The sequence below is a fragment of the Rhinoraja longicauda genome, chromosome 37 (genome assembly GCF_053455715.1).
Source record: "Rhinoraja longicauda isolate Sanriku21f chromosome 37, sRhiLon1.1, whole genome shotgun sequence".
NCBI lineage: Eukaryota > Metazoa > Chordata > Chondrichthyes > Rajiformes > Arhynchobatidae > Rhinoraja > Rhinoraja longicauda.
The window spans coordinates 12,968,897-13,233,766 of NC_135989.1; the positions used below are offsets into that span (position 1 = coordinate 12,968,897).

The following is a 264,870-nucleotide window of genomic DNA, read 5'->3' on the forward strand; positions in this document are numbered from 1 at the left end:
TAGGTGCAGGAGTAGGCCATTCAGCCCTTCGAGCCAGCACCACCATTCAATGTGATCATGGTAGACCATCCACAATCAGTACTGTTGGGTATGGGAACCTGATTTTAAAATGAAGTGACTTTTAATATGAAATGCCTTTTAATATGAAATGACTTTTTATATGAAATGACTTGCGCGTTTGTACAGATACTCAAGGAGGACTTAAGATGGGGCTAACATGATTACAGGCACGTTTGAATACTTGTGTGTGTCCGAGATTTATTGATAGTCCAATTACAGCACAAATACACAATCAGTGCCCCGTTCCTGCCTTCTCCCCATACCCCCTGACTCCACTATCTTTAAGAGCTCTATCTAACTCTCTCTTGAAAACATTCAGAGAATTGGCCTCCACTGCCTTCTGAGGCAGAGAGTTCCACAGATTCACAACTCTCTGAGTGAAAAAGTTTTTCCTCATCTCCGTTCTAAATGGCCTACCCCTTATTCTTAAACTGTGGCCCCTGGTTCGGGACTCCCCCAACATCGGGAACGTGTTTCCCACCTCTAGCGTGTCCAATTCCTTAATAATCTTATACGTTTCAATAAGATCTCCTCTCATCCTTCTAAATTCCAGAGTATACAAGCCCAGTCGCTCCAGCCTTTCGCTAGAGGGATATGGATCATGTACAGGCAGATGAGATCAGTTAAACTCGGCATCATGTTTGGCTCAAGCATTGCAGGTCATTCATTGCGCTGTGCTTTTAGAGTCAAAGAGCAATACAGTGTGGAAACAGGCCCTTTAGTCCCAACTTGCCCACACCGGCCACCATGTCCCATCTACATTAGTCCCACCTGCCTGCCTTTTGTCCCTATCTCTCTACATCTGTCCTATCTACCCGTACAAATGTTTCTTAAACATTGCGATAGTTCCTGCCTCAACTACCTCCTCCAGCAGCTCATTCCATACACCCACCACCCTCTGTGTGGAAAAAGTTACCCCTCAGGTTCCTATTAAATCTTTCCCCCCTCACTTTAAACCCCTGTCCTCTGTTTCTTGATTCCTTTTATGTTCTTGTTTCATGTTCTAAAGAGCTCCAGGACTGAACCTTGGTCTGAAGAAGGGTCTCGACCCAAAATGTCACCCATTCCTTCTCTCCAGAGATGCTGCCTGTCCCGCTGAGTTACTCCAGCATTTTCAGTGGATAGACTATACATGCTTACAATGAAGCCATCCCCAGTGTACAGATACACGATGAAAGGATTAACATGAATAACATTCAGTGCAAGGTAAAGCCAGTTAAATCCGATCAGAGATAGTCCGAAGGTCTCCAATGAGGGAGATAGTAGTTCAGGACTACTTTCTCCGGTAGTTGGTAGAATCTTTAAACGAGTTGTCCTAGCACGGACAGTGAACGCGTAAGGTGCGCGTGATTTACCACTGATTGATTCTCAATCCCCTGCTCTCTCTTCAGACTCCTCGAGGCCCCAGTGCCCCAGCAACTGGGTATTGTTCAATCTGCACTGTTACTACTTCACGACAAATGCAGGCTCCTGGCACTTTGGCAAAGGGCAATGTGCGGCCATGCATTCCCGTCTGGTTTCGATCACTAGCGTTTCGGAGCAGGTGAGTGTGCATCATCGCTTCCAAGATGGCGTCAACCCAGACGACTATTTGCCTGCTGTCCACAGAAGCAGATCTACAATCACGCATACAATAGACAATAGGTGCAGGAGGAGGCCATTCGGCCCTTTGAGCCAGCACTGCCATTCAATGTGATCATGGCTGATCATTCTCAATCAGTACCCCGTTCCTGCCTTCTCCCCATACCCCCTGACTCCGCTATCCTTAAGAGCTCTATCTAGCTCTCTCTTGAATGTATTCAGAGAATTGGCCTCCACTGCCTTCTGAGGCAGAGAATTCCACAGATTCACAACTCTCTGACTGAAAAAGATTTTCCTCATCTCTGTTCTAAATGGCCTACCCCTTATTCTTAAACTGTGGCCCCTGGTTCTGGATTCCCCCAACATTGGGAACATGTTTCCTGCCTCTAATGTGTCCAACCCCTTATCTCCCGAGATGCTGCCTGACCTGCTGAGTTACTCCAGCATTTTGTGAATAAATCGATTTGTACCAGCATCTGCAGTTATTTTCTTATACCCTTAATAATCTTATACGTTTCGATAAGATCCCCTCTCATCCTTCTAAATTCCAGTGTATACAAGCCTAGTCGCTCCAGTCTTTCAACATATGACAGTCCCGCCATTCCGGGAATTAACCTAGTAAACCTACGCTGCATGCCACAATCGGCCCACACTTAAACCTCTACACACTGTAAATGGCTCGATTGTAATCATGTATTGTCTCCCTGCTGACTGGGTAGCACGCAACGTAAGCTTTTCACTGAACCTCGGTCCACGTGACACTAAACTAAACTGAAACAGAAACGCGTGCACTTGTGAGCCGTTGGCAAAAGTGAAAGGCGCTGCAAGTGATGATAACGATACTTTGGTGTCACGTTTTTTTTTTAGTTTAGTTTAGAGATACAACGCGGAAACAGGCCCTTTGGCCCACCGAGTCCGCGCCGACCAGCGATCCCCGTACTCCATCACTATCCTACACACACTGGGGACAATTTATTTTGTACCAAGTCAATTAACCTACAAACATGTACGTCTTTGGAGTGTTGGAGGAAATCAAAGATAGAAACATAGAAAATAGGTGCAGGAGTAGGCCATTCGGCCCTTCGAGCCTGCACCGCCATTCAATATGATCATGGCTGATCATCCAGCTCAGTAACCTGTACCTGCCTTCTCTCCATACCCCCTGATCCCTTTAGCAAAAAGGGCCACATCTAACTCCCTCTTAAATATAGCCAATGAACTGGCCTCAACTACCTTCTGTGGCAGAGAATTCCACAGACTCACCACTCTCTGTGTGAAGAAATGTTTTCTCATCTCGGTCCTAAAAGACTTCCCCCTTATCCTTAAGCTGTGACCCCTGGTTCTGGACTCCCCCAACATCGGGAACAATCTTCCCGCATCTAGCCTCTCCAACCCCTTAAGAATTTTATATGTTTCTATAAGATCCCCCCTCAGTCTTCTAAATTCCAGCGAGTACAAGCCTAGTCTATCCAGTCTTTCTTCATATGAAAGTCCCGCCATCCCAGGGATCAATCTAGTGAACCTTCTCTGTACTCCCTCTAAGGCAAGAACGTCTTTCCTCAGATTAGGAGACCAAAACTGCACACAATACTCCAGGTGCGGTCTCACCAAGGCCCTGTACAACTGCAGTAGAATCTCCCTGCTCCTAAACTCAAATCCTCTTGCTATGAATGCCAACATACCATTCGCTTTCTTCACTGCCTGCTGCACCTGCACGCTTGCTTTCAATGACTGGTGCACCATGACACCCAGGTCACGTTGCATTTCCCCTTCTCCTAATCGAGAAAACACAATCTCGGAGAAAACACAAGCGGGTCAAGGGGAGAAGGTGCAAACTCCATACAGACAGCACCTGTGCTCAGGATGTAACCCGGGTCTCTGGCGCTGTGAGGCAGCAACTCTACTGCTTGGCCACTGTGCAGCCCAAACTCTGTTTCATAAGATTGACACAAAGTGTTGGAGTAACTCAGTGGGTCAGGCAGCATTTCTGGAGAGAAAGGTTGAGGACTTGCTTTCTCTCCAGAGATGTTGAATGAATGAAAGAATGAATGAATGAATAAGTGTATTGGCCAAGTATGTGCAGGTACAAGGAATGTGCCTTGGTGCTCCGCTCACAAATGACGACACAAACATACAGTTAACAATTAAGAATAAAGCATAAACACATCAAAACAATAAGGATACAACATTACGGTCTGAACATCTGGGTGAAAATAAACCAGAGCAAAAAAGAGACTACGGACTTTGGTTGTTGAGTAGAGCTACTCCTCGTGGATAAAAGCTGTTTTTATGTCTGGCTGTGGCTGCTTTGACAGTCCGGAGTTGCCTTCCAGAGGGAAGTGCTTCAAAGAGTTTGTGGCCAGGGTGCGAGGGGCCAGAGATGATAATTTTGCCTGAACCGCTGAGTTACTCCAGCACTCTGTGTCTTTCTTTGGTACAAACCAGCATCTGTGATTGTTTGTTTCTACAAGAAATTCATGATTCCGTTCCTGATGCATGTGACAATTGAACACACTTGACTCTGTATTCCACACCTCTGGCTTATCTGCCCTCCCTCATTTCCCGGACAGAGAAAACAACGTGTTTCCTGATCCTTACCATTCATCCCACGAGCTTCCACATTCTACACATCATCCTTTCGCAATGTCCCACAATCCAGCAAGATCCCACCTCCAGACTCATCCTCAACCTCACCAAGGGACCACTCCATGGTCTGAAGAAGGGTCTCGACCCGAAACGTCACCCATTCCCTCTCTCCTGAGATGCTGCCTGACCTGCTGAGTTACTCCAGCATGTTGTGAAATAAATACCTTTGATTTGTACCAGCATCTGCAGTTACTTTCTTACACTCCATGGTCTACCCTTCCATCCCCACCAGTGGTTTCCCAACCTTCCCATGCAACCACAGGTTCATGAGAGACTGGAGGAACTGCAGATGCTGGTTTATGCTCAAGATAGAGATGCAAAGTACTGGAGTAACTCAGCGGGTCATGCAGTATCTTTTTGGTTTAGTTTAGTTTAGAGATACAGCGCGGAAACAAGCCCTTTCGCCCCACCAAGTCCGCGCCGACCCGCGATCCCCACATATTAACACTATCCTACACCCACTAGGAACAATTTTTACATCTACCAAGCCAATTAACCTACATACCTGTACGTCTTAGAGTGTGGGAGGAAACCGAAGATCTCGGAGAAAACCCACGCAGGTCACGGGGAGAACGTACAAACTCCGTACAGACAGCACCCATAGTCGGGATTGAACCCGGGTCTCCGGCGCTGCATTCGCTGTAAGGCAGCAACTCTACCCAATGTCTGGAGAGAAAGGATGGGTGACGTTTCGGGTCAGGGCCCGCTGCCTGACCCGCTGAGAAACTCCAGCACTTTGTGTCTAACTCAACTCAACCTCATCTCCACCCATTCCTTCTCTCCAGAGAAGCTGCCTGACCAGCTGAGTTACTCCAGCATTCTGTGTCCATCTACAGAAATGACATGATCTGAGGAATGGGAGAGTGTTTTAGTTCGCTCACAGTCTTGTTACATCTCTTCACAGAGCTTCATTAAAAGGGATGCAGCCCCTGAACTTTATTGGATTGGCCTGACCGACTCAGAGACTGAAAGGACATGGAAATGGGAGGATGGCTCAGACTATAAGTCAACACCAAAGTGAGTCTTGTTTCTATAATCGACTGTCTCGACCAGAAACATCACCCATTCCTTCTCTCCAGAGATGCTGCCTGACCCGCCGAGTTACTCCAGCATTTTGTGCCTTTCTTTGGTTTAAACCAGCATCTGCAGTTCCTTCAGTCCCTTATGAACAAAATTATATTTCATACTAGACCAAGTTGGGCCCAAACCTCTCCTGCATTGGTGCAGCACCCTCTCCTCCTCCACTCCCCCCTCCCCTCTCACCCCCTCCCTGCCCCTCCCCTCCTCCCCTCCCCTCCCCCTCTCCCTCCTCTCCCCCTCCCCCTTCCCCCTCTCCCTCCCTACTCCCTCCCCTCCCCCCTTTCCCGCCCTCTTCCCCTCCCCCTCCCCTCCATTCCATCCCCCTCAACCCCCCTTATCCCCCCTCCTCCCTCCCCTCCCCTTCCCCCTCTCCCTCCCTACTCCCTCCTCTCCCCCCTCCCTGCCCCTCCCCTCCTCCCCTCCCCTTCCCCCTCTCCCCCTACTCCCTCCCCTCCCCCTTTCCCGCCCTCTTCCCCTCCCCCTCCCCCTCCCTCCAACCCCCCCTCCCCTCCATTCCATCCCCCTCAACCCCCCTTATCCTCCCTCCTCCCTCCCCCTCCCCTCCACTCCCCTCCCCCTCCCCCTCCCCCCATCCCATCCCAATCAGCCCCCCTTATCCCCCCTCCCTCCCCCTCCCTCCCTAGGAGTTAGATTTAAACTTTAAAATGGGAATCACTTTAAATATATAACACTGATTTAAATGAAAAGTTTTTCACTGTACTTCGGTACACGTGGCAATAAACTAAACCAAGCTAAACTAGGTGATGTTTTAGAGAGTCGCCTATTCCCTTTCTCCACAGGTGCTGCCTGACCTGCTGAGTTACTCTAGCATTTTGTGCCCATCTCCTGTATCCTTGGATTTATTAATGAATATGTGATATTTATATCATTTAGTTCCTGTTTCTATAAGTGCAAATAAAGTAGGCTTGACTTGACCAAGAACCATCTCTTCATCTCCAGTGTCACACTTCCCCATACTGTCTTAGATTTCTCCCCTTCGATGTCTTCTGGAGGAAAAGGGCCCCAACAGGTACAGGTACAAATACAAATATCCCTACGTATTCGCCTGCCTAATATGAAGTGTATTCGAGGTACAGTCTAACTGAGCTCCTGCCAACATAAGTGGTGTCTGACCCACGGAGAGAGCTAAAGGGGAATTTAATAGAGGCGCTAGAAGTTATAATGGGGTTCAAAGAGTCAGTAAGGAGAAACTGTTTAGGGACGAGAGGTAGTGGTGATGGGGAAAGGAATCAGAGAAGAAACAGTGATTTATAAACCTTATAAGTCGCCGAAACCTAGACCAAGCAAGTGCTGCCTAAAGATTCATGTTCACAAGTTCTAGACAATGGACAATAGACAATAGGTGCAGGAGGAGGCCATTCGGCCCTTCGAGCCAGCACCGCCATTCAATGTGATCATGGCTGATCATTCTCAATCAGTACCCCGTTCCTGCCTTCTCCCCATACCCCCTGACTCCGCTATCCTTAAGAGCTCTATCCAGCTCTCTCTTGAATGCATTCAGAGAATTGGCCTCCACTGCCTTCTGAGGCAGAGAATTCCACAGATTCACAACTCTCTGACTGAAAAAGTTTTTCCTCATCTCAGTTCTAAATGGCCTACCCCTTATTCTTAAACTGTGGCCCCTAGCTCTGGACTCCCCCAACATTGGGAACATGTTTCCTGCCTCTAACAATACAATACAATACAATATATCTTTATTGTCATTGTACCCAGGGGTACAACGAGATTGGGAATGCGCCTCCCATACGATGCAATAATTTAAGTAATTAACAGCAACCCAACGAAACGAAACAATTGTAACAGTTTTTAGACAGGGTAAAGTGCAAGTTGATCTATGCGTTGTGGCCATCCGGCTCAGCAGGACCGGTTCATAGCAGCTATGGCCCTGGGGATTAAGCTGTTCCTGAGTCTGGAGGTGCGGGCGTAGAAGGCCTTGTATCGTCTGCCCGATGGAAGGAGTTCGAACAGACTGTTGCAGGGGTGTGAAGAGTCTTTGTGGATGCTGGTGGCTTTTCTGAGGCATCGTGTGTTGTAGATGCCCTCCAAGTCTGGTAGCTGTGTTCCGATGGCCCTCTGAGCTCTATGGACTACCCGCTGTAGAGCTTTCCTCTCTGCCTCCGTGCAGCTGAGGTACCACACAGGGATGCCATGCGTTAGGATGCTCTCTATGGTGCAGCGGTAGAAGGTCGTCAGCAGCTGTTGGGGTAGACCAGACTTTTTCAGTGTTCTTAAGTAGAACAGTCTTTGTTGTGCCTTCTTGACCAGCGCAGCAGTGTTATTGGACCATGTTAGGTCCTCCGTAATGTGAGTGCCCAGAAACTTGAAGCTGGACACTCTCTCCACACTGACCCCGTTGATAGAGATCGGGGCATATGCCCCGTTATGTGACCTACGGAAGTTGATCAGCTCCTTGGTCTTGGTGGTATTTAGGGATAGGTTGTTATCCGAGCACCAGTCCGCCAGGTTCTGCACCTCCGCTCTATAGTTTGTTTCATCCCCGTTGGTGATAAGCCCGATCACCGTTGTGTCGTCTGCAAACTTGACAATGGTGTTGGTGTCGAATGCAGGAACACAGTCGTGTGTGAAGAGGGAGTAGAGCATGGGGCTCAGAACACAGCCCTGTGGTGTGCCGGTACTCAGGGTGATAGTGGAGGACAGGTGCGGGCCCATTCTCACTGCCTGCGGTCGTTCCAGCAGGAAGTCCAGGATCCAGTCACATAATGACGAGCTGAGGCCTAGCTGGTAGAGTTTGGTGATGAGCTTGGTGGGGATGACCGTGTTGAAGGCGGAGCTATAGTCTATGAATAGCATCCTCACGTACGTGCCCTGTCTCTCTAGGTGAGTCAGGACAGTGTGAAGAGCCAGAGAGATGGCGTCCTCTGTGGATCTATTTGCCCTGTATGCAAATTGATGTGGGTCCAGTGAGTCAGGGATGCTGGATTTGATGTGTGAGAGGACCAGCCTCTCAAAGCACTTCATGACTATCGGCGTTAGGGCAACCAGGCGGTAGTCGTTCAGGTTGGAGATCTTTGCTTTTTTCGGCACCGGAACTATGATAGCCGACTTCAGGCACTTGGGAACCGTAGCTAGAGATAATGACAGGTTAAAGATCCTGGTGAATACCTCAGCCAGCTGTTCAGCACAGTCCTTCAGTACCCTTGAACTCCATCCGGTCCTGCAGCCTTGCGTGGGTTGACCCTTTGCAGAGCGCGTTGTACCTCCTGTGTGTTCAGTTGCAAGCCCTGTCCCACCGCCTCGGCTGGGGTTCTTTCACTCAAGGTGGTTTTGCCAGTTTCAAAGCGGGCAAAGAAGGTGTTAAGCTCGTTGGTCAGTGCCATATCGCTGTGGGGGCAGGCAGGGCTGCTCTTGTAGCCAGTGATGTCCCTGACACCCTGCCACATGCTTCTGGTGTCCGTGGTGTTGAAGTTGTCTTCCACCCGTTGCCTGTGGGTGTCTTTGGCCCTTTTAATACCTTTGTTCAGGTTTGACCTGGCAACACTGTATGCTGAAGTGTCACCAGATTTAAAGGCATTGTTGCGTGCCCTCAGCAGGTTCTGTACCTCCTTGTTTATCCAGGGTTTCCGGTTTGGGAACATCTTTATCTCCTTGTCCTCCATGACATTCTCCACACAGCACACAACGTGTCCAACCTCTTAATAATCTTATACGTTTCGATAAGATCTCCTCTCATCCTTCTAAATTCCAGTGTATACAAGCTTAGTAGCTCCAGTCTTTCAACATACAACAGTCCCGCCATTCTAGGAGCATCACTAGGCCATTTGGCCCATTGAGTCTACTCCGCCATTCAATCATGGCTGATCTATCATTCCTTCTCAACCCCATTTCTCCTGCCTTCTCCCCATCACCCCTGACACCCGCACTAATCAAGAATTTGTCAATCTCCGCCTTAAAAATATCCATGATATCCTGGCGTCAAGTTTGATATCTGCTTGGTTTCAATTCTGCTTTCCTCGAAAAGAACGCTGTTGTTGACTTCTTGAAAGGAGAAGTGAAGGAATTGTGTTCAGGAAGAGAGTTCCGGACTTGGAGTCCAGGCAGCTGGTAATGATGGAGCAATTAAATTCAGAAGCAGCCACTGTTAAACAGTACAGAGATATCAGGCTGTAGGACTGGAGGGTGAAGACTCAGATTGGGTAAGTTAAGACCACGGAGAGAGAGCAACACCAGAGATTTTTAATAGAAAGCAATGTTTAACCAGAAGAGAAGTTTAAGTCGTTTTTCTTTGACTGGGCTAAGCCCACACTAGGTAAGACCTGGGATGTATGCAGCAGAATATCACACGTGGGAAAAAAGGAGGGTGTCTATGTGCCTTGTGTAATGTGCAGGAGAAACAAAGGCATGGTGGCGCAGCCGTAGAGTTGCTGCCTCACAGCGCCAGAGACCCGGGTTCCATCCCCACTACGGGTGCTGCCTGTACGGAGTTTGTACGTTCTCCCCGTGATCTGTGTGGGTTTTCTTCGAGATATCTCCGGTTTCCACACTCCACACTCCAAAGAGGTGCAGGTTTTTAGGTTAACTGGCTTGGTGCAAGTGTAATTCCAGCGATTCTCCTACAACATGCACTATCCTACACACTGTGGACAATTTACAATTTCACCCAAGCCAATTAATCGACAAAACCTGCACGTCTTTGGGGTGTGGGAGGAAACCGGAGCACCCGGAGAAAACCCACACGGTCAATGGTGGCACGGTGGCGCAGCGGTAGAGTTGCTGCCGTACAGCGAATGCAGCGCCGGAGACTCAGGTTCGATCCTGACTATGGGCGCCGTCTGTATGGAGTTTGTACGTTCTCCCCGTGACCTGCGTGGGTTTTCTCCGAGATCTTCGGTTTCCTCCCACACTCCAAAGACGTACAGGTATGTAGGTTAATTGACTGGGTAAATGTAAAAATTGTCCCTGGTGTGTGTAGGATAGTGTTAATGTGCGGGGATCGCTGGGGATCGTGCGGGGATCGCTGACCGCCATTATTGTTTCAGAATTCGGGCATCTGCAGTATTTTGGATTTTCTTGTCATGACTGCGAGTTGATTTGCTGATGATCGGCATGGAGGATTGTAGAGATAAATTAGTTCCTGACCAATTCACCATGTCAGACTTGTCAGTAACCACGTGGACTCTTATGTTTCCAGGTTCTGGGCTGCTGGCGAACCCAACGATGCCCACAGCAGTGAGGATTGTGCCCACGTTGATAGCAGAGGGAATTGGAACGATATCAGATGCACGACCAAGTTGAGATGGATTTGTGAGAAAAACGCTGAATGAACCTCACGACGCTGGTCTTGAAAGGACCACGAGCTCACAATGGCAGTGGTTCCATGGCAGAAGTACAAAGTGTCAGGCAATTGACAATGCACCAATCTCTGGAGAAGGGTGTCGACCCGAAACGTCACCCATTCCTTCTCTCCAGAGATGCTGCCTGCCCCGCTGAGTTACTCCAGCATTTTGTGTCTGTCTTCGGTGTAAACCAGCATCTGCAGTTCCTTCCCACACTTTATCTCAGCTTGTTGTACGGCCCCTCGGATCTTTCATTCCCAGTAGAATTCGTGCATTTTTAAATTATACATTATGAAATATTAGTGACATTTAATATTCAGATGTGGCTGTCTCTGTCCCTCTCTTCCCCTCCTCCTTCCCAGTTCTCCCACTGTCTTCCTGTCTCCACCCTTATCCTTCCTTTGTCCCGCCCCCCTGACATCAGTCTGAAGAAGGGTCTCGACCCGAAACGTCACCCATTCCTTCTCTCCTGAGATGCTGCCTGACCTGCTGAGTTACTCCAGCATTTTGTGAATAAATACCTTTAATATTCAGATTATAAATATCATTTAATATAGACATAGAATGATACAGCATGGAGACAGGCCCTTCGGCCCTACTTGCCCATGCCAACCTAGATACCCATCTAGTCTTGCCCATTGAGAAAGTCATATGGCACAGAAATATAAATGTCTAAGAAGGAACTGCAGATGCTGGTTTACACAGAAGATAGACAGAAATTGCTGGAGTAACTCAGCGGGTCGGGCTTCATCTCTGGAGAAAAGGAACAGGTGACGTTTTGTGTCAAAACCTTTCATCAGACAGAAATATAGATGTTTAACATTGATGTGTTTTCATTTGGTTCGAACTGGTGAATCTATGGAATTCATTGCTACAGAAGGCTGTGGAGGCTAAGTCAAAGGATAATTTTAAGGTTAACAAATATCGTAGCAATATATATTTTTAACAGGAATATGCTCCCTGATGTCCTGGGTAGTATTTCTCCTAAACTCAGCTTTACTAAAGACTAATATCTGCTCAATTTCACATGGTCCTTTGTGGAGCTTACCATGTATAAATTTACTGTAATGTTTTGTAGATACTAACAATAAACATTTTTGAATAAAAGTACATCAATGGTTGTAAAATGCTGTTGGGTGCCTTAATTCAAGGCAAGCATGTCCTTCTTATCTCTCGCTGGAACAATGTGTTCTTGTTTCTCATGGTTCTCCATTGTATTCAATGCTGCATAATCCTCCCATCTACCTGATTGGACAGGTGCAGCAGGCAGTGAAGAAAGCGAATGGTATGTTGGCATTCATAGCGAGGGGATTTGAGTATAGGAGCAGGGAGGTTCTACTGCCAGTTGTACAGGGCATTGGTGAGACCACACCTGGAGTATTGCGTACAGTTTCGGTCTCCTAATCAGAGGAAAGACATTCTTGCCATAGAGGGAGTACAGAGAAGGTTCACCAGATTGATTCCTGGGATGGCAGGACTTTCATATGAAGAAAGACTGGATAGACTCGGCTTGTACTCGCTGGAATTTAGAAGATTGAGGGGGGATCTTATAGAAACTTACAAAATACTTAGGGGGTTGGACAGGCTAGGTGCAGGAAGATTGCTCCCAATGTTGGGGAAGTCCAGAACAAGAGGTCACAGTTTAAGGATAAAGAGGAAGTATTTTAGGACCGAGATGAGAACGTTTTTTTTCACACAGAGAGTGGTGAATCTGTGGAATTCTCTGCCACAGAAGGGTAGTTGAGGCCAGTTCATTGGCTATATTTAAGAGGGAGTTAGATGTGGCCCTTGTGGCTAAAGGGATCAGGGGGTATGGAGAGAAGGCAGGTACGGGATACTGAGTTGGATGATCAGCCATGATCATATTGAATGGCGGTGCAGGCTCGAAGGAACGAATGGCCTACTCCTGCATCTATTTTCTATGTTTCTATGACACCTTCTGACGCCAAAGAAATCCATCCTTGTGGGGACATGGAACATCAGAACCATGTTCCAGGCTGGCAAGGCCGCCACTGTTGCCAACGAAATGGTGCGCCACGATCTCTCAGTCCTGGGCTTGGCAGAAACAAGATGGACACAGTCAGGGGAGATCAAATTGGCCAGTGGGCAGTCCATTATCTACTCCGGAAAGGAAGGTGAGAGGGCGCGAAAGAGAAAATGGAGTTGGATTGGACACCTGCCACAAACATCACCCGGCAAGCCCTGAAATGGAACTCCCCAAGGAAAAAGTTAAACAGGTTGCCCCAGGAACAGCTGGACAAGAGGGGTCCAGGCAGAAAAGTCTGGGAGTGGGCTCAACTGGGGAGATCTCGAAAGAACCGCCAACAACCGAGTGAGGTGGAGGACATTTGTCAATGGCCTACGCTCCCTAGAGGAGCCAAGGGCTTAAAAAGAACGGTTGTAAAATGCTGTTGGATTCCTTTATTCAAGACAAGCCTGTCCTTCTTATCGCCTGCTGTAACAATTTTTTCTTTTTTCTCATGGTTCTCCATTGTATTCAACGCTGCATAATCCTCCCATCTACCTGATTGGAAACCTTTGAACTATCTTTAATCGGCCCTGTGTGGGAAGGAACTGCAGATGCTTTTTTTTCAGCGAAGATAGACACAAAATGTTGCAGTAACTCAGCGGGACAGGCAGCATCTCTGGAACGAAGGAATGGGTGACAGTTCGGTTTGAGACCTTTCTTCAGACCTTATTGGATTTTATCTTACACCACATGTTATTCAATTTATCCTACATCTGTGTACTGTGGATATCACAATTGTAATCATGTACAGTCTTTCCGTTGACTGGGTAGCATGCACCTCGGTGCACGTGACATTAATAATCTAAACGAAACTAAACTAAACTGCCTTCCTTCCTCATGGATTACGGTAAAGACCAATGTGCTTTTTACGAGACGTAGGTGACAATAATAATCCAGACCAAGAATTCAATAGACAATAGACAATAGGTGCAGGAGTAGGCCATTCAGCCCTTCGAGCCAGCACCACCATTCAATGTGATCATGGCTGATCATTCTCAATCAGTCCGCCGTTCCTACCCTCTCCCCATACCCCCTGACTCCGCTATCCTTAAGAGCTCTATCTAGCTCTCTCTTGAATGCATTCAGAGACGGCCTCCACTGCCTTCTGAGGCAGTGAATTCTCTGACTGAAAACGTTTTTCCTCATCTCCGTTCTCAATGGCCTACCCCTTATTCTTAAACTGTGGCCCCTGGTTCTGGACTCCCCCCCAACATTAGGAACATGTTTCCTGCCTCTAACCTGTCCAACCCCTTAATAATCTTATACGTTTCGATGAGATCCCCTCTCATCCTTCTAAATTCCAGTGTATACAAGCCTAGTCGCTCCAGTCTTTCAACATACGACAGTCCCGCCATTCCGTGAATTAACCTAGTAAACCTACGCTGCACGCCCTCAATAGCAAGAATATCCTTCCTCAACTTTGGAGACCAAGTTGCACACAGTACTCCAGGTGCGGTCTCACTAGGGCCCTGTACAACTGTAGAAGGACCTCTTTGCTCCTATACTCAACTCCTCTTGTTATGAAGGCCAACATTCCATTGGCTTTCTTCACTTCAAAATGGACTCTGCTGTGAGATAAAGTCACTGCCTCAAAAAGGCAGCCAGCATCATCAAGGACCCACACCACCCTGGCCACACTTTCATTCACTCCTGCCTTCAGGCAGAAGGTGCAGGGAGCTGTGAAAACTGTGACCACCAGGTTTTAATAACAGCGTACCTCGGGTTACCAACTGTCCCGTATTAGCCAGGCCATCCCATATTTTAAGCTACAGTGATTTGTCCCGTACTGGAACAACCTGGTCCCGTATTAGGCCCGGGGGTCGCTGTAGGCCCAGGCAGTGTAAGTCCAGACAGTGTAGGCCCAGACACTGTAGGCCCGGGGAGCGTTGTAGGCCCAGGCAGTGTAGGTCCAGACAGTGTAGGCCCGGGGGTCGCTGTAGGCCCAGGCAGTGTAGGCCCAGACACTGTAGGCCCGGGGAGCGTTGTAGGCCCAGGCAGTGTAGGTCCAGACAGTGTAGGCCCAGACACTGTAGGCCCGGGGAGCGCTGTAGGCCCAGGCAGTGTAGGTCCAGACAGTGTAGGCCCAGACACTGTAGGCTCGGGGAGCGCTGTAGGCCCAGGCAGTGTAGGTCCAGACAGTGTAGGCCCAGACACTGTAGGCTCGGGGAGCGTTGTAGGCCCAGGCAGTGTAGGTCCAGACAGTGTAGGCCCAGACACTGTAGGCTCGGGGAGCGCTGTAGGCCCAGGCAGTGTAGGTCCAGACAGTGTAGGCCCAGACACTGTAGGCTCGGGGAGCGCTGTAGGCCCAGGCAGTGTAGGTCCAGACAGTGTAGGCCCAGACACTGTAGGCCCGGGGAGCGCTGTAGGCCCAGGCAGTGTAGGTCCAGACAGTGTAGGCCCGGACACTGTAGGCACGGACATTGTAGGTCCAGACAGTGTAGGTCCAGACAGTGTAGGCCCAGGGGCCGTTGTAGATCCGGACAATGTAGGCCTGGACACTGTAGGTCCGGACAGTGTAGGCCCGAACACTGTACTCCGGGAGGCCGCTGTAGATCCAGGCAGTGTAGGTCCGCACAGTGTAGGCCCGGACACTGTAGGTCCGGAGGCCGGGCACCTCCTAACAGAGGTTGCATAGCAACCCGCCTTCCAGCCCGGGCGGCCGCCATTGGTGGAGCGGGAGCACATGGCTGCAGGCTGGGTGAGGTCACGTGGGGCATGGGGCGGTGACGTCACCTTGTCCCTTATTTGGGAGTGAGGACGTTGGCAACCCTAGTGAAACCTCGATATTAGCGCAACAAAGGCCAAAGACCTCAGTGCAATCAAAGACAGTTCACAGTTCCTCGTCTAGTTAGTGTTGTGTAGTGATTGAGAATGATCAGCCATGATCACATTGAATGGCGGTGCTGGCTCGAAGGGCCGAATGGCCTCCTCCTGAACCTATTGTCTATTGTCTATTGGGGCACAGTGGTGCAGCTGTAGAGTTGCTGCCTTACAGCACCAGACTCACGGGTTTGATCCTGACCACAGGTGCTGTCTGCACAGAGTTTGCACGTTCTCCCTATGACCGCGTGGGTTTCCTCCAGGTGCTCCGGTTTCCTCCAACACTCCAAAGACATGAAGGTGCGTAGGTTAATTGGCTTCGGCAAAATTGTAAATTGTCCCTAGTGTGTACGAAAGTGTTAATACACGATGTGATCGCCAGTCGGTGTGGACTTGGTGGGCCGAGGGGCCTGTTCTTGTGTTGTATCTCTAAAGTCTAAAGTCTAAACAACATTAACCTCAACTATGAACTACTACCGACTGTGTCTATGGCTGCACTATGGGCTTCTGGGAATTTTTGGCACTGATATCATGGCTATTAATTTATAGAATTTTTTATTGTTATGTTTATCTGTGCGTTTGGTGTTCACAGGCCGATTAAGCTGCTGCAAATAAGAATCATTGATCCGTTGTTGATAAACTCTCAACTCATGATTCTTCACAGCTGCATTTTAACTCCTCGCATTTATTAAAACGACTCAGTTAGATCTTCTGGGAACAATAACATTCTTACTTGAAGCATAACAGGCCTATAAACGCTATGCACACAGACAGATATCACAATAACTTTAAAAAATAAATCAATAGCCATAAAACTTGGGCCAAAAAACCCCCCTGACGTTTTCACCGAATAGATTGAAAGAGAGGCGCGGTGGCGCAGCGGTAGAGTTGCTGCCTCACAGCGCCAGAGAGCTGGGTTCGATCCCGACTATGGGTGCTGTCTGTGCGGAGTTTGTACGTTCCCCCCCGTGACCACGTGGGTTTTCTCCGGGTGCTCCGGTTTCCTCCCACATTCCAAAAACAAGCAAGTCTGCAGATTAATTTGCCTCTGTAAATTGCCCCTTGTATGCAGGATGCAAAAGTGGGATAATATAGAACTAGTGTAAGGGTGACCAATGGTCGGTGTGGAGTTAGTGGGCCAAAGGATCTGTTTCCACACTGCATCTCTAAACGAAACTCTCTAAACTAAGTTATATTTCTCTGTTCTCCTCACAAAGTGAATCACCTCTATTTTTTGCATCCACTCTCCACCTGCCACCTACAATTTGGGCTCTGTATATTGCTTTGCACACTCCCCACAAATTATATTCAGCAGTAGAGTTGCTGCCTTACAGTGCTTACAGCGCCAGAGACCCGGGTTCGATCCTGACCATGGGTGCTGTCTGTACGGAGTTTGTACGTTCTCCCCGTGACTTGGATGTTCTCCGAGATCTTCGGATTCCTCCCACACTCCAAAGACGTACAGGTTTGTAGGTTAACTGGCTTGGGTTTGTGTCCTTGGTATAAGCGTAAATTGTCCCAGATTTGTGTAGGCTTATGTTAAGGGCGGCACGGTGGCGCAGTAGTAGAGTTGCTGCCTTACAGTGAATGCAGCGCCGGAGACTCAGGTTCGATCCTGGCTACGGGCGCCATCTGTAAGGAGTTTGTACGTTCTCCCCGTGACCTGCGTGAGTTTTCACCGAGAACTTCGGTTTCCTCCCACACTCCAAAGACGTACAGGTATGTAGGTTAATTGACTGGGTAAATGTAAAAATTGTCCCTAGTGTGTGTAGGATAGTGTTAATGTGCGGGGATCACTGGGCGGCACGGACCCGGTGGGCCGAAGGGCCTGTTTCCGCGCTGTATCTCTAAACTAAAAACTAAACTGGCTTTGCAAGAATTTTTTCTCGTCCGCATTATCTCCCAGCTACAATGAAAGATTCTGAGCACACTTTTTTCCCTGAGGATATCCAGTGATTTTATCAATAGTACACTGTCTCTGTGAGTTTCTAATGATCAGTTGCTAAAACATTTCTGGGTGTAACTAATGAATCTCTGTGGGATCCAAGGCAAATGCATGGTTTACCATCAACCTGACCAGTGATGGAAATGGGTTTTAGGAACTAGGGGGGCTCTAAGGTCCATGAGGCTGAGGTTGGGAAGGAAGGGGGGGATTTGTCTATGTGCGGTCATACCCATGTAAGAGTACAAGAATGCATAACTTGTTTACATAGAAACATAGAAAATAGGTGCAGGAGTAGGCCATTCGGCCCTTCGAGCCTGCACCGCCATTCAATATGATCATGGCTGATCATCCAACTCAGTATCCCGTACCTGCCTTCTCTCCATACCCCCTGATCCCTTTAGCTACAAGGGCCACATCTAACTCCCTCTTAAATATAGCCAATGAACTGGCCTCAACTACCCTTCTGTGGCAGAGAATTCCACAGATTCACCACTCTCTGTGTGAAAAAAAACTTTCTCATCTCGGTCCTAAAAGACTTCCCCCTTATCCTTAAACTGTGACCCCTTGTTCTGGACTTCCCCAACATCGGGAACAATCTTCCTGCATCTAGCCTGTCCAACCCCTTAAGAATTTTGTAAGTTTCTATAAGATCCCCCCCTCAATCTTCTAAATTCCAGCGAGTACAAGCCGAGTCTATCCAGTCTTTCTTCATATGAAAGTCCTGCCATCCCAGGAATCAATCTGGTTGTGTGTTTATTGTGTGTTTATAATATAGTTTATTGTGTATTATATGTCATAGCTGCTTTCTGGCATCTCTCTCTCTCTGTTTACATTACAAAATGTCCCATAATGGTATATAATCTCCATTTTGTTCTGTCACCTCCTCTTTCTTTCTGCATGCCGTTTCTTCAGCACGCCTTCTGCCACTAAGAAGCCATGTCCTCACATATTCTTCGGGGTTGAATTTTGACAGAGGAGGTCCCACCAACTTAATAAATAGAAGAGTTGAGAGATGATCAGTTTGAAGTCTTGCACGTTGTGGTGACATGCAGAAATTCATGCCACTGAAGCTTCTTTTCACATTCTGCTGTCGATACCGGAATTGTATTTACAGCCGTTACCAGCTGCTGAAAATCTGCAGAAACTATCTTCCCTTTAGATTCCTTGATTTCTCTGAAGGCTCTGACACAAAGCCGACCATTTAAGCCAAATTGTTCTGCCATTTCTTCTACATCATTATCCCCAAAGGTCAAAAGTGAATCTTCTGGAATATTGTTAATATCTAAATATTTTGACTTGTTAATTAACTTTTTACATTTATCATTGGAAGCTGTTGTAGATTCAAGCAGCCTGGATTTCATATTATTGACCAAAAACTCAAAAACTGTTGTCTATGTATAGTAGGTACTTTACCAGCTCTCAAATGTATTCCATTAAATCTCATCTGGCTTGTGGATTTCTCCACTTGAGTCTAACATTTTCCTGGCTTCTCTATTTGACATTCAAGAACCTTGATAGTTCCTTTAATTTCCTCATGTGCTTTACTAAGTGTACAATTTCGGTTCTGCAGTTCAAGTGACAGTTCAGACAACTCTAGCAAACTGTCCATCAACAAGCCCAAATTATTTACGAAAGCTGATGACTCTAATATTTTTTTCAGCTTCTCGTACTTTGCTCTCTCTGCTCTAGATCTTGAAGCATCACAGCGTGCTTTTCCAAAATGCTCCCAAATAGTTGTATAAGACTGCCACATTGCCTTTACAGTTCGGTAAGACAAAGCAACCCATCTCACACTGAAAACACAACCAATTTTCAACAGTTGACAGTGAAGAGCCACAGCACATGCAGTTAACTCATCCTGATTCTTAGGAGACCTATGATATAAGGAATACAATTTATCACAAAATATCTGAAAATGATTCAAACCTGCAACTTCATTTATAGCATCACCTACACTGAGTTCAAGCCTGTGACTGGCACAGTGCCAAACAGTTGCATTAGGGAAATCATCAAGAAATAGTTTTGCATTTCGTCCTAACATTACTGATGCACCATCAGTTACAAGTGATATCACATTTTCTTTTAGGTACTGTATTGAAAAACCACCTCTTTGTAAGCAACTTAGAAGCCCATCATATATAGATTTTGCATTTGCACCAAGTTTCATATGTTCTAAGTCAAAATAGAATGATATAGGTTGGGAAGATTCACCAACTGCTGTTCTCAAGCAGACTACTAGAACAGTTTTCCCATTAATAGTAGTAGATTCATCAATCATAATAGACATTTTTGTTTGTTTTGAAATTATATTTTCCACCACAGTCTTTCGCATCTGGTTCCCTATGTGGTGAGAAACATCTGCACATAACTTACGAGACTGTAGAACTAAGTCGATACCGTTTCTTTCTTGCAGTTCAATATCAGAAGACATATCTGTGTAGGGCCTGTGTATTGCTATTGAGGGCGTGCAGCGTAGGTTTACTAGGTTAATTCCCGGAATGGCGGGACTGTCATATGTTGAAAGACTGGAGCGACTAGGCTTGCATACACTGGAATTTAGAAGGATGAGAGGAGATCTTATCGAAACGTATAAGATTATTAAGGGGTTGGACACGTTAGAGGCAGGAAACATGTTCCCAAGGTCCCCCTGACAGTGAGTTTAAGAAATTCGCCCTCGAATTTTATTCAAAGGAACGCGGTGTCATTAATACATGGCCAAAACAGAATTACATTTACTGAGGAATGTGGATCGATGTATTGATGACACATTGTATAACTACTACCTGTTAACTACTGGCTGTTAACAAGTGCTAACAGCGGCAGTTAACAAATCGTTTTCGTCTGAGTTGAATAAAGTGATAAACGACTCGAATCTTTCTGCAGTACTCATTAAACCCCAGCTGGAAATTGAAAACTAGGGAAACACCGTCCCCCTGCGTAACCCCCCCCCCCCCCCCCCCCACCCCCACCCCCCCCCCCCCACCCCCCATTTCCATCACGGGACCTGACTCCTTTCCAGGTCATCCACAGTCCTGTGTCCAATTTTACACATGCCCATTAGCCTACAAACCTACACGTCCTTGGAGTGTGGGTGGAAACCGGAGCACCCGGAGAAAACCCCATGCAGGTCATGGGGAGAACGTACAAACTCCGTACAGACAGTACCCCTAGTCAGGATCGAACCCGGGTCTCTGGCGCTGTAAGGCAGCAACTCTAGTCCGTTGGCTGTTTAGAGATTGCTGAAATGTTTGCTTTAATTCTGCTGAGCGTTACAGATCTTGCATTATCTCTCTGTTCCTTTCCTAATATTTTTAGAATTTCTATAAAAGTCCATGTCAGCATTTCCGAAGCTGGTTTCAATTCGTCAACATGTGATTGGAGGGGATGAGTGGTACAATATTGTTTATAAAACAACCCACTCCTTAATAAACCCAGTGGGGCTTCCACCCAGTATCTGCACTGTCTAACGGGAAGGGCAATGCTGGAGTAACCCAGTGGGGCTTCCACCCAGTATCTGCACTGTCTAACGGGAAGGGCAATGCTGGAGTAACCCAGTGGGGCTTCCACCCAGTATCTGCACTGTCTAACGGGAAGGGCAATGGAACCTGTTTACGATGACTATGAGGATTTCAAACTTGACGATCAACAAAAGCATCAGAAGACTAAATGGACAACAGGTATCTTTTGGTGTGGATCAGAAGAAATGTGCCTTTGTGGGTTTGCATTCACTAGTGATTTGGCAAAAGATAATGGGAGCTTGTCCACTTGATGTATCTCACGTTAGCTTTGGCTGAGGGTTGAGTATTGGTCAAGAAATTACTTATGATTTCATCAGCTTCTTCCCTACAGCCATTAGGCTACTAAACACTATAACCACCAAATAAGCTCTGAACTACCTAGACTCTTATTGTTATTATTGCACTATTATTGGTTTTTTTATGTGTACATATGTGTGCTTGTGTATGTATGTATATATCTATCAGCATGGGTTGGTATATATTTGGAGATGCAGCATGGAAACGGGCCCTTCGGCCCATCAAGTCTGCACTATCCTACAAACGCTAGGGACAATATATGATATTGATATACCAAGCCAATTAGCCTACAAATCACGCAATTTAGGTTAATTTAATTTGGGGACACAGCATGGAAACGTGCCCTTCGGCTCACTATTCTAACTACACTAGGGACAATATATATATATATATATATATACACATACAATTTGGTTCACTTTCAGGATACAGAATAAATTGGAATAAAAGCGAAATTATGCCAATAAGGGAACATAATAAACAGATAATACAACAATTTCCATTTAAAATAGTAAATGAAAAATTTAAATATCTAGGTATCTATGTAACTAAGATATATACATCATTATTTAAAGCAAATTTCCCCCCATTACTGAACAAACTACATAAGAATATTCAATATTGGAAAACACTCCCTATCTCAATGGTTGGCAAAATTAATGCCATAAAAATGATTTTTTTACCGCAAATATTATACCTTTTTCAGACAATTCCGATATATCTGACAAAAAACTTTTTTTAAAAATTGGACTCTATTGTTAATGATTTTATCTGGGATTATAAGAATCATAGGATAAACAAAAGACACTTGTGTAAATCAAAAATAAATGGAGGCCTGGCTTTACCCAATTTTTTGTTTTATTTCTGGGCAGTTAATATTAAAAATATGAATTTCTGGTTGGAAGAAATAGATCATCAACCAGACTGGTTAAAAATGGAAAAGGAAGATTGTTTACCTTTTGATATTGGTTCGATATTATTTGCTACGTCTAAATTAAACAAAAAAATTTATAGGGAAAACCCTATAATATTTAGTGCTATACGAATTTGGAAACAATTAAAAAAGACATTAAAATTAGATAATTTATCACTTTTTCTTCCAATTGTGAATAATCCTTTGTTTAAGCCTTCATGGGTAGACGGGGGTTTTACACAATGGAAGGATTATGGAATTAAAAATATGGGACAACTTTATAAGGAAGGCACCTTTCTGACATTTCAGGAGTTGCAACAGACTTATGGTCTTCGTGGAAATGATTATTTCAGATATCTTCAACTTAGAGATTATGTAAAATCGAACTCCCAAAATTTTCGAATTAGAAATTCAGAAATTCTTGATGAATGTTGGAACAAACATCCTAATACAGAAAAATTAATATCTTATATATATAATATCTTATTAGACAGTGACATTCCCTCCACGGACTTATACAGACAAAAATGGGAAAAAGAATTAAACCAAGTAATTACGAAAGATACTTGGGAAGAAAGTTTGCAACATATACATCAGTGTTCACTAAACGCCAGACATTCTCTAATACAATTTAAAGTAATACATAGGTTACACTATTCAAAAACAAAACTACATAAAATTTTCCAACATATCTCACCTAAATGTGATAAATGTCAACATTTAGAAGCTACATTATTTCATATGTTTGCAAACTGTATAAAAATTAAAAAATTCTGGGTAAATATTTTTAGCATAATATCTAAAGTAACCAGCACACAATTGGACCCAGATCCAAAATTAATTATACTCGGAATATTAGAATTAAATCAAACATTTAGAACAACACAAAGAAACTTTATGGATTATAGTTTAATAACAGGAAAAAAATTAATTCTAAAATTTTGGAAAGGCCCTACGGCCCCCACAATCAAAATGTGGATTATAGAAATGACGGAGACCTTAAACGTGGAAAGAATCAGATTTTCCCTGTTGGACAAACAGGAATTATTCATTGGAACATGGTCTCCTTTTATTGATTACTTAAAGGGTCAGAATGGTTCAGCACAGGAACCTGACTAGCACTCGGACTAAAGAATGGATGAAATGCTATACTTTGAAATGTACGAATATATCTCGAAGGAAGTTTTTGTTATTTTAATAAATTTCTCCATTCTTCTTTAACTAACTTTTTCCTTATCTTTATAATTTGTTTTTGTTTTTGTTTTTATTTTTCTTCTCTCTCTTTTCTTTCTTTACTTCATCTATTTCTTTAGTTCTATCTAGTTTAAAAAAAAAAAGGGGCAAAAGGTATTGGAGACAATATAATAATAATTGACAATATTATCAATTTAAAAATGTATGACTGTAAGTTATGTACCTATCTCCAATAAAAAATTTATCTTAAAAAAAATAAATAAATGTATCTATATATATATATAGTGTAAGAAAATAACTGCAGATGCTGGTACAAATCGAAGGTATTTATTCACAAAATGCTGGAGTAACTCAGCAGGTCAGGCAGCATCTCAGGAGAGAAGGAATGGGTGATGTTTCGGGTCGAGACCCTTCTTCAGACTGATGTCAGGGGGGCGGGACAAAGGAAGGATATAGGTGGAGACAGGAAGATAGAGGGAGAACTGGGAAGGGGGCGGGGGGGGGGGGGAGGGAAGAGAGGGACAGAGGAACTATCTAAAGTTGGAGAAGTCGATGTTCATACCGCTGGGCTGCAAGCTGCCCAAGCGAAATATGAGGTGCTGTTCCTCCAATTTCCGGTGGGCCTCACTATGGCACTGGAGGAGGCCCATGACAGAAAGGTTAGACTGTGAGTGGGAGGGGGAGTTGAAGTGCTCAGCCACCGGGAGATCAGGTTGGTTAAGGCGGACTGAGCGAAGGTGTTGAGCGAAACGATCACCGAGCCTGTGTTTGGTTTCGCCGATGTAAAGAAGTTGACATCTAGAGCAGCGGATACAATAGATGAGGTTGGAGGAGGTGCAGGTGAACCTCTGTCTCACCTGGAAAGACTGTTTGCACACACATATAAATGTATCTATATATATGTGTGTGTATGTATATATATGGAAATAAAGTGTATATATACATATTCACATATACTCACACACACACACACATATATATATATATACACACACACACACACACATATATATATATATATACATACAAATACATACATATAGAAATATATGTGTATATGTATGTGCATATATGTGTGTATGTGTATGTATGTATATATATGTGTGTGTGTGTGTGAGTATGTGTATACACACTGAACTTTTTTTTCTCTGTCGTTTATCATATTGTTTATAGTGTACTATGTTTACATATTCTGTTGTGCTGCTACAAGTGAGAATGTCATTGTCCTGTCTGGGACACATGACAATAAAACATTCGTGATGAATGTCTTCCTGTGACTTCAACAATGTCCAAATAAATCTGAACATTTGTTTCAGTTGTATTCTTGTTAATTGACCATTATAACGAGTGGAGTCTGAAGAAGGGTCTCGACCCGAAACATCACCCAGTGGGATTAGTTTGGAGTGATGGTGAATGGGTGCCTGATGGTTAGCAAGGACTTGTTGGGCTGAACGGCCTGTTTTTGTGATGTGGGACTCTCGGAATTTAATATGATATTTTAACTACGTTTGAAATCTCAGGTAACCGAGGCATGTCGTTCTGCCGTGGAAAAGGGTTGCAGTTGCTCATGGCCATGCTTCTGATTGCCTTGTTGATCCTCTTGATCTATGGACTTGATAAGAGTAAGTAGTCGGTGTAGATTGGTTATTTCCTACTAGCCAATTGTAGTGCTTGTTAGTAGTTGCTCTGCCTAATATGTGATATATATTACCAAGAGCTAGACAATAGACAATAGACAATAGGTGCAGGAGTAGGCCATTCGGCCCTTCGGGCCAGCACCGCCATTCAATGTGATCATGGCTGATCATTCTCAATCAGTACCCCATTCCTGCTTTCTCCCCATACCCCCTGACTCCGCTATCCTTAAGAGCTCTATCTAGCTCTCTCTTGAATGTATTCATAGAATTGGCCTCCACTGCCTTCTGAGGCAGAGAATTCCACAGATTCACAACTCTCTGTCTAAAAAAGTTTTTCCTCATCTCTGTTATAAATGGCCTACGCCTTATTCTTAAACTGTGGCTCCTTGTTCTGGACTCCCCTAACATTGGGAACATGTTTCCTGCCTCTAACGTGTCCAACCCCTTAATAATCTTATACGTTTCGATAAGATCCCCTCTCATCCTTCTAAATTCCAGTGTATACAAACCTAGTCGCTCCAGTCTTTCAACATATGACAGTCCCGCCATACCGGGAATGAACCTAGTAAACCTACGCTGCACGCTCTCAATAGCAAGAATATCCTTTCTCAAATTTGGAGACCAAAACTGCACACAGTACTCCAGGTGCAGTCTCACTAGGGCCCTGTACAACTGCAGAAGGACCTCTTTGCTCCTATACTCAACTCCTCTTGTTATGAATGCCAACATTCCATTTGCTTACATAGGGCAGTTGGATCGCTGTGAAGTCCTGCAGATCTATGCTGTAAGTGGACTGTAATAAATGTGTGTTGCATTACGACGTGTGTACGACTCCATACGTTGCAGTCGGCATGTCCACTCATTCTTGAGAGATGCGTGTATCTGACCACATGTGTAGGAAGGAACTGCAGATGCTGCTTTAAACAGCAGAAACAAAAAGCTGGAGTAACTCAGCGGGAGATGTACGTCACCCAATCCGTCTCTCCAGAGATGCTGCCTGTCCCGCTGGGTCGCTCCTGCATTTTGTGTCTATCTTCGTGTATCTGACGAAGTTTAGTTTATTGTCAGGTGCACCGAGGTACAGTGAAAAGCATTTGTCGCGAGCTGACCAGCCAGCGGAGAGACTATGCTTGGAGAATTTGCCGGGAATCCTCGAAACATCCGGAACTAACTTAGCGCCTCATTTCTGGCTGCCTTTTAAGGTTCACGAATGAATGGGAGCGTGAAGGGATTTCAATCACAGATCCAGGAGATCTCACAGGCCATGGTTAATGGTGAGTGGACTATCATTGACTACATCGAATTAGTATCAACAGAAGAAGAACATAAACTCACTCCCAATGCGTAAAAATCAGGAAAGCAGTCAACCCAGAGATATGAATATTAAGAAGATAACTGCAGATGCTGGTACAAATCGAAGGTATTTATTCACAAAATGCTGGAGTAACTCAGCAGGTCGGGCAGCATCTCGGGACAGAAGGAATGGGTGACGTTTCGGGTCGAGACCCTTCTTCAGGCTGAAGAAGAGTCTCGACCCGAAACGTCACCCATTCCTTCTCTCCCGAGATGCTGCCTGACCTGCTGAGTTACTCCAGCATTTTGTGAATAAATACCTTCGATATGAATATTAATTTTTCTAACTTCAAGTAATCCTTGCTGGCTTTGCAAGAGATTTTGTTAGCATTATCTCCCGTCATCCTCCTGTACTACAAGGCCCGCTCAACCTCTCCCAATAGCTCGGTCCCTTAGGTCCTGACAATACCTACGTAAATCCTCCTTTATTAGTTTAGTTTAGTTTAGAGATACAGCGCGGAAACAGGCCCTTCGGCCCACCGAATCTGTGCCGACCAGTGATCCCTGCACATTAACACTATCCTACACACACTAGGGATAATTTACACTAATACCAAGCCAATTAACGTACAAACCTGTACGTCTTTGGAGTGAGGAGGGAAACCAAAGATCTTGGAGAAAACCCTTGCAGTCACGGGGAGAACGTACAAATTTCTTACAGACAGCACCCGTAGTTAGGATCGAACCCGGGTCTCTGGCGCTGTGAGGAATCAACTCTACTGCTGTGCCCACTGGTCTCAAAGATGGTCTGCTGAGCATTCTGATTCCTGCCCCAATATCTCCATTGGCGATTTAGTTGAGTTTAGTTTATTGTCACGTGTACCGAGGTACAGTGAAAAGCTTTTGTTGCGCGCTGACCAGCCAGCGGAAAACACAATACACGATTACAATCGAGCTGCCCACAGTGCACAGATACATGATAAAGGGAATAATGTGAATAACGTTTAGTGCAACACAGAGCCAGTGAAGTCCAATCACTCCATTGTCCTCTGCAGGGGCACTCAGGGAAGGAGTTCCATTTTCCCACCCTATAATCTCTCATTGCTACCAGCATCAGTTTACTTTCCGAATTCCAACCTTGTGCTTGAATTTATTTCTCCTCTTTCAGTTTCCCACAAGACGGAGATGACGATGTTAAAGCAGAATATCGAGGACCAGATGACCAACTTGAGCTCCAGAGGTGAATGGCTTTCTTTGACGAGTCAAATTAGTTTTTGTTTAGTTTAGAGATACAGCGCGGAAACAGGCCCTTCGGCCCACCGGGTCCGGCCCAACCAGTGATCCCTGCACACTTACACTATCCAACACACACACACACTGGGGACAACACACACACACACACACACACACTAACATCCTAACCTAACATCCACTAACACACACACTGGGGCCAATGTACACATACTGTACACCAAGCCAATTAATCACAAAATGCTGGAGTAACTCAGCAGGTCAGGCAGCATCTCGGGAGAGAAGGAATGGGTGACGTTTCGGGTCGAGACCCTTCTTCAGACTGAAGAAGGGTCTCGACCCGAAACGTCACCCATTCCTTCTCTCCCGAGATGCTGCCTGACCTGATGAGTTACTCCAGCATTTTGTGCATAAATTGATTTGTACCAGCATCTGCAGTTATTTTCTTAACCTATAAACCTGTACATCTTTGGAGTGTGGGAGGAAACCGAAGATCTCGGAGAAAACCCACGCATGTCACGGGAAGAACATACAAACTCCGGACACATTGGGATCGAGACTGGGCCTCTGGCACTGTACATCCCTGTTTTTGTATAAAAGGCCCCTCGAAACAAATGCTAGTTCCTGATCGTTCTTGATTGCCATTCCTGTGTAAAAGGCTGTGCATTCACCTTATGTGTTCTTCTCATGCTTTTCAGATTTTATTCTGTTAGTGTAATTGGAAACATAGAAATATCAGGGTTTACCCAGGGGTGTCTTTCAGGGTTAACAATTTCTTCCTCATCTGTTTACCTTTGCTCGTAGTGTTGGCGGGCGTGTCAACGAAATTCGAAGACCTAATGCCCCAGATCATGATCAAAATGAGGGAACTGGCGGAAATCAGTGAGTTATCCGAATATCTATGTACTAAAACTCTCGTTTGTTTATTTGTTTGTTCCTGGATTACAATCAAAACGGTACACGATAGCGCGACAGTTTTAGGCCCACCTTACTCACCGTCGTCCCTTTGGTGCTAATGGAAGAAGTTTCATTGAAATCGGTGTTATATTTTAAAAGTTATTCACATTTTAAAGTTTTAATCTATCTCCTAGGGAGGGAGGGGGGAGGGAGGGAGAGTGGTGGAGGGAGGGTGAAAGAGGGAGAATAAGGGGTGTTGAGAGGGATGGAGTGGGAGGGGGAGGGGAAGAGGGGGGAAGGGGGGAGGAGGGAGGGGTCGGGAGGGGAGGAGGGGTGATGAGTAGAGAGGAGAGAGGGGAGGGGTGAGGACAGGGTGCTGCACCAATGCAGGAGAGGTTTGGGCCCAAACTTGGTCTAGTTTGTTCTATATCTCGTATAAGAAAATAACTGCAGATGCTGGTACAAATCGATTTATTCACAAAATGCTGGAGTAACTCAGCAGGTCAGGCAGCATCTCGGGAGAGAAGGAATGGGAGACGTTTCGGGTCGAGACCCTTCTTCAGACTGATCAGTCTGAAGAAGGTCTCGACCCGAAACGTCACTCATTCCTTCTCTCCCGAGATGCTGCTTGTTCTATATCTCTCTATATCTCTCTATATTACCATCTATTTCTTCCCTATCTCTTTCTTCCCTCTCCTCTCAGTCTGAAGAAGGGTCTCGACCCGAAACGTCACCCATTCCTTTTCTCTCAGTTTAGTTCCGTTCCGTTTAGTATATTGACATGTGTGGCAGATACAGGGAAAAGCTTTTTTTCACTTAAACCTATAAACCTAAGTCAAGGGATATGGGGAGATGGCAGGAAAGGGGTACCGATTGTGGATGATCAGCCATGATCACATTGAATGGCGGTGCTGGCTCGAAGGGCCGAATGGCCTCCTCCTGCACCTATTGACTATTGTCTATTGTCTATTGTCTATTGTCTACCCTAACCTATTCAATAAATGGTGATGACTCAATTCAAATGAAGGGCCGCATTAGATACCTGATGGGAGATACGTCCCCAAACATGCTGAGGGCAAGTTGATGGGAGTTCTGCTGGTTAATGTTTCAACCTGTTTTGTTTCCCAGTGTCTGGAGAACTACAGAAAGCCCAGGGGAACATGACCGACCTGATCTCCAAGCTGAAAATGGAAAGTAAGTTGGAAACTATTAAGTCTGAGAAATGTGCATGAAATTATGCGTTGAGGATACACTGTGCGGCAGGTCAAGTCAAGTCAATTTATTTGTATAGCACATTTAAAAACAACCCACGTTGACCAAAGTGCTGCACATCTGACTAGGAAAAAAAAAGAAACATACAGTGGCAAGTAGTAGTGCAAGTAGTAGATAAACTAATCTAAATTAATTAAACACATAGCTATGAAACCATCCCCTCCCCGGGCACTTTCCCCTGCAACCGCAGCAGATGCAACACCTGTCCCTTTACCTCCCAACCTCAACTCCATCCAAGGACCCAAACATTCTTTCCAGGTGAGACAAAGGTTCACCTGCACCTTCTCCAACCTCATCTATTGCATCCGCTGTTCCAGGTGTCAACTTCTCTACATCGGCGAGACCAAGCGCAGGCTCGGCGATCGCTTCGCTGAACACCTCCTCTCTGTCCGCCTTAACCAACCTGATCTCCCGGTGGCTCAGCACTTCAACTCCCCCTCCCACTCCCAATCTGACCTTTCTGTCATGGGCCTCCTCCAGTGCCATAGTGAGGCCCACCGGAAATTGGAAGAACAGCACCTCATATTTCCCTTGGGCAGCTTACACCCCAGTGGTATGAACATTGGCTTCTCTAACTTCAGATAGTTCCTCTGTCCCTCTCTTCCCCCTCCCCCTTCCCAGTTCTCCCACTAGTCTTCCTGTCTCCTATTACATCCTTTCTCTGTCCCGCCCCCTCCCCTGACATCAGTCTGAAGAAGGGTCTCGACCCGAAACGTCACCCATCCCTTCTCTCCAGAGATGCTGCCTGACCCGCTGAGTTACTCCAGCATTTTATATCTACCTTCGATTTAAACCAGCATCTGCAGTTTTCTATCATACACATAGCTATGTAGTGAAATAAAGAAAAATGACCAATAAACCTAACCTAACCTGTTTTATAAGGTGCAACGGCTCAATTCAAATTACGGTCGCATTAGATTATTTGATGGAAGACACTTCCCCAAACATGCTATGGGCAAGTTGATGGGGGTTCTGCTGGTTAATGTTTCAATCTTTGTTGGAAGGAACTGTGCAGGAAGAACTTCTGAAGAAGGGTCTCGACCAGAAACATCACCTGTTCCTTTCCTCCACAGATGCTGCCTGGCCTGCTGAGTTACTCCAGCATTTTGTGTCTATCTAATGTTTCAATCTGTTGTGTTTCCCAGTGTCTGGAGAACTACAGAAAGCCCAGGGGAACATGACCGACCTGATCTCCAAGCTGAAACTGGAAAGTAAGTCGGAAACTATTAAGTCTGAGAAATGTGCATGTAAATATGCGTTGAGGGAACACTGTGCGGCAGGTAGTGCAAGTAGTAGTGCAAGTAGTAGATAAACTAATCTAAACTAATTAAACACATAACTATGAAATCATCCCCTCCCCGGGCACTTTCCCCTGCAACCGCACGAGATGCAACACCTGTCCACTTACCTCCCCCCTCGACTCCATCCAAGGCCGCAAACAGTCCTTCCAGGTGAGGCAGAGGTTCACCTGCACCTTCTCCAACCTCATCTATTGCATCCGCTGTTCCAGGTGTCAACTTCTTTACATCGGCGAGACCAAACGCAGGCTCGGCGATCGTTTCGCACAACACCTCCGCTCAGTCCGCCTTAACCAACCTGATCTCCTGGTGGCTGAGCACTTCAACTCCCCCTCCCACTCCCAGTCTGACCTTTCTGTCATGGGCCTCCTCCATTGCCAGGGTGAGGCCCAGGGCAAATTGGAGGAACAGCACCTCATATTTCCCTTGGGCAGCTTGCACCCCAGCGGTATGAACATTGACTTCTCTAACTTCAGATAGTTCCTCTGTCCCTCTCTTCCCCTCCCCCCCCCTCCCCCTTCCCTGTTCTCCCACTAGTCTTCTTTAGAAGGATGAGGCGGGATCTTATTGAAACATATAAGATAATTAGGGGATTGGACACAGTAGAGGCAGGAAACATGTTCCCAATGTTGGGGGAGTCCAGAACAAGGGGCCACAGTTTAAGAATAAGGGGTAGGCCATTTAGAACGGAGATGAGGAAGAACTTTTTCAGTCAGAGAGTGGTGAAGGTGTGGAATTCTCTGCCTCAGAAGGCAGTGGAGGCCAGTTCGTTGGATGCTTTCAAGAGAGAGCTGGATAGAGCTCTTAAGGATAGCGGAGTGAGGGGGTATGGGGAGAAGGCAGGAACGGGGTACTGATTGAGAGTGATCAGCCATGATCGCATTGAATGGCGGTGCTGGCTCGAAGGGCTGAATGGCCTACTCCTGCACCTATTGTCTATTGTCTTCCTGTCTCCTACTACATCCTTTCTTTGTCCCGCCCCCTCCCCTGACATCGGTCTGAAGAAGGGTCTCGACCCGAAACGTCACCCATCCCTTCTCTCCAGAGATGATGCCTGACCCGCTGAGTTACTCCAGCATTTTGTGTCTACCTTCGATTTAAACCAGCATCTGCAGTTTTCTTTCCTAAACATAGCTATGAAGTGAAATAAAGAAAAATGGCCAATAAACCGAACCTAACCTGTTTTATAAGGTGCAACGGCTCAATTCAAATTACGGTCGCATTAGATTACTTGATGGTAGACACTTCCCCAAACATGCTATGGGCAAGTTGATGGGGGTTCTGCTGGTTAATGTTTCAATCTTTGTTGGAAAGAACTGTGCAGGAAGAACTTCTGAAGAAGGGTCTCGACCAAAAACATCACATAGAAACAGTTTTAGGCCCACCTTACTCACCGTCGTCCCTTTGGTGCTAATGGAAGAAGTTTCATTGAAATCGGTGTTATATTTTAAAAGTTATTCACATTTTAAAGTTTAAATCTATCTCCTAGGGAGGGAGGGAGGGGGAGGATACGGGGGGGTAGAGTGGGATGGAGTGGGTGGGGAGGTGAAGGGGGGGAGGGGAGGAGGGGGGAGGGAGGGGGAAGGGGGGAGGAGAGGGCGCTGCACCAATGCAGGAGAGGTTTGGGCCCAACGGGTCCACTTGGTCTAGTGGTCAATATAAATAAAGTGACCTCCAGATAGTTCCTGTCTTTGCCTTCAGAACAGCCAGTGAACATCTGGAATTCCTATGCAGAGATTATAGAGTCATAGAGTGACACAGCGTGGAAACAGGCCCTTCGGCCCAACTTTCCCACACCGGCCAACATGTCCCAACTACACTAGTCCCACTTGCCCGCGTTTGGCCCATATCCCTCCAAACCTGTCCTATTCAGGTACCTGTCTCAATGTTTCTTAAACATTGCAATGTTACCTGCCTCTACTACCTCCTCCAGTAGCACGTTCCATACACCCACCACTATTTGCTTGAAAAAGTTACCCCTCAGGTTCTTATTAAATCTTTCCCCTCTCACCTTAAACCTATGCCCTCTGGTTTCTCGATTCCCCTATTCTAGGCAAAAAAATCTGTGCATCTACCCGATCTATTCCTCTCATGAATTTATGCACCTCTATAAGATTACCCCTCATCCTCCTGCGCTCCAAGGAATAGAGTCCTAACCTGCTCAACCTCTCCCAATAACTCAGGCCCTCAAGTCCTGGCGACTTCCTCACAAATTGGCTGGGCAAATATTTAAAAAAATTGGCCCTAGTGTGTGTAGGATAGTGTTAGTGTGCGGGGATCGCTGGGCGGCGCGGACCCGGTGAGCCGAAAGGCCATTTTACGCGCTGTATCTCTAAATCTAAAAAATCTAAAACCCTTGACAACCCAAAAACATCCACTGACCTCGGTGCACGTCACCATTAACTAGACTGGACTGAATGTTTTTCAGAGTGTCAGAACCTTCAATGCCCCAACAACTGGATCGCCTTCAAGGAGAGCTGCTACTTCTTCTCAATCAAGGAAGCCACATGGCACAATAGCCAGCAGTACTGCACCCTCCATGGGAGTAACCTCGTTGTCATTAATGACGAGATTGAGCAGGTAAGAGTAAGCTTTCGGAGCGGGCTTTGTTAAACTCTCCAAGGAGACACCAGATTTGCAGAGGAAGGAACTGCAGATGCTGGTTTAAATCGAAGATAAAGACAAAACAACTGGAGCAAATAAGCGGGGCAGGCAGCATCTCTGGAGAGATGGAATGGGTGACATTTCGGGTCTGAAGAAGTGTTTCGACCCGAAACGTCACCCATTCCTTCTCCCCAGAAACACCAGATTTGACTGTTTACAATAGGTAGAGCACTTTTTCATGCAGGTTCGCACTAACATTTCCTGGTATAATTGTACCACCAAATCAATGCGTCCAACACAATTTGAAACTGAGAAACAAAGAAACGTAGGTGCAGAGATAGGCCATTCGGCCCTTCGAGCCAGCTCCGCCATTCAATATGATCATGGCTGATCATCTAAAATCAGCACCCCGTTCCTGCTTTCTCTGCATATACCTTGATTCCGTTAGCCCTAAGAGCTAAATCTAACTTTCTCTTGAAAACATCCAGTGAATTGGCCTCCACTGCCTTCTGTGGCAGAGAATTCCACAGATTCACAACTCTCTGGGTGAAAAAGTTTTTCCTCGTCTCATTCCTAAATGGCCTACCCCTTATTCTTAAACTGTGTGACCCCCTGGTTCTGGACTCCCCCAACATCGGGAACATTTTTGACCCCAACAGGGGTCACAGCTTAAGGATAAGGGGGAAGTCTTTTAGGACCGAGATGAGAAAACATTTCTTCACACAGAGAGTGGTGAGTCTGTGGAATTCTCTGCCACAGAAGGTAGTTGAGACCAGTTCATTGGCTATATTTAAGAGGGAGTTAGATGTGGCCCTTGTGGCTAAAGGGATCAGAAGGTATGGAAAGAAGGCAGGTACGGGATACTGAGTTGGATGATCAGCCATGATCATATTGAATGGCGGTGCAGGCTCGAAGGGCCGAATGGCCTACTCCTGCACCTATTGTCTATGTTTCTATGTTTCTAAGATGCTGGAGTAACTCCAGTACTTGCATGAAAATGTTACTCCTGTTACTGAAGTGTTGCTGTCTTGTTGCTTAAACAACAACTTGCTATTTTAACAAGATAAAGCAACTCAAATCGCTTCACGCCAATACGATCACAGGATATTTAACACCAAGCTTCTAAGGGCAGCGCAGCTGGTAGAACTGCTGCCTCGGGTTCCATCCTGACCTCGGGTGCTGTCTGTGTGGAGTTTGCTCGCTCTTCCTGTGACCACGTGGGTTTTCTCCGGTTTCCTCCCACATTCCAAAGACGTGCGGGTTTGAAGGGAGAAGACCACACCTCGAAACACTTCTCCAAAATTACCAGCAGAAACAAGGAACTGCAGATGCTGGTGAATGCAGAAAGGACACAGAATGTTCCTCAAAAGAGAGCTAGATATAGCTCTTAAGGATAGCGGAGTCAGGGGGTTATGGGGAGGAGGCAGGAACGGGGTACTGATTGAGAATGATCAGCCATGATCACATTGAATGGCGGTGCTGGCTCGAAGGGCCGAATGGCCTCCTCCTGCACCAATTGTCTATTGTCTATTGTTAATGTTCCACAAAATCTTCTCAGGTTCCCAGCTGCATTCCATCTGGGATAGCTCTCTCAGCAGGTCAGGCAGCACCTCTGGAGATAGACACAAGAAGCTGGAGTAACTCAGCGGGACAGGCAGCATCTCTGGAGAGAAGGAATGGGTGACGTTTCGGGTCTGAAGAAGGGTCTCGGCCCGAAACGCCACCCATTCCTTCTCTCCAGAGATGCTGCCTGACCCGCTGAGTTACTCCAGCATTTTGTGTCTATTGTGTGTTTCCCTCCAAACCTTTCCTACCCAAGTACCTGTCCAAATGCCTTTTAAATGCTGTTATAGTACCTGCCTCAGCTACCTCCACTGGCAGCTCGTTCTATCTGTGAAAATATTGCCCCTCAGGTTTCTATTAAATCTTTCCCCTCCCACCTTAAACCTTTGTCCTCTGGTTCTTGCTTCCCCTACAATGGGGTATTCACCCTACCTTTACCTTCCCTGAACCTTTACGCAAGTCAGATTTTATGTAAGTCGGAATCACCATCCCTACCCGCTGCCCGAAATGACTCAAGAGTCTGCAGAAGGGTGTCGACCCGTAACGTCACCTCTCCATGTTCTCCAGAGATGCTGCCTGACCCGCTGAGTTACTCCAGCACTCTGTGAAACGTCACCTATCCATGTTCTCCAGAGATGCTGCCTGACCCGCTGAGTTACTCCAGCACTCTGTGAAACGTCACCTATCCATGTTCTCCAGAGATGCTGCCTGACCCGCTGAGTTACTCCAGCACTCTGTGAAACGTCACCTATCCATGTTCTCCAGAGATGCTGCCTGACCCGCTGAGTTACTCCAGCACTGAGAGTATTCATTGTCTCAGTGGTCTCTGGATGCGTCCAGGGCACTTTCCGCAGCGCACGGCCTTCTGGGTAAGTAATGCTGCCATTGCCGGTTTGTTTCCGACGTAAACCTGAGTAATCGAACAGTATTGTGGAAGTTTCACACTGCCTTGTTTGCACTAGGGACTGAGTACAGAATTCAGTTTCAGTTTCAGTTCAGTTTAGTTTATTGTCACGTGTACCGAGGTACAGTGAAAAGCTTTTGTTGCGTGCTAACCAGTCAGCGGAAAGGCAATACATGGTTACAATCGAGCCACTCACAGTGTACAGATACACGATAAGGGAATAACGTTTAGTGCAAGGTAAGGCCAGTGAAGTCCAATCAAAGATATGTCGAGGGTCTCCAATGAGAGGCGGCACGGTGGCGCAGCGGTAGAGTTGCTGCCTTACAGCGAATGCAGCGCCGGAGACTCAGGTTCGATCCTGACTACGGGCGCCGTCTGTACGGAGTTTGTACGTTCTCCCCGTGACCTGCGTGGGTTCTCTCCGAGATCTTCGGTTTCCTCCCACACTCCAAAGACGTACAGTTTTGTAGGTTAATTGACTGGGTAAAATGTAAAAATTGTCCCTAGTGTGAGTATAGGGTAGTGTTAATGTGCGGGGATCGCTGGGCGGCGCGGACCCGGTGGGCCGAAGGGCCTGTTTCCGCACTGTATCTCTAAATCTAAAATCTAAATGAGGTAGGTAGAAGTTCAGCACTGCTCTCTGGTTGTGGTAGGATGGTTCAGTTGCCTGATAACAGCTGGGAATAAACTGTCCTTGAATCTGGAGGTGTGTAGTTCTTTTTCTTTTGCCGGATTGGAAAAGCAACAAGACACACAACCACATAAAAGTCTGTTTGTGAGTTGTTTACGTGAGTGTGAGTGTGTGCACCTTAATGCCTGATGATGCTTTCTTCAATTCTTTTTCAGACGTTTATCAGCTTGAGTTCCAAACTTGATCATTTCTGGATTGGTCTCAGTGACTGGGGGACTGAAGATAATTGGGAGTGGGTCGATGGCACAGCCTTCAACACATCAGCGACGTAAGTTCCTTTCAGCTTTCCAAGTTTGCACTCTACTGCATAGCTCTTTGCTGATGCCACAGTGGAAATATCAATGGGGTTCAATGTTGAGCGGTTAGAAACATAGAAACATAGAAAATAGGTGCAGGAGTAGGCCATTCGGCCCTTCGAGCCTGCACCGCCATTCAATATGATCATGGCTGATCATCCAACTCAGTAACCTGTACCTGCCTTCTCTCCGTACCCCCTGATCCCTTTAGCCACAAGGGCCACATCTAACTCCCTCTTAAATATAGCCAATGAGCTGGCCTCAACTACCTTCTGTGGCAGAGAATTCCACAGACTTACCACTCTCTGTTTGAAGAAATGTTTTCTCATCTCGGTCCTAAAAGACTTCCCCCTTATCCTTAAGCTGTGACCCCTGGTTCTGGACTTCTCCAACATCGGGAACAATCTTCCCGCATCTAGCCTCTCCAACCCCTTAAGAATTTTATATGTTTCTATAAGATCCCCCCTCAGTCTTCTAAATTCCAGCGAGTATAAGCCGAGTCTATCCAGTCTTTCTTCATATGAAAGTCCCGCCATCCCAGGGATCAATCTGGTGAACCTTCTCTGTACTCCCTCTAAGGCTAGAATGTCTTTCCTCGGATTAGGAGACCAAAACTGTACACAATACTCCAGGTGCAGTTTAATGTAGTTTAGAGATACAGCGCGGAAACAGGCCCTTCAGCCCACCGGGTCCGTGCCGACCAGCGATCCCCGCACATTATCACTACACTACACACACCAGGGACAATTTTTACATTTACCAAGCCAATTAACCTACAAACCTGTATGTCTTTGGAGTTCGGGGGGAAACCGAAGATCTCGGAGAAAACCCACGTAGGTCACGGGGAGAACGTACAAAGTCCGTACGGACAGCACCCGTAGTCGGGATCGAACCCGGGTCTCCGGCGCTGCATTCGCTGTAAGGTAGCAACTCTCCCGCTGCGCCACCGTGCCGCCCAAACAGGGTAAGGCTGAGGTTTTTTTATTGTCACGTGTACCGAGGTACAGTGAAAAGCTCTGCTTTGCATGCTATCCAATCATGGGCGGTAGAGTTGCTGCCTTACAGCCTTGTACGTTCTCCCCGTGACCTGCGTGAGTTTTTCTACGTGGCCTCTGGTTTTCCTTCCACACTCCAAAGGCGCACAGGTTTGTAGGTTAATTGGCTTGGTATAAATGTAAATTGTCCCTAGTGTGTGTAGGATAGTGTTAGCTTGTGGAGATTGCTGGTGGGCACGGACTCGGTGGGCCGAAGGGCCTGTTTCCATGCACTATCTCGAAAACTAAACTATCAGATCAGATAATACTGTGCATCTATACAATCAATAGGGCAGCATAGTAGCACAGCTGGTCGAGCCTCTGCCTCACAGTGCCAGGGGTGGGGGGGTTAGGGGGGGGTTTGAGGGGAGGAGAGGTTTGGGCCCAACGAGTCCACTTGGTCTAGTTGTATAATACATTTTGCTCAGCATGAATGAGTTCGGGCGAAGGGGTCTGTTTTCTATGCTGTGTGATTTTTGATTCTAACTTCATGCTCATTTTCCACTCTAAGGCACTGGGGTGAAGGTGAACCCAACAATTACGGGAATGAAGAAGATTGCGGTCAAATTAAATCTGCGAGAGATTGGAACGACGCCAATTGTGACTCTAAGTTGCACTGGGTTTGTGAGCAGAAGAGAAACCTGGTATGAACCTCCGCTAGTCTCCAATGTGGGCCAGCCTGGCCAATCACAACCCTCTGCTGAGTTCTGAACAAAGAACGATCATGCCCACTCAAGAGGCATTGCCTTCAACGCCATACCCAGGCAAGGCAAAGCCAGGCAACTAAAGATAGACACAAAAAGCTGGAGTAATTCAGCCGCTCATGCAGCATCTCCAGAGAAAAGGAACAGGTGACGTTTTCGGGTTCTGAAGAAGCCAGAGACTTGTCAATCTGTGGAATTCTCCGCCACAGAAGGCAGTGGAGGCCGATTCACTGGATGTTTTCAAGAGAGTGTTAGATATGGTTCTTAGGGCTAACGGAATCAAGGGATGTGGGGAGAAAGCAGGAACGGGGTACTGATATTGGATGATCAGCCATGATCATATTGAATGGCGGTGCTGGCTCGAAGAAGGGCTGAATGGTCTACTCCTGCACCTATTTGCTATGGTTCTTGGTCTCAACCCGAAACTTCACCTATTCCTTCTCTCCAGAGATGACGTCCGACCCGCTGAGTTACTCCGGCTTTTTGTCTGTATCTTCGGTTTAAACCAGTATCTGCAGTTCCTTCCTACACACAAGGTCAGGGAACTACACCCACACAGCCTTCCATGCGTTGCAACAGAACTATACCACTGCTGTGGAAATGCAATGGGAGTGCGGGTGGATTTGAAAGGCGCTATGTAAATGCAGCTTCTCTGTCCCAAAACTCCTCTAATCCGTGGGACTTTGGTAGACGTGGACTAGCAGATTTTCTAACAATAATAACAATAGACAATAGACAATAGGTGCAGGAGTAGGCCATTCAGCCCTTCGAGCCAGCACCGCCATTCAATGCGATCATGGCTGATCACTCAATCAGTACCCCGTTCCTGCCTTCTCCCCATACCCCCTCACTCCGCTATCCTTAAGAGCTCTATCCAGCTCTCTCTTGAAAGCATCCAACGAACTGGCCTCCACTGCCTTCTGAGGCAGAGAATTCCACACCTTCACCACTCTCTGACTGAAAAAGTTCTTCCTCATCTCCGTTCTAAATGGCCTACCCCTTATTCTTAAACTGTGGCCCCTTGTTCTGGACTCCCCCAACATTGGGAACATGTTTCCTGCCTCTAATGTGTCCAATCCCCTAATTATCTTATATGTTTCAATAAGATCCCCCCTCATCCTTCTAAATTCCAGTGTATACAAGCCCAATCGCCCCAGCCTTTCAACATACGACAGTCCTGCCATTCCGGGAATTAACAATATTAATTTTGTGATAATATCAATTATTTAATAATACTCTCTATTAATAACAGTTTCATATTACACATATTAGTACTCAGTTTTGCTGGACTTTTGGTTTTGCCAGGTTATTAGAGTTTTAATGAACACACCATAAATCCAGAGGATTTTTGTCAAGAGATGTTCACCATTTTGCTTTCTGCTTAATGTATCTAATCTCTGCTCTTTAAATTGATTGTTGTTTTTAATTCTCTTCACCAGTTGTTTTTACAATCACTTTGTCAATTCAATAAATCTGAGAGATCCCAATAAAATTACATGGCGTTCATTTGCATTTGTGTGTGTCTATGTATGCGTGTGTGTGTGTGTGTCTATGTATGTGTGTGCGTGTCTATGTATGTGGAGGCATGTCTATGTATGTGTGCACATGTCTATGTATGTGTATGCGTGTCTATGTATGTGTGTGTGTCTATGTATGTGTGTGTGTCTATGTATGTGTGTGTGTCTATGTATGTGTGTGTGTGTCTATGTATGTGTGTGTGTTTATGTATGTGTGTGTGCATGTATGTGTGTGTGTATCTATGTATGTGTGTGCGTGTCTATGTATGTGTGCGTGTCTATGCATGTGTGAGTGTCTATGCATGTGTGCGTGTCTATGCATGTGTGCGTGTCTATGCGTGTATGTATGCCTGCGTGTCTATGTATGTCTGCGTGTCTATGTATGTGTGTGCGTGTCTATGCATGTGTGTGCGTGTCTATGTATGTGTGCGTGTCTATTCATGTGTGAGTGTCTATGCATGTGTGCGTGTCTATGTGTGTGTGTGTCTATGCATGTGTGTGCGTGTCTATGTATGTGTGTGCGTGTCTATGTATGTGTGCGTGTCTATGTATGTGTGTTTGTCTATGTATGTGTGCGTGTCTATGTTTGTGTGCGTGTCTATGTTTGTGCGCGTGTCTATGTATGTGTGTGCATGTCTATGTTTGTGTACGTGTGTCATGTCATATTCACTGGAATTTAGAAGGATGAGGGAATTTTTTGAAACATATAAAATTCTTAAAGGATTGGACAGGCTAGATGCAGAAAAAATGTTCCCCATGTTGGGGGAGTCCAGAACCAGGGGTCACAGTTTAAGAATAAGGGGGAGGCCGTTTAGGACTGAGATGAGGAAATACTTCTTCACCCAGAGAGTTGTGAATCTGTGGAATTCTCTGCCACAGAAGGCAGTGGAGGCCAATTTACTGGATGGTTTCAAGAGAGAGTTAGATTTAGCTCTTAGGGCTAACGGAATCAAGGGATGGGGAGAAAGCAGGAACGGGGTACTGATTTTAGATGATCAGCCATGATCATATTGAATGGTAGTGCTGGCTCGAAGGGCCGAGTGGCCTACTCCTGCACCTGTTTTTGTATGTTTCTACGTATTTGTGGTGTGGGTGTGTCCAACCCCTTAATAATCTTATACGTTTCGATAAGATCCCCTCTCATCCTTCTAAATTCCAGTGTGTACAAGCCTAGTAGCTCCAGTCTTTCAACATTGAGATATATTGCTCTCTCTTGAATGCATTCGAAGAATTGGCCTCCACTGCCTTCTGAAATACTATGAAATACTATGAAATAGTATTTGTCTGATCACAAGTGGCTAAAGAAATTAAATCCATATTAGAGTCATAGGACAGAAATACATAAAATGCAGAATAGTCAAGTTGATTTAAAAAAGCAAGATAAGCATGCCTTTCTTTTTCCCTGAGTCAGCAAACTGCACCCATTTCCTTCCCATCCAACAATATTATTGTTCTGTCCAGGGTCACGTTTACTCTGGATTTCACCAATTCCATCCTCACTTTCCCGCTTCAACTGGTTGTAAGAGTCTGTTCATCCATTGGTCATTTATTTGGAGCACTGCGTTCAGTTTTGATCCCCCTGCCACAGGAAAGATGTTGTTAAGCTGGAAAAGGATGCAGAGAAGATTTACGAGGATGTTGCCAGGACTCGAGGGGCCCGAGCTGAAGGGAGTGGTTGGGCAGGCTAGGACTTTGTTCCTTGGAGCACTGAAGGATGTGGGGTGATCTCAGAAGAGGTGTCTCAGACCATGTGGGGAATAGATAGGGTGAATGCGCAAGGTCTTTTAACTGGAGTAGGGGAGTCAAGAAAGAATCAATAGCAACCCGAGGGGTAACTTTTACCCACAGAGGGTGGTGGGTATATGGAACAAGATGCCGGAGGGGGTAGTTGAGGCATGTAGTATAACAACATTTAAAATACATTTGGACAGCTACATGGATAGGATATGATTGGAGGGAAAAAGTCCAATGTGGGCAGGTGCAACTAGTGTAATAGAGGCATCCCTCACTTTTTAAGAAAGGAGGGAGAGAGAGAAACGGGAAATTATAGACCAGTTAGTCTGACATCAGTGGTGGGGAAGATGTTGGAGTCAATTATAAAAGACGAAATTGCGGAGCATTTGGATAGCAGTAACAGGATCGTTCCGAGTCAGCATGGATTTACAAAGGGGAAATCATGCTTGACTAATCTTTTGGAATTTTTTGAGGATGTAACTAGGAAAATGGACGGGGAGAGCCAGTGGATGTGGTGTACCTTGACTTTCAGAAAGCCTTCGACAAGGTCCCACATAGGAGATGTGGGCAAAATTAGAGCACATGGTATTGGAGGTAGGGTACTGACATGGATAGAAAATTGGTTGGCAGACAGAAAGCAAAGGGTGGGGATAAATGGGTCCCTTTCAGAATGGCAGGCAGTGACTAGTGGGGTACCGCAAGGTTCGGTGCTGGGACAGCAGCTATTTACAATATACATTAATGACTTGGATGAAGGGATTAAAAGTACCATTAGCAAATTTGCAGATGATACAAAGCTGGGTGGTAGTGTGAACTGTGAGGAAGAAGCTATGAGGTTGCAGGGTGACTTGGACAGGTTGTGTGAGTGGGCGGATGCATGGCAGATGCAGTTTAATGTGGATAAGTGTGAGGTTATCCACTTTGGTGGTAAGAATAGGAAGGCAGATTATTATCTGAATGGTGTCAAGTTAGGAAAAGTGGACGTAAAACGAGATTTGGGTGTCCTAGTGCATCAGTCACTGAAAGGAAGCATGCGGGTACAGCAGGCAGTGAAGAAAGCCAATGGAATGTTGGCCTTCATAACAAGAGAAGTTCAGAAAAGGAGCAAAGAGGTCCTTCTGCAGTTGTACAGGGCCCTAGTGAGACCGCACCTGGAGTACTGTGTGCAGTTTTAGTCTCTAAATTTGAGGAAGGATATTCTTGCTATTGAGGGCATGCAGCGTAGGTTTACTAGGTTAATTCCCAGAATGGCGGGACTGTCATATGTTGAAATACTGAGGCGACTAGGCTTGTATACACTGGAATTTGGAAGGATGAGAGGATATCTTATCGAAACATATAAGATTATTAAGGGGTTGGACACGTTAGAGGCAGGAAACATGTTCCCAATGTTGGGGGAGTCCAGAACCAGGGGCCACAGTTTAAGAATAAGGGGTAGGCCATTTAAAACGGAGATGAGGAAAAACTTTTTCAGTCAGAGAGTTGTGAATCTGTGGAATTCTCTGCCTCAGAAGGCAGTGGAGGCCAATTCTCTGAATGCATTCAAGAGAGAACTAGATGGAGCTCTTAAGGATAGCGGAGTCAGGGGTATGGGGAGAAGGCAGGAATGGGGTACTGATTGAGAATGATCAGCCATGATCACATTGAATGGTGGTGCTGGCTTGAAGGTCCGAATGGCCTCCTCCTGCACCTATTGTCTATTGTCTATTGTCTATCTTGGTCGACATGGGCAAGTTGGGCCGAAGGGCCTGTTTCCATGCTATCAGACTTCATGACCCTTTGACTCTACATGCATCAGAGATGAACCAGAACAATGGAATTCTTCTTTGCTGCTGCTTTACAGGAACCTCCAAAACAGCAGCATCAACAACAAATATACAATGAACCAGTGGACACAAAATGCTGGAGTAACCCACTGCCCTGACATCAGTCTGAAGAAGGGTCTCGACCCGAAACGTCGCCCATCCCTTCTCTCCAGAGACGCTGCCTGACCCGCTGAGTTACTCCAGCATTTTGTGTCCACCTTTGATTTAAACCAGCATCTGCAGTTCTTTCCTACACAATAAACCAATGCTTCCAGAGTACCGGCATCTCGAAAAAGTTAAAAACAAGATTTTTAAATCTTATAACAAAAAGATCATGCAATTTAAAAATAAAATTCACTAATTAAATTAGGTGGTCAGTTTTTTCCCCCTATCTCTCTCTCCACTTCCACCTACATTCCAACCTCTAGCTTCACAATTTTCACCTCCTCGTCTCACAATCTTTGTGTTTTCATCTCTGGACTTTGTCCAACCATCTGCCCTGGTTGGTTCATCAAACCTCGCCCCTCACCTGTATCCACCTATCACTCACCAGACTTTGTCCTCTCTACTAGCCTCCTCTCTTCCAGCTTTCTGCCCCTCCCCCTCCCCCCGACAATCAGTCTACAGCGGGTCCCAACCTGATCTGTCACCTATCTATGTTCTCCAGAGACACTGCCTGACCCGCTGAGTTACTCCAGCACCTTGCAACTGAAACTAGCCTTTACTCTCTTTCTCAATGGCTGGAACTACTCAGCTGGTCAAAGTGCATCTGTACGCAGCGAAACAGAGTTGGATAGGAAGGGCTTAAATGCAGGCAAAATGCAACTAGCCCAATTTGCCAACTTGGTCAGCATGGGCAGGGTGGGCCGAAGGGCCTGCTTCCATGCTGTACAGTTCTACGATTCTAGTTAATGCTTCGGGTCAAAGACTCTTCGTCAGGGCTCAAGAAGGGAATGAGACAGCACTAAGGGCAAACAAGGAGAACGAGACAGGTGGTCCTACCCTCAGCGAGAAGGCGAGACATCCATTCAAGAGAAGTGGCAGAGACTTCAACAAATCAGTGAACATCACAAATTCTAAATGGGGAGAGAATCCAGAAATCGGATGTGCAAAGTGACGGGGTTGCTGGTGCACGATTCCCAAAAAGTTCATCAGCAAGTCGAATCTGTAGTAAAGACAGCAAACTGTCTGTAGAAGGGTCTCGACCCGAAACGTCACCCATTCCTTCTCTCCAAAGATGCTGCCTGTCCCCGCTGAGTTACTCCAGCATTTTGTGTCTATCTTTAAGCAAATTCAATGCTAGCTTTTATTTCAAGAGGGCTTGTATACAAACACAGGGATGAAATGTTGAGGCTCTATGAGGCGCTGGGCAGGCAGCATTTGGAATATTGTGAGCAATTTTGGGCACCGTATCTGAGGAAGGATGTGCTGGCCCTGGAGAGGGTCCAGAGGAGATTTACAAGAATGATTAGGTTAACACATGATGAGCGTTTGTCGGCACTGGGCCTGCACTCGCTGGAGTTTAGAAGAATGAGGGGGGACCTCATTGAAACGTACAGAATAGTGAAAGGCTTGGATAGAGTGGATGTGGAGCGGATGTTTCCACCAGTGGGAGAGTCTAGGACCAGCGGCAGGAATCCAATGGCATTTGCTGCATTCCCATTGCCTGCTGCTAACATTTGGACCTGGCATTTCATCTCCTATTCCCAACGTTCTTCCGACAACACTTTAACCTGCCACGGAGGACAGGGATTGCTGAGAAGGGATTTTAGTGGGATTGCCATATCTGGAGGAGGAAACAGTGTGGCTCATAGGCAATAGACAATAGACAATAGACAATAGGTGCAGGAGGAGGCCATTCAGCCCTTCGAGCCAGCACCGCCATTTAATGTGATCATGGCTGATCATTCTCAATCAGTACTCCGTTCCTGCCTTCTCCCCATACCCCCTGACTCCGCTATCCTTAAGAGCTCTATCTAGCTCTCTCTTGAACGCATCCAGAGAATTGGCGTCCACTGCCTTCTGAGGCAGAAATTCTAACCGTAGGTCAAATTGCTTCACAGTTTCCCTTCAAAGTAGCAGAGCCCACGCCTCAACGTTCAAAACCCTGGGTTGTCCGACCTCCTGAAGTTCAAGTTAGGAGGAATAACCTTGCTATTTCCTGTACTGCTTTAATTTTACTGAGGATCACAAGTCATACAATCTGATGATTTGTCAGCTTCTTGTTCCATAATTTCTCTGAAAAATATATGTCAGTTGGTTTCAGTTCTGCAGTTTCTGGCCAAATAGTCAGAGATATTGCAAACTTCCTTGGATTTCAGGAACAGCCCTCCACTTACAAGCTGGGGCATGAAAATGGCACCAAGCTGGCGACTCTGCACACTGTCTCTGTGTAACACGTGTGCTGTGTCTCAGATGCTTATCTAATATGTCTCTGAGGGCTTATGTGTTGTGATACGTGCTGAGCTGAATACAAAAATGAATATCACTGTACCATCACCATCGGCGGTCACTCGAAGCGACTATGATATTTTGGATTTTTTTTAGATTTAGAGATACAGCGCAGAAACAGGCCCTTCGGCCCACCGGGTCCGTGCCGCCCAGCGATCCCCGCACACTAACACCATCCTACACCCACTAGGGACAATTTTTACATTTGCCCAGCCAATTAACCTACAAACCTGCACATCTTTGGAGTGTGGGAGGAAACCGAAGATCTCGGAGAAAACCCACGCAGGTCACGGGGAGAACGTACAAACTCCGTACAGACGGCGCCCGTAGTCAGGATCGAACCTGAGTCTCCGGCGCTGCATTCGCTGTAAGGCAGCAACTCTACCGCTGCGCCACCGTGCCGCCGCTGCACTGTCCTCTCCATAGGGTCGGGACGCCTGTGCGTGACTTTGTTTAACGTGGGGAGCCTGGTGCACAGACAGCCACCACACGGTCCTTGACAGATCTGGGTCAGGATCCAGTGGCGTGGAATCCAAGATGGCCGTTGTGACGCTCCACTAAAGTCAGCCATCATCCTCCACCTGGTCCACCATTCCACCTCCGCCTGTTCCATCACTGTACGCCGGCACATGTGACAGATAAAGTACCGTACTACACCAAAGATAGACACAAAATGCTGGAGTAACTCAGCAGGACAGGCAGCATCTCTGGAGAGAAGGAATGGGTGACGTTTCGAGGCGAGACCCTTCTTCAGACTGAACCTCTTTCTTTGATTAATTTTGGGGCCTTAGCAATACTTTAAAACTTTCAGCTTTGTTTTTTTTTAAATGTCTTCATGAATACATTGACATTCTACATAGGTTTTCAAAAGGGGTAGAGGTATATTTATGAGACGGCATCCGTTAAAACCAGATAATGTCAAGTCTCTAACCTACTGTTGCAAACTGAATGATCTAGGATATCTGTGGTAATGTTCCATTGCTGGAAGGCAGTGAAACCACAAAACTCTCCTGTCCAAACGGAGTCACAATCAGAAGTCACAAACGGATGGAGAGAAAACAGCATAACCCATGTGTAAAAGGACAAAACAGTTTTCAAATACTTTCATGGGAAAGTATTTGAAAACTCTCCCCATCCCTCTGCTCGAAGGGCCTCCGAGATCCATCCACTTCTCCAATTCTAACCTCAACACACAACATTAAACTGACAGAGATTTTCAGAAATTTTCCTCAATTAAAATACTGGGGCACCATACACTGTGGTCACCATTACAAACTCAGCTATTGGTCTGAAAGGTCCCGACCTGAACATTCAACCATCTCATGTTCTCCAGAGATGCTGCCAAACCCGCTGAGTTACTCCAGCACTTTATACCTATCCATGTTCTCCAGAGATGCTGCCGGACCCGCTGAGTTACTCCAGCACTTTATACCTGTCCATGTTCTCCAGAGATGCTGCCTGACCCGCTGAGTTACTCCAGCACTTTATACCTGTCCATGTTCCCCCGAGAGTGGCTGCCTGACCCGCTGAGTTACTCCAGCACTTTATACCTGTCCATGTTCCCCAGAGATGCTGCCTGACCCGCTGAGTTACTCCAGCACTTTGTACCTGTCCATGTTCTCCAGAGATGCTGCCTGACCCGCTGAGTTACTCCAGCACTTTGTACCTGCCAATGTTCTCCAGAGATGCTGCCTGACCCGTTGAGTTACTCCGGCACTTTGTCCTTTGGTAGACACACAATGCTGGAGTAACTCAGCGGGTCAGGCAGCATCTCTGGAGAGAAGGAATGGATGACGTTTCGGGTCGAGACCCTTCTTCAGACTGATGTCAGGGGAGTGGGCGGGACAGAGATAGAATGTAGTTGGAGACAGTTAAACAGGTGGGAGAACTGGAAAGGGGGAGGGGATGGAGAGAGAGGGAAAGAATGGGTTATTTGAAGTTAGAGAAATCAATATTCATACTGCTGGGGTGTAAACTGCCCAAGCGAAATATGAGGCGCTATTCCTCCATTTTGCGCTGGGCCTCACTCTGACAATGGAGGAGGCCCAGGACAGAAAGGTCAGACTGGGAGTGGGAGGGGGAGTTGAAGTGCTGAGCCACTGGGAGCTCAGGTAAGTTAAGGCGGAGGTGTTCAGCGAAACGATCGCCGAGCCTGCGCTTGGTCTCGCCAATGTACAGGAGTTGACACCTGGAACAGCGGATACAGCAGATGAGGTTGGAGGAGGTGCAAGTGAATGAACAAGCAGATACAATAGATGAGGTTGGAGGAGGTACAAATGATTGAACAGCAGATACAATAGATGAGGTTGGAGGAGGTGTAGGTGAATGAACAAGCGGATACAGCAGATGAGGTTGGAGGAGGTGCAAGTGAATGAACAGCAGATACAATAGTATAAGAAAATAACTGCAGATGCTGGTGCAAATCGATTTATTCACAAAATGCTGGAGTAACTCAGCAGGTCGGGCAGCATCTCAGGAGAGAAGGAATGGGTGATGTTTCGGGTCAAGACCCTTCTTCAGACTGATGTCAGGGGGGCGGGACAAAGGAAAGATATAGGTGGAGACAGGAAGATAGAGGGAGATCTGAGAAGGGGAGGGGAAGAGAGGGACAGAGGAACTATCTAAATTGGGAGAAGTCAATGTTCATACCACTGGGCTGCAAACTGCCCAGGCGAAATATGAGGTACTGTTCCTCCAATTTCCGGTGGGCCTCACTATGGCACTGGAGGAGGCCCATGACAGAAAGGTCAGACTGGGAATGGGAGGGGGAGTTAAAGTGCTCGGCCACCGGGAGATCAGGTTGGTCAATGCGGACCGAGCGCAGGTGTTCAGCGAAGCGATCGCCGAGCCTGCGCTTGGTTCATACAATAGATGAGGTTGGAGGAGGCGTAAGTGATTGAACAGCAGATACAATAGATGAGGATGGAGGAGGTGCAGGTGAATGAACAGCAGATACAATAGATGAGGTTGGAGGAGGTGCAAGTGAATGAACAAGCGGATACAGCAGATGAGGTTGGAGGAGGTGCAAGTGAAACGGATACAGCTTTGAGTACATCAGCATTTGCAGTTCCTCATTACCACTCTGTTATTTGATAATCATTTCCTTCCCTCTGCTGGCAACTCTGTGAAACTGGGGTCGTGGTTTCATGTTTGATCCCGACATAAAATGTGGGTCAGAGACCCGCTGAAACACATTATTTTCCACCTCTGTAATCTTGCTTCAGCTCCCCTGCTATCATCACCTCTAAATTTGGCCGCGAATAGAGTTAATGTTCGTAGGTCGGTAGTGACTAGGTGGGCCGAAGGGCCTGTTTTCGCGCTGTGTCTCTAAAATCTAAAGTCAGATGTCTACACAAAAACGTGTTTTCAAAGTCGTAATTGTATCGGTTTCTACAACTTCATCCTGAAACCTGAGTTCTGTTTCTTATCTCACGGACGTGTCTCTCTCTGTCTGCAGCCTTGCCTGTTAACTGTGTGTGTGAGTGTGTGTGTGTGAGAGTGTGTGTGTGTGTATGTGTGAGTATGTGAGTGTGTGTGTGTGTGTGTGTGTGTGTATGTGAGAGTGTGTGTGTGTGTGTGTGTGTGAGAGTGTGTGTGTGAGAGTGTGTGTGTGTGTGTGTGTGTGTGTGTGAGAGTGTGTGTGAGAGTGTGTGTGTGAGTGTGTGTGTGAGAGTGTGTGTGTGTGTGTGAGAGTGTGTGTGTGTGTGTGAGTGTGTGTGTGTGTGTGTGTATGTATGAGAGTGTGTGTGTGAGTGTGTGTGTGTATGAGAGTTTGTGTGTGTGAGAGTGTGTGTGTGTGTGCGTGAAAGTGTGTGTGAGAGTGTGTTTGAGAGTGTGTGTGCGTGTGTATGTGTGAGTGTGTGTGTGTGTGTGTGAGAGTGTGTGTATGTGTGCGTGTGTGAGTGTGTGTGTGTGTGTGAGAGAGTGTGTGTCTTTGTCCACGGTCTGCTGACTAACTCGCCTCAAGCCCTGCCCTCTAACTCTGCATGCCCCACACAGTGTCACTGGTGGTTAAAAAAACAGGAAGTAAAACCTTTATCTCTCTGGCTTCTTGCAATGACACACGCGCAGAGCCTTTGCAGTTGAGTGCTCCGTTTATACATATGCTGTAGAGAAATATAAATTACATACATACATATAAACCCTATTTATCCAGCCACGCTAAGCAGAGCGACTGTGTGCCCACACAGAAGTGATCAGACGGGGAAAAAAGGTATGTTTCAAATCACAACTTTGAGAATAACGTTTGACCATAACTTTGTAAAAAATAATACAGGGAGAATGAAGAAGTGTCTCGATCCGAAACGTCGCCTATGTATTTTCTCCACAGATAGACACAAAGTGCTGGAGTAACTCAGCGGGACAGGCAGCATCTCCGGAGAGAAGGGGTGGGTGAGGTTTTGGGTTGAGACCCTTCTTTGGGTCCCGACCCGAAACGTTTCTCCAGAGATACTGCCTGACCCGCTGAGTTACTCCAGCATTTTGTGTCAACCAGCATCTGCAGTTCAATCTTTCTTTCACGAGGATAAATGTTGTTTCTGTGGGTCTAAAGTGCTGTTTCTCAGAATGAGTTCAATGGAAAGGATCACTTAAATGTATGAGAGTATGTAATTCACTTAAATGTATGCAGAGTATGCAATTCTCGTGCTACTGACTTAGTTAACACTGCCAAGTAGTTGCCAGACTTTACTAACAAGGTATCACAAAATGCTGGAGTAACTCAGCGAGTCAGGCAGCATCTCAGAACAGAAGGAATGGGTGACAGTATATCCAGAGATACTGTCCGTCCTGCTGAGTTACTCCAGCATTTTGTGTCTACCTGAGAACTTAATTGTTTAATTGCTGGTGCGTAATCACAATTGAACAGTCTTAGCTCTTGAGATGAGGGGGGAAGTTTGTGGCTGTGTTTGAAAACAAGGTCGAGGGCACAATTGCTGGAGGAGGGTGGTTTTAACATGTCGGCTTTCACTGTCTTGCAGATGACCATCTCTAACCATTGGTACAGGTTGCCTTCTCTGATCGTTGCCTGTTTGGTGTCAAGCGTGACCTCTGACATTTCCTGCCATGATGACAATGGGCAGCCAGTCGATTGGTAAGCTGGGTCACTGGCCGTTCGAACCTGGAAGCTGTTCAACTAAACACTGGGTTGGGTTGGGTTGGGTTGAGTTTAGACTAGTTTATTGTCACGTGTACCGAGGTAGAGTGAAAAGCTTTTGTTGTGTGCTAACCTTTTTTCTGTCTTTCCTGGTAATTTTGTGTGGTCCTGGACTTGAAGCAATAAGCTGGATCTCTTTCCCAGGATCCAACTGTGTGTTTCCAGTATTTTATCTCTGTTTTTAACTCTGGATCAACTGTTCAATTTTCTGGAGACGATCCCAAAGCTAAATCAGTGTGCTACCACGCCCTCTGAAAAGGGGAAATATTAGATATGGCGGTGGATTGTACTTGCCAAGATTATGTAAGAGAATGATTATTAAAGATTATTCAAGATTATTTAAGAGACGGCAATTTCTGAGAATGGCCAAAAAGGGAATTATCTCAAACTACATCCCGGGATGGAAATCTCCAACACCAGAGCTGCAGCAATAAGGTTTAATGTGGATGTGGAGGGCAGGTTTTTTTACACAGAGTGTGGTGGGTTGTAAAGGGAATATTCCCTTTACTCATAGAAACATAGTAAATAGGTGCAGGAGTAGGCCATTCGGCCCTTCGAGCCAGCACCACCATTCAATATGATCATGGCTGCTTTCTCCCCATATCCCTTGATTCCGTTAGCCCGAAGAGCTATACCTAACTCTCTCTTGAATACATAAATGATGTGGTGTGTGATAGATCAGCCATGATTGCTTGGCAGTGTAGACTTGATGGGCTCTCTCTTGAATGCCTTTGCTGTTAATTTCTCTCACCCCATTCCTCCCACCCCTTCTCTACATTCAGGTTTATAGTTTACAAGTTGCCCAAAGATGTTGATGGCTCTGGTGTAAACTACATGTACATGGACCATGGGGCGGCTGGCTGGAGAACTGGGAGATACACAGTGAACAGCACACATGGAGCAGTGGGAGCAACATTGCAGCAACTCTATGGACAACCTACAGCTCAGGTAAATGAAGTGCATGCCTCTGTCCAGGAACTGCATAGAGGGGCGGGACGATTTCCTCCCACACTCAATACTAACAGGTTTGTAGGTTAATTGGCTTGGTAAATGTAAAAATTGTCCCTAGTGTGTGTAGGATAGTGTTAATATGCGGGGATCGCTGGTTAGCGTGGACCCGGTGGGCCAAAGGGCCTGTTTCCGTGCTGTAGCTCTGAACTAAACTACACATTGTGTCACGAGGAAAAAAATGCTGTAGTTACTTTGTATCTTCTAAACGCTTTGGGTTCTCTCAGAGTGTTTCCCAGTATACAATGTTAAGACCTTTAATAAACTAACTTGTTAGATAGACTCACCACCGATCTATGAGCTGTTTTATTTTGTGTCCGTGCCTATCTAAGTAAAGGCAAACACAGAGTCGAGATGGAGTAAAAAATTCCCTCCTGCACATATTAAGAGGATATTGTAGATTCTATTTACCAAAGTCTTAAGGGCGAATTAATGTTCTTACCTGAGCTGCACTATACGTAACTCCAGATTCACACGTTCACTCTCTGAAAAGGCCCGCCCTGCCATTCAGCACAGGGATAAATAAGGCTGTGTAATAAAGGCCTGTGATTCCATTTCCTGTGAACAAGTAAAGGAAACATTGTTCTTGATTGCAATGGTTATACTGTGAGTTAACCGTCAGCAGCTTCCTGGATGGAGTAGATACTGGGAGATACAGTATCCAGTAGATACTGGAGTAGATACTGAGTCAGAGAGTGGTGAAGGTGTGGAATTCTCTGCCTCAGAAGGCAGTGGAGGCCAGTTCGTTGGATGCTTTCAAGAGAGAGCTGGATAGAGCTCTTAAGGATAGCGGAGTGAGGGGGTATGGGGAGAAGGCAGGAACGGGGTACTGATTGAGAGTGATCAGCCATGATCGCATTGAATGGCGGTGCTGGCTCGAAGGGCTGAATGGCCTACTCCTGCACCTATTGTCTATTGTCTATTGTCTATTGGAGTAGATACTAGATACAGAACCTTGGGCGGTGAGAGCATGTATTGAGGGGGTTGTTCTGGCATGCTAGGCCCAACTGTTGAGCCTTTCCGAGGAGTCGTGGGCCTAACTCAACGAAACACCAATGAAGAGAGGTGCCCGCCCACTTGATAACCCCAATGATTTACGTGCATTTACATGTATATGATCAGTTTTTTAAAAGAGCTAGTTAACATGTAGGTAGCTGTTTTTTGGATGTGGAGTTTAGTTTTTCGTTTAGTTTAGAGATACAGCACGGAAACAGGCCCTTCGGCCCACCGAGTCCGCGCCGACCAGCGATCCCCGCACACTAACACTATCCTACACTTGGGACAATTTACACATACACCCAGCCAATTAACCTACAAACCTGTACGTCACTGGAGTGTAGGAGGAAACCGAAGATCTCGGGGAAAACCCACGCAGGGAGAACGTACAAACTCCGTACAGACAGCGCCCGTAGTTGGGATCGAACCCGGGTCTCCGGCGCTGCATTTGCTGTAAGGCAGCAACTCTACCTCTGCGCCACCGTGCCGCCATTAAATTATTTATTGTCCTTAGCATAAGTTGGTATATTCAGTTAGATAGTTAGATAATACTTTGGCTTGTGGGCTTGGTTTGGTCTTCTTAGTTGAGCGCTTATCCTGGAGTTGTAGCACGAATACTTTGTGTTTTAATTGATATTTACTCAGGAATGTCAGACAAAATGCACTTCAGTTGGCCAATGTAATCAAGGGCCATTTTCACCACCTTCTCCCTTCTCCTGCTTTGTAGACGCTATAAATGCTTGAAAGCATCCACCACCAGATTTAAGAAGAGCTTCTTCCTGCTTTTATCAGACTACTGAATGGTCCCTTCATCAGCTAGGGTGTAGTCTTGATCTTCCAACCTATCCCACTCCAGACCTCGCACTTTTTTCAAATCTGCACTTTCTCTGTAACTTTAACACGAGCGTCGCAATAGTATATTCTATACTCTCCGAAGGTATTTATTCACAAAATGCTGGAGCAACTCAGCAGGTCAGGCAGCATCTCGGGAGAGAAGGAATGGGCGATGTTTCGGACTACAGGCTCCAACAACGAAACGTCGCCCATTCCTTCTCTCCTGAGATGCTGCCTGACCTGCTGAGTTACTCCAGCATTTTGTGAATAAATACCTTCGATTTGTACCAGCATCTGCAGTTATTTTCTTACATTACATATTCTATCCTCTGGTATCTTTCTCTTTGCACCACCTCTGGTACTTATATATGGCTTGATTGTATTCATGTACAGTTTGATTTGACTGGAATAGCGTGCAAAACAAAAGCTTTTCACTGTAATGGTGTACGTAATGACCAATGATGACAATAATTAACCAATACCTGTACCAAATGCTACACTTCCAGAGGAGCTGAATGGCAGATGGCCAAAGTTAAAGAAAACCAAAAGACCCAGCAACTGGAAATATAAAACCAGAGAATACTTAATATACTCTGAGTCAGATGGCGTCTATGGAGATGGATGAAACGTGTATGAAGGAACTGCAGGTGCTAGTTTAAACCGAAAATAGACACAAAAAGCTGGAGTAACTTCTCGACCTGAAACGTCACCTATTCCGTTTCTGCAGAGATGCTGCCTGACCCGTTGAGTTACCCCAGCTTTTGCGTCAATCTTTGAAAAATAGAAACATAGAAAATAGGTGCAGGAGGAGGCCATTTGGCCCTTTGAGCCAGCACCGTCATTCATTGTGATCATGGCTGATCATCTACATTCAGTAACCCGTGCCTGCCTTCTCCCCATTTCCCTTGATTCCACTAGCCCCCAGAGCTCTATCTAACTCTCTTTTAAATTCATCCAATGAATTTGCCTCCGCTGCCCTCTGCGGCAGAGAATTCCACAAATTCACAACTCTCTGGGTGAAAAAGTTTCTTCTCACCTCAGTTTTAAATGGCCTCCCCTTTATTCTTAGACTGTGTCCCCTGGTTCTGGACTCCCCCCAACATTGAGATGGATGAAAAGTCGCATATATAAAACTAGCTGTGTTTCACTCTCTGCAGATGCTGCCTGAACTGCTGTGTGCTTCCAGCATTCTGATTTTATTTATGTCTGGAGCTGATAGTAGAATTAAGAGCAGTTGCTAGAAGAGGCATCAGAAGAGGAATGGCCATGGGTGCTGTCTGTACGGAGTTTGTACGTTCTCCCCGTGACCTGTGTGGGTTTTCTCCGGGATCTCCGGTTTCCTCCCACACTCCAAAGACGTGCAGGTTTGGAGGTTAATTGGCTTTGGTGTAATTGTAAATTGTCCCGAGTGTGTATAGGATAGTGTTAGTGTGCGGGGATCACTGGTCAGCGTGAACTCGGTGGGCCAAAAACCCGCGCGGGTCACGGGGAGAACGTACAAACTCCGTACAGACAGCACCCGTCGCCATTCCTCTTCTGATGGCTCTTCCAGTGTCCATTCCGATACCCATTAGAAACATAGAAACATAGAAAATAGGTGCAGGAGTAGGCCATTCAGCCCTTCGAGCCAATGAACTGGCCTCAACTACCTTCTGTGGCAGAGAATTCCACAGATTCACCACTCTCTGTGTGAAAAAAATCTTTCTCATCTCGGTCCTAAAAGCCTTCCCCCTTATCCTTAAACTGTGACCCCTTGTTCTGGACTTCCCCAACATCGGGAACAATCTTCCTGCATCTAGCCTGTCCAACCCCTTAAGAATTTTGTAAGTTTCTATAAGATCCCCCCTCAATCTTCTAAATTCCAGCGAGTACAAGCCGCGTTTATCCAGTCTTTCTTCATATGAAAGTCCTGCCATCCCAGGAATGAATCTGGTGAACCTTCTCTGTACTCCCTCTATGGCAAGAATGTCTTTCCTCAGATTAGGAGACCAAAACTGCACGCAATACTCCAGGTGTGGTCCCACCAATGCCCTGTACAACTGCAGCAGAACCTCCCTGCTCCTATACTCAAATCCCCTCGCTATGAATGCCAACATACCATTCGCTTTCTTCACTGCCTGCTGCACCTGCACGCCTACTTTCAATGACTGGTGTACCACGACACCCAGGTCTCGTTGCATCTCCCCTTCTCCTAATCGGCCACCATTCAGATAATTCAGATAATTGAGATAATTGTCTTGCTTTTGCAGAGTAACGATGTGGCGTATGTGCTCTACAATGACCAGAGCGTGATCGGATCGAGCTCTCTCGGTGGCCACACGAAAGGTGAAACGTAGAACTTTTCTGCACGGGTTCAGGCCCTTCGGCCCACAACGTCTGTGCCGAACGCAATGCCCAGTTCAACTCTTCTGCCTGTACATGATCCTCGTCCCTCTACTCCCTGCACTTCCATATGCTTTTCTAAAAGCCTTTTAAACACCTCTACTGTATCTGCCTCCACCTCCACCTCTGAATGAATGAATAGTATTTTTAGTTTAGAGATACAGCGCGGTAACAGGCCCTTCGGCCCACCGAGTCCGCGCCGACCAGCGATCCCCGCACATTAACACTATCCTACACACACTACATTTGCCCAGCCAATTAACCTACGAACCTGCACGTCTTTGGAGTGTGGGAGGAAACCGAAGATCTCGGAGAAAACCCACGCAGGTCACGGGGAGAACGTACAAACTCCGTGCAGACGGCGCCCGTAGTCGGGATGGAACCCGGGTCTCCGGCGCTGCATTCGCTGTAAGGCAGCAACTCTACCGCTGCGCCACCGTGACCGCCCAATGAACTCTTTAATTAAGTAATGAATGAAGTAATTAATTAATTGATGATGCTTTATTATCACACATGACGCGCCACAGTGAGATTCTTTGTTGTGCATGCCCAAGGTATGCAAAGAGTCGCTAACCAAGTTACAAAGTGTTCCATTTAGTCCCCAATGGTCCCCCTTTCTTCTCACCACCCCCCCCAAATAAAATTTGTCCCGCACATCTCCGTTAAACTTTCCACCTCTCACCATGTAGCTATGCCCTCTAGTGTTGGACATTTCCACCCTGGGGGAAAAAAAGGTTCTGACTGTCTACCCTATCTGTGCCCCTCATACTTTTAGACGCTTCTATCAAGTCTCCCCTGAACCTCAGATATTTCAGAGAAAACAATCCAAGACCATCCAGCCTCTCCCTGTAGCTGAAACCCTCTAATCAAGGCAGCACGTTGGGGAAACCTCCTCTGCATTCTCTCCGATCCCTCCCACATCTTTCCGGTATTGGGGTGACCAGAGTTGCATGCAAGACTCCAAATGCGGCCTAACCCAAGTCCTATAGACTTTAGTGTAGTTTGGAGATGCAGCGCGGAAACAGGCCCTTCGGCCCACCGGGTTCACCCTGACCAGCGTTCCCCGCACATTAACACTATCCAATGCACACTAGGGACAATTTACAATGATACCAAAGCCAATTAACCCATAAACCTGCACGTCTTTGGAGTGAAGGAGATCCCGGAGAAAACCCATGCTGGTCAACATAGAAACATAGAAAATAGGTGCAGGAGTAGGCCATTTGGCTCTTCGAGCCAGCACCGCCATTCAATATGATCATGGCTGATCATCCAACTCAGTATCCCGTACCTGCCTTCTCTCCATACCCCCTGACCCCTTTAGCCACAAGGGCCACATCAGGTCAAGGGGAGAACGTACAAACTCCGTACAGACGGCACCCGTAGTCAGGATGGAACCCGGGTCTCTGGCGCTGTAAGGCAGCAACTCTACCGCTGTGCCACCCTGCATCTACAAAGACTCCCTCTTTGTACGTTCTCCCCGTGACCTGCGTGGGTTTTCTCCGAGATCTTCGGTTTCCTCCCACACTCCAAAGACGTACAGGTATGTAGGTTAATTGACTGGGTCAATGTAAAAATTGTCCCTAGTGGGTGTAGGATAGTGTTAATGTGCGGGGATCGCTGGGCGGCGCGGACTCGATGGGCCGAAGGGCCTGTTTCCACGCTGTATCTCTAAATCTAAATCTAAAATCTCTCTTGTTCCAAACTTGCTTCTCCTTCCAAGAAAGAGCTTGTTAGTCCAGCAACCTTGTATAAAATAGGATATTGCACTGGTGTTATAATGGGCATAATTGGAATCCAACTGAGGGTATGCAAAATGCTATATCAATGCAAACAATTGCTACAACTCAGTGTATTACGGTTAGGGTTTATTGATCATTGTCTGTTTTTTTTTTCTCATAAACCCAGGAGTTGTACTTTTGGATCGGACACAAGGCTTCTGGTTAGTTCACAGTACGCCACACTTTCCACCAACAACTCAAGGAAGTTATCAGTGGCCATCCAGTGGAAGAAGAAATGGCCAGTCCTTCCTCTGTGTAACATACCCGTACTCTCAATTCCAGGAAATTGGTAAGGTGCTTTCTCAAAAGGTGCTTCTTCAGCGCTTGAGACAGCATTGGGTCGTAAACAGGCGTCTGCGTCTGAAGTTTACTAGACTGATTGGAGTACTCTTCCTCCAACAGTGTGGCCCGCTGCCTCTCTACATCGGGGGGCTGGGGTGGAGGGTACAGCACCGAGGAGTCCCCTGTAACCTGTTTCTCTCGGGGTTCACAGGCTCGCCAGCCATCTGCCATTTTTGCAGGCTGGAGGAGTCTGTACCACGTGTACATGGAGTGTGTGAGTCTGTGTACCACATGTACATGGAGTGTGTGAGTCTGTGTACCACGTGTACATGGAGTGTGTGAGTGTATACCACATGTACATGGAGTGTGTGTGTGTATACCACGTGTTCATGGAGTGTGTGAGTGTTCCACGTGTACATGGAGTGTGAGTCTGTGTACCACGTGTACATGGAGTGTGTGAGTCTGTGTTCCACGTGTACATGGAGTGTGTGAGTGTATACCACATGTACATGGAGTGTGAGTCTGTGTACCACGTGTGCACGAAGTGTGGGTCTGTGTACCACATGTACATGGAGTGTGTGAGTCTGTGTACCACGTGTACATGGAGCGTGTGAGTCTGTGTACCATGTGTACACGGACCATGTGAGTCTGTGTTCCATGTGTACATGGAGTGTGTGAGTCTGTGTTCCACGTGTACATGGAGCGTGTGAGTCTGTGTTCCACATATACACGGAGCGTGTGAGTCTGTGTTCCACGTGTACATGGAGTGTGTGAGTCTGTGTACCATGTGTACATGGAGTGTGTGAGTCTGTGTACCACGTGTACATGGAGTGTGTGAGTCTGTATAGCACGTGTACATGGAGTGTGTGAGTCTGCGTTCCACGTGTACATGGAGTGTGTGAGTCTGTGTTCCACGTGTACATGGAGTGTGTGAGTCTGTATACCACGTGTACATGGAGCGTGTGAGTCTGTGTTCCACATATACACGGAGCGTGTGAGTCTGTGTTCCACGTGTACATGGAGTGTGTGAGTCTGCGTTCCACGTGTACATGGAGTGTGTGCGGTTGCGGCCCCTGTTCCAATATCTGAAGGGGCTGCTCCTTGCCATCTGGCTGCACTTCACACCCACCTCCCTCATCTTTGGACACCCCTGTGCGTAGGGGAGAGGGTGGGGCCGAAGATCAAAGATACTAGAGGAGCAAGATAGACCACTCGACCCTAAAAACCTGTAGTATGTCACGACGCCATTTTAGTAGGCAGAAACATTTAGAAAGAAAAATAACAAATCTGTGAATTGATAGATGAGATATATTCTGCATTTTAATGGTATCATCACACATACTGTTCCCCCAAAACACTGATTACACTGCGAGAGGCAGAGCGAACGGCGGGTTTTGCTTACTAAAATGGCGGCCGTTCTGCTCCTTTGCGTACTACACTTCAGTATAGGCGATTTCGACGGAGTGGTCCATCTTGTTCCTCTAGTATCTTTGCGGAAGATGTCCTGGTCGGGTTGCTCCTGGGCCTGGCCAAGCTGGCCATCCGCGACTCACGGCGCCAGGCGGAAGAGGGCTCTGCCCAAGCCGGCTGCCTGCCCGTTTCCTGGGGTTACGTCCGCGCCCGGGTGGGGTTAGAGAGGGACTACGCGCTGTCCACGGGCACCCTGGGGGATTTGTGGGACCTCTGGGCACCTCGGAGGTATAATAATAGTGTAAGAAAATAACTGCAGATGCTGGTACAAATCAAAGGTATTTATTCACAAAATGCTGGAGCAACTCAGCAGGTCAGGCAGCATCTCGGGAGAGAAGGAATGGGTGACGTTTCGGGTCGAGACCCACCTTCAGACTGATGTCAGGGGGCAGGACAAAGGCCTCTAAGGATGGCGAAATAGCAATTTGAGAATATTTGTTTTGCTTGTATTGTGGTGGTGGGTTTGTTTTGAATAATTCAGTATTGTACATATTGTAAATAAGTGAATCAATTATTTTTGGTTAAAAAAAACAGTGCGGCACTCCCTCAGCACAGCCCCTCTGACAGTGTGGCACTCCCTCAGTACTCCCCCCACCCCCACAGTGTGGCACTCCCTCAGTACAGCCCCTCTGACAGTGTGGCACTCCCTCAGTACAGCCCCCCCCCCCCCACAGTGCGGCACTCCCTCAGCACAGCCCCTCTGACAGTGTGGCACTCCCTCAGTAACCCCCCCCCCCCCCCCCCCACCCCCACAGTGTGGCACTCCCTCAGCACAGCCCCTCTGACAGTGTGGCACTCCCTCAGTACTCCCCCCCCCACCCCCACAGTGTGGCACTCCCTCAGTACTCCCCCCCCCCACCCCCACAGTGTGGCACTCCCTCAGTACAGCCCCTCTGACAGTGTGGCACTCCCTCAGTACTCCCCCCCCCCCACCCCCACAGTGTGGCACTCCCTCAGTACAGCCCCTCTGACAGTGTGGCACTCCCTCAGTACTCCCCCCCCCCCCCCCCCCACAGTGCGGCACTCCCTCAGTATTGCCTCTCTCACAGTGTGGCACTCCCTCAGTACTGCCCCCCCCCCCCACACAGTGTGGCACTCCCTCAGTACTGCCCCCCTGACAGTGTGGCACTCCCTCAGCACTGCCCCTCCCCCACAGTGCAGCACCTCCCTCTGTACTGCCCCCCCCCCCACAGTGCAGCCCCTCCCTCAGTACTGCCCCCCCCCCCACAGTGCGGCACTCCCTCAGTACTGCTCCCCCCCCCCCCCCCACAGTGCGGCACTCCCTCAGTACTGCTCCCCCCCCCCCCCCCCCACAGTGTGGCACTCCCTCAGCACTGCACCCAGTCTCCTGCCTTCTCCCCATAACCCCTGACACCCTTACCAATCACGAATCTGTCAATCTCCACCTTTTGACGGCACTGGGCCTGTATTCGCTGGAGTTTAACCTTGTTGAAACCTACCGAATAGTGAAAGACCTGGATAGAGTGGATATGGAGAGGATGTTTGCACTGGTAGGCATGGTGGCGCAGTGGTCGAGCTTCTGCCTTAGCGCTAGAGACCCAGGTTCAATCCTGACTCCGGGTGCTATCTGTACGTTCTCCCAGTGACCTGTGCTGGTTTTCTCCGGTAGCTCCGGTTTCCTCCCACACTCCAAAGGCATATGGGTTTGCAGGTGGATTGGCTTGGTATCATTGTAAATTGTCCCTAGTGTGTGCAGAATAGTGCTGGTGTTCAGGGATCCTGGTCGGTGCGCCAAAATGGCATTAGCAAATTTGCAGATGATACTAAGCTGGGGGGTAGTGTGAATTGTGAGGAAGATGCAATAAGGCTGCAGGGTGACTTGGACAGGTTGTGTGAATGGGCGGATACATGGCAGATGCAGTTTAATGTAGATAAGTGTGAGGTTATTCACTTTGGAAGTAAGAATAGAAAGGCAGATTATTATCTGAATGGTGTCAAGTTAGGAAGAGGGGATGTTCAACGAGATCTGGGTGTCCTAGTGCATCAGTCACTGAAAGGATGCATGCAGGTACAGCAGGCAGTGAAGAAAGCCAATGGAATGTTGGCCTTCGTAACAAGTGGAGTTGAGTATAGGAGCAAAGAGGTCCTTCTACAGTTGTACCGGGCCCTGGTGAGACCGCACCTGGAGTACTGTGTGCAGTTTTGGTCTCCAAATTTGAGGAAGGATATTCTTGCTATTGAGGGCGTGCAGCGTAGGTTCACTAGGTTAATTCCCGGAATGGCGGGACTGTCGTATGTTGAAAGGCTGGAGCAATTAGGCTTGTATACACTGGAATTTAGAAGGATGAGGGGGGATCTTATTGAAACATATAAGATAATTAGGGGATTGGACACATTAGAGGCAGGAAACATGTTCCCAATGTTGGGGGAGTCCAGAACAAGGGGCCACAGTTTAAGAATAAGGGGTAGGCCATTTAGAACGGAGATGAGGAAGAACTTTTTCAGTCAGAGAGTGGTGAAGGTGTGGAATTCTCTGCCTCAGAAGGCAGTGGAGGCCAGTTCGTTGGATGCTTTCAAGAGAGAGCTGGATAGAGCTCTTAAGGATAGCGGAGTGAGGGGGTATGGGGAGAAGGCAGGAACGGGGTACTGATTGAGAGTGATCAGCCATGATCGCATTGAATGGCGGTGCTGGCTCGAAGGGCTGAATGGCCTACTCCTGCACCTATTGTCTATTGTCTATTGTTTCTGCGCTGTATTGCTAAAACCGAAAAACGAAACTGAGTTTAAAAAAAATATTAATTGAGTTAGATAGAGCTCTTAAAGATAGCGGAGTGAGTTAGATAGAGCTCTTAAAGATAGGGGAGTGAGTTAGATAGAGCTCTTAAAGATAGCAGAGTGAGTTAGATAGAGCTCTTAAAGATAGCGGAGTGAGTTAGATAGAGATCTTCAATGTCGGGAGCCCCGACCATCCCGATGTGGCAACTCCAACAGCCTGACCGCGGGAGAAGACGGCAGGGGAAGAGAAAAAGACATTCTGGCCTTCCATCACAATGAGGAGATGACTGGAGGAGACTCACTGTGATGGATGTTTCTTTTGCTTGGTGTTGGTTTATGATTGTATGTGTTATTGCATATTTTTATTGCTTATTTTTATTGGTCTTCTTGTTGAACTGCGGGTAATTTTTCATTTCACTGCACATTTATGTGTATGTGACAAATAAATTGACTATTGACTAAAGATAGTGGAGTCAAGGGACATGGGGAGAAGGCAGGAACGGGGTACTGATTGAGAATGATCAGCCATGATCACATTGAATGGTGGTGCTGGCTCGAAGGGCCGAATGGCCTACTCCTGCACCCGTGGTCTATTGTCTATTGACTAAACTATGATGAAAAGTTCCTTAACATTCCCCCCAAACATTGTTCCCTTGCAGGCACTCAGTTAATATACAACAACCCTCGCGTCTATGACCATTCCATCCCTCCCTCCTTTGCTAAGGATCTACCAGATCTCCAGCGAGCAGCGGCCGGTGAACACAAGAAAACCCCTCCATGGAACCGAAAGGTGGTCCTATCTTCGGCTGCCGGGAAGCAATTCACCAGCTTTGCAAAATACAAGAATTTTGGAGCAGGTGGAGTATTCTCTCAATTGTCACTTGTGGCTCACTTTGGCTGTTGACGGTTCGATTGTTATTTAAGAAATGCTGGAGTAACGCTGCAGGACAGGCAGCATCTCTGGAGAGAAGGAATGGGTGACGTTTTGGGTCGAGACCCTACATCTGAAGAAACGTCACCCATTCCCTCTCTCCAGAGATGCTGCCTGTCCCGCTGAGTTACTCCAGCATTTTGTGCCTATCTTCAATTTAAACCAGCATCTGCAGTTCTTTCCTACACACCGATTGTAATTTAGTTTAATTTAGTGATACAGATTTAGATTTAGAGATACAGCGCAGAAACAGGCCCTTCGGCCCACCGGGTCCGCACCGCCCAGCGATCCCCGCACATTAACACTATCCTACACCCACTAGGGACAATTTTTACATTTGGCCAGCCAATTAACCTACAAACCTGTACATCTTTGGAGTGTGGGAGGAAACCGAAGATCTCGGAGAAAACCCACACAGGTCACGGGGAGAACGTACAAACTCCGTACAGACAGCACCCGTTGTCAGGATCGAACCTGAGTCATATCATATCATATCATATATCTACAGCCGGAAACAGGCCTTTTCGGCCCTCCAAGTCCATGCCGCCCAGCGATCCCCGCACATTAACACTATCCTACACCCACTAGGGACAATTTTTACATTTACCCAGCCAATTAACCTACATACCTGTACGTCTTTGGAGTGTGGGAGGAAACCGAAGATCTCGGAGAAAACCCACGCAGGTCACGGGGAGAACGTACAAACTCCTTACAGTGCAGCACCCGTAGTCAGGATCGAACCTGTGTCTCCGGCGCTGCATTCGCTGTCAGGCAGCAACTCTACCGCTGTGCGGATACAGTGTGGAAGCTGGCCATTTGGCCCACCAAGTCTGCACTGACCAATGATCCCCGCACATTAACATTATCCTACACACACTAGTGACAGTTTACATTTACACCAAGCTAATTAACCTACAAACCTGTACGTCTTTGGAGTGTGGGAGGAAACCGAAGATCTTGGAAAAAACCCACGCAGGTCACGGGGAGAACGTACAAACTCCGTACAGATGGCGCCCGTAGTCAGGATCGAACCCGGGTCTCTGGCGCTGTAGGGCAGTAGTTCTACCGCTGTGCTACCCATGTACCATGTTTTGTCTTTCCGCTGACAGGTTAGCACACGACAAAAGCATCTTACTGCACCTCGGTACTCGTGACAATAAACTAAACTCAACTTCCCATCTATGTCTTTGTCCGATGAGGGACAATGAAGCAGATTGGCCTTGGACTCTCGGCAGTACAGAGAATGAGGGGTGTCTTAATGAAGCGGATAAGAATTGACAAGATAGACGCTGTGAGAACATGTCTCCTGGCAGGAGATGAAGAAACAAGGAGGAAGGACCTCAGGAAAAAATCTTGCTTATTTCAGATTAGTTTAGGATGGATACAGCATGGAAAGAGGCCCTTTGGCCCACTAAGGCCATGCTGACCATCGATCAGTCTATCAGCTCCATAGTATCTTACTTTATCCTCCACTCCCTGCACATATTAGGGAAAGCCTAATACAGAGGCCAATTAACCTACAAACCCACACGTTTAGGATGTGACGGAGTTGAAGAGGAAGGTTATGCATCTTTGGAATCATGGATGCCAAGGATATTTTGGATATTCAAGGCTGAGATTAATGGATTTTTTGTACAAGGGTTGTGGGGTCCTGCAGTAAAGTGGAGCTGAGAGCAGTGACCAGGTCAGTCATTATGTTATTGATTAGCAGAGCAGGCTCCAGGAACTGTGTAAGCTAATTGTTATCTAACTCTAATTAAGAAACAGTTAGACAGGTACATGCATAGGACAGGTTTGGAAGGATATGGATGAAACACGGGCAGGTGGGACTAGTATAGCTGGGACATGTTGGCCAGTGTGGGCAAGTTGGGCCGAAGGGCCTGTTTCCACACTGTATCACTCTGTGACTCTAGTATAGCTGGGATTTGTTGGCCGGTGTGGGCAAGTTGGGCCAAAGGGCCTGTTTCCACACTGTATCACTCTATGACTCTAGTGTAGCTGGGACATGTTGGCCGGTGTGGGCAAGTTGGGCCGAAGGGCCTGTTTCCACACTGTATCACTCTGTGACTCTAGTGTAGCTGGGACATGTTGGCCGGTGTGGGCAAGTTGGGCCGAAGGGCCAGTTTCCACTCTGTATCACTCTGTGACTCTAACTCCTAATGTTCTGCAGATCTGTACACTGACTGGGTGGCAGGGGTCTTCCAGAGCGACCTGTTTGTGCAGTCGTGGCTGAACTGTCGGAACCCTCTCCCCTCTAACTGCTCGGGGCAGTTCTCAGTGTACAACGTGGAGGGTATTCAGTTCCCCACGGGCGCAGCCTTCACCACTCACGTGGACCACTCGAAGTGGTGCGTGACGAGGCCCGGAGGAGGCAGCAGCTGGACCTGCATCGGCGACATCAACCGAGACCAGGCGCAGGAGGAGAGGGGCGGTGGGACCGTCTGCAACGATGACCCAGCGGTCTGGGAAGCCTTCTCCACCCTCGTGGTGTCCTGTCAGTTCTGCAAGTGCACTTGCAGTGGGAATGTCTGACGGCAGTGCCTGGGGCAATGTGCGTCCATCTTTGCTTTGGTGTCCGTGTGCAAGAAACCTTGGGGGACGTTAGCACCCACAGAGTTGGTGCGTTGGTGTTCACTGTTGTTGCTGGTGTGTTGGTGTCCTGTCCTGTGAGACGGGATTGGGCTTCGGATATGAAGTATAGTCGGGTCTTGACCCGAAACGTCACCCGTTCCTTCTCTCCAGAGATCCTGCCTGTCCCACTGAGTTACTCCAGCATTTTGTGTCTATCTAGGGCTTCTGATAGCCGATCGGGTCAAGAGTTTTCACTCTGATCTCAGATGAGGCATTGATGTCCTCAAGCAGATGTATAACACCCACTTTGAAGAAGTTCATAAGCGATAGGAACAGAATTAGGCCATTCGGCCCATCAAGCCTACTCTGCCATTCAATCATAGTTTATCTATCTTTCTCTCTCAACCCTAATCTCCTGCCTTCTCCCCATAACCCATGACACCCATACTGATCAAGAATCTGTCTATCTCTGCCTTAAAAATATCCATTGACTTGGCCACCACAGCCGCATGTGGCAATGAATTCCACAGATTCACCACCGTCTGACCAAAAAGAAATTCCTCCTCATCTCCATCCTGGAGGAACGTCCTTTAATTCTGAGGCTGTGCCCTCTGGTCCTAGACTCTCCCACTAGTGGAAACATCCTCTCCATATCCACTCTATCCAGGTCTTTCACTATTCAGAGGAAGAGTCTACTAAAGCATCCCATCCAATGTTATCCTTCCAACAACATTACTATAGCAGATCAGGTCCTCATGATCACATCAAGAGTCAAGAATCAAGAGTGTTGGATTGTTATATGTACCGACAACAGAACAACAAAATTCTTACTTGAAGCAGCATAACAGATCTATAAACATAATACTCGTAGATAACGTGTAATAAACAAAATATCACTAAACTGAAACCTCTATATTAGTGGAAAAAAGGTTAAAGTCCTCAGTGCAATCAAAGACAGTTAACAGTTCATCGTTTAGACAATAGGTGCAGGAGTAGGCCATTCAGCCCTTCGAGCCAGCACCGCCATTCAATGTGATCATGGCTGATCATCCACAATCAGTACCCCGTTCCTGCCCTCTCCCCATACCTGCTGACTCCGCTATCATTATGCTTTCTCTGCACATCCCTTGATTCCTTTAGCCCTAAGAGCTCTATCTAACTCTCTCTTGAAAGCATCCAGAGAATTGGCCTCCACTGCCTTCTGAGGCAGAGAATTCCACAGATTTACAACTCACTGAGTGAAAAAGTTTTTCCTCATTATTTAGTGTTGTGTGGTGAGACACAGTGGTGCAGCGGTAGAGTTGCTGCTCCTACAACACCAGAGACACGGGTTCGATCCCGACTAAGGGGGCTGTCTGTACAGAGTTTGTACCTTCTCCCCGTGACCACGTGGGTTTTCTCCGGGTGTTCCGGCTTCCTACCACATTCTAGTCAATCAAATTTCTTGATTGGCATTGTAACACCACGAAATTCAGGCGCACTGCCTGAGATGAGCTCAAATGTCCAAGATAAAAAATAACAATAAAATAACAGTAAAAGTGTGAGGAAAATAAAAACTGTTCATACTCTCCGTGCGCACACTGTGACCCACAGATTCACGCACGCATACACATTATGCCTACATATGCACCCTTATCAGAATATAAGATATTGCACAGAATAGTATTATAAAAATAAATATTATAAATGAATATATCAGTATTGCACAGAGGTTGTTATTGTACAGTATAAATATTGTCTATGGGGGGGGTGTGCTTTCAGTGCAGGGTTCAATATGGTGATGGCTTTAGGGTAGAAACATTTTGTTAGTTCTAAAGACTACAGGTTTGTAGGTTAATTGTCATCGGTAAATCTGTAAATTGTCCCTAGTGTGCAGGACTAGTGCTAATGTACAGGGACCGCTGGTCGGCATGGACTCGGTGGGCCGAACTCAGTCCATGTCCGAGATCCCCGATCTCCCCTCACCCCTGCAACTACCTGAAACTGAACAAAACTGTTTACAGTGCAATATAAAGTAACTGTAGACGCTGGCAATGATTGACACAAAAGGCTGGAGTAACTCAACAGGTCAGACAGCATCTCTGGAGAACATGGATAGATGACGTTTTGGATTAGGACCCTTCTTCAGATTTACAACCTCTGCCATATTTTCTTTGGATTTCAGTTTTCGATCGAATATTTGCATTATATCCAAGATCTCCTATTTCACATCCATAATATTTTTTTTAGTTTAGTTTAGAGATACACTGCGGAAACAGGCCTTTTGGCCCACCGAGTCCGTGCCGACCAGCGATTCCTGCGCATTAACACTATCCTACACACACTAGGGACAATTTTTACATTTACCAAGCCAATTAGCCTACAAACCTGTACGTCTTTGGAGTGTGGGAGGAAACCGAAGATCTCAGAGAAAACCCACGCAGGTCACGGGGAGAACGTACAAACTCCGTACAGACAGCACCCGTAGTCGGGATCGAACCCGGGTCTCCGGCGCTGCATTCGCTGTAAGGCAGCAACTCTACTGCTGCGCCACCGTGACCGCCCGAATATCTCCTCACTGCGCTCCTGCCTCAGCTCATCTTTGCTCCACCCTCCTCACTGCTGTTTACGCTGTCTCCAGACCTGACTATTCCAACATAGTCCTGCACTCCTATCCTCACTCTACTCCCTGTAAAACTTGAAGGTATTTATTTACAAAATGCTGGAGTAACTCAGCAGGTCAGGCAGCATTTTTCCCCTGTAAACTCCTCCTCCCCTGTAAACTTGAGGTCATCCAACTGCTGGTGCCAACATCCTAACCAGCGCTGTCCCAAAACCTCGCCTATTCCTTTACTCCAGAGATGCTGCCTGACCCGCTGAGTTAGTCCAGCTTTTTGTGTCTATCTCCCACTCATCAATCTCCTTTGTACTGTTTACTTGCAAAGCCTCTCTGTTAAGCATCACCCACATTTTTAAATTGCTTCCTTTATTTCTGTAGTTTTACTCAAGTTTTCGAGGTCCTACAAACCTCGTGAAATTGCCAAGTTCCTCAATTCTGCCCGCATTCCCGTCTCTAAATGTATCCAATCCACCATCTGTTGCCAAGGTCTTGGGCATAGAATTATCTACCCTGAACCTCCCCCATTTAAAAGATTCCTTAGAATTACTTCTTTGTCTAAGCTTAGAATCGCAAGCTCCAAGATCTCAGTAAAGTATCATTTTTTGTTCCATCATGTTTCTGTGATGGGCCGTGGGACGTTCTCCCAATGGTAAACTTGTTATACCAATGGAAACTTCTATTGTTTCACTTGGTTGATATGCTGCCTACAACTGTAAAGGTATTAGAAAACAAAATGTGTAGGAAGGAACTGCAGATGCTGGTTCATACCGAAGATAGACATAAAAAGCTGGAGTAACTCAGCGGGTCAGGCAGCATCTCCGGAGAAAAGGAATAGGTGACGTTTTGAGTCGAGACCCTTCGTCAGACTGAGAGAAACAAAATGTCCGTTGCAAGAACTTAACACGAAAATGCCAGTATTGTCCAACAACAGAAATGTGGAACAGGTTAACACATAGCCCCTCTTGTCCTCATCCCTTGCAATAATTACTCACCTTGCTCTGTGTTGGTCAATAGTTCCCAGCTGAATTATCCACCGTGGCAGTTCTTTGTTTCTTGTGGAGCTGGTTTCATGCACTGTACTCCCACACCAGATTGGTGCCCTTGGTATTCCTGACTACAGACTTTGTAGCATTTAATATCTTTGTCTGAATTATCAGTAAATTGTAACTGTAACTAAATAAACTCTGTTTTTTTTAACCCAGGACTTGCCCTGTTGTTGATTTCACATGGTTTTATACTGCATATACATTGAATATCACTTGTATTGGGGCTTCAAGCCATGATACCTAATGCTTTTCAAACACACATGTGAAAAGAGGTTTGCAGCCACACATAATTAGACACAGAGAACATAGAGAAGTAGCATAGAAAGAGGTCATTAAGTGTGTGCTGAGCCTCAAGCACCCATTCACTCAGATTTTATGGTAATCCCATTTTATTCTCTCCAAATTATCTTGGTATATCTTATATGGTGCAGGAGTAGGCCATTCGGCCCTTCGAGCCAGCACCGCCATTTACCATGATCATGGTTGATCATCCACAATCAGTACCCCGTTCCTGCCTTCTCCCCATATCCCTTGACTCCGCTATCATTAAGAGGTCTATCTAACTCTCTCTTGAAAGCATCCAGTGAATTGGCCTCCACTGCCATCTGAGGCAGAGAGTTCCACAGCTTCACAACTCTGAGTGAAAAAGTTCTTCCTCATCTCCGTTCTAAATGGCCTACCCCTTATTCTTAAACTGTGGCCCCTGGTTCGGGACTCCCCCAACATCGGGAAATGTCATCTTCTAGGTGACATTTTGGTTCGAGACCCTTCAGACTAAATGTCTGGTTTACATGTGGCACCACTTTCAGGGAGCATCACATCCTGATGTCAAAGACTTCAGAGAATTTCATTGATCTATCTGGGACATACGACAATAAAACACTCTTGACTCCAAGTCGACTTGATCCATGTGTACGAAGGAACTACAGATACTGGTTTAAATTGAAGATCGACACAAAATGCTGGAGTAACTCAGTGGGACAGGTACCATCTCTGGAGAAAAGGAATGGGTGACGTTTTGGGTCGAGACTCTTCTTAAAGACTAATGTCAGGGGAGTGGAAGGTACATACATAGATAAGGAAGTGTATAGATAAGGAAGTGTAAGGTGTGTAAACAGGACAAAGGGAATGATGTTCAAGGAAAATGCAGAGTAAATCATTGTTAGTTAACAATGACCCATCTCATGTCTTGGCAAAGAGGTTCCTCCAGTCCCTCCATTCCTCGTTCTCCAGTCCCTCAGGTCCTCACTTCCTCCAGTCCTCTAATCCTCAGTTCTCCAATCCCTCCAACCCTCAGTTCTCCAGTCCTCCAACCCCCAGTTCTCCAGTCCCTCCAACCCTCAGTCCTCCAGTCCTCCAATCCTCAGTTCCTCCAGTCCTCCAACCCTCAGTTCCTCCAGTCCTCCAACCCTCAGTTCTCCAGTCCCTCCAACCCTCAGTTCTCCAGTCCCTCCAACACTCAGTTCTCCAGTCCTCCAACCCTCAGTTCTCCACTCCCTCCAATCCTCAGTTCTCCAGTCCCTCCAATCCTCAGTTCTCCAGTCCCTCCATTCCACATTCTCCAGTCCCTCTAATCCTCAGTTCTCCAGGTCCTCACTTCCTCCAGTTCCTCCACTGCTCCAATCCTCAGTTCTCCAGTCCCTCCAATCCTCAGTTCTCCAGTCCCTCCATTCCACATTCTCCAGTCCCTCTAATCCTCAGTTCTCCAGGTCCTCACTTCCTCCAGTTCCTCCACTGCTCCAATCCTCAGTTCTCCAGTCCCTCCAATCCTCAGTTCTCCAGTCCCTCCATTCCACATTCTCCAGTCCCTCTAATCCTCAGTTCTCCAGGTCCTCACTTCCTCCAGTTCCTCCACTGCTCCAATCCTCAGTTCCTCCAGTCCTCCAATCCTCAGTTCTCCAGTCCCTCCAATCCTCAGTTCCTCCAGTCCTCCAATCCTCAGTTCCTCCAGTCCTCCAATCCTCAGTTCTCCAGTCCCTCCAATCCTCAGTTCCTCCAGGTGTCTCCAATCTTAATCTCCAGTGTCTCCAGTGCTTAGTCTCCAGTGCTTGGCCTCCAGGTCCCTCCAGGGGTCGCTGCAGCTGCCCCTTGGACAAAACCCATTGAGAAGCTTGCTGTCGCCCGTGACTGATGCGCGGCCTGTCCAATGGCAAGCGGGTTGGAGCCAATAGCGGCCCGTCGGGGGGGGGGGGCGTGGCCGTGACGGGTCGCAGCCAATAAGCGGACCGGAGTGGGCGGGGCGAGGGCGGGACCAACGCATCAAGTTGGGTTGCGCGGCAGGAGGCGGTTTGAGGGACAAAATGGCGCCGAGCCGGAGTAAAGGGCCGGTGGTGAAGAGGAGGAGAAACAATGTGCTGAGGAGCTTATACCGGCTAAAGGTACTGGACTGGTAACGCTAAATGCTGCATTTGCAACGTGAAAGCCCCCCTAAATAAAGCGTGAGGGGGATGAAAGTCAGGCTCTGTGTGTGTGTGTGTGTGGTCTAACTTGACCCTGTCCCACAGCACAGTCACCTACAGAATACAATCATAACCTGCATCATCATAATGAAACACTCACAATAGTCCATTCCCTTTCATATTCACCTCCTCATTAGAGTTTCTGGGTCGAAATTGGATTGTGATTTTTTAAAAAAAAATTATTATTTTTTTTTTTTTTAGATTGCCATGACTCAATTGTTCAGAAAGACTAGGTTGCATTCCTATAGAAATGTTTCACCTCCCCTCCAGGCTGTCCCAAAGATGCAGACAAAGAACTGCCTTCAACCAGCCCTGCTGTGTGGCAGGGAAATGCAACACCAATGGAAAAGTTCCCGCTTTCTCAACTGTGTTCTTGATGTGTACTTCCATTTAAAAGTCATGAGGCTGGTCCAAAAATCAAAAAACAAACAAGGATGTTTGAAATTGAAAGAGGAGAGAGAGGAGGGGGGAGGGGCAACACTTCTACTGAAAATGGTGACCATCTTATCATGTTTGCCTGATGTGAAAACAGCATTCAGTTTTCTGCCAGTGTAAAATTGATCAGCTTTTTTTTTTTTTTCAGGAGTTATGAGTTTAGGGCTGAATATTGACATTTGTGGTGTGTATTAATGACTGAGACTGAAATGTGAACTTGCGGGTAGTTGAATACACTGCGTTCCCCACAAGAGTTATTAGATTTGTTAGTATTTATTCACAAAATGTTGGAGTAACTCAGCAGGTCAGGCAGCATCTCGGGAGAGAAGGAATGGGATTTGTTAGAGTGGCCTTGTTCCTGGGGACTGAACATTAACAGGTTTGTTACTACCTTAGCCTGCAGAAGGGCCTGACCCAAAACATCATTTATTCAAGTTCTCCATGGATACTGCCTGACTTGCTGAGTTCCTCCAGCACTTTGTGTTTTTTATTCTCATAAGGCATGGGATTTGGCCCATCAAGTCTGCTTTACTATTTGATCGTTGCTGAACTATTTTTCCCCTAACACCATTCTCCTTTCACCATATCATTCCATACAGCTGTCTTTTTATATCTTCCCTTTTTATAATACAGGCACTTATAGAGGGGTCCTGATCAGAAATGTCCCCTATCCATGTTCGCCAGAGGTGCTGCCTGACCCGCTGAGTTACACCAGCACTTTTAACCTAAACATTCCTTCCATGTGATGCCGTGTTTCAACATTGAAGTCATCAATTTCGGATAACAATGTGTCCCATTTGATTTAGAATTAACCAGATCTGATAAAAGAGCGCCAGTGTTTGGTATTTATTTCACAAAATGCTGGAGTAACTCAGCAGGTCAGGCAGCATCTCAGGAGAGAAGGAATGGGTGACGTTTCGGGTCGAGACCCTTCTTCAGACGTGTTCTTCAGCAAGTCGCCTAGTCTACGCTTGGTCTCGCTGATGTAGAATATATTTACGTACACCTTCAATATCTTCCATTGTATTTAGTGCTCTCAAAGTGGCCTCCTCTGTCTACGCCAGGTTTCACTGATGCAATGCAAACTCTTCGTCAAACATCTCTGCATTTTACGCCAGGGACAGCTTGGCCTCCCTTTTGCCACCCATTTTAATTCCACGTCCCATCCCCATACTGACCTGCATGTCCTCGGCCACCATTGCCAAAATGAGACTACCCATAAATGGGAAGAAAAGTACATCATATTTTGCTTGGATTGCCTACAACCCAGTGGCATGAACATTGAATTCTTCAGTTTCAGATAACACCACTCCCTTCTCATTTACCCCCCACCTTCTCATCCCCCCCCACCTTCTCATTTCCCCCCCCCCCCACCTTCCACTCCCCCCCAACGCCGTTGCCCAGTATTATTTAACAACCAAGATTTTTATGTTCCAATGCTATCTTTGCATACCAATATAGTTCTTCGTATTGATGTGATAAAGAGCCTCCAGAGGATCACTTTAATATGAACAATTATCTCGGGTTGAGATTCATCAGTCTGAAGAAGGGTCTCGACCTGAAACATCACCCTCTCTCCTAGATGCTGCCTGACCTGCTGAGTTACTCCAGCATTTTGTGATACCTTCGGGTTGAGACTCAGTCTGAAGAAGGGTCTCGACCCGAAACGTCACCCATTCCTTCTCTCCAGATATGCTGTCTTGCTCCAGCATTTTGTGTTTACCTTCAATTTAAACCAGCATCTGCAGTTTTTTCCTACATACTTAATTTGTTCTTGTCTGTGAACAATTTGGGTAGATGGAAAGAAACAATTTCTGGTGGTTTGAGAGGAGCCCTGGACTGGAGATGATTAGACCAGAAGTTAAAATTTGTATAATTAGATGCCCATTGTCACATGCTCTGATTTTGCGTAGCTGCAGTTGGATGTTATATGTTTCATTTTTTAATTACAGATAACTGGACAGTTTTCTCATCGAATGTTTCAAAATTTGCCACCCATTCTTTGTGTCCCCTTGAAAAACATAGTGGATGATGATTTTTTACTAGCTGGGTAAGTAAATTTCCTGTCAGCAAGCATTTGTACATGAGAGTCATTTCAATACAAAGAGGAATACAAGTGTGTCTCTTTTGAATTTCTTTTTCCTGTTTCCACAGTCATATATTCCTTGGTTTTACAAAATGTGGTAGGTATGTACTGTCCTACACCAGAGATGTGCCAGAGCAAGATTTTGATGAATTACCCTACTATGTGTATTACCTTTACTGGTGGAAGTTCAACATCCATGACAAGTTGAAAAAGGTGAGTAACTCTTGAAGAAAGTACACCAAACTCGGTGACTCAGATTGATCCCTAAAAGGGTCTGACTTCTTTTTTTCCTCTTCCTGTTGGGATCCATTCTGTCAATTTTTTGGGTTAGAAATGACTTGCATTTGTCTATTATTTTTTAACACAAAGCTCTCAGATTTGTATGATATTGAGTAATCACATAAGACGACATGAGGACAGATAATCAAATAGGCAGGTTTTATCAAAAAGTGAGGTAAGAAAGGTAGTGTTGCAATTCAGGCAAATTCCGATGAACCTCTTCTGCACCTCTCCAAAGCCATAATGGTAAAAGCGAAACTACTGGAAATACTCTGAACGTAGTTAACCAAAGTTTTATAAAGCTGCAAGATGATTGCCTCACTTCTATACGCCGATGCTCTGACCGATGAAGGCAGGTATGCCCTACACTTTTTTTTACGAACCTGGGGTCACAGTTTAAGAATGAGGGGTAGGCCATTTAGAACGGAGATAAGGAAAAACTTTTTCACTCAGAGTTGTAAATCTGTGGAATTCTCTACCTCGGAAGGCAGAGGAGGCTGATTCTCTGGATGCTTTTGAGAGAAAGTTAGATAGAGCTCTTAATGATAGCAGAGTCAGGGGGTGTGGGGAGAGGGCAGGAACGGGGTACTGATTGTGAATGATCAGCCATGATCACATTGAATGGCGGTGCTGGCTCGAAGGGCCAAATGGCCTCCTCCTGCACCTATTGTCTATCCACTTGTGTTGCCACTTTCATGGAGTTATGGACTTGTACCCCAGGATCCCTCTGTACATGAGTTCTCTTAAGGCTCCTCCCTTTTACGATGTATATGATAGAGCGACTAAACTTGGGTTCAACAAATTGGAATTGGAAGTAACGGGTATCGGAGATAGAGACAGGTTGCAAGTCAAAGTGACATTCTGCCTGTGAATCTCTGCAATATGTAATGGCAGAGGCTAGCCAATTAGCCTGTTTGCACCACTTATCAGCACTGAGAGCATTAGAGGTTGGTGCCAGCCAGAACAGACACCATCCAACCCAGCAAAACATGCTTTGTTGCTATTGTGATATTAGAGTAATAGAGTTAATGTATGTGTGTGTGTGGATGCCTGCAAGCATGAAATTGTGGTAAATGCATGCAATTGTACATCTGTCACTCACTGTCACTGTTACATTAATTACCTGTACAGTACCAGTTTAATACATCCGATGGTAGACACAAAATGCTGGAGTAACTCAGCGCGTCATGCAGCATCTCGGGAGAGAAGGAATGGGTGATGTTTTGGGTCAAGACCCTTCTTGAGGGTGTGTGAAACATCCCATACTGGAAGCAGGGAAAAACTTGTTATCCTAAGGCCGGGAGTGATTTCCAATTCGCTCAGTCACACATTTAGACACATTGGCTGTGCTAAACTATATACTCTTTAGTTTTTTTTAGAAAAACGTGCGTTGAATTACTCTGCAGAAGACAACTAGAGATTGATGTCACTCTTTTTGCTTTATTGAATTTTAGGTTCGGCAAGTGCTTCTTTTCAAAGATCAGGAAGTGTACAGTGACCTGTATCTAACTGTGTGTGAATGGCCAAGTGATCCCTCAAAGCTTATTGTGTTTGGATTCAAGTGAGTAAACTTGGAACAAGATTTGGATGTTGCTGGCAAGGTTGGCGTTTATTGTGTTCATTCCTAATTACTCTTGAAGTGAGTGGGCTGCTCTTATTTCAGATTTAGTCAAGCCACATTGTTATTCAGATTCAGATTAGTTTACTGCCATAAACACCAGGGTGCAATGAAATACTTCGTTCTCATGAAACTCAGATTACACACTATGCACGGTTATAACAGATACAACAATACATACGTACCATAACATCATAAAAAGCAACTGCAGATGCTGGTTTATACCAACGATAGACCAAATGCTGGAGTAACTCAACGGGTCAGGCAGCATTTCTGGAGAAAATGAATAGGTTAGACTCAATCTAAAGAAGGGTCCTGGCCTGAAATGTCAATAAAAACATGCTGTCACTTTTAATAATTATAGCAGTGACATTTGTAGTACTGTGTTGGCAGTAAGGTGCTTAGAGATGCCCTGAAAGTTGCTATAAAAATGCAAATCTACCTCTCACTCTGATTTAGAAGGGTGTGAGCTCAAATCCTTCGGTAAAAACCTTTCACAAAGCTAGTGTATTTGCTAACCCTTTTATTAGTTTATTCACTTCTTTGTCACTGCATTTTAAGTAAGGAAGGGGGGGGGGTTGGGGGAATGTTTGAGATATTGTGTTTTAAAAAAAAAATCTCTACTTTCCCTTCACAAAGTTAAAATGCAATCTTTTTGTTTAATGCAGCATTCGGTCAGTAAATGATCTGCTGATAAATATGGTTATGAGTGATGAAAACGATCGAGATATTTATATTACAACTGTTGCCACACCACCATTTGTGCTGTGTCCCGACTGCAGAGATATGGCATTGATTAATACAGGTATGAATGTAAACCATTTTTGTGTGTGTTTGTGCTTGCGTGCATGTGCATATATAGATATGTCTTTGAGTGTTTAAATGATTGCTGTCGTATGTTTTGCAGGTGAGCAGAATGCCTATTGCCTGCAGCACGGCTTCATGCTTCACACTAAGTACCAAGTGGTGTATCCCTTTCCCACGTTCCAGCCTGCTTTCCAGCTCAAGAAAGATGGAGTAGTGTTACTTAACACCAGCTACTCTCTGGTAGCATGTGCAATATCTGTAAATACAACAGGTATGGCCCAAGTGGTCATTGTTCATACGGGAACCTAGATAATATGTGGCTGGAATAGGCGCAAGATAATTTTACAGGAAAATGATGGCATTGTTTTGTTCAGGCAGTGTGGTGCAGCGGTAGAGTTGCTGCCTCAAAGTGCTTGAGACCCGGGTTCCATCCTGACTACGGGTGCTGTCTGCACCGTGTGTTCTCCCTGTGACCATGTGGGTTTTCTCCCGGGTGCTCCGGTTTCCTCCCACACTGGAAAGACGTGCGGGTTTGTAGGTTAATTGGCTTTTGTAAATTGTTACTGGTGTGTAGGATAGTGCTAGTAGTGTACCGGGTGATCTCTGCTCGGTGTGGAAGCGATGGGCCAAAGGGCCTCTTTCCACTCTGTATCTCTAAACTAAACTAACTCTTGAGAGTGTGGTGATAGTATATTTGAAGGGGAGGGTAACATACTGGAGGGTCGAATAGGAAGGGCAGGTGGAAAGAATGAGTGAGAATGGAATTGAAAAAACAGAACATTGTTGTCATGGATAAGGTGAGCTTGCAGTGGCATGTGGAGATATGGGTGAGAAATTAAAGATCTGAGTTTGAGACTGAAGGCCCTTGCCTATTTCCTTGCAGCAAGCAATCTAGTGAGAGAGGAAAGATGGAGAGAAAGGAAACCAGTCATAAAATGTTGCTCACGTGTTGACACCAATTAAGAAGATGTACACTGCTTTAACTACTCCTTCCCATTCAGATCCATTTGACACTTTTTGTTTTCTGTGTCCCTCACAGGGAAAAATGAACAAGTTCTGTACAGCAAGAGCAGAGAAAACGGCGAAGCTCCAGGAGATCAAGAGGTGGATCCAAGGACTTTTATTTCACCGGGATTGTGCAGTTTCAAGTCTACTCATAACTGTGAAGGCACTAAACCCCCTTTATGCTGCCCAGGAGCCCTGGACTCCGCCTCTCACAAAGCCAATGCCGCCAACTGCTCGCACACTGGAAACTGTTTGGAGGAAGTGTTGAGCTGGGAACATGAAGCCTGCAAGCATGCCGTTTTGGCAGTGTGTAACCCTGCCCACTGTGACCGTCTGTCTGCTGCGGGCAAAGCAAAGGAGTTTGCAGCTGACATCTTCAGACGAGCGAAAGCTGCCACCGGCACTCTGGAGCCGTTGGGCAGCGTAGACATGTGCAAGGAAGACGCCCTACAAAGGAAACTTGCGGGAGACTGCCTTCATATCCTTAATCCGCAAGGAAGCGAGACTTCGGAAACCCTTCCTTCTGCCTCCAGTGAATCCAAATTACCGACCCAGTGTTGTAGTTGTGTTGCAGATACTTGTAGTTATGCCTTAAGTACCAAGGAATCGCATTCTGTTGTTTTGGGGTGCACTTGCACCACCCATGGGAATCCCACCCTAGACAATGATGTATCATCTGATGCTCAAGCAAGGACTGAAGGGACAGGTTGTTTTGTGCAGAGTGACTGGAGCACAATGGATGATTCTAGCACCCAGCACCAGGAAACTGCACAAACAGACCAAGGTTATGTGAATTACATAAAGCTGCACTATGTTTTGGAACCCACTGGCATGGCGGTGGATGATGAAGGTAAGTAGTTAACATCTACAGTATTCTACAGTGCCGCCCGCGTGACCTGCTGAGGCTTTCCAGCACTTCCATTCTTATCTGCACTGTGATTCCATTTGCTGTTCCATATGACTGTCTCAGGTTAGGCTGATCTCAATCCCAAATCTCTCCAAAAATGTGATCTTCTCTCCCGTTAGTACCTTTACTAATTTTCTCTTTGGAACAAAGCTGCAATTATGGAGTCAAGAGTTAAGACAAGAGTGTTTTATTGTCATATGTCCCAAATAGAACAATGAGATTCTTACTTGCAGCAGCACAACAGAATGTGTAAACATAACGGGACAGAAAAAAAAGTTCAGTGTGTGTGTGTATATACACATACTCACATAGATCATATTACGTACACGCAAAAAACAAACAATAATAGTGCAATAATAACAATAATAGTCTGTGTAGTTCAGAGCTTATTTGAGGTTGTAGTGTTTAATAACCAAATGGCTGTAGGGAAGAAGTTGTTCCTGAACCTGGAAAGTGGAAACAAAGAACTACAGATGCTGGTTTATACCAACAATAGACACAAAGTGCTGGAGTTACTCGGCGGGTCAGGCAGCATCTCTGGAGAAAAAGGATGGTAGACGTTTTGGGTCGGGACCCTTCTTCAGACTGAAAGTCGGGGGGGGGAGGGGAGAGGGGTGGTGAAGAGCTGCAGACAAGAAAAGAACAGGAAGGGCCGAATGGCCTACTCCTGCACCTATTGTCTATAGGGCCAACAAGGCTGGCTACAAATGACTTCAGGCAGGGTGGTGCCCTGGTAGGCCCATTGCTGTCAAGGGACGATGTGATCTCAAAAGGGAAACAATGTGGAGAACTGTGGAACTGATAAAACGACAAGAGAGCATATGTAGAAGGTACTTAAAATGAGAGAATTCAATGCTTATACTACTAGGTTGTAAGCTACTCCACCAAAAGAGCTGTTCCTTCAATTTGCGTGTGGTCTCACTCTGGCAATGGAGGTGGCACAGGACAGAAAGGTCAGTGAGGGAATGGGAATTGAAATGGTTGGCAACCGGGAGATCCCGTAGGCTTTGGCGGGCCTTGGTAATCACTAGAAGCCTTGAGGTGCTGTGTTGAACAATGCTTTTAACATAGTGGGAAGTAGTGGGTGTTTGCAACATGGTGGGTGTTTGCAACATGGAAGTGTGAAACCAGCCCAAGTTTATTGCATTCCTTCTTTCAAATTTAACTCTGGCTGCATCTTGGAATCTTTATTTCATACCTTCTGATTCAGTAACATCATCTCTTATACAAAACTGTAGCTTGTACGTGGGAGACTAAAACAGTTTTTGTTTCTCACAGGATATGATGATAAGATCTCATTGCCCTTTGTAGTGACTGACTTGAGAGGAAGGAATCTGAAGCCTTTTAAAGAAAATGCCTTGTTTCAGGTAACTTAACCAATCCAAATTAAAATAGAAATGACAAACTGTGATCGTATGACCTTGTGAACCTACTGTGTTATTAAAAGAAAAGGCACAAAGTGCTGGAGTAACTCAGCAGGTCAGGCAGCATCTCTGGAGAACATCGAAAGGTGATGTTTCGGGTCGGGTCCCTTCTTCAGACTCCCTACCTGAAACCACATGCCCATGTTCTCCAGAGATGCTGCCTGACCCACTGAGTTTCTTCAGCACTTGGTGTCTTTTTCTTTGTAAACCAGCATCTGCTGTTCCTTGTTTCTAATGTGCATCCTGCATGCCTCAAATCCTGCATGCTCTTCATAACCCTTGACTCACCTTAAGTTAAAATCTGGCTCATGGCCGTAAACATGACTCGTAGATAGTCTGCATCATAATTCTTTCCAACATTCAAGGATAAAGCTCCCTATTGAGTAACCCTACCGAGTCATCAGGAGCCTTGAGGATTAATTGACATGACTGTAGCAGGCCGCTGTGCTGAACAATGGTAGGGTGAAATATGGAAGTGTGAAACTAGCCCAAATTTATATTGTGTAGAAAGGAACTGCAGATGCTGGTTTCTACCAAAGATAGACACAAAGTGTTGGAGTAAATCAGCGGGTCAGGCAACATCTCTGGAGAAAAATAATAGGTGATGGAACCCTTCTTCAGACTATTGCAATCCTTCTTTCAAACTTAACTGTGACTAATTTTCTTTCATTGAATTTGGAGCTCTTCAGTCATTCAGTACAAGTGATCCATGCAGATTTTATATTCCAGAACCCTTCTCCAACCCAGCTTCATCTGTATCAGTTCCTTGTATTCTGAAGAAGGATCTCGACCCGAAACATCACCCATTCCTTCTCTCCAGAGATGCTGCCTGTCCCGCTGAGTTACATTCCTTTCTCTCAATTGTACTTGCTTATTTCCAACATCATGGATCCATTCTTTTTACCTCAACATCTTCATATGGAAGTGAGCTCTGTGTTTTGAATGATAGTTTCTTGTAGATCTAACATTATAGCTTGCTTTTGAAATCGATTTTAAATGCTTAAGATGAACAGAAACATTTAAAAACTGTTCAAAAGGAGTTATTTACTTCGAAGAATAAATGTACTTAAAATCATAATGAAGATATAAATTAATTAAAACATTCAGACTAAGTAAAATGAACCAAAAAAAAATCGTGATCACTTATCTGCACTCAACATTTTAGTCAAAGAGTGTAAGAAAATAACTGCAGATGCTGGTACAAATCGAAGGTATTTATTCACAAAATGCTGGAGTAACTCAGCAGGTCAGGCAGCATCTCAGGAGAGAAGGAATGGGCGACGTTTCGGGTCGAGACCCTTCTTCAGACTGTCATGTGGGTGAGCTAATTTGCCTTGCATGTTGCTGTAAAGCCATCAACTCAGGATAGAGTCCAGCAGTGGGAGAGAAGGCCAGATAGACCGGTTGCGACTAATGCATAGCAATGCACTGAAAGGAAAGCAGACATCAGATGACTCCTTAGGAGCAACCTGGGACTTCTGGCAAATTACATTTCATTAAACACCGGCCTTATTTGCAACTGTTTCTACTGTAGATTAACCGGCTGGTATGCTTCACCCACTGAGGCACAGATTGAATCAATGATGCATACAGATTGAATATAATGCATACAGATCCTCAGTTTAAAGTCTCATCCAAAAGATGGGGACTCTTACAGGTAGTATTTCCCTGCCTTGCTGTGTCAATCTACTAAGGATTTGTGTGTGTCCCATGTTCAGTGCAGTCAAGGCTGTTCTGTGGATGTAGATTTATATATGGAAACTATTTATTGCATGAGATGTCACACTGAAATCATGTGCCTGCAAGTGATTGTCCAATATTTTATCTATTTCTAGGGCAAGTATCTGACTGTAGAGCAACTGACACTTGACTTTGAATATGTTATTAATGAGGTGATAAGGAATGATGCTTCCTGGTCAAAACGCTATTGTTCCTTCAGTGATTATGATATAGTAATCCTAGAGGTGAGTGATTAAACAAAACAAAAGAAGGGTTATGAACTGCTTGGCAGTGGTGTGTCGGAATGTATCTTGTCATGTTGAATAATTGTTGACCAGTTCCTGATCCACCTTAAATATTCACTAATTCCATCACCGGCACACAGCGGCTGCACTGTGTACCATCGATAAAACACCCTCGAGCAGCTTGCCAAGGTTTGTTCAACAGCGCCTTCTAAACTCACGACAGTCAGTACGAGAGCAGAAGTGCCACTACCAGTGGACTCCCTGATCAGCCATCCTGATTTGGGAATACGTTGTTTACTTAGTGGCCATTAGATTGAAATGCTTGCGGCACGGTGGCGCAGCGGTAGAGTTGCTGCCTTACAGCGAATGCAGCGCCGGAGACTCGGGTTCGATCCTGACTACGGGCGCCGTCTGTACGGAGTTTGTACGTTCTCCCCGTGACCTGCGTGGGTTTTCTCCGAGATCTTCGGTTTCCTCCCACACTCCAAAGACGTACAGGTATGTAGGTTAATTGACTGGGTAATATGTTAAAAACAAATTGTCCCTAGTGTGTGTAGGATAGTGTTAACGTGCGGGGATCGCTGGGCGGCGCTGACTCGGTGGGCCGAAGGGCCTGTCGCGCTGTATCTCTAAATCTAAAAAAATCTAAAATCTCACTCCCCCAACAATGATAAGCACTTTGATACATATTAGATAAGTATCTCAGATACAGTTCAAGTATATAGCAGTAGTACACTGAGACAGTATACAGAGTCGCCAGTTGGCGCTCTTTCCAAGTCACAGTAGTTGTAAGTGCAGGGATCTTGATCTGACCATGAAGGTTTGTTGTCCTGACGGCGTTGCAGGGTCGGCCTGGCCAAGCGTAGCCGTGGTGGCCTCCACTGCTGCTCCACCGCTAAAATTGTCTTGTATGTTGTTGAAGGGCCTCGTGTGGCCTGGGGAATATTGAAGACATAAATCAGAGTGCCACTATACTTAAGTGCAGTTCCATTTCTGCTCGCTGTATTTAGATGTGTAATTAGCACCTTATAGAACAGTGATCTGTTTTCGTTCCAAGGTATGTCCGGTGACCAACCATGTCATCATTAACATAGGACTGCTGCTCTTAGCGTACCCTTCAGATGAGGAAGGACAAGTAAGGTAAGGTCAAACTATGAAACTTTTAAAACTTCTCAGCAAGATTTGGACAGAAACATGGATGGGATGAGTGAAGAGGGACATGGGCCAAACGCAGGCAGGTGGGACTAATGTAGATGGGGCATGTTGGTTGTAGTGGATAAGTTGGGCCGAAGGGCCTATTTCCAAGCTGTTTGGCTCTATGACCGATTAGATCGAAGGCACATTGCTGTCAGGGGTACATGAAATTTGTTTTCTAAGGGCGAGTTTCATGTTGATCAAGCAGGCATCTGCACCACATTGCTGCTGTTCCTGTAAATTGGAATGAAAGGAGTTATTTTTGCCACGAGATAAAAGTAGATGATTCTCTGACTGGGGATCGAAGCATATGACCCATCAAACGTGCCCCTACTGCAAATTCATTCACATTGTCGCTCTTTAATCTGAAACATTGGGTATTAGTTCATTCCTGCACTCTCACTGTATGTTTCTCCACCTTTCATGAGTACAGGGATCTCAGTATTACAGGTGCTCCTCGACTTACGATAGGGTTACGTTCCGAGAAACCCATTGGAAACCGAAAATATTGTACGTCGAAATGCATTGAATACAACTGATCACGTGGCCGGAAGCGAGCTGTGGGCCGCTGCCGTTTGCACCATCGCAAAGTCGAAATATCGTAAGCCGGGGAGCACCTGTACTGTTTGTTTATTATGTGCCAATGTTTACAATCTCGCCCATGTATTAAACTGCTATTAAACTTGATGAATGATTTTTCAGACCCAAGGCGTATCACACTTGTTTGAAGGGTGCATGGAACCTGAACACGGGCACCTTTGCGACTGTGGGTGTTGGGGACTTGACCGCTGTCCAGGGTCAGACAAGGTAAGGTAAACGGTGCATTCTGCCTGCACCACCTCGGTTGCGAAATGGAAAATCCAGTCCAGCTAATGTTTGCCCTTTCTGGCTCCCTTACGCAGCGGCAGTGTTTGGAGCACCTTTCGGAAAAGCTGCGTTGATGTCGCAATGCGATGGCTCGTTCCCGAAAGTACCTTTCGCAATGTCAACAGGATGACTAACGAAGCTTTGCATAAAGGTGTGCGGTAATGCCGTGGATGTGAGTTGTATGTGGCACACACCATCCAGCCAATCAACTACAAACTGCGTTCCCTTCCCCAGTTCTATACAGCAGCCACACACCTCCCAGTGCCTTGAGGCTTCTGTGCACTAATTGACCTTGTCAGCCGGCATTCAGTGCTGTTTCTTCTTTTCCCTTGTTTTTATTCAAAGAGGGTGTGCCCATTGAAGGAGCTCTGTTGCGATAATACAAGGCATATTCCCCCCTTCCCCTGAGAACTGTCTGCTATTCACTTGGATAGTTTGGTTTAGACATACAGTGCAATGGCCTTAAGGCCCACCGAGTCCACACCGACCAGCGATCACCCCTGTACACTCACCTACACACGCTAGGGACAATTTTACAACTTACTGAAGCCAATTAACCTACAAACCATTACCTCTTCGGAATGTGAGAGGAAACCGGAGCACCGGGCGAAAACCGACATGGTGACGGGGAAACGTACAATCTCTGTACAGACAACACCCGTAGTCAGGATTGAACCTGGGTCTCTGGCGCTGAATGGCAGCTGCTCTACTGTTGTGCCACTGCACCGCCCATAGAACTGTGGATAATAGACTTAAAAGTCAGGAGATGTGTAAAGACAACCTTATAGATCAATGCACTGTTATTTTGTGCATTTGTCTATTGTGATTTTTCTTACCAGCCCCTCAAAAATCTGCTCCAGTTAATCCATCCAGTAGTGTTTGAGTCATGTTGCCTGTGAAGTTGTTTCACAGTAATGTTTTTAGTTTAGAGATAAAACTTGGAAACAGGCCCTTGGGCTCACCTAGTCCACGCCGACCAGTTCACATTAGATCTGCTATCCCATTTTTGCACGTACACTAAGGGCAATTTTACCAAGGCCATTAACTTACAAACCCATGTCTTTGGGATGAGGGAGGAAAGCAGTGCCCAGCGAAAAGCTCCTTGATCACAGGGGGAACATGCAAACTGCACACAAAGAGTGTCTGAGTTTGGGATTGAACCCGGGTCTCTGGGCTGTGCAGTAGCAGCAGCACTACCAGCTGCACCACCGTGCTGCCCACTGAGGCAGTGTGAAGCATTACAATGCACATGACCTGTGCCATAATTAATTTGCCTGCAGTAATCTCATGATCATGTTGTTTCAATTGCATGTTAATCACACTGGATGCCGATGAGCAGATTAGCCTTTGTGATTGGAAAACCAGGGAGCAAAGGGTAGGTATATAATGATTTCATGTGAATCTCGGCTTCTATCTAGGTCGCTCGCTGAAGCGCCTGGCAGATAGTGGACGCAGTATGTGGATTGTTCTGTAGTCGTGACTCTCCATCATTCGTTCAGACGATGACTTTTAAAGGGAAGATTCAAGAGACCATCTCTCAAGAACAAAGCCAGTGCCAATGCATTGAAGATTTTAAGTTTTCTTTTATAAAGCTACCTCTTTATTCAGAATTTTGTTTCATTCATTCCTTCTCAAGCCATTAAGAAACCCTTGGAGATTTTAGGAATAAGAATTGATCTTCCAAGCGTGTGCACAACATTTGAATAGTTATGTTTTTTTGAGACTGGTACTTAAATATAAGTACTGTCCTTCCCCTTCACTGAAGTTTAATATCTCTGATGTTTGCAATTACCTCAGTATCTAATTTACGACTTTGTTAATTTGTGTTAATGTCTATTGAAGATTTCCAGAATGCTTATCTGGATAGTATTTTTTTTAGAAAGACAGTGCAAGTACGTTTAACATTATTTAGGGTCTAGTTTAAAAAATTTGAGGAGCTGGTTGCATTCCTTCCTTCGTTCGTGGCTCTGGCCAACAATACTTGTCACTGGACATTAGGCATTCTTCATAGCAGCCAGCCTCCATCAGAATTCATCGGTGAGATGGGTTTCCTGGTTACAGATTTGCAGATGATAAGTGATGTAACCAGTTTCCACGTTGGGCTGTTGCTGAGTATGAATATGTTCCTCTGATTTTTAATAAAGGAGATTCAGAAACTTGGTGTGATTGTCTGCTTTAGAAATGTAACACGGTCTGTCAATGTTGGCTCACTGAGTAGAGATTGGCCCAGCTGGCTAGCCATTAAAACTCGGACAACACCAGAATCTGTGGCCAGTAACATCATAAAACGAAACAGACTGACAAGATTTAGAGCCAGGATTTGCAATAAGCATTTACTGCAAATTGTCTGCTCTTGAGGGGAGCTGAAATGATTTGCAAAGTAAATTATTTGCAAAGTGGGGATTTAAAAAAAAAAAAAATCCTGCCAGAGATTGTTGGCTCTATGAAGGTATGTGAGCAGAAATTACTGGATTTAATAACAAGCCATGGTCTACATTTGTGAGTATAACCAACCCACAAAGATGTTTGGATCACAAATGGGAGGAAGCAGATTCCATCTGAAAATGAATCAATTTCTTTCCCATGCTGTTGTAGTGGATGGGTCATGAGGGAGTGGAACGGCTGTTGGGTGTATATGTTTGCAATATTACTGGCACGACCAAGATTGATTGTTTCAGGTTGAGACCCTTCTTCAGAGACCCGCTGAGTTAATCTAGCACTTTGTGTCTTTGGTATACACCAGCATCTGCAGTTCCTATCTACAGCCCTTTGTCACAAAATTGCTTTGAATGAGTGGTCACACTAAAGAAATTCCCCTCCCCACCAAAACTATGCATCCTGATAAAGTAGATAATAGACAATAGGTGCAGGAGGAGGCCATTCGGCCCCTCGAGCCAGCACCGCCATTCAATGTGATCATGGCTGATCATTCCCAATCAGTACCCCGTTCCTGCCTTCTCCCCATACCCCCTGACTCCGCTATCCTTAAGAGCTCTATCTAGCTCTCTCTTGAATGCATTCAGAGAATTGGCCTCCGCTGCCATCAGAGGTAGAGAATTCCACTCCAACCTCTGCTCCCCACCATTCTACCCATCAATGTTTAGAAAATGACCATTGAATAATTAAATACACCATTAAAAACCGTGCAAATAAACTTAGTTTTTATTAAAAATGTATAAATTAACCTTATTAAAATATACAATTACGCCTTATTAAAAATGCAGATATAATCAAAAATAATGCAAATACATTTTAATGCAAATTGTGTCAATGATCATCTTTCTTATTTAAAGAGGGGATCGTGGAGAAGCAGGAAAACTCTGTGCTCTTCCCCACCGCCGGCGGCGCTGCGGCGTGGACTCTTTGGGCAGCAACTGGCTCTTCAAAACCAAAGCAAGGCCGGGGTTGCCGGAGCCCGGCGCTAGGCCGCGTTGCCAAGGAGACGGAGGCTGCCGCTGCCCGGGCGCGTCACTACCGGGGGGCGTATCCGGGCTGGGGACAAGATGGCGGCGCACAGGCTGGGGGTGAGGACAGGGCAATGGGGACATGGGGCTGAAGGGGAGAACACTGCACAGGCTGAGGGTGAGGACAGGGGACTGGGACTGGGTGAAGGGGAGAACGTGGCACTGCACAGGGTGGGGGTGAGGACAGGGACATGGGAATGGAGAATGGCACTGGGAATGGGAACATGGGACTGGGTGAAGGGGAGAACATGGCACTGCACAGGGTGAGGACAGGGGAATGGCACTGGGAACTGCACTGGGACTGGGTGAAGGGGAGAACATTCTGCACAGGCAGGGGGTGAGGACAGGGACATGGGAATGGAGAATGGCACTGGGAATGGGACTGGGTGAAGGGGAGAACATGGCACTGCACAGGCTGGGGGCGAAGAACAAGTACATGGGAATGGCACTGGCACTGGGAACTGCACTGGGTCTGGGTGAAGGGGAGAACAATCTGCACAGGCTGGGGGTGAGGACAGGGACATGGGAATGGAGAATGGCACTGGGAATGGGAACATGGGATTGGGTGAAGGGGAGAACATGGCACTGCACAGGCTGGGGGTGCGGACAGGGACATGGGAATGGAGAATGGCACTGGGAATGGGAACATGGGATTGGGTGAAGGGGAGAACATGGCACTGCACAGCCACGGGCTGGGGGTGAAAATGGGGAATGGGAACATGGGTCTGGGTGAAGGGGAGAACATGGCACAGCACAGGCTGGGGGGAGGATGGGGACTGGGACTGGGAACATGGGTCTGGGTGAAGGGGAGAACACTGTATACGCTGGGGGTGAGGACAGGGGAATGGGGACATGGGTCTGGGTGAAGGGGAGAACACTGCACAGGCTGGGGGTGAGGACGGGGACAGGGTAATGGCACTGGCACTGGGAACGGACTGGGTGAAGGGTGAGAACATGGCACAGCACAGGCTGGGGGCGAAGACAGGGACAGGGGAATGGGGAATGGCACTGGGAATGGGAACATGGGACTGGGTGAAGGGGAGAACATAGCACTGCACAGCCACAGGCTGGGGGTGAGGACGGGGACAGGGGAATGGCAATGGGAATGGCACTGGAAATAGACTGGGAATGGGACTGGATGTGGGTGAAGGGGAGAACATGGCATTGCACAGGCTGGGGGTGAGAATGGGGAATGTGAATGGGAACATGGGTCTGGGTGAAGGGGAGAACACTGCACAGGCTGGGGGTGAGGGTAGGGAATGGGGAATGGCGCTGGGACTATGGGACTGGGTGAAGGGGAGAACATGGCACTGCACAGGCTGGGGGCGAGGACAGGGACAGGGGAATGGCAATGGGAATAGACTGGGAATGGGACTGGGATCTGCACTGGGTCTGAGTGAAGGGGAGAACATGGTGGCGCACAGGCTGAGGGCGAGGACAGGGGAACGGCAATGGGAATAGACTGGGAATGGCAATGGGAACATGGGTCTGGGTGAAGGGGAGAACATGGCACTGCACCGGCTGGGGGTGAGGGTGAGGATGGGACTGGGAATGGCGCATAGGCTGGGGGTGAGGAATGGGAATGGAAATAAACTGGGAACGGGAATGGCAATGGCACTGGGAATGAATCTAGGGGAGAACATGGCGGCGCACCGGCTGGGGTTAAGGGTGAGGGCTGGGACTGGGGAATGGGAATGGCAATAGACTAGGAACGGGAATGGTAATGGCACTGGGAATGGGTCTAGGGGAGAATATGGCACTACACAGGCTGGGGGTGACGGGAATGGGAATAGCAATAGACTGGGAACGGGTATGGCAATGGCACTGGGAATGGGTCTGGGTGAACGGGAGAACATGGTGGAGCACAGGCTGGGGGTGAGGACAGGGGAATGGGTATGGGACTGGGATTAGGTCTAGGGGAGACCATGGTGCTGCACAGGCTGGGGTTGAGGAATGGCAATGGCAATATTCATGACATTTCTATGCATGTACATATTTTTTTACCAGACATTTGTGCACCATTCCAAGTGGTTGGCGGCAGGATGCAGGAAGATCCATCAGACGTCGGGGTGTCGCCATCCATTAGTCCCTATCGTCATCGAGCAAACTGTAAGTGCTCTAAGGGGAACAAGCCCCTTTGTGAATCAGATAACACGCCACTTCCAGTGCAAGTAGTTCCACTGAAATGCGATAAGATGCTTTGAGTTAGAGAGAATCCCGTTACACAAACAAACCTGTTAATGGGGAGAAGAAGGGTCTCGACCCGAAACGTCACCCATTCCTTCTCTCCCGAGATGCTGCCTGACCTGCTGAGTTACTCCAGCATTTTGTGAATAAATCGATTTGTACCAGCATCTGCAGTTATTTTCTTATACTGTTAATGTGGAGGTTGGGGGGGAGGTTTGGCTTGAGAGTTTCACACTGAAAACAGCAACGCTTTTTTACTCAAAGGATCATCAAAAATAATGGTATTTTTAATAGCTTTAAATGACTGTAAACTGTGAATGCAAAAGACAACATATTAAAGGTCCACCACCGATTTTTCGGCAACTGCCCACATGTCTTTGGGAAGTGGGAGGAAAAGAGAGCACCAGGAAGAAACCCATGTGGTCACACGGAGAACATGCAAACTCCACACAGACAGTAGCCGAGGGCAGGATTGAACCCAGGTCTCTGGCGCTGTGAGGCAGCAGCTCTACCAGCTGTGCCACCCGCAACTTGAACGGGAATGTGATGGAATCATCACATCTGTAGGTAATGAAGGCACTCGTGAGTTTTTTAATTAACGTGATTTTTGAGACAAGGCTCAGATATTGGAAAGATCTGACTGATGTTGGTAATGAAGAGGATATAGAATTAGGGGTTCAACTCTAAACTAATTGCTCCATCAAACAAATAGTCAGCTGTGCCCTGTAATCATCTCTCCCTTCCAGGGTCGTGGGGAGCGAGCTTATGATATCTACTCAAGGCTACTGAGAGAGAGAATTATTTGCGTCATGGGACCTGTGAGTATTATTTGTTTTGAGTGTCTCCTTACTTTGGCCGTTTTAGTCGACTTTATTAACTGTGTGTGTTTCTCTCAGATAGACGACAACATTGCCAGCTTGGTCATCGCTCAATTGCTGTACCTTCAGTCCGAGAGTAACAAGAAGCCGATCCACATGTACATCAACAGTCCCGGTGAGCTCCAGTCATAGAGTCGTACAGTGAGGAAACAGGCCCTCCGGCAGGGTAGGACGGTCCCCAGTTCCATCTCCTTCCGCCCTTGCTCCTCGCCCCCTTCACTTCCGTCATCAACACCAGCTCCCTCCTCCTCCCGGACGACTCCATGTTGAATGCTGAAGATGTTGAGCCCACAGCTGGGCGGCACTCCAGACCCCACCTCGATATTGCGCTGAAATGTTTAACAAATGCTCGCAGCAGTAGAGCTACTGCCTCACAGCGTCAGAGACCGGGTTTGATCCTGACCACGGGTGCTGTCTGTACAGAGTTTTCACGTTCTCCCCCAGACCTGCATGAATTTTCTCTGGGTGGTCCAGTTTTCTGCCGCATCCCAAAGACGTACAGGTTTGTTGGTTAATTGGCTTTGGTAAAATTGTAAATTGTCCTTAGTGTGCGTAGGATAGTGTTAGTGAGCGGGGATCACTGGTCGGCACATACTCGATGGGCCGAAGGGCCTGTTTCCGCTCTGTATCTCTGAAGTAAACTAAACTAAGCTATACTGCATTTCCTAGTTTTGTTTAGTTTATTGTCACGTGTACAATAAACATTTATTGCAGTGTTGTACAGTGAAAAGCTTTTGTTGCATGCTAACCAGTCAGCGGAAAGACAATAGATGATCGCAATCAAGCCGTTTACAGTGTGTGTAGATACATGATTAGGGAATAATGTTTAAGAAAATAACTGCAGATGCTGGTACGAATCAAAGGTATTTATTCACAAAATGCTGGAGTAACTCAGCGGGTCAGGCAGCACCTCAGGAGGGAAGGAATGGGCGACGTTTCGGGTCGAGACCCTTCTTCAGTCTGACCCGAAACGTCACCCATTCCTTCTTCAGTCTGAAGAAGGGTCTTGACCTGAAACGTCACCCATTCTTTCTTCAGTCTGAAGAAGGGTCTTGACCCGAAATGTCACCCATTCCTTCTTCAGTCTGAAGAAGGGTCTTGACCCGAAACGTCACCCATTCCTTCTCTCCTGAGATGCTGCCTGACCCGCTGAGTTACTCCAGCATTTTGTGAATAAATACCTTCGATTTGTACCAGCATCTGCAGTTATTGTCTTAAAACATCATTGCCTATATAATCTCATTTCCCTTTTACCCTAACTAGTCTGAAGAAGGGCCTCAACCCAAAACGTCACCCATTCCTTCTCTCCTGAGATGCTGCCTGACCCGCTGAGTTACTCCAGCGCTTTGTGAATAAATAAGGGGAAAATGTTTTATAGTTTACAGTACAGTTTATTGTCACGTGTGCAGAGATACAGTGGAGAGCTTGTAGTTTAGTAGTTGAGGCCTGTCGTCTAGCTGTGGTGGGATGATTTGGTTGCCTGATTCCTATAAAGCGTGTCCACCTCCCCCTTCTCCCGTGCAGGCGGCGTGGTGACAGCTGGCCTGGCGATCTACGATACCATGCAGTACATTCTGAACCCCATCTCCACCTGGTGCGTGGGACAAGCCGCCAGCATGGGCTCCTTGCTGCTGGCCGCGGGCTGTCCCGGAATGAGGCACTCCCTGCCCAACGCACGCGTCATGATTCACCAGCCCTCAGGAGGGGCATACGTAAGTACCCAGGCACCATCTGGCCTCGGGGCATTGTCGCAGCTCAGAAAGTATCCAATGCTTCATAGAGCATGAAAATGGCACTGCTTGTCCATGCTGACAAAGTTGGCTTTACATAGAAACATCTTAGGCCCCCCCTTGGTCATGCCTGACCATGGGTGATGCATCCTAGTTGGCTGCTTGCTCCACACCTCGGCTAGAGCAGCGTCGCTTGTGGCTGAAGAGACCGATGTGGGAGTGACAGTCTCTGTTGCAAAGGTCACCTTTGTGTGTGGTCTCTGGTCTGGTGAAGTTGCTGCGCTCCTTTCTGCGTGCCCGCTTGTCTGCCTCTGCGTTCATCAGTTTCTCTTCCCCCGTTTTGAGATGTTGGTTCAGGGTACCTCTCCACCTTGTACGGTCAGCTGCAAGGCTCTCCCAGGACTCCACATCGATGTCGAGCGCCTTCAAATCTCTCTTGCAGACATCCTTGTAACGTAGCTGGGGGCGGCCGATAGTTCTCCTACCAGATGTCAGCTCTCCATAGAGAATGTCTTTTGGAATACGGCCATCCTCCACGTGGTGGACATGGCCCAGCCACCGCAGCCTGAGTAGAGTGGACAAACATAGAGAAGTAGAGAAGAATGTTTCTGAGTAGAGAAACATACAAACATAGAAAATAGGTGCAGGAGGAGGCCATTTGGCCCTTTGAGCCAGCACCACCATTCATTGTAATCGTGGCTGGGCTAGTCATTTGGAAAAGAAAGGCCTAAATAAAGTGGACGTAGAGAGGACGTTTCCTGTAGTGGGAGAGTCTAGGACCAGAGTGCACAGTCTTAGAATAAAAAGACCCACTTTCCATATGGAGATGAGGAATTTCTTTAGTCAGAGGGTGGTGAATCTGTGGAATTCATTTGCACAGATGGTTGTGAAGGCCAAGGTAATTTGTATTTTTAAGGCAGAGAGTGATAGGTTCTTGATTAGGAAGGGGGGATAAAGGTTATGGGGAGAAGGCAGGAGAAAAGAGTTGCTAGGGGAAAATAGATCAGGCATGACTGAATGGCGGAGCAGACACGATGGGCTGAATGGCCCAATTCTGTTTCTATGTAATATGATCTTAAGGCCATTTGCAATATCCTTCCAAACCCCTCTTATCAACATTTGTGTCCGTATGTCTTTTGAAAGTTATGAATGTATGTGCTTCCGTAGCTTCCTCTGGCATTACACCAAAATCCATAGACTTCTGATTTCAGAAATGACATCATAGAAACATAGAAAATAGGTGCAGGAGGAGGCCATTCGGCCCTTCGAGCCTGCACCGCCATTCAATATGATCATGGCTGATCATCCAGCTCAGTAACCTGTACCTGCCTTCTCTCCATACCCCCTGATCCCTTTAGCCACAAGGGCCACATCTAACTCCCTCTTAAATATAGCCAATGAACTGGCCTCAACTACCTTCTGTGGCAGAGAATTCCACAGACTCACCACTCTCTGTGTGAAGAAATGTTTTCTCATCTCGGTCCTAAAAGACTTCCCCCTTATCCTTAAGCTGTGACCCGGCACATGGCACATGGGGACCGTTCAATCCCTCCAGCCTGATGCACCTGCATTGTACCCTGACCTATTTACATCCCTTAATGCCCTTGCACCATAGCAGGAGGTGGAATCAGACACAATCATTCCATTTTGTTCAGAGGGGTGTAGGGGAGACACTTGAAAAGGCTAGCCATAGAAGGAGGCACAGGTACCTGCTAATGCTGGTTTAGTTCAGTTCAGTTTAGTTTATTGTCGCGTGTACTGAGGTTCAGTGAAAAGCTTTTGTTGTGTGCTACCCAGTCAGCAGAAAGACAATACATGATTACAATCGAGCCACTTACAGTGTAGAGATACATGATAAGGGAATATAAGAAAATAACTGCAGATGCTGGTTCAAATCGAAGGTATTTATTCACAAAATGCTGGAGTAACTCAGCAGGTCAGGCAGCATCTCGGGAGAGAAGGAATAGGTGACGTTTCGGGTCGAGACCCTTCTTCAGACTGATGTCAGGGGGGCGGGACAAAGGAAGGATATAGGTGGAGACAGGAAGATAGAGGGAGATCTGGGAAGGAGGAGGGGAAGAGAGGGACAGAGGAACTATCTAAAGTTGGAGATGTCGATATTCATACCACTGGGCTGCAAGCTGCCCAGGCGAAATATGAGGTGCTGTTCCTCCAATTTCCGGTGGGCCTCACTATGGCACTGGAGGAGGCCCATGACAGAAAGGGAATAACGTTTAGTGCAAGGTAAAGCCAGCAAAGTCTGATCAAGGATAGTCTGAGGGTCACCAATGAGGTGGATAGTAGTTCAGGACTGCTCTCTGGTTGTGGTAGGATGTTTCAGTTGCCTGATAACAGCTGGGAAGAAACTGTCCCTGAATCTGGATCCCTGAAAAGACTGGAGCGACTAGGCTTGTATACACCGGAATTTAGAAGGATGAGAGGGGATCTTATTGAAACATATAAGATTATTAAGGGATTGGACACATTAGAGGCAGGAAACATGTTCCCAATGTTGGGGGGAGTCCAGAACCAGGGGCCACAGTTTAAGAATAAGGGGTAGGCCATTTAGAACGGAGATAAGGAAAAACTTTTTCAGTCAGAGAGTTGTAAATCTGTGGAGTTCTCTGCCTCAGAAGGCAGTGGAGGCCAATTCTCTGGATGCTTTCAAGAGAGAGCTAGATGGAGCTCTTAAAAATAGCGGAGTCAGGGGGTATGGGGAGAAGGCAGGAACGGGGTACTGATTGTGAATGATCAGCCATGATCACATTGAATGGCGGTGCTAGCTCTAAGGGCCGAATGGCCTCCTCCTGCACCCATTGTCTATCTGGAGGTGCATGTTTTCACACTTCTTTACAAAGAAAGATAGAAGGATATGGTCGTAATGTGGGCAAACGGGCAAGTAGGTTGGCATGGACATGGTGGGCAGAAGGGCCCATTTCTGTGCTGTATGATCCTGTGACTCTCTCAGTGGCTTTGAGTAGTGCAGTTACCAAAGAAGCAGGAATCCGCGCAAAGCCGATGGGAATGAGGGGACGTGTAATGCAGATGCAGATACAGAGGTAAGCTCTAACCGCTGGTGTGTGGTGCTTGTTCATAGGGCCAGGCAACTGACATCGCCATTCAGGCAGAGGAGATCCTCAAAATTAAGAAGCAGATCAATAATATTTACGCCAAGCACACCAAGCAGCCACTCCAGGTGATCGGTAAGTGCTGAATGCAATCAGTAATTTCAGATTGACGTGATCATCTTCATAGAAACATGGAAAATAGGTGCAGGAGTAGGCCATTCGGCCCTTCGAGCCTGCACCGCCATTCAATATGATCATGGCTGATCATCCACAATCAGTATCCCGTCCCTGCTTTCCCCCATATCCCTTGATTCCGTTAGCCCTAAGAGCTAAATCTAACTCTCTCTTGAAAACATGTCACCAGCACCCACATAAGTACCACTGTAACAGCAGCAAAGAATCACTCGGATTACCAGGCTGTAGTGATCCACCTTTTTTAATCATATCTTTCATTCATTTGTTCTATATCTCTCTATATCACTGTCTATCCCTTTCCCCTGACTCTCAGTCCGAAGAAGGGTCTCGTGAAACGTCACCAATTCCTTTTCTCCACAAATGCTGCCTGACCTGCTGAGTTACTCCAGTTTGTTGTGCCCATCTTCGGCTTGGATTTCAGTTGGAATTCTGGCCGAGGGAGTATTACAAGTGTGAAAAGCTCAGTGTCTCACAAGATGGCTGATCTCTTTCATAAGATCACAAGTGATAGGAATAGAATTAGGCCATTCGGCCCATCAAGTTTGCTCCGCCATTCAATCATGGCTGATCTATCTCCTGCCATTCCCCTGCCTTCTCCCCATAACTTCTGCTACCTGTACTAATCACGAATCTATCTTTCTCTGCCTTAAAAATATCCACTGACTTGGTCTCCACAGCCTTCTGTGGCAAAGAATTCCACAGATTCACCACCCTCTGACTAAAGAAATTCCTTCTCATCTCCTTCCTAAAAGAACGTCCTGTAATTCCGAGGCTGTGACCTCTAGTCCTAGACTCTCCCACTAGTGGAAATATCCTTTCCACCTCCACTCTATCCTCTATGCCTTTCTCTATTCTGTACGTTTTAATGAGGTGCCCCCCCACTCATTCTTCTAAACTCCAGCGAATATAAGCCCAGTGCCGTCAAAACGCTCACTGATACAGTATGTTACCCCACTCGTTCCCAGGGCAATGGGGCTTACGTGTTAATTCCCCGGATCTGAGTAATGCTGATGAAACAAGGGTGGCACGGTGGTAGAGTTGCAGCCAGAGGCGTGGCTTCAATCCTGACTGAGGGTGCAGGAAAGAACCGCAGATGCCGGTTTAAATCGAAGATGGACACTAAAGGCTGGAGTAACTCAGCGGGACAGGCACATCTGTGTGAGGGAATGAATGGGTGACGTTCACTCCAGAGATGCTGCCTGTCCCGCTGAGTTACTCCAGCATTTTGTGTGTACTGACTGACTGACTGCGGGTGCCGTGTGTGTAGTAACCCTTGTCCTTTGTGGCCGGCCTGACGACCCTGTTGCTTTGCAGAAGGGGTAATGGAGCGGGACCGCTACATGAGCCCCGTGGAGGCTCAGGAGTTCGGGATCATTGACAAGGTCCTCGTGCATCCTCCGCAGAACGGGGAGGATGAGCCGCAGCTGGTTCACAAGGACGACACCACCACCACATCTGGCTCACCGGAGCCCTGAGCTGAGCCCCCCCCACATCTGTCCACCGCTCGCCCAGCTTCTCCGCGGTGTGTAGATTAATATTTTTATTAAATGATCGCTACCCGAAGCCTCTCCGATGTGGTGCTACCTCACTTTCCCGGTCCTCGCCCAAGAGATGTGAACACAGTCCCAAAACTGCTCATGTAATTCTAAATGTGGCCTGACCAGTACCTCACAGAGCCTCAGCACTACATCATTATCCCCATCCCTGAGAGCGGTGGCGCAGCGGGAGAGTTGGCGCCTCACAGCGCCAGAGGCCCGGGTTGGATCCCGACTACGGGTGCTTGTCTGTGCGGAGTTTGTACCTTCTCCCCGTGACCTGCATGGGTTTTCCCCATGAGCTCCGGTTTCCACCCACACTCCTAAAGACGTACACGTTTGTAGGTTGTGTAAGAAATTTAGCTGCAGATGCTGGTACAAATCGAAGGTATTTATTCACAAAATGCTGGAGTAACTCAGCAGGTCAGGCAGCATCGCAGGTGCTGCCTGACCTGCTGAGTTACTCCAGCATTTTGTGAATAAATACCTTCGATTTGTACCAGCATCTGCAGTTATTTTCTTATACTAGAGAACAGCCCACTGCCCAAGTTATGAGTAGTGAACTTTAATCTTGTATTTCAATGGTACTTTATTGTCTCTTACCTAGACGCACAAGTTTGTTGGTTCATTGGCTTCTGTAAAATTATAAATTGTGTGTGTTGGATAGTGCTAGTGTACGGGGCGTTCGCTGGTGGGTGTGGACTTGGTGGAGGGAAGGATCTGTTCTCGTGCTGTATCTCTAAACTAAACCTACTGCAGACTGAATGGTCACCATTTCACACTTTTGTAGGTTAATTGGCTAGGTAAAATTATAAATTGTCCCTAGTGTGAGTAGGCTAGCGTTAATGTATGGGGATTGCCGATCAGCACTAACTCAGTGAGCTGAAGAGCCTGTTTCCACACTGTATCTCTAAACCTTTCACTGTTTCTTGGTACATGTGACAATAAACTAATCTAACTAACACAGAGTCGTGGCCAGTTCATCCCTTGCAGTTCTGTGGGAGACATGTGCTCTCAGATATATGGTTTTTCATTTAAAGGACACAACCACGGCTCCATCTGTCCTCAGGATACATTTACTTTTAAAGAAATGGACTGGAGTTCGCTTTAGAGGTTCTGGTCAATAATTAGTTGTTGGATTCGATTTCTGCATCACATTTGGGCGGCACGGTGGCGCAGCAGTAGAGTTGCCGCCTTACAGCGAATGCAGCGCCGGAGACTCGGGTTCGATCCTGACTACGGGCGCCGTCTGTACGGAGTTTGTACGTTCTCCCCGGGCCCTGCGTGGGTTTTCTCCGAGATCTTCGGTTTCCTCCCACACTCCAAAGACGTACAGGTATGTAGGTTAATTGACTGGGTAAATGTAAAAAAAATATATATTTTTTTGTCCGTGGTGTGTGTAGGATAGTGTTAATTTGCTGCATAATGTTTCTTGTGTGCAAACTCCACACAGACAGCATCGGCGGTCGGGACAAAACCTGTGTCGCTGGAACTGTGTGGCAGCAGCTCTACTCACTGTATCGTTGTTTAGTCTATTTAAACTTCTTCCCAGTGTTTTAATGCGCTATGCTACTTTCCAAATCATCCATGATTTTGAAAGTTCTGCCTTCGTTCCAGAACAACTTTAGTATGGTCTTTCCACCACTGACCCACACCATGACAAGTTTACTTTCAAACTCTTGAATGTCAAGTCAAGAGTGTTTTATTGTCATGTGGCCCAGATAGATCAATTAAATTCTTACTTGCAGCAGGACAACAGAATATGAAAACATAGTACACTGTAAACAATATAACAAATGAGAAAAAAAAGATCAGTGTATATATATATATATATATGTATGTGTGTTTATATGTACATATATACACATATATGTGTGTGTATATATATGTATACATACATACACAAGATATTTATTCACAAAATGCTGGAGTAACTCAGCAAGTCAGGCAGCATTTCAGGAGAGAAGGAAAGGGTGACGTTTCGGGTCGAGACCCTTCTTCAGTCTGAAGAAGGGTCTCGACCCGAAACGTCACCCAGTTACTCCAGCATTTTGTGAATAAATACCTTCGATTTGAACCAGCATCTGCAGTTATTTTCTTTCACTACATACACACACATATATGCACACATGTGTGTGTCTATGTGTGTGTGTATATATATATATATATTACACTATTGCACTAGTATTATTTGTTGTTTTTATATATTATATATATATATACAAATAATACTAGTGCAAAAACAATGCCCCCAAGTCTATACAGTTCAGAGCTTATTTGGAGGTTGTAGTGTTTAGCTGCTTGATGGCTGTCGGGAAGAGGCTGTTCCTCAAGTCTTAGGATGTTTCGGTCGGTTCGAGGTTAAGTTAGGGAGGAGGAGAAATGGCATCTTTACATTTATCTGTAAGTTTATTGTGAACCAATGTGGCAAAGCATCCCGACGTGCTGCACAAGCAAGACATGACATGGAGCCTCCATAAGGAGATAGTGGGATTCAACTGAGATTCTCCATTCAGCATTCAACAGATAAATGATTATCTTTGCTGATTTTTCAAAAGATCAATCAGACCCCACCCTGAACTTTGTGGGGGATAGGATTACAGTCTTTGATAACCCCGTTCTTCGGAAAGTCCAAAAACTCATCACTCTTGACTGGTCCAACTCAAATATGTGTTTTCTTATTCCAGACTTCGCTGTGCCGCCCAAAACAGAATTATGCAATTCTTTTACAAAAAGGAATTTCACTGTGCAGTGCACACGTGACTAAAGAGCTATTATCATATCATATCATATATATACAGCCGGAAACAGGCCTTTTCGGCCCACCAAGTCCGTGCCGCCCAACGATCCCCGTACATTAACACTATCCTACACCCACTAGGGACAATTTTTACATTTACCCAGCCAATTAACCTACATACCTGTACGTCTTTGGAGTGTGGGAGGAAACCGAAGATCTCGGAGAAAACCCACGCAGGTCACGGGGAGAACGTACAAACTCCTTACAGTGCAGCACCCGTAGTCAGGATCGAACCTGAGTCTCCGGCGCTGCATTCGCTGTAAAGCAGCAACTCTACCGCTGCGCTACCGTGCCATTGACCCCCGTAAAGAATGTCTCTTATCCACAAGATCAAATCCTTTATTCTTGATAATATTTATAATAATAATAATAATGCATTACATTTATATAGCGCTTTTCAAACACTCAAAGACGCTTTACAGGGATTGCTAGAACATAGAGAAGAAAATAAATAGATAAATAAGTAAACGAACAGAAAAAGGAGACAGAAGGTGAGGTGACGGTCAGTGGTTGAAGGCAGTGCTGAACAGGTGAGACTTCAGTGTTGTTTTGAATGTGGTGAGTGAGGAGGAGTCTCTGACGGTTTGGGGTAGTGAGTTCCAGAGGGTGGGAGCAGCGATGGCTGAAAATCCTAAATGTAAACAGTGGTTTCTCATTTTGATTGATCGTAAGATTTAGCAGGCCTTCAACCCACCAATTCCACGCCAACCATTGATCACTCATTCACACCAATGGAAACTAGGATTGGTGTTCACACCAACAGAAACAAGGATTCACTCCAATAGAAACAGAACCAATTGCAGATGCTGGTTAATTCATAAAAGGACACAAAATGCTGGGGTATCTCAGCAGGCCAGGCAGCATCTCTGGGGAACATCGATAGGTGACGTTTTGGGTCGAGACCATCTTCAGACTCGTCCCGAAGGTCTCGATCCAAAAAAAACGTTCACCTACCCATGTTCCCAGGACATGCTGCCCAACCCACTGAGTTACTCCAGCACATTGTATCCTACCTGCTCACACTAGTTCTATTTTATTCCACTTTGGCATCCACTTCCTACACACTAGGGGCGATTTACAGTCTCCGATTATCCTGCAAACCCCCATGTTTTTGGGATGTGGGATGAAACCAGAGCACCTAGAGGACACCTTTGCAGTCACAGGAAGAACGTGCAAACTCTAGGCAGAGAGCACCCAAGGTCAGAATCAAATCGGGGTCTCTGACTCTGTGAGGCAGCAGCTCTACCAGCTGCGCCACTGTGCTGCCTATCAAGTAAAGATAGGAAATGCTTTACAGATCAGGCAGCATCTGTGGAGAAACAGAGCAAATGTTTCAGGTCAATAATACCTCAGCAGAACCTGAAATCTTGACTTTGTTTTTCTCCACTGATATAACATTTTCCCAGCATTTTCTGGTTTTGCTTTATATTTCCATCAACCTCAATCCTTTAGACAGACACAAAGTACTGGAATAACTCAGCGGGTTAGGCAGCGTCTCTGGAGAAAAGGAATAGGTAACGTTTCAGGTCTATGCCTTTTAAGGTCTATGACTTTTCTCCAGAGACGCTGCCTGACCTGCTGAGTTACTCCAGCTTTTTGTGTCTCGCTTCAGTTTAAACCAGCACCTGCAGTTCCTTTCTGCACAACCTCAATCTTTTGCCTAGATTTTGATTGTGCTTAATTGTATTGGAGGTGCAGTTAAAATGAATGGAAGCCCTGCATTCATGAGTCCCTGTGCAAAGTGGACATCCTGCCGCAGGCGGCAGTGCAAGCAGCACACCGCGGCAGGACTACAACTCCCAGAATGCATACCGCACCAGACGCATGCGTACTGCGGTGCTGCCTGGGTCTTGTCTGTGTTTGGTGGAGCGCCAAAGGGCTGGTCCAATGAGTGCTGGGGGGTTGGCATGGAGGGAGATTTAAGATGTGGACAGAGGTTGGGCTGGAGCTTGGAGGAGGTGCTGGTGGGTGCTGAGTGGAAGAGGGTGCTGAGTGAAAGAGGGTGCTGGGTGAAAGAGGGTGCTGGGTGAAAGAGGGTGCTGGGTGAAAGAGGGTGCTGGGTGAAAGGGTGCTGGGTGAAAGAGGGTGCTGGGTGAAAGAGGGGTGCTGGGTGAAAGAGGGTGCTGGTGGGTGCAGGATGGAAGAGAGTGCTGGTGGGTGCAGAGTGAAATTGGGTGCTGGTGGAAGAGGGTGCTACTGGAAGAGGGTGCTACTGGAAGATGGTGCTACTGGAAGAGGGTGCTACTGGAAGAGGGTGCTACTGGAAGAGGGTGCTACTGGAAGTGGGTGCTGGTGGAATAGGGTGCTGGTGAAAGAGGGTGCTGGTGGAAGAGGGTGCTGGTGGGTGCAGAGTGAAAGAGGGTCTGGTGGGTGTTGGTGGAAGAGGGTGATGGTGGGTGCAGAGTGAAAGAGGTTGCTGGTGGAAGAGGGTGCTGGTGGGTGCAGAGTGGAAGAGGGTGTTGGTGGGTGCAGAGCGGAAGTGGGTGCAGGGTGGAAGAGGGTGCTGGTGGGTGCAGAGTGGAAGAGGGTGCTGGTGGAAGAGGGTGCTGGTGGGTGCAGAGTGGAAGAGGGTGCAGGAGGGAAGAGGGTGCAGGGGAGAAGAGAGTAGAGGGTTCAGGTGAGGGGCGATGGTGCAGTAGGAGGGAGATATCCTTGCAGTGGAGGGGAGCTGAGAGGCTGAAGGCTAGTGGGGAGGGTGGCTTGGGGGAGTTGTAGGGGAGGTGAGAGGGTGGGGGGGGGGGGGGGGGTGGGGGTAGGGAAGACCATGTTGTTGGAATTCCCTCAACCCCTCTGTCTAGTTTGTGTCAGTCCATAAAGCCTATGTTTTTGTAGGAAGCTTTCAGCCACCTGTTGTTGAGACTTTTTCTATTTCTGATAATGCTTTCTTTTTGCTTGATTGTGCAATGTGAATGATAGTGGTAACCTGAGAGAGAGAGAGAGAGAGAGAGAGAGAGAGAGAGAGAGAGAGAGAGAGAGAGAGAGAGAGAGAGAGAGAGAGAGAGAGAGAGAGAGAGAGACGAGAGAGAGAGAGAGAGAGAGAGAGGAGAGAGAGAGAGAGAGAGAGAGAGAGAGAGAGAGAGAGAGAGATGAGAGAGAGAGAGAGAGAGAGAGAGAGAGAGAGAGAGAGAGAGAGAGAGAGAGAGAGAGAGAGAGAGAGAGAGAGAGAGAGAGAGAGAATGAAAATGAAAATGAAAATGAAAATGAAAGAATGAAAATGAAAGAATGAAAATGAATTTCAGGACACACCACTTTCTTGAACACATCCTATTTTCAAAGGCCGAGTTTGTGTTGAGATATTCTGAGGTGTATACTGTGCCAATAATGATAATACTGGGTTCTTGGCATTTTGTTTCACAAATTAGTTGTTTTCATCTCTCTTCCCCCCTCCCCTCTGCCCTGGGCAATGGTTAAATGCTCGGTCTTCTGACTGCTCGGGCTACAAGAAACATCAGAAACATCTTATTCGGGTTCTTCCCTGCCTTTTTCTTTGTTCCTATGTAGATACAAGGAACTGCAGATGCTAGCTTCCAAAACAAGACACAAAGTGCTGGAGTATCAGCAGGTCAGGCAGCATTTCTGGAGAACATGGATAGGTGAAGTTCCTTCAGTCTGAAAAAGGGTATGACCCGACACGTCGCCTATCCATATTCTCCAAAGATGCTGCCTGGCCTCCTGAGTTACTCCAGCACTTTGTGTCTTTTTTTTTTATTTGTTCATTTCCAGTAAAATAATCCTTTTTTTTTTGTCTTTGGGAAAGTTGGATGACAAATCGGGAAGATGAGTAACTGGAAAAACTTGTCTTTTGCCGAGGCAGAGAATACCCCAGGTAAGTTTTTGTCCATTTTTAAAAATAGTTTTCAAAGAAATGACACTTATTTCTATAGTTCTGTTCACCCTTGTGGAATTTGTAATCAATTGAAGCAGAATTCTTTTATGCAGCATTGTAGCAGTTAGTTGGTGCTACAGAAAATTCCAATGTTTAGTTTATTGTACCGAGGTTCAGCACAAAGCTTTTTTGCTGTGTGTTAACCGGTCAGCAGAAAGACCGTACATTATTACAATCAAGCCGTCCACGCTTGAACACATCCTATTTTCAAGGCTGAGTTTGTGTTGAGATATTCTGAGGTGTATACTGTGCCAATAATGATAATCCTGGGTTCTTGGCATTTTGTTTCACAAATGAGTTGTTTTCATCTCTCTTCCCCCTGCCCTCTGCCCTCTGCCCTGGAGAGGATGAAGGTAATAATATTTAGTACAAGATAAAGACCAATTAAAGATCGTTAGAGGGTCTCCAATGAGGTAGATGGTAGGCGAGGACTGCTTTCTATAGATAATCAGACAGTTCAGTTGCCTGATAACAGCCAGACAACATTGAGTCCACTGATTGTAGAAGAGGGGGTGAAAGGTGGAATCATCTACCACTGTGCTACTAGGCAGCTCTACTACCTGTGCAAATGTCGTACCTAGGAATTTGGGCCAAAAGTTTACTCCCTTCACTTTAGTTTATTGTCACGTATGCAGTGGTAAAGTGAGGCAGAGTGAAAAGTTTTTGTTGCGTGCTATCCTGACAGCAGAAAGCCAACACATGATTACAATCGGGTCATTTACATTGTACAGATACGTAATAAGGGAGTAACGTTTAGTGCAAGGTAAAGTCAGCAAAGTCCGATCAAGTAAAGTCCGAGGGTCAGCAATGAGGTGACTGCTGTCAAATTAATTTCCCTCCTGGGATGAATAAAATTCTATTGTTTCGTAGGTAGATAGTGGGTAGACACAATGCTGGAGTAACTCAGCGGATTAGGCAGCATCTCGGGAAAGAAGGAATGGGTGACGTTTCGGGTCGAGATCCTTCTTCAGTAGTTCAGCACTGCTCTCTGGTTGTGGTAGGATGGTTCAGTTGCCTGATAACAGCTGGGAAGAAACTGTCCCTGAATCTGGAGGTGTGTGTTTTTATACTTTTGTACGTTTTGCCAGAGGGGAGAAGGAGTGGCCAGGGTGCGACTCGTCCTTGATTATGCTGCGGGCCTTGCCGAGGCAGCGTGAGGTACAAGTCAAGTCAAGTCAAGTCAATTTTATTTGTATAGCACATTTAAAAACAACCCACGTTAACCAAAGTGCTGTACATCTGATTAGGTTCCAATGGAAAAAAAATGAAACATACAGTAGCACGCAAACAGTTCACAGCGCCTCCTCAATGAGCCTCAAACGCTAGGGAGTAGAAATAGGTTTTGAGCCTGGACTTAAAGGAGTCGATGGAGGGGGCAGTTCTGATGGGGAGAGGGATGCTGTTCCACAGTCTAGGAGCTGCAACCGCAAAAGCGCGGTCACCCCTGAGCTTAAGCCTAGACCGCGGGATAGTGAGTAGCCCCAAGTCGGCCGACCTGAGGGACCTGGAGTTAGAGAGGGGGGTTAGAAGATTTTTGATGTAGGGGGGGGAGTGTCCATTTAGGGCTTTGTACGTGAATAGGAGGAGCTTGAAGTTGATTCTGTACCGTACAGGGAGCCAGTGGAGAGAGGCCAGAATCGGGGTGATGTGGTCCCTTTTACGGGTACCCGTCAGGAGTCTCGCTGCGGCGTTTTGGACCAGTTGCAGGCGGGACAGGGAAGATTGGCTGATCCCAGTGTATAGGGAGTTGCAGTAGTCTAGGCGGGAGGAAATGAAAGCGTGAATGATTTTTTCTGTGTCGTCGAATTGGAGGAAAGGTTTGATTTTAGCTATGGTTCGAAGTTGGAAGAAGCTGGCTTTTACCACAGCGTTGACTTGCTTATCAAATTTTAATGCAGAGTCAAATATCATGCCGAGGTTTTTGACATGCGGTTTGACTAAGCAGGATAGACTTCCAAGACTGCCTGTTATCAATTTGATGGAGTCGGGGGAGCCGAATAGGATGACCTCAGACTTGCTCTCATTTAATTGGAGGAAGTTCTATCATCATCATATCATATCTATACAGCCGGAAACAGGCCTTTTCGGCCCTCCAAGTCCGTGCCGCCCAGCGATCCCCGTACATTAACACTATCCTACACCCACTAGGGACAATTTTTACATTTACCCAGCCAATTAACCTACATACCTGTACGTCTTTGGAGTGTGGGAGGAAACCGAAGATCTCGGAGAAAACCCACGCAGGTCACGGGGAGAACGTACAAACTCCTTACAGTGCAGCACCCGTAGTCAGGATCGAACCTGAGTCTCCGGCGCTGCATTCGCTGTAAAGCAGCAACTCTACTGCTGCGCTACCTGCGCTACAGTTCTGTGCCATCCAACATTTTATGTCCTCAAGGCAGTGTAAGAGGCTGTTTAAATTTGACTGGTTGTTGGGTTTCAGGGGGAGGTAAAGCTGAGTGTCATCGGCATAGCAGTGGAAAGAAATGCCATGCCTTTGAATGATTTGGCCAAGGGGGAGCATGTATAGAGAGAAGAGAATGGGGCCTAGGATGGAGCCTTGTGGAACTCCGCAGGAGAGGCTAGCTGGAGCAGAGGAATAACTGCCTATGTTGATGGCGAAACTCCTATCTTTGAGGTACGAAGCGAACCAGCTCAGGGCAGTGCCATCAATGCCAACCGCGTACCGGAGACGGTCAATAAGGATGGTGTGGTCCACTGTATCGAACGCTGCGCTGAGGTCGAGAAGGAGCAGGATTGCACAGTCGCCGGTGTCGATGGCGAGAAGCAGGTCGTTGTGTACCTTCAATAAGGCAGACTCTGTGCTGTGGTGGGCTCTGAAACCTGACTGGAAACTTTCCAGGATGGTGTTTTGGTGCAGGTAGGGCACTAATTGGTTTAGAATTGCCTTTTCAAGGACTTTTGACAGGAATGGCAGTTTGGAAATGGGTCTGTAGTTGCTAGGCAAGGTGGGGTCTAGGTTAGGTTTTTTCAGTAGGGGCTGGACCACCGCGTGCTTGAAACTGGTTGGAACAGTGCCAGTGGCCAGAGAACTGTTGATAATAGAGAGGATGCTGGGACCGGCTATTGCAATGACATCCTTCAGAATGGCAGTGGGGGCTGGATCAAGGGGGCAGGTTGCAGGTTTCATAGCGGAGACAAGCTTTGCAAGGGAGGATAGAGTGACGGGTTGGAAGCAGTCCAATTTAGATGAACAGACTAGTGAGACAGCTAGGTCATGGGTGGGAGGGGAAATGTTCATTCTAATGTTCTCAACTTTGTTGGTGAAAAATTTAGCGAATTCTTCGCACTTAGCAGGGGACCCAACTAAGCTGGTACTGGGGGCGGGACATATGACAGAGGTAATTGTTCTAAATAGGACCTTGGAGTTATGAGAGTTTTTGGAAATAAGGTCGGAGAAGTATTGTGCTCTAGCAGACTTTACTGCTTCCTGGTATTTGAGAAGATTGTTTCTCAGAATTTCGAAGGAAATTTGAAGTCAATAAACGGAGTCAATGGAAGGGAGGTCGGTTTCTGTGGTGGTCTGGGCTGCGTCCACAATTTGCTGCACTTTTCTCGCGGTCTTGGATGGAGCTGTTCCCGAACCAAGTTGTGATGCATCCGGAAAAAATGCTTTCTACGGAGCATTTGTAGAAGTTGGTGAGAGTTGTAGGGGGACATGCTGAACTTCTTAAGCCTTGTAAGGAAGTAGAGGCGCTGGTGTGGTTTACTGTGACCTTTTCGTTTTGTTCTGTCTGTAGATGCGAAGAGTTTTGTGTTTAGGTGCGTCTCTCAATCTGCTTCACCGTTCTCCATGGGCAGTACCTTCACCCTTCACTGTTCCCCAGTGCAAGCACTTCAGAATGTCATCAGCCAAAGTGCGTTCTGCTGGGCGGACAACATAGAGGAGTGCCTCTCCTACCTCAGCAAGGTAAGCCGCGACCAAAGTAGATGCAAGGAACTGCAGATGCTGCAATACTTTGAAGGTATTTATTTACAAAATGCTGGAGTAACTCAGCAGGTCAGGCAGCATCTCGGGAGAGAAGGAATGGGTGACGTTTCGGGTTGAGACCCTTCTTCAGACTGATGTCAGGGGGGCGGGACAAAGGAAGGATATAGGTGGAGACAGGAAGATAGAGGGATATCTGGGAAGGAAGAGGGGAAGAGAGGGGCAGAGGAACTATCTAAAGTTGGAGAAGTCGATGTTCATACCACTGGGCTGCAAACTGCCCAGGCGAAATATGAGGTGCTGTTCCTCCAATTTACGGTGGCCCTCACTATGGCACTGGAGGAGGCCCATGACAGAAAGGTCAGACTGGGAATGGGAGGGGGAGTTGAAGTGCTCGGCCACCGGGAGATCAGTTTGGTCAATGCGGACCGAGCGCAGGTGTTGAGCGAAGCGATCGCCGAGACTGCGCTTGGTTTCGTCGATGTAAATAAGTTGACATCTAAGTTGACATAAATAAGTTGACATCTGCAATACTTTTGGATACTTTAGAGATACAGCACGTAAATCTGAAGAAAAGATGTGAACCTATTCATGATGTTGATTTTAATAAGCATCTCCAGATCAAAAATATCTGGTTCGAACTGTCAAATCCAGTTAACTAAATTAGAGGTGGTTCCTTAGGTGGTATTCTCCAGTTTTGATTTAATGATTTGTGATCTATATGTTCATCAGTCATAGAAGCAGAATTAGGCCATTCGGCCCATCAAATTATAACTCTTGGTTTGGGTTAATTTAGAGATATAGCACGGAAACAGGTTCTTTGGTTCACCGAGTCCGCGCCGACCAGCGATCCCCGCACACGCACTATCCTACACACTAGGGACAATTTACAATTTTACCTAGTCAATTAACCTACAAACTTGATTTATTCACAAGATGCTGGAGTAACTCAGCAGGTCAGGCAGCATCTCGGGAGAGAAGGAATGGGTGACATTTCGGGTCGAGACCCTTCTTCAGTCTGAAGAAGGGTCTCGACCCGAAACGTCACCCATTCCTTCTCTCCCGAGATGCTGCCTGACCTGCTGAGTTACTCCAGCATTTTGTGAATAAATCGATTTGTACCAGCATCTGCAGTTATTTTCATATATATTATTTAACCTACAAACTTGTACGTCTTTGGAGTGTGGGAGGTAACTGGAGCCATGATTGAATGGTGGAGTAGACTCGATGGGCTGAACGGCCTGATTCTACTCCTATAACTTGTGAACAGTGATCTGATTGCTTGCTCGTGCGGATGTGTCGATGTTACTGTAGTGTTCCTTGGTCGTTCTCTCCTTGAGGCAGTGGGAGCACGTGATTCTTTCTAACCCGAGAACGCTAGATCCCCATCAATATGTCTGTGAATTCACAGTATACAGTTCTTTCGCTTTGAAAACAAAGCAAAATGCATGTGTGGAGCGCTAATTCGAGGGGAAAAGACATTCAGTCTTTCAATTAACCGCACCTAATTACCACAACATTTCTTTATATAAGAAAATAACTGCAGATGCTGGTACAAATCGAAGGTATTTATTCACAAAATGCTGGAGTAACTCAGCAGGTCAGGCAGCATCTCAGGAGAGAAGGAATGGGCGACGTTTCGGGTCGAGACACTTCTTCAGACTGAAGAAGGGTGTTGACCTGAAACGTCACCCATTCCTTCTCTCCTGAGATGCTGCCTGACTTGCTGAGTTACTCCAGCATTTTGTGAATAAATACCTACGACATTTCTTTAAGTTGCTTGTTAAAGAAGTTAACTATTCACCAACTTAGGGTGGACAAGAAATTTGCTTAAACCGGTATCTGCAGTTCCTTCCTGCACACCTTGAATCTGATGGAATTCATCAGACTGAAGAAGGGTCTCGACCCTTAAACGTCACCCGTTCCTTCTCTCCTGAGATGCTGCCTGTCCCGCTGAGTTACTCCAGCTTTTTGTGTCTACCTTTGAATCTGATGGAATGTGTTTCAAGCTCTTGTATCTTCTGACTGAAGTGAAAAGGTGTCGTGGAAAGGTTATGTAGAGTTGATGCAGGGAATTGTGTGAGCAGGTGGGAGAACCCGAGGTTGTTCCCCTCATTGAAGATTGAGAGGAAATGTTAAATCTCCCAAGATGTCAACAAAGTAATCAGAAATCTTCTTGATGTCAGGAAAAGGTCAGGAACTCGATGGGGAAAGAAATGTAAAGTGACGTGAAGAAAAGTGTCGTTTTTGTGGGAGATATCGTCACTCACCACCCTCTGTTTATTTTTTTCATCTCTTTTTAAACTTTGTGGAGAGGAACTGCAGATGCTGGTTTAAACCGAAGATAGACCCAAAATGCTGGAGTGACTCAGCGGGGCAGGCAGCATCTCTGGAGAGAAGGAACGGGTGACATTTTGGGTCCTGACTGAGTCTGAAGACGGGTGTCGACCCGAAACATCACCCATTCCTTCTCTCCAGAGATGCTGCCTGACCCGCTGAGTTACTCCAGCATTTTGTGTCTATCGCCTTTTAAACTTTGTCTCTTTTACCTTAAAGCTGTGATGATGAAGGCCTTTTTCACCAGAGCAGGTCGTCTATTTCCTACAGCTCTGACTGCTTTGCACAGCTTCTACGAGTTCCTTTAACTGTGCTCATTTACCTATCAACCAGTTGGCTCCTCAGCACCTTATCACCACCAGAGCAGCAGTCTTGAACATTTTGTCCTACTCCTCCTTCCCCCACCCTTTCTGCATCTTGATCTTAATTTGTTTTCTCTCGTTCTTGCTTTGTTTAGTTTTTTAGTTTAGCGATACAGGGTGGAAACAGGCCCTTGGGCCCACCGAGTCCGCACCGACCTGCGATCCCCGCGCATTAACGCTATCCTACACGCACCAGGGACAATTTATATTTATACCAAGCCAATTAACCTACAAACCTGTACGTCAGGAGTGTGGGAGGAAACCGAAGATTTCGGAGAAAACCCACGCAGGTCACGGGGAGAACGTACAAACTCCTACACACAAAATGCTGGAGTAACTCAGCAGGTCAGGCAGCATCTCAGGAGAGAAGGAATGGGTGACGTTTCGGATCGAGACCCTTCTTCATCTGTACGGAGTTTGTATGTTCTCCCCGTGAAGAAGGGTCTCGACCCGAAACGTCTCGACCCGAAACGTCACCCATTCCTTCTCTCCTGGGATGCTGCCTGACCTGCTGAGTAACTCCAGCATTTTGTGAATAAATACCTTCGATTTGTACCAGCATCTGCAGCTATTTTCTTAAACTCCTACACACACTAGGGACAATTTACAATTGTACCAAAGCCAATTAACCTGCCAGCCTGCACATCTTTGGAGTGTGGGAGGAAACCGGAACACCAGGAGAAAACCCACGTGGTCACGGGGAGAACGTGCAAACTCTGTACAGACAGCACCCGTAGTCAGGATCGAAACTGGGTCTCTGGCGCTGTAAGGCAGCAACTGCCACCCTTGTGTTGTATAAAATGCTGGGATATACAGCTAGTCGGGCAGCATCCATGAAGGAAGAAATGGTTAACATTTCAGGTTGCTGATGTTACATTAGGCCCAGCAAAGGTTAGAGACAAGTAGTTGGACTATTGATGCCGACACTTGCTTTGCCTCCAGCTTGTCCCAGTTGTGGAGGTGACGGGTCTCGACCCATTCCTTCTCTCCAGAGATGCTGCCTGTCCCGCTGAGTTACTCCACCATTTTGTGTCTATTTTCGGTTCAACCCAGCATGTGCAGTTCCTTCCCCCACAGTTGTGGAGAAAGCTGACTTGACTTAAACATGCACTGTTGGCGTGCTGTCTGACTTGCTCAGCCCCATCCCTCTCTTAAAGCGGCACGGTGGCGCAGCGGTAGAGTTGCTGCCTTACAGCGAATGCAGCGCCAGAGACTCGGGTTCGATCCTGACTACGGGCGCCGTCTGTACGGAGTTTGTACGTTCTCCCCGTGACCTGCGTGGGTTTTCTCCGAGATCTTCGGTTTCCTCCCACACTCCAAAGACGTGCAGGTATGTAGGTTAATTGGCTGGGCAAATGTCAAAATTGTCCCTAGTGTGTGTAGGATAGTGTTAATGTGCGGGGATTGCTGGGCGGCGCGGACTTGGTGGGCCGAAGGGCCCGTTTCCGCGCTGTATCTCTAAAAGAAAATTTAAAAAAAATTTAAAATCTTATTTCTTGAGCACTTTGTGTCGATCAGACTGTCCATTAAATAATGGAAGATAAACGCAAAATGCTGGAGTAACTCAGCCGGTCAGGCAGCATCTCTGGACAAAAGGAATGGATGGTGTTTTGGGTTGAGATCCTTCATCAGACTGTCCATTGAATATTCCAGGAGCTGGTTGCCTTGGGCCTGCCGTCTCTCTTCACTGATGATAGTTTTGAGGAGACTTCCGCTTCGAGCTTTAACCTTGTTGCCCTCATAAACTGCACGCACGACCTGCTGCAGCTACATTGGAAGAACGTGGCCAGAGTGGATGAACTGGAATCGGCGAGGTTTAAATCCTTCAGTGAGCAGGATTGCATGAGAAGCAGCCAATCCAATTTACAGGTAAGTTGTAACTTTCCTTTGCCCTCTTGTTTTACACTCCCCCCCCCCCCCCCCCCCCCACCCCAGCGGAAAGACTGTGGCTATTCACATTGTCTATTTTTGTTTTAGTTTCGAGAAATAGGCCTTTTGGGCCACAGCGCCCAGCGATCCCCTCACACTAACACTACCCTACACGCAATTGGGTCAATTTACAATTTTAACCAAGCCAATTAACCTACAAACTGTTGTGATATTGCTGGGACTACTTTGTGTATCCAAGGACTACTTTGTATGCCTGTGTATATAAGTGATTGGTGTGATTAGGCGGTCACTCTGGATCCAGGCGGCCTTGGAATAAACAGCCTGGAGTTGAGCTCCAGCAATGTAACCTTTTATACACGTGTACTTGTGGTCCTTCCAGAGTCACTAAAGGTACAACAAGTACCGGACCACGAAGTACAACATGGTGGCAGCTAGAACACAAACCTGCACCTCTTTGGAGGGTGGGTGAGAACTGGAGATCCCAGAGAAAACCCACGCAGGTCACGGGGAGAGCGTGCAAACTCCGTACAGACAGCACCCGTAGTTGGGATGGAGCCCGGGTCTCTGACGCTGGGCGGTGGGCCGAAGGGCTTGTGAAACTCGCTGACGGGTCATAGTTTAGGAGGCGGTGGTGATGGGAGTAAATGCTGGAGTAACTCAGACTGAAGAAGGATCTCGACCCAAAACGTCACCCATTCCCTCTCTCCCGAGATGCTGCCTGACCCGCTGAGTTACTCCAGCATTTTGTGAATAAATATCTTCGATTTGTACCAGCATCTGCAGTTATCGGAGTGTTGACCGTCGTCAGTTTGTGCTGTTTCTCTGCCAGGAGCAGGTGGAAGCACTGGAGCGGGAGATCGCTGCGCTTCAAGCCAAGGACCAGCAAGCCCAGAAAAGCATCCGCAACCTGAACTCGCTCCTGAAGAGCAACAAGGAGGAGGTGAGCCGGCCGGTGGGGGGGTTGGGGAGGGCCGGGAATGATCTGCTTAGCTTCACGGAGTGATACAGTGCGGAAACAGGCCCTTCGGCCCAACTCGCCCACACCGGCCAGCAATGTCCCAGCTACACCAGTCCCACTTGCCTGCGCTTGATCCATGATGATGACGATGATGATGATGATGATGATGATGATGATGATGATGCTCTGGGGCAGTGGTTGCTGGGGTGGTGATGGTGGCCTCGTCTGATTCAGGTGGTGAAGCTGCAGAACATCATCTCGAGCCGGGCGGCCCAGCATGTGCATGACGTGAAGAGGAAGGAGCAGGAGCTGAGCAAACTGAAGGAGAAGATGCATCACCACCTGATGGATAAGAAGGACAAGAGGATGTGTGAGTAACCATTCCCGGGGAAGGGCAGGGGGAGTTCCCCGTGGGTTATTAGTCCCTCAAATATACAGTGGTCAAGGTAGGAAATCCCGGACACACAGTGAAGCTCCCTCTACACCGGCCCAGTACACTTTCCACAGTCATTCGCAGTGAAGCCCCCTCTACACTGTCCCATCACATGATCATGGTCTGACACATAGTAAAGCCTTCTTTAACCTGTCCCGTCAGACACACAGAGTGAAGCCCCCTCTACACTGTCCCATTACACATTTCCAGGGTCATTGGCTGTGAAGCTCCCTCTGATGGAAGGTGTGAAGAAGGGTCTCGACCCGAGACGTCACCCATTCCTTCTCTCCAGAGATGCTGCCTGACCCGCTGAGTTATTCCACCATTTTGTGTCTACCTTCGATTTAAACCAACATCTGCAGTTCTTCCCTACCAATTGCCAGAGCATCCCTTGCAGCACCAAGAGCTCCTTCGTGTATTTGTGTACTGACCAGGCACCTCTGTGCATTGACCAGGCACCTCTGTGCATTGACCAGGCACCTCTGTGCGCGGGCCAGGCACCTCTGTGCGCGGGCCAGGCACCTCTGTGCGCGGGCCAGGCACCTCTGTGCGCGGGCCAGGCACCTCTGTGCGCGGGCCAACACCTGCTCTTCCTGGTTTCTACAACATCAGCGTATCTTTGTCTTTAAGCGATAGACATCCTGAATCAAATTGGCCGATCTGATGGGCGCCGCTCGCTGTGGAGAACGGGCAAGACTGAATCAAGGTAGGAAGTCCACATCACCACGTGTGCTGCGGTCAACCCATCCTCTGCTGTGCTAGAGATCCGAACGGGTAGAGGCGTACAGTGTGGAAACTGCCCCTTCGGAATTTAGAAGGATGAGAGGGGATTTTATCGAAACGTATAAGATTATTAAGGTGTTGGACACGTTAGAGGCAGGAAACATGTTCCCAATGTCGGGGGAGTCCAGAACCAGGGGCCACACAGTTTAAGAATAAGGGGTAGGCCATTTAGAACGGAGATGAGGAAAAACCTTTTCAGCCAGAGAGTTGTGAATCTGTGGAATTCTCTGCCTCAGAAGGCAGTGGAGGCCAATTCTCTGAATGCATTCAAGGGAGAGCTGGATAGAGCTCTTAAGGATAGCGGAGTCAGGGGGTATGGGGAGAAGGCAGGAATGGGGTACTGATTGAGAATGATCAGCCATGATCACATTGAATGGCGGTGCTGGCTCGAAGGGCCGAATGGCCTCATCCTGCCCCTATTGTCTATTGTCTATATTCAGCCCTACTTGCCCATGCCGGCCACCATGCCCGATCTACACTAGATAATAGTCAACTGATGAAATGGTCACACTCCTTCCCCTCTCTGCTCCATCGTCCTCTCCCTCATGCTCTCCTCTCCCTTAGCTTTAGTTTAGCGATACAGCGCAGAAACAGGTTCTTCGGCCCACCGAGCCCATGCCAACCAGTGCTCATCCCGCACCCTAACACTATCCAGCACACTAGATACAGTTTACAATGTAACTGAAGCCTGTTGAACCAAAAGCCTGCACGTCTTTGGAGTGTGGGAGGAAACCGGAGCACCCGGGGAAAACCCACGCAGTCACAGGGAGAGAGTACAAACTCCCTACAGACAACACCGGTAGTCAGGACCAAACCTTGGGCTTTTGGGCAGCAGCTCTGTCTCTGTGCACCCTACAATCAGCATCATAATCGTACTTTAGTAGCCAAGTATGTTTTGCAACGTACGAGGAATTTTATTTGCCATACAGTCATACCAATAAAAAGTAATGGAACATACAAAATACATTTTAACATGAACATCCACCACAGTGACTCCTCCACATTCCTCGTCAAAGAGGTTTATAAAAATTCTGCGCGGTGTAGATATGGTGGCTGGTCTTTCTCCTCGGAGGCTGGAGGTAGCAGAGGCGGGATGGCCGGTCTTGTCAACGACCACGCTCTGATCTCCGTGAACTCTCTCCTGTGTACCGCAGGAGGGAAGGGGAGATGTACAAAGTTCTTGCCGGTAACTACGAGATGCAACTCAAGGAGCTGTCCCTGGACAACGCGGAGTTGAAGAGGGCTCTCAGCCGCATGAAGAGGGAGATGGGCGAGTTTCTGGGTTCTCGGGGGAAACTCTGCCGACAAGGTTCCCTTCAGTCGCTAGTGGTGAGTGTGCGTGCGTGCGTGTGTGTGCGCGTGCGTTCTACGGTGAAACCAACGTGGAAGTAACAATCACTGCTGTTATTTCTACTCGCTCATTCCTCTGGTACCCCTAAAGAAGTCAAAGTGCTGGAATAACTCAGTGGCTCCAGAGAACGTGGATGGTTGACGTTTCATCCCACTGATTCTAGGGAAGAGGGGGGATGAAAACTGTTGAAGGACAAAGCATTGTTTAGTTTATTGTCATGTACACGGCGGCACGGTGGCGCAGCGGTAGAGTTGCCGCCTTACAGCGAATGCAGAGCCGGAGACTCGGGTTCGATCATGACTACGGGCGCCGTCTGTACGGAGTTTGTACGTTCTCCCCGTGACCTGCGTGGGTTTTCTCCGAGATCTTCGGTTTCCTCCCACACTCAAAAGGCGTACAGGTATGTAGGTTAATTGACTGGGTAAATGTTAAAAAAAAATTGTCCCTAGTGTGTGTAGGATAGTGTGGGGATCGCTGGGCGGCGCGGACTCGGTGGGCCGAAGTGCCTGTTTCCACGCTGTATCTCTGTATTTGTACAGTGAAAGGCAGGTAATAGGTGGATACAGGAGGGGGGGATTTTTGATAGGCAGATGGTTGGACAAAGGCCAGAGATGAAAAGGGAGAAGGACTGAGACAAAAGGATTGAAGACTTGCAAATTGTGAAGCCAGAGGAAGGGGAGGGGAGAAATAGTTGTGAGTTTAGTTTAACGGTACACCTTGGAAACAGGCCCTTGGCCCGCCAAGTCCACACCGACCATCGATCACCCGTCCACTAGTTCTCATCCGACACACTAGGGACTATATGCAGAAGCCAATTAAACGTATAAACCTGCACAGCTTTAGAATGTGGGGCCAGAGCACCCGGGGAAAACCCACACGGTCACGTACTCCGTACAGATGGCACCCGTAGTTCGGATGGAACCTGGGTCTCTGGTGCCCTAAGGCAGCAACTCTACCGCTGCGCCATGTCTAGATGATGCACGGGGGGGGGGGGACGGGACAGTTTATTGGGGGAAAGAAGAGAGGGGAGGGGTTATGTACCTTGTGGCATCCTGCTCTCAATGGTTGTCGCTTGGTCAACATTGATTGGGTTGTGGACTGACGTTCCACTGCCACCTTCCATAGTGTGGAGTGCTGCTACCAGCGGCTTCACTGCTCTCTAAGGTTTGCATTACCGCTGAGTCCCACCAGCGGGGTTTGTAACCACCTCTGCCATGTAGCTGCGTTAAACGTTGACGCATCCTGAGCATTGCTGGAAATGGTTGAACCCTTTTCGTTTCCCCGAAAAATGAATCTTCCGTATCATAGTGGAGATGTGAGAGATGGCTGATGCTGGAATCCTGAGCAACACACACACACACACACACACACACACACAATGCTGGAGGAACTGAGCAGGTCAGGCAGCATCTGTATGGGGAGGGGGGGGGGAGGACAGATGACCCTTAATGTCCCAGGGCCCAGTTTAAAGGAGATATGTGGGACAAGCTTTGTACAGAAGCGGGTGCCTGGAACACACTGCCATGAGGGGTGGTAGTCGAAGCAGATACAACAGTGCTGTTTAAGAGTCTTTCGGGTAGGCCCAGTGGCGCAGCGGTAGAGTTGCTGCCTTACAGCGCCAGAGTCCCGGGTTTGATCCTAGCTACGGGTACTATCTGTACCGAGTTTTTTTTCACAAAATGCTGGAGTAACTCAGCAGGTCAGGCAGCATCTCAGGAGAGAAGGAATGGGTGACGTTTCGGATCGAGACCCTTCTTCATCTGTACGGAGTTTGTACGTTCTCCCCGTGACCTGCGTAGGTTTTCTCCGGGTGCTCCGGTTTCTTCCCGCACTCCAGAGACGTACAGGCTTGCAGGTTAATTGGTTTGGTATAAATGTAAATTGTTTCTAGTGTCAGTGGGATTGGGATAGTGTTAGTGTGCGGGGATCGCTGGTTGAGGTGGATTTGGTGCGCCAAAGGGCCTGTTTCCGCGCTGTATCTCTAAACTAAACTAAAGGTGGATATGCAGGGAGTGGAGGGATATGGATCACACGCAGGCAATGGGGTTTGGGTTAATTTGGCATCATATTTGGTCTGGACATTGTGGGCTGAAGAGCCTGTTACTGTGCCTTGCTGCTCTGTGGTGCAATGTTTCCAAACTTTTGAAAGTCCAATGTTGAATCTGAAGTAACTTCTGAAGAACAAAAGCATCATCCCTCCAGAGATGCTGCCTGACCCACTGAGTTCCTTGTGTTTTGTACGGGGTAACTTATGGAACAAACTTCTAAAGTATTGCCTCCATGAAACAGGAGGAAGAGGAAATCGCCGATGAATCACATGATCTGGACCGCAAGCACCTCATAGACGGCTTTCAGATGCAGTGGAGCTCATTAAAGGATCATTTCCAAAAACTAGGAATGGCTGGTAAAGAGAGAGTGCCTTATCTCATTAAAGTGGCCTGTCTGGGAATTGTTTCAAGATACAGCGCGGAAACAGGCCCTTCGGCCCACCGAGTCTGTGCCAACCAGCGATCACCGCGCACACTAACACTATCCTAACACCGTCCTTTATAAACTCCACTGGCTCCCCATCCCCCAGAGAATCCAGTACAAAATCCTCCTCATAACCTACAAAGCCCTCCATAACCTGGCCCCATCCTACCTGACTGACCTCCTCCACAGGCACACTCCCACCTGCACCCTCCGCTCTGCCGCTGCCAATCTCCTATCCCCCCACATCCGGACTAAACTCAGATCCTGGGGGGACAGGGCTTTCTCCATCGCTGCTCCCACCCTCTGGAACTCACTACCCCAAACCGTTAGAGACTCCCCCACACTCACCACATTCAAAACATCGCTGAAGTCTCACCTGTTCAGTACTGCCTTCAACCACTGAAGGTCACCTCACCTTCTGTCTCCTTTCTCTGTTCATTTATTTATTTACTTATTTATCTATTTATTAATTTCCCTATGTTCTCAAAATCTCTGTAAAGCGTCTTTGAGTATATGAAAAGCGCTATATAAATAAAATGTATTATTATTATTATTATCCTACACACACTAGGGGTAATTTACATTTACACCGACACCAATTAACTAACAAACCTGCACGTCGTTGGAGCGTGGGAGGACATACGAACTCCGTACAGACAGCACCTGTGGTCAGGATTGAACCCGGGTCTCTGGCGCTGTAAGGCAGCAACTCTACCACAGTGCTGCCCAAATGCACAAACAGCAAGTCTCCGTTCAATAGACAATAGGTGCAGGAGGAGGCCATTCGGCCCTTTGAGCCAGCACCGCCATTCAATGTGATCATGGCTGATCATTCTCAATCAGTACCCCGTTCTCCCCATACCCCCTGACTCCGCTATCCTTAAGAGCTCTATCTAGCTCTCTCTTGAATGCATTCAGAGAATTGGCCTCCACTGCCTTCTGAGGCAGAGAATTTCCCCTTGATCACAAGGCAACATAGTGAAATGCTTGGATAGAGTGGATGTGGAGAGGATGTTTCCACTGGTGGGAGAGTCTAGGTCTAGAGGTCACAGCCTCAGAATTGAAGGACATTCCTTTAGGAAGATGAGAAGGAATTTCTTCAGCCAGAGGGTGGTGAATCTATGGAATTCTTTGTCACAGACGGCTGTGGAAGCATCAATGGATATTTTTAATCCAGAGACAGATCTATTCTTGATTGGTAAGGGTGACAGGGGTTATGGGGGGAAGACAGGAGAGTAGGGTTAGGAGGGAGAGATAGATCAGCCATGATTGAATGGCAGAGTAGACTTGGGCTGAATAGCCTCATTCTGCTCCTATCACTTATGACCTTATGAACATAGCTTTAATTCCAAATGTGTAGGAAAGAGCTGCAGGTGCTGGTGAAAATCGAAGGTAAGACACTGGAGTAACTCAGCGGGACAGGCAGCATCTCTGGAGAGAAGGAATGGGTGACGTTTTGGGTCGAGACCCTTCTTCAGACTTGATTAATTTCCAAGTTAGTTTATTGGCCAAGTACGTGCAGGTACAAGGAATGTGCCTTGGTGCTCTGCTCACAAATGACAACACAAACACACAGTTAACAATTAAGAATAAAGCATAAACACATCAAAACAATAAGGATAGAACATTACGGTCTAAACATGTGGGTGAAAATAAACCAGCGCAAAAAAGAAAAGACTGCACCTGGAGTACTGTGTGCAGTTTTGGTCTCCAAATTTGAGGAAGGATATTCTTGCTATTGAGGGCGTGCAGCGTAGGTTTACTAGGTTAATTCCCGGAATGGCGGGACTGTCATATGTTGAAAGACTGGAGCGGCTAGACTTGTATACACTGGAATTTAGAAGTTTGAGAGGGGATCTTATCGAAACGTATAAGATTATTAAGGGGTTGGACACGTTAGAGGCAGGAAACATGTTCCCAATGTTGGGGGAGTCCAGAACCAGGGGCCACAGTTTAAGAATAAGGGGTAGGTCATTTAGAACGGAGATGAGGAAAAACCTTTTCAGTCTGTGGAATTCTCTGCCTCAGAGGGCAGTGGAGGCCAATTCTCTGAATGCATTCAAGAGAGAGCTAGATAGAGCTCTTAAGGATAGCGGAGTCAGGGGGTATGGGGAGAAAGCAGGAACGGGGTACTGATTGAGAATGATCAGCCATGATCACATTGAATGGCGGTGCTGGCTTGAAGGGCCGAATGGCCTCCTCCTGCACCTATTGTCTATTGTCTAAGAGTTGGTGAAGTGTAGCTTCACTGAATGGTGGGAATGTGGTTAAGAACTTGTTCCCTTACAGTGAGGGTGGGAGTGGAGGCAGCTTCAGTTTAACTCAAATCACCATTCACCACTTCTGCCCTCAGGTGCCCCCAAGTCACCGGTCGGCAGGGAGGTCGAGCACGTGGTCAGTGCCACCGACCATGACAAGGAGATGGCCAAGCTGAAACAGGAGCTGGAGCAGAGCAAACAGATTGTCCGGGAGCAGCAGCAACTCCTCCAGGTACGAGCCCCAGCTCCAGCGAATCCCGGCCCCACGCGGCCACAGCAGAGGAGGCCATTCAGCACGTCATGCCCATGCCAGCTCATTCCCAGCCACGGTGGCGCAGCGGTAGCGCTGCTGCCTCACAGCGCCGGAGACCCGGGTTCCATCCTGATTACGGGTGCTGTCTGTACGGAGTTTGTACGTTCTCCCCGTGACCTACGTGGGTTTTCTCCGGGTGCTCCGGTTTCCTCCCACGCTCCAAAGACGTGAAGGTTTGCAGGATATTTGACTTGGTGAAATTGTCCCTAGTGGGTGTAGGATAGCATTAATGTGCAGGGATCGCTGGTGGGCACAGTCTCGGTGGGCCGAAGGGCCTGTTTCCGCGCTGTATCTCTAAACTAAACTAATGATGACTCAGTCTGAAGAAGGGTCTCGACCCGAAACGTCACCCATTCCTTCTCTCCTGAGATGCTGCCTGACCTGCTGAGTTACTCCAGCATTTTGAGAATAAATACCTTCGATTTGTACCAGCCTCTGCAGTTATTTTCTTATACTAGAGAACAGCCCACTGCCCAAGTTGTGTGTAGTGAACTTTAATCTTGTATTTCAATGGTACTTTATTGTCTCATGTATCTAGATGCACAAGTTTGTTGGTTAATTAGCTTCTGTAAAATTATAAATTGTGTGTGTAGGATAGTGCTAGTGTACGGGGCGATCACTGGTGGGTGTGGACTTGTTGGATGGAAGGATCTGTTCTCATGTTGTATCTCTAAACTAAACCTACAGCAGACTGAATGGTCACCATTTCCACCACTGACACACAGTGGCTGCAGGGGGAACCATCACTGAGATATACCAGGCTTGTTTCAACTGCACCTCCCAAACCAGCAACTGCCCCCCGAATCTAGGAAAGAGGAGACGGAGACATCATTGCCACCAGCTTGGAGCTGTAGAGTCCGGCAGCCTCTCAGCACCAGAGACCCACGTTCCATCCTGGCTTCGGCTGCTGCCTGTGTGGAGTTTTCCCATTCCTTTTATTCGAAACTTTAATATCGAAACGTATAAGATTATTAAGGGGGTTGGACACGTTAGAGGCAGGAAACATGTTCCCAATGTTGGGGGAGTCCAGAACCAGGGGCCACACAGTTTAAGAATAAGGGGTAGGCCATTTAGAATGGAGATGAGGAAAAACTTTTTCAGTCAGAGAGTTGTGAATCTGTTGAATTCTCTGCCTCAGAAGGCAGTGGAGGCCAATTCTCTGAATGCATGCAAGAGAGAGCTGGATAGAGCTCTTAAGGATAGCGGAGTCAGGGGGTATGGGGAGAAGGCAGGAACGGGGTACTGATTGAGAATGATCACATTGAATGGTGGTGCTGGCTCGAAGGGCCGAATGGCCTCCTCCTGCACCTATTGTCCTTCTCTCCAGAGATGCTGCCTGACCCGCTGAGTTACTCCAGCACTTTGTAACTTTGTGTTGATCTTCGGTGTGAACCAGCATCTGCACTTCCTCCCTGCACAAGTCAAGTCAAGTCAAGTCAATTTATTTGTATAGCACATTTAAAAACAACCCACGTTGACCAAAGTGCTGCACATCTGACCAGGAAAAAAAGAAACATAGTGGCAGGCAGCCAAACACAACGGCGCGGCCATCTTGAACAAAATGTTAATTCAATCACCCACAGTCCAACAATAAAAGCACTAAACAGGCACCCAAATTACCCAACCCCAAAAAACCCCCAAAACACAGTCCAACAATAGAAGCATTAAATAGGCATTCAAATCACACACCCCAAAACCCCCAAGAACACAGTCCAACAATAAAAGCATCAAACAGGCACTCAAACCACCCAACCCCAAAAACACACAAAAAAGAAACATCCATCAAAGAAACATCCATCACAGTGAGTCTCCTCCAGTCCTCTCTCTCCTCACTGTGATGGAAGGCCACAATGTCTTTCCCTTCTCCCGCTGTCCTCGCCCGCAGCCAGGTTGTTGTGGTTGCAGGCCGCACCGGACGGTCCACAGCGGGCCAAGCCCAAGGCGCGTCGCGTCGCAGCCGCTCCCGCAGCCTCCGAAGACGGCCGGCTCCGCTGATGATAAGTCCGATCCGGGGCGGGCGAACACGCTGTCGCTGCCGCTGTTGCTGCACGTCGGGGCGGTCGTGGCTCCCGACATTGAAACCCCCGCCCAGCAGAGAAATATCCCGCGGCCATCTTAGGTAGCACTAATCTTGCTCCAGGTTCCAGCTGAGAGGGAGGAACTTGGGTGAAGGTCATGGTTCCCCTTTGAACGTGGCTGAGCGTAGCATGTATGATCTCTTCCCCATCCCTGCAATCGGTCTGAAGACGGGTCCCAACTCAGAACGTCACCTTATCCATTTATTCAAAATCCTACCCAAAATCATTCCTACCTATCCCTGGACCATGACCCCACCGACCAACACCAGACCTTTATCAGCCGCACCATCACGGACCTCATCACCTCCGACGATCTACCCCCCAGTGCCTCCAATCGCATAGTTCCCTAGCCCCGCACGGCCCGATTCTACCTCCTACCCAAAATCTTGAATAAATCGATTTGTACCAGCATCTGCAGTTATTTTCTTATAGTCACCTTATCCATGTTCTCCAGCGATGCTGCCTGACCCGCTGAGTTACTCCAGCACTTTGTATCTTCCCTTCGAATGCACGATCTACTGGAAACGTCCAATACTTCCCTCCTTGGACAGATCCCTCTGGTTTAGTTTAGAGATGTAACAAGGAAACGGGCCCTTCAGCCCACCAAGTCCATGCTGACCATTGATCACTAGTTCACACTAGTTTTGGATTTTTTTTAGATTTAGAGATACAGCGCAGAAACAGGCCCTTCGGCCCACCGAGTCCGTGCCGCCCCGCACATTAACACTATCCTACACACACTAAGGACAATTTTTACATTTGCCCAGCCAATTAACCTACAAACCTGTACATCTATGTGATCCCACTTTCTCATCCACTCCCTACACATTAAAAAAAAAAAATTAAGAGGCCAATTAAGCTACAGACTTGGGATCCCCAGAATTTGGGATTAATGCCAGATCTGAACATTGTAATCTTAATTTTTAAATTGAAAAAAATTGAATTGCAAGCTTTTCTCGCTGAGGTGTTTTTATTTCTCCAGGACCAGCTGGCTATTGAGAAGGAAGACCTGGCCCAAGGTCCCGACTTGCTGGAGGAAATGGAATGGCTGAACAAGGAGCGGCAGCTGTTTGACGAGCAGAGAGACAACTTTAAGACTGAGAGGGAATCGTTCACGGAGGCAGCTATCCGCCTGGGTCGGGAGGTGAGATTTTCTTTTTAGATTTAGAGATACAGCGCGGAAACAGGCCCTTCGACCCACCGGGTCCGCGCCGCCCAGCGATCCCCGCACACTAACACTATCCTACACACACTAGGGACAATTTTTACATTTACCCAGTCAATCAACCTACATACCTGCGCGTCTTTGGAGTGTGGGAGGAAACTGAAGATCTCGGAGAAAACCCACGCAGGTCACGGGGAGAACGTACAAACTCCGTACAGACGGCACCCGTAGTCAGGATCGAACCTGAGTCTCCGGCGCTGCATTCGCTGTAAGGCGGCAACTCTACTGCTGCGCCGCCGTGAGCTGTGGACCTCTCCCCAGTCCCTGCTGCTGCCCGGCCCTGGCATCATCACCCACGCACCCAGCCCACTCCCTCTTCTCCCCTCTCCCATCAGGCAAAAGGTACAGAAGTGTGAAAACACACACCTCAAGCAGCCACAAGATTTGAGTTTAGTTTAATTTGGGTGATTCCCACGTGTTCCGAGGTACAGTGAAAAGCTTTTGTTGCCTGCTATCATAATCAAGGTGAGTCTCATCCCGCCCACTCCCTCTTCTCCCCTCTCCCATCAGGCAAAAGGTACAGATGTGTGAAAACGCACACCTCCAGATTCACGGACAGTTTCTTCCCGGCTGTTATCAGGCAACTGAACCATCCCACCACAACCAGAGAGCAGTGCTGAACTACTATCTACCTCATTGGTGACCCTCGGACTATCCATGATCGGATTTTGCCGGCGTTACCTTGCACCAAAGATACTAGAGGAGCAAGATAGACCACTCGACCCAAAAAACTGTGGTACGTCACGGCGCCATTTTAGTAGGCAGAAACTTGCAGAAACATTTAAAAAGAAAAATAACAAGAATCTGTGAATTGATAGATGAGATATATTCTGCATTTTAATGGCCTCATCACACATACTGTTCCCCCAAAACACTGATTACACTGCGAGAGGCGGGTTTTGCTTACTAAAATGGCGGACATTACGCTCCTTTGCGTACTACACTTCAGTATAGGCGATTTCAACGGAGTGGTCCATCTTGTTCCTCTAGTATCTTTGTCTTGCACTAAAGGTTATTCCCTTATCATGTATCTATGCACTGAATGGCTCGATTGTAAGCATGTTTTGTCTTTCTGCTGACTGGTCAGCACGCAACAAAGGCTTTTCACTGTACCTCGGTACACGTGACAATAAACTAAACTGAGCAGGGGTTTTGAGATGCTGCAGAAACTCAAACCCAGATCCACTTCCTCACCCTCCCCCCAAACCAGCCACTCTAACCACTTGTGTTATTTCTTTAGAGAAAATTGTTTGAGGAGGAACATGCACAATTCAGAAAGGAGCAGTTCTTTAACCTACCGCCGTTTCGAGAGCGCAGAGTGAAACCTAGACAGAGGCTACGCACTGCTTGTGCTATGGCAAGTGAGTATCTGTGTGTCATCGAGATACAGCGCGGAAACTGGCCCTTTGGCCCACCAGGCCCACGCCTGTAGTTCTATCCTACACACTGGGGACAATTTGCCATTTACAGAAATCAATTAACCCTCAAACTCGCACGTTTTTGGAGTCTGGGATGAAACTCGAGCGGTCACAGGTGTGTTGTAGTTGGTGACCTATTAACAGAATAGTCAGACAACCAAAATCATTGAACCTCTTTATTCTACTCACCCAGGTGGGAGGGAGCCTAGATACCGGAGCGTTCAGAAACACTCAGGAAACTAGTGTAGTCTCTCTCTCTCCGAAAGCTTACATTTACACATCTTTTATACCCTAAATACATGTGCCAGTATTTTTCCATCACTGCCTTATATGGCAAGTTTACAATGCCCTATAAATCTTTATGTGTCTTTCGGGACCTCCGTCGTGTCCATCGTGTCCATCGTGACCTCTTCTTTATTGGGAACAAAGGGCAGTACATATGGCAAGATGTTCTTCTTAACACTTCAAAGCTTTGAGGCCAGTTGCTGATATCAGAGGATACGATCAGCCATAAACCGTGCTTCCATGCTGACAACAGGATGCCCCAGGAATAATCCAAGCTGGAGCTTTTACACTCCTGCAATAAAACCCACATAGCTGCATTCGCAATGTTAGCCCTTACAGGGGGAAGGTACCAACTCTGCGTAGACTGCACCCGTGGTCAGGATGGAACCCGGGTCTCTGGCGCTGTGAGGCAGCAATTCTACTGTTGCGCCACCGTGCAGCCCTGGGTCTTGCCAGTAATTCTATATTTCTGCCACATTCGTTTTTAAACTTCCTTGCATAATCTTAGCTCTGTGTTGGTTTTCTCATTAACGCAAAGTTAGACACAAAATGCTGGAGTAACTCAGCGGGTCAGGCAGCATCTCTGGAGAGAAGGAATGGGTGACGTTTCGGGTCGAGACCTTTCTTCAGACTCTGACACAAAATGATGGAGTAACTCAGCGGGACAGGCAGCATCTTGTAGTTCAACAACACAGTCAACAACATCAGTCTGAAGAAGGGTCTCGACCCGAAACGTCACCCATTCCTTCTCTCCCGAGATGCTGCCTGACCTGCTGAGTTACTCCAGCATTTTGTGAATAAATCAATTTGTACCAGCATCTGCAGTTATTTTCTTATAGTTCAACAACACACATCTACTCCCTACATCCAGTCTTTTTTCCCTGAAACAATTTCCCTCCGGAATGCCCTCCCACAGTCCTCTGTTGACGTGACCCGCCTACGCAATCTTCAAGCCCACAGACGGCAAAGCCCCCACCAGACCAAACCCACTCTCGTCACTCTTCGGAGGTGATGACTACAAGTCAAGTTTATTTGTCACACACAAATACAAGATGTGCAGTGAAATGAAAGTGGCAAAGCCTGCGGATTGTGCTAAACTACAAAACAGAATAGAAAGAACATTCTTAACACAAAAAATAAATTAATACAGTAAATCAAATTAGTCCCTGGTGATATGAGAGTTAACAGTCCTGATGGCCTTTGGGAAGAAACTCCGTCTCATCCTCTCTGTTTTCACTGCGTGACAGCGTGACCGTAGCAGCTGGAACAGTTCGAGCCAGCACCACCATTCAATGTGATCATGGCTGATCATTCTCAATCAGTACCCCGTTCCTGCCTTCTCCCCATACCCCCTGACTCCGCTATCCTTAAGAGCTCTATCTAGCTCTCTCTTGAATCCATTCAGAGAATTGGCCTCCACTGCCTTCTGAGGCAGTGAATTCCACAGATTTACAACTCTGACTGAAAAAGTTTTTCCTCATCTCAGTTCTAAATGGCCTACCCCTTATTCTTAAACTGTGGCCCCTGGTTGTGGACTCCCCCAACATTGGGAACATGTTTCCTGCCTCTAACGTGTCCAACCCCTTAATAATCTTATGTTTCGATAAGATCTCCTCTCATCCTTCTAAATTCCAGTGTATACAAGCCAAGCCGCTCCAGTCTTTCAACATATGACAGTCCCGCCATTCCGGGAATTAACCTAGTAAACCTACGCTGCACGCCCTCAATAGCAAGAATATCCTCCCTCAAATTTAGAGACCAAAACTGCACACAGTACTCGAGGTGCGGTCTCACTAGGGCCCTGTACAACTGCAGAAGGACCTCTTTGCTTCTATACTAGTGGGAGAGTCTTGGACTGAAGTCATAGCCTCAGAATTAAAGGACATTATTTTTGGAAGTTGATGAGGAGAAATCTTTTTAATCAGAGTGTGGTGAATCTGTGGAATTCTTTGCCACAGAAGGCTGTGGAGGCCAAGTCAGTGGATATTTTTAAGGCATAGATAGATTCTTGATTAGTACGGGTGTCAGAGGTCATGGGGAGAAGGCAGGAGAATGGGGTTAGGAGGGAGAGATAGATCAGCCACGATTGAATGGCGGAGTAGACTTGATGGGCCGAATGGCCTAAGGGCAGTCGCGGTGGCGCAGTGGTAGAGTTGCTGCCTTACAGCGAATGCAGCGCCGGAGACTTGGGTTCGATCCTGACTGCGGGCGCCGTCTGTACGGAGTTTGTACGTTCTCCCCGTGACCCGCGTTGGTTTTCTCCGAGATCTTCGGTTTCCTCCCACACTCCAAAGACGTGCAGGTATGTAGGTTAATTGGCTGGGCAAATGTTTTTTAAAAATTGTCCCTAGTGGGTGTAGGATAGTGTTAATGTGCGGGGATCGCTGGGCGGCACGGACCCGGTGGGCCGAAGGGCCTGTTTCCGCGCTGTAAATCTAATTCTATTCCTATTCCTTCTGACTTTATAACATGCTTTGCATTTCTAGGTCCAGATCAGGAAAGCCCATCTGCGCTTCTCGTAGGTCGCAGGCTGGCCACGTGGTCTGTGCATTCACACCGGCCTCCGGGCACCCTAAGCCCACCACCCAAGGGTGCACCACCCAGGGGTGCCAGCTCACGGAGGTATTCCCTGCCCGCCTCCCACGAGTTGTGCCATGCCTTGGGGATGATTCCAGAGCAGAGGTGAGTGTTAATGAACGCTGTCTGATCCTGTGCTAAGTTTTCGCTCAACACCTTTCCTCCCCTTTCTTCACTTTTTCCCGTCAAACCTGCTGCTCGCCATTAGACAATAGACAATAGACAATAGGTGCAGGAGTAGGCCATTCAGCCCTTCGAGCCAGCACCGCCATTCAATGCGATCATGGCTGATCACTCTCAATCAGTACCCCGTTCCTGCCTTCTCCCCATACCCCCTCACTCCGCTATCCTTAAGAGCTCTATCCAGCTCTCTCTTGAAAGCATCTAACGAACTGGCCTCCATTGCCTTCTGAGGCAGAGAATTCCACTGCCTGGCCCGCTAAGTTCAGACCTAGTGTGGAAACGGGCCCTTTGGCCCACCAGATTCGCACCGACTCGCAATCACACGTACACTAGTTCAGTCCTACACACAGTCACAATCAAGCACAATAATACGTTATTAGCCAAGTATGTTTTGCAACATAAGAGGAACTTCATTTGCCACACAGTCACTAGGGACAATTTACTGAAGCCAATTAACCAATAAACCTTAGATAAACACGAAAAGCTGGAGTAACTCAGCGGGACAGGCAGCATCTCTGGAGAGAAGGAATGGGTGACGTTTCGGGTCGAGACCCTTCTTCAGACTGGTAAACCAATAAACCTGTACGTTTTAGCAGTGTGGAAGGAAACCAGAGCACCCGGGGGGAAAAACTGTGTGGTTATGGGGAGGACATTCAAACTCTGTACAGACACCACCCGTAGTCAGTGTGAAGAAGGGCCTCGACCCGAAACGTCACCCATTCCTTCTCTCCAGAGATGCTGCCTGACCCGCTGAGTTACTCCGGCATTTTGTGATGCCTTCGATTTGTACCAGCATCTGCAGTTATTTTCCCGCCCGTAGTGAAGATCAAACCCAGGTCTCTGGCGCTGTAAGGCAGCAACTCCACCGCTGTGCCACCCTGAAACACACTCCTTGATATGTGTGGATGTTGCTTCAATGTGCTAACCTTGAACCTGATGTACAGGCAGGGGAAATCACGCAACAAAAACAACCCTCTCTCACTGTGTTTGCTTTGACCGAGTCTCCTTGACCTACAGCCTCCTTACGATAGCGTTCTCTGGTTTAATCTGGAATTGTGCATGTTTTGACTGCAGCAAGAGTACACCATGTCCGATCAACGTGCCAATAGACAATAGGTGCAGGAGGGGGCCATTCGGCCCTTCGAGCCTGTACGCACCGCCATTCAACGTGATCATGGCTGATCATTCTCAATCAGTACCCCGTTCCTGCCTTCTCCCCATACCCCCTGACTCCGCTATCCTTAAAAGCTCTATCCAGCTCTCTCCTTAAGAGCTCTATCTAGCTCCTTAGGAGCTCTATCTAGCTCTCTCTAGCTCCCTCGGTGTGTATCTTGGGTCTTCCAATGCTCCTTTGACTCCTTGCTCTTCCCACAGCTTCAGAATCACACCGACTGAGCGGCTTAAGAGATCCTGCGGCGTCCGGGAGAGCCCAACCCGTCAGCGAGATTCCTCCACGCAAACGAGGAGCGACTCTGGGTGGATGAGCGCGGCCCTGTTTACGAACGACTCCGATGATTCCTTGTACATTGGGCCCTTGCTCACCCCATTTTAATTGCCCCATTACAGTCTCATCCACCAGCCGGGAAGCAGTAGAAGCAATACATGCCTGCGCTGGTCCATTGCGACCGTATCCGAAGATAGACACACAAAGCTGGAGTAACTCAGCGGGACAGGCAGCATCTCTGGAGAGAAGGAATGGGCGACGTTTCCGGTCAAGACCCTTCTTCAGACTGCTTAGGGAAACTAGCGATATAGACGATAATGTAGAGATAAAGAACAATGAATGAAAGATATGTTTCCTTTATCTTTTTTTGCACCTCTTTCATTCATTTGATTGATATCTCTCTATCACCGTCTTTATCTCTCGTTTCCCTTTCCCATGACTCTCGGTCTGAAGAAGGGTCTCGACCCGAAACGTCACCCATTCCTTCTCACCAGAGGTGCTGCCTGACCCACTGAATTACCCCAGCTTTTAGTGTCCATCTCCGGTTGAAACCAGCATCTGAAGTCCCTTCCTACACTGACTGTACCCCTTGCCTTGCTGCTAAATGCAGATGAGATTTCTCTTTGTTTTTACTGTATATAATTCCCGTCGAAGCTTTTTGTTCGAGTGGCATGAAGTAATTTATTGCAATGTTTTATAATGGAAAAAACCCTCTGAGCATTACTAGGATAAGTTTTTAAAGTTGGACACTGGGTCTGTGCGATGTACAAATGAATTTTAGGTTTTCCCCAGTGCATGTAATTGTGACAAACTTTCTGAAACCTGGAGATTCTGGGGGTAGGTTGATACAGTACAACACTGTACTATTGTAGTGTTAACAAGCATGCAAAAAAGTGTGTTTTAATAAACTTTCTTTTTGCCAATACATTGGGCTTATTTGTGATTGTGTTGGCCTGTCTGCAGTTGAAGAGCATGGGGGGGGGGTTTAGTTGCAGAGCAAGAGATTTTGTTGTTGCATCTTTGGAATATTGAATCTTGGGTATTGTCTTCCCCTAGCTTGGGTGGCACGGTGGTGCAGTAGTAGAGCTACTGACTCACAGCGCCAAAGACCCAGGTCCAATCCTGACTGCAGGTGCTGCCTGTACAGAGTTTGTACGTTCTCCGTGGGTTTCTCTGGGTGCTCCGTTTTCCTCCCACACTCCAAAGACCTACAGATTTGTGGGTTAATTGAAGGTAGACACAAAATGCTGGAGTAACTCAGTGGGACAGGCAGCATCTCTGGAGAAAAGGAATGGGTTCAGACTGTCTGAAGAAGGGTCTCGACCCATTCCTTCTCTCCAGAGATGCTGCCTGACCTGCTGAGTTCCTCCAGCACTTTGTGTCTATCTACGATATGATAGAAACATAGACAATAAGTGCAGGAGTAGGCCATTCGGCCCTTCGAGCCAGCACTGCCATGTTCAGTCATTTAAAAAGGGGATTGAGCAACTAGATCTCAACGTGGTCAAAAAGACCCACTTCAAAATTTAATCACTGCTTTACTCAGTCCGACCTGTGCGAGATAACCACTTATTAGATGTTTGCGCAGTAATCAGCCAGAATTTGATCATCCAAAATCAAGATTCAAGATTCAAGATAGCTTTATTCACAAAATGCTGGAGTAACTCAGCAGGTCAGGCAGCATCTCGGGAGAGAAGGAATGGGTGACGTTTCGGGTCGAGACCCTTCTTCAGACTGATGTCGGGGGTGGGACAAAGGAAGGATATAGGTGGAGACAGGAAGATAGAGGGAGATCTGGGAAGGAGGAGGGGAAGGGAGGGACAGAGGAGCTATCTGATTCAAGATAGCTTTATTGTCATCCAAATTGGACGAAATTCAGTCACCCACAGTCCAACAACAAAAGCATCAAAATAGGCATTAAAATTACACAACCCCCAAAACACACAAAAGAAACATCCACCAAGAAAACATCCATCACAGTGAGTCTCCTCCAGTTCTCTCCTCACTGTGATGGAAGGCCACAATGTCTTTTCCCTTCTCCTGCTGTCCTCTCCTGTGGTCAGGTTGTTGTGGTTGCAGTGCCTCGTTCCTGCTTTCTCCCCATATCCCTTGATTCCGTTAGCCCTTCGAGCGAAATCTAGCTTTCTCAATGAATGATGTGCGTGAGATAACCACTTATGAGGTGTTTGTGCAGTAATCAACCAGAACGAGAATGGTGGTGGACCTTGAAGGGCCAAATGGCCTCCTCCTGCACTTATTTTCCATGAATTTAGAAGGATGAGAGGGGATCTTATCGAAACATGTAAGATTATTAAGGGGTTGGACACGTTAGAGGCAGGAAACATGTTCCCAATGTTGGGGGAGTCCAGAACCAGGGGCCACAGTTTAAGAATAAGGGGTAGGCCATTTAGAACGGAGATAAGGAAAAAACTTTTTCAGTCCAAGAGTTGTAAATCTGTGGAACAGGGTACTGATTGAGAATGATCAGCCATGATCACATTGAATGGTAGTGTAAGAAAATAACTGCAGATGCCGGTACAAATCAAAGGTATTTATTCACAAAATGCTGGAGTAACTCAGCGGGTCAGGCAGCATCTCGGGAGAGAAGGAATGGGTGACGTTTCGGGTCGAGACCCTTCTTCAGTCTGAATTTAGACTTCTTCAGACTTCAGGATTCAGGAAGTCTGAATTTCAGTCTGGAGAAGGGTCTCGACCCGAAACGTCACACATTCCTTCTCTCCTGAGATGCTGCCTGACCTGCTGAGTTATTTTGTGAATGAATACATTGAATGGTGGTGCTGGCTCGAAGGGCCGAATGGCCTCCTCCTCCTGCACCTATTTTCTATGTTTTCTATGTATTTTCTATTATCTTTTATAAATAAATATCTTTATTTGATAGAACTTCATTTGTCCCAGGAGGGGGATTGAACTCTCTTTGTTGTGTAAACCAGCATCTGCCACACTGTGCAACCACTGCCCGAGGGGGTGGGGCAGGGCAGGGCAGGGGGGAGCTCGGTGGGCTGGGGTGCAAGAAGGCGCTATACAAATGAAGGCACTCCCCTGCTTTGTGACGCCCGCCGTTTGTTACGACGGGAGAGGCGGAGCCCCAATGTAGCAGCTGCCCCACAGTGTAGCAATCCCCGGGTCACGTGGGGGAGCCGGTCACATGACTCTGGACCATGTCTGTGCCGGCTGGTGGAGGCTGCAGCGCTCCCCTCCTCTCCCTCCTCCTCCTCCTCTGTCCCGGGACACTGGGGGTCGGGGAACCCAGCCCCAGCTGTGGCTACCAGGTGAGTCTCCACCCGCGAGGAGGGAGGGGGAGTGGGGAAGAGGGAGGGGGAGTGGGGGGAGAGGAGATTGGGGAAGAGGGGAGTGGGGGAGAGGGGAGTGGGGAGGGAAGAGTGGGGAGGGAAGAGTGGGGTGAGGAGATTGGGGAGTGGGGAGGAGGGAAGGTAGAGTGGGGAGGGAAGAGTGGAGTGGGGGAGAGAGGAGTGGGGAAGAGGGGAGGAGGGAGGGGGAGAGAGAAGAGGGGGGTAGTGGGGAGGAGGGGAGTGGGAAGGAGGGAGGGAGGGAGAGGGGAGTGGGGGGGAGGGAGGGAGAGGGGAGTGGGGGGGAGGGAGGGAGAGGGGAGTGGGAGGGAGGGAGTGGGGAAGAGGGGGGAGTGGGAAGAATGTGGGGGGAGAGAAGGGGAAAAGGAGTGGGGGTGAAAGAGTGTGGGGTAGGTGGGGAATGGGAGGGGAGAGAGAGAACACATCATAAGGTGTAAGAAAATAACTGCAGATGCTGGTACAAATCGAAGGTATTTATTCACAAAGTGCTGGAGTAAGAACACATCATAAGGTCATAAGTTATTGGAGCAGAATTAGGCCATTCGGCCCGTCAACTCCATTCCGCCATTCAATTATGGCTGAGGGGAGGGGGGGGTGTCCTTCCTTGTAACTCTATCCCCTCCCTCCTGAGTGTTTAGTAACCATTTATTAGTGACTCGAAGGTAGACACAAAATGCTGGAGTGACTCAGTGGGTCAGGCAGCACCTCGGGAGAGAAGGAATGGATGGTGTTTCGGGTCGAGACCCTTCTTCAGACTTCTTCGAGCCTGAAGAAGGGTCTCGACCCGATACGCCACCCATTCCTTCTCCCCTGACATCCCCCTGAAACGTCACCCGTTCCTTCTCTCCCGAGATGCTGCCTGACCCGCTGAGTTAATCCCAGCTTTTTGTGATACCTTCGATTTGTACCAGCATCTGCAGTTATTTTCCTGCACATATATTAATGACTGACTATATTGGGGTCTCGACCCGAAACGCCACCCATTCCTTCTCTCCCGAGATGCTGCCTGACCTGCTGAGTTACTCCAGCTTTTTGTGTCTACGGTTTAAACCAGCATCTGCAGTTCCTTCTTACATACATTAGTGACTCTCCCCTTGTAGTTCAGCAACTATATTAGTGTCTCTCTCCCCTTAGAGTTCAGCAACTATATTGGTGTCTCTCTCCCCTTGTAGTTCAGCAACTATATTAGTGACGAAGCCATTAGTTTAGTAACTATATGCGTGACTCTCTTCCCTTCAACAGTATCTATACACTGTAAATAGATTGTTTGTAATCAAGCATTGTCTTTCTGCTGACTGGTTAGCACGCAACAAAAAGCTTTTCACTGTACCTCGGTAAACATGACAGTAAACTGAACTGAGGTTAGGGGAATAGGGGGATAAAGGGTACAGACGTTGACAGCATGCAAAGCATCAAGAGAATGAAGGGGCATAAAGGTGGCATATCAGTGTGCCGCAATCTTTAACTGGCTCTGGAAGGATATATTTTTTTGGTGCGTGTGTAACTATTTTGTTTTTGCTGTGTGAAATATAGTTAGTTCAGGATATCCTCTTACTGTGGTAATGGCGCAATAACGTACGGACGGTCCCAGTTTAGGGAAGTGAGTTGTGTAAGTTCAGAGTCTCGAGATGCAAAGGATAAGGGGGGAGTCTTTTAGGACCGAGATGAGAAAGTTTTTTTTCACACAGAGAGTGGGGAATCTGTGGAATTCTCTGCCACAGAAGGTAGTTGAGGCCAGTTCATTGGCTATATTTAAGAGGGAGTTTGATGTGGCCCTTGTGGCTAAAGGGATCAGGGGGTATGGAGGGAAGGCAGGTACAGGATACTGAGTTGGATGATCAGCCATGATCATATTGAATGGCGGTGCAGGCTCGAAGGGCCGAACGGCCTACTCCTGCACCTACTTTCTATGTTTCTATCTTGAGGGAGCAAGATAGCATCTAATTGAAAGATAACGCCTCTGGGTGTTATTTTAGTTACTTGTTCTCACGTTTTTTTAAATGCTTGAATCCACATCCTTCTGATGTGGAGGCAGAGTAACAATTAAATGCTGTGGACATTTTTCTCGGCACCAGATAATTTGTCATGAAACATTTGTGCTTTGACAATCCAGCCAACTTCCAGCTGTGAGTTGAACCGAATCTGATCCAATTGAGGGCGGCACGGTGGCGCAGCGGTAGAGTTGCTGCCTCGCCGAACCAGGGACCCGGGTTCCATCTTGACTACGGGTGCTGTCTGTACGGAGTTTGTACGTTCTCCCCGTGACCTCCAGTTTCCTCCCACGCTCCAAAGACGTACAGGTTTGGTGAAATTGTCCCTAGTGTGTGTAGGATAGTGTTCGTGTACCGGGGATCGCTGGGCGGTGTGGGCTGAAGGGCCTGTTTCTGCGCTGTATCTCTAAACTAAACAATACAATACAATACATCTTTACTGTCATTGTACAGGGGTACAACGAGATTGGGAATGCGCCTCCCATACGATGCAATAAACTAATTAGCTAGTCAGTATTAATTTAAACAACCCAATGAAACAAATTAGAACAGTTTTAAACAGAATAAAGTGCAAGTAGATCTGTGCCGGTTCACTGTGCGATGTGACCATCTGGCTCAGCAGGACCGGTTCATAGCAGCTATGGCCCTGGGGATGAAGCTGTTCCTGAGTCTGGAGGTGCGGGCGTAGAAGGCCTTGTATCGTCTGCCCGGTGGTAGAAGTTCGAACAGACTGTTGCAGGGGTGTGAGGAGTCTTTGTGGATACTGGTGGCTTTTCTGAGGCATCGTGTGTTGTAGATGCCCTCCAAGGCTGGTAGCTGTGTTCCGATGGTCCTCTGAGCTCTGTGGACTACCCGCTGAAGAGCTTTCCTCTCTGCCTCCGTGCAGCTGAGGTACCACACAGGGATGCCATGCGTTAGGATGTTCTCTATGGTGCAGCGGTAGAAGGTCGTCAGCAGCTGTTGGGGTAGACCAGACTTCTTCAGTGTTCTCAGGTAGAACAGTCTTTGTTGTGCCTTCTTGACCAGCGCAGCAGTGTTATTGGACCACGTTAGGTCCTCCGTAATGTGAGTGCCCAGAAACTTGAAGCTGGACACTCTCTCCACACTGTCCCCGTTGATAAAGATCGGGGCGTATTCCCCGTTGTGTGACCTACGGAAGTCGATGATCAGCTCCTTGGTCTTGGTGGTATTTAGGGACAGGTTGTTATCAGAGCACCAGATGACTTGAGAACAGCCCACTGCCCAAGTTGTGTTTAGTGGCTTTAATCCCATATCTCAATGGTTCAGTAGTACTTTGTCACATGTACCTAGTAGATGCATTGGAGTTTCTTTGTTTTGTGCACAGTTCAGTAAAATCGTACTGTCCCAGTACAAAGGGTTGTCCTAACTGGGTTGCTGATTCTGACTTTGTGTTGTTGCACTTGGATGTATACACTTACCGTGTGTATGTGCGTGTGTGTGTGTGTGTGTGTGTGTGTGTGCGTGTGTGTGTGTGTGTGTGTACGCACTTATCATTGTCTCACACCAAGAAAACAAACCCTTTAGCTCAGGGCTTATGGTGGTGTAGCGGTAGAGTTGCTGCCTTACACGCCAGAGACCCAGGTCCAATCCTGACTGCGGGTGCTGTCTGTACAGAGTTTGTACGTTCTCCCTGTGACTGCATGGGTTTCCTCCAGCTGCACCATTTTCCTCCCACACTCCGAAGACGTGCAGGTTTGTAGGTCAACTGGCTTGGTATAATTGTAAATTGTCCCTAGTGTGTGTAGGATAGTGTTAGTTTATGGGGAGCGCTGGTTGGCACGGACTCGGTGGGCCGAAGGGCCTGTTTACACGCTGTATCTCTAAATTAAACTCAATGATGATATTTCAAATGGGAATGATTGGACATTGGGGAACGTATGTGGAAGGCGAGAGATATTAAAGTCTAGATCTGTTCATCAGTTGGTTGCCGGTCACTAGCTAGCCTCTGTTGCCTGCTGTCCTCACCAACCCCTCTGCTGCTGCCTTCTGTTTAGTTTAGAGATACAGCGCGGAGTTTAGGAGCAGGGAGGTTCTGCTGCAGTTGTACAGGGCCTTGGTGAGACCGCACCTGGTGTATTGTGTGCAGTTTTGGTCTCCTAATCTGAGGAAAGACGTTCTTGCCTTAGAGGGAGTACAGAGAAGGTTCACCAGATTGATCCCTGGGATGGCGGGACTTTCATATGAAGAAAGACTGGATAGACTGGGCTTGTACTCGCTGGAATTTAGAAGACTGAGGGGGGATCTTATAGAAACATATAAAATTCTTAAGGGGTCGGAGAGGCTAGATGCGGGAAGATTGTTCCCGATGTTGGGGGAGTCCAGAACCAGGGGTCACAGCTTAAGGATAAGGGGGAAGTCTTTTAAGACCGAGATGAGAAAACATTTCTTCACACAGAGAGTGGTGAGTCTGTGGAATTCTCTGCCACAGAAGGTAGTTGAGGCCAGTTCATTGGCTATATTTAAGAGGGAGTTAGATGTGACTCTTTTTGCTAAAGGGATCAGGGGGTATGGAGAGAAGGCAGGTACGGGATACTGAGTTGGATGATCAGCCATGATCATATTGAATGGCGGTGCAGGCTCGAAGGGCCGAATGGCCTACTCCTGCACCTATTTTCTATGTTTCTATGTTTTTTTACCGCTGTGCCACCGTGCCACAACACTGGTGGAGATTCCACCCCAAGTTCCAAGGCTTCCAGACCTTCCTGAACAACAGAACTCGAGATTCAGAATCAGTAAACAATTGAGACGGCCTTGAGGTTGTTAGGAGTTTCAACATGTTTGTCGAAGCTTCTGTTCGTCTCAGTTTAGATTAGTTTAGAGATACAGTGCGGGAAACACGCCCTTCGGCCCACCGAGTCCGCACCGACCAGCGATCCCCGCACACTAACACTACCCTACGCACATTAGGGACAACTTGCATGAATACAGAGCCAATGAGCCTACAAATCTGTACGTCTTAGGAGTGTGGGAAGATCTCGGAGAAAACCCACGCAGGTCACGGGGCGAACGTACAAACTCCACACATACAAGCAGCCACAAGTAGTCGGGATCGAACCTGGGTCTCTGGTGCTGTACCCGAGCTGAAACATCGCCTTCTCAGATGCTGCCTGACCCGCTGAGTTCCTCCAGCACTTTGGGGGGTTTTTTTTGCTGTAGATTCCAGCATCTTTAGACTTAAGAGATACAGCGCAGAAACTGGTCGTTCGGCCCAATGAGTGATCGCCCTGTACACGAACACTATCCTACACACTGGGGAACAATTTACAATATTTACCAAAACCAATTAACCTACAAACCTCTACCACTGTGCCGCTCAAATGGCCAGGCACTTAGCGAGGCTCCCACCTGCCTTTCTGGAGAGCGGGGTAATCGAGGAGTCTTCTTCCTACGAGTTCAGAATGAACAGCTAAGGGTCTATATTTTACAGACAAGAAACTGTAGATGCTGGTTTACATACAAGGACACAAAGTGCTGGAGTAACTCAGAGGGTCAGGCACCATCTCTGGAGAACGTGGACAGGTGATGATTTGGGTTGGGGATCGTTCCTCTAGGATTTGCTTCAATAGACAATAGGTGCAGGAGGCGGCCATTCGGCCCTTCGAGCCAGCACCGCCCTTCACTCTGATCATCCACAATCAGTAACCTGTATCCTACGCACACGAGGGACAATTTACAATATTCACCAAAACCAATTAACCTACAAACCTGCACGTCTTTGGAGTGTGGGAGGAAAGCTGAGCACCAGGAGAAAACCCACGGGGAGAACGTGCATACTTCATACCCACAGCGGCCGCAGTCGGGACAAAGAAAGGATGTAGTTGGAGACAGGAAGGCTAGTGGGAGAACTGGGAAGGGGGGGGGGGGGGGGAAGAGAGGGACGGAGGAGCTATCTGAAGTTGGAGAAGTCGATGTTCATACCGCTGGGGTGTAAGCTGCCCAAGCGAAATATGAGTTGCAGTTCCTCCAATTTGCGGTGGGCCTCACTATGAATAGAGGGATATGCATCAGGTACAGGCAGGTGAGGTGAGTTGAACTTGGCATCATGTTCAGCACAAACCTTGTGGGTTGTAGTGTTGTAGTTCGTGACCTATTAACAGAATAGTCAGACAACCAAAATCGTTTAACCTCTTTATTCTACTCACCCAGGTGGGAGAGAGCCTAGATACCGGAGCGTTCAGAAACACTCAGGAAACTAGTGTAGTCTCTCTCTCTCTCTCCGAAAGCTTACATTTACACATCTTTTATACCCTAAATACATGTGCCAGTATTTTTCCATCACTGCCTTATATGGCAAGTTTACAATGCCCTATAAATCTTTATGTGTCTTTCGGGACCTCCGTCGTGTCCATCGTGACCATCGTGACCTCTTCTTTCTTGGGAACAAAGGGCAGTACATATGGCAAGATGTTCTTCTTAACACTTCAAAGCTTTGAGGCCAGTTGCTGATATCAGAGGATACGATCAGCCATAAACCGTGCTTCCATGCTGACAACAGGATGCCCCAGGAATAATCCCAGCTGGAGCTTTTACACTCCTGCAATAAAACCCACATAGCTGCATTCGCAATGTTATCCCTTACATTAGGCCCCGTTGCTGTGCTGTGCTCTATGCCGGGTGTTCACGTGTTCTCCTCTCCACAGGCCTGCCCTGCTGTTAATTCCAGAATGCTGAATGTCCACCTGGTGCCCCACACCCACGATGATGTGGGCTGGCTCAAGACGGTGGACCAGTACTATTACGGAGGTGATTATGTCTATGTTCCCTACCTACTCCTCGGTTTAGTTCAGAGATACAGCGCGGAAACAGGCCCTTCGGCCCACCGCGTCCGCGCCGTCCAGCGATCCCCGCACGCTAACGCTACTCTGCCCCACACACACTAGGAACAATTTTACATTTACACCCAGCCAATTAACCGACAAGTCTGTACCTGTCTTTGGAGTGCGGGAGGAAACCGAAGATCTCGGAGAAAACCCACGCAGGTCATGGGGAGAACGTACAAACTCTGTGCAGACAGCGCCCGTAGTCGGGATTGAACCCGGGTCTCTGGCGCTGTGAGGCAGCAACTCTACCGCTGCACCACCGTGCTGGAATTAGTGCCTTGCCCCTACACCAGAGCTGGGGTCACGGCACAAGGGGGTACTGCTACCATTAGCAGCTGTGTGTGTGTGTGTGTGTGTGAGAGAGCTTGTGTGTCAATGTGTCAGTGTCAGTGTCTGTGTTATTGTGTGTGTGTGTGAGTGTGTGTGACAGTGTGTGTGTGTGTCAGTGTGTGAGTGTCAGTGTGTGAGTGTCAGTGTGTGAGTGTCAGTGTGACTGTGTCTGTGTGTGTCAGTGTGTGTGTGTCAGTGTGTGTGTGTCAGTGTGTGTGTGTCAGTGTGTGTGTGTCGGTGTGTGTGTCGGTGTGTGTGTCAGTGTGTGTGTGTCAGTGTGTGTGCGTATCAGTGTGTGTGCGTGTCAGTGTGTGTGCGTATCAGTGTGTGATAGTGTGTGTGTCTGTGTCTATCAGTGTGTGTGTGTGTCAGTGTCTGTGTCAGAGTGTGTGTGTCAGTGTGTGTGTGTGTCAGTGTGTGTGTGTCAGTGTGTGTGTCTGTCAGTGTCTGTGTGTGTGTGTGTCAGTGTCTGTGTCTGTGTCTGTATCAGTGTGTGTGTGTCTAGATGAAGAAGGGTCTCGACCCTAAACGTCACCTCTCCATGTTCTCCCGAGATGCTGCCTGACCCGCTGAGTTACTCCAGCTCTTTGTGTGTCTCTTGTGTTTTCTGACTGTTGGCAGACCAATTTTCCTGCTGGGATGAGTAAAGTTCCATCGCATCGCATCGCATCGCATCGTCCCCGTGTGGGTGTGTAATGTTTGCCGGGACGTTTCAGGAATGGTTGCTTGCTTCCTTCTGTCAGGCAGGATGGAGATTCAGCGGGCCGGCGTGCAATACATCCTGGACTCAGTCATCGAACAGCTGCAGGCAGACCCCACCAAGCGCTTCATCTACGTGGAGATTGCCTTCTTCTATCGCTGGTGGAAGCAGCAGACCGAGGCCACGAAGAAAGTGGTGACGCAGCTGGTCAACGAAGGTATGAATGAATGAATGAATGAATGAAAAGTTTATTGGCCAAGTGATATTTCCTCTGTCCCTCTCTTCCCCTCCTCCTTCCCAGATCTCCCTCCATCTTCCTGTCTCCACCTATATCCTTCCTTTGTCCCGCCCCCCCTGACATCAGTCTGAAGAAGGGTCTCGACCCGAAACGTCACCCATTCCTTCTCTCCTGAGATGCTGCCTGACCCGCTGAGTTACTCCAGCATTTTGTGAATAAATCCATACAAAACATGTAGTCTTCCCATTGACTGGTTAGCACTCAACAAAAGATTATCACTGTAGCTCGGTACACGCGACGATAAAATAAACGGAGAACTTATGGGCTTATGGGACTCTGTCCATTAATGGCGGCACGGTGGCGCAGCGGTAGAGTTGCTGCCTTACAGTGCTTGCAGCGCCTGAGACCCGGGTTCGATCCTGACTACGGGCGCCGTCTGTACGGAGTTTGTACGTTCTCCCCGTGACCAGCGTGGGTTTTCTCCGAGATCTTCGGTTTCCTCCCACACTCCAAAGACGTGCAGGTTTGTAGGTTAATTGGCTTGGTGTAATTGTAAATTGCCCCCAGTGTGTGGGGATCGCTGGTCGGCACGGACTCGGTGGGCTGAAGGGCCTGTTTCCGCGCTGTATCTCTAAACCTAAACTGACTAAACTAAACCAGAGAGTAGTCCCGAACTATGATCTACCTCAGTGGTGACCCTCGGACTATCATTGATCGGGTTTTGCTGGCTTTATCTTGCACTAAACGTTATTCCCTTATCATGTATCTGTACACTGTGAACGGTTCGATTGCAATCATTTATTCACAAAATGCTGGAGTAACTCAGCAGGTCAGGCAGCATCTCAGGAGAGAAGGAATGGGTGACGTTTCGGGTCGAGACCCTTCTTCAGACTGATGTCAGGGGGGCGGGACAAAGGAAGGATATAGGTGGAGACAGGAAGATAGAGGGAGATCTGGGAAGGAGGAGGGGAAGAGAGGGACAGAGGAGCTATCTATTATCGATTGTAATCATGTTAAGTCTTTCCATTGACTGGTTAGCGCGCAACAAAAGCTTTTCACTGTGCCTTAGGAGAATAACTGCAGATGCTGGTTCAAATTGAAGGGATCACAAAATGCTGGAGTAACTCAGCGGGTCAGGCAGTATCTCAGGAGAGAAGGAATGGGTGACATTTCGGGTCGAGACCCTTCTTCAGTCTGAAGAAGGGTCTCCACCCATTCCTTCTCTCCTGAGATGCTGCCTGGCCCGCTGAGTTACTCCAGCATTTTGTGATCCCTTCGATTTGTACCTTGACACACGTGATAATAAACTAAACTGAACTTAATTTAGTGTGGAGTACTAGTCTAGAGAGTTAGATAGAGCTGTAGGGGCTAGCGGAATCAAGGGAGATGGGGAGAAGGCAGGCACGGGTTACTGATTGTGGATGATCAGCCATGATCACAATGAATGGCGGTGCTGGGTCGAAGGGCTGAATGGCCTCCTCCTGTACTGTACACATGGGAATAAACTAGGCTGGCAATCTCTGAGTGCTATGGGGCGGTGCTGGGTCGATGGGTTGAATGGCCTCCTCCTGTACTGTACACATGGGAATAAACTAGGCTGGCAATCTCTGAGTGCTATGGGGCGGTGCTGGGTCGATGGGCTGAATGGCCTCCTCCTGTACTGTACACATGGGAATAAACTAGGCTGGCAATCTCTGAGTGCTATGGGGCGGTGCTGGGTCGAAGGGCTGAATGGCCTCCTCCTGCAACTACCTGCACTGTACACATGGGAATAAACTAGCGTTATGGGCCGGTGCTGGGTCGAAGGGCTGAATGGCCTCCTGTACTGTACACATGGGAATAAACTAGGCTGGCAATCTCTGAGGGCTATGGGTCGGTGCTGGGTCGAAGGGCTGAATGGCCTCCTGTACTGTACACATGGGAATAAACTAGGCTGGGAATGTCTGAGCGTTGTGGGTCGGTGCTGGGACTGACCATCACCTGCCTGGCTGCTGTAGGTCGGCTGGAGTTTGTGAATGGAGGCTGGTGTATGAACGACGAGGCAACCACACACTACAGCTCCATCATCGACCAGATGACCCTGGGCTTCCAGTTCCTCAACAACACGTTTGGGGAGTGCGGCCGTCCGCGCGTGGCCTGGCACATCGATCCCTTCGGTCACTCCAGGGAGCAGGCTTCCCTCTTTGCGCAGGTAGGACTTGGAACTCCGATCAACAGCGTTAACCAAAACACACACCTCCACGGCAGGCCGCCAGCACTTCCAGATTTGTCTTTGTCATTCCACCGTCGCGTGCCTGTGTTGTGCCTGTGTTCATAAACCCCTAAACCGGGTGGCGCAGCGGTAGAGTTGCTGCCTCGCAGCGCCAGAGACCCGGGTTCCATCCTGACCGCGGGTGCTGTCCGCACCGAGTTTGTACCTTCTCCCCGTGGGTTTTCTCCGGGTGCTCCGGTTTCCTCCCACATCCCAAAGACGTGCAGCTTTGTAGGTTAATTAGTGGCGGTCACGGTGGCGCAGCGGTAGAGTTGCCGCCTTACAGCGAATGCAGCGCCGGAGACTCGGGTTCGATCCCGACTACGGGCGCCGTCTGTACGGAGTTTGTACGTTCTCCCCGTGACCTGCGTGGGTTTTCTCCGAGATCTTCGGTTTCCTCCCACACTCCAAAGACGTGCAGGTATGTAGGTTAATTGACTGGGTAAATGTATAAATTGTCCCTGGTGTGTGTAGGATAGTGTTAGTGTGCGGGGATCGCTGGGCGGCACGGACCTGGTGGGCCGAAGGGCCTGTTTGTGCGCTGTATCTCTAAATCTAAAAAAAAATCTAATTGGCTTCTGTAAATTGTCCTCGGTGTGCAGGTTAGACCTAATGTAAGCAGTGGTTGCTGGGCAGTGTGGATTCGGTGAGCTGAAAGGACTATTTCCAAACTAATCCAAACTATCTCCCAACTAAACTAAACTAAATCAATGTTTCTTATTGTGTGTGCTCAGTCCTTGTTATCTGTCTTGTACTGCTTACTCTGTAAGCTTTGGGTGAACAAGGAATTTCATAGCACCCTGGTGTATAAATATATATATTTTGGAACAAATATATTTAAAGCTTGTTCCCAGGTATCATACACCCAAGTAGGGCGGGTCAGGCAGCATCTGTAGAGAACATGGATAGGTGACGTTTCAGGACAGGACCCTTCTCCAGGGATCTTTAGTCAGAGAGGGTGGTGAATCTGTGGAACACATTGCTACAGAGGGCTGTGGAGGCCAAGTCAGTGGATATTTTAAAGGCAGAGAAAGACAGATTCTTGATTAGATCGGGTGTCGAGGGTTATGGGGAGAAGGCGGCACGGTGGCGCAACGGTAGAGTTGCTGCCTTACAGCGAATGCAGCGCCGGAGACTCAGGTTCGATCCCGACTACGGGCGCCGTCTGTACGGAGTTTGTACGTTCTCCCCGTGACCTCCGTGGGTTTTCTCCGAGATCTTCGGTTTCCTCCCACACTCCAAAGACGTACAGGTTTGTAGGTTAATTGACTGGGTAAAATGTAAAAATTGTCCCTAGTGTGTGTAGGATAGTGTTAGTGTGCGGGGATCGCTGGGCGGCGCGGACTCAATGGGCCGAAGGGCCTGTTTCCGCGCTGTATCTCTAAATCTAAAAAGAAAAGGCAGGAGAATGGGTTTAGGAGGCGGAGATCAGCCATGATTGATTGGCGGAGTGGACTCGATGGGCCGAATGGCCTAATTCTCCTCCTATAACTTGTGAGTACTGACCATACAATTACCCACGGATTCTGACTGACCCTCTGGCTATTTCTGGCATCTTTTTGTTTTGGATTTGAGCATCTGCAGTTCTCAGATGAAGTCCTTCTAAGAAGGGTCTCGACCTGAAACGTCACCCATTCCTTCTCTCCTGAGATGCTGCCTGACCCGCTGAGTTACTCCAGCATTTTGTGAATAAATGCCGTTCTCAGACGATCATCTCCTTGGTCCTCTCCCTGCAGATGGGGTTCGACGGTTTTTTCTTTGGCCGTCTGGATTATCAGGACAAGAACGCCAGAGAATATAGCCGGGAAATGGAACTGGTGTGGAGAGGCAGCGTCAATCTCCCCAAGCCCAGCGCCGACTTGTTCACAGGTGGGTAAAGATGTTCTCTGTTTGTGTCCTCAGCCGCCGAAAACGATGTGTTCAAGAGAGAGTTAGATTTAGCTCTTGGGGCCAAAGGAATCAAGGGATATGGAGAAAAAGCAGGATCGGGGTACTGATTTTAGATGATCAGCCGTGATCACATTGAATGGCGGTGCTGGCTCGAAGGGCTGAATGGCCTCCTCCTGCACCTATTTCCCTATGTATCTATGTGGTGGCATTGAACATTAGGGCAGCACAGTAGCACAGAGGTAGAGTTGCTGCTCGGGGACTCGGGGTTTGATGCTGACTAAGGAGTTTGTACGTTCTCCCAGTGACCTGTGTGGGTTTTCTCCGGGATCTCCGGTTTGCTCCCACACTCCAAAGAATAGAAACATAGAAAATAGGTGCAGGAGTAGGCCATTCGGCCCTTCGAGCCTGTACGCACCGCCATTCAATATGATCATGGCTGATCATCCAACTCAGTATCCCGTACCTGCCTTCTCTCCATACCCCCTGATCCCTTTAGCCACAAGGGCCACATCTAACTCTCTCTTAAATATAGCCAATGAACTGGCCTCAACTACCTTCTGTGGCAGAGAATTCCACAGATTCACCACTCTCTGTGTGAAAAGAAACTTTCTCATCTCGGTCCTAAAAGACTTCCCCCTTATCCTTAAACTGTGACCCCTTGTTCTGGACTTCCCCAACATCGGGAACAATCTTCCTGCATCTAGCCTGTCCAACCCCTTAAGAATTTTGTAAGTTTCTATAAGATCCCCCCTCAATCTTCTAAATTCCAGCGAGTACAAGCCGAGTCTATCCAGTCTTTCTTCATATGAAAGTCCTGCCATCCCAGGGATCAATCTGGTGAACCTTCTCTGTACTCCCTCTATGGCAAGAACGTCTTTCCTCAGATTAGGAGACCAACACTGTACGCAATACTCCAGGTAATATGGGGGAAATGGACGGGAATATGGGGAGAATGAGTGTGGCGCGGCGGTAGAGTTGCTGCCTCACAGCGCCGGAGACCCGGGTTCAATCCCGACTACGGGTGCTGCCTGTACGGAGTTTGTACGTTCTCCCCGTGACCTGCGTGGAATCTCCGGTTTCCTCCCACACTTCAAAGACGTACAGGTAAGTAAGTTAATTGGCCTGGTACAAAATGTAAATGACCCTAGTGTGTGTGTGTGTGTGTGTGTGTGTGTGTGTGTAGGATAGCGTTAGTGTACGTGGTGATCGCTGGTCGGCACACACACGGTGGGCCGAAGGGCCTGTTTCCGCGCGGTATCTTCAACATCTAAAATTTAAATTTTATCTCCAGGTGCCACCAAGTAGCATCTTGTGGTGTGGAGTAATGGTTAAATTGCTGGGCTTGCATGCAATGTTCTGCTCCGCCGACCTGGAAAAGCAAGTTCGATTCCCACTCTGGAAGTTAAATTCAAGTGCATTAAAATTTAGAGATACAGTGTAGTATACGTCGATCATCAGATTATCCTTAGTGTGTAAGATGGTGTTCGTTTACGGTGTCATCGCTGGTCAGCACGGACTCGGTGGGCCGAAGGGCCTGTTTCCATGCTGTATCTCTAAAGTCTACACGCAGTAAAGAACAGGCAATTCAACATCCAACCGGTTTGGCTCTGACCTTAAGATTGTAAGTGATAGGAGTAGAGTTAGGCCATTCGGCCCATCAAGTCTATTCCGCCATTCAATCATGGCTGATCTATCTCTCCCTCCTAACCCCATTCTCCTGCCTTCTCCCCATAAACCTCAGGCACCCGTACTAATCAAGAATCTGTATATCTCTGCCTTAAGTATATCTATTGACGACCTCCACAGCCTTCCGTGGCTAAGAATCCCACAGATTCACCACCCTCTGAATGAAGAAAGGAGGTGAGGAGGAACTCATTTAGTCAGAGGGTGGTGAATCTGTGGGACTCATTGCCACAGAGGGCTGTGGAGGCCAAGTCAGTGGATATTTTTAAGGCAGAGATTGACAAATTCTTGATTAGTACGGGTGTCGGGAGTTATGGGGACAAGGCCGGAGAATGGGGTTAGGAGGGAGAGATAGATCAGCCATGATTGAATGGTGGCGGAGTAGACTTGATGGGCCGAATGGCCTAATTCTGCTCCTATAAACTTGTGAACTCTCCCACTAGTGGAAACATCCTCTCCACATCCACTCTGTCCACATACACTGGAATTTAGAAGGATGAGAGGGGATCTTATCGAAACGTATCAGATTATTAAGGGGTTGGACACGTTAGAGGCAGGAAACATGTTCCCAATGTTGGGGGAGTCCAGAACAAGGGGCCACAGTTTAAGATTAAAGGGGTAGGCCATTTAGAACTGAGATGAGGAAAAACTTTTTCAGTCAGAGAGTTGTGAATCTGTGGAATTCTCTGCCTCAGAAGGCAGTGGAGGCCAATTCTCTGAGTGCATTCAAGTGAGAGCTAGATAGAGCTCTTAAGGATAGTGGAGTCAGGGGGTATGGGGAGAAGGCAGGAACGGGGTACTGATTGAGAATGATCAGCCATGATCACATTGAATGGTGGTGCTGGCTAGAAGGGCCGAATGGCCTCCTCCTGCACCTATTGTCTATTGTCTGTCCAGGCGATTTGTCAGGATAGTTACGCCAACGTTCTTACTGTGTCCTCTCAGGTGTTCTCCCCAATGGATACAACCCTCCCCTGACCTTGTGCTGGGACGTGCTCTGTTCTGACGAGCCCATCAAGGACGATAAAGAACTGGACGAGTATAATGTGAACGAAAAGGTGTCGTACTTCCTGCAGGTTGCTCGGGATCAGGTGAGTCGTGAAGGTCACAATGAAGTGGGCGGATGTTTAGATTTAGATTTTTTAGATTTAGAGATACAGCGCGGAAACAGGCCCTTCGGCCCACCGGGTCCGCGCCGCCCAGCGATCCCCGCACACTAACACCATCCTACACCCACTAGGGACAATCTTTACATTTGCCCAGCCAATTAACCTACAAACCTGCACGTCTTTGGAGTGTGGGAGGAAACCGGAGATCTCGGAGAAAACCCACGCAGGTCACGGGGAGAACGTACAAACTCCGTACAGACGGCGCCCGTGGTCAGGATCGAACCTGAGTCTCCGGCGCTGCATTCGCTGTAGGCAGCAACTCTACCGCTACATTTGCCCAGCCAATTAACCTGCAAACCTGGACGTCTTTGGAGTGTGGGAGGAAACTGGAGATCTCGGAGAAAACCCACGCAGGGAGAACGTACAAACTCCGTACAGCCGTTTAGTTGGTTTAGTTGTCACAGGAGGTTTAGTTGTCACGTGTACCGAGGTACCGTGAAAAGCTTTTTTTGTTGTGTCCTATCCAGTCAGCGGAAAGACAATACATGAGGGGGGGGGGGAGAGATTTAATAGGAATCTGTTATTAAACAAAGTGTAGACACAAAATGCTGGAGTAACTCAGCGGGTGTAGGCAGCATCTCGGGTGAGAAGGAATGGGTGGCGTTTAGGGTCGAGACCCTTCTTCAGTCTGAAGAAGGGTCTCGACCCGAAACGTCACCCATTCCTTCTCTCCCGAGATGCTGCCCGACCCGCTGAGTTACTCCAGCATTTTGCGTCTGCCTTCGATATTAACCAGCATCTGCAGTTGTTTTTCCTACATAATTAAGCAATGGGTGGTGGGTGAATGGAACGAGCTGTCGGAGGAGGTAGTTGAGGTAGAGACTATCGCAATGTTTAAGAAACATTTGAACAGGTACATGGATAGTGAAGGTTTGGAGGGATATAGACAATAGACAATAGGTGTAGGAGGAGGCCATTCGGTCCTTCGAGCCAGCACCGCCATTCAATGTGATCATGGCTGATCATTCTCAATCAGTACCCCGCTCCTGCCTTCTCCCCATACCCCTTGACTCCGCTATCCTTAAGAGCTCTATCCAGCTCTCTCTTGAATGCATTCAGAGAATTGGCCTCCACTGCCTTCTGAGGCAGAGAATTCCACAGATTCACAACTCTCTGACTGAAAAAGTTTTTCCTCGTCTCAGTTCTAAATGGCCTACCCCTTACTCTTAAACTGTGGCCCCTGGTTCTGGACTCCCCCAACATTGGGAACATGTTTCCTGCCTCTAACGTGTCCAACCCCTTAATAATCTTATACATTTCGATAAGATCCTCTCTCATCCTTCTAAATTCCAGTGTATACAAGCCTAGTCGCTCCAGTCTTCCAACATATGACAGTCCCGCCATTCCGGGAATTAACCTAGTAAACCTATGCTGCACGCCCTCAATAGCAAGAATATCCTTCCTCAAATTTGGAGAGGAACCAAACGCAGGCAGGTGGGACGAGTGTATATGGGGCATGTTGGTCGGTGTGGGCCAGTTGGGGCCTGTTTCCGCGCTGTGTCTCTAAACTTAAAATAGGGTTAGGAGAGAGATAGATCAGCCATGATTGAATGGCGGATTAGACTTGATGGGCCGAATGGCCTAATGCTGCTCCGATCACTTCTGACATTCTGACCCCCTTTATTCTCAGCGGCCCCCAGTCGAGTCCGCCTTAGATCTCGACGGTCCACAGCTCCCTGGGTTTCGCGGTGTTGTGATGTGGTTGTGAATGAGTGTTTTTAACAGAGTGTTTCTGCCTGCCCCTCAAGGCCAAACATTACAAAACCAACCATATCATCATGACCATGGGCTCGGATTTCCAGTACCTAGACGCCAACATGTGGTACAAGAACCTGGATAAGCTCATCAAATACGTCAACGCCGCGGTAAGGATTCTGCACAATTCACGTGCGTTTGCCGGTCTCGCCACCGGTTGTTTAGTTTAGAGACACAGCGTGGAAACAGGCCCACCGAGTCCGCACCGACCAGCGATCCCCGCACAGTAACACTATCCTACACACACTAGGGACAATTTTTACATTTACCCAGCCAATTAACCTACATACCTGTATGACTTTGGAGTGTGGGAGGAAACCGAAGATCTCGGAGAAAACCCACGCAGGTCACGGGGAGAACGTACAAACTCCGTACAGACGGCGCCCGTAGTCAGGATCGAACCTGAGTCTCCGGCGCTGCATTCGCTGTAAGGCAGCAACTCTACCGCTGCGCCACCGTGCTGCCCTGACAATTATACCAAGCCAATTAACCTATAAACCTGTACGTCCTGCAGGATCTTCGGTTTCCTCCCACATACGAAAGACGTACAGGTTTGTAGGTTAATTGGTTTGGTATAATTGTAAGTGGTCCCTAGTGTGTGTAGGATAGTGTTAGTGTGCTGGGATCACTGGTCAGCGCGGACTCGGTGGGCCGAAGGGCCTGTTTCCGCGCTGTATCTCTAAATGAAACTAAACTAAAGAAGGTTTTAAATTGCAGGGAACATGTGCAGGTAACATATTCTTGCTATTGAGGGCGTGCAGCGTAGGTTTACTAGGTTAATTCCCGGAATGGCGGGACTGTCATATGTTGAAAGACTGGAGCGACTAGGCTTGTATACACTGGAATTTAGAAGGATGAGAGGGGATCTTATCGAAACGTATAAGATTATTAAGGGGTTGGACACGTTAGAGGCAGGAAACATGTTCCCAATGTAGGGGGAGTCCAGAACCAGGGGCTACAGTTTAAGAATAAGGGGTAGGTCATTTAGAACTGAGATGAGGAAAAACCTTTTCAGTCAGAGAGTTGTGAATCTGTGGAATTCTCTGCCTCAGAAGGCAGTGGAGGCCAATTCTCTGAATGCATTCAAGAGAGAGCTAGATAGAGCTCTTGAGGATAGCGGAGTCAGGGGGTATGGGGAGAAGGCAGGAACGGGGTACTGATTGAGAATGATCAGCCATGATCACATTGAATGGTGGTGCTGGCTCGAAGGGCCGAATGGCCTCCTCCTGCACCTATTGTCTATTGTGTATTGTGTAAGTGGGGGCATCTCGGGAGAGAAGGAATGGGTGACGTTTGAGGTCGAGACTCTTCTGTAATGTAGGTATGTAGGTTAATTGACTGGGCAAATGTAAAAATTGTCCCTAGTGTGTTTAGGATAGTGTTAGTGTGCGGGGATCGCTGGGCGGTGCGGACTTGGTGGGCCGAAAAGGCCTGTTTCCGTGCTGTATCTGAAATATGAAAAAAAAAAAATATATATATATAACCTGAAGAATGGTCTGGACCCGAAACGTGGTCTGAAGGAGGGTCTCGACCCGAAACGTCACCCATTCCTTCTCTCCAGAGATGCTGCCTGACCCGCTGAGTTACTCCAGCATTTTGTGTCTACCTTCGATTTGGACTAGCATCTGCAGTTTTTTCCCTACACTTGTGTAAGAGGGATCCCTTATGTATAGGCAGTTCCTTGTTTCTACAAGTGTTAGGTGGATACAGGAGAGGGGGGTGTGGAGGGGGGACTTGGGTAACTGGCGAGCTGAGTGTGGAAGAAGTTAACGTTGAATGTTGAATGAATGCATTCACTGAAACGTCTCACTTTGTTTATAAGCAGCAAACCTCGGGGAGTGATGTCAATGTGTTCTACTCTACCCCTTCCTGCTACCTGCACGAGTTAAACAAAGCCAACCTCAGCTGGTGAGTCTTGCATTGTTTTATCCCCTCTCCCCCTCTCACTCCCTGTGTCAGTTCAGTTTAATTTATTGTCACGTGTACCGAGGTACGGAGAAAAACCTTTGTTGCGTGCTGCCCAGTCAGCGGAAAGACAACACACGATCACCATCGAGTCGCCAACTGTGTACAGATGCAGGATAAAAAGGAATAACGTGAATAACGTTTAGTGCAAGAGAAAGTCCAGTAAAGTCCGAGGGTCTCCAATGAGGTAGACGGTAGCTCAGGATTGCTCTCTAGTTGTCGGTAGGATGGCTCAATTAGACAATAGACAATAGGTGCAGGAGGAGGCCATTCGGCCCTTCGAGCCAGCACCGCCATTCACCGTGATCATGGCTGATCATTCTCAATCAGTACCCCGTTCCTGCATTCTCCCCATAACCCCTGACTCCGCTATCCTTAAGAGCTCTAACCAGCTCTCTCTTGATTGCATTCAGAGAATTGGCCTCCACTGCCTTCTGAGGCAGAGAATTCCACAGATTCACAACTCTCTGACTGAAAAAGTTTTTCCACATCTCAGTTCTAAATGGCCTGCCCCTTATTCTTAAACTGTGGCCCCTTAGAATGGAGATGAGGAAACACTTTTTCAGTCAGAGAGTTGTGAATCTGTGGAATTCTCTGCCTCAGAAGGCAGTGGAGGCCAATTCTCTGAATACATTCAAGAGAGAGCTGGATAGAGCTCTTAAGGATAGCGGAGTCAGGGGGTATGGGGAGAAGGCAGGAACGGGGTACTGATTGAGAATGATCAGCCATGATTACATTGAATGGCGGTGCTGGCTCAAAGGGCCGAATGGCCTCCTCCTGCACCTATTGTCTATAATCAGTACCCCGTTCCTGCCTTCTCCCCATATCCCCTGACTCCACTATCCTTAAGAGCTCTGTCTAACTCTCTCTTGAAAGCATCCAGAGAATTGGCCTCCACTGCCTTCTGAGGCAGAGAATTCCACAGAACTCCCCCAACATTGGGAACATGTTTCCTGCCTCTAACGTGTCCAACCCCTTAATAATCCTATATGTTTCAATAAGATCCCCTCTCATCCTTCTAAATTCCAGTGTATACAAGCCTAGTCTCTCCAGTCTTTCAACATACGACAGTCCCGATATTGCGGGAATTAACCTAGTAAACCTACGCTGCACGCCCTCAATAGCAAGAATATCCTTCCTCAAATTTGGAGACCAAAACTGCACACAGCACTCCAGGTGCGGTCTCACTAGGGCCCTGTACAACTGCAGAAGGACCTCTTTGCTCCTATACTCAACTCCTCTTGTTATGAAGGCCAACATTCCATTGGCTTTCTTCACTGCCTGCTGTACCTATCCCTTATCAATCCCTTAGTAATCTTATATGTTTCAATAAGATCCCCTCTCATCCTTCTAAATTCCAGAGTATACAAGCCCAGTCGCTCCAGTCTTTCAACATACGACAGTCCCACCATCCCAGGAATTAACCTTGTGAACCTACACTGCACGCCCTCAATAGCAAGAATGCCTGATGTCAGTGTATAAGTGTGCTTTCCTTGAAGCTAGAACGGAAGACAGAGATTGGGTTAACAAAGCAAGTTGGGTAGCCCCTTGAGCCTTGATGGGTGATCTGATTTTGGCCTCAATACTTTCCTGATGATTCTCAATAGTAACCTCAATAACAATCTATCTCAACCTTGACAGTTATGGTAGAAGTTTTAGAAAAACAGCGCGGAAACAGGCCCTTCGGCCCACCGGGTCCGTGCCGACCTGCTATCCCCGCACATTAACACTATCCTACACACACTGGGGACAATTTTTACATTTACCAAGCCAATTTACCTACATAACTGTTACGTCTTTGGAGTGTGGGTGGAAACCGAAGATCCTGGAGAAAACCCACGCAGGTCACGGGGAGAACGTACAAACTCCGTACAGACAGCGCCCGTAGTCGGGATCGAACCCAGGTCTCCGGCGCTGTGAACACCACTGCTGCTCCACCTGTATTCAGTGATATATTCTACATTGAATTACATTAACGGTAATCCGGTGGTCTCCAGTGAGGCCGATCAGTGTAACTGCAGTTTTGCTCTCTCTGTCCACAGGTCAGTGAAGACCGATGATTTCCTCCCCTACGCCGATGGTCCCCATCAGTTCTGGACGGGTTTCTACACCAGCCGACCGGCTCTGAAGTTCTACGAGAGGATGAGCAACAACTTCCTACAAGTGGGTTGGACCTAGGGTTGCCAACCGTCCCGTATTAGCCGGGACATCCCGTAATTTGGGCTGAATTGGTTTGGCCCGTAGGCAACCGCCCTTGTCCTGTATTAGGCCCGAACGGCGCTGTAGGCCCGGACACTATAGACCCAGACAATATAGGCCCGGACAGCACTGTAGGCCCGGACGCTGTAGGCCCAGACAGCACTGTAGGCCCGGACGGCACTGTCGGCCCGGAAGGCACTGTAGGCCCGGACGGCGCTGTAGGCCCGGACGGCGCTGCAGGTCCGAACGCTGTAGGCCCGGACACCGTGGTCCCGGACACTGTAGGCCCGGACACTGTAGGCCCGGACACACTGTAGGCCCGGTCGACACTGTAGGCCCAGGCGCCGCCTAACGGAGGTTGCGTAGCAACCCGCCTCCCGGCCCGGATGGCTGCCATTGGTGGAGCGGGAGCACGTGGCCGCTGGCTGGGTGAGGTCACGTGGGGCGCGGGGCGGTGACGTCACCCTTTGTCCCTTATTTGGGAGTGAGGAAGTTGGCACCCCTAGTTGGGCTTGTTAGTACGCAGTATAACGCACGCGCATGCTCCCAGGCCCCACGCCAGCTTTGATGCTGAAGCATTTCAGCTGGTGACAAGAGCAGGTCCCATTTTGAGTTTGGTACCGTGTGTGTGTGTGTGTGTGCGTGAGTGAGTGAGTGAGTGAGTGTGTGTGTGTGTGTGTCCACTCTCTCCTCTTTAATGTACACCCACCACACCCCGTTCTCAGCTCTTCTGCTTGGCGGTAGAGTTGCCGCCTCACAGCGCCAGACTCCCGGGTTTGATCCCAACGACGGGCGCTGTCTGTACGGAGTTTGTACGTTCTCCCCGTGACCGCGTGGTTTTTCTCCGGGTGCTCCAGTTTCCTCCCACGCTCCAAAGTCGTGCAGGATGGTCGGTTAATTGGCTTCGGTAAAATTGTAAACTGTGCCTAGTGTGTAGGTTTAGATTTAGATTTTTTTACATTTAGATTCTACAGCGCGGAAACAGGCCCTTCGGCCCACCGAGTCCGTGCCGCCCAGCGATCCCCGCACACTAACACTATCCTACACACACCAGGGACAATTTTTACATATTACCCAGTCAATTAACCTACAATCCTGTACGTCTTTGGAGTGTGGGAGGAAACCGAAGATCTCGGAGAAAACCCACGCAGGTCACGGGGAGAACGTACAAACTCCGTACAGACGGCGCCCGTAGTCAGGATCGAACCTGAGTCTCCGGCGCTGCATTCGCTGTAAGGCAGCAACTCTACTCTAATCCTGACCTTGGCTACTGCAGCGATAGGTGTTTGCACGTTCTCCCTGCGACTGCGTGGGTTTTCTCCAGGTGCTCCAGTTTCCACCAAACTCCAAAGACGTGCAGGTTTTTGTACGTCAATTGGCTTTGTGTGAATCGTCCCTGGTGTGTGTGTAGGGTAGAACTAATGTGAACGGGGGGTGTTGGCCGATCGGCATGGACTCGGTGGGCCAAAGTGTTTCCACGCTGAATCCATAAAACGAAAACTTTCAACTAATCAGCCAATCTTCCCTGTCCCGCCTGCAACTGGTCCAAAACGCCGCAGCGAGACTCCTGAAGGGTACCCGTAAAAGGGACCACATCACCCCGATTCTGGCCTCTCTCCACTGGCTCCCTGTACGGTACAGAATCAACTTCAAGCTCCTCCTATTCACGTATAAAGCCCTAAATGGACATTCCCCCCCCACATCAAAAATCTTCTAACCCACCTCTCTAACTCCAGGTCCCTCAGGTCGGCCGACTTGGGGCTACTCACTATCCCGCGGTCTAGGCTTAAGCTCAGGGGTGACCGCGCTTTTGCGGTTGCAGCTCCGAGACTGTGGAACAGCATCCCTCTCCCCATCAGAACTGCCCCCTCCATCGACTCCTTTAAGTCCAGGCTCAAAACCTATTTCTACTCCCTAGCGTTTGAGGCTCATTGAGGAGGCGCTGTGAACTGTTTGCGTGCGACTGTATGTTTCATTTTTTTTTTCCATTGGAACCTAATCAGATGTACAGCACTTTGGTCAACGTGGGGTTGTTTTTAAATGTGCTATACAAATAAAATTGACTTGACTAAAAGCTTCTCCCTTGCCTGGAGTTTTGACCACAGGAGGCTCCTGGAGACTCTTGGACATTGCCCTTGGACATTGGGCGCCAAAACAAACTGCTGGCGGGACCCAACCCGAAACGGCATCTGTTCTTTTCCCTGCACAGATGCTGCTTGACCCGCAGAGTTCCTCCAGCACTTTGATCTTTTGCTCAAGATCCCAGCATCTTCAGTTGCTCGTGCCTTGTCTTGCCCTCTGCTTGCTGGCTGACATTCCACCTCACCTCACCTCAAAGTGTGAGCTTTCTCAGGGTAGGTCTGGACAGCAATATTCACGAGGCATTTAGACAGGACACAAAAAGCTGGAGTAACTCAGCGGGACAGGCAGCGTCTCTGGAGAGAAGGAGTGGGTCTGAAGAAGGGTCCCGACCCGAGACATCACCCACTCCTTCTCCCCAGAGATGCCGCCTGTCCCGCTGAGTTACTCCAGCATTTAATGTCTATCTTCGGTGTAAAGCAGCATCTGCAGTTCCTTCCTACACATGTAGAGTAGAGGCAGGGAATAGCGGGATATGGAGAACATGCTGGCAGGTGGGACTAGTTTAGATGTTCGGTACAAACAATGATTTAGTACTGACCAGTCAGGAATCTGAGGGGGTGACTTTTCCACACAGAGGGCGGTGGGTGCATGGAACGAGCTGCCGGAGGAGGTAGTTGAGGCCGGGACTATCCCAACGTTTAAGAAACAGTTAGACAGGTACATGGATGGGACAGGTTTGGAGGGATATGGACAGGTGGGACCAGTCTAGCTGGGACTTGTTGGCCGGTGTGGGCAAGTTGGGCCGAAGGGCCTGTTTCCACACTCTATCACTCTATGACTATGACATGTTGTTCCTTCACAGATCTGCAATCAGCTGGAGGTCCTGGCATCTGATCAAGCTCGTCAGGGGCCTTATGGTGAAGGAAACAGCTTTGTACTGAGTGAGTGTCGGTACAATGTTCACCTGTATTCACAGAGTCACACAGGCCCCTTCAGCTCTTGCTGACCAAGGTGCCCCATCTACACTAGTCCCACCTGCTCACGTCTGGCCTGTATCCCTCTAAACCTTTCCTGTCCATGTACCTGTCCAAATGTTATTCGAATGCCATACTCAATTACCTTCTCTGGCAGCTTGTTCCATACACTGGAATTTAGAAGGATGAGAGGAGATCTTATCGAAACGTATAAGATTATTAAGGGGGTTGGACACGTTAGAGGCAGGAAACGTGTTCCCAATGTTGGGGGAGTCCAGAACCAGGGGCCACAGTTTAAGAATAAGGGGTAGGCCATTTAGAACGGAGATGAGGAAAAACCTTTTCAGTCAGAGAGTTGTGAATCTGTGGAATTCTCTGCCTCAGAAGGCAGTGGAGGCCAATGATCTGAATGCATTCAAGAGAGAGCTAGATAGAGCTGTTAAGGATAGCGGAGTCAGGGGGTATGGGGAGAAGGCAGGAACGGGGTACTGATTGAGAATGATCAGCCATGATCACATTGAATGGCGGTGCTGGCTCGAAGGGCCGAATGGCCTCCTCCTGCACCTATTGTCTATTGACTATTGACCTGTCCTCCACAGCCTTCTGTGGTAATGAATTCCACAGATTCACCACCCTCTGACTAAAGAAATTTCCCCTCATCTCCTTCCTTAATGAACGTCTATTTATTTTATAAGAACGTTTATTCTGAGGCTGTGCCCTCTGGTCCTGGACTCTCCCACTGGTGGAAACATCCTCTCCCCACCCACACTATCCAGGCCTCTCTCTGTAAGGAGGTAATTATTTAAAGCTGGGGTGCGCAGAGCTGACCTGACAGAGTGGAAGTCTGGAATTCTCCACCCGAATGGATGGCTGTTGCCCCTGTTCCAATATCTGAAGGGGCTGCTCCTTGCCTTCTGGCTGCCCTTCTCTACCCACCACCCTCATCTGTGGACACCCCTGTGCGTAGGGGAGAGGGTGGGGCTGAAGATGTCCTGGTTGTGTTGCTCCTGGGCCTGGCCAAGCTGGCCATCCGCGAGTCACGGCGCCAGGCGGAAGAGGGCTCTGCCCGAGCCGGCTGCCTGCCCCTTTTCCGGGGTCACGTCCGGGGTTAGGGAGGGACCACGCGCTTCCCACGGGCACCCTGGGGGATTTCCGGGACCGCTGGGATAGAAACATAGAAAATAGGTGCAGGAGTAGGCCATTCGGCCCTTCGAGCCTGCACCGCCATTCAATATGATCATGGCTGATCATCCAGCTCAGTAGCCTGTACCTGCCTTCTCTCCATACCTCCTGATCCCTTTAGCCACAAGGGCCACATTTAACTCCCTCTTAAATATAGCCAATGAACTGGCCTCAACTACCTTCTGTGGCAGAGAATTCCACAGATTCACCACTCTCTGTGTGAAGAAATGTTTTCTCATCTCGGTCCTAAAAGACTTCACCCTTATCCTTAAGCTGTGACCCCTGGTTCTGGACTCCCCCAACATCAATAGACAATAGACAATAGACAATAGGTGCAGGAGTAGGCCATTCAGCCCTTCGAGCCAGCACCGCCATTCAATGCGATCATGGCTGATCACTATCAATCAGTACCCCGTTCCTGCCTTCTCCCCATACCCCCTCACTCCGCTATCCTTAAGAGCTCTATCCAGCTCTCTCTTGAAAGCATCCAACGAACTGGCCTCCACTGCCTTCTGAGGCAGAGAATTCCACACCTTCACCACCCTCTGACTGAAAAAGTTCTTCCTCATCTCCGTTCTAAATGGCCTACCCCTTATTCTCAAACTGTGGCCCCTTGTTCTGGACTCCACCAACATTGGGAACATGTTATCTGCCTCTAATGTGTCCAATCCCCTAATTATCTTATATGTTTCAATAAGATCCCCCCTCATCCTTCTAAATTCCAGTGTATACAAGCCCAATCGCTCCAGCCTTTCAACATACGACAGTCCCGCCATTCCGTGAATTAATCTAGTGAACCTACGCTGCACGCCCTCCATAGCAAGAATATCCTTCCTCAAATTTGGAGACCAAAACTGCACACAGTACTCCAGGTGCGGTCTCACCAGGGCCCGGTACAACTGTAGAAGGACCTCTTTGCTCCTATACTCAACTCCTCTTGTTACGAAGGCCAACATTCCATTGGCTTTCTTCACTGCCTGCTGAACCTGCATGCTTCCTTTCATTGACTGATGCACTAGGACACCCAGATCTCGTTGAACTCCCCCTCCTCCTAACTTGACACCATTCAGATAATAATCTGCCTTTCTATTCTTACTTCCAAAGTGAATAACCTCACACTTATCTACATTAAACTGCATCTGCCATGTATCCGCCCACTCACACAACCTGTCCAGGTCACCCTGCAGCCTTATTGCATCTTCCTCACAATTCACACTACCCCCCAACTTAGTATCATCTGCAAATTTGCTAATGGTACTTTTAATCCCTTCGTCTAAGTCATTAATGTATATCGTAAATAGCTGGGGTCCCAGCACCGAACCTTGCGGTACCCCACTGGTCACTGCCTGCCATTCCGAAAGGGACCCATTTATCCCCACTCTTTGCTTTCTGTCTGTTAACCAATTTTCTATCCATGTCAGTACCCTACCCCCAATACCATGTGCCCTAATTTTGCCCACTAATCTCCTATGTGGGACCTTGTCGAAGGCTTTCTGAAAGTCGAGGTACACCACATCCACTGACTCTCCCTTGTCAATTTTCCTAGTTACATCCTCAAAAAATTCCAGTAGATTTGTCAAGCATGATTTCCCCTTCGTAAATCCATGCTGACTCGGAACGATCCCGTTACTGCTATCCAAATGCTCAGCAATTTCGTCTTTTATAATTGACTCCAGCATCTTCCCCACCACTGATGTCAGACTAACTGGTCTATAATTACCCGTTTTCTCTCTCCCTCCTTTCTTAAAAAGTGGGATAACATTTGCTATTCTCCAATCCACAGGAACTGATCCTGAATCTATAGAACATTGAAAAATGATCTCCAATGCTTCCACTATTTCTAGAGCCACCTCCTTAAGTACTCTGGGATGCAGACCATCAGGCCCTGGGGATTTATCAGCCTTCAGTCCTATCAGTCTACCCAAAACCATTTCCTGCCTAACGTGGATTTCCTTCAGTTCCTCCATCACCCTAGGTTCTCCAGCCCCTAGAACATTTGGGAGATTGTGTGTATCTTCCTCAGTGAAGACAGATCCAAAGTAACGGTTTAACTCGTCTGCCATTTCTTTGTTCCCCATAATAAATTCCCCTGCTTCTGTCTTCAAGGGACCCACATTTGCCTTGACTATTTTTTTCCTCTTCACGTACCTAAAAAAACTTTTGCTATCCTCCTTTATATTATTGGCTAGTTTACCCTCGTACCTCATCTTTTCTCCTCGTATTGCCTTTTTAGTTAACTTTTGTTGCTCTTTAAAAGAGTCCCAATCCTCTGTCTTCCCACTCTTCTTTGCTATGTTATACTTCCTCTCCTTAATTTTTATGCTGTCCCTGACTTCCCTTGTCAGCCACAGGTGTCTCTTACTCCCCTTAGAGTCTTTCCACCTCTTTGGAATAAATTGATCCTGCAACCTCTGCATTATTCCCAGGAATACCTGCCATTGCTGTTCTACCGTCTTCCCTGCTAGGGCCTCCTTCCAATCAATTTTGGCCAGCTCCCGCCTCATGCCTCTGTAATCCCCTTTGCTATACTGTAATACCGACACTTCCGATTTTCCCTTCTGCCTTTCCATTTGCAGAGTAAAACGTATCATGTTGTGATCACTGCCTCCTAATGGCTCTTTTACCTCTAGTCCCCTTATCAGATCAGGATCATTACACAACACTAAATCCAGAATTGCCTTCTCCCTGGTAGGCTCCAGTACAAGCTGTTCTAAGAATCCATCTCGAAGGCACTCTACAAACTCTCTTTCCTGGGGTCCATTTCCAACCTGATTTTCCCAGTCTACCTGCATGTTGAAATCTCCCATAACCACCGTAGCATTACATTTTTGACACGCCAATTTTATCTCCTGATTTAACTTGCACCCTAAGTCGAGGCTACTGTTTGGGGGCCTATAGATAACTCCCATTAGGGTCTTTTTACCCTTACAATTTCTCATTTCTATCCATACTGATTCAACATCTCCTGATTCTATGTCACCCCTTGCAATGGAATGAATATCATTCCTTACCATCAGAGCAACCCCACCCCCTCTGCCCACCTGTCTGTCTTTTCTATACGTTGTGTACCCCTGAATATTCAGTTCCCAGCCCTGGTCCTCTTGTAGCCATGTCTCAGTGATCCCTACAACATCATACTTGCCCATGACTAACTGAGCCTCAAGCTCATCCACTTTATTTTTTATACTACGCGCATTTAAGTACAACACTTTAACTTCTGTATTTACCTCCCCTCTCACATCGTTCACAATTGGCCCTGCCCTTAATTTCTTTTCCGCTCTAGAACTTCTGTTCCCATTCTTCCGAGAGTCTTTTGCAATATCTCCTGTATTCCCTTTTACCTCATCTTCATATTCACAATTTGTTAACCCCTCCCCCCCACTACTTAGTTTAAAGCCACAGGTGTCACACTAGCAAACCTGCCTGCCAGAATGTTTGTCCCCCTGCTGTTAAGATGCAACCCGTCCCTTTTGTACAAGTCACCCCTAGCCCAGAAGAGATCCCAGTGGTCCAGAAATCTAAATCCCTGCTCTCTGCACCAGTCCCTCAGCCATAAATTCATACCCTCTATCTCTCTGTTCCTGGCCTCACCAGCACGAGGTACCGGTAGCAGTCCAGAGATAACTACCTTCGACGTCCTACTTCTCAGCGTTTTTCCCGCATCTAGCCTGTCCAACCCCTTAAGAATTTTATATGTTTCAATAAGATCCCCCCTCAGTCTTCTAAATTCCAGCGAGTACAAGCCCAGTCTATCCAGTCTTTCTTCATATGAAAGTCCCGCCATCCCAGGGATCAATCTGGTGAACCTTCTCTGTACTCCCTCTAAGGCTCCTGGATAGGGATTGTAATATAGTTGTATAATAGTCTCATTTGGTATGCTTGTATTGTATTCTGGGTTGTTTTATTGGATTGTAAATATTGTTTTTAAATAATTGAATACATTTTTTGATATTTAAAAAAATAAAGTGGATGTCTGTTGGCTCCAAATAATGTCCATGTTGTGGTCTGAGGCAGCCTGGTCCACTGTGGTGGGCAGCTGAATGACTGTCGTGCGATCACCCAGGAGCTCAGGTTGTGTTTGTGTTTAGAGCGGGCGATGGGAGTGGCCCAGCATCACGATGCCGTCTCCGGTACCGAGAAGCAGCATGTTGCGGACGACTATGCCAAGAGGCTGGCCCAAGGCTGGGACAGCTGTCAGGTATGGCCAAAAATCGCCTCAACGCGCCTCACCAACCCCACGTCTCCTCGTGCTTTACATTTAGAGATACAGTGCGGAAACAGGCCCTTCGGCCCACCGAGACCGTGCCCACTAAATCTACCCTACGCACTAAATCCCCCGCACGCTATATCTACCCTACATGCACGAGGGACAATTTACACACACTCCAAGCCTACTACCCTACAAACCTTTTCGTCTTTGGAGTGTGGGAGGAGACCACAGATCTTGGAGAAAGCCCACGCAGTCGGGATGGAACCCGGGTCTCTGGCGCTGTGAGCGTGTAAGGCAGCTACTCTACCGCTGCGCCACCGCGGACACGTACTTCTGACTGGGACGGACGTTGTTCGGTCGAGTCGAGTTTATTACCATGTGCACAATCATGGCGAGGTGCTAGTACAACGTACGGGCGCAGCGTTAGAGTTGCTGCCTCACAGCGCCGGAGACCCGGGTTCCATCCCAACTATGGTCGCCGTCTGTACGGAGTTTGCACGTTCTCCCCCGTGACCCGCGTGGGTTTTCTCCGAGATCTTCGGTCTCCTCCCACACTCCAAAGACGTGCCGGTTTGCAAGTTAACTGGCTTGGTGTATGTGTAAATTGTCCCGAGTGCGTGTGGGATAGCGTGAATGTGCGGGGATCGCTGGTCGGTACGGACTCGGTGGGCCGAAGGGCCTGTTCCCGTGCTGGATCTCTAAACTAAACTAAACTGGAATCCTCCTTATGTTGCCGCTCGATGTGCAGATTGGATGGAGTTTGCCACTGGCCCTGTGCTGATTTGCTGCCGTTATTTGCTCCTAGGTGCTCATCAATAACGCTTTGTCACATCTCAGTCGGTCCAAGCAAGACTTTGACATCTGTACCAATCTCAACATCAGTGTGTGTCCTCGCATTGAAGAGACCAGTAATGTAAGTTTTTGTTTCGCAAACTCACTGAGGAGTTCTCTTTCCACTTGCCTTCCAAAGCAGTCGCTTCAAGGAACACCGAAAGTTGCGGGGAGACGTGATAAAAGTGTTTACAATTAAGATTTGCAAGATCAATTTATGTACCAATTAAGGTACAGTGAAATTTGAGTTACCGTACAGCCATACTAAGTGAAAAGCATCAAGACACACAGCCACAGAAAATAAAATTTGACATAAACATCCATCACAGTGGATTCCACATTCCTCACTGTGATGGGAGGCAACAAAGTTCAATCAACTTCCTCTTGAAGGTGAGGCCGCAGCTTTAAGGTGAGAGGGGTGGAGTTTTAACGGGGATGTGCAGGGCATGTTAACACGGGCGGCACGGTAGCGCAGCGGTAGAGTTGCTGCTTTACAGCGAATGCAGCGCCGGAGACTCAGGTTCGATCCTGACTATGGGTGCTGCACTGTAAGGAGTTTGTACGTTCTCCCCGTGACCTGCGTGGGTTTTCTCCGAGATCTTCGGTTTCCTCCCACACTCCAAAGACGTACAGGTATGTAGGTTAATTGGCTGGGTAAATGTAAAATGTAAAAATTGTCCCTAGTGGGTGTAGGATAGTGTTAATGTGCGGGGATCGCTGGGCGGCACGGACTTGGAGGGCCGAAAAGGCCTGTTTCCGGCTGTATATATATGATATGATATGATATGGAGGGTGGGACGTGCTGGCGGGGGTGGTGGGTGGAGGCTGATACGTTAGTGGTGTTTAAGAGGCTTTTGAATAGTCGTGTGGATATGGATTGTGTACAGGTAGGTGAAAGATGGCACCAGGTTCGGCAGGGACATTGTGGGTCGAAGGGCGTGTTCTTGTGCTGCGCTGGTCTATGTTGGATCACGGGTAATAAGGGTGGGGATGAGTTTGGCCACTGGTGAGCTGGAATTTAGAAGATTGAGGGGGGATCTTATAGAAACTTACAAAATTCTTAAGGGGTTGGACAGGCTAGATGCAGGAAGATTGTTCCCGATGTTGGGGAAGTCCAGAACAAGGGGTCACAGTTTAAGGATAAGGGGGAAGTCTTTTAGGACCGAGATGAGAAAGTTTTTTTTCCACACAGAGAGTGGTGAATCTGTGGAATTCTCTGCCACAGAAGGTAGTTGAGGCCAGTTCATTGGCTATATTTAAGAGGGAGTTAGATGTGGCCCTTGTGGCTAAAGGGATCAGGGGGTATGGAGAGAAGGCAGGTACGGGATACTGAGTTGGATGTTCAGCCATGATCACATTGAATGGCGGTGCAGGCTCGAAGGGCCGAATGGCCTCCTCCTGCACCTATTTTCTATGTTTCTATGAGCTGAGGTAGGGAGGGTTGTAGTGCTGATTGTTTAGGTGTCAGAGCTGTCACTGGTGCTGGAGAGGCTGCTGTTAAATTCTCCGCTGTTTAGTCAATAGTCAATAGTCAAGTTTATTTGTCAAATACTCATAAATGTGCAGTAAAATGAAAGTTCACTCACAGTCCAACAATAAGAGCAATAAAAATAAGCAATGACACACACACAATCACAACCAACACAATAGACAATAGACAATAGGTGCAGGAGGAGGCCATTCAGCCCTTCGAGCCAGCACCGCCATTCAATGCGATCATGGCTGATCACTCTCAATCAGTACCCCGTTCCTGCCTTCTCCCCATACCCCCTCACTCCGCTATCCTTAAGAGCTCTATCCAGCTCTCTCTTGAAAGCATCCAACGAACTGGCCTCCACTGCCTTCTGAGGCAGAGAATTCCACACCTTCACCACTCTCTGACTGAAAAAGTTCTTCCTCATCTCCGTTCCAAATGGCCTACCCCTTATTCTTAAACTGTGGCCTCTTGTTCTGGACTCCCCCAACATTGGGAACATGTTTCCTGCCTCTAATGTGTCCAATCCCCTAATTATCTTATATGTTTCATATAAGACCCCCCCTCATCCTTCTAAACACCAAACAAAAAGAAACATCCATCACAGTTTTTTAGAATTTTAGGTGTAAAACTCATTCATTATTTATTAGGTTTTTAAATTGTTTTTTTTATTGATACTGGTATTTGTTGTGTTGGTTCGGTATGTCTGTGCAATTGTCTTTGGAAGATATGCACTGTCGCACTGTTATCAGCTGTAGCACTTCTAATTTCGTTCTACCTTGCGTACAATGACAATAAAGGCATATTATTATTATTATTATTATTAGTGAGTCTCCTCCAGTCAATTCCTCACTGTGATGGAAGGCCACAATGTCTTCTCTCTTCCCCTGCCGTCTTCTCCCGCGGTCAGGCTGTTGAATTTGCCACGTTCCAGGCCGCGCCCGGAGGCAGGGAAAGATTTAGGGAATGGGGCAGAGGTGGGAATGGGACAGGCACGGAAATCAATGCAAACCTCATCTTGGGGTCAAAGATGATGCCAACATTGGACTTGGTTTAGTTTATTGCCACATGTACCGAGGTACAGGGAAAAACCTTTGTTGCGTGCTAAAATTCTCTGCCACAGAAGGTAGTTGAGGCCAGTTCATTGGCTATATTTAAGAGGGAGTTAGATGTGGCCCTTGTGGCTAAAGGGATCAGGGGGTATGGAGAGAAGGCAGGTACGGGATACTGAGCTGGATGATCAGCCATGATCATATTGAATGGCGGTGCAGGCTCGAAGGGCCGAATGGCCTACTCCTGCACCTATTTTCTATGTTTCTAACCAGTCAACAGAAAGACAAAATATGATTCCAATCGAGCCGTCCACAGTGGACAGATACATGATAAAGGGAACAACGTGAATAACGTTTAATGCAGGGTAAAGTCTAATCGAAGATAGCCCAAGAGTCTCCAATGAGATGGATGGTAGTTCAGCACTGCTCTCTAGTTGTTGGTAGTGTAAGAAAATAACTGCAGATGCTGGTACTAATCGAAGGTATTTATTTCACAAAATGCTGGAGTAACTCAGCGGGTCAGGCAGCATCTCAGGAGAGAAGGAATGGGTGACGTTTCGGGTCGAGACCCTTCTTCGGACTAGTTGGTAGGGTGGTTCGGTTGCCTGATAACAAGCTGGGAAGAAACTGTCCCTGAATCTGGAGGTGTGCGTTTCCACACTTCTGTACCTCTTGCCCGATGGGAGAGGGGAGAAGAGGGAGTGGGTGGGGTGAGACTGGTCCTTGATTATGCTGCTGGCCTTGCCGAGGCAGCGCGAGGTGCAGATGGAGTCAATGGAAGGGAGACACAAAATGCTGGAGTAACTCAGCGGGACAGGCAGCATCTGTGGAGGGAAGGAAGGGAGGTTGGTTTGCGTGATGGTCTGGGGCTGCCTCCACAATTCTCTGCAATTTCTCACGGTCTGGGATGCACTTGAAAATTGATACGGTGCGTTATCGTCAGATGCTGAGGGTTAATGTGGGATGGGGGGGGTGGGTGGGTCGGAGGGTTCTGTGTTACTGCTGTGGCAAGGTTTCTTGTTAACCCTTCTCTCTGCCTTCAGTTCACAGTCACTCTGTACAATCCCCTAGCCCGGTCAGTGAGAACGTACGTGAGGTTACCTGTCAATGGCACCCATTACATCGTCACCGACCCTGAGGGCAGCTCGGTCCTAAGCCAGGTACCACAAACCTACAGTGACTTGTATGAAACTATTGAACGTGTGATAAACATAGAAACGTGAAAAATAGGTGCAGGAGGAGGCCATTCGGCCCTTCGAGCCAGCACCGCCATTCACCGTGATCATGGCTGATCATCCACAATCAGTACCCCGTTCCTGCTTTCTCCCCGTGCCCCTTGATTCTGTTAGCCCTAAGAGCTAAATCTAACTCTCTCTTGAAAACATAAAGGATGTGACGTGTGATAGATCAGCCATGACTGAATGGCGGGGTGGACTTGATGGGCCGAATGGCCTAATTCTGCTCCAATAACTTATGACCTTATGATGTGTTCTCTCTCTCCTCCCCCCCCTCTCCCCCCCCTCTCTCCCCCCCTCTCTCCCCCCCCTCTCTCCCCCCCCCTCTCTCCCCCCCCTCTCTCTCCCCCCTCTCCCCCCCCCTCTCTCCCCCCCCTCTCTCCCCCCCCTCTCTCTCCCCCCCCTCTCTCCCCCCCCTCTCTCTCCCCCCTCTCTCTCCCCCCTCTCTCCCCCTCTCTCCCCCCCTCTCTCCCCCCCTCTCTCCCCCCTCTCTCCCCCCCTCTCTCCCCCCCCCTCTCTCCCCCCCCTCTCTCCCCCCCTCTCTCCCCCCCCTCCTCCCCTCTCTCCCATCCCCCACCTCCCCACACCCTTCCCCCTCCCTCTTCTCCCCCTCTCTCCCCCCCTCTCTCCCCTCTCTCCCCCCCCCTCTCTCCCTCCCCCCCCTCTCTCCCCCCACCTCTCTCCCCCACCCCCTCTCTCTCCCCCCAGTTGGTGCCGGTGTCTAACTTCACGGTGGCGTTGCGGCAGGGCCGTGGGTTTGCGGGGCACGAGCTGGTGTTTGAGGCGTGGGTGCCACCGCTGGGTTTCAGCACGTACCGGGCGTCCCGTAAACCGGCCGACTCTGTGATCCGCCGGCTGGTCTGGCCGTCAATTGGCTTTCAGGACAGGCCCCTCGACGCCATCGTCATCGAAAACGAAGTGAGTGCCGTGCTGGACACACGCGTGCACTGTTAGTTCACACACGCGTGCTCTGCTGGATCACACACACACTGTTAGATCACGCACACACGGGCTCTGTTAGATTTTCTATATATATTTTTTTAGATTTAGAGATACAGCGCGGAAACAGGCCCTTCGGCCCACCGGGTCCGTGCCGCCCAGCGATCCCCGCACATTAACACTATCCCACACACACTAGGGACAATTTTTACATTTACCCAGTCAATTAACCTACATACCTGTACGTCTTTGGAGTACTAATCAAGAATCTATCTATCTCTGCCTTAAAAATATCCACTGACTTGGCCTCCACAGCCACCTGTGGCACAGAATCCACAGATTCGCCACCCTCTGATTAAATAAATTCCTCCTCATCTCCTTCCTAAAAGAACATCCTTGACTAGTGCGGGTGCCAGGGGTAATGGGGAGAAGGCAGGAGAATGGGGTTAGGAGGGAGAGATAGATCAGCCATGATTGAATGGTGGAGTAGACTTGATGGGCCGAATGGCCTAATTCTGCTCCTGGAACTTGTGAACTGTTGTAAGTGTTGTAAAAAATCTAAATCTAGTACGGGTGTCAGGTGTTATGGAGAGAAGGCAGGAGAATGGGGTTAGGAGGGAGAGATAGGTCATAATTGAATGATGGAGTGGACTAGATGGGCCGAATGGCCCAATTCTCCTCCTATGACTGAGGATCTTATGGAGGTTGTTGATGTTGCTCTTCTTCCCCCTCCTCCCCCCTGTACAAAGTACCTCCGTGTGTTATTTGACAAGATCACCGGACTGATTAGCGCAATCGAGAACAGGCACCAGAATTTTTCCCTGCCCGTCACACAAGGCTTCTACTGGTGAGTAAAATACCGCGCGGGGAAAAAGCTCTCTCTCTGTACTAATTCCCCTCAGTCTGAAGAAGGGTCTCGACCCGAAACCTCACCCATTCCTTCTCTCCCGAGATGCTGCCTGACCCGCTGAGTTACTCCGGCATTTTGTGTCCATCTTCGGGTTAAACCAGCACCTGCAGTTCCTTCCTACACAGAGAAGGAATGCATCAATAGACAATAGGTGCAGGAGGAGGCCATTCAGCCCTTCGAGCCAGCACCGCCATTCAATGTGATCATGGCTGATCATTCTCAATCAGTACCCCGTTCCTGCCTTCTCCCCATACCCCCTGACTCCGCTATCCTTAAGAGCTCTATCCAGCTCTCTCTTGAATGTATTCAGAGAATTGGCCTCCACTGCCTTCTGAGGCAGTGAATTCCACAGAATCACAACTCTCTGACTGAAAAAGGTTTTCCTCATCTTCGTTCTAAATGGCCTACCCCTTATTCTTAAACTGTGGCCCCTGGTTCTGGACTCCCCCAACATTGGGAACATGTTTCCTGCCTCTAACGTGTCCAACCCCTTAATAATCTTATACGTTTCGATAAGATCCCCTCTCATCCTTCTAAATTCCAGTGTATCCTGCACTGACTGGTTATAAAAGCTTGTGCTGTTTGTAACTTACCAACACAGTTCAAAGCAATTGTTTCTCTGAAAGAACTTTAGAGTCCCACGTGGGAATCTGGCACTGCACAACAGTGGGTGATGGAGGTGGATGCAGAATAACAGAGTCCCCCCCTCTATACATTCTTCCTTTCTCTGCTTCTCTCCGATCATATCAGATCTCTCGCATGCAATAGACAATAGGTGCAGGAGGCCATTCGGCCCTTCGAGCCAGCACCGCCATTCAATGTGATCATGGCTGATCATTCTCAATCAGTACGTTCCTGCCTTCTCCCCATACCCCCTGACTCCGCTATCCTTAAGAGCTCTATCTAGCTCTCTCTTGAAAGCATCCAGAGAATTGGCCTCCACTGCCTTCTGATGCACTGGGACACTGATGCAATAGGGTACCATTCAAATCCACATTCATGTCCCTCTGTCCAGGGTTGACCACACTGTGTGGATGAAGGCCGAGTTCCTCCAGCCATTCTGTGTCTTGTTTCCAATTCACAACAGAGTCACTTGAAGCAGCTCCACAAAACGTCCTCGTTTCACCAGTGGTTCAGGGTGTGGGGGTGTGGACGTTTTGACTGAACCGCTCCTGAGCTGCCTCTGTTCCATTGTGCCCAGAGAAGATGAACATAAACGCCCTATTCACACAGAGCCCTAAATGGGCTTCTCCCCCCCCACCCCCCTTTTCAGTCAGAGAGTTGTGAATCTGTGGAATTCTCTGCCTCAGAAGGCAGTGGAGGCCAATTCTCTGAATGCATTCAGGAGAGAGCTGGATAGAGCTCTTAAGGATAGCGGAGTCAGGGGGTATGGGGAGAAGGCAGGAACGGGGTACTGATTGAGAATGATCAGCCATGATCACATTGAATGGCGGTGCTGGCTCGAAGGGCCGAATGGCCTCCTCCTGCACCTATTGTCTATAGTGGAAACATCCTCTCCACATCCACTCTATAAACTTTAGTTTAGCGATACAGCGCGGAAACTGGCCCTTCGGTCCACCAAGTCTGCACCAACTGGTGATCCCACACACTTGGATAAGATACACAGGGCTTGGATAGAGTGGATGTGGAGGAGATGTTTCCACCAGTGGGAGAGTACGTCTTCAGAGCGTGGGAGGAAACCAAAGATCTCGGAGAAAACTAGGATCTTGGATGATCACATTGAATGGTGGTGCTGGCTCGAAGGGCCGAGTGGCCTACTCCTGCACCTATTGTCTATTGTCTATTTTACAATATTTCTTTAACCGAAGCCATTTAACCTACAAACCTGTACGTCTTTGAGTGTGGGAAGAAACCAGAGCACTCGGAGAAAATACTGAACATGGAAACATAGACAATAGGTGCAGGAGGAGGCCATTCGGCCCTTCGCGCCAGCGCCGCCATTCAATGTGATCATGGCTGATCATCCACAATCAGTACCCTGTTCCTGTTTTCTCACCATATCTCTTGATTCTGTTTCTTTTGCTTCGAAAATACCCATAACACTGGGCTAGTGCACAGTGACCGATGGTGGGCGGGACACGGTGGGCTGATGGGCCTGTTTCCGCGCTGTATCTTTCGATCAATGGTTCCGACGGTTGTGACAGGTGAACCTCGTTGTTGGTTGTGTTTGGACAGGTACAGTGCCAGCATGGGGAACAAGGACAGTAGCCAGGCGTCCGGTGCCTACATCTTCCGACCAAGTCACGATATGCCCGTCCCGTTATCTAAACTGGTGAACATTTACAAAATCGAGGTGAGGCCCGGGCATTGCTGTGCTTGCGATAACTGGGAAAGCAGCTTGCTGGCTGGAAGATTGCTCTCTGCAAAGCATTGGCCAAGATCAACGGAATCCACAGAGTATAGTTTAGTTTAGAGGTACAGCGCGGAAACAGGCTCATCGAGTCCGCACCGACCAGCGATCCCGGCACACTTGCACACACTAGGGCCAATTTACACTTACACCGGGCCAATCAACCTACAAACCTGTACGCCTTTGGAATGTGGGAGGAAACCGAAGCACCCGGAGAAAACCCACGCAGTCACAGAACGTACAAACTCCGTACAGACGGCGCCCGTAGTCGGGATTGAACCCGGGTACCCGGCGCTGTGAGGCAGCAACTCTACCGCTGCGCCACCGTGCCGCCGAATGACTTATACTGTTTTTAAGGATTAATGACAGTCAATGTGCCTGGGAACACGTGCCCCAGTGCGAATCTGCCGGGAAGGTTTGCCAAAGACGGGGGACTTGGACACATTAATGACTTGGATGAAGGGATTAAAAGTACCATTAGCAAATTTGCAGATGATACAAAGCTGGGTGGTAATGTGAACTGTGAGGATGATGCTATGAGGTTGCAGGGTGACTTGGACAGGTTGTGTGAGTGGGCGGATGCATGGCAGATGCAGTTTAATGTGGATAAGTGTGAGGTTATCCACTTTGGTGGTAAGAATAGGAAGGCAGATTATTATTTGAATGGTGTCAAGTTAGGAAAAAGGGACGTACAACGAGATCTGGGTGTCCTAGTGCATCAGTCACTGAAAGGAAGCATGCAGGTACAGCAGGCAGTGAAGAAAGCCAATGGAATGTTGGCCTTCATAACAAGAGGAGTTGAGTATAGGAGCAAAGAGGTCCTTCTGCAGTTGTACAGGGCCCTAGTGAGACCGCACCTGGAGTACTGTGTGCAGTTTTGGTCTCCAAATTTGAGGAAGGATATTCTTGCTATTGAGGGCATGCAGCGTAGGTTTACTAGGTTAATTCCCGGAATGGCGGGACTATCATATGTTGAAAGACTGGAGCGACTAGGCTTGTATACACTGGAATTTAGAAGGATGAGAGGAGATCTTATCGAAACGTATAAGATTATTAAGGGGTTGGACACGTTAGAGGCAGGAAACATGTTCCCAATGTTGGGGGAGTCCAGAACCAGGGGCCACAGTTTAAGAATAAGGGGTAGGCCATTTAGAACTGAGATGAGGAAAAACTTTTTCAGTCAGAGAGTTGTGAATCTGTGGAATTCTCTGCCTCAGAAGGCAGTGGAGGCCGATTCTCTGAATGCATTCAAGAGAGAGCTGGATAGAGCTCTTAAGGATAGCGGAGTCAGGGGGTATGGGGAGAAGGCAGGAACGGGGTACTGATTGAGAATGATCAGCCGTGATCACATAGAATGGCGGTGCTGGCTTGAAGGGCCGAATGGCCTCCTCCTACACCTATTGTCTATTGACTTTGCCAAAGATGTTTCGGGGCGGCACGGTGACGCAGCGGTAGAGTTGCTGCCTCACAGCGCCAGAGACCTGGGTTCCATCCTGACTACGGGCGCCGTCTCCACGGAGTTTGTATCTTCTCCCCGTGGGTTTTCTCCGGGATCTCCGGATTCCTCCCACACTCCAAAGACGTGCAGGTTTGTAGGCTAATTGGCTTGGTGTGATTGTAAACTGTCCCTAGTGTGTGCGGGTATCGCTGGTCGGCACGGGCTCGGTGGGCCGAAGGGCCTGTCTCCATGCTGTATCTCTGAACTAAACAAGATCCAGCCTGGTGCGGAAATGGAATGGCAGTCGGGGTTGGGGTGGCAGGGAATGTGTCTAAGACTTGATTTTTTAATTATTATATCAAAAAATACTTTATTCAAGTAATAGATATTTACAAAACATCTTCCGTTCAAAAACCCCATCCGACATTTCCGGAGGTTACACATTCAATGCAGATATTCATTTCCAATTTTACCCAGTATCCCTTATTTGGAGGGGCGTCTCTCTCCACCACACCCTGCCCCCCCATGTCCAGCAGCGGAAGGACCCTAGACTGTGGTCCTCCCCCACAGGGCCTTGGCGCTGGCTGCACCAAGCTTCAGTGCGTCCCTCAGCACGTACTCCTGCAGTCTGCAGCGGGCCCAGTCGGCAACATTCCCCGACGGACAGCTCGCTCCGCTGGGAGGCCAACAAAGCTCGGGCAGACCAAAGGCGTCTTTCACCGAGTCGATGGCCTTCCAGCAGCACTCGATGTCAGTCTCCGAATGCATCCCTGGGAACAGTCCGTAGATCACAGAGTCCTCGGTGACGGAGCTGCTTGGAATAAATCGTGACAGGGACCCTTGCAAACCTCTCCAGACTCTCTTGGCAAATCCACACTCTGGGAAGAGGTGGGCAACCGTCTCCTCTTCAGTCTGAAGAAGGGTCTCGACCCGAAACGTCACCCATTCCTTCTCTCCCGAGATGCTGCCTGACCTGCTGAGTTACTCCAGCATTTTGTGAAATAAATACCTTCGATTTGTACCAGCATCTGCAGTTATCTTCTTATACCACTTGTTGCTCCACTGCGATTTCTCCTCAAGGTATGTCCACTTTGAAGAAGTTCTCCTCCTCTCTTCGACGAGAGTTCAGCGACACGCTCTCTCGTTGCTCCCCCTCTGTGCCCTTCTCCTGCCCTCCTGCTCTGCGACCACATCTTGACATCAGTCTGAAGAAGGGTCACGACCCCTCTCGTCCTTCTCTCCAGAGATGCTGCCTGTCCCGCTGAGTTACCCCAGCATTTTGTGTCAAGAGTCTGAAGGGTCTCGACCCAAAACGTCGCCCATTCCTTCTCTCCCGAGATGCTGCCTGTCCCGCTGAGTTACCCCAGCATTTTGTGAATAAATACCTTCGATTTGTACCAGCATCTGCAGTTATCATATCATATCATATCATATATATACAGCGCGGAAACAGGCCTTTTCGGCCCACCAAGTCCGCGCCGCCCAGCGATTCCCGCACACTAACACTATTAACACTATCCTACACCCACTAGGGGACAATTTTTACATTTACCCAGCCAATTTACCTACATACCTGTACGTCTTTGGAGTGTGGGAGGAAACCGAAGATCTCGGAGAAAACCCACGCAGGTCACGGGGAGAACGTACAAACTCCTTACAGTGCAGCACCCGTAGTCAGGATCGAACCTGAGTCTCCGGCGCTGCATTCGCTGTAAAGCAGCAACTCTACCGCTGCGCTACCGTGCCACCCTTGTATCCTCTCCATAGCAGCCGTCCCGAGGGCAGCGTGCGCTGGTAGTCAGGTTCCGGCGGTGCAGGCAGGATCTGACTGGGTGGGCTCCCCTCAACGCCAATGCGTTCCTCAATGATCATCTTAAGCATTTAAATAAGCGTTTTGCTTGAGATTCAATGCATTCTTTTCCACCCATCCGTTTGACAGACAGAGCTGTTTCAGGAGGTGTATCAGAACTTCACGCCTTGGTGCTCCCAGGTAGTGCGGCTGTACAAGAGGCAGAAGTTTGTGGAACTGGAGTGGACGGTGGGGCCGATCCCCGTGCGGTAAGTACAGGGGGACGGACACCCGTTACTCATTGTTACTTGGTCTTTGATGGCGCCGTCCCCACCGTGTCTATCTCGGAGTTTGTCCGTTCTCCCCGTGACCCGCGTGGGTTTTCTCCGAGATCTTCGGTTTCCTCCCACGCTCCAAAGACGTGCAGGTTTGTAGGTTAATTGGCTTGGTGTAAATGCCAAATTGTCCCTAGTGTGTGTAGGATAGTGTTAACGTGCGGGGATCGCTGGGCGGCGCGGATTTGGGCCAGTTTCCGCGCTGTATCTCTAAACTAAACTAAACTAAAAGTGTGTGAGTGTGGGGGAGGAGGGGGGGATTGGGGGGGGGGGGGGTCCTAGACCGATAGATAATAGACAATAGGTGCAGGAGGAGGCCATTTGGCCCTTCGAGCCAGCACCGCCATTCAATGTGATCATGGCTGATCATTCTCAATCAGTACCCCGTTCCTGCCTTCTCCCCATAACCCCCTGACTCCGCTATCCTTAAGAGCTCTATCAAGCTCTCTCTTGAATGCATTCAGAGAATTGGCCTCCACTGCCTTCTGAGGCAGAGAATTCCACAGATTTACAACTCTCTGACTGAAAAAGTTCTTCCTCATCTCTGTTCTAAATGGCCTACCCCTTACTCTTAAACTGTGGCCCCTTGTTCTGGACTCCCCCAACATTGGGAACATGTTTCCTGCCTCTAACGTGTCCAACCCCTTAATAATCTTATACGTTTCGATAAGATCCCCTCTCATCCTTTTAAATTCCAGTGTATACAAGCCTAGCCGCTTCAGTCTTTCAACATATGACAGTCCCGCCATTCTGGGAATTAACCTAGTAAACCTATGCTGCACGCCCTCAATAGCAAGAATATCCTTCCTCAAATTTGGAGACCAAAACTGCACACAGTACTCCAGGTGCAGTCTCACTAGGGCCCTGTACAACTGCAGAAGGACCTCTTTGCTCCTATACTCAACTCCTCTTGTTATGAAGGCCAACATTCCATTGGCTTTCTTCACTGCCTGCTGTACCTGCATGCTTCCTTTCAGTGACTGATGCACTAGGACACCGATACTGGCTTTGGGTCCACGGCTCGCTCTGGCCGCAGTGCTGGCGCCATGGGGCCGGGGTGAGTGGCACCCTCCGCCCTTCCCTGTCCGTCCCCCCCTCCACGAGGAATGGGCCCAATGGGTCCACTTGGTCTAGTAAGCCAACGGGTCAAAGTCGCATCTCTTCCCGAGCCCTCTGGTGGAATCAAATGGAAAGGCAGGTATTTAAACACGTCTTTCTCCTCACCTTTAGTGACTTAATTGGCAAAGAAGTCATCAGCCGCTTTGACACACCCTTAAACACAGCGGGACTTTTCTACACCGATTCCAACGGGAGGGAAATCTTAAAACGAAGGTAAGAATGTTGCCTGAGAATCCTCTTTGTAAACAGAAGTATTATCTCGGACAAACACACAAAGCGCTGGAAGAACCTGGCAGGTGAGGCAGCATCTGCGGATGGTATGGGTAAGCGAGGTTTCTGGTCTGGACCCGAAACGTCACCCATTCCTTCTCTCCCGAGATGCTGCCTGACCTGCTGAGTTACTCCAGCATTTTGCGAATAAATACCTTCGATTTGTACCAGCATCTGCAGTTATTTTCTTATACTTTCTGGTCGGGACCCTTCGTCATTCAGTATCCTTGCACTATGTCGATGCTGGTTTACATCGAAGATAGGCGATGTAAAACTGCTATCTAGTTTTGAATGTCTAGATGCAGGAAAAAATGTTCCCAATGTTGGGCGAGTCCAGAACCAGGGGCCACACAGTCCAAGAATAAAGGGGAGGCCATTTAAAACTGAGGTGAGAAAGAACTTTTTCACCCAGAGAGTTGTGAATTTGTGGAATTCTCTGCCACAAAGGGCAGTGGAGGCCAATTCACTGGATGAATTTAAAAGAGAGTTAGATAGAGCTCTGGGGCCTAGCGGAATCAAGGGGTAGGGGGAGAAGGCAGGCACGGGTTAGTGATTGTGGATGGTCAGCCATGATCACAATGAATGGCGGTGCTGGCTCGAAGGGCCAAATGGCCTCCTCCTGCACCAACTGTCTATGTTTCTGCTAGACACAAAGTGCTGGAACAACTCAGCGGGTAACGAAGCCTGATAAGAAGATACATGACAAAGGGAATAAAATGAATAACGTTTAGTGCAAGATGAAGTCCAATCAAAGAGTGACGAACAGAAACGTCACCCATTCCTTCTCTCCAGAGATGCTGCCTGACCTGCTGAGTTACTCCAACTTTTTGTGAATAAACCCATTCCTTTTCTCCAGAGATGCTGCCTGTCCCGCTGAGTTACTCCGGCATTTTGTGTCTGTCTATGATTGTTCTTTTTACCTCCAAGGAAAAATTATCGACCGACGTGGCAATTGAACCAAACAGAGCCGGTGGCCGGGAACTACTACCCTGTGAATAGCCGTATCTACGTGAAGGTAAATCCGGGGTCCAGTTAAAACAGCTTCCTATTCTCCTCTTGGGGTGCAGGTCCTGCACCGAGTGTGGTCCAAACGCCTTCATCAACTGGGGAAGGGAGCCATTGCCTCATGGGTAACGAGGAGATGGATGGTGCCACTGTGGCAGGTGCTGACTCCTTCCCTAGGGGTTGCCAGCTCTCTCACTCCCAAATACGGGGCAAGTTGACGTCACCACCCCGCGCCCCACGTGTCAATAGACAATAGACAATAGGTGCAGGAGGAGGCCATTCGGCCCTTCGAGCCAGCACCACCATTCAATGTGATCATGGCTGATCGTTCTCAATCAGTACCCCGTTCCTGCCTTCTCCCCATACCCCCTGACTCCGCTATCCTTAAGAGCTCTATCGAGCTCTCTCTTGAATGCATTCAGAGAATTGGCCTCCACTGCCTTCTGAGGCCTCACCCAGCCGGCGGCCACCTGCTCCCGCTCCACCAATGGCGGCCGCACGGGCCGGGAGGCGGGTTGCTAGGCAACCTCCGTCAGGTGAACACGCTCTGTTAGCCTACACTGCCCCGGCCTACAGCGGGCCTAATACGGGACAAGGGCGGTCCCGTACGGGACAAACCAATTTAGCCCAAAATACGGGATGTCCCGGCTAATATGGGACGGGTGGCAACCCTACCCTTACCCCACAAGTTGCAGCGATAACCAAGATGACCTCAAAGTTACTCCTGGGATGTGGACGTCAGTGGTGGCGCAGCGGTAGAGTTGCTGCCTTACAGCGTCAGAGTCCTGGGTTCAATCCTGACTACGGGTGCTGTCTGTACGGAGTTTGTACCTGCTCCCCGGGACCGCGTGGGCTTTCTCCGGGTGCTCCAGTTTCCTCCCACACACCAAAGACGTATAGGTTTGTAGGTTAATTGGCGTGGTATAAAATTGTCCCCATTTGTGTGCAGAAAAGTGCTGGTGTGCGGGGATCGCTGGTCGGTACGGACTCGGTGTGCTGAAGAGCTTGTTTCAATAGACAATAGGTGCAGGAGGAGGCCATTCGGCCCTTCGTGCCAGCACCACCATTCAATGTGATCATGGCTGATCATTCTCAATCAGTACCCTGTTCCTGCCTTCTCCCCCTGACTCCGCTATCCTTAAGAGCTCTATCCAGCTCTCTCTTGAATGCATTCAGAGAATTGGTCTCCACTGCCTTCTGAGGCAGAGAATTCCACAGATTTACAACTCTCTGACTGAAAAAGTTTTTCCTCATCTCTGTTCCAAATGGCCTACCCCTTATTCTTAAACTGTGGCCCCTGGTTCTGGACTCCCCCAACATAGGGAACATGTTTCCTGCCTCTAACGTGTCCAACGATTCCACGCTGTTTCTCTAAGCTAAACTAAAGGCTGTACCGGCAGCCAGCTGCCCCCACGTAGGTTAATTGGCAATTGTAAATTGGCCCAAGCATGTAAATGGTAGAATCTCAACAGAGGGGGAGAGTTGTTGCGAATGTGGGGAGAACAAAATGGGATGAATGTAGGGTTCTGGGTGGCTAGCATGGATGTGTTGGGCCGAAGGGCCTGTTTTCGTGTTGTACAGCTCCATCAATGACACTTATTTCATTGTGATCTTTCCAAGTGACCGCTACACATTTTTTTGCTATTGTTATTGCTATTTTGAGAAATCTTTCCTGATATTTATCTAAAATTAATATCATATCATATCATATATATACAGCCGGAAACAGGCCTTTTCGGCCCTCCAAGTCCGTGCCGCCCAGTGATCCCCGCACATTAACACTATCCTACACCCATTAGGGACAATTTTTACATTTTACCCAGCCAATTAACCTACATACCTGTACGTCTTTGGAGTGTGGGAGGAAACCGAAGATCTCGGAGAAAACCCACGCAGGTCACGGGGAGAACGTACAAACTCCTTACAGTGCAGCACCCGTAGTCAGGATCGAACCTGAGTCTCCGGCGCTGCATTCGCTGTAAAGCAGCAACTCTACCGCTGCGCTACCGTCCTTTAATATCTCCCAATAAAAACAACCTTGAATCCAATGGTATGGTCTTATTCATCAATTGTTCCAAAAAATCTTTTAGGACTTTCCAAAAAGGAGTTGCCTTCGGACATGCCCATGTGGAGTGTAAAAAAGTACCCACATCTTGGTTGCATCTAAAACAAATTTCAGATAAATTTGGTTTTAAATTGTTTAATTTTTTCGGAGTTAAATATAATTGATGTAAAAAATTATATTGTACTAAACTATATCTCACATTGATAGTGTTTTTCATACTGTCTAAACACAATCTTTCCCAACTTGGTTCATCAATGATAATATTAAGATCTGTTTCCCATCTTTGTCTTGATTTTTGAATTCCTATCTTCGGACTAGATTTTTGTAATCATTTATACATTGAAGACATAACTTTTTTAATTCCCCATGCCCTGAATCAAGAATTCAATTCCTTTAATTTGAAATAGAAACATTGAATTACCTAACTTTTCCCTCAAAAAAGATTGTAATTGATAATAGAAAAAAAGACTATTCCCTGGAATTTGATATTTATTTCTCAATTGAGAAAATGTCAAAAAATTATTTCCTTCATAGCAATCTCCTATATGTTTAATACCATTTTGTTCCCAGACTTGTAATATTTGATTATTCCAAGCAAACGGCAGTAATCTATTTCTTACTAATGGAGTTTTAGCTGTTAAAAAAAATCTTTTATCATTAGCTTTAACTGTTTTCAACAATATATTAATTAACTGTTTTAGCAAAGGTGGCTCTTTATCCTTAACTTAAAGCTTCGCTTCCCATTTATAGATGAATGACACTGAGCACAATCCGGACACTGACCGGAAGGGTGGGGAGGGAGATGGGATTCAGACGTTGGAACGCTGGGGTTTTGGCCAAAACTGCAGTTTTTGTTTCAGGATGAAAAGACTCAGCTGACGGTGTTGACCGACCGGTCCCAGGGAGGCAGCAGCCTATCGGACGGGTCATTGGAGCTCATGGTAAGCAACCTCTTGTTCACATCCCAGGCAGGGGACTGAAGAAGGATCTCGACCTGAAACGTCGTCTCGACCTTCTCTCCAGAGATGCTGCCTGTCCCGCTGGGTTACTCCAGCATTTTGTGTCAAGAGTCTGAAGGGTCTTGACCCGAAACGTCACCAATTCCTTCTCTCCAGAGATGCTGCCTGTCCCGCTGGGTTACTCCAGCATTTTGTGTCAAGAGTCTGAAGGGTCTTGACCCGAAACGTCACCAATTCCTTCTCTCCAGAGATGCTGCCTGACCCGCTGAGTTACTCAGGCATTTTGTGTCAAGAGTCTGAAGGGTCTTGACCCGAAACGTCACCAATTCCTTCTCTCCAGAGATGCTGCCTGTCCCGCTGGGTTACTCCAGCATTTTGTGTCAAGAGTCTGAAGGGTCTTGACCCGAAACGCCACCAATTCCTTCTCTCCAGAGATGCTGCCTGACCCGCTGAGTTACTCAGGCATTTTGTGTCAAGAGTCTGAAGGGTCTTGACCCGAAACGTCACCAATTCCTTCTCTCCAGAGATGCTGCCTGTCCCGCTGAGTTACTCAGGCATTTTGTGTCAAGAGTCTGAAGGGTCTTCACCCGAAACGTCACCAATTCCTTCTCTCCAGAGATGCTGCCTGTCCCGCTGAGTTACTCAGGCATTTTGTGTCTATCTCCCAAACCTGTGATATCTCACGGCCGAGACAAAAGGCTGGAGAGAGAGAGAGAGAGAGCTGGATAGAGCTCTTAAGGTTAGCGGAGTCAGGGGGTATGGGGAGAAGGCAGGAACGGGGTACTGATTGAGAATGATCGGCCATGATCACATTGAATGGCGGTGCTGGCTCGAAGGGCCGAATGGCCTCCTCCTGCACCTATTGTCTATAACCCAGCGGGACAGTCAGCATCTCTGGAGAGAAGGAATGGGTGACGTCTGAAGAAGGGTCTCGACCCGAAACGTCACCCATTCCTTCTCTCCAGAGATGCTGCCTGTCCCATTGAGTTACTCCAGCATTTTGTGTCAAGAGTAAGAAGGGTCTCCCTGGCTGTAGATGTGTACGCTCCCTCCACACAGGTCCACCGCCGGCTGCTACACGATGACCACCGAGGGGTGGAGGAGCCGCTGTCGGAGCCCGGCTACAGCGGCACGGGTCTGATCGTGCGGGGGAAGCACCTCGTCTTCCTTGACAAGGCCGAGGACTCGGCGGCGCTCCACCGGATACAGGCCGAGGCTGAGTTCATGGCACCGATCGCCGTCCTGGGCGTGGGGCCCGAGACACCCTACTACAACCCCCTACCCCGTATCACTGAGGTAACCCTGCTCACAGTGGGGGGGTGGAAGCTTGGACCGGGGGTGGGCAGCTGGGCACAGCAGCAAGCTCATCAGTGACAGGAGCAGATTTAGGCCATTCGGGCCATCGAGTCCACTCCGCCATTCTATCATGTGCTGGCTCTGGAGAGAGGGGTTTACAAGAATGATCCCAGTAATGAGTGGGTTAGCATATGATGAGCGTTTGACAGCACTGGGCCTGTACTCACTGGAGTTCAGAAGAAGGGTCTTGACCCGAAACGTCACCCTTTCCTCTCCAGAGATGTTGAGTTACTCCAGCATTTTGGCCCATCAAGTCCAGCATTTTGGCCCATCAAGTCCAGCATTTTGGCCCATCAAGTCCAGCATTTTGTGTCTTCAGAAGATCTCTGCTTCCTGTTCCCATTTTCCTGCCCTCTCCCATAACCCTTGACACCCGTTCTAAATCAAGAACTTACCTTGAAAAATATCCAGTCTTGGCCTCCACTGCCCTCTGTGGCAATGAGTCCCACAGATTAACCACCCTCTGACTAAAGATGTTCCTCCTCACCCTCCTTTCTAAAAGAGCGCCCTTTAATTCTGACGCTGTGGCCTCTGGTCCCAGACTCTCCCACCAGTGGAAACATCCTCTCCACATCCACTCTATCTATGCCTTCCACTATTCTGTACGTTTCAATGAGGTCCCCCCTCAACCTTCTAAACTCCAGCGAGTGCGGGCCCAGTGCTGACAAACGCTCATCATATGCTAAAACCCACTCATTCCTGGGATCGTTCTTGTGAAACCAACTCTGGACCCTCTCCAGGCCCAGCACATCCTTCCTCAGATATGGGGCTCCAAATGTGCTCCAAATGTGGCCAGGCCATCACCTTATAGAGCCTCAGCATTACAGTGGGGATGGAAGTTTGCACCACAGGTGTAGCAACTTCATGTGATAGCAGCAGATTTGGGCCATTCGGCCCATCAAGTCTACTCCGCCATCCAATCACAGCTGATCTATCTCTCCCTCCCAACCCCACTCTCCTGCCTTCTCCCCATAACCCCTGACACCCGTACTAATCAAGAATCTGTCTATCTCTGCCTTAAAAATACCCATTGGCCTGGCCTCCACAGCCTTCTGTGGCAACAGCTCTGCCCTCTGATTAAGTATACCCAGGAGATACCATTTACAGAAGGGGCCGCACAGCGGTAGAGCTGACCTCCGGTGCTGTCTGTGCGGAGTTTACAGCTACCTGGCCTATTCCTCTTATGATTCTGCACACCGCGGTCTGTTGGGTAGGCAGACAGAGAGAGGGGAAGCATTGGGTTAGGCAGGTACAGAGGCTGCCTGGCCCACCGAGTTCCTCCAGCACTTTGCTCACGATCCCAGCATCTGCAGTGTGCCACCACTCCCTTCAACGTGTCAGGTTAGGAAACGTTCCCACAGTGGGCGGCGTCAGTTCATTAGTGATAGGAGGCCATTCGGCCCGTCCAGTCTACTCCGCCATTCAATCACGGCTGATCTATCTCTCCCTCCCAACCCCATTCTCCTGCCTTCTCCCCCTAAACCCCTGACACCCGCACTGACCAACAATCTATCAACCTCTGCCTCGACGGCAGAAATGTGGGACGTTACTTTGCGGGAAGGAAAGCCCAAGCAAGTGGGAATGCAGGAGCCAGCGAGGGGGGGGAGGGGAGGGAACAGGTGCAATGTTTGTTCGTTTTCACTTGACAAGGATCTTGTTTCTCTGATGCTTGCAGTTCACGGCCCTGAAGGAGGAACTACCTCACAACATCCACCTCCTCTCGCTGGCTCAGTGGGACAAGGAGACCGTGGTGCTACGACTGGAGCATCAGTTTGAGCTGGGAGAGAGCGAAGTCTATTCCAAGCCCCAGACCGTCAATCTGTCTGTAGGTTCCTCGTCTGGCTTTGAGGCAGCTAAGGACTGGCAAAGAGAAGGGGGGGGGGGGGGGGGGGGGGGGCGTGGGTGGAGAAGATCTCTGATGTAACGATGCCCTTCGACTTGACTTACGATGGGGTTACTTTCCGATAAACCCATCGTAAATCGAAAATATCGCAAGTCGAAAACGCATTGAATTAACCTGATCACGTGGCCGCAAGCGAGCTGTGGCTGGCTTCCATTGCCCAGCGTTCCCACCATCGTAAAGTCGAAATATCGTAAGTCGTAGAGGAGCATCTGTATATGAACGCGTTAAATTGACCCCACCACTCCACACGCTGGGAATTAACATAGGTAGAGCTTAACAAGGCTACTTGTACTTAACAAGTACTTGCTCCTGGTCTTCCTACCTACCTCTGTGGAGATTGGACATTTTCTCTGGAACTGTTACACTACAATGCTGATAAGCTACATTCTGCGCTCTGGAATTTTTCTCTTCGATCTACCCATTATATTTAGTCAAACAGAATAGAAACGGGCCCTTCGGCCCAACTTGCCCACACCGACCAACATGTCCCATCTGCGGCAATGGGTGGCGCAGCGGTAGAGTTGCTGCCTTACAGCGAATGCAGCGCCGGAGACCCGGTTTCGATCCCGTGTACGTTCTCCCCGTGACCTGCGTGGGTTTTCTCCGAGACCTTCGGTTTCCTCCCACACTCCAAAGACGTACAGGTTTGTAGGTTAATTGGCTGGGCAAATGTAAAAATTGTCCCTGGTGTGTGTAGGATAGTGTTAGTGTGCGGGGATCGCTGGGCGGCGCGGACCCGGTGGGCCGAAGGGCCTGTTTCTGCGCTGTATCTCTAAAAGAAAAAGGCCATTCAATGGAGTATAATTCTTGTAGTGAATACGGGTTGACCAAAAGGGCAGTTACAGAAGTGAATGAGGAAAATGTGGAGTGGCACAGAGGTGGAGACCCGGGTTCGAGATGCTGCCTGTCCCGCTGAGTTACTCCAGCATTTTGTGTCTGCCTTCGATTTAAACCAGCATCTGCGGGTTTTTTCCTACACTAGTTATGTGTTGTGTGACTATGTTTCATACCTGTTGCCATTCAAAGCATGGTCTCTACATCAGCTGCTTGGAAAAGATTTTCATCAAAATTCAACTGGAGAGGGTGGGCAGAAAACAGCTAACTATAGAGCTGGCGTCTGATTTTATATCTCTCTATTTCAATCCAGCGGATATTCTCTGCTTTTGAGATCACGTCGGTAGAAGAAATGTCTCTGGGCTTCAACCAGCGGAGAAAGGACATGTCTCGACTCACCTGGAATTCTGTACAAGGTCAGTCCGCCCATTCCAAGCCTCTGACCCTCGCTCCAAGGACCATTCCCTGAGTAACCGCCTGCACTTGCTCCCCCTGCTGGGTTCAGCAGGGTTCTACAGTGAGGGACGGGGAACAACCTGGGTCATCACCCCCTCGCCAGAACTGGGGAAGGAAAGGTCTGTGCTCCCCTTGTTTTCATGGCCTTGGGTCTGAAGAAGGGTCTCCACCCAAAAAGTCACCCATTACCTCTCTCCAGAGATGCTCCCTTTCCCGCTGAGTTACTCCCAACATTTTGTGTCAAATTTCGAACTTCGATTTGAACCAGCATCTGCAGTTCTTTCCCACCCCCTCGTTTTCAGAGGAGGTGCAGTGGAGAGACGGGCTGCACGGTGGCGCAGCGGTAGAGTTGCTGCTTTACAGCGCCAGAGACCCAGGTTCCGCCCTGACCACGGGTGCTGCCTGTACGGAGTTTGCACGTTCCTCCTGTGACCGCGTCAGTTCTCCGGTTTCTTCCCGCACTCCAAAGACGTACGGGACTGTAGGTTAATTGGTTTTGGTGAAAATTGTACTTCAGAGTTCCTGTAAATTGTCAATAGACAATAGGTGCAGGCCATTCGGCCCTTCGAGCCAGCACCGCCATTCAATGTGATCATGGCTGATCATTCTCAATCAGTACCCCGTTCCTGCATTCTCCCCATACCCCCTGACTCCGCTATCATTAAGAACTCTAACCAGCTCTCTCTTGAATGCATTCAGAGAATTGGCCTCCACTGCCTTCTGAGGCAGAGAATTCCACAGATTCACAACTCTCTGACTGAAAAAGTTTTTCCTCATCTCAGTTCTAAATGGCCTACCCCTTATTCTTAAACTGTGGCCCCTGGTTCTGGACTCCCCCAACATTGGGAACATGTTTCCTGCCTCTAACGTGTCCAACCCCTTAATAATCTTATACGTTTCGATAAGATCCCCTCTCATCCTTCTAAATTCCAGTGTATACAAGCCTAGTCGCTCCAGTCTTTCAACATGTGACAGTCCCGCCATTCCGGGAATTAACCTAGTAAACCTACGCTGCACGCCCTATGCTGCACGCCCCCGGTACGTAGGGTGGAACTGGTGGACAAGTGACATTAGTCGGCAGGGACTCAGTGCTCCTGGTCTTCCTACCTACCTCTGTGGAGATTGGACATTTTCTCTGGAACTGTTACACTACAATGCTGATAAACTACATTCTGCGCTCTGGTATTTTTCTCTTTGTTCTACCCATTATATTTAGAGTCAAACAGAATAGAAACGGGCCCTTCGGCCCAACTTGCCCACACCGACCAACATGTCCCATCTGCGGCAATGGGCTGCACGGTGGCGCAGCGGTAGAGTTGCTGCCTTACAGCGAATGCAGCGCCGGAGACCCAAGTTCGATCCCGTGTACGTTCTCCCCGTGACCTGCGTGGGTTTTCTCCAAGATCTTCGGTTTCCTCCCACAGGTTTGTAGGTTAATTGGCTGGGCAAATGTTAAAATTGTCCCTAGTGGGTGTGGGATAGTGTTAATGTGCGGGGATTGCATGTCGGCGCGGACCCGGTGGGCCGAAGGGCCTGTTTCTGCGCTGTATCTCTAAATCTAAATCTGCACTAGTCCCACCCGCCTGCATTTGACCCACATCCCTCTCAACCCATCCGAACGTTAAATGCTTACGATTGTAAATCTAATCGGCAGCGCTGAAACAGAAAGGGCTTGTTCTGCCCCGTGTGTGTAATCGTTCTGTTCTGACGCTGTTTTTCAGGGACAGAAGGCTCCAGACCGTTTTCCATGACCTCCGTGACTCTAAGTCCCATGGAAATCCGCACGTTTCGTATCAGTGTTCGTCACGGCTAACCACCCAAGCTGTGCTGGCCAGGACCGAGAGAGCTGCTAGAATGAGCCAAATCAATCTACAGGGACATCAACTCATCCAAGGAGGGTTTTTTTTAAATTCCAGCCGCATCGTGCTATCTATTGCTTCTTTCTATTAACAAAGGTCTACCCCTTTTTTGATAGCTCTTGCATTTTTTAAATCTGTGAATTTAGCTTCTGTCACTTGCATCTCAGGCAATGGCTGACTGACTTCAGAATGTAATTTGCACACACACCCTCTCACATTTCCGTTGATTACAATGTTTGGGGGGAAGTAACAAGAAGCAGTCAGCTAATATTTTGGTTCCATTCAGTATTTCCCCCCTCCCCTCCCCCCCTTTCATCCACATTTTCTTCTGTTGCTCAAGACTCCAGCATCTACATCTTCTTGAATTCCCCTTCCCTCCACAATCTCCGTAGACTTACTCTTCACTAAAAGTCTTGGGATTTGTGTCACGGACACTTTGAGGGTCAGGTTAAACAGCCATTTTGGTCCGGCCTGGCTGAGAAGGTTCGTGTCAGTGTGCAAATGCATCTTTCCCAAAGTGAGCCTGGGTTAAGAGCACCCCTTCGAAGCCTCTGCCTCGTCAGGGGATGTACAACTTAACATGACATCAGACAGATCCTTTGCTGGAGCTCGATGCAACATAGACCTTGTGGCTGAACTGATCTGATAATAATTACTCTCTCTTTTCTCCCCCTCCCTCCCTCCCTCCAAAGAAAAAAACCCCACAAAATGAAGAAAATCTCCACAATTTAGATCAAGTCCGTGGAAAACTTTACAAGGGGGGGGGGGTTTGTAAATTCCTGCTTCAACGACCACTTTTATCTACAAACTTGCATTTGGCACATATTGATGAAAATATTTTTAGTGAAAGCATGATTTATTTTTGGATATTAACGGAAGGACAGAGAGGCGAAACATCGCACCAGTAGGTGGAGAAAGTGCCTTGATTCCAGCGTAAAGCCACCGATCCCCCCCCCCCCCCCAGTGAAGGTTTCTGTACCTTCTGAGGACACCCAGGATGGATCAGGCAATGGTGCATCTGGAGAGAAGGGAACATGGGCAAGCATTGTGAGGCAAATGATCAGTATTTAAGGAGGGGGGGGGGGGGGGGAATATGCTGGGAGAGAGAGATACAAGTGCTGGATGAATGAAGAGGGGCCAATTCATAAACGTTTGGGAGCATCTGCCATGAAATCTCAAAAATTGTGCCGTGATTTTTTTAATGTACAAAAGCGCAATTTCTTTTTAAAAATAAACCTCATGTCAAAAATACGAAGTGTTTTTCTTTTGTACGCAACGGCCTGGCTTGCCTGTCACAGGGAACCTGGACAGAGAGGGAAGCCAAGGAGAGGAGGATGGAGGGAGAGGGCCGCGATGGACACCGGACAAAGCACTGGTAAAAAGAACCTGCGATGCTATTGAGTGCAGCATAGGTTCACCAGCTTAACTCCCAGGATGGCGGGACTGATACATATGGTGAGAGAATGGGTCGACTGGCCTTGTATTCACTGGAATTTCAAAGGATGAGAGGGGATCTTATAGAAGCATAAAATTCTGGACAGGAAAAATGTCCCCCATGTATCGGGGAGTCCAGAACCAGGGGTCACACAGTTTAAGAATAAGGGGTAGGCCATTTAGGACTGAGATGAGGAAAAACTTTTTCACCCAGAGAGTTGCAAATCTCTGGAATTCTCGGCACGGTGGCGCAACGGTAGAGTTTGCTGCCTTACAGCGCCGGAGACCCGGGTTCCATCCCGACTACGGGTGCTGTCAATAGACAATAGGTGCAGGAGGAGGCCATTCGGCCCTTCGAGCCAGCACCACCATTCAATGTGATCATGGCTGATCATTCTCAATCAGTACCCCGTTCCTGCCTTCTCCCCATACCCCCTGACTCCGCCATCCTTAAGTGTTCTATCCAGCTCTCTCTTGAATGCATTCAGAGAATTGGCCTCCACTGCCTTCTGAGGCAGAGAATTCCACAGATTCACAACTCTCTGACTGAAAACGTTTTTCCTCGTCTCCGTTCTAAATGGCCTACACCTTATTCTTAAACTGTGGCCCCTTGTTCTGGTCTCCCCCAACATTGGGAACATGTTTCCTGCCTCTAACGTGTCCAACCTCTTAATGATCTTATATGTTTCGATAAGAAACGGATAAGAAACTCTGTACGGAGTTTGTACATTCTCCCCGCGACACGGAGATCAGCGGTTTCCTCCCACACTCCAAAGACGTACAGGTATGTAGGTTAATTGGCCTTTTATTAAATCAAATAATTCATTTCTTTTATTCTTGTATTTTATTCCTGTCTTATTCTATTTTAGCTTGTTTTTATTTTCTATTCTCTTTAATGACTTTTTAATTGCTTTTAATTGCTCTTTAATGCTTTATTAGACCAAGTGGATCCGTGGGGTGCAAACCTGTCTTGCATTGATGCAGCACCGTCCTACCCCCCCTCTCCCCTCCCCTCCCCCCCCTCTCCCCTCCCCTCACCCCCCCTCTCCCCTCACCCCCCCTCTCCCCTCCCCTCCCCCCCTCTCCCCTCCCCTCACCCCCCCTCTCCCCTCCCCTCCCCCCCCTCTTCCCTCCCCCCCTCTCCCCTCCCCCCCTCTCCCCTCCTCCCTCTCCCCTCCCCCCTCCCTCTCTCCCCTCACCCCCCCTCTCCCCTCACCCCCCCTCTCCCCTCACCCCCCTTCTCCCCTCCCCTCACCCCCCCTCTCCTCTCTCCCCTCCCTCCCTAGGAGATAGATTTAAACTTTAAAATGTGAATAACGTTAAAAATATAACACCGATTTCAATGAAACTTCTCCCATTAGCACCAAAGGGACGATGGTGAGTAAGTTGGGCCTAAAACTGTTGCGCTTTCGTGTACTGTTTTGTCTGTAGTTCAGGAACAAACAAACAAACAAATGAGAGTTTTAGTGTGTAGATGTAAAGCACTTTGAATTGCCCTTGTTGCTGAAATGTGCTATATATATATATATAAACTTGCCTTGCCTTAGTGTATGTGTAAATTGTCCCTAGTGTGTATAGGATAGTGTTAGTGATCGGGATCGCTGGTCGGTGCGTATTCTTTTTTTTTAGAGATACAGCGCGGAAACAGGCCCTTCGGCCCACCGGGTCCGCGCTGCCCAGCGATCCCCGCACATTAACACCATCCTACACACACTAGGGACAATATTTACTTTTACCCAGTCAATTAACCTACACACCTGCACGTCTTTGGAGTGTGGGAGGAAACCGAAGATCTCGGAGGAAACCCACGCAGGTCACGGGGAGAACGTACACACTCCGTACAGACGGCGCTCGTAGTCGGGATCGAACCCGGGTCTCCGGCGCTGCACTCGCTGTAAGGCAGCAACTCTACCGCTGCGCCACTGTGCCGCCCCTATTCGGTGGGTCGAAGAGCCTGTTTCCGCGCTGTGTCTCTAAACTAAACTAAATTAAACTCGGTCAGCGGGTCCCGACCCGAAACTATGCCGGTGCATTCTCTCCACAGTTGCTGCCTGAGCTGCACAATTGCCCAATACTTTGTGTTTTCGCTCATGATCCCAGCACCTGCACCCCCTTGTCTCCCCGAGGCTTGTATACACTGGAATTTAGAAGGATGAGAGGAGATCTTATCGAAACGTATAAGATTATTAAGGGGTTGGACACGTTAGAGGCAGGAAACATGTTCCCAATGTTGGGGGAGTCCAGAACCAGGGGCCACAGTTTAAGAATAAGGGGTAGGCCATTTAGAACTTCGAGCCAGCACCGCCATTCACCGTGATTATGGCTGATCATCCACAATTTAGAACGGAGATGAGGAAAACCTTTTTCAGTCAGAGAGTTGTGAATCTGTGGAATTCTCTGCCTCAGAAGGCAGTGGAGGCCAATTCTCTGAATGCATTCATGAGAGAGCTGGATAGAGCTCTTAAGGATAGCGGAGTCAGGGGGTATGGGGAGAAGGCAGGAACGGGGTACTGATTGAGAATGATCAGCCATGATCACATTGAATGGCGGTGCTGGCTCGAAGGGCCGAATGGCCTCCTCCTGCACCTATTGTCTATTGTCTATCTCGTGTCAACCACATCAGCTACGGATTTATTTATTTTAAAAAAATGCAGTTTAATTCAAAATAAAATGGAAACACTGCAGGCAGGGTGGAATTGTGAACTTTACATTGCATTTACAGGTTCTGCTCACTTACAGCGGTCGGTACGGACTCGGTGCTGCCGGCCAATTTACTGCTGATGGTCTGACGATGGATGTTCTGGAGAACTCTCGAGAGGCCTCTTCCCCACCGCCTCGCCCTCCTGCTGATGGGAGAAGTGGCAGTACTCTCCGTATGTGCAGTTACCCTGCGCGGGGAAGGAGAATAGTTAAACCCATAGCCCACCCACTCTTGTCCATAACACACAGGGGCAGAATTAGGCCATTCTGCTCCGCCATTCAATCATGGCTAAAAAAAATAAATCATCTCCATTCTAAAGCCATATCCTTTTATTATAAGGGCATAAGAGATAGGAGTAGAATGAGGCCATTTTGCCTATCAAGTCCACTCCGCCATTCAATCGTGGCTGATCTATCTCTCCCCTCCTAACCCCATTCTCCTGCTTTCTCCCCATAATCCCTGACACCCGTACTAATCAAACCTCTTTCTCTGCCTTAAAAATATCCACTGACTTGTCCTCCACAGCCTTCTGTGGCAAAGGATTCCACAGATTCACCACCTTCTGACTAAAGATGTTTCTCCTCGTCTCCTTCCCTCTGTAAAATTGCCCCTAACATGCAGGGGGTGGATGGGAAAGTGGGATAACATTGGATCTAGAGTGAACAGGTGATCGCTGGTCGGCGTGGACTCGGTGGGCTGAAGGGCCTGTTTCCCTGCTGTCTCTCTGAACAAAATAACAAATAAACCCGAGTATGGTTACCAGATCAGAGCAGGGAAGACACACAAATGCTGTTGAGTGTCGGGATTAACGGTTCACGTATCTGACCTGACCTCACCATCATGTATGCATGCCTCAGGCAGACACAAAATGCTGGAGTAACTCAGCGGGACAGGCAGCATCGCTGGAGGGAAGTAATAGGTGACGTTTCGGGTCGACACCCTTCTTCAGAGTCTGAAGAAACGTCACCCATTATAGACAATAGGTGCAGGAGGAGGCCATTCTGCCCTTCGAGCCTGTACGCACCGTCATTCAATGTGACCATGGCTGATCATTCTCAATCAGTACCCCGTTCCTGCCTTCTCCCCATACCCCCTGACTCCGCTATCCTTAAGAGCTCTATCTAGCTCTCTCTTGAATGCATTCAGAGAATTGGCCTCCACTGCCCTCTGAGGCAGAGAATTCCACAGATTCACAACTCTGACTGAAAAAGTTTTTCCTCATCTCTGTTCTAAATGGCCTACCCCTTATTCTTAAACTGTGGCCCCTTGTTCTGGACTCCCCCAACATTGGGAACATGTTTCCTGCCTCTAACCCCTTAATAATCTTTTATACGTTTCGATAAGATCCCCTCTCATCCTTCTAAATTCCAGTGTATACAAGCCTAGTCGCTCCAGTCTTTCAACATATCTTTCAACAGGGATGCTGCCTGTCCCGCTGAGTTACTCCAGCATTTTGTGTCTACGGTTTAAACCAGCATCTGCAGTTCCATCCTACACATCATGTAAGCCCCGTCCGTTGGAGCTCCGAGCTGTCGGAGGGCCCAGGACTGTTCTGCTGCGGTTTCACCACAGCTTCGTGTTCTTACCTCCCTGAACTTCTTGCACAGGATTTGCTTCCCATGCTCCAGATCCTCATTCTTCTGCTTCCGTTTATTCTGCAGCCGTTTCCTTTTCTCTTCCAGGCAAGGATGGACTCCTCCGCTGAGGGACACAAAACACGGGGCTGCTGAACGCACCAGTCCATCCTTCCAGCAAGAGGCGGGCGGCACAGTGGTGCAGCGGGTAGAGCCGCTGCCTCACAGCGCCAGATACCCGGGTTCTATCATGACTATCATGTTCTCTCCGCGACAGCATAGGATTCCCCCCACATTGGGTAGATGCACAAATGATCTTGCCTAGAGTAGGTGAATCCAGGACCAGAGGACATAGGTTTAAGGTGAGGGGGGAGAGATTTAATGGGAACCACATGCAAAACGTGGTAGGTGTATGGAACGAGCTGCCGGAGGAGGTGGTTGAGGCATGTACTATCGTGAAGTTTTAGAAACATGGATAGGACAGGTTTCTAACTTACTGCTCCATTCATGTTCCAGTGAGTGTGACATCCCAAAAGAGGTCCTGCAGATTAGGCTGGTTTCTTGCTGGGTTGTGAACATGGACTTGAAGACTCACTCAGAGCAGATTTAACATCCCCGCCTGAGGCTGCAGCTGAAGGTGGCTTCCCCCTCCCATTATCTTGGCCCAACTCAACCTGCACCACTCTCCAGGACTTGCTCCACTACCACCACCACCAGTAGGGTGGCCAACTATCCTGTCATAGCCGGGACATCCCGTATATTGGGCTAGATTGGTTTGTCCCGTATGGGGCCGCCCTTGTCCCGTATTAGGCCCGGACGGCGCTGTAGGCCCGGACACTGTAACCCAGACGCTGCAGGCCGGGACGCTGCAGGCCCGGACAGTGTAGGCCCGGACGCTGTAGGCCCGGACACTGTAGGCCCGGACAGTGTAACCCCAGACGCTGCAGGCCCGGATGGCGCTGTAGGCCCGGACACTGTAGGCCCGGATGCTGTAGGCCCGGGCGCTGCCTTACGGAGGTTGCGTAGCAACCCGCATCCCGACCCGGGCGGCCGCCATTGGTGCAGCGGAAGCACGTGGCCGCTGGCTGGGTGAGGTCACATGGGGCGCGGGGCAGTGACCTCACACTTTGTCCCTTATTTGGGAGTGAGGAAGTTGGCAACCCTAACCATCAGTCACGCCCCCGCCTCTCCCGCACAAACTCACCTGGCCTTGGCCCATGCGTCAGGCCCCCTCTCGCACCACCACCACCAGTCACGCCCCCGCACAAACTCACCTGGCCTTGGCCCGTGCCTTGGGGCCCCAATTGGCTTCCGGGTTTTCCTGGAACCGCTTCAGCCCTTGCTTCCTGGATTTGGGATTGGCGTCCTCCCGGATGTCGAAGCAAGCCTGGAGACTGACACATGGACGGTGAATGTCAAAACCTGTGTAGGAAGGAACTGCAGATGCTGGCTTAACACCGAAAATCAACACAAAATGCTGGAGTAACTCAGCGGGACAGGCTGCATCTCTGGAGAGAAGGAATGCGTGACGTTTCGGGTCGAGACCCTTCTTCAGACCCTTTCTCCCCACATGCCCTTCGTCTCTTCCAAGCCCCCACTCCCTCCCCTTTACTAAACTGGTCTGAAGAAGGGTCTCGACCCGAAACGTCACCCATTCCTTCTCTCCCGAGATGCTGCCTGACCCGCTGAGTTACTCCAGCATTTTGTGTCTGTCTTCGGATTTAACCAGCATGTGCAGTCTTTATTTCCTACTAACTTGGCGTCATGTTCGACGCAGACACTGCAGGCCCAAGGGCCGGTTCTTGATCCGTACTGTTCTGTGTTCTATGCAGGCAGACGAGATGAGTTTATCCTTGCGTCATGTTCGGCACAGACAATGGGGGAATGGGGCCGTCCCTGTGTTGTACTGCGTGCTATAATTAAAGCCAACTTACACGGGCTCTTTGCTGAGGATGCGGAAGGCAGGACTGCTCTCGGACAGTGTCTCTCGCTTCACTGGGTGGATCTTTGCCTGCGCCAGAGACAGAGTCAGTGTTAACCTACTACACCACACGTGCTCAAGCCCAGTGCCAGCTCAAGCCAAGCTCAAGCCAAGCTCAAGCCCAGTCCCAGCTCAAGCCCAGCGCCAGCTCAAGCCCAGTGCCAGCTCAAGCCCAGCGCCAGCTCAAGTCAAGCTCAAGCCCAGTGCCAGCTCAAGCCCAGCACCAGCTCAAGCCCAGCTCCAGCTCAAGCCCAGCACCAGCTCAAGCCCAGCTCCAGCTCAAGCCCAGCGCCAGCTCAAGTCAAGCTCAAGCCCAGTGCCAGCTCAAGCCAAGCTCAAGCCCAGCACCAGCTCAAGCCCAGCTCTAGCTCAAGCTCAAGCCCAGTGCCAGCTCAAGCCAAGCTCCAGCTCAAGCCCAGCTCCAGCTCAAGCCCAGCTCCAGCTCAAGCCCAGCGCCAGCTCAAGCCCAGCTCCAGCTCAAGCCCAGCTCCAGCTCAAGCCCAGCGCCAGCTCAAGCCAAGCTCCAGCTCAAGCCCAGCTCCAGCTCAAGCCCAGCTCCAGCTCAAGCCCAGCTCCAGCTCAAGCCCAGCGCCAGCTCAAGCCAAGCTCCAGCTCAAGCCCAGCTCCAGCTCAAGCCCAGCGCCAGCTCAAGCCAAGCTCCAGCTCAAGCCCAGCTCCAGCTCAAGCCCAGCGCCAGCTCAAGCCAAGCTCAAGCCCAGCGCCAGCTCAAGCCCAGCTCAAGCCCAGCACCAGCTCAAGCCCAGCACCAGCTCAAGCCCAGCACCAGCTCAAGCCCAGCACCAGCTCAAGCCCAGCACCAGCTCAAGCCCAGCACCAGCTCAAGCCCAGCACCAGCTCAAGCCCAGCACCAGCTCAAGCCCAGCACCAGCTCAAGCCCAGCACCAGCTCAAGCCCAGCACCAGCTCAAGCCCAGCACCAGCTCAAGCCCAGCACCAGCTCAAGCCCAGCACCAGCTCAAGCCCAGCACCAGCTCAAGCCCAGCACCAGCTCAAGCCCAGCACCAGCTCAAGCCCAGCACCAGCTCAAGCCCAGCACCAGCTCAAGCCCAGCGCCAGCTCAAGCCCAGCACCAGCTCAAGCCCAGCACCAGCTCAAGCCCAGCACCAGCTCAAGCCCAGCACCAGCTCAAGCCCAGCACCAGCTCAAGCCCAGCACCAGCTCAAGCCCAGCACCAGCTCAAGCCCAGCGCCAGCCCTCAGTCAGGCGTTGGCACCTCTAGAGCTGGGGCTTTTCAGACCAGGGTTCGCGACAAACCACAGCATTTGCCTCTTACCCAGCTCCTCATGATATCCCACATCACCGAATGGGGTGCGTCGGTTTTGACCGCGTTTTTACAAGCGTGGGAGAGAGACACACGGTAGCCAGCGTGAAGCAAAGCCGACCTGATGGAGTTGGGGGTGGGGGGGGGGGGGGGGGCAGAGAAATAAAGAGATTAAAATCACTTTGTCACCCATTGCGCAGCTTACACGCAGCTCACACAGCACGGTGGCACAGCGCCGGAGACCCGGGTTCCATCCCGACTGTAATAAAGTGCTTAAAGTCCACGCTAAGATACAACGCATCATTTTATTGAAGCACTTCCATCATAGGACCTGCAGCACATTACAGCTCCGAGCTGCTCCATCTACTGCCTGACGTAGGCGAGTTCTTAATATTATAAAGCACCTACTAGGCGGGACTACTACTAACAAACACTACGATTGGCTAGCATGCAATAGCCCATCTACACCGACCGCAGGTGCTTTTCTGGTACGTTCACCCCGTGACCTGCGTGGGGTTTCTCCAACAGAAACGGAAGAGCCAAAACCTATGATCTTACCTCATCTGCAGGAGGGACGGGGTGCTGCAGTGAATAACACTGCTGAGATGGTCCGTCGTGTGGTAGAGAGGGCAATCCTGTAACTCCTGGCAAAAGGATAATCATTCGAGTCAATGCTACAATGGTTAAATGGCGATTTGCAGTGTAAACTCCTTCAATGTACATACACACAGGTCACAATCTATATACTAAAACTCTCGTTTGTTATCTTGTTTGTGACTGAACTTCAACCAAAACGGTACACGATGGCACGACAATTTTAGGCCCACCTTGCTCGCCGTTGTCACTTTAGTGATAATGCAAGTAGTTTTATTCAAATCAGTCTTATATTTTTTAAGTAATTCACATTTTAAAGTTTAAAAGGAGGGGAGGAGGGAGGGAGGGAGAGGGGGGGGGTTGAGGAGAGAGGGGAGTGGGGGGAGACAGGGTGCTGCACCAATGCAGGAGGTTTGGGCCCAACGGGTCTACTTGGTCTAGTAGCATTTAAAATGATAGGTAGACACAAGATGCTGGAGTAACTCGATCCTGACTACGGGCGCCGTCTGTACGGAGTCTGTACGTTCTCCCCGTGACCTGTGTGGGTTTTCTCTGAGAGCTTCGGTTTCCTCCCACACTCCAAAGACGTTCGGGTATGTAGGATAATTGGCTTGGTAAATGTAAAAATTGTCCCTAGTGTGTGTAGGATAGTGTTAATATCATCATCATATATATACAGCCGGAAACAGGCCTTTTCGGCCCACCAAGTCCGTGCCGCCCAGCGATCCCCGTACATTAACACTATCCTACACCCACTAGGGACAATTTTTACATTTACCCAGCCAATTAACCTACATACCTGTACGTCTTTGGAGTGTGGGAGGAAACCGAAGATCTCGGAGAAAACCCACGCAGGTCACGGGGAGAACGTACAAACTCCTTACAGTGCAGCACCTGTAGTCAGGATCGAACCTGAGTCTCCGGCGCTGCATTCGCTGTAAAGCAGCAACTCTACCGCTGCGCCACCGTGCCGCCTTAATGTGCGGGGATCGCTGGTCGGCGCGGACCCGGTGGGCCGAAGGGCCTGTTTCCGCGCTGTATCTCTAAACTAAACTAAACAGAGAGATGATGGGTCAAATGGTGGTGTTCTCCACACTGTCTCGTTCTGTAGAGAAAGCCTCACCTCAGTGACCATGCTCAGCATGCCCAGTATCCGGTCCGAAGTCTTGAACCGCTGTGGGGTTTGTTCCACGGATTCCAGGACTTGTCTGGTGAAATCCTGGTCGTGGATCTGTTCAGCCCAGATTGGTCCACCGAGCTGCAAGATGCAGGATAAAAGGAACACTTATCTGCTGGCACGGGTCGCAATCAAATTCATTCAATCAAATCCAATCCTTATCTAATTTGACAAGAAACCCTCTGCCCCCCTCCCCCACTCGTCCTCCCACAGCTGGTATGAAGAATAACATGGTTGTCCATCGACTCCTGCCAATAATTGCCAGGGTCCAGATGGGCTCAGCTGTGACATTCCTCAAGGTCAATACTCTGCTACCCACGTTCAGCACCTCCATGAAGGGACTGGCCCCAGTGGAGACGACTCTGATTCTGATTCAGATTCAGTTTAGTTTAGAGATACGGCACAGAACCAGGCCCTTCGGCCCACCGAGTCTGTGCCGACCAGAGCGATATTGTCAGCCTCCTAGACTCGAGAGAACCAAAAGCACAAGAGGATATCCTTCCACCTGGTTGTCTTGTAATCAATCCATTACAAAGTATTAGGTGGACACGTTAGAGGCAGGAAACATGTTCCCAATGTTGGGGGAGTCCAGAACAAGGGGCCACAGTTTAAGAATAAGGGGTAGGCCATTTAGAACGGAGATGAGGAAAAACTTTTTCAGTCAGAGAGTTGTGAATCTGTGGAATTCTCTGCCTCAGAAGGCAGTGGAGGTCAATTCTCTGAATGCATTCAAGAGAGAGCTAGATAGAGCTCTTAAGGATAGCGGAGTCAGGGGGTATGGGGAGAAGGCAGGAACGGGGTACTGATTGAGAATGATCAGCCATGATCACATTGAATGGCGGTGCTGGCTCGAAAGGCCGAATGGCCTCCTCCTGCACCTATTGTCTATTGTCTGTTGTGAACCTAATAAAGTATTAGGTTAAAACGGAGAGGATGAGACGGAGTTTCTTCCCACAGGCCATCAGGACTGTTAACTTTTATAACTCCAGGGACTAAATTTTGTCTTCTCGGTATTAACTTTAATTTATATGCTGTAACTGTAATTCTTTTCTTGTTTGCACAATCCGCAGGCATTGCCACTTTCATTTCACTGCACATCGTGTATGTGTATGTGACAAATAAACTTGACTTGAACCACAATGCATTTATTAAACCCCATGCAGAGTGAACTATACATAATGTTGCACAACTTACAGACGACTAAACTAAGGGACGGGCAGGCTGTTATTAGTGGCTGCAGTCCTCCTCAAATCCCGGACTGGATTACATGGTGGAATGTGTATCGTGGTGAAGGTCATATTGACAGAGATGAACATGGTTGATCGACACTGGTGAACATGAACCTTTAGGCAGGCTGTCCCCGTTACTTCCTCGGTCCTCGACACCTACTTAGCCAGGACGGCATGGTGGCGCGGCGGTAGAGTTGCTGCCTTACAGTGCCGCCAGAGACCCGGGTTCGATGCAGACTATGGGTACAGTACAATACAATACAATACAATATATCTTTGTTGTCATTTTTTTTTTTTTACAATAGGTGCAGGAGGAGGCCATTCGGCCCTTCTAGCCAGCACCGCCATTCAATGTGATCATGGCTGATCATTCTCAATCAGTAGCCCGTTCCTGCCTTCTCCCCATATCCCCTGACTCCGCTATCCTTAAGAGCTCTATCCAGCTCTCTCTTGAATGCATTCAGAGAATTGGCCTCCACTGCCTTCTGAGGCAGAGAATTCCACAGATTCACAACTCTCTGACTGAAAAAGTTTTTCCTCATTTCAGTTCTAATTGGCCTACCCCTTATTCTTAAACTGTGGCCCCTTGTTCTGGACTTCCCCAACATTGGGAACATGTTTCCTGCCTCTAACGTGTCCAACCCCTTAATAATCTTATATGTTTCGATAAGATCTCCTCTCATCCTTCTAAATTCCAGTGTATACAAGCCTAGTCGCTCCAGTCTTTCAACATATGACAGTCCCGCCATTCCGGGAATTAACCTAGTAAACCTACGCTGCACGCCCTCAATAGCAAGACAGGGGTACAACGAGATTGGGAATGCGCCTCCCATACGATGCAATAATTTAATTAATTTAAACAACACCAACCCAATGAAACAAATTGTTACAGTTTTAAAACAGAATAAAGTGCAAGTAGATCTGTGCCGGTTCACTGTGCGATGTGACCATCCGGCTCAGCAGGACCGGTTCATAGCAGCTATGGCCCTGGGGATGAAGCTGTTCCTGAGTCTGGAGGTGCGGGCAGAGAAGGCTTTGTATCATCTGCCCGATGGTAGAAGTTCGAACAGACTGTTACAGGGGTGTGAGGAGTTTGTGGATGCTGGTGGCTTTTCTGAGGCATCGTGTGTTGTCGATGCCCTCCAAGGCTGGTAGCTGTGTTCCGATGGTCCTCTGAGCTCTATGGACTACCCGCTGAAGAGCTTTCCTCTCTGCCTCCGTGCAGCTGCGATACCACACCTCAGTACCAGACTGTACACAGTACGGAGACTGTGGTAAGAAGTCTCAACCTGTAAAGTCGGGCATTCCTTCTCTCCAGAGATGCTGCCCGTCCCGTTGAATTACTCCAGGTTTGTAGGTTAATTGGATTCGGTAAAAATTATAAATGGGCCCCAGTGTCAATGTACGAGCGTCGCTGGTCGGCACGAACTCTGTGGGCCCAAGGGCTTGTTTCTGCGCTGTATCTCTAAACTAAACCAAACGAGATTCCTCTCCACTGGGGCCAGTCACCTTCATGCAGGTGCTGAGACAGCACGTGGGCTGCAGGCTGTTGACCATGCGGAGCTTCACAGCTGAGCCCAGCTCTGCCGGCATCTACACGTGTGCCATTACTGGGGCCTGGGCCGGCGCCACGGAGAGGTCCGGGCAGCGTTAGTGGAGAGGTCGGTCATGGCGCCGACCGACGGACGAGGACGGACCACGTGGGAGCGAGGACGTCGCTGCCGGGGGAAGGAACAAAGGAGGAACCGGAATGGGAGGAAGGGGAAGAGCAAGGAGGAACTGGCACGGGTGGGGTGGGGGGGGGAGGGTATGTGTAACTTTGTAAGCGCCCTTCATGGGCGACCATTTGCATACCTTGGCATGGAATGCAAGCAAAAAAATTCACCGCGACCTGTCACGTCTGACAAAAAAGTCTTCAATTCAATTCAATTACTGACATGAATCGCTGGACAATTATTTTATTCTCCACACCACCCGTGAGACGGGGTGCAGGAGAGGGGTTTTTGCCAAATGTGGTAGGGATTGGATTGAAGTAATTTCTTGTGACCAGTGCCCACAGGTCCTTCATCATGCATCCACAGTCCAATGGCTCCACCAGAGGGTGCTGATTCAAGGCCACGTGAATCTCCACCCTTTCTATAGTCACAGGAGGAAAAGGCAAGGCACAGAGACAGCCAGACAGAAAGAGAGCAGAGGCAGTGAGACAACGAGAGAGACGAGGTGAGAGAGGGGCATAGAGAGAGAGGGAGCGGCAAAGAGAGGGAGAGAGGGGGAGAGGAAGAGAGAGGGAGAGAAAGAGAGAGAGAGAAAGGGAGAAAGGGGGAAAGGGAGAGAGGGAGAAAGGGAGAGAGGGGGAAAGGGAGTGAAAGGGAGGGAAAGGGAGAAAGGGAGAAAGGGAGAGAGGGAGAGAGTGAGAGAGGGAGAGAGTGAGAGAGGGAGAGAGAAAGGGAGAGAGAGAGAGAGCAGCAGAGAGCAAGTGTGGCAGAGAGAGGGGGAGCAAGGTAGAGGGCAGAGTGGATCTTGTCAAATTTGGTAGGGATTGGATTGAATTGATTTCTTGAGAGTTTCTGAAGTGTGGAATATTTAAGTCAATGAAAAAAAATGTGATCGTAAAATTTCGAAAGAAATGAGACAACAATATTTTGAAAGCAGAGATAGATAGATTCTTGATTAATACGGGTGTCAGGAGTTATGGGGAGAAGGCAGGAGAATGAGGAGGAGATTGAATGGCGGAGTGGACGATGGGCCAAATGGCCTGGGTGTTCCCCTATCACTTATGACCTTATGAAAAGGCATGATAATAAACATGAGTTGCCACAAACAAAGAGAGCCAGTGTTTGCACATCACAAAACACGGAAGAAAGATTGCTTTATCCCAGTTTACCAATGATTAATTGAAAATAAGCCAATGTTCCTACCAGGACTGCAATGTGTACATACTAACACTGGCACATGCCCACACTTTCCACTCTCAAGTTGTTCCCTGCATATTTTCCACACACCAGTTCTCTCCATCTCCTGCCCTGTCCCATTCACACCCGAGAATCTGCAGACAGCTACTTTGTCCAGAATCGTGAATTTGTGCTCATCGTGCTTCTGGAACTTACAAGACGCATTCCAGCGAAGAGAAGGAAATTTGTGCATTGTTTAGTTCAGTTTAGAAATGGAAACAACATGGAAACAAGTCCTTCAACCCACCGAGTCCACGCCGACCAACAAATGCCCTGCACACTTGGAACTTACAGAAACCAACTAACCTACAAACGTGCACGCCTTTGGAGTGTGGGAGGAAACCGGAGCACCCGGAGAAAACCCACGAGGTCACGGGGAGAACGTACAAACTCCGTACAGACAGCTCCCGTAGTCAGGATGGAACCCTGGTCTCTGGCGCTGTGAGGCAGCAACTCTACCGCTGTGCCACTGTGCCACCCCACTGTGTCACTGTGCCCCCCCACTGTGTCACTGTGCCCCCCCCACTGTGTCACTGTGCCCCCCCCCACTGTGTCACTGTGTCTCCCCACTGTGTCACTGTGCCGCCCCTCAGCACCGCTCCACTGTGTCACTGTGCCCCCCCACTGTGTCACTGTGCCCCCCCCACTGTGTCACTGTGCCCCCCACCACTGTGTCACTGTGTCTCCCCACTGTGTCACTGTGCCTCCCCACTGTGTCACTGTGCCCCCCCCACTATGTCACTGTGCCCCCCCACTGTGTCATGGTGCCCCCCCCACTGTGTCACTGTGTCTCCCCACTGTGTCACTGTGCCCCCCCCCCACTGTGTCACTGTGCCCCCCCCACTGTGTCACTGTGCCCCCCCCAACTGTGTCACTGTGCCCCCCCCACTGTGTCACTGTGCCCCCCCCACTGTGTCACTGTGTCCCCCCACTGTGTCACTGTGCCCCCCCACTGTGTCACTGTGCCCCCCCCACTGTGTCACTGTGCCCCCCCCACTGTGCCACTGTGCCCCCCCCACTGTGTCACTGTCCCCCCCCACTGTGTCACTGTCCCCCCCACTGTGTCACTGTGCCCCCCCACTGTGTCACTGTGCCCCCCCACTGTGTCACTGTGCTCCCCCCACTGTGTCACTGTGCCCCCCCCACTGTGTCACTGTGTCCCCCCCCATTGTGTCACTGTGCTCCCCCCACTGTGTCACTGTCCCCCCCCACTGTGTCACTGTCCCCCCCACTGTGTCACTGTCCCCCCCCACTGTGTCACTGTGCCCCCCCACTGTGTCACTGTGCCCCCCCACTGTGTCACTGTGCTCCCCCCACTGTGTCACTGTGCCCCCCCCACTGTGTCACTGTGTCCCCCCCCATTGTGTCACTGTGCCCCGTCACTGTGTCACTGTGCCCCCCCCCCACTGTGTCACTGTGCCCCCCCACTGTGTCACTGTGCCCCCCCCACTGTGTCACTGTGCTCCCCCCACTGTGTCACTGTGTCAGTGCCCCCCCACTGTGTCACTGTGCCCCCCCCACTGTGTCACTGTGTCCCCCCCCATTGTGTCACTGTGCCCCCCCCACTGTGTCACTGTGCCCCCCCCACCGTGCCGCCCTCTCTTACCTGGTGCCTCTGGCGGCAGTGCTGGCACTCTTCACCCACCGGTGGGCCCGAGCTTGCCGTGTATTTGTAACTGGAAGAATACGAGAGATCGCTGGTTATTGACCCCGGTCCAAACTTGCACTGATGCAAGACTTGCCAAACTTCTCTGAGGGTGGCACAGTGAGTGGTGCTGCTGGTGGAGCTGCTGCCTCACAGCGCCACAGATCCAGCTTGGATCCCAAGCTCAGGATCTGTCTGTGTGGTGTCTGCACCTTCTCCCTGTGACCGTGTGAGTTCCCTCCGGGTGCTCCGGTTCCCTCCCACATCCCAAAGTCACGCGGGTCTGTGGGTGGATTGGAGTTTATAAATCATCCCTCGTGTGGATGTAAACGCAGGATAACTGAGAACTGGTGCGAATAGGTGGTCGATGGTCGGCGTGGACTCGGTGGGCTGAACGGCCTGCTTCCATGCTGAACGCCAAACCTCTGGGGGGGAGGACCACAGTCTAGGTTCCTTCCGCTGTGGGATATGGGGGGCAGGGTGTGGTGGAGACACCCCTCCAAATAAGGGAAGGGATTCTGTGTAAATCGTAGGGCAGCACGGTGGCGCAGCGGTAGAGTCACTGCCTTACAGCGAATGCAGCGCCGGAGACCCAGGTTCAATCCTGACTACAGGTGCTGTCTGTACGGAGTTTGTACGTTCTCCCCGTGACCTGCGTGGGTTTTCTCCGAGATCTTCGGTTTCCTCCCACACTCCAAAGACGTACAGGTTTGTAGGTTAATCGGCCGGGCAAATGTCAAAAATTGTCCCTAGTGGGTGTAGGATAGTGTTAGTGTGAGGGGATCGCTGGGCGGCGCGGACCCGGTGGGCCGAAGGGCCTGTTTCTGCGCTGTATCTCTAAATCTAAATCTAAAAAAATCTAAATCTAAAAAAATCTGACAATGAATATCTGTATTGAATGTATAACCTCCGGGAATGTCGGATGGAGTTTTTGAAAATAAAAATGGTTTGTAAATATTTATTACTGGAATAAAGTATTTTTTTGATATTAAAAAAAATAGTGTTGCTAAATCTCAAATTCATTTTTGAAGTCCTGGCAACGTGCCAGTGCAGAGAGCAGCCAAAATGAACACAGCAGGATTCTAACATGGTGCGTTAACGTCAGGCTAGCCTATTGTTCTTAACAACCCAAATCACAACCCAACGGTATGAACATTCATTCTCCAATTTTAGGTAATGACAAAACCCTCCCCCTTCCTCTTGGGGAGAGGGGGGGGGGGAGGGGGAGGGGGTTGTGTTTTGCTCATGAATCCAGCATCTGAACCTTGGATGCCTCCATGGTGGTGCAGTGGTAGAGTTGCTGCCTTACAGCGCTAGAGACCCAGGTTCGATCCTGGCCATGGGTGCTTGGTCTGTACAGAGTCTGCACGTTCTCCCCGTGACCTGCGTGGGTTTTCTCCGAGAATTTCGGTTTCCTCCCTCACTCCAAAGACGTGCAGGTTTTAGGACAATTAGCTTGGTATGTTTAAAAAAAATTAAAAACTGTCCTTAGTGTAGGATAGTGTTAATGTGCGGGGATCGCTGGTCAGCGCGGACTCGATGGGCCGAAGGGCCTGTTTCCGCGCTGTATCTCCAATTTTCCCGGAATGGCGGGACTGTCATATGTTGAAAGACTGGAGTGACTATCATATCATATCATATCATATCATATATATACAGCCGGAAACAGGCCTTTTCGGCCCTCCAAGTCCGCGCCGCCCAGCGATCCCCGCACATCAACACTATCCTACACCCACTAGGGACAATTTTTACACTTACCCAGCCAACTAACCTACATACCTGTACGTCTTTGGACTAGGCTTGTATACACTGGAATTTAGAAGGATGAGAGGGGATCTTATCGAAACGTATAAGATCATTAAGGGGTTGGACACGTTAGAGGCAGGAAACATGTTCCCAATGTTGGGGGAGTCCAGAACCAGGGGCCACAGATTAAGAATAAGGGGTAGGCCATTTAGAACGGGGATGAGGAAAAACTTTTTCAGTCAGAGAGTTGTGAATCTGTGGAATTCTCTGCCTCAGAAGGCAGTGGAGGCCAATTCTCTGGATGCATTCAAGAGAGAGCTTGATAGAGCTCTTAAGGATAGCGGAGTCAGGGGGTATGGGGAGAAGGCAGGAACGGGGTACTGATTGAGAATGATCAGCCATGATCACATTGAATGGTGGTGCTGGCTCGAAGGGCCGAATGGTCTACTCCTGCACTTATTGTCTATTGTCTATTAACCTTCCAGCAGTTACCCCATTTTTTTTCTCACTTTTAATTTAATATTAATTTCAGGTTACCCTTGTTGTGCGTTATGTTTCCCGCCAGGGATGAATAAAGTTCCATCGTATCGTAGGCTCTATCGTAGGCCCAGGGCATCTTACAGACACTGGAATATATTCACAACCAACAAGCAAAGCAATGCGATCGTTTCACCTACTTTTTGCCATTGTGAATCATCTTTCCCATCCTCTGAATGTGGAAGGAACCACACCCCACACAGTTATACACCAAGGCTTGCTTACTGAAACAGAGACACAAACAGTTTACAGACCAGCCATGTTGAGATGTACACACAATGTTTAATCACAAATAATTCCTTCCTCTTATGGCAAATAACTGGTTTTGATGTTATTGAGGCAGTCACTGATTTATCCGCGAGGTGGCATAAAAATATTATTCCCCGGTTATAGTAGAGGTTAATTGGGTGACTTCCTTCTCAACCAAGCCTGGTGATATCATTGCTTTCAGTGTTTAGTTTAGTTTAGAGATACAGCGCGGAAACAGGCTCGTCAGCCACTGAGTCCGTGCCAACCAGCGATCCCCATACATTAGCACTACCCTACACACACTGGGACAATTTACAATTCTTACTGAAGCTAATTCATCTACAAACCTGTATGTCTTTACAGAATACAGAATACCTTTATTGTCATTCGATACCGAACGAAATTCATTTGCCAGCAGTCACAGAGCAAAAAAAAAGAACACAAGACACCCGACCCCAACACAAACATCCATCACAGTGACTCCAAACACCCCCTCACTGTGATGGAAGGCAAAAAAACTTCCTCTCTCTTCCCCCATGCCCCTCCCACGGACAGACAGCTCGACCCCTACCGAGGCGACCGACCCGTACAGCCCCCGCAAGGAGATGGAAGGTGCCGCGGCCGAGCCGCACCGGGCGCTGGAAAATCCCGCGGCCGTACCGGGCGCTGGAAAGTCCCGCGGCCGTACCGGGCGATGGAAGGCCCCGCGGCCGAGGCGTACCGGGCGATGGAAAGTCCCCGCGGCCGAGCCGCACCGGGCGCTGGAAAGTCCCGCGGCCGAGCCGCACCGGGCGCTGGAAAGTCCCGCGGCCAAGCCGCACCGGGCGCTGGAAAGTCCCGCGGCCGTACCGGGCGATGGAAGGCCCCGCGGCCGAGCCGTACCGGGCGATGGAAAGTCCCCGCGGCCGAGCCGCACCGGGCGCTGGAAAGTCCCGCGGCCGTACCGGGCGATGGAAGGCCCCGCGGCCGAGCCGTACCGGGCGATGGTAAGTCCCGCGGCCGAGGAAACCGGAGCATCCGGACAAAACCCACGCTGTCACGGGGAAAACGTACAAACAACCTATAGGCAGCACCCGCGGTTAGGATTGAACCCTGGTCTATGGCGCTGCAAGGCAGCAACTCTACCGCTGCGCCACCGTGCTGCCCAAGGATTAGAGTGATTAGTGCAATTGAAGGATTACGTTACTCGGCTACATCGAGCAGATCGATTGAGTCTTAACCTGGCGGATGCTTTAACCACAGCCTGTCCCGTGAACACCCGGACAAACACTCGGATGTAGAAGTCAGCGCTGACGGAGAGCACAGGGACAATGTATCGCTGGTAGCAGTTTGCACGTAGGTCCAGGTTGTGCAGGATGATGCGGAGAGCCTGTTTAGGGGGGGGGGGGGGGGAGGTGGGGGCGGGGGGGGGGGGGGAGGAGAGGGGGATGGACAGTAACAAGGCCAGAGAATAGAGGGGAAGAAAAACAGAAGGTTAATTAATTAAAATCAACTAAACAACCCCACATTTTCTTCATGAAATAAAGGTAATTTAGCACTAAAATGCTGGAGTAACTCAGCAAGTCAGGCAGCATCTCTGGAGAACATGGAGAGGTGGCATTTCGGATCGGGATTCTTGATCAGTCTGAAGATCCGGACACAAAACGTCACCTATCCATGTTCTCCGGGTATGCTGCCTGTCCGGCTGAGTTACTGCAGCGTTTTTCGTCTTTCCTTAGTAAACCAGCATCTGCAGAGTGAGCAGAAATGTATGCAATGCATCATCGAGAGGTCCGTGATTCCATCTATGCTACTTGGAATGATCCTCAATTCTGCTCTCTGATAGAAACACTCTAAAATTCAGGGACAGTTTCCTTCCAGCTGTTATCAGGCAAATGAACCATCTGACCAACAACTAGAGACCAGTCCTGAGCTACTATCTACCTCGTTGGAGACACTAGGACTATCTTTGATGGGACTTTACTGGACGTTATACCATCATCATATCATATCATATCATATCATATCATATATATACAGCCGGAAACAGGCCTTTTCGGCCCACCAAGTCCGTGCCGCCCAGCGATCCCCGTACATTAACACTATCCTACACCCACTAGGGACAATTTTTACATTTATCCAGCCAATTAACCTACATACCAATTAACCTACATAACCTACATTATACTGGACGTTATACTGGACCCCAGCAACGGACTGTCCCAGCTGCTACGGTCAGGCAAACGCCTCCGCTGTCACGCTGTGAAAACGGAGAGGATGAGACGGAGTTTCTTCCCACAGGCCATCAGGACTTTCAACTCTCATATCACCAGGGACTAATTTAATTTACTGTATTAATTTATTTTTTGTGTTACAAAAAAAATTCTATTCTGTTTTGTAGTTTTAGCACAATCCGCAGGCGTTGTCACTTTCATTTCACTGCACATCTTGTATATGTATGTGACAAATAAACTTGACTTGACTTGACTATATTGCACTGTACGTTATTCACGTTATTCTCTTTATCATGTATCTGTGCACTGTGGGCGGCTCGAATATAATCATGTGTTGTCTTTCCCCTGACTGGTTAGCACGCCACAAAGGCTTTTCAATAGACAATAGGTGCAGGAGGAGGCCATTCGGCCCTTCGAGCCAGCACCGCCATTCAATGTGATCATCATGGCTGATCATTCTCAGTCAGTAGTCAGTCAGTCAGTTCCTGTCTTCTCCCCATACCCCCTGACTCCGCTATCCTTAAGAGCTCTATCTAGCTCTCTCTTGAATGCATTCAGAGAATTGGCCTCCACTGCCTTCTGAGGCAGAGAATTCCACAGATTCACAACTCTCTGACTGAAAAAGTTTTTCCTCATCTCAGTTCTAAATGGCCTACCCCTTATTCTCAAACTGTGGCCCCTGGTTCTGGACTCCCCCAACATTGGGAACATGTTTCCTGCCTCTAACGTGTCCAACCCCTTAATGATCTTATACGTTTCGAGACACGTGACAATAAACTAAACGATCTGCTCTTTGTTCCCAATGATATGTTCATCCTTCCGACACTCCGACAAGAGATGGTGGTGCAGCGGTAGAGTTGCTGCTTTACAGCACTTGCAGCGCCAGAGACCCGGGTTCCATCCCGACTGAGGGTGCTGCCTGTACGGAGTTTGCACGATCTCCCCGTGACCTGCGTGGGTTGTCTCCGAGATCTTCGGCATCCCCCCACACTCCAAAGACGTGCATGTTTGTAGGTTAGTTGGCTTGGTATAGATGTAAGTTGTCCCTGGTGGGTGCTGGACAGTGTTAATGTGCGGGGATCGCTGGTCGGCTGGCCGCAGTGCTGTATCCCTGAAACCCGGAATCTGCCGAAACTCACCATTTCATGACAAAACTTTGACTTGAGCGACATGGCTCCATACTTGCTGTAACAGGTCTCCCCACTGTTGCCAGCCATCACTGCCATGTCCGTACACGTGACGCACAGAAGCCCTAAAAAAACATGCACGACAACTTGTTACACAGTGTTAGAATTCTGGGCCTAAAAACAAAACCTGGCTCGACCGTGCAATTATCCACAGTGCATGGAATGAACACACTGTCTGCGGGGAAGATCGTCGGCTTCCACCTCTAAGGGAGAGAAATGGCGCTCGAAAGAAAACTTTTTTTTTTAACTGCCTCCGAACTCCAAAGACGTACAGGTTTGTAGGTTAAATGGCTTGGTGTAATTGTAAATTGTCCCCAGTGTGTGTGTAGGATAGTGTTAGTGTGTGGGGGTCGCTGGTCAGGGCAGTCTCGGCCTGCCAAAGGGCCTGTTTACACACTGTATCTCTCAACTAAACTAAACTCCAGAGATATAACTCCAATTGGCCTTCGTAAGCCAATGGAATGTTGGCCTTCGTAACAAGAGGAGTTGAGTATAGGAGCAAAGAGGTCCTTCTACAGTTGTACCGGGCCCTGGTGAGACCGCACCTGGAGTACTGTGTGCAGTCTTGGTCTCCAAATTTGAGGAAGGATATTCTTGCTATGGAGGGCGTGCAGCGTAGGTTCACTAGGTTAATTCCCGGAATGGCGGGACTGTCGTATGTTGAAAGGCTGGAGCGATTGGGCTTGTATACATTGGAATTTAGAAGGATGAGGGGGGATCTTATTGAAACATATAAGATAATTAGGGGATTGGACACATTAGAGACAGGAAACATGCTCCCAATGTTGGGGGAGTCCAGAACAAGGGGCCACAGTTTAAGAATAAGGGGTAGGCCATTTAGAACGGAGATGAGGAAGAACTTTTTCAGTCAGAGAGTGGTGAAGGTGTGGAATTCTCTGCCTCAGAAGACAGTGGAGACCAGTTCGTTGGATGCTTTCAAGAGAGAGCTGGATCGAGCTCTTAAGGATAGCGGAGTGAGGGGGTATGGGGAGAAGGCAGATTGAGAGTGATCAGCCATGATCGCATTGAATGGCGGTGCTGGCTCGAAGGGCTGAATGGCCTACTCCTGCACCTATTGTCTATTGTCTATTGTCTATAAAATAACTGCAGATGCTGGTACAAATCGATTTATTCACAAAATGCTGGAGATCTGGGAAGGAGGAGGGGAAGGGAGGGACAGAGGAACTATCTAAAGTTGGAGAAGTCGACTTTCATACCAAGGGGCTGCAAACTGCCCAGGCAAAATATGAGGTGCTGTTCCTCCAAAACTCCAGAGACTCTGATTCAGTCCCGACCTCAGGTGCCGTCTGTGTGGAGTTTGCATGATCATCCTGTGCCCACATCCAAATCCATTCTATCCAGGCCTTTCATTATTTGGTAGGTCTCAATGAAATTCCACCCCCCCCCCCCAGTCATCCTACTAACCTCCAGCATATAGGGAACAAGCTGCCAGAGGAGGCAGCAGAGACAGATACAATTACCACAGGTACATGTAGGGGAAATGTGTAGGAAGGAACTGCAGATGCTGGTTTACACCAAAAATAGACACAAAAAGCTGGAGTAACTCAGCGGGACAGACAACATCACTGGAGAGAAGGAATGGGTGAAGTTTCAGGTCGAGACCCTTCTTCAGACACCTCTTCAAATCTGAGGAAGGGTCTCAACCCGAAACATCACCCATTCCTTCTCTCCGGAGACGCTGCCCGTCATGCTGAGTTGCTCCAACATTTGGTTTTTCTTACTTGCAGGGAAAGGAAAGGTTGGAGGGACATTGGCCAAATGCAGGCCAATGGGACGAGCCCCTTATAAAACCTGGAAGTTTTGTGTCGATCGGCCTGTTTGCGTGGGAAATGACTCTGTGATTAAATTTGAGGTCTCCAAATTTGAGGAAGGATATTCTTGCTATTGAGGGCGTGCAGCGTAGGTTTACTAAGTTAATTCCCGGAATGGCGGGACTGTCATATGTTGAAAGACTGGAGCGACTAGGCTTGTATACACTGGAATTTAGAAGGATGAGAGGAGATCTTATCGAAACGTATAAGATTATTAAGGGGTTGGACACGTTAGAGGCAGGAAACATGTTCCCAATGTTGGGGGAGTCCAGAACAAGGGGCCACAGTTTAAGAATAAGGGGTAGGCCATTTAGAACTGAGACGAGGAAAAACTTTTTCAGTCAGAGAGTTGTGAATCTGTGGAATTCTCTGCCACAGAAGGCAGTGGAGGCCAAGTCTCTGAATGCATTCAAGAGAGAGCTAGATAGAGCTCTTAAGGATAGCGGAGTCAGGGGGTATGGGGAGAAGGCAGGAACGGGGTACTGATTGAGAATGATCAGCCATGATCACATTGAATGGTGGTGCTGGCTCGAAGGGACGAATGGCCTCCTCCTGCACCTATTGTCTATTGTCCATAAGTGGGCCAACATTGCAATTACATTTTCCTCTGTCCTTCAAGATTCTGATCAGACAGTTTCTGTCGTCTCTCACCTCCTTCGCTCACGGCCTGGACAGCGGCATCGATGAACTGTGACGGACTTCCGTAGGGATCCAGGTCTATCACGTCAAACCGGTCCTGTTTCCTTTTGGACTCGTACATGAGCATGCTGTGGAGACGGTGAAAGAACACACACACCTCCGCCTTAAAAATATCCATCGACTTGGCCTCCACAACCGCCTGTGGCAACGAATTCCACAGATTCACCACCCACTGTCCACAGACATTCCTCCTCATCTCATTTCTAAAGGTACATCCTTTTATTCTGAGGCAGTGGCCTCTGGTTCTGGACTGTCCCACTAGTGGAAACATCAGAACCAATTCTTTCCTGATAACCCCGGCACTTACACAAAGTCAAGAACGTTCAAATCGTACAAGACCACAAGACATGGGAGCAGAATAGAAACATAGAAACATAGAAAATAGGTGCAGGAGTAGGCCATTCGGCCCTTCGAGCCTGCACCGCCATTCAATATGATCATGGCTGATCATCCAACTCAGTATCCCGTACCTGCCTTCTCTCCATACCCCCTGATCCCTTTAGCCACAAGGGCCACATCTAACTCCCTCTTAAATATAGCCAATGAACTGGCCTCAACTACCTTCTGTGGCAGAGAATTCCAGACTCACCACTCTCTGTGTGAAAAGAAACTTTCTCATCTCGGTCCTAAAAGACTTCCCCCTTATCCTTAAACTGTGACCCCTTGTTCTGGACTTCCCCAACATCGAGAACAATCTCCTGAATGGAATTAGGCCGTTCAGCCCAATGAGTCTACTCCGCCATTGAATCACGGCTGGTCTATTTTTCCCTCTCAACTAGATTCTCCTGCCTTCCCCACGTAATTTAGTTTAGTTTAGTTTAGAAATACAGCACGGAAATAGGCCCTTCGGCCCACCGACTCCGCACCGACCAGCAATCCCAGCACATTAACACTATCCTACACACACTAGGGACAATTTATACTTATACCAAGCCAATTAACCTACAACCCTGGACGTCTTTGGAGTGTGGGAGGAAACCGAAGATCTCGGAGAAAACCCATGCAGTCACGGGGAGAACGTACAACCTCTGTATAGAAAGCACCCGTAGTCGGGCGCTCCGGCGCTGCAATCGCTGTAAGGCAGCAACTCTACGGCTGCGCCACCGTGCCGCCCTTTGACACCCGTATTAATCAAGAGTCTTTCAATCTCTACTTTAAAAATACACGCACTAAACGTTGCCATGGCCTATCCCTTGACAGAAACGTGTCCACGGTACCTTGCATCGGCCAAGCTTGCCGTCACCATGTGCTTCACCCCGTTGAGCTCAATGTTTCTCTTCATCAGCTGCACTGCTTTGGAGGAAAAGTCATTGGCCACAATGCTGTGGACTCCAGGGACCTCCTTGGCAAAGCGAATCGATCGCAGCCCAGATGCCGCTAGTCCTTCCAATATACGGATCCCATCCTTCACAATCACACACAGACACAGAATAATTCATCACAGACTACAATTATTAATGTACACCATAAAAAGGAGAGCAGTAGACAGAGGCACGGAGACGGAGAATTCTAATGGAATTCATTATGACCAGCAGATCATAACATCAACATCGAAGGTGTTTATTCACAAAATGCTGGAGTAACTCAGCAGGTCAGGCAGCATTTCAGGAGAGAAGGAATGGGTGACGTTTCGAGTCGAGACCCTTCTTCAGACCCGAAACGTCACCCATTCCTTCTCTCCTGAGATGCTGCCTGACCTGCTGAGTTACTCCAGCATTTTGTGAATAAACACCTTCGATTTGTACCAGCATCTGCAGTTATTTTCTCATAACATCAACATCAGTCTTCAGCAATAATCAGAGTGATATAGAAATTACATAAATAAATACATAAAATACAGATTCAGGGAGTTTCGTCCCAGCTGTTATCAGGCAACTGAATCATTGTACTAAAACTGGAGAGTGGTCCTGAATTACTGTCTACCTCATTGGAGACCCTTGGACTATCTTTGATCGGACTTGACTGGACTTTATCTTGCACTAAACTTTATTCACGATATTCCCTTTATCGTGTATTTGTACACCGTGGATGGCCCGATTATAATCAATGATGGGTCTTGACCCAAAACACCAGCTGTCCATTTCCCTCTACAAAAGTTGCCTGACCCACGGAGTCCTTATTTTTTCATATCAAACCCCATTTTTTTCATTATGTAGAATGCTAATCGACGGAGTGCTAAACCGTCTTCAAAATGGAATGTTGAGCCAAAGTCACAACCAATTCCTCCAAAAAACTCCTGAGAAGATAAATTCTTTCAATCTTATCCAGCGATCAAGGACACCTAAACTCAATTAAAGCTCAAGTGAAGACACAAGGAATCTACAGATGTTGGAATCTTGGACTGTTCTGGAGGAACTCAGTGGGTCAGGCAGCATCGATGGAGGGAAACGGACAAACGTGTCCGTAGCCTTCTGCAGACTCTGGAAGAAAGGTCCTGGCCTGAAACATCTGGCCTGGCCTGGGTGGCACGGTGGCGCAGCGGTAGAGTTGCTGCCTTACAGCGAATGCAGCACCGGAGACTCAGGTTCGATCCTGACTACGGGCGCCGTCTGTACGGAGTTTGTACGTTCTCCCCGTGACCTGCGTGGGTTTTCTCCAAGATCTTCGGTTTCCTCCCACACTCCAAAGACGTGCAGGTTTGTAGGTTAATTGACTGGGTAAATGTAAAAATTGTCCCTAGTGTGTGTAGGATGGTGTTAATGTGCGGGGATCGCTGGGCGGCGCGGACTCGGTGGGCCGAAGTGCCTGTTTCCGCGCTGTATCTCTAAATCTAAAATCGCCTGCCCACTCCCTCCACAAATGCTGCCTGACCTGCTGAGTTCCTCCAACACTTCGTGGTTTGTTTCAATTTCAAGTCTTTTGGAGTTTAGGTGGGGGGATACTGATTACACAGGAGTTCCATGGATTTGCTTCACATTCACGGGGCACCATTGCTCAGATTTCTTGAGGCAGGGCAAGTAAAGATGGATCCAGCATTGCAGAGTGCTGCTCTCACATCAGCCACTTCTCATACACATGCCATGTGCCTGAGATGTCAAACTGATCCTGGATCCGCCTTTCATTTAGGGCCGCCACGGTGGCGCAGCGGTAGAGTTGCTGCCTTACAGTGCTTGCCAGGGGCCACAGTTTAAGAATAAGGGGTAGGCCATTTAGAACGGAGATAAGGAAAAACTTTTTCAGTCAGAAAGTTGTGAATCTGTGGAATTCTCTTCCTCAGAAGGCAGTGGAGGCCAATTCTCTGAATGCATTCAAGAGAGAGCTAGATAGAGCTCTTAAGGATAGCGGAGTCAGGGGGTATGGGGAGAAGGCAGGAACAGGATACTGATTGAGAATGATCAGCCATGATCACATTGAATGGCGGTGCTGGCTCGAAGGGCCGAATGGCCTCCTCCTGCACCTATTGTCTATTGTCTATTGCAGCGCCGGAGACCCGGGTTCAATCCCGACCACGGATGCTGTCTGTACGGAGTTTGTACGTTCTCCCCGTGACCGCTTGTGTTTTCCCCGAGATCTCCGGTTTCCTCCCACACTCCAAAGACGTACAGGATTGTCAGTTAATTGGCTTGGTGTGTGTGTAAATTGTCCCTAGTGTGTGTGGGATAGTGTTAATGCGCGGATATCGCTGGTCGGTGCGGACTCGGTGGGCCGAAGGGCCTGTTTCCGCGCTGTAGCTCTAAACTAAACGAAACAGACTCGACGGAGAGTCGCTTCACCTCGCACTTCTCCCCGGCGCTAGTCGTTCTCTGGATCTCCGGTACGTCTCCTTGCTCGGCTGGTTCACCTTCCGCCAGGCTTACGACCATCTTCTGTCTCTCGCGCTCTCCGGGGACCAACGCTGCACAGGATAGTTCAAGGCTGGTTAACACAGTCCCTTTTGGCAACAACTCCATTATATAAGCATCACGGCTGAACCAACTCCACTCACCTCGAATCCCCTTGGCCAGGAGCCGCTGACGAGCAAACTCTGTAACGACAGCACACCTGAGGAAGGGAAAGAATAGCCCCAGTAACTACACTGCTTTTTTCAACCTTCACGATGCCCGTTTCCCACCACTACCACAAAATGACCATCTTTACTTTGGATGTAAAACTTATAAATGCTGTCATGCCATTTCCCCAGTGCAGCAGAAGTAAGCCAATCCCCGAGACACTGCCATGCACTCTAACTCTGAACTCTACCTCGTTCACATGAAAAGGCACAAAGTGCTGGAGTAACGTAGTGGGTCAGGCAGCATCTCTGGAGAATGTGGATAGGTGACGTTTCGGGTTGAGACCCTTCTCCCGACCCAAAATTATTCCTATCTATGTTCTCCAGGGATGCTGCCTGACCCATTAGGTTACTCCTGCACTTTACACCTTCTTTTGCAAACCAGCATCTGCAGTTCTTTCTTTCTACAGTTATTCCAGTATTGTACTTTAATATTTGGGGTTTTTTTGCAGAGCTTCAGATTGCTTTGTAATCTTGCACCATTCTGCTGCTTTGTACTCTTTGCATTAATCATACAGTGCAGTGGTAGAGTTGCTACCTTGCAGCGCCAAAGACCCGGATTCGATACCGACTACGGGTACTGCCTGTACGGAGTTTTCTCTCCACAACCACATTTTTTCCCGAGATCTTCGGTTTCCTCCCACACTCCAAAGACGCACAGGTTTGAGGTTTAATTGGCCTGGTATAAATGTAACTTGTCCCTAGAGTGTGTAAATTAGTGTTAATGTGCGGGGATCTCTGGTCAGGGAGGACTCGGTGGGCCGAAGGGCCTATTTCTGCGCTTATCTCAAAACTAAACTAAACATTGCTATACGTTTACTGTTTACTCTGTGAGCTTCAAATGAAGGAGGAATTTCATTGCAACTTGGTGCGTTTGATAATAAACTAATCCTAATCTGATCAGCCCCCCGAACGCTCCATAATTCAAGATCACCGCCAACCTTATGACTCAACTCCCTTATGTGATCTCCATTCCCCTCTCTATTCCTTCAGCATTAAAAAATCTGTAATTCTCAGCCTTGCAGGAGAAAGAATTATAAATAAATTTCTCATCTCAATCCCTGGCGACTAATACTGTTTTGAGCATTCTTTAGAATTTAGTTTCTATATTAAATTCGTATGAAGAGATGTCACAATTAAGAATCTCCAAGCTTAGTCGATAAACAAATCCACCTTTTAAAAAAAATCTCAAGGTTCCCTCGTGAGTTTGATGACGTGGGTTGGAAAAGTTACTACCAAAAACAGCAGAAATACAATCAAAACTAGGGATTGGAGTGAGACGAGAGTGAGCCTGAGTTTGAGAGATTTTTGTATTATGGACAATTCAAGGGCTATGGGAATCAAACAGGAAGGTGCAGTTGTGCAAAGATCAAATCAGGCACTATTAGGGTCATGGAGCAGGGTCGATAGACTGTACAAACTTCTTCCGTTGCTGTATTCTTATTTTCTTTCTGCATTAAATCCTACCTTTGGAAGTAATCGCAAAAGCATAACTGACTTTTTGACAGGATAATTAGAATCTTAGCTTAGTTTAGGTTAGAGACACAGCATAGAGGTCCACCAAGTCCCCGCCAACCACCGATCATCGGTTCACACCAGTTATCGGTTATCCCACTTTCCCTACACATTACGGATAACTTACCGAGGCCATTAATGTACAGACATGCACACCTTTGGGACGTGGGAGGAAACCGGAGCAAACCCACGTGCTCACAGGGAGACATGCAAAAAAAAAACCACACACACACACACCACCCAAGGTCTGGATCAAACCCGGGTCTCTTGTGCTGTGAAGCAGTGGCTCTACCCGCTGCGCCATTGTACCGCCCAAGTCCTTGCACAAAACATCATCGGAGGTCAACACTGTCACTTACGTCAGATCACGGTTGAACTCCTGTACAGGATTGTAAAATACTTCGTTGGCATTGGGAAAAATGATTTGCGCCTTCCCTTCATGTATGACGGTTTCTCCATTCTGAATACCGAGAGATGTTTCACGATTTTGCAACGAGTCTGACGTAGCCTCCAAAAGATTGATGTTTTGGAGCTGGTCATTGCTGCTGTTGCTTCGACATGTCAGCTGTGGCTCTGCTTGCGATTCATTTCCAGTTTCCATTGCAGAGATTTGCTCTGCGGAAATACGGGGAAAAGATTCCAACCAACCCGCTCTCCTTGCTGCAATTTGGGCACCGATCGGCGTGCGGTAAACAAAGAGCCTGAGCTGAAAAATTCCGTTCACCAGCATTAAGCAACGGCCTCGCCAGCAGATCGCTAACTCTGTGGAAAACATGAGCCAGAGTCAAGATTCTATTTCATTAGATTCTATTGAAACTTACAGAATAATGAAAGTCATAGATAGAGTGGATGTGGAAACGATGATTCCATTGGTGGGAGAGTCCAGGACCAGAGGTCATAGCCTCAGAATTACAGGGCGCTCTTTTAGAAAGGAGATGATGAGGAACTTCTTTAGTCAGAGGGTAGCTAATCTGTGTTTTATCGTCATATGTCCCAGAAAGAACAATGAAATTCTTACTTGCAGGAACACAAGTATAAACATAGTATTCTGTAAAAATATAATAAACGAGAAAAATAGTTCCGCATGTGAGTGTGTGTATATATACACTGGGGACATTTTTGTCTTTTTGCACTCTTATTATTGTATATATACACATTTTAAAAAACCAATAAGAGTGCAAAAAGACAAAAATATCCCCTAGTCTATGTAGTGTAAGAAAATAACTGCAGAAGGTATTTATTCACAAAATGCTGGAGTAACTCAGCGGGTCAGGCAGCATCTCAGGAGAGAAGGAATGGGTGACGTTTCGGGTCAAGACCCTTCTGCAGACTGATCTGAAGTTTGAAGAAGGGTCTCGACCCGAAACGTCACCCATTCCTTCTCTCCTGAGATGCTGCCTGACCTGCTGAGTTACTCCAGCATTTTGTGAATAAATACCCAAGTCTATGTAGTTCAGAGCTGATCTGGAGGTTGTGGTGTTTAATAGCCTGATGGCTGTAGGGAAGAAGATGATCCTGAACCTGCACGTTACAGTTTTCAGGCTCCTACACCTTCTTCCCAATGGCAGGGGTGAAATAAGTGTGTGGCCAGTGTCTCTGGTGATGCTGGCTGCCTTATTGAGGCAGCAACTCCTGTAGATTCCCTTCGATGGTGGGGAGGTCTGAGTATAAATCAGAATTGAATGTTGTTTACCTCAGCAAAAGTTGCATAATCAGTGATATAATGTACAACAAGAAGAAAACTTACTAAATCAAAGGCAGGGGCCGGAGGGGCTGGTCCAGCGCTGTCATCACACTCTATGTTGACAAGTTGCTGCATTTTGATCTACTGGGGGCTGCCATTTTGCTGCCCGCAATGCCTCATGGGAAGGGCCCCGGCCCACGTGGTACTTGTTGGGCGTGGTCGTTACGTCACGGGGCGGGACTTTGCGAGTGACGGTTGGGGCTCCGTGATGTCATCGCCCATGGCAACGGATTCCGTCGCCGTGGGCGGGGCTGAGAGCGGGGGGGGGGGGGTGGGGAGGGGGAGGGGAGAGGAGGGAGGTCACCTGATCATCTGATCACCTGGCACGTCAAGTCACGGATACCCGCCCTGTCTACGGGTGGGCGGGGCAGAGTGACAAGACCGCGGGAGGGGGCGGGACGGGGCTGAGTGACGTTCCCGTGCGGGAGGAGGAGGGGCTGGGTAAGTGATGTTCCCACGGGGGGCGGGGTCAATGACGTTTCGGAGTGGGGGAGGTGCGGAGCTGAGTGGCTTTCCCGCTGTGGGGAGGGGGCAGGATCGCGGGGAAGGGGAGGGGAGTGGGCGGGGTGAGTGACGTTACCGTGGGGGGGAGGGGCGGGGTGTGCGGAGAGGCAGAGGGGAGGGGTCAGTGACGTTCCCGCGGCAAGCGGGGCTGTGACGTTCACGCGGGGAGTGGGAGGGGCTGAGTGACGTTCCCACGGGGAGGGGGAGCGGGAGGGGCTGAGTGACGTTCCCGCGGAGGGGTGGAAGGGGATGGGGTCAATGGCGTTCCCGCGGGAGTGAGAGGGAGGGGCTGAGTGACGTTCTCACGGGGAGGGGAGCGGCAGGGCTGAGTAACGTACCCGCGGGGAGGGGCTGAGTGACGTTCCCGTGGGCCCCTCCCCTTCCCCACGGGGACGTCACTGATCCCGCCCCTCCCCCATCCGTTTGCGGGAACGTCACTGACATCATTGACGTTCCCGCGGGGGAGAGAGGGGAAGGGGAAGGGGGCGGGGTCAATGGCGTTCCCGCGGGGGGCGGGTCGGAGCTGAGTGACGTTCCCGTGGGGAGGGGTGGGGTCAGTGACGTTACTGCGGGGGGGAGGGGCGGAGTCAATGACGTTTCCGCGGGGGGGAAGGGGCGGGGTAAGTGATGTTCCCGAGGGTGGCGGGGTCAGTGACGTTCCCGCGGGGGGAGGGGCGGGGTCAGTGACGTTCCCGCGGGGGGCGGGGTCAGTGACGTTCCCGCGGGGAGAGGCTGAGTGACGTCCCCGAGGGGCGGAGTCAATGACGTTCCCGCGGGGGGGGGGAGTGGGAGGGGGCGGGGTCAGTGACGTTCCCGCGGAGGGGAGGGGCGGGACTCGGCAGCCGCTCGATGCGCTCGGCAGCTCGGCTGCGGCCGCCTGGGGTTGAAAGGTCGCCGCTCGATGTGCTCGGTTGCTAGGCGCTCGCCATCCTGGCGATGAATGGCGGCTGTTGATGAGAGTCTGCTGGCGGACACTGGGAGAGGAGAGTGCGGTGAGTCCCTCACACCCCGGCCCTCACCCACCACTCCCGGAGCCCTGGACCGTACCCTGAGCTGGCCCCCCTCGGGCCGCTTCACTCCCCACCCCTCTGCACGGTCCGACCCCCTTTGTGTGTGTGTGTGTGTGTGTGTGTGTGTGTGTGTGTGTGTGTGTGTGTGTGTGTGTGTGTGTGTGTGTGTGTGTGTGTGTGTGTGTGTGTGTGTGTGTGTGTGTGTGTGTGTGTGTGTGGGGGGGGGTGTGCGTGTGTGGGTGTGTGTGTGGGGGGTGGGGGACACCGGGATATGGTGGTTTGGATCAAAGTGTAAGAGAATAACTGCAGATGCTGGTACAAAGCGACGGTATTTATTCACAAAATGCTGGAGTAACTCAGCAGGTCAGGCAGCATCTCGGGAGAGAAAGTGTAGGTAGTTTTGAAATGTTTAACTTAAAAACTGGTGTGGAATAAGCTGTGAAACCTGATAAAGATCAAGATTCAGCCCCCTTTGTGTGTTTGTGTGGGACCGAGATGTAATGATTTGGATAAAAGTGTAGGGAGAATGATAATCAAGTTTTCAAATGATTAACTCAAACTGGTGTTGAATAAGCTGTGAATCTTACAAAGAACAAGATTCAGACCACTTTTGTGTGTGTGTTTGGGACCGAGATATGATGATTTGGATAAAAGTGTAGGGAGAATGATAATCAAGTTTTCAAATGATTAACTGGTGTTGAAGAAGCTGTGAATCTTAAGAGAGATCAAGAGGATTCGGCCCCCTTTGTGTGTGTGTGTGTGTTTGGGACTGACTGAGATGTGATGATTTGGATAAAAGTGTAGGTAGTCTGATAATCAAGTTTTCAAATGATTTTTTTTTAAAAACTGATGTTGAAGAAGGTTAAAAAGATTCATCCGTCTTTGTGTGTGTGTTTGAGACTGAGATATGATGATTTGGATGAAAGTGTAGGTAGTTTTGAAATGTTTAACTAAAAACTGGTGTTGAATAAGCTGTGAATCTTATAAAGATCAAGATTCAGCCCCATTTTTGTGCGTGTGTGTGTTTGGGACCGAGATATGATGATTTCGATAAAAGTGTAGGTAGAATGATAATCAAGTTTTCAAATGATTAACTCAAAACTGGTGTTGAAGAAGCTGTGAATCTTAAGAGAGATCAAGAGGATTCGTCCCCCTTTGTGTGTTTGTTTGGGACTGACTGAGATATGATGATTTGGGTAAAAGTGTAGGTAGTCTGATAATCAAGTTTTCAAAAGATTTTTTTAAAAAACTGATATTGAAGAAGCTGTAGATGGTAAGAAAGATTAAAAAGATTCATCCATCTTTGTGTGTGTGTTTGAGACCGAGATATGATGATTTGGATGAAAGTGTAGGTAGAATGATGAGCAAGTTTTCAAATGATTTCAGAAAAAAAAGACTGGTATTGAAGAAGCTGGTATTACAAGAAAGGTCAAGAGGATTCAGTCCCCTTTGTGTGTGTGTGTGAGTTTGGGGCTTGTGGTGTTGTGTGGGGGGATGGGCCCCTTTCGGACAGCAACAAAACTTCAAAGCTGCAGTAAAACTGCACCTGCACTCCCCACACACAAAATACCACGGGGGCTACAACTTTGCCCCCCCCCCCCCCTCACTGTACTTTAATCATTTAATGGGAAAATAATAGACAAGCCAGCACAAAATGATGGAAAAACTGCTCCTGTGTGAGCATGCTTTGTCATTTACTAGTTCAATGTTAGCAGAAATTATAATTTGATTGGTGAGTGTATTTAACACCAGTTAGAAATGGCACTAACTTGTCTGTAACTTGATTTGCATGTGATAAATGAGACTACGCTCCCTCCTTAAAAAAGTAAAAGTACTACATTATTTCTTGAGGTCTAGTCATTGTAGGACTGTATTTTACATTTGCTTATGAGAAAACATTTTCTGAGTTATAACATTTTTAATACTTGATTGAGGAAATGAATGAATTGTTTAATGTGAGCATGCCTTGTCATTTACTAATTCAATGTTAGCAGAAATTATAATTTGATTGGTGAGTGTATTTAACACCAGTTAGAATTGGCACTAACTTGTCTGTAACTTGATTTGCATGTGATAAATGAGACCACGCTCCCTCGTTAAAGTAAAAGTACTACATTATTTCTTGAGGTCTAGTCATTGTAGGACATTTGCTTTTGAGAAAACATTTTCCGAGTTATAAATATTCAATACTTGATTGAGGAAATGAATGGATTGTTTAATGTGAGTATACTTTGTCATTTACTAATTCAGTGTTATAACTTGATTTGCATGTGACAAATGAGGAAAGATTGGTGGTAAGGAAAATGGGCGAATCGAGAACCAGAGGGTATAGGTTTAAGGTGAAAAGGAAAAGATTTAATAGAAACCTGAGGGGTAACGTTTTCACACAAAGGGTGGTGGGTGTATGGAACAAGCTGTCGGAGGAGGTAGTTGAGGCGGGGACTATCCCAACATTTAAGAAACAGTTAGACAGGTACATGGATAGGACAGGTTTTGAAGGATATGGACCAAATGCTGGCAGGTGGGACTAGTGTCGCTGGGACATGTTGGCTAGTGTGGGCAAGTTGGGCTGAAGGGCCTGTTTCCATGCTGTATCACTCTATTATTCTTAATCTGAGGTATCAGTCCTTGTCTTTTTCTTTCTGCAACTGCATATTTCTTGCATTTTCTACCTTGTATTTCAGTTTCCCAACATCTGCAGTACTTTAGTTTTGCAATGTAACAGACAGATATGTTAGATGCATAAAGCTGGAGTAACCCTGAACTGATATGTTTCTCTTTTAAGAGATTTGTTTTGTATGTCATGCAAAAGTTGTTTTGCAATGTAATGCTGAGAGATTTGACAGGGTCCCAATCAAAACTAATTTCAAATGCAGTGAAATGAAAAAAAAGATATGAACCTTGGAAATGGTATTATGTTTTAAAAATCCCATATTTAATGTGTGAGTCAAGCAATACCTATGGGGTTATTAGTAAAAGAAAAATGAAAACTTTGGTAGAATGGTGTTAATTCACCCGAGAATCCTGCACCATTCCACGGAATTTGAATGAGATCTGAGATCTTTGTCTAATCAGTTGTGGATTTGGGAAATCTGCACCCAGCTATTTGTGGCCATTAAATTTAAAGTTAGGCTGGAAGAAATCATTTGTGTGGAGCAATGAAAGACTGGAGCGATTAGGCTTGTATACACTGGAATTTAGAAGGATGAGAGGAGATCTTATCGAAACGTATAAATTATTAAGGGTTAGACACGTTAGAGGCAGGAAACATGTTCCCCATGTTGGGGGAGTCCAGAACAAGGGGCCACAGTTTAAGAATAAGGGGTAGGCCATTTAGAACTGAGATGAGGAAAAACATTTTCAGTCAGAGTTGTGAATCTGTGGAATTCTCTGCCTCAGAAGGCAGTGGAGGCCAATTCTCTGAATGCATTCAAGAGAGAGCTAGATAGAGCTCTTAAGGATAGCGGGGGTATGGGGAGAAGGCAGGAATGGGGTACTGATTGAGAATGATCAGCCATGATCACATTGAATGGCGGTGCTGGCTCGAAGGGCCAAATGGCCTCCGCCTGCACCTATTGTCTATTTTGACTAGAAAGTTAAGAAAAAGCCATTCATTCCCCCTTGAGCTATCCCATGAGACTGAGCCTAACATAGCACCTACTCTATATACCTGCTTTGCCCACACTTTAGACTGTTAATTCTCAATTCATGTCAGATTTACAATGATCTCAATTTTAATTTCATTTGTGGAAGAGGATTCGATATTTCAATGGCACTGTGCTTTCAGCCATGTTTCCTACCTTTTCTAAATGCTTGGCTTCAGTTTTCATGGTCATGCCCCTGAACTTGAATGCCCCAATTAATTGAAATAGTTTAATTTAGAGATACAGCATGGAAACAGACCTTTCAACCCGCTGAGTCTACGCCCCCCATCGATCACCTGTTCACACTAGTTCTATATGTACGAAGGAACTGTAGATGCGGGTTTCAACCAAAGGTAGACCCAATTGCTGGAGTAACTCAGTTGTCCCACTGAGTTACTCCAGCATTTTGCGTCTATATCTTCACACTGGTTCTATGTTATCCCACTTTCACATCCAGGGGCAATTTATAGAGGGCCTATTAACCTACAAACCCGCACGTCTTTGGGATGCGGTAGGAAACCGGAACACCTGAGGAAACCCACGCAGTCACAGGGAGAACGTGCAAACTCCACACAGACGGCATCGGAGATCAGGATTGAACCCGGGTCTCTGACGCTGTGCGGCAGCAGCTCTGCCAGCTGTGCCACTGCAGCCCAAGTAGTTTGTTCAAGAGTGTTGTTGGCAAAGCCAGCTGTATTGCCAATCCCTCATTGCCTTTGAGATGGTGACAGTGTGCCCCATTTACTGTAGGATTTCCTGTGAACCTGATATGTATGCGAGGGACTCGCAGGACTTAGTCCCAGCTATGACAAAGAATTGTGAAAAATTCCAAGTCAGCTCTTTGTCTGAATTGGCAATAACTCTCAGGTAATGGTAGCCCCAAGTGCGTGTAGCCTATGTTGAAAGTTGTATGGTTGCTTTGGAAGTTTGGAGGATGCCTTGGCAAGTAATAGCAATGCATTCTTCCTCAAGACAAGACATACTCCAGTGTGCTGGTGGTGGAGAGAGTGAGTGCTTTAAAATGGTGGACGCGATGCCAGTCAAGGTACTTGATCCTGGATGGTGTTGATCAACTTGAATATTGTTCTTGCTGCACATGTCCAGATAAATGCAGAGTACTTCTTCACACTCCTCATTTGTATCTGTGTTTGATGGAAGAAATGTTTTAGACAATAGACGATAGGTGCAGGAGGAGGCCATTCGGCCCTTCGAGCCAGCCATTCAATGTGATCATGGCTGATCATTCTCAATCAGTACCCCGTTCCTGCCTTCTCCCCATACCCCCTGACTCCGCTATCCTTAAGAGCTCTAGCTCTCTCTTGAATGCATTCAGAGAATTGGCCTCCACTGCCTTCTGAGGCAGAGAATTCCACAGATTCACAACTCTCTGACTAAAAAAGTTTTTCCTCATCTCTGTTCTAAATGGCCTACCCCTTATTCTTAAACTGTGGCCCCTGGTTCTGGACTCCCCCAACATTGGGAACATGTTTCCTGCCTCTAACGTGTCCAACCCCTTAATAATCTTATACGTTTCGATAAGATCCCGTCACATCCTTCTAAATTCCAGTGTATACAAGCCTAGTCGCTCCAGTTTTGAGAAGGCAAATGAATTACTCGCCACAGTATACCCAGCCTCCAACTAACTCACAGCATAGATGTTTTCGTTTAGTTTATTGTCGCGTGTACCGAGGTACAGTGCAAAGCTTTTTGTTGCTCGCTACCCGTCAGCGGAGAGACTATACGTGGTTACAATCGAGCAGAGTACACGTACAGGACAAAGGGAAAAGCGTTTAGTGACGAAATGCTGCTGTTGGGGTAAAGGTTTAAAAGTGTGCAGCGATTATAATGAGTGATTGCAGATCCACTTCTGGGACCAGCATACAGAGAGTCAACTTGGAATTGAATTGAAATATGTTGCTGGTTCATTTAAGCATCTGATCTTGAATTGCATATAGGTGATCAACGTTTGGTAATGTTTAGTTAAGTTTAGAGATACAACGTGGAAACAGGCCCCTCAGCCCACCGAGTCCACTTCGACCATTGATCACCTGTTCACACTAGTTCTATGTTATCCCGCTTGTACATCCACTCCTTACACACAAGGGGGGCAATTGACAAAGGTTAATGAACCTTCAAACCCGCACGTCTTTGGGATGTGGGAGGAAACCGGACCACCCGGAGAAAACCCACGGGATGGTGGCACGGAGGCGCAACAGTAGAGTTGCTGCCTTACAGCGCCAGAGACCCGGGTTCGATTCTGACTACAGGTACTGTCTGTACGACGTTTGTACATTCTGCCCTGACCTGCATGGGTTTTCTCTGGGTGCTTCAGTTTTCTCCCACACTCCAACGACGCACAGGTTTGTAGACTAATTGGCTTTGGTTAAATTGTTATTCGTGTGTGTAGGGTAGTGTTAGTGTGCAGGGATTGCTGGTCGGCGCGGATTCGGTGGGTCGAAGGGCCAGTTTCCGTGCAGTAGCTCTGAACTAAACCTTTAGTGTAGGCAGGAACTGCAGTCTCGACCCAAAATGTCACCCATTCCTCCCTCAAGAGATGCTGCCTGTCCTGAGTTACTCCAGCAATTTGTCTATCTTTGAACTAAACATTTGATGTTTCACAGCAGAAAACCTCCTCGCATTGAGGCATACCAAAGATAGCAAAGCAGATATAATCCGTCTGAACTTTTATACTGAAATTAAGCTTCTTGAATGGTTATTGCAGTCAGTATTATATCCCCCTTTGCCTTGATACTTAGTTTTAAATTATGCTCCTAGTTGTTTATTTGCAATGGAGAAATCGTAATGGTATTGTCAACTGAAAATTATTTTGTAGCCTTTTGTCTCTTAAAACAATCTTGCAGTTTGTTTTTTCCTATTTGTTTTCCCAATTGCATCTCCAAAGATTCTAACCCCATGCGGGAGTGCAATTCCACTGGCTTCTGTCTCCCAGCCTCTGCCACCTAGTGTATATTTGTATGCAAGACTTTAACTGTGGGGTAAACTGAGGATTTTACTGATATATTTATTCTTTAGATGTGGGTGTTGGTGGCAAGATTCAGCATTTCACATTGTTCTCTAATATCCCTTCAACTAAGTGGTCTGTGGGCATTTCAGAGAGCAGTTCGAGCCGGCCAACTTTTCTGTAGATCTGGAGTTAGATTGTGTAAGGACAACACTTTTGCTTCTCTAAAAGACATGACCAAACCAGGTACATTCAGTATTTTTGCAATTCAGTACTGTTACTGATGAGCATTTTCATCTCCTATTTATTTAATTCCCCCAGCTGTGGGGATTTGTCAGGATAATCGAGAACCAGGGGATATAGGTTTAAGGTGAGGGGTGAAAGATTTAGTAGGAACCTGAGGGGTAACTTTTTCACACAAAGGGTGGTGGGTGTATGGAACGAGCTGGAAGTAGTAGCGGCAGGGACTATCACAACGTTTAAGAAACATTTAGACAGGTACATGGATTGGACAGGTTTGGAGGGAGATGGGCCAAAGTTAGGCAGGTGGAACATGTTGGTCAGTGTGGGCAAGTTCGGCTGAAGGGCCTGTTTCCATGCTGTAAGACTCTCTGAGCTGTAGTGCTAGGATTTGAACTCTCATCTCTACAATATTAGTTCAGGCCATGTTGTTAGCTCTTTTAGTAACTTCAGCATTATACCCCCACAATGTAAATCTTGATCTGATCCATTACAGGATCTTTATAGCAGGTTGTGACTGCTTGTTCATTGAGGCCACTAAGTAAGGAGCAGAGATCAGTGGCAGAGAAGAAAGACACAAAATGCTGGAGTAACTCAGCGGGACAGGCAGCATCTCTGGAGAGAAGGAATGGGTGACGTTTCGGGTCAAGACCCTTCTGAGTGTTTGGAGCCACTCTTCTCCGTAGTGAGCATTCAATTTCTCGTGCTGTGACGTGGAAGGAAGTACCACGTGAGGTGTTGGATTTTCAACAGGCACCCAACCGAGGGGGGAGCCCAGGATTTCCCAGCTAACAGACCCCCTCCTTCCCACCCCCTCTCGCCCAGAGACATGAAGAGATTGGATTAACATATGGTACGGGTTGTATGGCCCAAGAGGAGATGGACAATAGGTGCAGGAGTCAGCCCTTCGAGCCAGCACCGCCATTCACCATGATCATGGCTGATCATCCACAATCAGTACCCCATACCTGCCTTCTCTCCATATCCCTTGACTCTGCTATTATTAAGAGCTCTATCTAACTCTCTCTTGAAAGCATCCAGTGAATTGGCCTCCACTGCCTTCTGAGGCAGAGCGTTCCACAACTTCACAACTCTCTGTTCTAAATGGCCTACCCCTTATTCTTAAACTGTGGCCCCTGGTTCGGGACTCCCCCAACATGGGGAACATTTTTCTTGCCTCCCTTAATAATCTTATATGTTTCAATAAGATCCCCTCTCATCCTTCTAAATTCCAGAGTATACAAGCCCAGTCGCTCCAGTCTTTCAACATAGATTCAAGATGGTCGCATAAAGTTAGCTGTTTGGACCATGTCCATACCACTTGAAAGAGACCTTAAGCTCACTTTCCAACCTGAAGAGGAGTCTCGACCCGAAGCATCACATCCATATTCCCATGAGATGATGCCTGGCCCGCTGAGTTACTCCAGTACTCGGTCTCCTTTCCAGCACAATGTTCTTGGTCAATAGATCACTGCTTATCCAACTACTTTAAAATGTGTTGAGCCTTGCTGCCTCTTTGGCAAGTTCCATATTTCTACTGCCTAATGAGAGAGAACTTTTCTTTGTCTCAATAATTCTGCCACTACTATTTTAATTCCACGCCACCTGAATTTTGACATTGCTGCTAAAAGAAATGAGCTTTTCCCACTTCATCTATCCAAGGCCCTAAAATTAATTTTGCACAGTAGACTATCATTCCGTTTCGGCCTTCTCTATTCTAAAGAAAACAGTCATGATATCTGCAGTTCCTCGTGTCTCCATGATATATCTAACCTCCCTACACACTTTTTCCAATAGTGGCAACATCATCATAAATCTCTTCTGCAGCGTCACTAGCACTTTCACGTTCTTCATATAATGTGGTGACCAAAACTGCATCAGAACACAGTTGTGGTCAAATTGGCATTGTGCATAGTTCTAGCATAATCTCAAAAATTGTTTTGGGTAACCTCCAACAAGCCTCCCCTCCCACTCTCTTTCTCCCCTCAATATCCCCCTTTCTTTCTCCTCTCCTTTGTGCCCCACCTGGACTCGAACATATTTCTCCCCATCCCCCTCCTCTACATTCCTTTCTCTGGCTTCACAATTTGCAACACTTCAACCCTTTTGTCTTGCACTTTCCATTTCCTCATTCCAGGCCTTTGTCCAACCACCCAATTATCAATCCCCCATCACCTTTGTTCACCTATTACCTGCCAGGCTTTGTCCTGCCCTCCTCTCTTCCCACTTTCTTGCCCCCCCACCCTAAATCTGTCTGTAGAAAAGTCTCGACCTAATTTGTCACCTATCCATGTTCTCCAGGAATGTTACCTGACCCGCTGCGTTACTCCAGCACTTTGTGTTTTTATCACGCGGTTTTAGCTTGACTCTTGCTGGGAATCCATTGATACACTCTGAAGAAGGGTCTCGACCCGAAACGTCACCCATTCCTTCTCTCCCGAGATGCTGCCTGACCTGCTGAGTTACTCCAGCATTTTGTGAATAAATAGATTTGTACCAGCATCTGCAGTTATTTTCTTATAATATTCTTCTATGGAAGGGTTAGATTTGGCTGTGCTTCCTTTCCGTAGGGATGACATTATTGTCATTGCACAGGCATTTACATTTAATCGTGTTAACAACCAAGTTCACCTTTTGTGAAGTCGTGCTGGTAGAGAGGTAGATATCAGGGAGGAACAGTGGCGGTTGCATCTTCTCCTGTTATTCAGATAGTTCCCTGAAATCTTTTGCATTCACCTTGATTTAAGAACTCTTTCAAAAGAAAGAGGGTGACGCAGCGGTAGAGTTGCTGCGACACAGCGCCAGAGACCCGGGTTCGATACTGACTACGGGTGCTGTCTGTGTGGAGCTTGTGCGTTCTCCCCGTGACCTGCGTCGGTTTTCTCCGGTTTCCTCTCGCATTCCAAAGACGTACAGGATCGTAGGTCAATTGGCTTCGGTAAAATTGTAAATTGTGTCTAGTGTGTGTAGGATATTGCCAGTGTACGGAGGAATTGTTGGTCAGCATGGACTCGGTGGGCCGAAGGGCTTGTTTCCATGTTTCTCTAAAAGTCTAAAAGATCTTTCTCCCAACAATGGAGCAATGCTTGGCTATTGGCACAGGAATTGTTTAATTTAGAGATACAGCAGGGAAACTGGCCGCTCGGCCCACTGAGTCCGTGCCGACCATCGATCCCCGTACACTAGCACTAGGGTCACACACACTGGGGTCAATGTACAATTACACCAAGCAAGTTAACCTACAAATTTGTGCGTCTACAAATTTGTGCGTCTTTGGACTGCGGGAGGAAACCGGAGACAACCCACGCAGGTCGCGGGGAGAACGAACAAACTCCATACAGGCAAGCACCCGTGGTCAGGATGGAACCTGGGTCTCTGACGCTGTAAGGCAGCAACTCTACTCTACCACCGTGCCGCCCAAATATTATTATGTTTCAAAGTGAGACTTGAAGCCCGACGTTCCTGGCCATAATATATGATGAAAACAACAAAAAATGGGGATAATGGACGTGTTATATTTGTGAGCTTCCATGTTCCAATGCTTCCATTTTTGCACGGCAGCACAGTGGGTAGAGCTGCTGCCGTACAGTGTCCGGGACCCAGGTTCGAATCCGGACCACGAGGGTTGTCTGTACGGAGTTTGAACATTCTTCCCGTGACTGCGTGGGTTTTCTCCGAGATCTTTGGTTTCCTCCGACACTCGAAAGACGTATAGGTTTATCGGTTAATTGGTTTCGGTACAAATGTAAAAATTGTCCCGAGCGTGTGTAGGATTGTGTTAATGTGCAGGGATCGCTGGTTGGTGCGGACTTGGTGGGCCGAAGGGCCAGTTTCCAGACCGTATCACTAAAACTAAAAACTAAATCTCCTCTTTGAACCTGGCAGGTACAGCAGCGTGCTGAGTGGACATCATGGCTCAGACCCTGCAAATGGAGATTCCGAACTTTGGGAACAACATCCTGGAATGTCTGAACGAGCAGCGGCTGCAGGGCTTGTACTGTGATGTTTCCATTGTCGTCAAGGGACAGACTTTCAAGGCCCACCGTGCAGTCCTGGCAGCCAGCAGCTCCTACTTCCGGGATCTCTTCAGCTCCAATAACTGCACGAGCTTCGAGCTTCCCACGGCCGTCCAGCAGCAGTCCTTCCAGCAGATCCTGACCTTCTGCTACACGGGCAGGCTCAGCATGAACATGGGCGACCAGTTCCTCCTGATGTACACGGCCGGCTTCCTGCAGATCCAGCAGATCATGGACAAGGAGACGGAGTTCTGCCTGAAGGTCAGCTCGCCGCAGTGCGACTCGCAGGGGCTGCAGATGGAGGAGACGGCGTCGGAGCCCCCCAGCCCCGCCCAGCCGCCCCGCTCCCTGGCGGCCACTCCCCTCTCCCTGGTGTCGCGGGTCAAGACGGAGCAGGTCGAGTCTGACTCGGTCCAGTTCACCCCCATCGGCAAGCGGCTGTGGGACAGTGGGCCGCGGGAAGGCAACGGCAGCGCGGGCTCCAAGCACCAGCGGGTTTCCCACGCGGGGCGGCAGCAGAGCTGTGCGGGCAGCGTGGACCGCACCAGCCCCGGCACCTCCAGCGCCTACACCAGCGACAGCCCCAACTCCTACCAGAACGAGGAGGACGAGGAGGAGGAGGGCAATGAAGACATGACTGAGGAGCACTACAGGCAAATCTGTAACATGTACACAATGTACAGCATGATGAACGTAGGACAGCCAGGTAAGCCACGCCCAAAGAGAATCTGGCTTGGATCACGCTACAGAGGTACATTGAAGTATAAGAAAATAACTGCAGATGCTGGTACAAATCGATGGTATTAATTCACAAAATGCTGGAGTAACTCAGCAGGTCAGGCAGCATCTCGGGAGAGAAGGAATGGGCGACGTTTCGGGTCGAGACCCTTCTTCAGACATTGGAGTGGGGGCAAGGGGGGTGCCCGAAAGGCTGAGCATTTCCTCCATCAACCAGGAAGAACAAGTAGCCACTTCTGCTCTGTATCAAATTATTGTAGAAGGAAATGCTGCAACCAGGGCACTGATGCATGATGCGAGTAGACCAGAGAAGAAATGCAAGATAGACACAAAATGCTGAAGTAACTTCTTCAGTCTGAAGGAGGGTCTCGACCCGAAACGTCACCCGTTCCTTCTCTCCAGAGATGCTGCCTGTCCCCGTGAGTTACTCCAGCATTTTGCGTCTATCTTCGGCTTAAACTAGCATCTGCAGTTCTTTCCTACCATTGATGCCGACCATTGATCACACTTTCACGCTAGTTCTATGTTATTCCACTTTCTCGTCCACGATGGGACATTTTTTTACAGAGGCCAGTTAACCTGCAAACCCGCACGTCTTTGGGATGTGGGAGGAATCCTGGGCACCCGGAGGAGACCCGCACGGTCACAGGGAGTTTTCTGCAAACTCCGCACAGACAGCACCCAATGTCGGGATTGAACTTGGTTCCCCGGCGCTGTGAGGCAGCGGCAATAACCTACTCCTCCCCTGTGCCACCCCACTGTTGCTCAGTCTACAGTGCAGAGACCGGCTTGTGCGCAGTAAACTCCCACAAATAGCAAGAGATTTGTTTTTTTGCGTTTGATATTGGGCGGGAGGTAAATGTTGGATGATAGAGCCACGGAATATTTAATGTCCCCCTACAGTAGAAAGTGGAAAAGCAACACAATGTGGGAGGGACTCAACAGGGCAGGCAGCATCTCTGGACAGAAGGAATGGGTGACATTTTGGGTCGAGACCCTTCTTCAGAGTAGAACAGCCTTGGTTTAATGACTCTTTCTGTCAACATCAGATGAAACTCGGCATGCCTTTAGTACTACATATCTGCCCATTATGTCAGGTCCAGTTTGATGTCTTGCACAAGTACTATGAGGTACGGGTGCAATGAAATGGTTGCTGTAGCATTACAGGCACATGGATTCAGACAACGCACAGAACATAATTATGCACAGATTATGTACAAGGCCGGGTTGTTTTCTCCAGAAGGGGAGTTTCCATATTGTTTGATTTTAGATTTAGAGATACAGCGCAGAAAAAAGGCCCTTCGGCCCACCGGGTCCGTGCCGCCCAGCGATCCCCGCACATTAACACTATCCTACACCCACTAGGGACAATTTTTACATTTTACCCAGCCAATTAACCTACATACCTGTACGTCTTTGGAGTGTGGGAGGAAACTGAAGATCTGGGAGGAAAACCCACGCAGGTCACGGGGAGAACGTACAAACTCCATACAGACAGCGCCCGTAGTCAGGATCGAAACTGAGTCTCTGGCACTGCATTTGCTGTAAGGCAGCAACTCTACCGCTGCACCACCGTGCCGCCCTATTTGTTATTTTGTGAGCGTATAGGTGGCAAATGCCCAAGCTGAGGGAGATTAGAACTAAGTCACACCAGGTAGCATGTTGGTGGCACATCAGTCATTCATACATTCATAATTGCAGCGGGGGGTTTGAGTGATTCTCCATCCAACAACGGTTGTAATGGGACATGATGGGGTTGAGGTGAAAGGCATTTAGGCCTTTAATGAGAAATAAGTTAATGGGTGACGGACACAAAATGCTGGAGTAACTCCGCGGGTCTGGCAACATCTCTGGAGAAAAGGAATAGGTGACGTTTTGGTTCGAGATCCTTCTTCAGACTGAGTGTCGGGGAAAGGGAAACAAAGTGAGAGAAGTAGGAAGAGGCTTGATCGAGTGGAGCATAAGTACCAGAGTGGACCTAGGAAGCTAACCGGCCAAGTTATCGATCCTGTGGTTGTTAATCGGCAGGTTTATTTTGTTGCTTTCTTGCCAGCGACCGAGCGGGTTGACGCGTTGCCCGACCACCTGACTACAGATGCCCGGTCGAGGGTCAGGATGAGGAGGGACCTGGCGTCGTTGCCGGCCGAACTGATCACCCAGATCGGAAACCGGTGTCACCCCAAGCTCTACGCGGAAGGTGATCCCACAGAGAAGCTGGAGCTTGTAACAGGTACAGTCCTCCTTCCAGGTGCTGTTCCCTCTCGGCAACATCTTCCACTGCCATCTGCCCTCGCAGACCTGCTTATGCCTGGCCTTGCTGACTGTGTTGTTGTGTTTCTGTATGTGGCAGGGACCAGCGTGTTCATCACTCGAGCCCAGTTAATGAATTGCCACGTCTGTGCGGGAACCCGCCACAAAGTCTTGCTCCGAAGGCTGCTCGCTTCCTTCTTTGACCGGTAAGTAGTGGAGTTACTCAGCGGGCCAGACTGCATCTCTGGAGAAAAGAAAGAGGTGATGTTTCGGGTCGATACCCTTCTTCAGTCTGAAGAAGGGTTCCGACTGGAAATATCACCCATCTCTTTCTCCAGAGATGCTGCCTGACCCTGCACTTTGAGTCTACCGTTGGTATAAACCAGCATCTGCACTTCCTTACTACATACGAAAGACTAAAGATCTCAAATCACACTGAAAAGGCCACTTTAATTTCAGGGGTATTTTTAAGAAGGCTAACTTTTATTTTCAATTGCTAGTTATCCTTGAACGGAAGGGCTTGATAGACCCTTTCAGAAATAGACAATAGACAAGAGGTGCAGGAGTAGGCCATTTTGCCTTTCGAGCCAGCACCGACATTCACCGTGATCATGGCTGATCATGATCATGTATACAAATAAAACTGATTCACCATTGTGGGTCTGAAGTCAGATGAGTTAAGAAGTTTTGTTCCATAATGGTCGCTCCCATTGTGAGTTTTACATTACTGTAACTAGTGTAAGAAAATAACTGCAATGCTGGTACAAATCAAAGGTATTTATTTCACAAAATGCTGGAGTAACTCAGCAGGTCAGGCAGCATCTCAGGAGAGAAGGAATGGGTGGCGTTTCGGGTCGAGACCCTTCTTACTGTAACTAGTGGTCACTAATACTGACTTGTTTTTTGTATACCATTAATTGAAATTCCTCGACTTCTCCAACTTTAGATAGTTCCTCTGTCCCTCTCTTCCCCTCCCCCTTCCCAGATCTCCCACTATCTTCCTGTCTCCACCTATATCCTTCCTTTGTCCCGCCCTCCTGACATCAGTCTGAAGAAGGGTCTCGACCCGAAACGTCGCCCATTCCTTCTCTCCTGAGATGCTGCCTGACCTGCTGAGTTACTCCAGCATTTTGTGAATAAATTTCCAGCTCATTGCGTCATGTCTATGGATCAATAATCCACATGCCTGGCCTACTGGTTCAATTATAGAACTATGCCTCCATACTTTGTTCAGCATATTTATCAGTTGCCATTGACGTTTCCCTTGCACTTGCAAATGTTGCATTTAGCAGACAATGACTTTGAGTGCAGGAGGTGCAAGCATATCCCTTGAAACTAGTTCCTGACACAAGCCGGCACTTTCATGGATGGAAAGGAGGGAGAAGGAAGGCGACTGGGAATATCATGGCAATTTCATCCCTATGTCTACGCGAATAAAAGTCACCAACAGGGAATATGGAAGCAGTTTCATCCCAATTTCTCCAGAAGAAAAGGCATCAAAATGTCAGCATCTTGGTGGCGCGGTGGTAGCGCAGGAGACCCGGGTTCCATCCCGACTATGGGTGCTGTCTGTACGGAGTTTGTACGTTCTCCCCGTGACCTGCGTGGGTTTTCTCCAAGATCTTCGGTTTCCTCCCACACTCCAAAAACATACAGGTTTGTAGGTTAATTGGCTGGGTATAAATGTAAAAAACTGTCCCAGGTGTGTGTAGGGCAGTGGTAATGTGCGGGATTGCTGGTCGGTCCGTACCTTGTTGGGTCGAAGGGCCGGTTTCTGCGCTGTATCTCCAAAACTAAACCAAACGAAATCTTCTGAAGGAGCCCTGCAGTGTAAAGCAATATATATTGTGGAATGATTTGACTTTCCAATCGTTTCCTCTCCCACCACAGGAACACGCTGGCAAACAGCTGCGGCACCGGAATCCGCTCCTCCACAAATGATCCGAGCCGGAAGCCTTTGGACAGTCGGGTTCTCAATGCTGTAAAAAGTGAGTACCGTGGGTGCAAACTCTACACACTTGAGACTGCCATGATGGCAGCATCAGGCACAATGGCGCAGCGGTAGAGTTGCTGCCTTACAGCGAATGCAGCGCCGGAGACTTGGGTTCGATCCTGACTACGGGTGCTGTCTGTATGGCGTTTGTACGTTCTCCCTGTGACCTGCGTGGGTTTTCTCCGAGATCTTCGGTTTCCTCCCACACTCCAAAGACGTAGACGTTTGTAGGTTAATTGGCTGGGCAAATGTTTTTAAAAAATTGTCCCTAGTGGGTGTAGGATGGTGTTAATGTGCGGGGATCGCTGGGCGGCACGCACTCGGTGGGCCGAAGGGCCTGTTTCTGCGCTGTATCTCTAAATTTAAATCTCTGGAGAGAAGGAATGGGTGACGTTTCGGGTGGAGACCCTTTTTCAGACTGTCCCGCAGAGTTACTCCAGCATTTTGTGTCTATCTTTGGTTTAAACCAGCATCTGCAATTCCTTCCAACACAAGGAACTGCAGATGCTGGTTTACACTGAAGATAGACCCAAAATGCTGGAGTAACTCAACGGGTCAGGCAGCATCTCTGGAGAGAAGGAATGGGTGACGTTTTGGGTCGATACCCTTCTTCAGAGTCTGAATAGAGTCCTCGACTATTCAACCTCTCTCCATAACTTGGGGCCCTTGAGTCCTGGCAACATCCTAGTAAACGTCAATTATTCAAGGCTTCAATTTTTTACTATTTATATTGCTGACTTGAAGGAAGTGGTGGAGTGCATGAAATCCAAGCGTGCTGCGATGAGGATATTTGAACTCTGCAATGGTATATAAATAGGTTCAGTGCGTGGGCGAGAAACTTGGCGACGAAGTTCAATGTGGAGAAGTGAGAGGTCATACATTGCACTTCAGAAAGAGGAATCGAAGGGCAGACTGGTAACTGTACAGGGCGGGGCTGTGGAGCTACTGCCTCACAACGCCAGAGTCCCAGTTCAATCCCAACCTCAGCTGCTGTCTGTGTGCAGTTTTGGTCTCCAAATTTGAGGAAAGATATTCTTGCTATTGAGGGCGTGCAGCGTAGGTTTACTAGGTTAATTCCCGGAATGGCGGGACTGTCGTATGTTGAAAGACTGGAGCGACTAGGCTTGTATACACTGGAATTTAGAAGGATGAGAGGAGATCTTATCGAAACGTATAAGATTATTAAGGGGTTGGACACGTTAGAGGCAGGAAACATGTTCCCAATGTTGGGGGAGTCCAGAACAAGGGGCCACAGTTTAAGAATAAGGGGTAGGCCATTTAGAACTGAGATGAGGAAAAACCTTTTCAGTCAGAGAGTTGTGAATCTGTGGAATTCTCTGCCTCGGAAGGCAGTGGAGGCCAATTCTCTGAATGCATTCAAGAGAGAGCTAGATAGAGCTCTTAAGGATGGCGGAGACAGGGGGTATGGGGAGAAGGCAGGAACGGGGTACTGATTGAGAATGTTCAGCCATGATCACATTGAATGGTGGTGCTGGCTCGAAGGGCTGAATGGCCTCCTCCTGCACCTATTGTCTATTGAGTTTGACCCCGAGTTTGACCCCGAGTTTTTCCTCCAGGTTCTCCAGTTTCCTCCCACATCCCGAAGACGTGCGGGTTTGTAGGTTAATTGGCCTCTTGTAAAAAATTGCCACCTAGTGTGCAGGGAATGAATGAGAAAGGGGGATGACATAGAACTAGTGTGAGCAGGTGATTGATCGTTACTGTGCTGAAGGGCCTGTTTTCATGCTGTATCTCTAAACTAAACCAAAAGGAGGGAGATTACACGGTGGAGTGAAGAGGGATCTAGGTGTTCTTGTGTGTGTTAAAAGACAAAGGTTTGCCTCTCTGTGAAGAAATGGAGAGTTGTTGTTACAATTGTGCAGTGTGTTGGCGATCCTGCACCAGGAGTGATCATTTTGATCACTTTGCTTGCGAAAGAATGTTGGGATTGGTCCAGAAGCGATTGGCTAGGCAAACTTCTGGGGTGAGGTTTGTTCTAATGCAAACAAATAAAACGTTTAATTTGTATGCTTTGGAGTTAAGACAATTGAGGGTTAATCATATTATGTCCTAAGGTGGCATAACAATACGGATGTTCCACTACCATAACAACATTTAAACGACATTTGGAAAGGTACATTTATACTCCAGTTCAGTCCCTTATCTGTATTCAAGACGCATATAAGCTACGAAGACCGAATGGCCTCCTCCTGCACCTGTTGTCTATTGTCTACAGTACTTTGAGAGGAAAGGTTTAGTGGGATATGGCCAAATGTGGGCTGGTGGGACGAGCGTAGATGGGACATCTTGGTTGGCATGGTTACATTTGTCTGTAATCCCTTGCCTGTCTTTATTTTACTTTAGACATACAGCGTGGAAAGAGGCCCTCCGGCTCACTGGTCCATGTCGACCTGCGATCACCTCCATACACTAACCTACACATACATACTAGGGACAATTTTACAACTTGCCAAAGCCAATTAGCCTACAAACCTGTACGTCTTTGGAGTGCGGAAGGAAACCGGAGAAAACCCATGCGAGCACAGGGAGAACGTACAAACTCTGTACAGACAGCCCCCTTAGTCAGGATCGAACCTGGGTCTCTGGCGCTGGAAGACAGCAACTCTGTGTCACAACGTCACTGTGCTACCCTCTGTGCCTCTCGCACATGGAGAATGGTCACTCAACGTAGAAGGGCCATCAACCTCCCAGATCTGTATCCCAGCAAGAGTTGACACTGTGCCATGGAATCTTTTATGCTCACCCGAGAGAGCAAATTAGTTCTCTGTGTAACGCTTAATCGAAGAAAATGGTAGCTCGATAGTGCTGCACTTCCTGAGTGTTGTGGTAATGTAGGTTTATATAGAGACAGAGTGCTGGAGAAGCGGGCCAGGCAGCATCCCTGGAGAAACGGGACAAGTTAGGAAAAAGAAGGATTCCGACCAGAAACGTCACCTGTTTCTTTTCTCCGGAGATGCTGCCTGACCCCCGCTGAGTTACTCCAGCACTTTGTCTCTCTCTCTCTCTCTCTCTCTCTTTGGTACAAACCAGTTTATTGTCACAAGTACCGAGGTACAGTGAAAAGCTTTTGTCATCAGAAAGACATTACATGAATATAACCAATGCATTTAAAGTGTATAGATACATGATAAGCAAATAACATTTAGTGCAAGGTAAATCCAGCAAAGTCTGATCAAGGATAGTTCGAGGGTCACCAAGGAGACAGATAGTAGTTCAGCACTGCTCTCTGGTTGTGGTAGGATGGTTCAGTTGCCTGATAACAGCTGGGAAGAAACTGTCCCTGAATCTGGAGGTGTGCGTTTTCACTCTTCTATACCTTTTGCCCCGATGGGAGAGGAGAGCATAAGCAATTCCTTCCTATACAATGTCGAATTTTAATGTTGAACTCGCTGGAGTGGAACGTGAAGCCGGGATAGAAAGTAGGTGCAGGAGTAGGCCATTCGGCCCTTCGAGCCAGCACCGCCATTCAATGTGATCATGGCTGATCATTCTCAATCAGTACCCCGTTCCTGCCTTCTCCCCATACCCCCTGACTCCGCTATCCTTAAGAGCTCTATCTAGCTCTCTCTTGAATGCATTCAGAGAATTGACCTCCACTGCCTTCTGAGGCAGAGAATTCCACAGATTCACAACTCTCTGACTGAAAAAGTTTTTCCTCGTCTCAGTTCTAAATGGCCTACCCCTTATTCTTAAACTGTGGCCCCTTGTTCTGGACTCCCCCAACATTGGGAACATGTTTCCTGCCTCTAACGTGTCCAACCCCTTAATAATCTTATACGTTTCGATAAGATCCACTCTCATCCTTCTAAATTCCAGTGTATACAAGCCTAGTCGCTCCAGTCTTTCAACATATGACTGTCCCGCCATTCCGGGAATTAACCTAATAAACCTAAGCTGCACATCCTCAATAGCAAGAGAGTAGGCCATTCAGCCCTTCGAGCCAGCTCCGCTATTCAATATGATCATGGCTGATCATACAGAATCAGTACTCTATTCCTGCTTTTCCCCATATCACTTGTTTCTGTTAGCCCCAAGAGCTCTCTTAAATTTTTGAGTCAGAACATCTGATGAAGGGTCCCGACCAGAAACGTCACCTGTTCCTTTTCTGCGGCGATGCTGCCTGACCCGCTGAGTTACTCCAGTACTTTGTGTGTGTGTGTCTCTCTCTGCGGTATGATCTTCAAGTGGCGCCATCCATTCAGCTGCTTTGCTCTAACGTTGTTGCTGTTTAATCCGCAGTCTACTGCCAGAACTTCGCCCCCAACTTCAAGGAGAGCGAGATGAACGCCATTGCGGCGGACATGTGCACCAACGCCCGTCGCGTGGTCCGCAAGAGCTGGATCCCCAAGCTGAAGCTGCTGAAGATGGAAGGGGACGCCTACCACTCCTTTATCTCGGACACCACAGGGCTCAACCTGGAGTCGGACGTACTGAACGTAGAGCCGGGCTTCGAGGCCGCCAGCCACGATGTCGAGGCTGGCTCTTCCCTGGAGTCGGCCTAATGGCGACAACGATCCCACCAGGAGGTGTCAGAATCCAGGGTTCAACCTAGAGCGACTCGTGAATTGCAGAATGGAAAGTGACCTGGCGACTTGACACACACGCACGCGCGCGCACACACAAACAGCATCAGAAGCAGCAACAACAACAAAGAACCTATTTATTCTGCATCAGTGAGTCTTCAAGATGGGAATGAGGGAGAGGAGGGGGAGGGGGCAGGCTCCTGCTAAAGTTTAAATGTTGCACAATTCCATGGGTCGTGGGTGGGTGGGAGGGGGCGCTTAGCTAAACGGTCAGCCAATTGCCTCGAGATCTGGCCTAGGTTGAACCCTGAAAACCTGCTGCCTAGATTAATCGGGCAGGTTGAGGAATCCTGTCCAAAATGAAGATGGTTACACTTTCAACTTTCAGCGTGGTTTCTCAGCCCTCCCCCCTCTCTCCATCTAAAGATTTGAAGGTGACACTGTTACGAGTTTGCAGGGGAAATCGGAGATTGGCGCAAACTTTGTGTCTTATACTTTTTTTATTTTTATTGTTTTACTAAATCAACACTAAGATAATATTTAATGGTAGGCTCACTAAGCTACTGCCTTGAAGGAAATTTTTTTTTTTTCAGACTGCTTTTTATCGCATTTGCAATAATTTTTAACCCTTTGTGGACTGTCTAGCAGCTCTAGTTGAATAGAGTTTTAACTAGCGAGTAAGGGCCGACTTCACACACTAAGATTGCTGCTCCGTTTTATTTAACGTTTGTCCGAGTTAGTGCAGATGAGGGTTTTTGTTGCGTTAATCCTTCCACAGAACTTCTCTGCTAAAGCGTGTAACTTGATTTGGGGATGTGCCTTCATGGTTCACCAAAAGGTTTCAAGTGAGTCATCTTCCCAGGAAAACAATTTTTTTTAAATTTTTATTACCTCCCCACTGATTTCATGCCACAACACATCCCATTTAAATTCTTTTCAAACTCCTCCATTTGCGATGTTTCCTTCTCGTCACTCTGTAAATCACTGCAGATGATCACCGGATGAGGGTTTCATTAGCAGAGCACCATTTACCACTTATCCCCGATAGCTCTTAAACTGACTGATTGTACACCAGAAGTGAGCAAGGATTGCAAATTTACTTCCCTCCTCGAAACTGTGGGTTTTGGCAATGCTCTGTTTTTCCAAGACTACCATCGTCAATTCTAGTTTTTCGATCCAAATTTATTTCACGCTGAATCTTAAATTCCATAGCTTCCATGGTGAGATTTGAAGCCCTAACTCTGGATCGTTAATTCATGTACCTGCATTGTGGGTTCATTAACCCAAACTCTGTGCTGCTGTAAGTCCAATTAACAAAAAGCATGTCAAGGTTAAAAAAAATGTATTAGAAATATATATATATAACCGGGCAAATAAAGGAAGAAAATATTCTGGCAATTCCTCTCTGACCCTTTAAAGAATGGGATTTCAGTGCAGACTATAGGTGGATTATCCACTTTACTTCTGTACGATCAGTCTCGAAGATTGGTGCATTCTCTAGCTTCTCTCACGGACATATTTCCTTAAATCAGATTAATCTTTTGTTTAATAAAAATGAGCAGATTTTAAGTTCTCAAGTTGCTTTAAAAAGTAAGCAATTTCCCCACAGTTCAAATCTTGGAAGGCTGATCAGCCTTAACCTTGTGTAAAGTAACTTAATGAAACTGTGCTCAAACACATTGCTATTTAACTCTTCCGAAGGGACATTTGTAGAAAAATGTTAAGTAACACTAAAGGAATATAGCTTTAAGGCCTGTAGCTTTAAGACCAGCTATGCTCAGTTTATGCTGCCTGTCTGCAATATTCTCTCTCGCTCCCGGCTGGCTGTGATAGAATGGCTTTAGACTTCAGACGCCAGTGTCTGAATTCCTACAGTATTCTTTTTATTTTCAATCTCTACTGGTACACGCGCACAGAACTGGACTATCACGTCTATCATAATGGAGGTATCCCCACCCCAAATGGCAGGGACTTCAATCTACTATCACCTCTGTTTCCAAGTAAAGACTTGTACAGTATGGGCAGCAAGAGAGAAAAAATATCAGCAATGAAACAGATTCTTGTGTAAATGTTTCTCCAGTTAATCAATCCAGACCCAGTGGATAATGGCCCAGTTTATGCTTCAGTTAGCAGTAACTATTGTTCATACCGCACCTTTTCTTAAACATTGATAATGACCCACGGCAGTATTGGCATAAGGTCGACGTCTTCAATCTCTGAGATCAGAGCACTAAATTGTGGACGATTATTATACTCTGAATCTAAAACTATTCCAGGGGTGGCCACAGCATAATATATCGTGCGTAATTTACTCCTCTGAGATGGCTCCCATGTAAAATTGTTAGATATCTTTGAGATAGTGAGTGGCCATCTCACCATACTATGCCTGATCTGGAAATTCCTGATGATAATTTTTGTTCTCTGTTGAGCTAAATGTGTGCCCAAGCCATGAACATGAAATACAGGGCTTCTGCTTTGATGGGGATTGACACACTGAACGTAAGATACGGTGTCATTTTAAACATTTTTTGCCAAGTGTTGAAACGGTCATGAATTTCTTTAATGTAATGAGATGTCGCAATGTAGACAAAGCAAAGGAGAAACTGTCTACGATTCCATGGCTTAAAGTGGGTGAAAACCAGTGGAGTTCTTGTTTCAAGTGGGTTAACAGCCATCATCTCGAGGAAGCACTGCAATCAAAGGTAGACACACAATGCTGGAGTAACTCAGCGGGTCAGGCAGCATCTCTGAAGAGAAGGAATGAATGGGTGACGTTTCGGGTCGAGACCCTTCTTCAGACTTCTCTCCAGAGATGCTGCCTGACCCGCCGCTAAGTTACTCCAGCATTTTGTGTCTACCTTCGATTTAAATCGGTATCTGCAGTTTTTTCTCCTAAGCACAGCAATCATTTTACAGATGGATAGTTTTCCCAGACAGATTATGTCTGGATAATCTGTTTGGTGATGTTGGTTCTGGGAGCAAATATTCTCCCTGTACATTGAGAGGGGCTACCCCTGCTCTTTGTGCCAGATTCCTTTTGTATTCAGCTAGACCGCTGTTTAACATCCCCTCCAAAACACTCTTGCTCTTCCTCGCTGCTTCTCCGGAGTATCTGCTCGCTAGTCTCCAGGGTGACCACCATTTTAAGCTCGAACACCATTTGAGCCACATTTGGTATTTAGAGAGGCGAGAGAGAGACTTGTGATGAATGTACTCCTTCGTAGAGAGAAATTTTCATTCGTTTCTATAAATTCCCAATATTACAAGTTTGAAACTTATTTTTGTTTTAAAGGTGCTATGGGGTCTGTTTTTCCGAATCTAAAATTGACCCTTTATGTCCTCAAAAGAGGAGCACAGCCATTGACAGGCTTGTCTTAAGAGCAGGCGATTGCTGTCTCCGATAACATGGTCATTATTACATGGGGCATTGAGGAATCTCTTCCTTTTTAATAAAAGATACCATCCCTAGTCAGTTCCATGGGTAACCTGCAATGGAGACCAGCTTTATTATGCACGGTCTGGTTTCTTCCTAACCTTTCCGATGGCTTTCTTTGTCCTCGTTTTTAACTGCCGGTGATGGTCGGCGTCACCCCAAGCTCTACGCGGAAGGTGATCCCACTACCTCAGGCCAATATTTAGTGACACAGAAAGTAGAGCCACTACCTCAGCGCCAGAGACCCGGTTCAATCCTGACCTTGGGCGCTCTCCGTATGGAGTTTGCACATTTTCCCTGTGACTGTGTGGGTTTCCTCCAGATCCTTGAGTTCGTAGCCACTGTAAACGGCCTCACCGTGTGAATATGCAGTATAATCTGGGGGAGTTAAGGGGGGGGGGGGGTGTGGGGAGGATAAAAATGAAGTTAATGTCGAGTTAGCTGGTTGCTCGGGGTTAATGGTGGGCCGAAGGGCTTTTTCCCATGCTGTGCCTCTCTGACCCTGAGAATGGTCCCAAGTCTTCCTTTTGAAGGGACTAAAAGAGTTGAGGAATGGCTCTGGGCACCGTTGTATTCGAGCGTCGGCATCTTGAGAAGGTGGTGAATTTTTAATCTATTGCCACGTTGATTCTCACCATTGGTAAGGGGCGTTTTGTACCAATCACGTAACTTTTCAACATTAACCTGAATTATTTACCTAATCACGTGCTTTTGTAAAAATGTGTCCCTTTTTTTAAACAAATCATATCATTCCACTTCACCTTTGCCCCTTTTTAAATAGATTCCCCTAACGCTGAGGTGTAAACTTAGAGGCTAGAAAGCTGTGAGAGAGAGAGAGAGAGAGTTACGATGAATTGATTCAACAACGGGTTTGTCCGGTATTGTCGATGCAGTGGAAAATCACAGATTAATTTCACGTGGCGTTTGGAAACATTTGTTCACAGGGCCTCTGGTTGCTATCTGTGGGCTTCAATGGGTTTTCCAGCGGTCATGTAGGCAACTGATGGCTGGAATATGGGACCAAGAAGTCATCTGGTGAACCTTCCAGGGGTATGTCCTACCGTGGAGAAATATGGTCAACTAAATACGCAGACAGGACTGTTACGCCAAGTTGCTTCACAGGGGGGATTTTACTTTTACCGCATAAGCTGAACTAAGCAGGTAAAACAGCACCCGTGGAGGGAAATACAGGAGAGAAATTTGGGCCGTGGCCTTCCATCTTAGCTGAGGGCAGGAGGAGAGTATGTGGGAGCTGACCTACAGGATATTAAAGCGCGTGCAGATGCCAACTATGTTTGTCGACCAAGATGGACATGAGGCCATAGTTGAGGGGGGGGGGGGGGGGGGGGGGGAGCTCTTTGGAGCCACTGGCATGGAAGGTGTTGTCACCTGATTAGAAGTGGTGGAGCAAGAGGAGTTGGGAGAAGGAAATGGAGTTCTTGCAGAGAGGTCCAGTTAAAGATAGCTCCAGTTGTCTGTGAACTTGCCTCTTGTGTGTCGAGGATGTGTTGTGATGCTGCCCCGTGCAACGCAGAATGAAAACCCATGAACTAAGCTCAACATATCGTGCCGAATCTCACCACACTCGCACTACCTCGGTGCCTGCGTGGCAAGGAAGATCCCACAGTCAATCTTTGCTGAGTTTGAGTTTAGTTTTTCGTGCAGGGTAAAGTGCCCTTACTTTATGTTTGGGGGGGGAATGTAATTGGGGCTGAAGAGTGAGACAGCCACTTCCTCCCCCCCCCTCGTGCCCAACCATTACAGCCCAGCGTAGGGATGTTTCATGCTGATGCTGAACCAATGTAGATCGTAGAAACGCCTTCCACGTGGAACGGTTCGGTTCTACTTTTTAAAAAGAAGTTTTGTCATGATATGAATTATTAGTTGAATTATTATTATTCCTTTTCCTTATTAACTGCAGTCATCACAGAAAGGCAATGAAAGACTAATGTACCATTTTTGCCGTGGGATGAGGCATGATGTTTAATGTAAAGCTAATCACTTGAAGACCATCCAATGCTTGTGATACAATTGGATCCAAATTTGGACACTTTTGCGCCAAAATACAAAGCTGCAAAGGATGCACTGACCACAAAGTGTGGGAATTCAGTTAGGATTTGCAGGTATATAATGAATGCTAAGTTGCTTGATCAACGTATAACTGGGGTGAATGGGATGCCACTTAATTGACAGGGGCATTCAGTGGGAAGAGTTTTAAACAGTCCAAATCTTTTTTTTTTATATATATGAAGTGAATGAGAAGTGATGGAAATCCAGTACGTTGCGACTCAAGATTCTGTGATTTCACTGTAATGCTGGGTGCATGTTTAATCCGCTTCAGTTTTTGAAGCTCTCCTCTTTAGGAGCTCACCATCCCACAACCACGAAGAGCCACTTGCTTAGGCAGTGCGCTACGAGCCGCCATGGCAAGCTGTAACCTGCCCTGGCTTCGAAACACTAAATGTAATCATCGTGCCACATTCGGGCTGGGGTGTGCATGTCGCTGGGAGCAAATTACCAATGGGATAAGAATGTAAAGCCAAACAAGCCATCAGTATTTCGGACAACGGGGCGATGGTAGGAATCAAAATACAGCTTTGGCGCAAGCATCAATTATCGGCTGTTCCTCATTGCCTTGCTTTTGGGATTCCACAGTTATTGAGAGTACGCTTTTGTGCCCTGCCCTGTTGACGATGAGCTCGAGGAACTGAACAACAAGGGTGTCCGATCCCTGCAGTTTGGCCATCCAGGAAAATCCGCCTCCCTGTTGCCACAAACCCCTCTCTTACCCGATGAGGCACTTTTACCTGCAACCGCGAAGGAAAGGTGTCCTTTTTTTTTTAAGCTACTTTAAGCGAAATAATTTAAGAAGCTTTTTTAGGCTAATATGTGTATATATAGTTATTATTTGGCTTAACTACTGTTGATTTAATTGTAGTTCAGAGAGGTGGGGGCAGAGGCTATCTATCATACAAGTCCAGATTCTTTGCCGATGGCTTGTTGCTGTTGCCTTACATGTATTATCAGTGTCATGTTACTCATGCATATCTGCATTTTTAACATCATAACAGTTTTGTACAAAATACTTGTGCATAATTTTTTTCCCAGCTGCTGCTTATAATGACTGATACCTGTAAAGATCGTGTATCACATAGCCCGTGACTATTAAAAAGACAATTTTTTTTCCTTCTTGCTTAGTTACTCGCTGTCTAACCTCGAAGCTAAAAGGGGTGTCTTTGCTAAAATGGCTTTCATTAATCTCGCACTTTCAACCCAGCAAAATATCCCAGGGTCGTAGTCAAACAACACAGGCCCTTCAGCCCAACTTGCCAATGCTGGCCAAGATGCCCCATCTCCAATAGTTTCATGCCCTTGCCTGGCCCATACTCCTCTGATTTATTCACAAAATGCTGGAGTAACTCAGCAGGTCGGGCAGCATCTCGGGAGAGAAGGAATGGGTGACGTTTCGGGTCGAGACCCTTCTTCAGACCCCAAACGTCTCCCATTCCTTCTCTCCCGAGATGCTGCCCGACCTGCTGAGTTACTCCAGCATTTTGTGAATAAATCGATTTGTACCCGCATCTGCAGTTATTTTCTTATCCATACTCCTCTGAACCTTGTGTAGGAAGGAACTGCATACAAAATATGTGGGGGAAAGAACTGCCGATGCTGGTTTAAACCGAAGGTAGACACAAAATGCCGGAGTAACTCAGCGGGGCAGGCAGCATCTCTGGAGAGAAGGAATGGGTGACGTTTCGGGTCGAGACCCTTCTTCAGACTGATGTCGGGGGAGAGGGAGATACATTGGTAAGGAAGTGTAAGGTGTGAGAATAGGACAAAGGGAATCGAGATCCAGGAAAATGTGGACTCGATCATTGTTAGCTGGGAGAAGGTAACAAAGCAAACGGGGATTGAGACAGACGGGCTGGTCGGAGAAGTGGGATGGGGGAGGGAAAGCAAGGGTCACTTGAAGTTAGTGAACCTTTCCTATCCAAATGTCTTTTAAATGTTATGATACCAGCCTGAACCATTTCGCAATCAATCAAAACCATACTTTATTAGCCAAGTATGCTTTGTAACATCTGAGGAATGTCATTTGTCTTAACAATAAAAAGCAACGGGACACACAAAATACATTTCAACATGAACATCCACCATAGTGACTCCTCCACATTCCCCACTGTGATGGAAGGCGAAAAAAAGTCCAATCTCTCCCCTTCTTTGTCCTCCAGCGGTCGGGGGCCTCTGACCGTCTGTTGACGGGACCATCTTGGCTCCCGTAGCACTGGCTTTGCCCATAACCTTTTAAAATCTTTCCAATCAATGTACTGATCCAAATGTCTTTTAAATGTTGTAGTCGTACCTGTCGACTGGCTTTCCCTATCCCTGTATTTGGCCCAAATCCCTTTAAACCTTTTCTATCCACGTACCTATCCAAGTGTCTTTTAAATGTCATTATGCCTGCATCCAGTACCTGTTGGCAGCTCGTCCCATTTACCCTTTATTTATAAAGGGCATTTGACAAGATCTTTAGGGGAAAGGGTGAAGGGAGCGGGAGAGAGAGACGCTGACAGAATTACAGAACCGTTGCAGCTGAAGGCACTATTAGAAGTGAAGCAACTACATCTGGCACAGAGTGATCAGAATTTAAGGGACGTGGAAACCCCAAAGGTGAGAGATTAGAGGCGAGGAATTATACACTGGAATTTAGAATGATGAGAGGGGATCTTATCGAAATGTATAAGATTATTAAGGGGTTGGACACGTTAGAGGCAGGAAACATGTTCCCAATGTTGGGGGAGTCCAGAACCAGGGGCCACAGTTTAAGAATAAGGGGTAGGCCATTTAGAACTGAGATGAGGAAAAACTTTTTCAGTCAGAGAGTTGTGAATCTGTGGAATTCTCTGCCTCAGAAGGCAGTGGAGGCCAATTCTCTGAATGCATTCAAGGGAGAGCTTGATAGAGCTCTTAAGGATAGCGGAGTCAGGGGGTTTGGGGAGAAGGCAGGAACGGGGTACTGATTGAGAATGATCAGCCATGATCACATTGAATGGCGGTGCTGGCTCGAGGGGCCGAATGGCCTACTCCTGCACCTATTGTCTATTGAGGAAGGGATTGAGTATGGAGCGATTGAAAACAGTGGGAAGTTTAACATTTAACTAGCTCCCAGGGAAGCATTTGTCTTAGTTTTAAAGAGCTGAGGGGTGAGCACAACTCTGTGGAAACATGACAAATTCACCAGGAGAGAAGGGAGGTCAATAAAGGGATGATCGAATCCTGAAATAACTAAGGTAGAGAAGTTGAAGGATTCTTTAGCACAGATTCAAACAGATTGAAATTGCAAGCATACATTCGCTTGCATCACCGACCTTGGTATAAAGTTCCATATTAACCAGGACTAATTCCTCCAATGCTGGTCCTTTTGAATCATAGTTACCAGAAAGGTTTTCGGTGTTGAATGAATTGGAACGTTGCAAGTGGTCATCCTCCCGTTTGGACAAGATGAGGTGGCCTGCACTGGCTTAGTAGTCCCCAGTGTTTCCCGTCAGGTGAGAACAGGATCTTGGCACACTCCTAACCTGGCCAAATAACGTCCATCCAACTGTTCATCCGCCAGCCAACTATCTGATTTGGAAATAGACACAAATTGCTGGAGTAACTCAGCGGGACAGGCAGCATCTCTGGAGAGAAGGGATGGGTGACGTTTCGTGTCGACGCCCTTCTTCAGACTGATGTCAGGGGAGGGTGCGGTACAGAGATCAAATGTAGTCGCAGACCGCAAGGCAGGTCGGAGAAGGAGAAGATGGAGAGAGAGGGGAAGCGAGGGCTACTCAAAGTTAGAGAAGTCGATGTTCATACCGCTGGGGTGTAAGCTGTGGAATTCTCTGCCTCAGAAGGCAGTGGAGGCCAATTCTCCTGAATGCATTCAAGAGAGAGCTGGATAGAGCTCTTAAGGACAGCGGAGTCAGGGGAGAAGGCAGGAACGGGGTACTGATTGAGAATGATCAGCCAGGATCACATTGAATGGCGGTGATGGCTCGAAGGGCCGAATGGCCTCCTCCTGCACCTATTGTCTATTGATATGTGATATTCCGGTATCTTTGGAACCTTTCTAACTGAACAGCACCCCTGCTGAAACTCTTCTGCCGTCGTTCAAAGACAATGGCCGAGTAAAACACTGTTTTATTTTAAATTACTTTTATTCCCACAAACTTAGCTTGAAGAATTTTTGACATAATTTAAATGTTTGAGAAAAAAAGCTATTGTAAAAGCAAAAAGAAGCAAATATATACTGGAAAAAGAATGCACATGTACAAAAATAAAAGTACTAACTTACTTGGCAGCTATACACAATGAAATAAAGTTGCTAATTTGGACCATTTGCCCATTTTCTTTGTGTCTTAGAGACCAAAGATACTAGATAGACCACTCAACCCTAAAAAACGTAGTATGTCAGGGCGCCATTTTAGTGGGCAGAAACGTGCAAACATTTTAAAAGAAAAATAACAAAAATCTGTGAATTGATAGAGATATATTCTGCATTTTAATGGTATCATCACACATACTGTTCCCCCACAAACACTGATTACACTGCGAGAGGCAGAGCGAACGGCAGAGTTTGCCTACTAAAATGGCTCCTTTGTGTACTACACTTCAGTATAGGCGATTTCAAAGTTGTTCCTCTAGTATCTTTGTTGGAGACTGGGAGCTGAATCTTCAGTGAAGATTGAACAGCATAGAAAGTGGCAGAGGTTGCTCTTGGCTGTGTCCCCCATTCCTTTCAGAATACAACAAAATGCAGTTGTAAACAACATTTATTTTTTTTTAAACCCTCTCTCCAACTCGTGTAGAGGGCAGAAGTTGTCTCTTGATTAGCTGTAGGCTGGGGTTGCGTGGACGTGTGGGCGCAAGGCAGTGACACTCCCAAACTGCGACTCCGTCTGAAGTACTTTTCGAGGACACGGGGGATCGACCCTGCTCTTCAAAGTTAATTGCAGATGCAGCTTGGAAACGGGTCCTTCGGGCCAGCGCGTCCACGCTGACTATCGATCGCCCGTTCACACAGGTTCTACGCTATCCCCATCTTCCTGCCTATTCGCGACACCTGGGGCAATTTACAGTGACCAACTAATCGACAAACCCGCACGTCTTTGGAATGCGTGAGGAAACTCGTGCGGTCATACAAACTCCTCGCAGAAGGCGCACGTTATCGGAATCTAACCTGGGTCGAACTGCAGTGCAAAGATCTTTTGGCTGACTCAGTACTTGAACAGAATCAAACTCGATAGCGAATGGTAGGTTAGCATTCATAGCAAGAGGATTTGAGTATAGGAGCAGGGAGGTTCTGCTGCAGTTGTACAGGGCCTTGGTGAGACCGCACCTGGTGTATTGTGTGCAGTTTTGGTCTCCTAATCTGAGGAAAGACATTCTAGCCTTAGAGGGAGTACAGAGAAGGTTCACCAGACTGATCCCTGGGATGGCAGGACTTTCATATGAAGAAAGACTGGATAGACTGGGCTTATACTCGCTGGAATTTAGAAGACGGAGGGGGGATCTTATAGAAACATATAAAATTCTTAAGGGGTTGGAGGGGCTAGATGCGGGAAGATTGTTCCCGATGTTGGGGAAGTCCAGAACCAGGGGTCACAGCTTAAGGATAAGGGGGAAGTCTTTTAGGACCGAGATGAGAAAACATTTTTTCACACAGAGAGTGGCGAGTCTGTGGAATTCTCTGCCACAGAAGGTAGTTGAGGCCAGTTCATTGGCTATATTTAAGAGGGAGTTAGATGTGGCCCTTGTGGCTAACGGGATCAGGGGGTATGGAGAGAAGGCAGGTACAGGTTACTGAGTTGGATGATCAGCCATGATCATATTGAATGACGGTGCAGGCTCGAAGGGCCGAATGGCCTACTCCTGCACCTATTTTCTATGTTTCTATGTAAACCCGAGTCTCTGGTGCTGTGAGGCAGCTATGCCACTGTCCCACTCTAAAAAAAACCATGGGGTGTTTAAACCTGTGCTTGAGAGAGCAGCTGGAGTCTAATTGAGAAATTTCATTATTCAGAGCATTAGCTTCTCGGCAATAAACGGGAATGTCAGGGTAGACTTTTACACTGAACCCTCGGGAGCAAGTTTGCAACTCATAACTGTGTGATGTCAGAAGAAATGCGAGGCCCATTTGTGTCCAGAAGAGAAACTGTCCCAATGGAGTCAGCCTTGAGCAAGAGCTGACAGCAAGGCACAGCAGAACGCTGGAGTCAGAGGTTATGGGGAGAAGGCAGGAGAATGGGGTTAGGAGGGAGAGATAGATCAGCCATGATTGCATGGCGGAGTAGACTTGATGGGCCGAATGGCCTCATCCCAATTGCTAATTCCTCATGAGACTGGATCTCCAGTCTGCATGCATGACCTACACCACAGTGTCCAGACATATCACAAACTCTCTTGCTCCAATTCCCCCCAACCCTTTCTTTGGTAAGAGGCACCTGTAGAAAGCTGGCTTTAGAATTTAAGGCACACTTGTTAGCACAATGCTCATTAGTTGTCGATCAACCTCTGGCTTCTCTTTATTAGTTTAGCGATACAGCGCGGAAACAGGCCCTTCGGCCCACCGAGCCCGTGCCAACCAGCGATCCCCGCACGCTAACGCTACCCCACACGCACGAGGAACAATTTGCAATTTTTACCAAGCCGATAAGCCGACAAACCTGTACGTCTTTGGAGTGTGGGAGGAAACCGGAGCACCTGGGGAAAACCCACGCGGGTCACGGGGAGAACGTACAAACTCCGTACAGACGGCACCCGTAGTCGGGATCGAACCTGGGTCTCTGGCGCTGTAAGGCAGCAACTCTACCGTGTTGCCCATGGATGGCAACGTGGGAACCTTTCATCGTTTGCAGAGATTTGAATGCATTGAAACGATGGAAGGTGATGTTTTGGCCAAGAGGGAGGACACATTACTTATTCTACACTCTACAAGTGACTCCATTTTTTAAAAAAAAAGTAAATTCTTTACATTCCTTGCCCTTCTTCAATCGCACAGCCAGTTTGGTCATGTATTTTGGTCAAGTTTGGTGATGTATTTTCAGACTGCGTTGTTGTATACAAATGGGCCGGTGGTCCTGCTGCCGTCTGGACTGGACTCTGCGCACGTAGCCCCCCACTCCGCTGGCACGCACGTCTTCCAGCTGCCTGCCGTTCTCTGCAGCCACCAAACCCCCTCTTCCCCCATCCCCCCCCCCCCCCCTCCCACCCCCCCCCACAAACCCCGTTGTGCACCAAAGTCAAAGCCGCAACCCGGCGGTCACGCAGTGAATATCAGAACCAGGACCAGGACCAGGACAAGGATGGCCAGGAGAGAGATCAGCATGCACCACTGCCGGCGAGCTGCCAAACCAGAGGGGGCAATGGTTAGTATAGTTTAGTTTAGATATCCAGCGCGCAAACAGGCCCTTCGGCCCACCAGGTCCGCACCGCCCAGCGATCCCCGCACATTAACACTATCCTACACCCACTAGGGACAATTTTTACATTTGCCCAGCCAATTAACCTACATACCTTCACGTCTTTGGAGTGTGGGAGGAAACCGAAGATCTCGGAGAAAACCCACGCGGGTCACAAACTCCGTACAGACGGCGCCCGTAGTCAGGATCGAACCCGAGTCTCCGGCGCTGCATTCGCTGTAAGGCAGCAACTCTACCGCTGCGCCACCGTGCCGCTCCCTTCGGCCCACCGAGTCCGCACCGACCAGCGATCCCCGCACACTAACGCTATCCTACACACACTCGGGACAATTTACAATTTTACCAAGACAATTAACCTACAAACCTGCACGTCTTTGGGGAGTGGGAGGAAACCGGAGCACCCGGAGAAAACCCACGCAGGTCAGGGGGAGAACGTACAAACTCCGTACAGGCCGCAACCAGAGTCAGGATGGAACCCGGGTCTCTGGCGCTGTAAGGCAGCAGCTTTACCACCGTGCTGCCCACTGTTAGTGTTGGACCATGAACAAGTGCCACTTACAAGGTGTCACGGTGGCGCAGCGGTAGAGTTGCTGTCTTACAGCACCGGAGACCCGGGTTCCATCCTGACCTCGGGTGCTGTCTGTACGGAGTTTGTACGTTCACCCCGTGACCTGCGTGGGCTTACAAACCTAGCCAGACCCAACCCTTTTTCCCCTCACAAACCACCCATTCCAGGTATCGTTCGTGTAAACCATCTGGGCTGCTTTCAACACGTTTACATCCTTAAAGAAAGGGTGCAGGAACTGTTTACAGAACTCCAGATTCACTCTGACCGATGGTCTTTATATGCTTCATCAATGGGAACTAATATGTAGGGAAAATAAACTGCAGATGCTGGTTTAAATCGAAGGTAGACACAAAATGCCGGAGTAACTCAGCGGGTCAGACAGCATCTCAGGAGAGAAGGAATGGGTGACGTTTCGGGTCGAGACCCTTCTTCAGACAGATCAGTCCTATGTTGAAAGACTCGAGCGGCTAGGTTTGTGTACACTGGAATTTAGTAGGATCTTATCGAAACATATAAGATTATTAAGGGGTTGGACACGTTAGAGGCAGGAAACATGTTCCCAATGTTGGGGAGTCCAGAACCAGGGGCCACAGTTTAAAAGAATAAGGGGTAGGTCATTTAGAACTGAGATGAGGAAAAACGTTTTCAGTCAGAGAGTTGTAAATCTGTGGAGTTCTCTGCCTCAGAAGGCAGTGGAGGCCGATTCTCTGAATGCACTCAAGAGAGAGCTGGATAGAGCTCTTAAGGATAGCGGAGTCAGGGGGTATGGGGAGAAGGCAGGAACGGGGTACTGATTGAGAATGATCAGCCATGATCACATTGAATGGCGGTGCTGGCTCGAAGGGCCGAATGGCCTCCTCCTGCACCTATTGTCTATAAGATCCCCTCTCATCCTTCTAAATTCCAGTGAATACAAGCCCATTCGGCCCACTCTTTATCGCTTACCGCTGGTCATGTGAGAAACCTTGGCTAATCTCTTCAAAGTGCTGTCCACATGGGAGTGAGTGTTGTCCATCTCTTGGGAAAACTCATCCAGCATCCTGCAACAGGGAAGCAAACGGGGATCAAAGATCGACACAAGAACCTGGGGTAACTCAGCGGGTCAGGCAGCATGGCTGGAGAGAAGGAATGGGTGACGTTTCGGGTCGAGGCCCTCCGTCGGACCGAGAGCCAGGGGAGGGGGAAACGGGGGTCAGGTGTAGACACACACGAGACTGCAGATGCTGGAATCTTGAGGCCCAAACCGCCAGAGGAACTCAGCGTGTCAGGCAGCATCTGTGGAGGGAATGTTCAGAGGTGCAACAGGGTACATCTCTTTCCCAGAGAATGGATCATAGACAATAGACAATAGACAATAGGTGCAGGAGGAGGCCATTCAGCCCTTCGAGCCAGCACCGCCATTCAATGCGATCATGGCTGATCACTCTCAATCAGTACCCCGTTCCTGCCTTCTCCCCATACCCCCTCACTCCGCTATCCTTAAGAGCTCTATCCAGCTCTCTCTTGAAAGCATCTAACGAACTGGCCTCCATTGCCTTCTGAGGCAGAGAATTCCACACCTTCACCACTCTCTGACTGAAAAAGTTCTCCCTCATCTCCGTTCTAAATGGCCTACCCCTTATTCTTAAACTGTGGCCCCTTGTTCTGGACTCCCCCAACATTGGGAACATGTTTCCTGCCTCTAATGTGTCCAACCCCTAATTATCTTATATGTTTCAATAAGATCCCCCCTCATCCTTCTAAATTCCAGTGTAAACAAGCCCAATCGCTCCAGCCTGGATTGAGCGTCCGGCTTCAAAGAAGGGGGGAAAGGGGGGGGGGGGGAGCGCTGAGAACAGAGGGGGGACCCAGCAGGGGGCCACATGCAGAGGCAGGCAGAAGATACAACTGTTCGGTGAACATTTATAACTTTGTCAGCCCTAGAAACATGTCGACCCTTGTGTACTGCCAAGGTGAGGGGTTTGCTGTATGAGTTTTAGTTTTAGTTTAGTTTACAGATACAGCGCGGAAACGGTGGAGCAGCGGTAGAGTTGCCGCCTTACAGCGAGTGCAGCGCCGGAGACCCGGGTTCCATCCCGACTACGGGCGCCGTCTGTACGGAGTTTGTACGTTCTCCCCGTGACCCGCGTGGGTTTTCTCCGAGATCTTCGGTTTCCTCCCACACTCCAAAGACGTGCAGGTTTAGACAATAGACAATAGACAATAGGCGCAGGAGGAGGCCATTCGGCCCTTCGAGCCAGCACCGCCATTCAATGTGATCATGGCTGATCATTCTCAATCAGTACCCCGTTCCTGCCTTCTCCCCATACCCCCTGACTCCGCTATCCTTAAGAGCTCTATCCAGCTCTCTCTTGAATGCATTCAGAGAATTGGCCTCCACTGCCTTCTGAGGCAGAGAATTCCACAGATGCACAGGTTAATTGGCTGGGTAAATGTAAAAACTGTCCCGAGTGTGTGTAGGACAGTGTTAATAGACAATAGACAATAGGTGCAGGAGTAGGCCATTCAGCCCTTCGAGCCAGCACCGCCATTCAATGCGATCATGGCTGATCACTCTCAATCAGTACCCCGTTCCTGCCTTCTCCCCATACCCCCTCACTCCGCTATCCTTAAGAGCTCTATCCAGCTCTCTCTTGAAAGCATCCAACAAACTGGCCTCCACTGCCTTCTGAGGCAGAGAATTCCACACCTTCACCACTCTCTGACTGAAAAAGTTCTTCCTCATCTCCGTTCTAAATGGCCTACCCCTTATTCTTAAACTGTGGCCCCTTGTTCTGGACTCCCCCAACATTGGGAACATGTTTCCTGCCTCTAATGTGTCCAATCCCCTAATTATCTTATATGTTTCAATAAGATCCCCCCTCTTCCTTCTAAATTCCAGTGTATACAAGCCTAATTGCTCCAGCCTTTCAACATACGACAGTCCCGCCATTCCGGGAATCAACCTAGTGAACCTACGCTGCACGCCCTCAATAGCAAGAATATCCTTCCTCAAATTTGGAGACCAAAACTGCACACAGTACTCCAGGTGCGGTCTCACCAGGGCCCGGTATAACTGTAGAAGGACCTCTTTGCTCCTATACTCAACTCCTCTTGTTATGAAGGCCAACATTCCATTGGCTTTCTTCACTGCCTGCTGTACCTGCATGCTTCCTTTCATTGACTGATGCACTAGGTCTCCCAGATCACGTTGAACATCCCCTCTTCCTAACTTGACACCATTCAGATAATAATCTGCCTTTCTATTCTTACTTCCAAAGTGAATAACCTCACACTTATCTACATTAAACTGCATCTGCCATGTATCCGCCCACTCACACAACCTGTCCAAGTCACCCTGCAGCCTTATTGCATCTTCCTCACAATTCAGTGTAGGATGGTGTTAATGTGCGGGGATCGCTGGTCGGCGTGGACCCGGTGGGCCGAAGGGCCTGTTTCCGCACTGTATCTGTATCTCTAAAGACCAGCGATCCCCGCACATTAACACCATCCTACACTGGGGACAATGTTTACATTTATGCCAAGCCAATCAGCCTACAAACCTGCACGTCTTTGGAGTGTGGGAGGAAACCGAAGTTCTTGGAGAAAACTCACGTGGAGAACGTACAAACTCCGTACAGACGGCGCCCGCAGTCGGGGTCGAACCCGGGTCCCTGGCGCTGTGAGGCAGCAACTCTACCGCCTTTTTACCAGGCCACAGTTTTACCGGGTTGTCTGCAAAGCAAAGCATGTCACTGTACCGGTCCTAGGCACACGTGATACTAGAGTGGCATTGAATTGAAACATGCGCCGGACCCAGGACTGCTCAGAATACGTAGAACTGTGGCTAAACAGAGCAAGAACCGTTCCCTGGATGGGCTGTGTTCATCAGGGGGTTAAGGGTGAGTGTTAAGAGTTAAGGGTGAGGGTTAAGGGTGAGAGTTAAGGGTTAAGGGTGAGGGTTAAGGGTGAAGGTTAAGGGTGAGGGTTAAGGGTGAGGGTTAAGGGTGAAGATTAAGGGTGAAGGTTAAGGGTGAGGGTTAAGGGTGAGGGTTAAGGGTGAGGGTTAAGAGTGAGGGTTAAGGGTGAGAGTTAAGGGTTAAGGGTGAGGGTTAAGAGTTAAGGGTGAGGGTTAAGGGTGAGAGTTAAGGGTGAGGGTTAAGGGTGAAGGTTAAGGGTGAGGGTTAAGGGTAGAGGTTAAGGGTGAGGGTTAAGGGTGAAGGTTAAGGGTGAGGGTTAAAGGGTGAGGGTTAAGGGTGAGGGTTAAGGGTGAGGGTTAAGGGTGAGGGTTAAGGGTGAGGGTTAAGGTTAAGGGTGCGAGTTCCAGATTTTGGAATTATTGTAGTTAAGGAGAAGGTCATTGATTAACTGAAAGAAACGGCATGGAAACAGGCCCTTCGGCCCACCGAGTCCACACTGACCATAGAAACATAGAAAATAGGTGCAGGAGTAGGCCATTCGGCCCTTCGATATGATCATGGCTGATCATCCAACTCAGTGTCCCGTACCTGCCTTCTCTCCATACCCCCTGATCCCTTTAGCCGCAAGGGCCACATCTAACTCCCTCTTAAATACAGCCAATGAACTGGCCTCAACTACCCTCTGTGGCAGAGAATTCCACAGATTCACCACTCTCTGTGCGAAGAAAAAGCTTTCTCATCTCGGTCACACCAGTTCGATGTTATCCCAATTTCACATCCACTCCCTACACACCAGGGGGCAATATGCAGAGGGCCTATTAAACTGCAAACCCTCATCTCACTCACGAATCACTCGATGGGTAGAGTTTTACGGGCGGGAGGTTTGTGAGCGTGTTGTCTGGTTAGACCGCCGTGTCTTTATTACTTACACTGCCTGTTCATCCAGCACATCCCCAATCCGACCGGACATGTTCTTCAGGACCCCAATGCTTCCAGACACCAGCTCCAGCTGTTGGTCTTGTTCGTCTGTTATTAGCTGGGCAGATAGCAATGGTCAACAATTACCACTAGCCTCCCCTCACTCCATCCGAACATGCCTCACCTACCTTTCTCTCTCAACACCAATCTCCTGCCTTCTCACCGTAACCATTGACGCACTTCCTAATCAATCTCTGCTTTATTTTAGAAACATAGAAAACAGGTGCAGGAGTAGGCCTTTCGGCCCCTCGAGCCAGCACCGCCATTCAATATGATAGACAATAGGTGCAGGAGGAGGCCATTCGGCCCTTCGAGCCTGCACCACCATTCAATATGATCATGGCTGATCATCCAAAATCAGTCCCCCGTTCCTGCCTTCTCCCCATACCCCTTGATTCCGTTAGCCCGAAGAGCTCTATCCAGCTCTCTCTTGAATACATCCAGTGAATTGGCCTCCACTGCCTTCTGAGGCAGAGAATTCCACAGATTCACAATTCTGGAGTATTTTGGAGAATGGTGTTTAGTCTTGGTCACAATAGACAATAGGTGCAGGAGGAGGCCATTCGGCCCTTCGAGCCAGCACCGCCATTCAATGTGACCATGGTTGATCATTCTCAATCAGTACCCCGTTCCTGCCTTCTCCCCATAAGAGGAGATCTTATCGAAACGTATAAGATTATTAAGGGGTTGGACACGTTAGAGGCAGGAAACATGTTCCCAATGTTGAGGGAGTCCAGAACCAGGGGCTACAGTTTAAGAATAAGGGGTAGGCCATTTAGGAACTGAGATGAGGAAAAACTTTTTCAGTCAGAGAGTTGTGGAATTCTCTGCCTCAGAAGGCAGTGGAGGCCAATTCTCTGAATGCATTCAAGAGAGAGCTGGATAGAGCTCTTAAGGATAGCAGAGTCAGGGGGTATGGGGAGAAGGCAGGAACGGGGTACTGATTGAGAATGATCAGCCATGATCACATTGAATGGCGGTGCTGGCTCGAAGGGCCTCCTCCTGCACCTATTGTCTATTGAAGCATCACCCATTCCTTCCCTCCCGAGATGCTGCCTGACCCGCTGAGTTGCTCCAGCATTTTGTGTCCACCCAATATTTTAGCTGTTGTACTGAAACACCTTCGGACGTTGTGAACGGTGTTAAAATAATAAGAGTGCCTGCTCAGTCTTTCTCACTCACGTGCACCCTCTCCCCCTCCCCTCCCCTCCGGTCTCGTGGGATATAATCCAGGTACATACCCTCTGTTGGCCCGCTGATCCTCGACGTACTGGCAGCCAGCCGTATCCACCTCCTGCTCCAGGCGTATGTATTGATCCGTGGGCTTCCTCAGAGGGTCCGTCCCCACAAAGAGGTTCTGCTGCAACAAGAGGAGCACATCAATGGGCGGGCACGGTGGTAGTGCTGCTGCCTCACAGCGCCACAGGCCCAGGTTCGACCCTACTGCCTGTGTGGAGTTTGCACGCTCCTACCTGTGACCGCGTGGGTTTCCTCCTTCATTCCAAAGGCGTGCGGGCTTTTTTAAGGGCAACTTGTGTCGTTTAGTACAGTTTAGAGACCCAGCGTGAAATCAGGCCCTTAGGCCAACGAGTCTAAGCCACCCATTCATTTGTTCTACCCTGTCGAAGCCAATTAACCTGCAAACCCGCACGTCTTTGGGATGTGGGAGGAAACCGGAGCACCCGGAGAAAACCCACGTGGTCACAGTCTCTTGCTGACTTGCCCAATATTCTGCAGATCTCTCCCTCTCTCTCCTCTCTCTCTCTCTCCCCTCTCTCTCTCTCTCTCACTCTCTCTCTCTCTCACGTGCACCCTCCGTACAGACAGCACCTGGAGTCAGGATCGAACCAGGGTCTCCGTCGCTGCTCCACCGTGCTGCCCCATGGATTCAACAGAGAGGGGGTGGGATACAAATCAACTCAACCTGTCCTTCATTCCTCCCGGTAAACGCCACAGCAGATGGACTGGAAATGTGGTCTTTCATTTCCTGCCAAGACAGAGGGGAGAAATGACTATTCGGTACTTGGGGGTCCACCGAGATCGAAGGGGGGGGCGGGCGGTGAGGGGGGCCGCCTGCTGCCATGAGCAGCGACAGGCCTGGATCGCCGCTGGGCAAGCAGAAGATAGGACTGTCCGATTAACTTTATGCAGCTTCTGGAACCCACTCCCCACCACAGTTAAAGCCACAGAGTGCTGGGGTAACTCAGCGGGTCAGGACAGGCAGCATCTGTGGAGAACATGGATAAGGTGACGTTTCACAGAGTGCTGGAGTAACTCAGCGGGTCAGGCAGCATCTGTGAAGAACATGGATAGGTGACGTTTCACAGAGTGCTGGAGTAACTCAGCGGGTCAGGCAGCATCTCTGGGGAACATGGATAGGTGACGTTTCAGCTCGGGACCACATTTAATGCCCTCGTAACTCTACAAAGAATCACAGTTCATAAGTGATAGGAGCAGAATTAGGCCCATTCGGCCCATCAGGTCTACTCCGCCACCCAATCACGGCTGATCTATCTCTCCCCCCTAACCCCATTCTCCTGCCTTCTCCCCATAACCCCTGACACACACCCGCACTAATCAAGAATATAACTATCTCTGCCTTAGAAATATCCACTGACTTGGCCTCCACATCCACTCTATCCAGAGCTTTCATTATTTGGTATGTTTCAGTGAGGTTCCCCCCTCATCCTTCTAAACCCCAGCGAGTACAGGCCCAGTGCCGTCAAACGCACATCGTATGTTAACCCACTCATCCCCGGTATCCTGCTTATAAACCTCCTCTGGACCCTCTCCAGTGCCCAGCACATCCTTCCTCAGATATGGGGCCCAAAACTGCTCACAATACTCTCTCTCTCTCTCTCACACACAATACTCTCTCTCTCTCACACAATAGTCTCTCTCTCTCTCTCACACACACAATAGTCTCTCTCTCTCTCTCACACACAAGTCTCTCTCTCTCTCTCTCACACAAGTCTCTCTCTCTCTCTCTCTCTCTCTCTCTCCTCTCTCTCTCTCTCATCTCTCTCTCTCTCTCTCTCTCACACATTAGTCTCTATCTCACAGTAGTCTCACTCACTTTGACTCACTCCCCCCTCCCTCCCACTCTCTCTCTCTCTCCTCTCTCTCTCTCTCTCTCTCTCAATAGTCTCTCTCTCTCACATTAGTCTCTCTCAAAATAGTCCCTCTCTCACAATAGTCTCTCTCTCACAATAGTCTCTCCCTCCCTCCCTCTCTCTCTCTCCTTTTACCGGCTGGCCTGTGACCATGGGTGTGATCAACAACAAACCAGTTTCTCGGGGGAACACCAGACTACAGATGCTGGAACCTTGAGCAAGAAAACAAAGAGCTGGTGATCCTCATCAGCCCGGGCAGCATCTGTGGAGGAGAATGTGCTCGACACAGTTCCAAGGCTGAGGAAGGATCCCAACCCAAGCCATTGCCCTCTTCCATCCGCAATGCTGCCTGACCCGCAGAGTTCCCCAGCTATTTGTTTCTTAAACCAATCTCTCGAATCTCTCCCATCTCACCACTCCCTGAGCCAATATTCCACTTGGACCTTTACCCGGGCGGGCTCTGTGGACGGAAGGCATTCATTATTTGGTAAGTTTCAATGAGGTCCTCCCCCTCATGCTTCTAATGGTTCAATGATGTTTTACTTATTACACCTTCAATTGCACAGTGAAACGTATAAGATTATTAAGGGGTTGGACACTTTAGAGGCAGGAAACATGTTCCCAATGTCGGGGGAGTCCAGAACCAGGGGCCACAGTTTAAGAATAAGGGGTAGGCCATTTAGAACTGAGATGAGGAAAAACTTTTTCAGTCAGAGAGTTGTGAATCTGTGGAATTCTCTGCCTCAGAAGGCAGTGGAGGCCAATTCTCTGAATGCATTCAAGAGAGAGCTAGATAGGGCTCTTAAGGATAGCGGAGTCAGGGGGTATGGGGAGAAGGCAGGAACGGGGTACTGATTGAGAATGATCAGCCATGATCACATTGAATGGTGGTGCTGGCTCGAAGGGCCGAATGGCCTCCTCCTGCACCTATTGTCTATTGAAATTATTTTTGCTTATTTTGCACATACAGGAATGTTTTAGTGTAGGAAGATGCTGGTTTAAAT

At 48.1% G+C, this 264,870-nt stretch overlaps 10 protein-coding genes across 13 annotated transcripts in view; 8 read left to right on the forward strand and 2 right to left on the reverse strand.

The window, feature by feature from the left end:
* The window catches only part of LOC144610678 (uncharacterized), a 26,853-nt gene extending 15,127 nt beyond the window's left edge, over positions 1–11,726 (forward strand). The window contains exons 12-14 of the mRNA XM_078429560.1: positions 1,452–1,603; positions 5,192–5,304; positions 10,538–11,726. Of these exons, the coding sequence (XP_078285686.1) occupies positions 1,452–1,603; positions 5,192–5,304; positions 10,538–10,670 (398 nt within the window). The 3' untranslated portion in view covers positions 10,671–11,726. The remainder of the gene's footprint in view (positions 1–1,451; positions 1,604–5,191; positions 5,305–10,537) is intronic.
* Positions 11,727–20,927: 9,201 nt separating this feature from the next.
* LOC144610680 (uncharacterized) lies at positions 20,928–40,315 on the forward strand. The gene is made up of 10 exons (XM_078429561.1): positions 20,928–21,153; positions 24,919–25,020; positions 26,238–26,309; positions 27,497–27,568; positions 28,384–28,461; positions 29,605–29,670; positions 30,894–30,959; positions 33,475–33,626; positions 36,964–37,076; positions 38,650–40,315. The coding sequence occupies exons 1-10, from the start codon at positions 21,075–21,077 to the stop codon at positions 38,786–38,788; spliced, it is 939 nt and encodes a 312-aa protein (XP_078285687.1). The 5' UTR covers positions 20,928–21,074; the 3' UTR covers positions 38,789–40,315.
* Positions 40,316–50,384: 10,069 nt separating this feature from the next.
* Positions 50,385–70,292, forward strand: LOC144610660 (deoxyribonuclease-2-alpha-like). The gene is made up of 7 exons (XM_078429529.1): positions 50,385–50,562; positions 51,329–51,441; positions 52,287–52,452; positions 56,592–56,667; positions 58,633–58,794; positions 63,653–63,850; positions 66,095–70,292. Exons 2-7 carry the CDS (start codon positions 51,329–51,331, stop codon positions 66,454–66,456), a joined length of 1,077 nt encoding a protein of 358 aa, XP_078285655.1. The 5' UTR covers positions 50,385–50,562; the 3' UTR covers positions 66,457–70,292.
* A 2,128-nt stretch (positions 70,293–72,420) lies between these two features.
* Positions 72,421–87,327, forward strand: dcaf15 (DDB1 and CUL4 associated factor 15). 3 transcript variants are annotated; one of them, XM_078429491.1, is made up of 13 exons: positions 72,421–72,518; positions 74,987–75,084; positions 75,189–75,333; positions 76,854–76,960; positions 77,686–77,822; positions 77,925–78,095; positions 78,864–79,679; positions 81,015–81,103; positions 82,996–83,124; positions 84,182–84,264; positions 85,021–85,125; positions 85,221–85,357; positions 86,604–87,327. In XM_078429491.1, exons 1-12 carry the CDS (start codon positions 72,441–72,443, stop codon positions 85,345–85,347), a joined length of 2,085 nt encoding a protein of 694 aa, XP_078285617.1. In that variant the 5' UTR covers positions 72,421–72,440; the 3' UTR covers positions 85,348–85,357; positions 86,604–87,327. The 3 variants fall into 3 exon arrangements, with proteins under 3 accessions (XP_078285617.1, XP_078285616.1, XP_078285619.1); XM_078429490.1 differs by having other exon boundaries at positions 85,221–85,336; XM_078429493.1 differs by lacking the exon at positions 77,925–78,095 and having other exon boundaries at positions 85,221–85,336.
* A 1,331-nt stretch (positions 87,328–88,658) lies between these two features.
* Positions 88,659–98,270, forward strand: clpp (caseinolytic mitochondrial matrix peptidase proteolytic subunit). Its single transcript, XM_078429323.1, has 7 exons — positions 88,659–88,709; positions 90,657–90,758; positions 91,583–91,654; positions 91,733–91,829; positions 93,239–93,426; positions 96,542–96,647; positions 98,022–98,270. Exons 1-7 carry the CDS (start codon positions 88,689–88,691, stop codon positions 98,180–98,182), a joined length of 747 nt encoding a protein of 248 aa, XP_078285449.1. The 5' UTR covers positions 88,659–88,688; the 3' UTR covers positions 98,183–98,270.
* Positions 98,271–104,819: 6,549 nt separating this feature from the next.
* LOC144610687 (afadin- and alpha-actinin-binding protein-like) lies at positions 104,820–131,352 on the forward strand. Its single transcript, XM_078429573.1, has 13 exons — positions 104,820–104,868; positions 108,690–108,859; positions 113,230–113,445; positions 114,296–114,406; positions 114,659–114,794; positions 115,488–115,563; positions 116,795–116,975; positions 119,284–119,395; positions 121,817–121,953; positions 125,095–125,256; positions 126,578–126,698; positions 129,527–129,722; positions 131,175–131,352. The coding sequence occupies exons 1-13, from the start codon at positions 104,820–104,822 to the stop codon at positions 131,350–131,352; spliced, it is 1,845 nt and encodes a 614-aa protein (XP_078285699.1).
* A 3,071-nt stretch (positions 131,353–134,423) lies between these two features.
* On the forward strand, positions 134,424–189,484 carry man2b1 (mannosidase, alpha, class 2B, member 1). Its single transcript, XM_078429319.1, has 24 exons — positions 134,424–134,534; positions 141,226–141,328; positions 142,479–142,652; positions 144,671–144,864; positions 146,661–146,793; positions 149,443–149,588; positions 151,415–151,531; positions 153,247–153,329; positions 155,429–155,549; positions 158,530–158,608; positions 163,912–164,021; positions 164,839–164,946; positions 168,434–168,550; positions 169,334–169,543; positions 170,314–170,411; positions 172,671–172,788; positions 176,223–176,341; positions 177,638–177,739; positions 178,724–178,811; positions 181,727–181,807; positions 182,885–183,121; positions 184,857–185,006; positions 186,232–186,334; positions 188,096–189,484. The coding sequence occupies exons 1-24, from the start codon at positions 134,424–134,426 to the stop codon at positions 188,185–188,187; spliced, it is 2,994 nt and encodes a 997-aa protein (XP_078285445.1). The 3' UTR covers positions 188,188–189,484.
* Positions 189,485–192,352: 2,868 nt separating this feature from the next.
* On the reverse strand, positions 192,353–220,704 carry trmt1 (tRNA methyltransferase 1). Its single transcript, XM_078429290.1, has 17 exons — positions 220,514–220,704; positions 219,126–219,528; positions 217,189–217,244; positions 216,977–217,098; positions 214,481–214,668; positions 213,216–213,331; positions 210,685–210,797; positions 208,553–208,701; positions 207,224–207,307; positions 204,762–204,831; positions 198,922–199,056; positions 197,763–197,848; positions 197,217–197,325; positions 195,877–195,953; positions 195,217–195,336; positions 193,955–194,069; positions 192,353–192,555 (listed from the first exon to the last, which is right to left on the reverse strand). Exons 2-17 carry the CDS (start codon positions 219,494–219,496, stop codon positions 192,439–192,441), a joined length of 2,028 nt encoding a protein of 675 aa, XP_078285416.1. The 5' UTR covers positions 219,497–219,528; positions 220,514–220,704; the 3' UTR covers positions 192,353–192,438.
* Positions 220,705–221,857: 1,153 nt separating this feature from the next.
* Positions 221,858–242,582, forward strand: nacc1b (nucleus accumbens associated 1, BEN and BTB (POZ) domain containing b). Of its 2 annotated transcripts, none has more exons than XM_078429320.1 (6): positions 221,858–222,006; positions 232,756–233,592; positions 235,678–235,854; positions 235,975–236,080; positions 237,765–237,862; positions 242,128–242,582. In XM_078429320.1, exons 2-6 carry the CDS (start codon positions 232,782–232,784, stop codon positions 242,388–242,390), a joined length of 1,455 nt encoding a protein of 484 aa, XP_078285446.1. In that variant the 5' UTR covers positions 221,858–222,006; positions 232,756–232,781; the 3' UTR covers positions 242,391–242,582. The 2 variants fall into 2 exon arrangements, with proteins under 2 accessions (XP_078285446.1, XP_078285447.1); XM_078429321.1 differs by lacking the exon at positions 221,858–222,006 and adding an exon at positions 228,856–228,876.
* Positions 242,583–255,096: 12,514 nt separating this feature from the next.
* Positions 255,097–264,870, reverse strand: part of stx10 (syntaxin 10) — a 15,294-nt gene continuing 5,520 nt past the window's right edge. Inside the window, exons 2-6 of the mRNA XM_078429399.1 lie at positions 262,678–262,740; positions 261,991–262,110; positions 260,705–260,811; positions 256,822–256,916; positions 255,097–255,231 (exon numbers count right to left, since the gene is read on the reverse strand). Coding sequence (XP_078285525.1) covers positions 255,149–255,231; positions 256,822–256,916; positions 260,705–260,811; positions 261,991–262,110; positions 262,678–262,740 — 468 coding nt within the window. The 3' untranslated portion in view covers positions 255,097–255,148. The remainder of the gene's footprint in view (positions 255,232–256,821; positions 256,917–260,704; positions 260,812–261,990; positions 262,111–262,677; positions 262,741–264,870) is intronic.

Coding starts and splice junctions, on each gene's coding strand:
- LOC144610680 (XM_078429561.1), top strand. CDS start 21,075: ATGGAACCTGTTTACGATGACTATGAGGATTTCAAACTTGACGATCAA. Junction 25,021..26,237: donor GATCTATGGACTTGATAAGA/GTAAGTAGTCGG, acceptor CTGCCTTTTAAG/GTTCACGAATGAATGGGAGC. Junction 27,569..28,383: donor GACCAACTTGAGCTCCAGAG/GTGAATGGCTTT, acceptor CTTTGCTCGTAG/TGTTGGCGGGCGTGTCAACG.
- LOC144610660 (XM_078429529.1), top strand. CDS start 51,329: ATGACCATCTCTAACCATTGGTACAGGTTGCCTTCTCTGATCGTTGCC. Junction 51,442..52,286: donor AATGGGCAGCCAGTCGATTG/GTAAGCTGGGTC, acceptor CTCTACATTCAG/GTTTATAGTTTACAAGTTGC. Junction 63,851..66,094: donor ATACAAGAATTTTGGAGCAG/GTGGAGTATTCT, acceptor AATGTTCTGCAG/ATCTGTACACTGACTGGGTG.
- dcaf15 (XM_078429490.1), top strand. CDS start 72,441: ATGGCGCCGAGCCGGAGTAAAGGGCCGGTGGTGAAGAGGAGGAGAAAC. Junction 76,961..77,685: donor CTTATTGTGTTTGGATTCAA/GTGAGTAAACTT, acceptor TGTTTAATGCAG/CATTCGGTCAGTAAATGATC. Junction 83,125..84,181: donor ATGATATAGTAATCCTAGAG/GTGAGTGATTAA, acceptor TTTCGTTCCAAG/GTATGTCCGGTGACCAACCA.
- clpp (XM_078429323.1), top strand. CDS start 88,689: ATGGCGGCGCACAGGCTGGGG. Junction 91,830..93,238: donor CATGTACATCAACAGTCCCG/GTGAGCTCCAGT, acceptor TCTCCCGTGCAG/GCGGCGTGGTGACAGCTGGC. Junction 96,648..98,021: donor GCAGCCACTCCAGGTGATCG/GTAAGTGCTGAA, acceptor GTTGCTTTGCAG/AAGGGGTAATGGAGCGGGAC.
- LOC144610687 (XM_078429573.1), top strand. CDS start 104,820: ATGAGTAACTGGAAAAACTTGTCTTTTGCCGAGGCAGAGAATACCCCA. Junction 113,446..114,295: donor GCAGCCAATCCAATTTACAG/GTAAGTTGTAAC, acceptor TTTCTCTGCCAG/GAGCAGGTGGAAGCACTGGA. Junction 114,795..115,487: donor TAAGAAGGACAAGAGGATGT/GTGAGTAACCAT, acceptor TTTGTCTTTAAG/CGATAGACATCCTGAATCAA.
- man2b1 (XM_078429319.1), top strand. CDS start 134,424: ATGTCTGTGCCGGCTGGTGGAGGCTGCAGCGCTCCCCTCCTCTCCCTC. Junction 169,544..170,313: donor CCATCGTCATCGAAAACGAA/GTGAGTGCCGTG, acceptor CCCTGTACAAAG/TACCTCCGTGTGTTATTTGA. Junction 181,808..182,884: donor ACGGGTCATTGGAGCTCATG/GTAAGCAACCTC, acceptor CCCTCCACACAG/GTCCACCGCCGGCTGCTACA.
- trmt1 (XM_078429290.1), bottom strand. CDS start 219,496: ATGCTGGTGAACGGAATTTTTCAGCTCAGGCTCTTTGTTTACCGCACG. Junction 213,332..214,480: donor GCAAGCTTGGCCGATGCAAG/GTACCGTGGACA, acceptor CCGTCTCCACAG/CATGCTCATGTACGAGTCCA. Junction 197,326..197,762: donor CCGTCCCTCCTGCAGATGAG/GTAAGATCATAG, acceptor CAACTCCATCAG/GTCGGCTTTGCTTCACGCTG.
- nacc1b (XM_078429320.1), top strand. CDS start 232,782: ATGGCTCAGACCCTGCAAATGGAGATTCCGAACTTTGGGAACAACATC. Junction 233,593..235,677: donor GATGAACGTAGGACAGCCAG/GTAAGCCACGCC, acceptor CTTTCTTGCCAG/CGACCGAGCGGGTTGACGCG. Junction 236,081..237,764: donor CTCGCTTCCTTCTTTGACCG/GTAAGTAGTGGA, acceptor CTCCCACCACAG/GAACACGCTGGCAAACAGCT.